This window comes from Toxorhynchites rutilus, chromosome 1, assembly GCF_029784135.1.
Source record: "Toxorhynchites rutilus septentrionalis strain SRP chromosome 1, ASM2978413v1, whole genome shotgun sequence".
NCBI lineage: Eukaryota > Metazoa > Arthropoda > Insecta > Diptera > Culicidae > Toxorhynchites > Toxorhynchites rutilus.
In genome coordinates this window covers 93,810,742-94,070,506 of record NC_073744.1, presented here as the reverse complement: position 1 = coordinate 94,070,506, position 259,765 = coordinate 93,810,742, and the positions used below count along the sequence as shown (strand labels likewise).

The window sequence follows — 259,765 nt, the reverse complement described above, 5'->3', positions numbered from 1 at the left end:
TCTGAATACGTGCCAAATAATCATCTGGTGATCGATTAAAAGTTAGCTCGAATGAGGGGCGCATTGACACAAATAGAAGGTGTATTTTATAATCCTTTAAAACATGTGATTTCGTAAAAATATACTATCAAACTACATACTGCTTTGCCCGCAGATTTGTTTGGTTGAATCTGGTTAATTTCAGGTATTCAATCTCCATATTGTCGAATAAATACTGTTGGAACAATCGGTATCGCAGAAAATGATTATCAACATCCTACCTAATCATCAAACGGTATGCGAAGATTTTAAGTGAACTGACGGCATTGAAATATATGTTTTGTGAGGACCACACAATTATTATCAGAGCGAATAAACGTCCGACTGGAAGTCATGAACATCAATTTATTGTTCCCAAGATAAATTTATCCTTTGAAGGTCGTTAACCTTCCTAAAGATGATCAGATGTAATATACTCCAATGTCGTCTGGAATAACCGAACCAACACCTTATGTTCGTGATGTTGTTTTTGCTATTTCCGATGTTTCTTAACACGGCACTCTTTTGATTATTCGCCGAAAATGGATAAAAAATATCCTTGAGGTTAGCCTACGGTATGGTGAGCCAGTCTCAGGATAAGAAAACATTTTAAAATCAAGCTTAATTTTTTTTAATGAATTAGTAGTAAAACAAAACGTCAAAACGTTTCTCAGCTTTGTGATAGCAGATAGAAATTATGTAGAGTTCCACAGTCCTAAAATTTAATTAGTAAATATTTACGTGCTTGCACAAAAAACACATGTTGGCATATTTGCGCTAATTTATGTTTTTGATTAATTCAAGGCAATTAAGGTCTTTTCTAGCCACAAGTTTACTCGGGCCCGAAAGGAGTGTTCTGTATTTGTGCTGGCGGAAAAATATATCTCGCAAGACCTCGTGTTCGATATCGTAATAGCCTTGGCCAATAACGCATTTACATTAACTCATAAAATTAGTGATTTGAGGGGGATTATTGTAGTCTCTTGTAGATGAATTTAAACACCATCTGAGAAATCCTCTGTGGAACATTGAACATTAATGTCGTCCTATCTGCTGTAGCGCATTTTTTCCTCACATAGTTTCATCGAAGTAAACGTGCTCGGAGAGGAAAATTGAACTCCCGGACGAGAGAGCGAGAATCGTAAAGCGTACGTCATAGAGATACTCATTCCCATGGAGCAAATTCTTGTGAGGAGGTGTAAACAGAACGAGGAAGGAGAGTAACTCAATTATTCGAACTAGTTTCAGTCTAGCAATGCTTTGGTCAACTCAGAGTTACCAAGAGAAAATCATTTGGTTATGATGGGAGAGGATTAATAATTAGTCGCAGTTTGCACAGATTACGATTTGTGCAGTTTGCGATTAATCGTAAATCTCATCATGTTCCCTTGTTTTCCATCCTTGCACTGGATGCAGAAAAGTGGTCGTACGAATTGTATGCAATAGTGAAGCTAAACAACCACATTGAGTTGTATTGGTGTGATTACATTGCTTCCCCCTTGCTTCGTTAGTATTCGTCAGCTTTTATCGAACAAAATTGTTTGTTTCTATTCGTACAATCAAATTTTCGTGCGTACTCCTATCCAAAGTAACCTTAGCCTTACACATCGCTCCTCCTAGCTCTCTGCATTAGAATGATTCATGCAAACGTCATACATTTGGTCAGGAAACCAGAATTCATCATTCCTGAAGAAGCTAATCCTTATTTTCCTCTGGTTGTGGGAGCCTGTGGTACAGTATCGTCTTGTTTTAGGTCACACTTGCTAATTGTGGCACTGCAAAATTGAAATGCTTAGCAGACTCACATGATTTTGAATTTATGATACAAAGTGCGTCTCAAGTTCTTTTTTTCAGATTCAATTTCACTTCTTACAACACACACTTTTCTTGCATTTCTTCTTCTTCTTCTTCTATCTACTTTGAACTGTCACTGACAGTTTCATATGTTTGAGGGCCAGTTACTGTGACCAAGGCGCCTAGAAGTATATCCTAAGTTGGGCCAACTTGCTAAAATCACTCTTCAGCCATCTTGGGAGTCTACTGTGTTTTGTTGGTAAACAAAGCACAATACCCCTGTGCCCAAGCTCACTCATGATCTGTCTGTCTCTTTCACGCTTCAAGCAAATAATTCCCCTTCTGCTTTCATCCGTACTGTTTTCATATACCGCTCCCCTTACCAACTTAGTTACGAAACGGCCTCACCTAGTACCATAGACCCGTCTTGACTGTGACTATATGCCCTGTAATCGCTTATTACATTACGTTTATTACAGGTTAAGCTCTAAGATAAGATCAGACAATAGGGGGTCTTTTACGGACCAAATTTCTGTCAGATACGGACCAAATTTCTGTCAGTCGTTCTGATTTCTGATTGGTCGATTTCGATAAATTTTGTAAACAAAGTCGATTTTTCCAGTGTTGCCAATAAAAATAAATTACGTTGGGTTTGTATTGAATTTAGAAAAAAAATGAATTTAATTGATATTACGATACTTAGTTTAGAGGAAATGTGAAGGAATTGTATACACGTTTTACCTAATTATTTTGTTACTATATTTTGATTGAATTGAAAAATTTATATATATATATATATATATATTTATATATATATATATATATATATATATATATATATATATATATATATATATATATATATATACATCCATTTCATGTCAAACCGATATAGTGCTCCTCAGATTTCCATGAAAAGTGGTAGTTTCTTTCTTTATTGCAAAATATTAGACCCGTATTTTTAATTTTTTCGTTAGGGTGACCTTTTCTTATTTTAGGGTGGTCCGAAAAATCATTTTTTTCAACTTTTTCCTAAAAGTGCCTTTTTTAAAAATTCATAACTTTTGAATCACTGAACCGATTTAGATGATCGATATATCAAATTGAAGCCAATTAATCTTTTTTGGAAAAATATTAGGCTTGCCAAGAAATCGAATTTTGTTTTCGTAACTATTGATTGTAGTTGTTTTTTGTTATTTTTATGTTTTTTGTTTTTATGTTTTTATATTTTATGTTTTTTCTTGAAAGCTGAGGATTTATTACATAACATATCTCGATATCAGATAGGCTTTTTTGTGTTTTTGAGTGACTTTTCAAAGTTAACCGGTCGTCCGTAAAATCATTTTTCCACTCTTATCCAAAAATAATTTTTTGCAAAAATTTATTACATTTGAACTACTGAACTGATTGAGATGATCGACATATTAAATTGAAGCCAATAAGCCAATCTTTTTTGAAAAAATATCACACTTACCGGAAAGATTGGATTCTAGTCGCATAGGTCTAGTCTAGTCACATAAGAATATTGAACGAAGACTTAAAACATGTTAAATTTACAAAATAATGACTCTAAAACGAAAAAAACACCTCTCTAGAACCCTCTTTCCAAGTTCAATACTTTTTTCAATATTTTTTCTATTAAAAATCTACCTCATTGGCTTCAATTAGATTTATTGATCATCTGAATCGGTTCAGAGGTTCAAAAGTTATGATTTTTTGAAAAAGTCATTTTTGGGAAAAAGTGGAAAAAATGAGTTTTCGAACAACACTGAAATGGAAATGGACATAAGTTTAGTTTAATAATAATCTATTTGGTTTCTGATACTGATATATTTTATTTCTACCATGCCATGCTCCTGCTATCAAATTTTCGTTTCCTTGTTTTTTTGTTTTCTCCGCTTTTTAAACGAAAAGATATAAATTTTTTTATAATGTCATTCCTTGTTTTTTCACAATGGAATAAAGTGGATGGTTGTATTCCTGCTCATATAATAAGATAGAATGTTTTGGTTCAGACAATGAGAATCTGCATAACGCTGTTGTCAGATTAGATTTATTTGCTAAAAAAAAATCCCAAATTTGTTTTGGAAACGATTATATTATAGATATGGGTATTTAAAAGACTTATTTTATCCTTTTAAAGCATATTTTTGAGATTGTCTATTTGAAAATATGCAATAATCATTGAATTCGCACCAACCAAATGTTACAATTCATTAAAATAGAAATTTGAAAAATCCGATATTTTATAATATTTGGCAGCTCTGGCATCTTCATGTCATGGCTTCGTTTTTGGACGACGAAGAAGAGTAAGAAGCCAGTTGTCTGGTCTTGTCTTAAGCGGACCTTACACGGTCAAATTTATTGACAATATGATGACATTTGAGAGCATAATGACAGCTGAACATGGCCGACAACGCAGAAATCCGGATTTTCTGATTTTCGGGCATCAATATCGTGACATTTCATATGGATGCATGATGTTGACGTTTTACCTCACGGACTTCCAGACTGAGTTGCCAGATTTGCAAGCGGACATTTAATGTTTGTTAGTCTTTTTTGCGATTGCAATTAAAATTTATAAACTTCTGAAATTGTAGCAATCATAAATGAAAGCTTTTGGTTTGGAAAACTGATATAGTAATTTACATTTAATGCGACATGCCGGAGTACCACTCAGTGTCGCATTGGAGGCGATTTGACCTGTAATTGGACATTGAAGATGAGAGTGGTACAGCGTCGACGTCTGGCGGCGAATGTCAATGTGGGGCCATAATTTGGGCCCGAACTCGATGTTTACAAAAATGTCTAACTAAACGTGTCGTATATAGGTCTGTCCAATTGAAAAAATGTCGCATTAAATGTAAATTACTGTACCTAAAATAGCAAAATACAGTACTTTTCGCAATACAAACCAAAACCTCAAAGTAACTGACAATGTGATGGTGAGAGATTGAATGAAAATTAACAACGTCTTAGGAATGTTTAAAACATTGAACTCGGTCATTCTTTGCGCTAGCGAGCGGGGCAGCCACTTTAGTCTAAGTTGTGTGTTTCTTCACACTCCGCTATAAAATTTGGAGAATGAGAAGATCTGGGAAAATCACAGGTGAAAAAACATCACGTGTTAATTCAAGTTACAGTAGAATCCCGATTATCCGTGAATAGTCGGGATGATTTTTAAACATAGAAACTATGTTTTATCAATACAGAAATAGATACAGATACAGATAATCGGGGTTCTACTGTCATAGTCTTATTTATCGAATAAAAACATTTGCTTGCAGATAATATAATTTGCATATATTTTCACAATCTAAAATAATTTGGCATCCCTGAAACTGAAAGGATCAGTCTGTATTTGTGAAGCGAGTATTATGATGTGTTTTTGAGAAGGAAAAACGAGTTTTAAAGTGTAAATTATGAATGAAAATTAACTTTTCCAAATCAAATTAGTATTCTATGTGAATGCAAATCACTTTTTTTCTGCAAGTGGTGAGAAAATCCCATACAAAAATTGTATCTGAAACTGACGTTATATAATAATAATAAATTTTAGTAGGAATATCTGAAAATTCATAGAAAATAGGTTAAGTTAGAGTTAGGACTACGCGCTTCAACTAATTAAATAAAACCAAGTAGATATTTTCATTCAAATTTTACCAATTGAAAATTGCCTTTTAGCCTTCTAATCTGATGGAGAATAGTTTGGATCCCAAACTCGAATGTCACCACTAGCCAACGCGGATATTTTCGTTGTCTCGGGTTGAGGGCGATATTGACCGTGTAAGGTGGCAAAATATTGATTAAGGTTAGATCGGATGTCGAAAGCCTAGCTGTCACGATATTGAAGACACTTATTGTCAATCAGTTTGATCGTGTAAGGTGCCCATTAGGTTAAGCTGAATTGCTCAGACAAACTGTGCAATTTCTTCGTAAATCTTTACATCCTTTGTTTTGAATATATCCTCCAAAGTTCGGTAATTAGCATCAAAAGAAAGACTGCTTCGAATATTATTGAATCTGGGACAGAACAAAAGTGGAAACACACTAGACGGCTCCACCTCGCGATTTTCACAATGACAAGTCGCAGCAGGAGCTTGATGTAAAACACATTCAGCGGCTTCCGACGATTTCACTATCTGCCATTATTATAGACGGATGCAAGACGAGTCTATGGTACAAGGTATAACTGTTTGGACAGTAAACGGATCAGAGGGGCGGTATATAAAGACGGAATGATGGAAAATGGAAGAGGGGAAGTTTACCTGAGCGAGAGGGAAAGACTTGATCTTGATCACAAACGTCTGAAATATTGCATTTCTCGACAATTTGGATGAAATACGATTATCCGCAGCTACATGACCGCAGAGTGGTTTTCACGTATTGGCTCACCTGAGAGTACATTTATTATAACCTTGCTTTATTTTCACCATTCAAAAGCGCATAAACACTAATACTATCACAAAACCGTTGCGGCGCATCATCTCCATCGAACCACCGCAGCGAATGGGAAACCGTACAACAGTGATTTTGGAACTGTACACACCCGCCCCGCCTCGTGTGTTTTATATCATACACATTCCATTATCGAAGCTCCGCGGCGGTCTGTCATTGCAAAATCCGCGTGGGAGAGCCGTCCAGTGTGTTCTTACGCTAAGTGCGATTCACATACAACATCCACGTCACGTCCTCGTTCCGTCACGTCACGTTACGTCAGTTATGCATTTCTTATGAAAACATTCACATACACCGGCAACGTAACGACCCGTCAGCATACGTTCAACGAAAACGACCGGCAGGATTTGTAGAAAAGAATAAAGTGCGATTCACATACAACATCCACGTCACGTTGCGTCAATTATCTTTCCAAACAGTTCTTATGCAAACATTCACATACACCGGCAACGGCAACTTCGACTTGCCGTCAAGCGGACCTTAAGCGGATCTTACACGGTCAAATTTATTGACAATATGATGACATTTGAGAGCATAATGACAGCTGAACATGGCCGACAACGCAGAAATCCGGATTTTCTGATTTTCGGGCATCAATATCGTGACATTTCATATGGATGCATGATGTTGACGTTTTACCTCACGGACTTCCAGACTGAGTTGCCAGATTTGCAAGCGGACATTTAATGTTTGTTAGTCTTTTTTGCGATTGCAATTAAAATTTATAAACTTCTGAAATTGTAGGAATCATAATTGAAAGCTTTTGGTTTGGAAAGCTGATATAGTAATTTACATTTAATGCGACATGCCGGAGAACCACTCAGTGTCGCACTGGAGGCGATTCGACCTGTAATTGGACATTGAAGATGAGAGTGGTACAGCGTCGACGTCTGGCGGCGAATGTCAATGTGGGGCCATAATTTGGGCCTGAACTCGATGTTTACAAAAATGTCTAACTAAACGTGTCGCATACAGGTCTGTCCAATTAGAAAAATGTCGCATTAAATGTAAATTACTGTACCTAAAATAGCAAAATACAGTACTTTTCGCGATACAAATCAAAACCTCAAAGTAACTGACAATGTGATGGTGAGAGAGTGAATGAAAATTAACAACGTCTTAGGAATGTTTTTAACATTGAACTCGGTCATTCTTTGCGCTAGCGAGCGGGGCAGCCACTTTAGTCTAAGTTGTGTGTTTCTTCACACTCCGCTATAAAATTTGGAGAATGAGAAGATCTGGGAAAATCACAGGTGAAAAAACATCACGTGTTAATTCAAGTTACAGTAGAATCCCGATTATCCGTGAATAGTCGGGATGATTTTTAAACATAGAAACTATGTTTTATCAATACAGAAATAGATACAGATACAGATAATCGGGGTACAGATACAGATACAGATAATCGGGGTTCTACTGTCATAGTCTTATTTATCGAATAAAAACATTTGCTTGCAGATAATATAATTTGCATATATTTTCACAATCTAAAATAATTTGGCATCCCTGAAACTGAAAGGATCAGTCTGTATTTGTGAAGCGAGTATTATGATGTGTTTTTGAGAAGGAAAAACGAGTTTTAAAGTGTAAATTATGAATGAAAATTAACTTTTCCAAATCAAATTAGTATTCTATGTGAATGCAAATCACTTTTTTTCTGCAAGTGGTGAGAAAATCCCATACAAAAATTGTATCTGAAACTGACGTTATATAATAATAATAAATTTTAGTAGGAATATCTGAAAATTCATAGAAAATAGGTTAAGTTAGAATTAGGACTACGCGCTTCAACTAATTAAATAAAACCAAGTAGATATTTTCATTCAAATTTTACCAATTGAAAATTGCCTTTTAGCCTTCTAATCTGATGGAGAATAGTTTGGATCCCAAACTCGAATGTCACCACTAGCCATCGCGTATATTTTCGTTGTCTCGGGTTGAGGGCGATATTGACCGTGTAAGGTGGCAAAATATTGATTGAGGTTAGATCGGATGTCGAAAGCCTAGCTGTCACGATATTGAAGACACTTATTGTCAATCAGTTTGATCGTGTAAGGTGCCCATTACACGGTCAAATTTATTGACAATATGATGACATTTGAGAGCATAATGACAGCTGAACATGGCCGACAACGCAGAAATCCGGATTTTCTGATTTTCGGGCATCAATATCGTGACATTCCATATGGATGCATGATAATGACGTTTTACCTCACGGACTTCCAGACTGAGTTGCCAGATTTGCAAGCGGACATTTAATGTTTGTTAGTCTTTTTTGCGATTGCAATTAAAATTTATAAACTTCTGAAATTGTAGGAATCATAAATGAAAGCTTTTGGTTTGGAAAACTGATACAGTAATTTACATTTAATGCGACATGCCGAGGAACCACTCAGTATCGCATTGGAGGCGATTTGTCCTGTAATTGGACATTGAAGATGAGAGTGGTACAGTGTCGACGTCTGGCGGCGAATTTCAATGTGGGGCCATAATTTGGGCCGATGTTTACAAAAATGTATAACTAAACGTGTCGCATACAGGTGTGTCCAATTAGAAAAATGTCGTATTAAATGTAAATTACTGTACCTAAAATAGCAAAATACAATACTTTTCGCGATACAAATCAAAACCTCAAAGTAAACTGACAATGTGATAGTGAGAAAGTGAATGAAAATTAACAACGTCTTAGGAATTTTTTAACATTGAACTCGGTCATTCTTTGCGCTAGCGAGCGGGGCAGCCACTTTAGTCTAAGTTGTGTGTTTCTTCACACTCCGCTATAAAATTTGGAGAACAAGAAGATCTGGGAAAATCACGGGTGGAAAAACATCACGTGTTAATTCAAGTTACAGTAGAATCCCGATTATCCGCGAATAGTCGGGATGATGTTTAAACATAGAAACTATGTTTTATCAATACAGAAATAGATACAGATACAGATAATCGGGGTTCTACTGTCATAGTCTTATTTATCGAATAAAAACATTTGCTTGCAGATAATATAGTTTGCATATATTTTCGCAATCTAAAATAATCTGGCATCCCTGAAACTGAGAGGATCAGTCTGTATTTGTGAAGCGAGTATTATGATGTGTTTTTGAGAAGGAAAAACGAGTTATAAAGTGTAAATTATGAATGAAAATTAACTTTTCCAAATCAAATTAGTATTCTATGTGAATGCAAATCACTTTTTTTCTGCAAGTGGTGAGAAAATCCCATACAAAAATTGTATCTGAAACTGACGTTATATAATAATAATAAATTTTGGTAGGAATATCTGAAAATTCATAGAAAATAGGTTAAGTTACAGTTAGGACTAAGCGCTTCAACTAATTAAATAATACCAAGTAGATATATTCATTCAAATTTTACCAATTGAAAATTGCCTTTTAGCCTTCTAATCTGATGGAGAATAGTTTGGATCCCAAACTCGAATGTCGTCACTAGTCATCGCGGATATTTTCGTTGTCTCGGGTTGAGGGCGATATTGACCGTGTAAGGTGGCAAAATATTGATTGAGGTTAGATCGGATGTCGAAAGCCTAGCTGTCACGATATTGAAGACACTTATTGTCAATCAGTTTGATCGTGTAAGGCGGCGGTGACACTGGATGCAGAAAAGTGGTCGTACGAATTGTATGCAATAGTGAAGCTAAACAACCACATTGAGTTGTATTGGTGTGGTTACATTGCTTTCCCCTTGCTTCGTTCGTATTCGTCAGCTTCTATCGAACAAAATTGTTTGTTTCTATTCGTACAATCAAATTTTCGTGCGTACTCCTATCCAAAGTAACCTTAGCCTAAGGTGCCCATCAGAGCTGCAATTTGTCGTGAGAATCAAGTGATGGTACTCACACAAAGATAATCAACAAATTTTGTACTACGATTATCTTTGGTGACCATCCCAAAGTCAGTCCAATAGTGTGAGAAAAGTATTATCACAACACTAAAGGCTGATTTAGACGATGCCAGTAAGCGCTCTAGTTGAAGTATCCAGTGAACAGAGAACAGACACTCTGTTCAAGATACTTGTACCAGTATCGAACAAGTAATTGGCCTCTAACTTGAACAGAGTGTCTGTTCTCTGTTCACTGGATACTTCAACTAGAGCGCTGACTGGCATCGTCTAAATCAGCCTTAACACATGGTGAGCTTCTACTTGACAGTAGAAATCCGAGCTCCTTGGTGAGTGTCCTATCGCTGAAATGCCAGAATAGTGCGACACTCAAAAGTCTAGCTGATGGTTTGGTGTTTGGCGATATTCACAACATTCGCCTCTTTGTGTTCGTTCTTCGTGACTAGGGATGCCGGATGTGAATATATAGTTTCATTTTAAATACAATTTGAAGAATATTGTGTTTTCAGGCATGTATTTTCGTTTTTAGCGGCACTTCGCTGACTCTACGTAGTAATACACGTGTCATTTGTATTAGTACTTAGTTTGTGGAATAACACGCCTTGCGTATCCCCTCTATTCCGGCTCCCGATCGGGTTTGAAATTAGCAAAATGATGCATTTTGTAACCCGTTCGACTTCGATTTTTTTACCAAATTTGTTTCTCATCATTGCAAGGATACTAAATCTGCAGAAATGTTCGCAATTTTACTGATATTTAATGTCCTGTCTATCCTGTTGCAAACTTATATTTTCAGTTGCAGACTGTAGGGATATGGTATTACTTCTCTTAATGACTTGATTCCCTGCGCTTAAAACCCCTTTTTTCAAACATTACTTTGCTATTCTCGCGGTTACAAAAGTATCTGCATCTCAGATTTCATCAACATTTCAGATTTTTGTCTAAGATTTTCAAAAAAATCTTCTGGCATCTCTTGAGGTGATGCATTTACTCTGACAAAGGCCAACACGAAAACAACAAGTCACCAAGTATTTTTGTATTATACATCAAATATTTTTGTGTACAATGGCTCTCTGAGTTGACCGCTACCGATCGCGCCAGCTGTCCAAACTGGACTACCACAAAACGCAAGTTGCGCATCTGATTAATCTTCGCTCCCAGGGAGACTTCCCGCATCTCATGTTATACGGTCCTTCCGGGCCAGTAAGAAAACTCGCATCATGTATCTGCTGTGGAAACTTTACCAACCGAGCGTGGAACGGCTACGCAATGAAATAATAAACTTCACAACGCCCTCGAACCGGAAGGTGGAAATCAGTACCATCAGCAGTAATTACCACATCGAGTTGAATTCATCGGTTACCGGGATATATGACAGGGTGGTCGTGTCGGATTTGATCAATCAAATTGATCCCAGCGGGTAGAGTGAATATGAGACTCGTCTTGTCCGTGGTGGATTAGCTGACCAAAGATACCCAGGATGCACTGAGAAGAACCATTGAAAAGTTTGTGTCTAGGTGCAGATTGATACTTCGCGGGTTATTCCCGCGGTGAGAAGTCGTTGCTTGGGAATAAGGGGGCCGGCTCTATCTTAGGAGAATATTCTTAAAATTTTGAATGTAATATTGTCATTTGTTTGTTTCTTGAATATAACAACACTATTTGTATTTCAGCACATTCCTTCGGAGAAAAGAATTACGCTATCCTCATGCTGGAAATTTGCAAGGTACAACTGTAACCGTTCACGGTCAACTAAGAAGTACCGGAAATTGACTGGCAAATATTCCATCGAGAAACCGCCAATCAGATTGTCCTCGAACAAAGTCCACAGAAGCTGGAGGGGGTGAGCGAACGGCTATACGAGCTGCTATTTCAAGGCGTTCTATCGAATGTTATAATCTGTGGATTGGTACCGAATCTGGTTAAAATTTGCGATATGAGTCTGAAGACGCAAACATTGAATTTTGACGGGCATTATGAACACTGGATTCAGCAAGGAAGCAAACATATATTCCATCTGGACGTGTTCGTGGCGCAGTTGTAACACTGTATAAGAAGTTTCTCAATAAAGCCTCAATGGAAGTGGATGATTTTTGAGCGATTATTTGAGATCGCAATTTTCTTTCGTTTTATAAAAAAAAAATGAAATTTTTGTGTTCATCTCACGTTTATTAACTAAACTTCAATAGTTCTGGTAAGGCTTAACTCTAAATAAAAAAACGCCTTGTCGGTTTTCAATAGGATCATTTTCATGATCCGCAAATAATTATGAAATGATAAATTTATCAATATACTTAAATACCACTTCATTCAAATAATGGTTTTGGCTGCACCATGTTTATTTGAAAATTATATTTAATATAACTTTTCAAATTATGACACCATAATCTTTTTTATTATAAATGTTTGTTCATTTTAACTGCAAGAAATAAATACTCGAATACTGAAAGACAATTGTTCGAATGAATCGAATATTTAAAAATGGCCCCACGATTAATCGATAATCGAATAAACGAAAAATTTAGACATCTCTAACAACAACAACAACTTCTACTTCAACAAACAAATCTAAACCAAGGAAAGTGAAGTGGAAGGTAAAACGTAATGTCAGAATTGCCGTTCGGACGTATCCCGTAAGTTTGAATTTATTTACATAGATGGTATCCAAACAACACTAAACATTGGCTACAGTTTCGTCGGCACAGTTGATTGCCGTTATGAACCAGCACAAAAAACAAAGCTGCAAATTATGCACCATGTCGGTACCACGATCAAAACATTCCCTGGATAAATTATATCACATTAGCCGAGCCAGCTGGCGGAAGCATATGCATAAAGGTTACTAGGTTACTATTTTCAACGACAATTGTTTATTTATTATACTGCTTCAAATACCTTCGACGAAATCAAATGTAACCATAGCAACGTAAGTAATAACATAAACAAATCCAAACCTTTCGTCTTGCCATTCCTCATACGTCTTTTCTAAATAGTGTAAATTGCGAGCCACCTGTTAACTCCACCTTCTTGATCTAAACAACCGTCGCGATTGTCAAAAATGATTGGAACTGTCTGATCACTCAAGCGGACCTTACACGGTCAAATTTATTGACAATATGATGACATTTGAGAGCATAATGACAGCTGACATGGCCGACAACGCAGAAATCCGGATTTTCTGATTTTCGGGCATCAATATCGTGACATTTCATGTGGATGCATGATGATGACGTTTTACCTCACGGACTTTCAGACTGAGTTGCCAGATTTGCAAGCGGACATTTAATGTTTGTTAGTCTTTTTTGCGATTGCAATTAAAATTCATAAACTTCTGAAATTGTAGGAATCATAAATGAAAGCTTTTGGTTTGGAAAACTGATACAGTAATTTACATTTAATGCGACATGCCGAGGAACCACTCAGTGTCGCATTGGAGGCGATTTGACCTGTAATTGGACATTGAAGATGAGAGTGGTACAGCGTCGACGTCTGGCGGCGAATTTCAATGTGAGGCCATAATTTGGGCCCGAACTCGATGTTTACAAAAATGTCTAACTAAACGTGTCGCATAAAGGTCTGCCCAATACCTAAAATAGCAAAATACAGTACTTTTCGCGATACAAATCGAAACCTCAAAGTAAACTGACAATGTGATGGTGAGAGAGTGAATGTCATTTTTTGCGCTAGCGAGCGGGGTCTAAGTTGTGTGTTTCTTCACACTCCGCTATAAAATTTGGAGAATGAGAAGATCTGGGAAAATCACAGGTGAAAAAAAAATCACGTGTTAATTGAAGTTACAGTAGAATCCCGATTATCCACGAATAGTCGGGATGATGTTTAAACATAGAAACTATATTTTATCAATACAGAAATAGATACAGATACAAATAATCGAGGTACAGATACAGATACAGATAATCAGGGTTCTACTGTCATAGTCTTATTTATCGAATAAAAACATTTGCTTGCAGATAATATATTTTATATTTTCGCAATCTAAAATAATCTGGCATCCCTGAAACTGAAAGGATCAGTCTGTATTTGTGAAGCGAGTATTATGATGTGTTTTTGAGAAGGAAAAACGTGTTTTAAAGTGTAAATTATTAATGAAAATTAACTTTTCCAAATCAAATTAGTATTCTATGTGAATGCAAATCACTTTTTTTTTTCTGCAAGTGGTGAGAAAATCCCATACAAAAATTGTATCTGAAACTGACGTTATATAATAATAATAAATTTTAGAATATCTGAAAATTCATAGAAAATAGGTTAAGTTAGAGTTAGGACTACGCGCTTCAACTAATTAAATAATACCAAGTAGATATTTTCATTCAAATTTTACCAATTGAAAATTGCCTTTTAGCCTTCTAATCTGATGGAGAATAGTTTGGATCCCAAACACGAATGTCGCCACTAGCCATCGCGGATATTTTCGTTGTCTCGGGTTGAGGGCGATATTGACCGTGTAAGGTGGCAAAATATTGATTGAGGTTAGATCGGATGTCGAAAGCCTAGCTGTCACGATATTGAAGACACTTATTGTCAATCAGTTTGATCGTGTAAGGTGCCCAATATAGATGCATGATGTTGACGTTTTACCTCACGGACTTCCAGACTGAGTTGCCAGATATGCAAGCGCACATTTAATTTTTGTTAGTCTTTTTTGCGATTGCAATTAAAATTTATAAACTACTGAAATTGTAGGTATCATAAATGGAAGCTTTTGGTTTGGAAAACCGATACTTTGAATAGCAAAATACGGTACTTTTCACGATACAAATCAAAACTTCAAAGTAAACTGACAATGTGATGGTGAGAGAGTGGATGAAACTTAACAACGTTTTAGGAATTTTTTAACGTTGAACTCGGTCATTCTTTGCGCTAGTGAGCGGGTTGTGTGTTTCTTCACACTCCGCTATAAAATTTGGAGAATGAGAAGATCTGGGGAAATCACAGATGAAAAAACATCATGTGTTAATTCAAGCTACAGTAGAATCCCGATTATCCGCGGAATAGTCGGGCAAACTCACCGCGATTAACGAATATCGCGATGACCCATTAAAGGACAAAAAAATGCAAACACGAAAAGAGATGTTTCAACATAAAAACTATGTTCTATCAATACAAAAATCAATCAACTATCCATCTATAAGGTCGTGTACACCAGTGGCTAAATAATGTAAAAGCCATGACCACAACAAAAGAGCATGGGCCTACCACTCACTAACAAATTCCGGAAAGGCCTATTGATTTACTATGGAACTCGCAGTCACGAATAATCCGCAGGGCGGATCACCCGCTCGATGATAATCGGGGTTCTACTGTCATAGTCTCATTTATGGAATATAAACATTTGCTTGCAGATAAAATAACTTGCATATATTTTCGCAAACTAAAATAATCTGGCATCTCTGAAACTGAAAGGAACAGTCTGTATTTGTGAAACGAGTATTATGATGTATTTTTGAGAAGAAAAACCGAATTCTAAAGTGTAAATTATGAATGAAAATTAACTTTTACGAATCAAATTAGTATTCTATGTGAATGCAAATCACTTTTTTTTCTGCAAGTGGTGAGAAAATCCCATACAAAAATTATTTCTGAAATTGACGTTATTTTATAATAATACTGTTTAGTAGGAATATCTGAAAATTCAGAGGAAGTAGGTTAAGTGAAGGTTAGGACTACGCGCTTCAACTTATTAAATATTACCAAGTAGATATTTTCATTCAAATTTTACCAATTGAAAATTGCCTTTTAGCCTTCTAATCTGATAGAGAATAGTTTGGATCCCAAACTCGAATGTCGCCACTAGCCATCGCGGATATTTTCGTTGTCTCGGGTTGAGGGCGATATTGACCGTGTAAGGTGGAAAAATATTGATTGAGGTTAGATCAGATGTTGAAAGCCTAGCTGTCACGATATTGAAGACACTTATTGTCAATCCGGTTGATCGTGTAAGGTGCCCATTAGACATCAATTGAATATAGGCTACCCAAAATCAAAATCAATATGGCGTCATTTGTTTACCAACATATCATTTGCGAGAATCAAAATCAATATGGCGTCATTTGTTTACCAACATATCATTTGCGAGGATTGAAATCGTTGAAATCACGGAGATAATATGCTTTATTCCTAACTGCATGAGCGATTTTCATATTTCGGTTTCACATGGAGCTGTTTACATTTAACATGGAGTTTAAAGTTAGCCACTATTCGACTATATAACCGGACCGAGTTTTAAACAACAGTAATTGATGGAACCAAAATGTCAGTGAACCGCAACAATATTGGGTACACTGGCAATATAAGGGATTTGACGTTTTAGTCATACCCCTGGTTTTAACCCAATATTGCTGCGTTTAATTGACATTTTGGTTCTGTTCTGTCAATAATTGTTGTTTAAAACTCGGTCCGGTTATATAGTCGAATAGTGGCAAACTTTAAACTCCATGTTAAATGTGAACACCTCCATGTGAAACCGAAATATGAAAATCGCTCATGCAGTTAGAAATGAAGCAGCGCTATCTCCGTGATTTCAACGATTTCAATTTCAATGATATGTTGTTAAACAAATGACGCCATATTGATTTTGATTTTGGGTAGCCTATATTCAATTGATGTCTAACCCCTGAGATGGACCGGATTTGACAGAAAACCTATACGGAACTGATCTCTCCGATCTCTCTCTCGCCTCAGGTGTTTTGTAGAGGCAACGGTGGCAATATTTTCGTTTGTGATTCACAATCAGTACCGCTATTCTCCAATAGAAATACATGAGGATACCACGTTTCATTATGTTGCTGAGAGTTGATTGTAGTTCAACGTGAAGAAGGGAACCAAAACTAAATCAAATACTGGCCTATTATAGTCATAAAATAAAATTGTCATCTATTTTTAAGAGTAAGTATATCATATAGTTGTTTTAAATGACAGATTAACGATTTTTTTTTCTTTTCTATGGATAATGCTATGTTTGTGAAATTAGAACTCGAACGAAACAGCTATGCGGCTATTTTTGTTATATTTACTATGTCCTGTGATAGTAAATGGATATTTACTTGATGGCTTATACTGTGGGACGGAGAACTGCTATGATCTCTTGGAAGTGACGAGAGAATCCACGAGACAAGAAATATCTCGAAATTATCGTCAGTTGGCTAAGAAATACCATCCAGATACCCATAGAGGTGAAACGGCCAAAAAAGAAGCTGAAGAAGTGTTTAAACGTGTGACCAGGGCGTACGAAGTGCTTCGAGATGAAGGATCTCGGGCGGACTATAACTATATGCTAGACAATCCTGATGAGTACTACTCTCATTTTTATCGGTACTATCGAAGACGTACAAAAGTCGATGTTCGACTTGTAGTACTGGTTTGCGTTACGTTAATATCTCTGGTACAGTACTTTTCGCGCAAACAAAGGTATGAAGAGGCCATCAAATATTTCATGACGGTTCCAAAATACCGTAATAAGGCATTGGAGATGTTAAACCAAAGCCAATCGGCACCCAAAAAGGTTAGTATTTGTTTTTTGTAAACTGTATATGATGCATTTTAGAATTTAGTGCAATTTCGTCACGTCTTTTTGTTTTGTTTCAGAGTGCAAAATCAAGGATTTCTAAATCTGAAATGAAAGAAGAATCGGAGAAGAATATTCGAAAGATTATAGAAGAGAACCTCGACATCCAAGGAGCCTACGCGAAACCTCAAATTACAGACATATTGTGGATACAAATAATAATGTTACCATATACAATATTTAATTTAACTAAATGGCATGTAATGTGGATATACAACTTTGTCATACTAAAAAAACCCTACGGTGAAGAGGAGAAGTTATATCTTATTAGGAAAAACATGAAGCTTGGTATCAATCAGTTCAGAGGAATAGAAAACGATAAAATTAATGAATATATGTGCAAAGAGTTGTGGATCAAAGAAAAATATAAACTTTGGAAGGCAGAAGAAGACGAAGAAATGAAAAGGCAGATGGCAGATAATCCAAGATATAAGGCGTACCGCAGGTATATGAAGAACCGAGGACCTGGAAGAATTACATTCGAAGAATAAATATAAACTGTCATGTATACATGAAATTGTATAAAATATTTATTGCTAACGAAATAAAAATCTTGTTTGTCTGATTTAACTTAACTATCTACAGTCAGTCCTGTTCTTGTGCGATTTTGTTATTCATACGATTCAAGTTCCAAGTACCTATTTATAAAAAAAATCGCACAGATTAGGAATCTTTTTTGCTTTTTCGAATCCTTTTTTTAATTATAACCTTAGCACCAGATTCAACATCGATGACGAGCTAGAAAGGTTTTTTTTCACATCAAGACGTGTTTGTTCACAAAATTGCCGATGCCTCAAGCGGAACTAATTTTCGATGCTGATACTTTCTTGGTCGCCTTTTCAGTGGCATCACTCTCCTCTTGGTGGATTCCTTTCTGGCCTAAGGTGCACAAACAGGCTCTTGATGACATTTTCATGATGAACGAAGTTAGCTTCACCACAACAGCGACAACATGCTCCAATCGCTGTTCAATTATAACTGAGTGGATTGCCGAGCGGCGCTCGCTTTTACCGATTCGTGATTTAAATAGCATGTTTTGAAAGTTTTCGAATCAAAAAGTATCAAGTATATAACGCGTAGACATTTTATCTTCCGAATAAAGTGTATATCATACCATTTCGTTCGGTTGTTGAGGAGCTATTAACACTAAAAATCTCGGTCTCCGGCGTAACGCTTTACTTTTCGAAACTTTGAATTTACACCTCCGTATAGGAATGAAAGACGTAGTCCTACGTCATAAATGCAAATCACCTCTACTACACTTAGAAAATCCTCGGTCGAAAACTACCAAATACATTTGGTAATGCAAAATTAGTAGAATGTACAAATTTTTTGTACATATTGTCAACAAACCCGCATCCCTACCAGAGATTAGTATATTTTACTCGATAACATTAGTAAGCTTGGATATTGTCATATCTGAAAACTGGTGAGAAAAGCGCGTATTAACCATTTTCATTGTTCCCATGAGGCAATACGGAGGTATAATAAGGATATAATTCTGATACGTGCATTTTCGGCGAGAAAATGTAGCCGATATTGGGCTTCCGAATCATGGTTCTGCTTGACATATGTGTTTATTAGTACGGTCGAAAATGACTATATTTTTTATTTTTAATCCCATTTATTTATTGAGGGCTCATTAGCATTTTTTAGCTGTTACAGAGCCGAATTTTAATCGTGTACATGTCACATGGTTATCATATACAGTGGTCGTCCGCTAACTGGGCTGAAGCCGCCTCCCAGTTAGCGAATTCCGCTCGTTAACTGGGCTGACTTTTCAAACGCCAAAAAACACTGAGGGGAACGTCAATGGATACACTCAGAAAAAATATGTATTGAAAAATATGGAAGCGCAAAATGAAAACTACACTAAGAGAAATAATTTGTAAATATAACGATTTTTTTGGTAAATGCAACCAATCTTGTCATTTTCTACCGTACTAGTAATTGGATTAGCCTACGAGCATCTCCTTTTTTTCACCGAGTGTCTCCTTTTTCACCGCTTGTTTACATCGACGAATATATTTATTTCCACTATGTTTCGTAGGAGAGTGTATGCATACTGACAGATTTCTACTACGAGGTGTTTAATGAAAGTGGAAAGGTGGGAATGTTTATGTTTATATATAATTATCGTACGATTTAATTTAATGCATAAAAGTTGTCATCAAAACCGGAGTTGAGCACATCTCTAAATTTTAACAAATATTGTTAAGAGATTTCCAGCAGTTCTTGATGTTTAGTGTAGTGATTTTATTTTGAGGTTTATATTCACAAACATACAAGTATGACTAATAGAAATTGCATGTATATAGTGTGCCTAGCCAGCCCATACATGCAAACGTGGAGGCGATATACATACATCCCAGGAAACAATAAATCGTATAATTATCGTTTATATAACGTCATATACCCTATATACATGTATATGGCCTCCAATTTCGTATGCATATGCCAGTTATACACATCATAATTAACGTCGCCTGGGTGGTGCGGCCCACCCCCGGGTGCAAGGTTTTAGGGGTGCAGAATGAACCGAATTTATATGAAGAAATTGGATAGATATGATTTTTGATGGGGAGTGGGGATGCAAATCAATTCTCCCGCCCCGGCGGCAAAAGCTTCACTCGACGTCACTGCACATCATACAAGTAATGTGTCTTGGATGTATGTATATCATCTCCAATAAACATGTAGTACTGAACTTTATTTAACCATTTCTATATAAAATTTTGCGATATTTCCACTAAAACACTTTTCACTTTTCTTGAAACCGGAAATATTCGGACTTAAAAATAATTTTTAACGTAATATTCCAAACATACATGTATTTAATAGTTATTATAATGATCACGGCAATATGTGGAAAGATATTTAATCCATTGCGTTTTGAGGTGACACCTACGCGGGCGACCAGTAGACCGCGGACTACCGTTTGGCCCTCCCTGGTCTATACTGATATTTGGTATATTTGCGACTGAACGAAGTAGAGATGGACAAATCGTTCAAAAGAACTAGTTCACCAAAAAGAGTGAACGAACTGTCGTTCTTTTTTGCTGGGCAACAGTTCATATGAACTGTCGCCCCAGTTCCCAGTTCCCATACCCAGTTCAGAACGAACTGTGTACGGTGAACGATGAACTGATAATACAACTTAGAACGAACTGATCGCTGACTGAACTGTGTATACAGTTCAGAACGAACTGTGTGAGAAGACCGCCGAATGAACTGTGCATGCAGTTCAGAACGGACTGTGTATGGTGACTGGTGTATAAGAGGAAAGAAAACGAACGAGTGATAGATGAATCAAATCAAATCAAAATGAAAAATCAAATATGAATCAAGGTAAATAGTCCTCAAATTAACGAATAGAAACAAACGATAGCCCCATGAAACAACAAAAATAATATGTCGGTATTGTCGCTTTCATAAAAAAGCGCATCATTTTCAGGATTTAAATTGGATTGTAAAATTATTTATCAAATAAAAATTTAATTTCGTATTTTGGAGCTCAGGGTAAATATTTCAGTAAGTTGGTATGCGAATCTACCTAACTTGGAAAATAAGTTGAAAGCGGAAAGATTTAAACAGTTAAACATTAAAATTCGCGTCGCTAATATGAACTATGTTTTATATTATATCATATTGTGCTCGATAATTTTGAGATGGACGTTCGCGGTTTGGGTACAGTTTTGCCTATAGCATTTATTGCAATACATCGTAAGCAAAACATCACAATGTTAAATAACGACTCAAACAAAATCGAGATTTCAAAATCAAAGTTTGATTTTCTATTGTGCTAAGTTATTTCTAACAAATATCGGACGAATAATGATTAATACGGCATTTAATGAACGAACAATCCTACATAACATCCCACACTTTTTATACTTGCTTTGACATATCCCTCCACTGTACAAAAGAGTGAGTGAACTGCTCAAAAGAACTAGTTCACTTGAGTGAACGGTTGGTCACTGAACGGTTCATTAAAGTGAACTGTTTTGCCCACCTCTAGAACGAAGTACTGAACATTTCGTGCCCTATACGGCTATTTTATACGGTGAATTCTATTGTTGCATTCTTGCTCGGGTATTCTGGGATATTTGCTATAAACAATAGAGCTTTGTTTTATAGCAATACGAATTTTGACGTAGGACTACGTCTTTCATTTCTATACCGGGGTGTAAAATCAAAGTTTCGAAAACGAAAGCGTTACGCCGGAGACCGAGATTTTGAGCGTTAATAGCTCCTAAACAACTGAACGAAATGGTATGATAAATACTTCATTCGAAAGATAAAATGTCTACGCGTTATATACTTGTTACTTTTTGATCCAAAAACTTGTTTCAATAGTCTTAAAATTGCTTTCAAAACAGGCTATTGAAATCACCAATCGGTATATAAGCGAGCGGCGCTCGGAATTCCACTCAGTTCTAATTGAACAGCGATTGGAGCATGTTGTCGCTGTTGCGGTGAAGCTCTTTATTTATCATGAAAGCGCGGATGAACGGTGTCACCAAGAGCCTGTTTGTGCACCCTAGGCCAGAAGGGAATCTATCAGGAGGAGAGTGATGCCACAAACGGTTCCCTGGGAAGACATCGCTACACACACATACACGCGCGGCTATTAACAGGTGGTTATCGAGTTGGCATTAACCACTGGTGGGCTTCCAGTATCGAAGAAAATGTGGAAATATCTAATCGTTACTGAAAATAATCTGCCAGTTCCTCTGGGAATTTTCAAAATATATTCATGTGAAAGAGTTTAATTGAATGTTTTCTATCCATGTTACACTGTGACCAAATATGTTTCAATCAAGTGCTATTAACAGGTGGTTATCGAGTTTGCATTAACCACTGGTGGGCTTCCAGTATCGAGGAAAATGTGGAAATATCTAATCGTTACTGAAAATAATCTGCCAGTTCCTTTGGGAATTTTCAAAATATATTCATGTGAATGAATTTAATTGAATGTTTTCTATCCATGTAACACTGTGACCAAATATGTTTCAATCAAGTGCTATTAACAGGTGGTTATCGAGTTGGCATTAACCACTGGTGGGCTTCCAGTATCGAGGAAAATGTGGAAATATCTAATCGTTACTGAAAATAATCTGCCAGTTCCTTTGGGAATTTTCAAAATATATTCATGTGAAAGAGTTTAATTGAATGTTTTCTATCCATGTAACACTGTGACCAAATATGTTTCAATCAAGTGCTATTAACAAGTGGTTATCGAGTTGGCATTAACCACTGGTGGGCTTCCAGTATCGAGGAAAATGTGGAAATATCTAATCGTTACTGAAAATAATCTGCCAGTTCCTTTGGGAATTTTCAAAATATATTCATGTGAAAGAGTTTAATTGAATGTTTTCTATCCATGTAACACTGTGATCAAATATGTTTCAATCAAGTGCTATTAACAAGTGGTTATCGAGTTGGCATTAACCACTGGTGGGCTTCCAGTATCGAGGAAAATGTGGAAATATCTAATCGTTACTGAAAATAATCTGCCAGTTCCTTTGGGAATTTTCAAAATATATTCATGTGAAAGAGTTTAATTGAATGTTTTCTATCCATGTAACACTGTGACCAAATATGTTTCAATCAAGTGCTATTAACAAGTGGTTATCGAGTTGGCATTAACCACTGGTGGGCTTCCAGTATCGAGGAAAATGTGGAAATATCTAATCGTTACTGAAAATAATCTGCCAGTTCCTTTGGGAATTTTCAAAATATATTCATGTGAAAGAGTTAAATTGAATGTTTTCTATCCATGTAACACTGTGACCAAATACATTTGGTTTTGTGGTTTTTCAATCAATCGCAATTAACAGGATAGCTTCAGAAGATTATTCTTCCCCATCAGTAGGATGATATCTCGGCTTATGTCCAATCACTACAACCTAATCGCGCATCTCTATCGCATTGGGCTCGCAGCAAACAATCTTTGTGATTGTGGCGATGGCTACCACGACATCGAGCATGTTGTCTGGTCGTGTATCCGGTTCCATGCTGCTCGCTCTCAGCTCTCTAGAGCACTGAGAGCACAAGGCAGACAATCGGAGATCCCCGTCCGGGATATCTTAGGTAGCCGTGAACCTGATCTTCTGCTTCATCTATACCTGTTCCTCAGAAACGCCGATGTCAACGTTTAATGATGTTTCCTTCGTTGTGTCCCCGTTTCATATCCCTCCTATCCGATCGATAAACTTTTACTTAGTCGCGGCAATACATACACACACTCTTTACAGACACACGGGCCAAAGGTTGTGCAGTCCACTGATCATTCAACAAAAGCCAAAGGTTGTACCGCTCATGACAACTCTACACGAACTGATGATTGCGCCGGCTAGTGACCATTCTATCCTGGATTCCTCGAGTCGAGAAAGACGCACCACGCTAGATATGAGGTACAGACTAGGGGGGCGTTGCTGATTAAAGGTCAGCTGCATCCCAATAGGAAGTATCCCGTGTCGGGCACACGTACAGAGCATTGGAGACAGCAACATCCCAATTACGAAAACACTTGTAATACTAACCTCGAGCCAACCGCGAGTAATCGGTTACATATTACTAACATAGATAATAAGAAAAATTGTCAAAGTATTGAACTCCCGGCCCCGTGAGGCTAACGCCATATGAGCCTTTATAAAAATATATATTTTGGAAAAAAAAAAAAAAAAATCAGTAGGATATTTCCGTATCCAATATTGTATGCGCCCGCAATCGATTATTGCTCAGTCGCCGAAAGTTCCGAGCTCAGAGAGTTCATTCCCCTCTAGTTTGCCTTCCAAATTGCCATTGTAAACCACACCTTCTCTCGATTCAATCACACACAAAAAGCATACTTAAGCGATATTCTGGTGGTGAGACACATTAATTTTTCGTGAGGACATCGACAAGACAACATCGTTGCCTAACGTGCTGGAGGAGGTGGACGGCGAAGGATCGACACATACACGCGCAGAAATCTTTCCGTTAGGATGCCATTCAGCATCGAGAAAGTTCCGGAAAGATTTAATCATTGCTGGAAAATAATCTGCCAGTTCCTTTGGGAATTTTCAAAATATATTCATGTGAAAGAGTTTAATTGAATGTTTTCTATCCATGTAACACTGTGACCAAATATGTTTTAATCAAGTGCTGTTAACAGGTGGTTATCGAGTTGGTATTAACCACTGGTGGGCTTCCAGTATCGAGGAAAATGTGGAAATAACTAATCGTTACTGAAAATAATCTGTCAGTTCCTCTGGGAATTTTCAAAATATATTCATGTGAAAGAGTTTAATTGAATGTTTTCTATCCATGTAACACTGTGACCAAATATGTTTCAATCAAGTGCTATTAACAGGTGGTTATCGAGTTGGCATTAACCACTGGTGGGCTTCCAGTATGTGGAAATATCTAATCGTTACTGAAAATAATCTGCCAGTTCCTTTGGGAATTTTCAAAATATATTCATGTGAATGAATTTAATTGAATGTTTTCTATCCATGTAACACTGTGACCAAATATGTTTTAATCAAGTGCTATTAACAGGTGGTTATCGAGTTGGCATTAACCACTGGTGGGCTTCCAGTATCGAGGAAAATGTGGAAATAACTAATCGTTACTGAAAATAATCTGCCAGTTCCTCTGGGAATTTTCAAAATATATTCACGTGAAAGAGTTTAATTGAATGTTTTCTATCCATGTAACACTGTGACCAAATATGTTTCAATCAAGTGCTATTAACAGGTGGTTATCGAGTTGGCATTAACCACTGGTGGGCTTCCAGTATCGAGGAAAATGTGGAAATATCTAATCGTTACTGAAAATAATCTGCCAGCTCCTTTGGGAATTTTCAAAATATATTCATGTGAAAGAGTTTAATTGAATGTTTTCTATCCATGTAACACTGTGACCAAATATGTTTCAATCAAGTGCTATTAACAGGTGGTTATCGAGTTGGTATTAACCACTGGTGGGCTTCCAGTATCGAGGAAAATGTGGAAATAACTAATCGTTACTGAAAATAATCTGCCAGTTCCTCTGGGAATTTTCAAAATATATTCATGTGAAAGAGTTTAATTGAATGTTTTCTATCCATGTAACACTGTGACCAAATATGTTTCAATAAAGTGCTATTAACAGGTGGTTATCGAGTTGGCATTAACCACTGGTGGGCTTCCAGTATGTGGAAATATCTAATCGTTACTGAAAATAATCTGCCAGTTCCTTTGGGAATTTTCAAAATATATTCATGTGAAAGAGTTTAATTGAATGTTTTCTATCCATGTAACACTGTGACCAAATACATTTGGTTTTGTGGTTTTTCAATCAATCGCAATCAACAGGATAGCTTCTGAAGATTATTCTTCCCCATCAGTAGGATATTTCCGTATCCAATATTGGATGCATAAAACCTTGTGCCTCCAACGTAACGCTCTCGTTTTCGAAGTTCTCCGAATATTCATTCATTCAGAATGAATTCAGATTCAACTTCATACAAATGATCTCTAAATCAACGATAGTCCTACGTCACCCTTGCGGTTATACCATAGATATAACCCACCTCCTGTTTTTTGACAATGTCCAAAATCTTTCTCGAAACGTCTTGTCAGTTCTACTGGTATTGTTTTGATTCTTTTGTTGAGGTAAGTTATTTGTTTTTTCAATAAAACTTTTGATTTTTATTCGTTCTTTTTCAGTTAAGATAGCAACTAAATACGAGTTTGAGAGGAGATTGAACACAGATTATTAAATATTAATCAAGAAAATTAAGGCAGGAAGGTAAAAGATATAAGCAAATTCATTATTGAAACTGCTAACTGACAGTTTTTATAGGTAGAAAAGCCATAGAAGCCTAGCCCGCATACATTGGGAAATTTTATCAAGAAACTAAACGTGAGTAGTTCATTATTTTCCATAGCAAAGACCTGAAAACAAAAGAATTGTTAATATAAATGCCATATACGAAGTTCATTCCAACTCGACTGGACTTTGGCAGCAACATCTTAGACTGCAGTGAAACCTTGTGTATAGACATTGGTCATTCAAGCAACATTGCATACTTGAAATCATTAAAAAATTATACTACTTTTTGGAAAGGGTCAAAAAAATTTCTTAATTTTTTGCATAAATTTATAACATAAAAACTGTAATACCTTCAAAATTCTGATCGAAGGATGGAATGAAGGAAATTGTTTAAATTTTCATAGAGAAATACCAATTTTTTTTATTTTTTTCAAAAAAAAGTACGCTAAAGAATATTTTTTCAATTGAATTTTTTTTTCAAAAACATATATTTTTCAACAAGTCACTCATGCATCGTTAGATGGGCACTTTTTCTAACAACACCTTTTTCATGTTTTTTGAAAAAAAACATAATTAAAAAAAATCCCAATTTTAAAATTAAGATAGCCATATAGTGGATTCGACAATGTTTTAAATCTTATTAACTTTTGTCTTATTTGAACTTTTGTTGAACATGTGAACTTTCTATCTTTTATAGTTTCTGAAATATATGGCATGTTTGTATGGAGAATCCAAAAAAAAATTATGTTTCACTCTTAACATTTTTGTGTAAATAGAAAATCAATAGAAAAATGTTTGCAGAACATGTACATCGCTATAATCTATACATAAAAAATTTACGAGTTCAATATTAATAGTAATTCAAAAAATCATGAAAAAGTTGTTCCAAAAATTCTTTTTCCGCAAGAGCGCCCATCTTCCGATGTATGCTGAGATTTGTCGAATAAAAAATTGAAAAAACTATAAATTTCCAAAAAAAATTATCCATACACTATGAGACCTACAAAATGTTGGTTAAAGAATGAATTGTAGATAATTATTTGAGTTTTCATTAAATAATATCAAACAAATTTAAAAAATAAATAATTGAAATAAATAAATAAAATAATAAAAATAAATGAATATTAATTTTTCCTCTTTCCTTTTTTTTTTAGCTCTTTTATAGTCAGCTTTTCGCTTTTTCATGTTTTTTTATTGAAAAATTACTATTAATTTCCAACTCGTAACAATTATATGTATAAACTATCGCGATGTACATGTTCAGGATTTTTTTTCCTATTTAGAAACATGTCAAGAACATGTCAAACGCAAAAATTTACACAAAAAGAGTAGAATATTATTTTTTTGGGAGTTGGAGACTCCTGAAATATATATCAGAAACTATAAAAGATAGTAAGTTGTGGTCTTCGACAAAAAATCATATTTGAATAAGATCATCGTCGCGTCAAATGTCGAACGAATAATTTATTCAATGTTATTCATAGTGTTGCCACCTACAACAGTTTTAAATTACAATGCCCTCTTTAGAATCAGCATGATTAAAATCAGTTCTAAATTTTTGATAATTCAATGACAATCATTTTTCACGATTTTTTAATGACTTCAAGAAAACTTGTTACACTTTTACATACAATATTCATTTGATACGGAAAATTTGATTTTCAATCATTATTCCGTTCCTGAAGATGTGTTTATTTTTCCCGTCGCAGAGAAAACGTAATTTTATACACCGAAGAAGTGTGTTTCTAACGTTGCTAATTTGTTCTGCAGTTCTGCAGCATCTTATACTTTTGTTTTATACTTACCATTATAAAAATTAAATTCATTACTCGTGTAAAATTACATGTACTTTTTACTTTCCGTTTTATTTATTTTATTTCATGTAAAATTCAAAACTGTCAAATTCAGCTTCGATGTCCCGAATTGTATGGGAGAATAATTGACGTAACGTGATGTGACTTGACGTAAACGTGACGTGGATATTGTATGTGAATCGCACTTATATCGTTATTTTGACTTTAAATAAAATTAGGATTAGTTATATTTTTTTTCAAAGAAAACATGAAAAAACTGTTGATAGAAAAAAAACCTTTTACCTCTAAAAGTGCCCATCTTCTGATGCATGGGTGACTTATTAGAAATTGTAATGACTATTCACATAATTTTCTTGAGAATTAAAAAAAAATTGTTTTTCACAAAAACTCCTGGGACGAGTTGGCATGAAATTCGTCAATAGCAATAAAATCCGACAACGGACCTGATCACGAACGTCACTTCACTGTGAAAAAGCAAAGTATGTAGAATAGAAGGTATCTGCTTTGTTCAAGTAGTGGTAGGCAAAAAAAAGCAAAAATATTAATAAACCATCGATCGAATTCATGTTAATTCGAACATTTTTTTTTAAATTGTCACACAAGAACTGTCTCAAAATTTGTTTCGAAATAATGAGATAGCAGTTTACTTAATTATTTTGAAAATTAAAAACAGTGAAGTAAAAAACATAAAAACAGTAAATAAACAGTATTATGAACATAATGCAAAACCGGTGAACAAATGTGTGGAGAGTGTGCAGTGTCGTTCCAGGTAATTGGTAATATGATGAAAGATTAAGTCCCACACTGCTGATTTTTTGTCTTTCATTATAGCATCCATCAAGAGTCAACACGACGCTTTCATTGGTTTCGGTTCGGAGTGTTCAGCCGTAGTGAGCCCACTTGAAGGGACCAAAATGGCGTTTTTGGAAACGAGAAAAACTTTTCCTCCATCCCGGGTCATATTCCGAAGTGATTGCAAATTAATATTTTGCACTTTTACAAAAAAAAGTGGAGTAAAGTGAAAGTATGAAATTGGAATTGCGTGTGAAACTATTTGAATTATGTGCCAAATGTTATGCTACTATTCAAAATTATTCTGCTCCGGCATCGCGGGACATTTTGCTGAAGTAAAAAAACTGTTCAGTATGAAATCGAAAAAACGTCACATAAAACCTTAAATAAATGCGGTAAACTATCGTGTTTATCGTCGGCTCGACTTGCGATTTTGTCACTTTTTATGGTTTTTAGAACTTTTAAAATCAAGAAATATTGTAAAAAGCTTCAGATATTCGAATAAATTGAGGAGTTCTTATTACTAACTACTTTGTGTGTGTAACACATGCTCTCTCCGTGTGTATACAAAGGAAATTTCCCTTACCTTCTATTCTACGTACTTTGGTGAAAACGAAGTAAAGTGTACATAACCTTGTATACAAATCATTTCGTTTTCATCGTGAAGTGACGTTCGTGATCAGGCCCAATGTTATACCTACCTGAGATATAGTGATCCTGAAAATTTTCATACTTACCTGAGACGTAGTTGACCTGAAAAATTGAATCTTACCTAATATAGCTTTCATTGTAATGACGACAATGAATCTAACGACAATGATCTACGTATTCTAGGGATATTTTTAACCTAGAATTGTAATAAAGTCATGAAATCGGAAACGGCGAAAAATTTCTCACAATGATCATATTAAGTTAGATTTACAGTGTACTATTACCACAATTACCAATCAGGTTTGAATCAAAAGCGTAAGCAAAAAACGCTTACTTTGGTGGAGAAAGTTAAAATCATCAAGGAGTTTGAGAAAGGGGGATGTACTCACGAATCGCTTGCTCAAAAATATGGCGTAGGATCATCATCCGTGTCGAGATTCATTCAACAAAAAGATGACCTACGAGCAAAGATGGAACAGTATAGAGAACACGGAGTTAACAGCAGGAAGACGATGAAAACGCAAAACTTCCCATTGATGGAAGAATCCGTATATGTGTGGATTTTGCAACAGCGAGAGGCCAACATAATCGTCACTTCCGAGGTTCTGCGGGTCAAAGCGGAGTTACTTTTCCGAGAAATCCAGAAACGTGGACATTATGTGAACCAAAAATTTTCATTCTCGGATGACTGGATGCGTAGATTCAAAGAACGATTCGGTCTGCATGTCAAGCGGGTTGCGGGAGAAAAAGCTTCTGCTGACGTGGATGCTTACATAAAATTTAAGGAAATATTAGCATCAAAAATAACAGAAACAGGACTTCAAAAGTCGCAAGTGTACAATGCAGACGAATCGGCAATTTTCGTAAAGCTGCTTGCGTCACGAAGTCTGACACTTTCCAGCGAGAAAAATGTTTACGGTCGGAAACTAAATAAAATGCGATACACATTTATGCCATGTAGCAACATCGACGGTTCAAACAAATTAAAACTAATGTTTATCGGAACCGCTGCAAAGCCACGATCATTTCCGACCAAAGAACTGCTCCCGGTGTCATATTACAATTCAAAAAAAGCATGGATGACGCGAGAGCTTTTCCGGGAGTGGTTCTTTAACGAATTTGTACCTGCAGTAAGAAAGTTTTCCGGCGAAAAGAGCTTAGAATCGAAGGCTCTCCTGGTACTGGACAACTGCACGGCCCACTATACAGGAGGAGACAATTTAATTTCTGATGATGAATTGATCAAGGTGAAAACCTAATTAATCAAAGTGAGAAACTTTACATTACCTCTTTTTCCATACAGCTGATTTATCTACCGCCGAATGTCACATCACAGTGTCAGCCAATGGACCAATCCGTTATCAATGCAATAAAAACCCGGTACAAGCGGAAACTCATGCTGAAACTGGTTCTTGAAAACGAAGAACTCAAGTTTGAGAACCGTCTCAAGAAGATATCTCTGATGCAAAGCATTGATTGGCTGTCTGCTGCTTGGGATGAAATTTCACCAAGCACAATCGAAAATTCCTGGAAAAAGCTCTTGGATCAGTTTCCAGGATATGCGTGGAGTTCTGATACACCAGATGAGTTTCAAGATGATACGAGAGCGCTTGTTGTTGCCATAGATACTCTAACTAACACAACTACAACCGACGAAGATATTAATTTATGGCTAAAAGATCAGGTTTACGATGGTGACAACAACCCAACTTGGCTCACCAGTGCGGTCTTTACGAATACGGAGATCATTGATTCCATTTTGCAAGAAAGCGTGGCTCAAGAAAATGACTCTTTCACCGAAGATTCAACAGACAATATTTCCCTCGAGATGTCATCCGGAACTGTGAGTGACATTGCAGAAGAACCAACATTTTCTGATGCCATGAAGTCTATAGATTGCCTACTGAAATTTGTGAAGAACGATGCAGCAGACGTTAGCCGACTTAAAGTGTTGCGCACAAAACTTATTGACATGGAATGGCATAAAAAAAGCATGTGAGCAAGCTATTGTTGTGTTTTGTTATTTTTTATTCGATTTTTGAAATATATTGCTTTAAAATTCTTATTTAATGTAATAATGGTTATTTCTTCCTTTGAAGACGAGTCTGAATCGGTTAAAAATAAATTGCTTCGCTGGGTAACCAGGTAACCAGTAAGCACTAAAAAAGTGTCTCAAATCAGCACTGTATCCACATATTGAATACTGAATAAATGCTTATTACACTCTATAAACCAATATAGGGTGGATATAATGCTGGAAAGGCGAGATATAGGGCTCTTTAAATGCTTCAGTTACAGCCTTAAATAAGCATTACTAAAGCTTACTTACGGCTAACTGAGAACGTCACTTGTGATGGCAGCCTTCACTAAGCAGTTGTATTTGATTCGTTTTTTTCTAGGAAAAAGTCATCAAATCTATCGGGTCATTGCCCGAAGTAACCAGACGAAGGAAAGTCGCGTCCAAGTTCCGTTATCGGTTACCGCGTGATTGTTGTTTTTTTGCCGCTGAAGAGTTCATTTCGCTATCTGGATAGTGAGTGAAGTGCCCTGCCTGCAAGTGGATAAAGGCTTTCATCCTCGGAAAGCCAAGCATTGGTTTTTGTTTTGTCGCTGCTTCGCCGACATTGGAGATTTCGCCGAGTCATCGTGCCAACAGTGACAGTGCGGGTAAGCTTTCACCGACGACTGTGTGTAGTGGTGTCGTAGGCACATTCCCACCACCAACGAGCTTTCAGCACGCTCCCGTTCATCTGCACTGGAGTGCGTTCATAGGTGAATAACATTAAATATACTGAGAGAAAATATTTAATAATTATAAATTTTTTTTTTTTTTTGTGAATTATTTTATTGTGAAATATTGTTTAAAAAAATACTTAGAATATAAGTGAAAATTTAAAATGGCAGAGAGTGGGGGACCTTCGGATATGGAGGTCTCTGACTCTAGTTCCCTCCTAACGGATAAAAAAAAGTCACTCAAACGTGTTCCAAATACGGAAGATACTTCTTCTGGGGACGAGTCAGCTAACCCTACCAAGCCTCCCTCCAAAAAACTAGCAAATCTCCCATCTACCCTTAACGATCCCATTCTACCTTCAACCTCGTCTTCTCCCTCTGTTCTTCCCGCTCCTTCTCAACCTTCGCCTTCCCACTCTCAATCCCCGTCCTCGCCTTCCCCCCTGTTATTCCCACTCCCCGTGTAAAGGTCTATCCAGAAGATGCGCCCGGAACTGGTCCCTGGGTTGTTTTCTTCAGGCCTAAGCCAAATGGAAAGGCGTTGAGAGTCATGCAGATCGCGAAAGATCTGGCAAGGTATACCTCCGTTTCGGAAATTTCGAAGGTTAGACCAAACAAATTGCGAGTTGTCGTGAATGATCGAAAAGACGCAAACAAGATTGTTGTCGATCAGCATTTTACAATTGAGTATCGGGTCTACATACCCTCTCACATAGTCGAAATTGAGGGTGTGATAACCGAAACGGGCTTGACGTGCGAATACATTACGAGTGAAGGTACCGGGCGTTTTAAAAAACTGCCCTCGACGACTGTTAAGATCTTGGGTTGCCGCCAGCTCGGAACAGTCTCCCATGAAGGAGAAGAAAAGAAATTTACGCCGTCCAACTCGTTTCGAGTCACCTTCGCTGGTTCAGCTCTCCCTGACTACGTGATGGTAGATAAATTGAGGTTAGCCGTTCGACTTTTTATTCCAAAGCCAATGACTTGTCTAAAGTGCAAGTCAGTTGGTCACACGGCTGCTTATTGTGCCAATAAAGAACGATGTGCCACTTGCGGAGAGCAACATGAGGGGAAATCCTGCAGTGCGACTGAGCATAAGTGTCCATATTGCGGGGGATCCCCACACGTGCTCTCAGCTTGTGAAACATACAAGGCTCGCTGGGAGAAACAGAAGCGCTCTTTGAGGGAACGCTCTAAACGCACTTTCGCAGAAATTTTGAAGGGCGCTTCTCCACTGGCTCAAGAACAACAACCAATCAATACACACAATGTCTTCGCTACGTTGCCAGTTGACGAAATGGAAGCGGATACAGCTAACGGGGGCACGCCGTTTATTTCTCAAGGGATTCCCCGGCGCAAAAATGTGACCACTCCCAAAGTTCAAGGACAAGTCCCCCCGGTGATACCCCCTGTTAGCTTGCCCAAAAAATCAAGTGCAGCGGATAAGCAAAATCAGGTCCCTCCTGGCCTCCGTGGTAATAGTTCACCTTCGAACGACCCAGCACTCGAGGGGACATCAAAAACCCCAACTGTCCCTGTTTTTCCGTCAAGTTCAACTTCCCAATCGGGATTTATAAAGTTGTCTGACCTTGTGGATCAAATCTTCACGTGTTTTAATGTTTCCGACTCCATCAGAACCATTGTCACCGCAATGCTTCCAGTACTAAAGAAAATTTTGCAGCAATTGATGCAAACATGGCCCCTCCTTGCAATGATTATCTCTCTTGATGTCTAATTTAAATAGAGAGGTCGGAGATATCACTGTTTTACAGTGGAATTGTCGTAGTCTTATGCCTAAATTGGATACATTCAAATTTCTAATTCATAAACTCAATTGTGATGTTTTTGCTCTATCCGAAACCTGGCTCTCTTCTCAAAATGATCTCTCTTTCCACGATTTTAATATAATACGCTTGGACCGCGATGACAGATACGGAGGGGTACTATTGGGGATCAATAAGTGTCACTCATTTTTTAGAATTGACCTTCCACCTATTGGAGGGATCGAAGCTGTTGCTTGTCATGCAAACATCAGAGGCAAAGACCTCTGTATAGTCAGCTTGTATTGGCCTCCGAGAGCTGCGGTTAGCCGCAAGCAACTTGTTGACATGTGCTCACTCCTTCCTGAGCCACGATTAATCTTGGGAGACTTCAACTCTCACGGAACTGCCTGGGGGGAACGGTACGACGACAATCGTTCATCGTTGATATATGACCTTTGTAACAGCTTCAATATGACCGTTTTGAACACTGGGGAAACAACACGTGTACCTAAACCTCCTGCTAACCCAAGTGCTCTTGACCTCTCGCTTTGCTCGAATTCACTATCGTTAGATTGCAAGTGGAATGTAATCCAGGATCCCAACGGTAGTGACCACTTGCCAATCAAAATTTCTATCACCAATGGGTTGAATTCTTCTGAATCAATAAACATGGCATACGACCTCACAAGACACATTGACTGGAAAAAATATGCGGACGCGATTGCTCTAGCCATCAATTCCAGAGATGGTTTGCCTCCATTGGAGGAGTATAACTTCATTTCTCGTTTGATATATGACAGCGCGGTTCGCGCTCAAACGAAACCCATCCCAGGTTCCACTATTCGTCGAAGGCCTCCAAATCCATGGTGGGATGGCCAGTGTTCCGAGCTTTATGGAGATAAATCGAATGCATTTAAAGCTTTTCGGAAACGTGGAACCCCTGAAAATTTTCAGACGTATTTGGACCTTGAAAATCAATTTAAAAACTTGATCAAAGGGAAAAAACGTGCTTATTGGCGAAATTTCGTGGGAGGTTTATCACGAGAAACGTCAATGAAAAAATTATGGAAAGTGGCTCGAAACATGAGAAATCGCTCTTCATCCAATGAAAGCGAAGAATATTCACATCGATGGATTTTTAATTTTACACGAAAGGTTTGTCCCGATTCCGCTCCAATGCAAAGAATTATTCGAGATATACCACAAGATAGGTGCGATCTTGATTCCGAGTTTTCGATGGTAGAATTCTCTCTTGCTCTCCTTTCATGTAACAATTCTGCTCCGGGATCGGATAGAATTAAGTTCAACTTGCTGAAAAATCTCCCTGATGTGGCGAAACATCGCTTGTTGAACTTATTCAATCGGTTTCTGGAGCATAATATTGTTCCAGATGATTGGAGACAAGTACGAGTTATAGCTATTCAAAAACCCGGAAAACCCGCGTCCGACTTCAATTCGTACCGCCCAATAGCAATGCTGTCTTGTATACGGAAATTGTTGGAGAAAATGATCTTGTTTCGCCTTGATCGATGGGTTGAAACGAATGGCCTACTCTCAGATACACAATATGGGTTCCGCAGGGGCAAGGGGACGAATGATTGTCTTGCGTTGCTTTCTTCAGAAATTCAAATGGCTTACGCCGAAAAAAAACAAATGGCTTCAGTATTCTTGGACATAAAGGGGGCCTTTGATTCTGTTTCAATAGAGGTTTTGTCAGACAAATTACAATCTCGGGGTCTGCCGCCTCTATTGAATAATATGTTATATAACTTGCTTTGTGAGAAACATTTGAACTTTTCTCACGGAGATTCGGCAGTAAGTCGGGTCTCTTACATGGGACTCCCCCAGGGCTCATGTTTAAGCCCCCTTTTGTACAACTTCTACGTAAGCGACATTGACAATTACCTTACACAAAATTGCAGCCTAAGACAACTTGCAGATGATGGAGTGGTGTCTGTCGTAGGATCAAACGAATCCGACCTGCAAGAATCCTTACAAGATACTTTGAACAATTTTTCAACCTGGACCATTGGGCTAGGGATCGAATTCTCCACGGAGAAAACAGAGATGGTGGTTTTTTCTAGGAAGCATAAGCCAGCAAAACCAAAGCTTCAACTTTTGGGTAAACCGATCACTCATGCTATGTCATTCAAGTATCTTGGGGTCTGGTTCGACTCTAAATGTACTTGGGGGGCCCATATTAGGTATCTGAGTGAAAAATGTCAACAAAGAATAAACTTTCTCCGTACAATTACCGGCACCTGGTGGAGGCCCATCCCGAAGATCTTATAATGTTGTATCGAACAACTATTCTCTCAGTGATGGAGTATGGCAGTTTCTGTTTTCAAACAGCTGCCAAAACACACCTCATTAAACTCGAGCGAATTCAGTATCTTTGTCTCCGTATCGCGTTGGGATGTATGCCCTCAACGCATACCATGAGTCTCGAGGTTTTGGCAGGCCTACTCCCACTAAAAGATCGCTTCAATTTATTATCTCTTCGGTTCTTCATCCGGTGTAAGGTCATGAACCCATTGGTGATCGGAAATTTTGAGCAGCTGATCGAGCTAAATTTTCACTCCGGATTCATGAGTTCATATCATGAATTCATCTCCATGCAGGTTGATCCTTCTTCGTATATTCCCAACCGTGTTTGTTTCCCTGACTACATCAATTCCTCTGTGCATTTTGATCTGTCCATGAAGCAAGATATCCATGGATATTCAGATTACCAACGATCGAGGATCGCTCCAACGATCTTCGATGAAAAGTATGGGGGTATCAATTGTGATAATATGTACTTTACTGATGGGTCCACTATAAACGAGTCCACAGGATTTGGAGTGTTCAACGAATTTTTTAGCACCTCACACAGTCTTCAGAATCCTTGCTCAGTGTATATTGCTGAATTGGCAGCGATACACTGGGCGCTGGACAGCGTCGCCTCACGACCTGTTGAACACTATTACATTGTAACGGATAGTCTTAGCTCTGTCGAAGCTATCCGTTCAGTGAGGCCGGAAAAGCACTCGCCGTACTTCCTTGAGAGAATACGAGAAATTTTGAGTGCTTTATCCAGACGCTGTTATGTCATTACCTTTATCTGGGTCCCTTCACATTGCTCAATTCTGGGTAATGAGAGGGCTGACTCATTAGCAAAGGTAGGTGCAATTGAAGGCGATATATATCAGCGTCAAATCGCCTTCAATGAATTTTATTCTTTAGTCCGCAAAAATACCATAGTTAACTGGCAACGCAAATGGAACGAAGATGAACTGGGCCGGTGGCTCCACTCGATTATCCCTAAGGTTAGCCTCAAACCATGGTTCAAAAGTCTGGACTTGAGTCGGGACTTTATTCGCACCTTCTCCCGACTCATGTCCAATCACTGTTCGTTAGATGCGCTACTCTTTCGTATTAATCTTGCCGACAACAATCTTTGTGTTTGTGGCCAAGGTTACCACGACATCGAGCACGTTGTTTGGTCGTGCGAGCTGTATCTTGTCGCCAGATCGAATTTAGTAGTCACCCTTCGGGCCCGAGGAAGGCAGCCCAATGTGCCGGTGAGAGACGTGTTGGCTCGGTTAGACCTTGATTACATGTCCCAAATATATGTATTCCTTAAAGCTGTCGATCTTCGTGTGTGATTGTCCTTATACCCTTAGTTTTTCCTTTTCCTTTTCCTTTGTGAGAGATCGGATCCCTTCTTAAGAATAAGATGAAATGTAAATACATATTAGATATAAGATAGGTTTAAGAAATGAGTGTGATGAGTGTGATTGAGAGTGTGAGTGTGATCATTGTCAACATATCCTCATATCCCCTCCTTTTCCTGAAGAAAATATGTCACCCTTCTAAACTCGAGTTGACCGCGAGTAATCGGTTTCCTATATTATTAACATTAGAATTAAGGAAAAATGTTTATATACTAGTAACAATACAGTAAGGAGTTCGGCTCCTTTAAACCTATGTAACTGAGCCTGTAAAAATAAACGATTTAAATAAAAAAAAAAAAAAAATCTATCGGGACTCGACAGAAAATTAAAATAAATAATCATGTATTTAATGGGCCCGCACAGATTTATTGCAGCCATTTTATGGATGATATTGATATATCATTTATTTAGATTTACGGCGCACTGTTTGGAATGAGAAATAATTGTTATATGAAAATTACCCTACGAGGTTCGAACCGAGGTACTTCTGCAACATGTCTGTTTTTCTGTAATGTCTTTGCTATCTGGACCACTGTTGATACATATAAATGAATGGAAAATAGTCCTATTTCAATAACCGCGCTCAGATACCTGCTCAAAAAGATCATGTATGTGTGGGTCTGGAAAAAATGATAGCATTAAATGCGCTTATAGGGCTTCCATTAATGCCTATTTTCATATGTTTTATCCTAATGTTTGTTAGCATTATATGGTAGCACTAACTGCGCATATCTTATTCTTCTTTAATGGCGTTAACGTTCCCTGTGGAACTTTTGCCGTCTCAACGTGTTCATTAACTAGCGTCATTCATTAATACTTGGTTGAGATTTCGATGCCGAATAACACGCCTTAAATGTACTCTGTAGTGGCAAGCTCTAGAATACGCGTGACCACAGTGCAAGCCGGAAGAATTTTCTTTGACGAAAAATCCCCCGGCCAGAACGGGAATCGAACCCGAACACCCGGCATGATAGTGTGGGACGCTAACCACTCGGCCACGGGTGCACATGCGCATATAGGGCTTTCATTAATGTTTATTTTCATTAATCTTTATATGCATTAATTATGTTGATATAAGGCCTAAAAGCATCAAAAAAGCAGATATACTGCCATTTGGTATTAGAGATGCTGAATTAGTGCTATAATAGAGCTATACGTTAATGCTTATGGTTACTTGGGTAATTTCAATTAAGTTTCCATTAGCGATACGGTTGTTTATGTTAACGTTTTATGTGGTTTTTCAACATCGGATTAAAATATTCTCCCCGATAATTTGGTAAACTAGAACGAATCAAGGCGTCCCTGAAACATCATTAGATCATTTTCTTTGGGTGACACAATTCATCCAAATCACAATTAACATCAAACACATATTAAAACGACCGCTACTAAATATATCACTGAGCAGCAGCGGTGGTTCAAAACGGAGCAGATGTGTTCCACTGTTCGTATTGGTGTTTATTCGATTGACTCTTCAATCCCAACGAAAGTGCATTCCTATGCCTATCGATCGTAAAACCATTGGTATGTGCACATATACTATGCACATTCCGGACCTACTTATGATTCCCTCGAACTAAACGGGATCAAATCTGTCCTTTCGTTTTCCTTCTAGGTTAACTTGAAGAGTTTCTGGGAGCCGTTTATGCCAACTTTTTTATAAATCTTCAGCTGGCCCACTTGATCTATCGCACAAATATTTTGCCAATGAAATTCATCTCGGACCATCGCCAAAAAATTCATTCGCACCAAGCTCCGATTTTCTGCTTCTCGAATTAATCGATTACATTCTGTATGTTGAAATTTTATTCGATGGAAATAGATGAACAAAAGATAACCTTTTATGTCTTCATTACAAGAACTGAAAATGCAGTCATATTGCAACTTGATATTAATAAATTGGACGATGGTCCGAAATTCCGAAAGCAGGATCGATGTTGGGCCGATATTCTGGAATATATTTTGACACTTGTATTTACTATTTATATATACTAGAATATACTGATTATTTCTCTCAGTGTATTGATGATCATAGATCCGTGATGCATTGGAGTACCCCTCACCAATGTTGTTGTTTACATTATATTTGACGTTTAACTGATTTTTAACTGGGCTATCGCCCAGTTAGCGAGCGCCCAGTTAAAAAGCAGCTCAGTTAAACAACGCCCAGTTAGCGAACGAGTGCTGTATCTTTAATTAGCACATTACACAGTTGCCATTTTTCGGCGCTAGAGTCCCTTCTATACCATCGCATATGGTACACATTTACACAGTAGCCATTTAGACGTAAGAGTTTTTCCTTCTGTTCATCCATCATCCAGTTAGACCGCACAGCGGAGACAGTTGATTGATCATTGTTGAGTTATTTATAGAACAGCAGCCCGATGTGTCTTGCAGAGCAGAGCAGTTGCATGGATGAATCGATCTTATTTCGACCGTGGATCGATCTCCATCGCTGATGATTGTTGCGTGGACGTAGTTATTCTGTAACAACACAAAGATGGTCAATAAGGGTCTTGAGTTTTGAACTCACGATCGATCGCTTACTAAGCGAACGCGCAACCAATATGGGCTACGGAGACCCCCAATGAAAATGACTATAGATTGGTAGTATTTACCAAAAAATTCGTAATATTTACTAATTATTTCTCTCAGTGTATGCTTATTAGCACAGACTATAGCAAGATGTGTGACATAAAGGTGTGACCGTGTGGTCAATAAGTGCGCGAGGGGAAACGGTATAAATATACAGAGGACTGTGGAAAGGGATTTGACTGCAAATAGAGATGTCTAAATTTTGCGTTTATTCAATTGTCGATTAATCGTGGGGTCATTTTTAAATATTCGATTCATTCGAATAATTGTTTTTCAGTATTCGATTAACCGAGCGAATATTTATTTCTTGTAGTCAAAAAGAACAGACATATTTGTAATAAAAAAGTATGATGTCATAATTTTAAAAGTTACATTAAATATAATTTTGAAATAAACATGGGGCAGAATAATTGTTTTTGAATGAAATGGTATTTTAGTATATTGATAAATTTACCATTTCATGATTTCTAGAGGACGATTGAAAAAAAAGTACACAATGAGAATGATGCACAATATCATTATTGTACCAACATAAAATTTTTTCTGTTCAAAATTACCTGTTCTTTGAATGTTGAATGAAATAGTTGATTTGTTTGAATATTTCTGCTTGGTCCTTATAGCTACTAGTTCAAAAGAGGTACATTTATAGAATCATTGACCACTAGTATGGTATATTTTCCTCGGCACTCTGAATTTGAATACTACTATTTTAGAACGGGAGCTGAGACCACCTTCTTTAAGTCTGCATTTTACTCCTGCAGACCCTAAATTCTTCTTCCCAGTCTCCTCCACCACCAGGGAATCATTTTTATGGTTCAACCGTAAATGATTTAGCATATCCGAAGAATTTTGACGAAACACCATGACGGTTAACACTCCTATACTCGCGCATAGGTCTGAGAGACCAAGAAATCAATAATTCGTTCATATTTCTCAGAAAACATCAACACTACGACATTGTGATTCTCTCTAGCTTCGTCATTCGTTGTTCATCATCGTTTAGCGTATCGTATAAGTTGGTACGAAGGGGACGTATGTCACTTTTTCACCACCTTCGGTCTGAGACACCGACGCGCGTACAGGAGTAACTTCTCGAATTAATCGATTACATTTTGTATGTTGAAATTTTATTCGATGGAAATAGATGAACAAAAGATAACCTTTTATGTCTTCATTACAAGAACTGAAAATGCAGTCGTATTGCAACTTGATATTAATAAATTGGACGATGGTCCGAAATTCCGAAAGCAGGATCGATGTTGGGCCGATATTCTGGAATATATTTTGACACTTGTATTTACTATTTATATATACTAGAATATACTGATTATTTCTCTCAGTGTATTGATGATCATAGATCCGTGATGCATTGGAGTACCCCTCACCAATGTTGTTGTTTACATTATATTTGACGTTTAACTGATTTTTAACTGGGCTATCGCCCAGTTAGCGAGCGCCCAGTTAAAAAGCAGCTCAGTTAAACAACGCCCAGTTAGCGAACGAGTGCTGTATCTTTAATTAGCACATTACACAGTTGCCATTTTTCGGCGCTAGAGTCCCTTCTATACCATCGCATATGGTACACATTTACACAGTAGCCATTTAGACGTAAGAGTTTTTCCTTCTGTTCATCCATCATCCAGTTAGACCGCACAGCGGAGACAGTTGATTGATCATTGTTGAGTTATTTATAGAACAGCAGCCCGATGTGTCTTGCAGAGCAGAGCAGTTGCATGGATGAATCGATCTTATTTCGACCGTGGATCGATCTCCATTGCTGATGATTGTTGCGTGGACGTAGTTATTCTGTAACAACACAAAGATGGTCAATAAGGGTCCTGAGTTTTGAACTCACGATCGATCGCTTACTAAGCGAACGCGCAACCAATATGGCTACGGAGACCCCCAATGAAAATGACTATAGATTGGTAGTATTTACCAAAAAATTCGTAATATTTACTAATTATTTCTCTCAGTGTATGCTTATTAGCACAGACTATAGCAAGATGTGTGAAATAAAGGTGTGACCGTGTGGTCAATAAGTGCGCGAGGGGAAACGGTATAAATATACAGAGGACTGTGGAAAGGGATTTGACTGCAAATAGAGATGTCTAAATTTTGCGTTTATTCAATTGTCGATTAATCGTGGGGTCATTTTTAAATATTCGATTCATTCGAATAATTGTTTTTCAGTATTCAATTAACCGAGCGAATATTTATTTCTTGTAGTCAAAAAGAACAGACATATTTGTAATAAAAAAGTATGATGTCATAATTTTAAAAGTTACATTAAATATAATTTTGAAATAAACATGGGGCAGAATAATTGTTTTTGAATGAAATGGTATTTTAGTATATTGATAAATTTACCATTTCATGATTTCTAGAGGACGATTGAAAAAAAAGTACACAATGAGAATGATGCACAATATCATTATTGTACCAACATAAAATTTTTTCTGTTCAAAATTACCTGTTCTTTGAATGTTGAATGAAATAGTTGATTTGTTTGAATATTTCTGCTTGGTCCTTATAGCTACTAGTTCAAAAGAGGTACATTTATAGAATCATTGACCACTAGTATGGTATATTTTCCTCGGCACTCTGAATTTGAATACTACTATTTTAGAACGGGAGCTGAGACCACCTTCTTTAAGTCTGCATTTTACTCCTGCAGACCCTAAATTCTTCTTCCCAGTCTCCTCCACCACCAGGGAATCATTTTTATGGTTCAACCGTAAATGATTTAGCATATCCGAAGAATTTTGACGAAACACCATGACGGTTAACACTCCTATACTCGCGCATACGTCTGAGAGACCAAGAAATCAATAATTCGTTCATATTTCTCAGAAAACATCAACACTACGACATTGTGATTCTCTCTAGCTTCGTCATTCGTTGTTCATCATCGTTTAGCGTATCGTATAAGTTGGTACGAAGGGGACGTATGTCACTTTTTCACCACCTTCGGTCTGAGACACCGACGCGCGTACAGGAGTAACTTTTTTGGACAAGTGACTTTTTTTCCTATTTTAGAATATTGTTCAATGAAATGTATAAATTAATGTCAGTGGCGTGGAATATTTATTAAATATAATGCATAATATCATTTTCGGACTATTCTTATTTGATTTTAGTCCTTTTGTCACCTGATTGAACGGATTCATATATTATTCGTCGATATACTCGTCGTTAGATTCATACGTGCAAAAGTAAAGTACAAATGTTTGACATTCGTTTAGTTGTTCACTAAATATAATGGTCACGCATATACACACTTGTGAAATAAATGCACTTGCGGAAGAATTGTAAACTGTAAATTATAAATTAATCGGTGGCTTATGGTTATTTTTACAGTTACAGCTTCGGGTTTTTTTTCTATAATTTATGAGCTGAACAATATCGACGATAAAACAAATCGCAGGAAGTTCCTAGAAATCCTTTTATATCATCTTTTTATGCCCCATCAAATACAAGCATTAGGTTTTTGTTAACCAAGAACACAGAAACAAAGAATATTAAATATAGGAAAACTTGAAATTCCAGAAACCTTACAATCGAATAATTAACCGACGTCTCTAACTGCAAAACGCGGGAAAAATACCTCCATCACCGACCGACACCGAAAGTCGATTTATTCTCTTGAGCTGAAACATATAAGATAGAGTATATTACAAACCTAACTTTAACCGTAAAAGACTTACCTTTCAACTTTTCAATGTTCTTATTCCCACCAAAACAATACCACGCACAAAGAGCAAAAAAAAGATATTGCAAAATATTGCAGATTGTTTACATACAAAATCTAAGATGGCTGAAAGTCCTTTCTCATAAGTCGCGCTACCGTATTGTATCTATCGTGGACTATAGTTCAAGGAATGAATTGTATGAAAAGTATGAAAATCACTCTCGTAGTCCACGCAATTTCGGTAGTGCACAAGAATTACGTACATATATTGGTTTCTATTTCTACTGTTTGTTCTATGCTCTCTCCAGTCCGCGCATTTTGTTATTGCACCAGAATTACGTATTACGTTTGTGCACAAGCTCGCTCTTGGTCATTCTGTCTCTTTCACGCTTCAAGCAAATAATTCCCCTTCTGCTATCTTCTGTACTGTTTTATATACCGCTCCCCTTATCAACTTAAGGCTGATTACGACGATGGCAGTCAGCGCTCTAGTTGAAGTATCCAGTGAACAGAGAACAGACACTCTGTTCAAGTTAGAGGCCAATTACTTGTTCGATACTGGTACAAGTAACTTGGACAGAGTGTCTGTTCTCTGTTCACTGGATACCTCAACTAGAGCGCTGACTGGCATCGTCTAATAGCGAATTCGTTTTTAAAACTGAGTCAGTGCCACACTGACTCTGTAATAAAAAAACGTTTTCTGTTTCACGAATGCTGTGGTTTGTTGGTGTGCGTTATATAGTCTGATTTGTCTTATCTGAGTCTTATTTCATCACATAAAATAAATATTCGATACGTTAAAGTAAATTTTCATTCATAATTTTGATTTTGAGAGCATGTTTATTCCTCCTGAATATCCATACTAATTTTCGCCTCCCAATGAAAGCACACGGAGCTTAATACCGTCTACACAAATATACTCTTCAAAATCAGAATCCGAATTGGATTACGATTATAATAATACAAAAGCAAGAGCAGCAGGTTTTCCATTTTCATAGTCTTTATTTTTAGATTTTCCAAAACAATACTCGGAACTTGACAGTTCGGTATAGTGAACCCGAGTGCCAACCCGTGAAACATCTCAGTGCGAAACTAATGGGCACCTTACACGATCAACCGGATTGACAATAAGTGTCTTCAATATCGTGACAGCTAGGCTTTCAACATCTGATCTAACCTCAATCAATATTTTTCCACCTTACACGGTCAATATCGCCCTCAACCCGAGACAACGAAAATATCCGCGATGGCTAGTGGCGACATTTGAGTTTGGGATCCAAACTATTCTCTATAAGATTAGAAGGCTAAAAGGCAATTTTCAATTGGTAAAATTTGAATGAAAATATCTACTTGGTATTATTTAATTAGTTGAAGCGCGTAGTCCTAACCTTAACTTAACCTATTTCCCCTGAATTTTCAGATATTCCTACTAAAATGTATTATTATAATATAACGTCAATTTCAGACATAATTTTTGTATGGGATTTTCTCACCACTTGCAGAAAAAAAGTGATTTGCATTCACATAGAATACTAATTTGATTTGGAAAAGTTAATTTTCATTCATAATTTACACTTTAGAATTCGATTTTTCTTCTAAAAAATACATCATAATACTCTAAGTGGTGCGGACTCAATCCACTTCATTTTCAAGCAAATTCATGCATGTTTTCAAGCGATTTCTTGCAATAAATTCTTAGACCACCAGAGATGCCAGATTTACAAATATGTTTGTAAATTTACAGACATGTCTGTAAAACACTTTTTGTTTTTGTTGTAGACTTTTTGGATATAACAATATTTCACAGGTTTTTGAAAAATAAAAGGGCTATATTCATCACATCAAAAATATTCGACTCACCATATGACATTTTCCACAGTTTTAATACAGAAAAGTTATTATATTTAGTTTATATCAATACACATGACGTTAGACCAGCGATTCTCAACCTGCGGCCCGGCAGTCTTTCTGGTTGGCCCATCTGGTGTGTATGAAGTTTGGAACCCGTACTTTTGCCCTGACATCATTGCAGACGAAAGAGAGGATACGGTTATTCACAATTAATGAAAAATTGCATTCTCTGCAGGTAACGAAAAATCTTGAACGAAAATTGTCTCTGATAATTATTTTTTGTTCTAGATAAGATTGTTTTGCTGAAATTCAAGGAGATTTATTGAAAAATAGTAAGGCTAGGGTCAGGACTATGTCTTCTTAGTATTAAAACAAAATCGAATAGAAATTTTCATTCTATTCTCAACAATTTACATTTGCTTTCGGGCCTGCTTATGACGAAATATGGGTTACTGTTCGATATTGTTACCACAGACATAGTTCATGGCTAAGTGGGGATCTAAAACTTGTATAGCCTTGCATGGCGGATGGAAAATATACACTGTATTTTCTTATAAGTTTCATCAACGACAAGACCGCAAACCTTGGTGGATGTCCAATATATCAACGAAGAAATACCGATTTTTATAAAAATTAACAACGCGTATGTATGTGTATGTATGTATGTGTAGATCGTTGAAACATTTAAACACACTTACAACACATAAGTTATTAAGTGGTCCGAAAAATCAATTTTTTCCACTTTTTCCCAAAAATGACAAATGAAAATTAAAAACTTTTGAATCACTGAATCGATTTAGATGATCGACATATAAAATTGAAACTAATGACTTAGCCTTTTATTAAAAAATATTTAACTTGCGAAAAAAATAATTATATTTTAGTAATTATTGATCGTAGTCGTTTTTTATTTTTTTTTTGTGACTTTGGACTAGAGGGCGCTATATTTTTATATTTTTCCTTGAAAGCTGAGGATTTTTTACATAACATATCTCGATATCAGAGATGCTATTTTTTTGTTTTTTTAGATATGATGTTTCAAAGTAATCCGGTGGTTCGAAAAATCATTTTTTCCTCTTTGTCCAAAATAAACTTTCTGCAAAAAATCATAACATTTGAACTACTGAACCGGTTTTGATGATCGATGTATTAAATGGAAGCTAATAAGCAAAATTTGAAAAAATATCACACTTGCGGGACGGATATTAGTAGCATAGTTCTAGTTTAGTCACATATGAATATTGATCGAAGACTTAAAACATGTTAAATTTACAAATTTATAACTTAAAAACGATAATTATAACATCTCCGATATCGAGATATGTTAGGTAAATAATCCTCAGCTTTCCATAAAAAATATAAAAAAAATATAGCGCTCCTATCTTTAAACGAGAAAACTATGAAAAAATAACTCAATCAATAATTAAAAACAAAAAAAAAACAAAACAAAAACAAGAATTAAATTTTTTCGCAAAAGTAACATTTTTCCAAAGAAAAATAGCTCGTAAGCTTCAATTTGATCATGTCGGTCCAATAGTTCAAGAGTTATGTTTTTGTAGTGGGAAAAATGGGTAAAATTTGTTTTTCAAACCATCGATTAGTTTTGAAAAATCATATTTCAAAAACGAAAAAAATAGCATCTCTGATATCGAGATATTTAATGTAAAAAATTCTCACGTTTCAAGAAAAAATATAAAAAAATATAGCGCCCCCTAATCCAAAGCCATGAAAACATTAAAAAACGAGTACAATCAATAATTACGAAAATAGGATCCATGTTATCTGCAAGTTCAATATTTCTCAATTAAAGCTCATTGGCTTCAATTTGATATGCCGATCATCTAAATCGGTTAAGTGGTTCGAAAGTTATAAATTTTTGAAAAAAGTCATTTTGGGAAAAAGTGGAAAAAAATGATTTTTTGGATCACCCTAAAATGGAAATGGGCACCCCAATGAAAAAATAAAAAAATACGAGTCTAATGTTTTGCGATAAAGTACAATATTACCACTTTTGACGAAGATCTGAGAACCATTATATTGGTTTGGCATGGAATGGCTGTATATATATAAAAAATACAATCTTACGTGCATCACGATGTACAAAGTATTAATGAATATGTGAAAATTAACGTTAAAAGACATTTCTATAGATCTGCACACTTTTTCAGACTTTTCCACATTTTTAACAGACATTCACATGTTTTTACAGACTTTTTTTAAAAATCATCTGGCATCTCTTCCTTCCACTTTTTATGGAATATTTTCAAATCGCAGGAGTAAACATTTACGTGACTCTGACTTCGTTTGTTTTTATTTCGTTTGGAAAAACGTTATGTCAAAGAGAGGGGACATTAAAAAGGCGTAGCTCAGTGAAAGGCTGAGATGCTCTTTCAGAGATGCAATGGTTAATTAAACAATTTACGGAAAAATGTAGTTCGTTCATTTTATTGTTTGCATTATTTTTGCCCCTGACAACAATACCTCTTTTATAGTGTTGATTATCATAAGAAAAATAACACTCCTGATCGTTGGATCTCTTTTGACATTTCAATTGGATCTTTTTTGACAGCCGTTTTGATTCAGTCCGCACTACCTAGATAATACTCGTTTCACAAATATAGACTGTTCCTTTCAGTTTCAGAGATGCCAGATTATTTTAGTTTGCGAAAATATATGCAAGTTATTTTATCTGCAAGCAAATGTTTTTATTCCATAAATGAGACTATGACAGTAGAACCCCGATTAACCGCGAGCGGGTGATCCGCCCTGCGGATTATTCGTGACTGCGAGTTCCATAGTAAATCAATAGGCCTTTCCGGAATTTGTTAGTGAGTGGTAGGCCCATGCTCTTTTGTTGTGGTCATGGCTTTTACATTATTTAGCCACTGGTGTACACGACCTTATAGATGAATAGTTGATTGATTTCTGTATTGATAGAACATAGTTTTTATGTTGAAACATCTCTTTTCGTGTTTGCATTTTTTGTCCTTTAATGGGTCATCCTCGATTTTCGTTAATCGCGGTGAGCTTGCCCGACTATTCCGCGGATAATCGGGATTCTACTGTAGCTTGAATTAACACATGATGTTTTTTCATCTGTGATTTTCCCAGATCTTCTCATTCTCCAAATTTTATAGCGGAGTGTGAAGAAACACACAACCCGCTCACTAGCGCAGAGAATGACCGAGTTCAACGTTAAAAAATTCCTAAAACGTTGTTAAGTTTCATCCACTCTCTCACCATCACATTGTCAGTTTACTTTGAAGTTTTGATTTGTATCGTGAAAAGTATCGTATTTTGCTATTCAAAGTATCGGTTTTCCAAACCAAAAGCTTCCATTTATGATTCCTACAATTTCAGTAGTTTATAAATTTTATTTGTAATCGCAAAAAAGACTAACAAAAATTAAATGTGCGCTTGCATATCTGGCAACTCAGTCTGGAAGTCCGTGAGGTAAAACGTCAACATCATGCATCCATATGAAATGTCACGATATTGATGCTCGGAAATCAGAAAATCCGGATTTCTGCGTTGTCGGCCATGTTCAGCTGTCATTATGCTTTCAAATGTCATCATATTGTCAATAAAGTTGACCGTGTAAGGTCCGCTTAACAGCTTTCGGGGCGAACTAGTGCGACACTGAGTGCGAAACTGAGTGAATAAAAAAACGTTTTGACAGCAGTTAGTGCGGCACTGGGGTTGAAACTGAACAAAAACGAATTCGCAATAAATCACGATAGATACAATACGGTAGCGCGACTTATGAGAAAGGCCTTTCAGCCATCTTGGATTTTGTATATAAACAATCTGCAATATTTTGCAATATCTTTTTTTTGCTCTTTGTGTGAGGTATTGTTTTGGTGGGAATCACGATAAATACAATACGGTAGCGCGACTTATGAAAAAGGCCTATCAGCCATCTTGGATTTTTTCTGCAGTGTTTGTAAACAATCTGCAATATTTTGCAATATTTTTTTTTTGCTCTCTGTGTGTAGAATTGTTTTGGTTATTCTGAATTTCTGCAGGGAGAGAGTGTTGATGGATATGGGCAAAGTTGTTATTTTAAAATGACTGGAACTGTGGCAATAAGAGCATTAAAAAGTTGAAAGGTAAGTATTTTACAGCTAAAACTAAGTTTGTAATATACTCTTATCTTATGTTTCAGCTGGCGCATTCAATGAACACATTCCAGCAATTGCACACTCTTACTACCGTTAGCTATTATGCGAAGCACGCGAAGGAAGGTATTGCAAAGGCACCTTCCGCTGCTCCATCGGAAATAGGATCGGAACCAGACAATGAGGCGAAAACTGAGCAGCCACGGGGGAGCAGTGCCGATAAGGAAAATCAGCATGAACGTGGGATTTTACTTTCGAAGGAATAGGAATCTACTCCGAATAAAATGTGTAAGTAATCGAAAAAAAAAAAAACATTGGATTGACAATATTAACGACTTTGTTCACAGGGACAAGCACAAGCGCGATGGGTTGTCGGAAAAATGTCCCTGTTGCACTTATCATGCAGATAAAAAAGAATGGAAACGGTTCAAAGATCGTCTACCAGGCGAAAACAACCATTCAGAGCTTAGATGAAAAGTGCGTAACTGTAAAGTAAATTTGAATCAAACAAAATTCGATTTTATTTCATGATGCTATTGATTTACCGATCGACATGGAATTTCGTCATAAATGACTTCGCATCGTTGTGATGTGAATGTTCGCTTAATTTCGATTCAATTTCCTGCGCTGCGCTTCTAGTCAGAACCAGAGTATTGAGTTTAAGCATTGAGTAGACATTCAGTCTATAAACGTGCATCAGATTCATATATTCGACTGCATCCGCCCCAGCGGTGATATTCTTCGGCATAGTATCGCTGCTATCGATGAACAAAACTGACGGTCCCCATGCTCACTCATGAGCCAAATCCTTTAGATATTGTGGATCATCTGTAGGAATTTTCAAACTCTTTATTTCTTTATTTCTTTTCTTTAAACCATCTGACTCACACTAGGTCTTAATGATTTTCTTAAAACTAAACGACACTACTAAATCAAAATACAATGGTCCAACAAAATAAAACAATACAAAGATTTCATCTACGAGTGAGTCGTCTGTAAAAGGTGTCCGAAGAGATATTAAAGTCAAATAAGTCGAACACATCATTGAAACGGACTGACATAAAACGAACAGGATTGTGCAACGCATAGTTCACACTGCGTCCCTCAAGATACAAAAAGTTTCTGGTACGAAGAATACGTTCAGGCGCATACATATTAATTTGCTCCAACAGTGCAGGGCAGTCGATTTCTCCGGTCAAAAGTTTGGCGACAAACATAGCCTGAGCGTTGAAACGTCTCCTTTCCAGCGTCTCCAGTCCCAAGAGTTGGCAACGAGCCTCGTACGGTGGCAAGTTTAGTGGATCCCGCCACGGAAGATTCCGGAGAGCATGTCGCACAAATTTCCGCTGAATAGACTCAATCCTACAAATCCAGTTAGTTTGAAACGGGCACCAGACAACTGCACTAAACTCCAGTGTAGATCGAACTAGCGAGCAGTATAGAGATCGAAGACAGTGTGGATCACGAAATTCACTTGTAATTTTATGAACGAATCCCAACTGCCGGTTGGCTTTAGCAATAATTTCGTTGAAGTGCAGTCGAAAACTGAGCGCATTATCAAGGGTCACTCCAAGGTCACGGATGTGGCTCACTCGCGACAGAACTTGACCAGAAATGGAGTAGTTAAACACTATTGGCTTGAGCTTCCGGTGAAACGAAATAGTGCTGCATTTCGAGATACTGAGCGACATCATATTCCTCAAGCACCATTCTTCAAAGCGGTTGACCAGATCCTGAAGCCTATGGCAATCTAGTGCGTTCCTGATTGCCATATAAATTTTCACATCATCAGCATAGAATAAGCGGCACCCAGTTGGAAGTATCAAGGATACTTCGTTGATGTATAGTGAGAACAACAATGGACCTAGGTTGCTTCCTTGAGGCACTCCCGAAGGATTAGAGAATGTCGCAGATTGTGCAGGTCCGATTTTGACACACATCTGTCTATCTTTCAGATACGAGTTCAACCATGTCGTTAGTCTTGATGAAATCCCGAGTTTGTTCAGCCTTGCTAGAAGGATTTTGTGATCGACGCGATCGAAAGCAGCCTTGAGGTCCGTATACACTGCGTCCACCTGTGTACCTTGCTCCATATTGCGCAGACAAATGGAAACAAAGTCGACCAAATTGGTTGCGACAGACCTTTTTGGGAAAAAACCGTGCTGATCCATTGACAGATAGTTCTTGCAACAGGAAAACACAGCATCATTGACAATGATTTCGAAAACTTTTGAACAGGCGCAAAGTGATGTGATTCCTCGGTAGTTTTCTATGTTACGTTTGTCTCCTTTCTTGTGTACTGGAAACATCACTGACTGCTTCCATAGCGAAGGAAACATACTCTGCTGTAGAGAGGTGTCGAATAGAACCGATAAAGGGTAGGCAAGACTTGGCGCACATTTTTTGAGTACACAAGAAGGGATACCGTCCGGACCGGGAGTCAAAGAATACTTCAATTTGCGGATCGCAGCCTCCACAACATCGCTGGTGACTCGGAAGATGTCAAGATTCAATACGTTGGTTTGAGTGTCTCTAACGGCGGCAGCAACTCGACAACATGCAGATCATTCTGGGCAAATTTGATCGACAGCGATGACAGCAAGAGACATTTGTTCAAAGCCCCCAAATAAAATTCTTCTTAAAGAGCGTTCTGATCTGTTACACTGCTTGCTGGGGCTATACACAATATCTGCCAGTCTGATCATGCCGAGAGGCAGTATTCCAGCTGCATTCAGGATACCTACGAAAAAGATTTAAAATTGTTCACAAATCTGAAACTGGCGATTGTTTATTTGCGTATAAAAATGAATATGGGTTGCGACAGGTACAACTTAGAGGCGAATGAACTCTACGAGTTTAAAGCCTCTATAATTCAACAACAACAACAACGACAGGTTTTCTATACTAATCTGAACAGAAAAGCCTTACAGATTTTTATCAATCGGTAATGAATTGGTTTTAAACTTATACTCAATGAGATTATTGCAACTCTATTGAACTATTGATACTTATTTTTCATTAATCAACAGTATGCAACACGTCAATTTTGAAACATATGGATATGATTTCTACAGATCAACTTGTTAAAATTGAACAGCTGTTCAGAAAAAAAAAACATTTCAACAATATGTAATAAAAGTACTTATAATATGTTGCATCTCAGTACAACATAAAACATATTTTTTTTTCCTAAAATATATTTTTTATTAAGGCACATGTGGCGTTAGCCTGACGGGGCCGGGAGTCCAATATTTTGACAATTTTTGTCTTACAACTATGTTAGTAATATGTAACCGATTACTCGCGGTTGGCTCGAGGTTAGTATTACAAGTGTTCTCATAATTGGTATGTTGCAGTCTTCGATGCTCTGTACGTGTGCCCGACACAGGATACTTCCTATTGGGATACAGCTGACCACTAATCAGCAACGCTCCCTAGTCTGTACCTCATATCTAGCGTGGTGCGTCTTTCTCGACTCGAGGAATCCAGGATAGAATGGTCACTAGCCGGCGCAATCATCAGCTCGTGTAGAGTTGTCATGAGCGGTACAACCTTTGGCTCTTGTTGAATGATCAGTGGACTGCACAACCTTCGGCCCGTGCATCTGTAAAGAGTGTGTGTATGTATTGCCGCGACTAAGTAAAAGTTTATCGATCGGATAGGAGGGATATGAAACGGGGACACAACGAAGGAAACATCATTAAACGTTGACATCGGCGTTTCTGAGGAACAGGTATAGATGAAGCAGAAGATCAGGATCCCGGCTACCTAAGATATCCCGGACGGGGATATCCGATTATCTGCCTTTTGCTCTCAGTGCTCTAGAGAGCTGAGAGCGAGCAGAATGGAACCGGATACACGACCAGACAACATGCTCGAAGTCGTGGTAGCCATCGCCACAATCACAAAGATTGTTTGCTGCGAGCCCAATGCGATAGAGATGCGCGTTTAGGTTGTAGTGATTGGACATAAGCCGAGATATCACGCGAATGAAATCACGACCTACATTCAATCCCTTGAACCATGCACTTGTCGAGACCTTAGGGATAATCGTGTGTAACCAACGATCGAACTCATCTTCACTCCACATGCGCTGCCAACTAACGAGTGTGTCCTGACGAGGAATGTGAAAAAAATCATTATAGGCAATTTGCCTTTCAAAAAGTGTGCCTTCTGAAGCGCCCACCTTAGCTAGCGAGTCCGCTTTCTCATTCTCCGGAATCGAGCAATGAGAGGGAACCCATGCTAAGGTAATCTTGAATAATTTTTCGACCACAACACTCTATAGATGTCTTATTCTTGTTAGGAAATAAGATGAGCGTTTATCAACTTTCATTGAGCGGATTGCCTCTATTGAGCTGAGACTGTCTGAAAAAATAAAATAATGGTCGATGGGCAGTGTTTCAATGATCCCTAGAGCATAGTATATCGCACCCATTTCTGCGACATACACGGAACAAGGATCTTTGAGTTTGAAAGAGGCACTGGAATTTTCATTGAAGATGCCGAAGCCAGTGGACCCGTTTATGTATGAACCGTCAGTAAAGAACATTTTATCAGATCCAACTTTCCCATATTTTTCCGAAAATATCGACGGAATAACATTGGAGTGTAGGTGATCTGGTATTCCATGAATTTTTTGTCGCATAGACAGATCAAAAAGGACAGAGGAATTGCAAAAGTATGGGAAGCAAACTTGGTTGGAGATGCCTGGTGAAGTGTGCACGTCGTGTGTAAGGTACTCATGGTATAAAGACATAAAACTTGACTGAGGAGTCAGTTGTAGTAGATTTTCGAAGTTATCAATCACCAATGGATTCATGATCTTGCAACGGATGAGAAATCTGTAGGATAATTCTGTGAACCGAAGAGTAAGCGGGGGTACTCCTGCCAAAACTTCGAGACTCATCGTATGTGTCGAATGCAAACACCCCATGGCTATACGCAAGCAACGATATTGTATCCTCTCCAGCTTGAGAATATGAATCCTGGCAGCTGATCGGAAGCAAAAACTGCCATATTCTAACACTGACAATATCGTTGTTTTGTACAACTGAATGAGGTCTCCTGGATGGGCACCCCACCATGTTCCGGTTATTGTTTAGAGAAAATTGATTCTTTGCTGGCATTTCTGTTTCAAATACGCTATGTGTCTCCCCCAGGTACATTTAGAATCAAAATATACACCCAGGTATTTGAAAAACATAGAGTGTTGGATCGTTTTGCCGGATAGGTAAAGCTGGAATTGGGCGGGTTCGTGCTTCCTAGAAAAAACGACCATTTCAGTTTTCTCCGTAGAGAATTCGATACCCAGCTTGAGGGCCCACGTGAACAGATTGTTCAGGGTATCTTGCAACGACTTTTGCAGAACGACGGGATTAGTACCCGTAATGGAAATAACTCCATCGTCTGCAAGTTGTCTCAGCGTGCAGTCTCTAGTTAGACAATCATCCATATCATTGACGTAAAAACTGTACAAGAGGGGGCTTAGGCAGGAGCCTTGCGGTAGACCCATAAAACTGTAACGAGAAGATTTTGAGTTGCCATGAGAGAAATTCGTGTGCTTTTCTGACAGTAAATTGTACAGGAAATTATTCAGAATTGGTGAAAGTCCACGATTATGAAGCTTCTCTGAGAGAATTTCCATGGAAACTGAATCAAATGCCCCTTTGATATCGAGAAAAACGGAAGCCATTTGTTCTTTGCGAGCAAATGCGATTTGGATTTCAGAAGATAGCAGCGCGAGACAATCATTCGTCCCTTTACCTCGGCGGAAGCCAAACTGCGTATTTGACAGCAAATTGTTCGTTTCGACCCACTTGTCCAAACGAAGTAGAATCATTTTCTCTAACAATTTGCGAATACAGGATAACATTGCAATCGGCCTATACGAGTTGTGATCGCAAGCCGGCTTGTTGGGTTTTCGTATGGCTATCACTCTCACTTGTCTCCAGTCATGCGGGACAATATTCAGCTCCAGAAACTTGTTGAACAAGTTCAGCAAACGCTGTTTTGCTAAGTCGGGAAGATTCTTCAACAAGTTGAATTTAATCTTGTCCGACCCCGGAGCTGAATTGTTACATGAGAGGAGGGCAATTGAGAATTCTACCATCGAAAAATTCTCAGAATCGCATTGGAGCGGAATATCGCGTATGACGCTTTGTGCAGGAACAGAATCGGGACAAACCTTCCTTGCAAATTTGAAAATCCAACGGTCAGAGTATTCCTCACTTTCATTGGTATGGTTCCAGCCACGCATTCTCCTAGCCGTATTCCAAAGAGTACTCATAGCGGTCTCCCTTGACAAACCATTGACGAATTTCCGCCAATATCCACGCTTTTTTGCTTTAATCAGACCTTTTAGTTTGGCTTCTAGAGCTTGGTACTTTCGAAACCATTCCACTAATCCAGTTTTCCTGAATTTTTTGAAAGCGGATGATTTTTCAAGGTAGACCTTTGAACATTCCTTGTCCCATCAAAGTGATGGAGGACGTCGTCGGAAATTGGTAGTACACGTTTCTTTTGAGCTTGAAGTGCGCTATCGTAAATCAAACTTGATATAAAATTATACTCTTCAAGGGGAGGAATTTCATGCATCGAAATGATTGCTTCAGATATTAATTCTGCAAATTTTCTCCAGTCAATATTCTTCGTGTGGTCATACGCAATATCGACTGACTCACTAGATTTTGATTCATTGGCGATCGATAAAATTATTGGTAGGTGATCACTACCGTGGGGATCTTGGATTACCTTCCATGTGCAATCCAGGGATAATGAAGAAGAGCAGAGAGATATGTCTAGCATGCTTGCCCGTGCAGGAGGGTTGGCTATCCTAGTTGCTTCCCCAGTATTTAAAACTATCATGCTGAAGTTGTCGCACAGATCATAAATCAACGTGGCACGGTTGTCATCGTAGAGTGACCCCCATGCTGTTCCATGGGAGTTGAAGTCACCTAAGATTAACCGCGGCTCCGGCAATGCCTCGATAATATCAAAGAACTGATGGCGGCCTACCGTAGTCCTGGGAGGCAATGTTGGTGATTGACGAGAGAATCGACGAAAGCAACCAAATTTTTTCAGCAAGTGAAAACAGCTTCTTCAATCAACGTGTTGGTCTCGCATCATACGATACCACTCAGTGAGTGAGCGAATCCAAACATGTGGTAGACAAATTCATTCTGTCTCGTAAGTAGAAAGAACAGCAGCTCTGTCGACCAATGATTCACTCTCCATCGATCGGATTTGTGTGTGGATGAGACAGAGAAGGATCGCCAAGCTATAATTTTCCCGTGATTGCACTCATTTGAACAATTATCATTCCGACAGCAGGCGTTTTAGGGGTCAATGCAGCAAATGTCTGTATATTGTGATGCATACCGTACAAAAATCTATAAGCAGGGAACAAAGCGGCGATTTTTATTCGATCAGTTGTTTTTGAATGTCCCCTACTTATTCTTATTATCAGGTGTAATACATATTTTAGATTAATGTGGGCTAATTGTATATGCGATACAAGATGTTATGTTTTGTAAATGCTTGTGGTAGAGTAGTCTGTTTTTGTTTGTTTGCAGCATTAAAGAAAATTGGAAAACCGCCAGTAGGTAACTTTTAACAACAAAAGATCAGGACCACATGGCTAACGTAAAGAAGAAAACATCGAATAAAAAAGTCTGGTGCATGCGAATATACACACAGATGTGATATGAAATTGATAGCAAGAATTTTTCTGTTATCCGGATGGTTAATATTTATCAGTTTTCGCATGAAGTATAGCATTTCACCAATCGATGGAAAATAAATACGATAGATAATCTTCCGAATATATATATTTCAGTTTTTGCGGAATGTTTCTTCAGAAAAGAAATGAAGTTCTAATGTAAATCCGAATGAACTTTCCACACAATCAGATAACGTTACGTTCCAGATTGTATCCATTACTTCTCCCAACAAAACGTTTTTAACCTGTTTTTAACCCTAGAATACTCGCGAAAATGGTCTCCCAGACCGACAATCAATAATTTTGTTTTAAAGAGGATGAATTAATTGACTTTAAAAACTAAGTGAAGATGAAGAACACATATTAATAGAGTATAACGTTTTCTGCAAGGAATATTGAACAGATTTTCTTCTGTTAAGAACTTAATAACAGAAAAGGTTAAGTTAAGAAAAATTAAATACAGGTCGGACTCGATAATCCGGTGGATCGATTATCCGGAATTTTAGACTCGATCATGGTGGAGTATTTTGGTTTTGTTTTTTTTTATCGAAAATTTTGAATAATTTGTTGATATACTTTATAAATATGATTATTTGAACAAATTTGTACGAAGCTAGATAGAGGAGAGGGCTGGAAAAAGGGTTGGTCAATACAACTAGTTTCGATTATCTCCAGTAGATTTTTATACGTAGGAAATTCCAAATTTAAATGAATACATCGATTTAATATTCAAACATACCTAATATGATAATATAATGAAACATGGATGTAGTTAGGATGAGTTAGGTCTGTTTAGTATGTTTTAATTCGGTTATCCACAGGGCATCATATATATTATGATCTTTCGAATAATCATGGATGTAGTAAAGAAAAGTAAAAGTTGGGGAAGGAGTGTTGAAATTGTTGCAAAGAATACAAAATAAGTGATAAATCTTTGAATCCGCTTGGATAGTCCTTTGATTTATTGGATCCTCAAAAGATGTCTATTTAGCATCTTCATATGTTACGATATTATCGCAGAATAGATTTAATTTAATTTAATTTTTTTTTCTTGCAAATTATTATTTATTTCGGTTTAAAAATAAATTCATGAGTAACGATGTGCATTAGAGTTCCAGTGAGAATGGTCATCTCAAATTTACGAATGGGACTTCCTGAAAAGTATTGATTACCTCGAACAAATACACTATACAAAATTTTAGCTCATTCAGACTTTACTTACTATTGTCGTAAAGACGCCAAAATTTGAGTCTTCCGAAAACCATAAAATCACCGTTAATGCGTTCATGCGTTCTTTCACAGCCAACAACGGGATATCAACATTTTCCTTGACTTCACAATGCAATCAGTCGGTACCTCGTCCCAAGCCTCGGCCACCCGAAACATAGCATCCCTTATGTTGATTCGGTTAACCATCTCATCGAACTCTCCTTGGCTCCTGGATACCAAGCTTTTGCTTGTATTTGGACTTGATTTTTTTTTTTTTTTTATCCAAAATATATATTTTATTAAGGCTCATATGGCGTCAGCCTAACGGGGCCGGGAGTTCAATATTTTGACAATGTTTGCTTAGACTATGTTAGTAATATGTAACCGATTACTCGCGGTTGACTCGAGGTTAGTATTACAAGTGTTCTCATAATTGGTATGTCGCAGTCTTCGATGCTCTGTACGTGTGCCCGACCAGGGATACTTCCTATTGGGATGCAGCTGACCATTAATCAGCAACGCCCCCCTAGTCTGTACCCCATATCTAGCGTGGTGCGTCTTTCTCGACTCGAGGAATCCAGGATAGAATGGCGGCGCAATCATCAGCTCGTGTAGAGTTGTCATGAGCGGTACAACCTTTGGCTCTTGTTGAATGATCAGTGGACTGCACAACCTTTGGCCCGTGTGTCTGTAAAGAGTGTGTGTATGTATTGCCGCGACTAAGTAAAAGTTTATCGATCGGATAGGAGGGATATGAAACGGGGACACAACGAAGGAAACATCATTAAACGTTGACATCGGCGTTTCTGAGGAACAGGTATAGATGAAGCAGAAGATCAGGATCCCGGCTACCTAAGATATCCCGGACGGGGATATCCGATTGTCTGCCTTGTGCTCTCAGTGCTCTAGAGAGCTGAGAGCGAGCAGCATGGAACCGGATACACGACCAGACAACATGCTCGATGTCGTGGTAGCCATCGCCACAATCACAAAGATTGTTTGCTGCGAGCCCAATGCGATAGAGATGCGCGTTTAGGTTGTAGTGATTGGACATAAGCCGAGATATCACGCGAATGAAATCACGACCTACATTCAATCCCTTGAACCATGCCCTCGTCGAGACCTTAGGGATAATCGTGTGTAACCAACGACCGAACTCATCACCACTCCACATGCGCTGCCAACTTACGAGCGTATACTGACGAGGAATGTGGAAAAATTCATTATAAGCAATTTGCCTTTCAAAAAGTGTGCCTTCTAAAGCGCCCACCTTAGCTAGCGAGTCCGCTTTCTCATTCCCCGGAATCGAGCAATGAGAGGGAACCCATACTAAGGTAATCTTGAATAATTTTTCGACCAAAACACTCAATAGTTGTCTTATTCTAGTTAGGAAATAAGATGAGCGTTTATCAACCTTCATTGAGCGGATTGCCTCTATTGAGCTGAGACTGTCTGAAAAAATAAAATAGTGGTCGATGGGCAATGTTTCAATGATCCCTAATGCGTAATATATCGCACCCAGTTCAGCGACATACACGGAACAAGGATCTTTGAGTTTGAAAGAGGCACTGGAATTTTCATTGAAGATGCCGAAGCCAGTGGACTCGTTTATGAATGAACCGTCAGTAAAGAACATTTTATCAGATCCAACTTTCCCATATTCTGCCGAAAATATCGGCGGAATAGAATCGGAGCGTAGGTGATCTGGTATTCCATGGATTTTTTGTCGCATGGACAGATCAAAAATGACAGAGGAATTGCAGAAGTATGGGAAGCAAACTTGGTTGGAGATGCCCGGTGAAGGGTGCACGTCGTGGGTAAGGTACTCATGGTATATAGACATAAAACTTGACTGAGGAGTCAGTTGGAGTAGATTTTCGAAGTTATCAATCACCAATGGATTCATGATCTTGCAACGGATGAGAAATCTGTAGGATAATTCTGTGAACCGAAGAGTAAGCGGGGGTACTCCTGCCAAAACTTCGAGACTCATCGTATGTGTCGAATGCAAACACCCCATGGCTATACGCAAGCAACGATATTGTATTCTCTCCAGCTTGAGAATATGAATCCTGGCAGCTGATCGGAAGCAAAAACTGCCATATTCTAACACTGATAATATCGTTGTTTTGTACAACTTAATGAGGTCTCCTGGATGGGCACCCCACCATGTTCCGGTAATTGTTTGGAGAAAATTGATTCTTTGCTGGCATTTCTGTTTCAAATACGCAATGTGTCTCCCCCAGGTACACTTAGAATCAAAATATACACCCAGGTATTTGAAAAACATAGAGTGTTGGATCGTTTTGCCGGATAGGTGAAGCTGGAATTGGGCGGGTTCGTGCTTCCTAGAAAAAACGACCATTTCAGTTTTCTCCGTAGAGAATTCGATACCCAGCTTGAGGGCCCACGTGAACAGATTGTTCAGGGTATCTTGCAACGACTTTTGCAGAACGACGGGATTAGTACCCGTGATGGAAATAACTCTATCGTCTGCAAGTTGTCTCAGCGTGCAGTCTCTAGTTAGACAATCATCCATATCATTGACGTAAAAACTGTACAAGAGGGGGCTTAGGCAGGAGCCTTGTGGTAGGCCCATAAAACTGTAACGAGAAGATTTCGAGCTGCCATGAGAGAAAATCATGTGCTTTTCTGACAGTAAATTGTACAGGAAATTGTTAAGAATTGGTGAAAGTCCACGATTATGAAGCTTCTCTGAGAGAATTTCCATGGAAACTGAATCAAATGCCCCTTTGATATCGAGAAAAACGGAAGCCATTTGTTCTTTGCGAGCAAATGCGATTTGGATTTCAGAAGATAGCAGCGCGAGACAATCATTTGTCCCTCTACCTCGGCGGAAGCCAAACTGCGTATTTGACAGCAAATTGTTTGTTTCGACCCACTTGTCCAAACGAAGTAGAATCATTTTCTCTAACAATTTACGAATACAGGATAACATTGCAATCGGCCTATACGAGTTGTGATCGCAAGCCGGCTTGTTGGGTTTCCGTATGGCTATCACTCTCACTTGTCTCCAGTCATGCGGGACAATATTCAGCTCCAGAAACTTGTTGAACAAGTTCAGCAAACGCTGTTTTGCCAAGTCGGGAAGATTCTTCAACAAGTTGAATTTAATCTTGTCCGACCCCGGAGCTGAATTGTTACATGAGAGAAGGGCAATTGAGAATTCCACCATCGAAAAATTCTCATAATCGCTTTGAAGTGGAATGTCGCGTACGACGTTTTGTGCAGGAACGGTGTCGGGGCAAACCTTCCTTGCAAAGTTAAAAATCCAACGGTCAGAGTATTCCTCACTTTCGTTTGTATGGTTCCAGCCACGCATTTTCCTAGCCGTATTCCAAAGAGTGCTCATAGCGGTCTCCCTTGACAAACCATTGACGAACTTCCGCCAATATCCACGCTTTTTTGCTTTAATCAAACCTTTTAGTTTGGCTTCTAGAGCTTGGTACTTTCGAAACCATTCCACTAATCCAGTTTTCCTGAATTTTTTTGAAAGCGGATGATTTTTCAAGGTAGACCTTTGAACACTCCTTGTCCCACCAAAGTGATGGAGGACGACGTCGGAAAGTGGTAGCCGATACACGTTTCTTTTGAGCTTGAAGAGCGCTTTCGTAAATCAAACTCGATATAAAGTTATACTCTTCGAGTGGAGGAAGTTCATGCATTGAAACAATTGCTTCAGATATTATTTCCGCAAATGTTCTCCAGTCAATATTCTTCGTGAGGTCATACGAAATATTGACTGACTCACGAGAGCTTGATTCATTAGCGATCGATAAAATTATTGGTAGGTGATCACTACCGTGGGGATCTTGGATTACCTTCCACATGCAATCCAGGGATAACGAAGAAGAGCATAGAGATATGTCTAGCATGCTTGCCCGTGCAGGAGGGTTGGCTATTCTGGTTGCTTCCCCAGTATTCAAAACTGTCAATTTGAAGTTGTCGCACAGATCATAAATCAAAGTGGCACGGTTGTCATCGTAGAGTGATCCCCATGCTGTTCCATGGGAGTTAAAATCACCTAAGATTACCCGCGGCTCCGGCATTGCCTCGATAGTATCAAAGAACTGATGGCGGCCTACCGTAGTTCTGGGAGGGATATATATCGAAGCAATGCAGAGGTCTTTGCCATTGATTTGTGTCTGGCAAGCAACAACTTCAATGCCTGTCATCGATGGGAGAGTGACTCTATAGAAGGAGTGACATTTTTTAATCCCCAATAGTACGCCACCAAACGAGTCATTTCGATCGAGGCGAATTATGTTGAAATCGTGGAAATTCAGCTCATCGGCTGAAGAAAGCCATGTTTCACAGAGAGAAAATACATCACAGTTAGAGCTGTGAACTAAAAATTTAAACTGATCTAGTTTAGGAATGATGCTTCTGCAATTCCACTGTATTACAGTGGTCAAATCCTTGACCTCTTGCACTGAATCAGACATCGAGGGAAATGAACGCTGCCAAAAAACCACATTTTTCTTTCAAAAATGTTCTCACAATCGGAAGCAAACATAAAACTATGCTTTTAAGAGGGTCGTTTATATTTAAAGCATTTAAAATGTTGTCCACCAGGTCAGAAAGCGCAAGCAAGCCAGATTGTGGCTGTTGCCTCGACCGCGAAAAAGGAGCGTAGAAGAACCGCTTAAACCAGGAGGTACTTGCTTCGGTCTATTCTCAGCACGTTCGATTCGAGTTTTCATTCCAACTTGGGAAGTTTCGGTTTTCTTTCTGGGGAGTGAAGGAAAAGGAGTAATTTTTTTTTCCTGATGGCACCCTGCGATGTACCGGAACTTCCTGCATTGGGAGCGTCAGCAACACGCTCGTCGTTCTGCAGAATGGAGTAGGGATTGTCCTGAGTCGTTGGAACGGGACTCTTAAGCATTTCTGCATAAGTCCGCTTGGAACGTTCTTTTAAGGAACGCTTGATTTTTTCCCCTCGTTGTATGTACACCGGGCATTGAGTAAGATCATGAGGAGTCCCGCCGCAATGAAGACACTTGCGCTCTTTCGGGCAAGGATTCTCATCATGGCTCTCTCCACAATCTGCGCAACGTTTTTTGTTGCAATAATAGGCGGCCGTGTGACCGAGTTGCATACATTTGTTGCATTTCATTACCCGGGGTACAAACAACCGAACAGGTAAACGAAGTGCACCTATTGCAACGTAGTTAGGAAGGGCGGAACCCTCAAATGTCACACGAAAAGAGTTTGTCCGATTGAGGACTCGTTTGTCATTTTTAAGTGACACAGATTTCAGTCGATCGCATGCAAGAATCTTCACACTTTTAAGTGAAGAGTTCTTGAAGCGACCGACACCATCGAGTATCTCTTTTCGAGTCAAACCCTTTTCGTTTATTACACCGTCTATTTCAACGTTGCAACAGGGTACGTATACGCGATACTCGATCGCAAAGAGATCACAGCGCGTTATTTCATTCGCTTGGGTTCTGCTGGAGACGACAACTCGTAATTTGTCTGGCCCCATCCGAGTAATCTCGGTAACTTCGGAAAATTTCTGTGTCAACTCTTTTGAGATGCGAATGACGTTAAGAGGTTTGGATTTTCGTCTAAAGTATACGATAAATGGGCCTTTGGCGCCATCAGGGTATTCTTTTAGACGAAAATCCTGCTTCTCGTCTTTTTCCTCATCTTCAGAGCTTTCTATTTCGTATACAGAATTTTCCTCCTCATCTTCTGTTTCATCCTCCTGCTCTTCAGGAGGAGGTTCATTATCTGATATATTCTTTGGCGTGGATGGGGGATCCTCCCCGCCCTCTGCCATATTAATAAAAACGAAGAAGTAGACAACTGTTCGATATGAACAGAATATAATAATTTGGAAAATATAAATTAGTAAAAGAAATTATATTACTATATTAGTTATTGTTGAAAATTTTATTTATTTCAATTTTTGTTATTATGTGTAATTTGAAAATGAAAAAAGTTCCAATAATAGTTCAACGGTGATGTATCAAAATGGACACCCCTAATGCCAACGCTTGCCGATTTGGTAAACACAAAGTTTAAACAATGGTGTAAATCGTGCACAGAAGCTATTCAGAATGATGGAAGAAGAAAGAGGAAAATAAACTTCTACTTGCCGCCGCTGTGTAGCGTGTGTGATGATGTGTCTTGCTGCCGGATTGTCTCGATAGCGCACCACTTTTTATGAGCTTTACTTCGCTCGCAGCGCACCAGATGAAAAAATACACACTAGAAACGGATGTAAAAAAAACACCTGTATCGGATCAAATATAGGTTCGACCGATCTGCTTGCGAGTTGTCGAAGCAATTGACTTGATCATTTGAATAATATTTCGGTTCATGAGCTGTAACAAGGCAATGATTTTTTTTTTCGAATTTCAAAACATTACTGCTCCCTTATGGGGCGCTAGTCAATTTGTGGCTAAGATACTGCATTATACAGATAAGTCAGTGCAAATCATAGTTATTTTACGTTTACCGGGAGATTTCCTTTTAATGTTTTTATGTTTCGATCATCCGGAAAATTTGATCATCCGGAGTGAAAATTAAATCAACATTCCGTTTCATCTCTAGTCGAGAGTGAGCAGTCTGAGAAACTGATCATCCATTGCAGACCATTGGACAAAACGATTTCTTCGAAGATTTGGTGTTTTTGCGAAAGCCATCAAAGTCCAGCGTGGATACAAGCAGGTTACAAAACTAGAGGGACGAAATCTAGCTTCATGAGGATGCATCGTATGCCTTTTCGAAATTTACAACAAATCAGTCTAGCCAGCAAGTAATCAACTACCCATCCCCTCTTAGATGGTGCCTACACACGCTACTAATGATAAATCATGGATTTTGATACAAGTTTATTTTAATAAGTGCGATCGTTTGCCCCATAGGATGCGAATTTGTGCCGAAAAGTCCGCATTTGACAATTTGTATTATAATAAATATTGGACAAGCAAAACTCGAAGTATTTATAAATTGCGTTTCGAAGGTTTTGGCTTTCCTTTTAAAAGTCATTAGACGACAACTGTTAGGTGCGCACCTGCGAGCATTAGCACATCGAAAAGTTATATTTTCATCGCATCGCATTTTTGCCTTGCGATTCAATTCTTTTCTGAGAGCGACACCACTCTATCACAAAGCGATTCGATCCAAAGCTCCGAGGCTAAGCACCCAATCGGATCAGGAAACGAAAGTAGAGCGACAGCAGAAACTAACGAACGAATCATAAAATGATACAAGCGAGCATCGATGAACACGCGCACAGATACCAAACGATGACTCTCACGCTGTGTTCATTCAGTATTTTCGTTGACACGTCAGTTTTCTGTTTCATGAGTGATTTAAAACATATTATTGTGTGCGTTGAATGAATCAAATAAGAGAATGTAACGAGCGCTCGTTGATACGATTGGAACCATCCTTGCTGGGAGGAATATATATCGAAGCAATGCAGAGTTCTTTGCCATTGATTTGTATCTGGCAAGCGACAACTTCAATGCCTGTAATCGATGGGATAGTGACTCTATAGAAGGAGTGACGTTTTTTGATCCCCAATAGTACGCCACCAAACGAGTCGTTACGATCTAGGCGAATAATGTTGAAATCGTGAAAATTCAGCTCGTCGGCTGAACAACGCCATGTTTCACAGAGAGAAAATACATCACAGTTAGAACTGTGAACTAAAAATTTAAATTGGTCTAGTTTAGGGATGATGCTTCTGCAATTCCACTGTATGACAGTGGTCAAATCCTTGACCTCTTGCGCTGAATTAGGCATCGAGGGAAATGAACGCTGCTAAAAAGCCACATTTTTCTTTCAAAAATGTTCTCACAACCGGAAGCAAACATAATACTATGCTTTTAAGAGGATCATTTATATTTAAAGCATTTAAAATGTTATCCACAAGGTCTGAAAGCGCAAGCAGGCCAGGTAGTGGCTGTTGCTTCGACCGCGAAAATGGAACAGACGTGTTCGTTGTTGTTCCGGGAAGTGCTGAGGACCCCTGGTTGGTAGCATGACCACGTAAACCGGGAGGTACTTGCTTCGGCCTATTCTCAGCACGTTCAGTTCGAGGCTTCATTCCAACTTGGGAAGTTTCGGTATTCTTTCTGGGGAGTGATGGAAAAGAAGTAATTTTTCTTTTCCTGATGACACCCTGCGATGTACCGGAACATCCGGCATTGGGAGCGTCAGCAACAGGCTCGTCGTTCTGCAGAATGGAGTAGGGATTGTCCTGTGTCGTTGGCACGGAACTCTTAAGCATTTCTGCAAAAGTCCGCTTGGAACGTTCCTTTAAGGAACGCTTGAGTTTTTCCCCTCGTTGTTTGTACACCGGGCATTGAATAAGATCATGAGGAGTCCCGCCGCAATGAAGACACTTGTGCTCTTTCGCGCAAGGATTCTCATCATGGCTCTCTCCACAGTCTGCGCAACGTTTTTTATTGCAACAATAGGCGGCCGTGTGACCGAGTTGCATACATTTGTTGCATTTCATTACCCGGGGTACAAACAATCGAACAGGTAAACGAAGTGCCCCTATTGCAACGTAATTTGGAAGGGCGGAACCCTCAAAAGTCACACGAAAAGAGTTTGTCCGATTGAGAATTCTTTTGTCATTTTTATGTGACACAGATTTCAGTCGATCGCATGCAAGAATCTTCATAGTTTTTAGTGTGGAGTGCTTGAAGCGACCGACACCATCGATTATCTCTTTTCGGGTCAAACCCTTTTCGGTTATTACGCCGTCTATTTCGACGTTGCAACAGGGTACGTATACACGATACTCAATCGCAAAGAGGTCGCAGCGCGTTATTTTGTTCGCTTGGGTCCTGCTTGAGACGACAACTCGTAGTTTGTCTGGCCCCATCCGTGTAATTTCGGTAACGTCAGAAAAATGTTGAGTTAGTTCCTTCGAGATACGAATGACATTGAGAGGTTTGGACTTTCGTCTAAAGTACACAATGAATGGGCCTTTGGAGCCTTCAGGGTATTCTTTAGGACGAAAATCCTGTTTCTCGTCGATTTCCTCATCTTCGGAACTATCAAGGGGTCCTTTCCGCCCTCAGCCATATTAGAAAAATCGGCCAACTGTTCGATATGAACAGAATTAAAAAAAAAATATTATAAGGTTATGCTGCGGATAATATTTATATTAATTTATTTTATTTATATAAAATTCTAAAATGAAAAAAAAGTTCCAATAAAATTTCAACGGTAATGTAACCAAGAAAAAATAGACACCCCTAATGCCAACGTTTGGCGATTTGGTAAACACACAGATGAACAATGGTGTAAATCGAGCACAGATGGTAGAAGGAATGATAGAAGGACAAAAGAAAAATAAACTTATACTTGCCGCTGCTGTGTGGCGTGTGTGATAAATCTGTCTGAATTGTATCTCGGTCGCGCACCACTTTGAGCTTCGCTCTACTCGCAAGCGCAACCGATGAAAAAAAAACACAGTCTGATTCGATGTGGAAAAAACACCTTTGTTGGATCGTTTCGAAAACCTATCCGATCTACTTGCGAGTTATCGAACCCTCGAACCCGAACATAAAACATATGAACAACATATTTGTGTAACGAAATGAAGAAGAAAAACTCACAAGATATCTCGACATTTCCTATTTCATCACTACTACTTCTTGCGCTGTCGGCGGGTTGATTTTCAACTTCTCCCAATTGAGTCCAGTGTTCAGGATTCCCTGGTAATGCTAGAAGTGAAAACAGTTTATTACACGGTTTTTATTCAATACGATACACTCACCATCAGCATTGATTCTTCGACGCCGCTCAACCGAGTATGAGACATTTTCGCACTCTTCATTCCTTTCATAGCAAGAGGAATCGAAATGTTTCGAACAAATTCCTTGGTTACCTAGAGGTTTCCACTGTTTTTGTTGTCCACAATAAGCGATCCATTTCAAGAGCAGATCCTCTCTTTTGGGAAATCTATGCACGGTAATACATTCAGCTTTATTTTTGTATCGAGAACGAGTTATTTCGCAGCCTTAACGGCACAGAAATTAGCCATCTGCAAGAAAACGAAATTATATCTTATTATATATTGCACCATTTAAAGACAAAAATACACTTACCTCGAAATTCCTCACAGGTGATTCCTCTGCCCAAATAAACTCTCCTTATTTCTTGGCACAATTCAAATGTTTTGATAACAAACAATTGTAATGTTATTCGATGTTAATTGATGTTAAATGATTTTTATAATCCAAAAATATTCTCGTTCGTGGAATGTTCATCAGAGCCAAACTTGACAGCAATATTTTTCCCCCGCTTTGCAGTCAAATCCCTTTCCACAGTCCTCTGTATGTTTATACCGTTTCCCCTAGCGCACTTATTGACGACACGGTCACACCTTTATTCTACACATATTGGGTGGGAATAAGAGCATTGAAAAATTTAAAGGTAAGTCTTTTACGGTTAAAGTTAGATTTGTAATACATATACTCTATCTTATATGTTTCAGCTCAAGAGAATAAATTGACTTTCGGTGTCGGTCGGAGATGGAGGTATTTTTCCCGTGTTTTGCAGTTAGAGACGTCGGTTAATCGTTCGATAAATTCAAATAATCGAATATCTGTATCAGTAATTTTATATCAAATAATGAAAAATCAAGGTATGAATACATCGAATAATTATCAAAGTAATCGCGATTAATGAAAAAGGGAACCATTTTTTTCAGAAAATACAGTGCAAAATTTGTTTAACCGTCATGGTGTTTCGTCGAAATTTATAGAATATGCTAAATCATTTACGGTAGAAGCTTGATTCCTAGGTGGTGGAGGAGACTGGGAAGAAGAATTCAGGGTCTGCAGGAGTAAAATGCGGACTTGAAGAAGGTGGTCTCAGCTCCCGTTCTAAAATAGTAGTATTCAAATTCAGAGCGCCGAGGAAAATATACCATACTAGTGATCAATGATTCTATGACCAAGCAGAGATGTTCAAACAAATCAGCTATTTCAACAAACAACATTCGAAGAACAGATAATTTTGAACAGCCAAAATTTTGGTTGGTGAAAAAAAAATGCATGTCGGACTCGACTAATATCGACAGATTCGATAATATGTGATTCGATTATATACAATTTTGAACTCGTTATATACAGTTTGGAAAAAAACAATTTTTATATTTTATTTATTTATTTTTTGACGTAGGACTACGTCTTTCATTTCTATACCGGGGTGTAAAACCAAAGTTTCGAGAACGAAAGCGTTACGCTGGAGACCGAGATTTTGAGCGTTAATAGCTCCTAAACAACTGAACGAAATGGTATGATAAACACTTCATTTGAAAGATAAAATGTCTACGCGTCATATACTTGTTACTTTTTGATCCAAAAACTTGTTTCAATAGTCTTAAAATTGCTTTCAAAACAGGCTATTGAAATCACCAATCGGTATATAAGCGAGCGCCGCTCGTAAACCCACTCAGTTATGATTGAACAGCGATTGGAGCATGTTGTCGCTGTTGTTGTGAAGCTAATTTCGTTTATCATGAAAACGCTGATGAACGGTTTCACCAAGAGCCTGTTTGTACACCTAAGGCCAAAAGGGAATCCATCAGGAGGAGAGTGATGCCACGGTTCCGCTTGAAACATCGGAGCAGCCGCCACACACACATACACGCGCGGAATTCTCGGAATAATCTGCCAGTTCCCCTGGGAATTGAAAAATACATTCATGCGAAAGAGTTTATTTTAATGTTTTCTATCCATATAACACTGCAACCAAATACATTTGGTTTTGTTATTTTTCAATCAATCGCAATTAACAGGAAAGCTTCTGAATATTTGTTTTCCCCATCAGTGGAAATTTTCGTATCCAATATTGGATGCATAACATGAAAAACGGAAAATGTTTCACATCGCGAAAATCAAGTCATTTTCGAGCGATTATTTGCTTTCTACTCATATAATGCTGCGACCAAATACATTTCGTTTTGGATTTTTTCAATCAAGTGCGATCAACGTAAGACCATGTCTTTCGGCAATTTATTAGAGGTGCAATGAATCTTTAGGAATTCCCGCTCTACGCGCACTGGCAAACAATGTTTACTCAACAATTTCTCAAACGAGAAATGGGTGTTGTGAGAAAGGATTAGCGAACGCGAAAACGACAAACGGGAGAAAGATACGTTTGGAGGTTGAAGGAAATTGGCAGAAAACTTCTTCATTCTATCATTCAAATAATGTGATTCATACCACATCGTTTTGCCAGAAAGAGATTATTAGATTATTAATGTTCAAAGGAGGAATCGAGTCCTCCGAGGAAATTACCCAGCGCAAATTAGAGTCGACTATCGATTGCGGCATTCGTACACAAATAATTTTATAATGCAGTTTCACCAAAGTGATTTCTTCGGATATATTCACTACATCATGTCATGTATTTCATATTCTTCGTTAAGAAATCCATATCCATGGCACCTATCGGTAACGAATTATTATCGAAACCACGATTTTCGCTAAATGCTCCTTTCAGTTCGGCCTGTAAAAAACTTTTCTGTACTCTAATCCATCAAATTTGGAGCCCTGAAAAGGGCCGTTGATTATATGCTAAGCTAATATAGCACCCTCTCCTTGGATTCGACGGGCCAACTGAATGTCCTTGGGCATGATGTGACGCGTTTTACGTGGATAGCACACAAATTTGTATCTTCGAATAAGCCTCCTGCAGCGTCATAGCCGCGGAACTTTGGAAGCGCAAGTCGGTTTTGAAGTCCTGAGCAATTCCACGATCCAAATGCTGCAAAGGTAGCTGCGGATCAGCAATTCGGTCGACTTCTGATAGCGATGAATTTCACGCAAAGTTCCCGGTCGATAGCGATGTGGCTTCTCCACCTATCGTGCTACTGGTGCGCTTATCCGAGCTGACTTCGTGTTCCTTACCACCGAATGACTAACGAGCTGTCTGCGAAAGACTAACGAGCTCGAGTCCTCACGGTGCGAGAGTAGAGTAAGAAATGAACGAAAGCAAAGGAAGCGTCATTTTATAAACCATAAAAGTATAGAATCTAAATCCCACCCTTATTATATTCGTGAGTATACAGTAAGCTTATACAATAAAGAGGGTGGGGTTTACATTCGATTCTTTTATGTTTTATAAAATGACACTTCCCTTGCTTTCGTTCATTTCTTACTCTACTCTCGCACCGTGAGGACTCGTTTCATCGGGACTAAGCAGACAGCTCGTTAGTCCTTCGGTGGTAAGGCACCACGAAAGCAGCTCGGATAAGCGCACCAGTAGCAGGATAGGTGGAGAAGCCACATCGCTATCGACCGGGAACTTCGCATGAAATTCGTCGCTATCAGAAGTCGACCGAATTGCTGATCCGCAAGCTACCTTTGCAGCATTTGGTTCGTGGAATTGCTCAGGACTTCAAAACCGACTTGCGCTTCCAAAGTTCCGCGGTTATGACGCTGCAGGAGGCTTATTCGATGATACCAATTTGTGTGCTATCCATGCAAAACGCGTCACATCATGCCCAAGGACATCCAGCTGGCCCATCGTATCCGAGGAGAGCGTGCTATATTAGCTTAGCATATAATCAACAGCCCTTTTCAGGGCTCCAAATTTGATGGATTAGAGTTCAGAAAAGTTTTTTACAGGCCGAACTGAAAGGAGCATTTAACAAAAATCGCGGTGTCGATGATAATTCCATGGATATGGATTTCATAATGAAGAATATGAAATACATGACATGATGTAGTGAATATATCCCCATATCGAAGAAATCACTTTGATGAAACTGTTTACCGTTTGTCGTTTTTAAGTGTTGGGAAAGGGCATTATTTTTGCTGAGTAAATTCCAAGAAAAAATCCATTCCTTCTTTAAGCGTGATTCATTCTGCTTCGGATCAACGGAACAGTGATAATCATTTCATACAAAAGATAAAATGTCCAAGAGTTATATGATTGCTATTTATTGAGTCGGAAAATTGTTCCAATAGCTTAATGATAGCTTCGAAAACAGGTTATAAAATGACGCTTCCTTTGCTTTCGTTCATTTCTTACTCTACTCTCGCACCGTGACGACTCGTTTGTTTGGGACCAAGCAGATAGCAGGTTAGTCTTTCAGTGGTAAGGCACACGAAAGCAGCTCGGATAAGCGCACCAGCCGCAGGATAGGTGAAGAAGCCACATCGCTATCGACCGGGAACTTTGCGTGAAATTCATCGCTATCGGAAGTCGGCCGAATTGCTGATCCGCAAGCTACCTTTGCAGCTTTTGGTTCGTGGAATTGCTCAGGACTTCAAAACCGACTTGCGCTTCCAAAGTTCCGCGGTTATGACGCTGCAGGAGGCTTATTCGAAGATACAAATTTGTGTGCTATCCACGTAAAACGCGTCACATCATGCCCAAGGACATTCAGCTGGCCCGTCGAATCCAAGGAGAGGGTGCTGTATTAGCTTAGCATATAATCAACGGCCCTTTTCAGGGCTCCAAATTTGATGGATTAGAGTTCAGAAAAGTTTTTTGCAGGCCAAACTGAAATGAGAATTTTCGTTTGGATGCCATACAGCATCGAGAAAATTCCGGAAAGATCTAATCGTTGCTGAAAAATAATCTGCCAGTTCCCTGGGAATTGAAGAATACATCCATGCGAAAGAGTTTATTTTAATGTTTTCTAATTATATGGCGAACACAGCGACCAAATACATTTGATTTCGTAATTTTTCAATCAAGTGTAATTAGCTGGAAAGCTTCTGAAGATTATTCTTTCCCATCAGTAGGATATTTTCGTATCCAATAATGGATGCATAACATGAAAAACGGAAAATGTTTCGTATCGCCAAAATTATATAATTTTCAATCGATTATTGCTCAGTCGCCGAAATTTTCATACTCAGAGAGTTCATTCTCCTCTAGTTTGCCTTCCAAATTGCCATCGTAAACCACACCTTCTCTCGATTCAATCACGCACGAAAAGCATACTGAAATGATATTCTGGTGGTGAAACCCATTCATTTTTCGTGAGGCGTCGTGCACAAATTACGTAACGCGATAAGGGGAGAGGGGTTAGATGTTGCGTTACTTTCTGTTTATTAGAGATAGGAAATTGCGTTACGAAAGGGGGGGGAGGTTCAAAATCCGGATTTTTGCGTTACGTAATTTGTGCACGACGCCTGAGGACATCGACAAGACAACATCGTTACTGAACGAGCTGAACGGCGAGGGATCGAGGTATTCATTACCTGGCTTGACCTGACCTGAAATGCAATCAGTTTGTTTTAACTGTGAGGGAGCGCAGAAAGGCCGATCGATCAGAAGGAGAAGAGAAGGTGACCAAGAGAGTATCAGCATCGAAATACGGTTCCTCGGGAAGACATAGAAGCAGCCGCCACACACACACACATACACGCAACTCTTTTCGTTTGCTGGTTATCGAGAGGAAACCTGGAAAGAAATGATCGTTGCTGAAAAATAATCTGCCAGTTCCCCTTGGAATTGAAAATTACATTCAAGCGAGTTTATTTTAATGTTTTCTATCCATATAATACTGCGACCACATACATTTGGTTTTGTGATTTGTCAATCGAGTGCAGTTAACAGGAAAGCTTCTGAAGATTATTCTTCAGAACAAGGTTTTTTGTATCCAATATTGGATGCATAAAACCTTGAGTCTTCAAAGTAACACTCTCGTTTTTGAAGTCACCCAAATATTTATTTATTCATTCATTCAGGATGGATTTAGATTCAACTTCAAACAAATGATCTCTAAATCAACGATAGTCCTACGTCACTCTTGCGGTTATACCATAGATATAACCCACTTCCTGTTTTTTATCTAAAATATATATTTTATTAAGGCTCATATGGCGTCAGCCTAACGGAGCTGGGAGTTCAATATTTTGACAATGTTTGCTTAGACTATGTTAGTAATATGTAACCGATTACTCGCGGTTGACTCGAGGCTAGTATTACAAGTGTTCTCATAATTCGTATGTCGCAGTCTTCGATGCTCTGTACGTGTGCCCGACACGGGATACTTCCTATTGGGATGCAGCTGACCATTAATCAGCAACGCCCCCCTAGTCTGTACCCCATATCTAGCGTGGTGCGTCTTTCTCAACTCGAGGAATCCAGGATAGAATGGTCACTAGCCGGCGCAATCATCAGCTCGTGTAGAGTTGTCATGAGCGGTACAACCTTTGGCTCTTGTTGAATGATCAGTGGACTGCACAACCTTTGGCCCGTGTGTCTGTAAAGAGTGTGTGTATGTATTGCCGCGACTAAGTAAAAGTTTATCGATCGGATAGGAGGGATATGAAACGGGGACACAACGAAGGAAACATCATTAAACGTTGACATCGGCGTTTCTGAGGAACAGGTATAGATGAAGCAGAAGATCAGGATCCCGGCTACCTAAGATATCCCGGACGGGGATATCCGATTGTCTGCCTTGTGCTCTCAGTGCTCTAGAGAGCTGAGAGCGAGCAGCATGGAACCGGATACACGACCAGACAACATGCTCGATGTCGTGGTAGCCATCGCCACAATCACAAAGATTGTTTGCTGCGAGCCCAATGCGATAGAGATGCGCGTTTAGGTTGTAGTGATTGGACATAAGCCGAGATATCACGCGAATGAAATCACGACCTACATTCAATCCCTTGAACCATGCCCTCGTCGAGACCTTAGGGATAATCGTGTGTAACCAACGACCGAACTCATCACCACTCCACATGCGCTGCCAACTTACGAGCGTATACTGACGAGGAATGTGGAAAAATTCATTATAAGCAATTTGCCTTTCAAAAAGTGTGCCTTCTAAAGCGCCCACCTTAGCTAGCGAGTCCGCTTTCTCATTCCCCGGAATCGAGCAATGAGAGGGAACCCATACTAAGGTAATCTTGAATAATTTTTCGACCAAAACACTCAATAGTTGTCTTATTCTAGTTAGGAAATAAGATGAGCGTTTATCAACCTTCATTGAGCGGATTGCCTCTATTGAGCTGAGACTGTCTGAAAAAATAAAATAGTGGTCGATGGGCAATGTTTCAATGATCCCTAATGCGTAATATATCGCACCCAGTTCAGCGACATACACGGAACAAGGATCTTTGAGTTTGAAAGAGGCACTGGAATTTTCATTGAAGATGCCGAAGCCAGTGGACTCGTTTATGAATGAACCGTCAGTAAAGAACATTTTATCAGATCCAACTTTCCCATATTCTGCCGAAAATATCGGCGGAATAGAATCGGAGCGTAGGTGATCTGGTATTCCATGGATTTTTTGTCGCATGGACAGATCAAAAATGACAGAGGAATTGCAGAAGTATGGGAAGCAAACTTGGTTGGAGATGCCCGGTGAAGGGTGCACGTCGTGGGTAAGGTACTCATGGTATATAGACATAAAACTTGACTGAGGAGTCAGTTGGAGTAGATTTTCGAAGTTATCAATCACCAATGGATTCATGATCTTGCAACGGATGAGAAATCTGTAGGATAATTCTGTGAACCGAAGAGTAAGCGGGGGTACTCCTGCCAAAACTTCGAGACTCATCGTATGTGTCGAATGCAAACACCCCATGGCTATACGCAAGCAACGATATTGTATTCTCTCCAGCTTGAGAATATGAATCCTGGCAGCTGATCGGAAGCAAAAACTGCCATATTCTAACACTGATAATATCGTTGTTTTGTACAACTTAATGAGGTCTCCTGGATGGGCACCCCACCATGTTCCGGTAATTGTTTGGAGAAAATTGATTCTTTGCTGGCATTTCTGTTTCAAATACGCAATGTGTCTCCCCCAGGTACACTTAGAATCAAAATATACACCCAGGTATTTGAAAAACATAGAGTGTTGGATCGTTTTGCCGGATAGGTGAAGCTGGAATTGGGCGGGTTCGTGCTTCCTAGAAAAAACGACCATTTCAGTTTTCTCCGTAGAGAATTCGATACCCAGCTTGAGGGCCCACGTGAACAGATTGTTCAGGGTATCTTGCAACGACTTTTGCAGAACGACGGGATTAGTACCCGTGATGGAAATAACTCTATCGTCTGCAAGTTGTCTCAGCGTGCAGTCTCTAGTTAGACAATCATCCATATCATTGACGTAAAAACTGTACAAGAGGGGGCTTAGGCAGGAGCCTTGTGGTAGGCCCATAAAACTGTAACGAGAAGATTTCGAGCTGCCATGAGAGAAAATCATGTGCTTTTCTGACAGTAAATTGTACAGGAAATTGTTAAGAATTGGTGAAAGTCCACGATTATGAAGCTTCTCTGAGAGAATTTCCATGGAAACTGAATCAAATGCCCCTTTGATATCGAGAAAAACGGAAGCCATTTGTTCTTTGCGAGCAAATGCGATTTGGATTTCAGAAGATAGCAGCGCGAGACAATCATTTGTCCCTCTACCTCGGCGGAAGCCAAACTGCGTATTTGACAGCAAATTGTTTGTTTCGACCCACTTGTCCAAACGAAGTAGAATCATTTTCTCTAACAATTTACGAATACAGGATAACATTGCAATCGGCCTATACGAGTTGTGATCGCAAGCCGGCTTGTTGGGTTTCCGTATGGCTATCACTCTCACTTGTCTCCAGTCATGCGGGACAATATTCAGCTCCAGAAACTTGTTGAACAAGTTCAGCAAACGCTGTTTTGCCAAGTCGGGAAGATTCTTCAACAAGTTGAATTTAATCTTGTCCGACCCCGGAGCTGAATTGTTACATGAGAGAAGGGCAATTGAGAATTCCACCATCGAAAAATTCTCATAATCGCTTTGAAGTGGAATGTCGCGTACGACGTTTTGTGCAGGAACGGTGTCGGGGCAAACCTTCCTTGCAAAGTTAAAAATCCAACGGTCAGAGTATTCCTCACTTTCGTTTGTATGGTTCCAGCCACGCATTTTCCTAGCCGTATTCCAAAGAGTGCTCATAGCGGTCTCCCTTGACAAACCATTGACGAACTTCCGCCAATATCCACGCTTTTTTGCTTTAATCAAACCTTTTAGTTTGGCTTCTAGAGCTTGGTACTTTCGAAACCATTCCACTAATCCAGTTTTCCTGAATTTTTTTGAAAGCGGATGATTTTTCAAGGTAGACCTTTGAACACTCCTTGTCCCACCAAAGTGATGGAGGACGACGTCGGAAAGTGGTAGCCGATACACGTTTCTTTTGAGCTTGAAGAGCGCTTTCGTAAATCAAACTCGATATAAAGTTATACTCTTCGAGTGGAGGAAGTTCATGCATTGAAACAATTGCTTCAGATATTATTTCCGCAAATGTTCTCCAGTCAATATTCTTCGTGAGGTCATACGAAATATTGACTGACTCACGAGAGCTTGATTCATTAGCGATCGATAAAATTATTGGTAGGTGATCACTACCGTGGGGATCTTGGATTACCTTCCACATGCAATCCAGGGATAACGAAGAAGAGCATAGAGATATGTCTAGCATGCTTGCCCGTGCAGGAGGGTTGGCTATTCTGGTTGCTTCCCCAGTATTCAAAACTGTCAATTTGAAGTTGTCGCACAGATCATAAATCAAAGTGGCACGGTTGTCATCGTAGAGTGATCCCCATGCTGTTCCATGGGAGTTAAAATCACCTAAGATTACCCGCGGCTCCGGCATTGCCTCGATAGTATCAAAGAACTGATGGCGGCCTACCGTAGTTCTGGGAGGGATATATATCGAAGCAATGCAGAGGTCTTTGCCATTGATTTGTGTCTGGCAAGCAACAACTTCAATGCCTGTCATCGATGGGAGAGTGACTCTATAGAAGGAGTGACATTTTTTAATCCCCAATAGTACGCCACCAAACGAGTCATTTCGATCGAGGCGAATTATGTTGAAATCGTGGAAATTCAGCTCATCGGCTGAAGAAAGCCATGTTTCACAGAGAGAAAATACATCTCAGTTAGAGCTGTGAACTAAAAATTTAAACTGATCTAGTTTAGGAATGATGCTTCTGCAATTCCACTGTATTACAGTGGTCAAATCCTTGACCTCTTGCACTGAATCAGACATCGAGGGAAATGAACGCTGCCAAAAAACCACATTTTTCTTTCAAAAATGTTCTCACAATCGGAAGCAAACATAAAACTATGCTTTTAAGAGGGTCGTTTATATTTAAAGCATTTAAAATGTTGTCCACCAGGTCAGAAAGCGCAAGCAAGCCAGATTGTGGCTGTTGCCTCGACCGCGAAAAAGGAGCGTAGAAGAACCGCTTAAACCAGGAGGTACTTGCTTCGGTCTATTCTCAGCACGTTCGATTCGAGTTTTCATTCCAACTTGGGAAGTTTCGGTTTTCTTTCTGGGGAGTGAAGGAAAAGGAGTAATTTTTTTTTCCTGATGGCACCCTGCGATGTACCGGAACTTCCTGCATTGGGAGCGTCAGCAACACGCTCGTCGTTCTGCAGAATGGAGTAGGGATTGTCCTGAGTCGTTGGAACGGGACTCTTAAGCATTTCTGCATAAGTCCGCTTGGAACGTTCTTTTAAGGAACGCTTGATTTTTTCCCCTCGTTGTATGTACACCGGGCATTGAGTAAGATCATGAGGAGTCCCGCCGCAATGAATACACTTGCGCTCTTTCGGGCAAGGATTCTCATCATGGCTCTCTCCACAATCTGCGCAACGTTTTTTGTTGCAATAATAGGCGGCCGTGTGACCGAGTTGCATACATTTGTTGCATTTCATTACCCGGGGTACAAACAACCGAACAGGTAAACGAAGTGCACCTATTGCAACGTAGTTAGGAAGGGCGGAACCCTCAAATGTCACACGAAAAGAGTTTGTCCGATTGAGGACTCGTTTGTCATTTTTAAGTGACACAGATTTCAGTCGATCGCATGCAAGAATCTTCACACTTTTAAGTGAAGAGTTCTTGAAGCGACCGACACCATCGAGTATCTCTTTTCGAGTCAAACCCTTTTCGTTTATTACACCGTCTATTTCAACGTTGCAACAGGGTACGTATACGCGATACTCGATCGCAAAGAGATCACAGCGCGTTATTTCATTCGCTTGGGTTCTGCTGGAGACGACAACTCGTAATTTGTCTGGCCCCATCCGAGTAATCTCGGTAACTTCGGAAAATTTCTGTGTCAACTCTTTTGAGATGCGAATGACGTTAAGAGGTTTGGATTTTCGTCTAAAGTATACGATAAATGGGCCTTTGGCGCCATCAGGGTATTCTTTTAGACGAAAATCCTGCTTCTCGTCTTTTTCCTCATCTTCAGAGCTTTCTATTTCGTATACAGAATTTTCCTCCTCATCTTCTGTTTCATCCTCCTGCTCTTCAGGAGGAGGTTCATTATCTGATATATTCTTTGGCGTGGATGGGGGATCCTCCCCGCCCTCTGCCATATTAATAAAAACGAAGAAGTAGACAACTGTTCGATATGAACAGAATATAATAATTTGGAAAATATAAATTAGTAAAAGAAATTATATTACTATATTAGTTATTGTTGAAAATTTTATTTATTTCAATTTTTGTTATTATGTGTAATTTGAAAATGAAAAAAGTTCCAATAATAGTTCAACGGTGATGTATCAAAATGGACACCCCTAATGCCAACGCTTGCCGATTTGGTAAACACAAAGTTTAAACAATGGTGTAAATCGTGCACAGAAGCTATTCAGAATGATGGAAGAAGAAAGAGGAAAATAAACTTCTACTTGCCGCCGCTGTGTAGCGTGTGTGATGATGTGTCTTGCTGCCGGATTGTCTCGATAGCGCACCACTTTTTATGAGCTTTACTTCGCTCGCAGCGCACCAGATGAAAAAATACACACTAGAAACGGATGTAAAAAAAACACCTGTATCGGATCAAATATAGGTTCGACCGATCTGCTTGCGAGTTGTCGAAGCAATTGACTTGATCATTTGAATAATATTTCGGTTCATGAGCTGTAACAAGGCAATGATTTTTTTTTTTGAATTTCAAAACATTACTGCTCCCTTATGGGGCGCTAGTCAATTTGTGGCTAAGATACTGCATTATACAGATAAGTCAGTGCAAATCATAGTTATTTTACGTTTACCGGGAGATTTCCTTTTAATGTTTTTATGATTCGATCATCCGGAAAATTTGATCATCCGGAGTGAAAATTAAATCAACATTCCGTTTCATCTCTAGTCGAGAGTGAGCAGTCTGAGAAACTGATCATCCATTGCAGACCATTGGACAAAACGATTTCTTCGAAGATTTGGTGTTTTTGCGAAAGCCATCAAAGTCCAGCGTGGATACAAGCAGGTTACAAAACTAGAGGGACGAAATCTAGCTTCATGAGGATGCATCGTATGCCTTTTCGAAATTTACAACAAATCAGTCTAGCCAGCAAGTAATCAACTACCCATCCCCTCTTAGATGGTGCCTACACACGCTACTAATGATAAATCATGGATTTTGATACAAGTTTATTTTAATAAGTGCGATCGTTTGCCCCATAGGATGCGAATTTGTGCCGAAAAGTCCGCATTTGACAATTTGTATTATAATAAATATTGGACAAGCAAAACTCGAAGTATTTATAAATTGCGTTTCGAAGGTTTTGGCTTTCCTTTTAAAAGTCATTAGACGACAACTGTTAGGTGCGCACCTGCGAGCATTAGCACATCGAAAAGTTATATTTTCATCGCATCGCATTTTTGCCTTGCGATTCAATTCTTTTCTGAGAGCGACACCACTCTATCACAAAGCGATTCGATCCAAAGCTCCGAGGCTAAGCACCCAATCGGATCAGGAAACGAAAGTAGAGCGACAGCAGAAACTAACGAACGAATCATAAAATAATACAAGCGAGCATCGATGAACACGCGCACAGATACCAAACGATGACTCTCACGCTGTGTTCATTCAGTATTTTCGTTGACACGTCAGTTTTCTGTTTCATGAGTGATTTAAAACATATTATTGTGTGCGTTGAATGAATCAAATAAGAGAATGTAACGAGCGCTCGTTGATACGATTGGAACCATCCTTGCTGGGAGGAATATATATCGAAGCAATGCAGAGTTCTTTGCCATTGATTTGTATCTGGCAAGCGACAACTTCAATGCCTGTAATCGATGGGATAGTGACTCTATAGAAGGAGTGACGTTTTTTGATCCCCAATAGTACGCCACCAAACGAGTCGTTACGATCTAGGCGAATAATGTTGAAATCGTGAAAATTCAGCTCGTCGGCTGAACAACGCCATGTTTCACAGAGAGAAAATACATCACAGTTAGAACTGTGAACTAAAAATTTAAATTGGTCTAGTTTAGGGATGATGCTTCTGCAATTCCACTGTATGACAGTGGTCAAATCCTTGACCTCTTGCGCTGAATTAGGCATCGAGGGAAATGAACGCTGCTAAAAAGCCACATTTTTCTTTCAAAAATGTTCTCACAACCGGAAGCAAACATAATACTATGCTTTTAAGAGGATCATTTATATTTAAAGCATTTAAAATGTTATCCACAAGGTCTGAAAGCGCAAGCAGGCCAGGTAGTGGCTGTTGCTTCGACCGCGAAAATGGAACAGACGTGTTCGTTGTTGTTCCGGGAAGTGCTGAGGACCCCTGGTTGGTAGCATGACCACGTAAACCGGGAGGTACTTGCTTCGGCCTATTCTCAGCACGTTCAGTTCGAGGCTTCATTCCAACTTGGGAAGTTTCGGTATTCTTTCTGGGGAGTGATGGAAAAGAAGTAATTTTTCTTTTCCTGATGACACCCTGCGATGTACCGGAACATCCGGCATTGGGAGCGTCAGCAACAGGCTCGTCGTTCTGCAGAATGGAGTAGGGATTGTCCTGTGTCGTTGGCACGGAACTCTTAAGCATTTCTGCAAAAGTCCGCTTGGAACGTTCCTTTAAGGAACGCTTGAGTTTTTCCCCTCGTTGTTTGTACATCGGGCATTGAATAAGATCATGAGGAGTCCCGCCGCAATGAAGACACTTGTGCTCTTTCGCGCAAGGATTCTCATCATGGCTCTCTCCACAGTCTGCGCAACGTTTTTTATTGCAACAATAGGCGGCCGTGTGACCGAGTTGCATACATTTGTTGCATTTCATTACCCGGGGTACAAACAATCGAACAGGTAAACGAAGTGCCCCTATTGCAACGTAATTTGGAAGGGCGGAACCCTCAAAAGTCACACGAAAAGAGTTTGTCCGATTGAGAATTCTTTTGTCATTTTTATGTGACACAGATTTCAGTCGATCGCATGCAAGAATCTTCATAGTTTTTAGTGTGGAGTGCTTGAAGCGACCGACACCATCGATTATCTCTTTTCGGGTCAAACCCTTTTCGGTTATTACGCCGTCTATTTCGACGTTGCAACAGGGTACGTATACACGATACTCAATCGCAAAGAGGTCGCAGCGCGTTATTTTGTTCGCTTGGGTCCTGCTTGAGACGACAACTCGTAGTTTGTCTGGCCCCATCCGTGTAATTTCGGTAACGTCAGAAAAATGTTGAGTTAGTTCCTTCGAGATACGAATGACATTGAGAGGTTTGGACTTTCGTCTAAAGTACACAATGAATGGGCCTTTGGAGCCTTCAGGGTATTCTTTAGGACGAAAATCCTGTTTCTCGTCGATTTCCTCATCTTCGGAACTATCAAGGGGTCCTTTCCGCCCTCAGCCATATTAGAAAAATCGGCCAACTGTTCGATATGAACAGAATTAAAAAAAAAATATTATAAGGTTATGCTGCGGATAATATTTATATTAATTTATTTTATTTATATAAAATTCTAAAATGAAAAAAGACGGGTGGGTAATGTCGGGGACATAACCGAAGTGACGTAGGACTATACAAAGGGGACAGCTTTTGTTAAATATATATTTTAAATATATTGTTTTATTTTCTTCTCCTACGTGAATACCTACCTATCTACCTGAAAAATGGATTAGTTTACTGTTTACTCTTTATGAATATGTTGATGGTTCTGAAAAGAACCTTTGGTGTTGTGTTTTTGTTATCACTCGATATTCCCATCTTGTTCGGTTAAACCTTCCTGTTTAGCTATTGCGTTTGCCACTCGCCACAGCTTTCACAGTTGGAAAATTTCTTCCCATCCAGCTTGTGACATGTTGTTCAGTAAATTACATTTAATGCGACGTGCCGGAGAAACACTTTGTCACTCACTGATTGTTGCCTTGATGAGCGCCGAACCGAAGCTGCTCTGTTCTTGATGCGGGTTTTCTGATTGTCGTAAGCAGCTTTGCAAGCCAACTCGAGCACTCCGACGGCCGAAACTCTATAATCGCTGTTAGGTATACTGGTGCTCCGGCACCAATCCGTTCGGCCTAGTTACCCTTGCGGAGCAATCAGTGAATGCGACCAACAGGGAACTGGAGACCTGTACGGTTCGAGTGAGACTTTGCCTTTCCCTTAACTTGTCCTCCTTTGTAACATCCACGATGCCGATACCGTACAACCACACGGGTTTACGGTTTGAAAGAAAATAAGATATTTTTTTGTGGTCCGCGTGTTTTATACTCTAGCGGTACACACTCACAGGATAGAGACAAATCGGCAGACTCAGCCAGAGGGGCGAATCAAACGAGACGAACGAATGAGCGTTAAAATGGAGCGATGGCAAAAAAATACATTCATTACGATTTGTTCGCTCGTTGGATTCACATGCAGGCTAAAAAGGGTCCTTTTCAGGATCACAAAATTATCTTCAATCTAAAGAGTTTATTGTTTGTTATCACTCGATATCCCCATCTTGTTCGGCTAAACCTTTCTGTTTAGCGATTGCATTTGCCACTCGCCACAGCTTTCACAGTTGGAAAAATTCTTCCCATCCAGCTTGTGACATATTTTACAGTAAATTACATTCAATGGCACGTCGCATTACCACCACTCAGTGTCGGATTGGAGGTAATTTTAACCTGTAATTGAACATTTGCGATGACAGTGGTACAGTGTCGACTTTCAATGTGGGGTCATAATTTGGATCTCTATGTTTACAAAAATGTCCAACTAAATAAGTCGCATTACATGTCCGTCCAATTAGCTAAATGTCGAACTAATTGTAAATTACTGTACTTTCAATCTGGAAACAACTTAAGAATTGGTGAAAATTGAATAATCAGGAAAGTCCCCAACTATCAATAAGCTCAGAACAACTGCCAAATTCACATACTCATCAGATCCTGGCAAACAAATTATGAAAAAATCAATTTGTGTTTTATTATTATTTTGGATAATGTCTTAGAAAGCATTGAACTGTATTTCCTAAACTCTTTTTTGGAAGGTTTAATGGCCCTGAAAAGCGCCTTGTTTTATGGAAAGGTTCCAATTTAGTAAACTTTGTACTCGTGGTTTTGAAAAAAACCATTTCGAACGCCCTCGATGCCGCCTTGTTCTGGATTTGCCACCAAAGCAGTTTGTATAAAGAACAAACTTTTTTTCTTCTGCTACCTGATTCCGTTTTGCGATTGCGTTTGCCACTCGCCACTCGCTGCAACTGCCTGTTGTCTTGATGTCCACCGAACCGAATGTGTTCTGTTCCGAATGCGGGTTTTCTTATCGTCGCGAGCAGCTAACTCGATCACTTCGGCGGCCGAAACTATATAACGCCGGCTAGGTGGACTGGTGCACTGGTACTAACGCGCTCGGCCTAGCAACCCCTGCGAGGAACTCCAGATCAACACGGTTCGAGCGGGATTTTGCCTTTTCCTTCACTTTTCCTCCTTTACCATGTCCAGACATGGCTGCTTGGGTTGGTTTGTTGATGGGTTGTGATGCGAACCGATGTGGTGTACGGTTTGAATGAGAATGATCGTTACGGCAGCGGAGCGGGGATTTTTAAGCTGACTGGCTGGCTCGAGAATTACGCATGTGTGAGACTGCGACCAATGTTTCTTTCTTTTTTTCCTTTTTCCTTTCCAATCGTGCTTCATTCTATTTCGCTGCTGCTCTGGTTGCCCGTTTTGGTCGGTACGATTTGAGGAGCACAAAATGGACCAATCAAAAATGGGCACATAGTGCATTTTGGCAATGCTTGATATTTCACAATTATTCAATTATTTATCTCATGAAAAATGAAATGTTATTCGTTATGATAGATGCGTAGATATATTTCCTATCAATTGATGCAAAAACCTTTGCGATCTATTGAGAAATGCTCGAGTTATAAGCGTTCCATATCTTGCATTTTTTCCTTCTTGTTCAGTGCCTAGATTTCCATTTCACCCCCTATATCTTCCGGTTAGACGTAGTCCTACGTCAAAAAGGGTCCTTTTCAGGTCCACAAAATCATCTTTAATCTAAAGAGTTTATTGTTTTGTTATCACTCGATATCTCCATCTTGTTCGGTTAAACCTTCCTGTTTAGCGAGTGCGTTTGCCACTCGCCACAGTTGGAAAATTTCTTCTCATCCAGCTTGGGACATGTTGTACTGTAAATTACATTTAATGCGACATGCCGAAGCACCACTCAGTGTCGCATTGGAGGTGATTTTAACCTGTAATTGAACATTTGCGATGACAGTGGTACAGCTTTCACAGTTGGAAAATTTCTTCCTATCCAGCTTGGGACATGTTGGGTCATAATTTGGACCCCCATAGAGTTTACAAAAATCCAATTAGCTAATTATCGAACTAAAATTACTGTATTTTCAATCTGGAAGCAATTTAAGAATTGGTGAAAATTGAATAATCGAGAAAGTCCCCAACCATCAATAAGCTCAGCACAACTGCAAAATTCTCATACTCTTCATATCCTGGCAAACAAATTATGAAAAATCAATTTGTGTTTTATTATTATTTTGGATAATATTTTAGAATGCATTGAACTGTATTTCGTAAACTCTTTTTTGAAAGGTTTAATGGCCCTGATAAGCGCCGTGTTTTATGGAATGGTTCCAATTTAGAAAACTTTGTACTCGTGGTTTTGAAAAAAACCATTTCGAACGCCATCGATGCTGCCTTGTTCTGGATTTGCCACCAAAGCAGTTTGTATGAAGAACAAACTTTTATCTTCTGCTCGTCACTCGCTGAAACTGCCTATTCTTGTCTAGATGTCCACCGAACCGAATGTGGTCTGTTCTGAATGCGGATTTTCTTATCGTCGCGAACAGCTTTGCCAGCCAACTCGATCACTTCGGCGGCCGAAACTATATAACGCCGACTAGGTGGACTGGAGCACTGGTACTAACGCGCTCGGCATAGGGATTTTGCCTTTCCCTTCACTTTTCCTCCTTTGTCATGTCCAGACATGGCTGCTTGTGTTGGTTTGTTGATATGTTGTGATGCGAAACGATGTGGTGTATGATTTGGATGAGAATGATCGTTACGGCAGCGGAGCGGGGATTTTTAAGCTGACTGGCTGGCTCGAGAATTACGCATGTGTGAGACTGCGACCAATGTTTCGTTCATATTTTTTCTTTTTCCTTTCCAATCGGGTTTATTGTATTTCGCTGCTGCTCTGGTTGCCCGTTTTGGTCGGTACGATATGAGGAGCACAAAATGGACCAATCAAAAATGGGCACATAGTGCATTTGGACAATGCTTGATATTTCACAATTATTCAATTATTTATCTCGAGAAAAATGAAATGTTATTCGTTATGATAGATGCGTAGATATATTTCCTATCAATTGATGCAAAAACCTTTGCGATCTATTGAGAAATGCTCGAGTTATAAGCGTTCCAAATCTTGCATTTTTACCTACTTGTTCAGTGCCTAGATTTTCATTTCACCCCCTATATCTTCCGGTTAGACGTAGTCCTACGTCAAAAGACGGGTGGGTAATATCGGGGACATAACCGGAGTGACGTAGGACTATACAAAGGGGACAGCTTTTGCTAAATATATATTTCGAATATATTTTATTTATTTTCGTCTCCTACGTGAATACCTACCTATCTACCTGAAAAATGGATTAGTTTACTGTTTACTCTTTATGAACATGTTCGGGGTTCTAAAAAGAACCTTTGGTGTTGATTCTTGATTTTTTTTCTGAAGGCTTTGTACTTATTAAATGTTCAACGCCGGGCATCTTTCGGCGTATGCACATATCGTACAATCAAAATGATGGCTGTGATAGGGAATGCATAGGTGGTTATCAGCTCATTCACTATCATACATTTCACTATTGAGCACATTACCGTACCTTAAACTGTGGTTTCGAAGACGAATGAATTGTAAGATTTGTAGTCTCCGCAAACAAAGTAAATAAAAATGAAAAAGAACTGAGGTTTTGGAGACGAACTCTACGATCTGTCGAGAAATAAACGAGCTAGAAGCGTTCTGAAAAACCAACAGTAAATACAGGGACGGATGTCCTTCGGATTAAAGTCCTTTAACATTTAAAGTCCTTTAAATAGTATCCCGTGTCGGGCACACGTACAGAGCATCGAAGACTGCGACATACCAATTATGAGAACACTTGTAATACTAACCTCGATTCAACCGCGAGTAATCGGTTACATATTACTAACATAGTCTAAGCAAACATTGTCAAAATATTGAACTCCCGGCCCCGTTAGGCTGACGCTATATGAGCCTTAATAAAATATATATTTTGGATAAAAAAAAGTCCTTTAAAATAAGAACAGAGCAGCAGGAAATACATAGCTCATCATGTTGCTCCTTAGTTAATTTTCTATACAATGCAGATGTAACGTCAGTCAATTTTCAACATCAGTTATCAACCAAAGAAAGCAGTTCTTGCTACCGAGAAAATTCGTTAATGCCATCCTGCATACAATGTGTTTGAAGCCACTTTTAATTCGGAAACCAAGCATGGGTTTGTGAAAACTGAATGATCAATTTAAAAGACCCCAATCACCAATAAGTTCAAGAACAAGCATAAACAAAATAAATCAGTTTATATTATATGCCATATAATGTCACTTTAGAATGCATTGGTATTGTGAATAACTTTTAATAACTCTTCTCTGAATGGTTTAATGGCCCTGAAAAGTGCGGTGTTTTACGGTGGCTGGTTTTGCCACTTGCAATTGCGTTTGCCACTCGCTGAAACTAGTTGTTGCCTCCGAACCGAATGTGCTCTGTTCTGTAGGCGGGTTTTCTTATTGTCGTGAGTAGCATTGCAAGCCATCTCGAGCACTCCGGCGGCCGAAATTCTATAACCGCTATTAGGTACACTGGTGCTCCGGCACTCATCCGTTGATGCGATGTGATATGAAACGATGTCATACAACCACACTGATTTACGGTTTGAAAGAAAATGATATGTTTTTCAGCGGATCCGCGCGTTTTGTACTTTAGCGGTACACGCTCACAGGATAGAGACAAATCGGCAGACTCAGCCAAAGGGGCGAGTCCAACGAGACGAACGAATGAGCGTTAACGTTACGATACATTCATTACGATTTGTTCACTCGTTGGATTCACATGCAGGCTAAAAAGGGTCCTTTTCAGGATCACAAAATTATCTTCAATCTAAAGAGTTTATTGTTTTGTTATCACTCGATATCCCCATCTTGTTCGGCTAAACCTTCCTGTTTAGCGATTGCATTTGTCACTCGCCACAGCTTTCACGGTTGGAAAATTTCTTCCCATCCTGCTTGCGACATTTAACGCGACGTGCCGAAGCACCACTCAGTGTCGGATTGGAGGCGATTTTAACCTGTAATTGAACATTTGCGATGACAGTGGTACAGTGTCGACGTTCAATGTGGGGTCATAATTTGGACCCCGAACTCTATGTTTACAAAAATGTCCAACTAAATATGTCGCATTACATGTCCGTCCAATTAGCTAAATGTCGAACTAATTGTAAATGACAACTGCCAAATTCACATACTCATCAGATCCTGACAAACAAATTATGAAAAAATCAATTTGTGTTTTATTATTATTTTGGATATTATTTTAGAAAGCATTGGACTGTATTTCGTAAACTCTTTTTTGAAAGGTTTAATGGTCCTGATAAGCGCCGTGTTTTATGGAATGATTCCAATTTAGAAAACTTAGTACTCGTGGTTTTGAAATAAACCATTTCGAATGCCCTCGAAGCCGCCTTGTTCTGGATTTGCCACCAAAGCAGGTTGTATAAAGAACAAACTTGCCGTTTTGCGATTGCGTTTGCCACTCGCCACTCGCTGCAACGGCCTGTTGTCTTGATGTCCACCGAACCGAATGTGTTCTGTTCCGAATGTGGGTTTTCTTATCGTCGCGAGCAGCTTTGCCAGCTAACTCGATCACTTCGGCGGTCGAAACTATATAACGCCGGCTAGGTGGACTGGTGCACTGGTACTAACGCGCTCGGCCTAGCTACCCTTGCGGGGAACTCCAGACCAACACGGTTCTAGCGGGATTCTGCCTTTCCCTTCACTTTTCCTCCTTTACCATGTCCAGACATGGCTGCGTGGGTTGGTTTGTTGATGTGTTGTGATGCGAACTGATGTGGTATACGGTTTGAATGAGAATGATCGTTACGGCAGCGGAGCGGGGATTTTTAAGCTGACTGGCTGGCTCGAGAATTACGCGTGTGTGAGACTGCGACCAATGTTTCGTTAATTTTTTTTCTTTTTCCTTTCCAATCGTGCTTCATTCTATTTCGCTGCTGCTCTGGTTGCCCGTTTTGGTCGGTACGATTTGAGGAGCACAAAATGGACCAATCAAAAATGGGCACATAGTGCATTTGGACAATGCTTGATATTTCACAATTATTCAATTATTTATCTCAAGATAAATGAAATGTTATTCGTTATGATAGATGCGTAGATATATTTCCTATCAATTGATGCAAAAACCTTTGCGATCTACTGAGAAATGCTCGAGCTATAAGCGTTTCAAATCTTGCATTTTTTCCTACTTGTTCAGTGCCTAGATTTCCATTTCACCCCCTATATCTTCCGGTTAGACGTAGTCCTACGTCAAAAAAAGTTCCAATAAAATTTCAACGGTAATGTAACCAAGAAAAAATAGACACCCCTAATGCCAACGTTTGGCGATTTGGTAAACACACAGATGAACAATGGTGTAAATCGAGCACAGATGGTAGAAGGAATGATAGAAGGACAAAAGAAAAATAAACTTATACTTGCCGCTGCTGTGTGGCGTGTGTGATAAATCTGTCTGAATTGTATCTCGGTCGCGCACCACTTTGAGCTTCGCTCTACTCGCAAGCGCAACCGATGAAAAAAAAACACAGTCTGATTCGATGTGGAAAAAACACCTTTGTTGGATCGTTTCGAAAACCTATCCGATCTACTTGCGAGTTATCGAACCCTCGAACCCGAACATAAAACATATGAACAACATATTTGTGTAACGAAATGAAGAAGAAAAACTCACAAGATATCTCGACATTTCCTATTTCATCACTACTACTTCTTGCGCTGTCGGCGGGTTGATTTTCAACTTCTCCCAATTGAGTCCAGTGTTCAGGATTCCCTGGTAATGCTAGAAGTGAAAACAGTTTATTACACGGTTTTTATTCAATACGATACACTCACCATCAGCATTGATTCTTCGACGCCGCTCAACCGAGTATGAGACATTTTCGCACTCTTCATTCCTTTCATAGCAAGAGGAATCGAAATGTTTCGAACAAATTCCTTGGTTACCTAGAGGTTTCCACTGTTTTTGTTGTCCACAATAAGCGATCCATTTCAAGAGCAGATCCTCTCTTTTGGGAAATCTATGCACGGTAATACATTCAGCTTTATTTTTGTATCGAGAACGAGTTATTTCGCAGCCTTAACGGCACAGAAATTAGCCATCTGCAAGAAAACGAAATTATATCTTATTATATATTGCACCATTTAAAGACAAAAATACACTTACCTCGAAATTCCTCACAGGTGATTCCTCTGCCCAAATAAACTCTCCTTATTTCTTGGCACAATTCAAATGTTTTGATAACAAACAATTGTAATGTTATTCGATGTTAATTGATGTTAAATGATTTTTATAATCCAAAAATATTCTCGTTCGTGGAATGTTCATCAGAGCCAAACTTGACAGCAATATTTTTCCCCCGCTTTGCAGTCAAATCCCTTTCCACAGTCCTCTGTATGTTTATACCGTTTCCCCTAGCGCACTTATTGACGACACGGTCACACCTTTATTCTACACATATTGGGTGGGAATAAGAGCATTGAAAAATTTAAAGGTAAGTCTTTTACGGTTAAAGTTAGATTTGTAATACATATACTCTATCTTATATGTTTCAGCTCAAGAGAATAAATTGACTTTCGGTGTCGGTCGGAGATGGAGGTATTTTTCCCGTGTTTTGCAGTTAGAGACGTCGGTTAATCGTTCGATAAATTCAAATAATCGAATATCTGTATCAGTAATTTTATATCAAATAATGAAAAATCAAGGTATGAATACATCGAATAATTATCAAAGTAATCGCGATTAATGAAAAAGGGAACCATTTTTTTCAGAAAATACAGTGCAAAATTTGTTTAACCGTCATGGTGTTTCGTCGAAATTTATAGAATATGCTAAATCATTTACGGTAGAAGCTTGATTCCTAGGTGGTGGAGGAGACTGGGAAGAAGAATTCAGGGTCTGCAGGAGTAAAATGCGGACTTGAAGAAGGTGGTCTCAGCTCCCGTTCTAAAATAGTAGTATTCAAATTCAGAGCGCCGAGGAAAATATACCATACTAGTGATCAATGATTCTATGACCAAGCAGAGATGTTCAAACAAATCAGCTATTTCAACAAACAACATTCGAAGAACAGATAATTTTGAACAGCCAAAATTTTGGTTGGTGAAAAAAAAATGCATGTCGGACTCGACTAATATCGACAGATTCGATAATATGTGATTCGATTATATACAATTTTGAACTCGTTATATACAGTTTGGAAAAAAACAATTTTTATATTTTATTTATTTATTTTTTGACGTAGGACTACGTCTTTCATTTCTATACCGGGGTGTAAAACCAAAGTTTCGAGAACGAAAGCGTTACGCTGGAGACCGAGATTTTGAGCGTTAATAGCTCCTAAACAACTGAACGAAATGGTATGATAAACACTTCATTTGAAAGATAAAATGTCTACGCGTCATATACTTGTTACTTTTTGATCCAAAAACTTGTTTCAATAGTCTTAAAATTGCTTTCAAAACAGGCTATTGAAATCACCAATCGGTATATAAGCGAGCGCCGCTCGTAAACCCACTCAGTTATGATTGAACAGCGATTGGAGCATGTTGTCGCTGTTGTTGTGAAGCTAATTTCGTTTATCATGAAAACGCTGATGAACGGTTTCACCAAGAGCCTGTTTGTACACCTAAGGCCAAAAGGGAATCCATCAGGAGGAGAGTGATGCCACGGTTCCGCTTGAAACATCGGAGCAGCCGCCACACACACATACACGCGCGGAATTCTCGTTGCTATCATCGTTGCTGAAAAATAATCTGCCAGTTCCCCTGGGAATTGAAAAATACATTCATGCGAAAGAGTTTATTTTAATGTTTTCTATCCATATAACACTGCAACCAAATACATTTGGTTTTGTTATTTTTCAATCAATCGCAATTAACAGGAAAGCTTCTGAATATTTGTTTTCCCCATCAGTGGAAATTTTCGTATCCAATATTGGATGCATAACATGAAAAACGGAAAATGTTTCACATCGCGAAAATCAAGTCATTTTCGAGCGATTATTTGCTTTCTACTCATATAATGCTGCGACCAAATACATTTCGTTTTGGATTTTTTCAATCAAGTGCGATCAACGTAAGACCATGTCTTTCGGCAATTTATTAGAGGTGCAATGAATCTTTAGGAATTCCCGCTCTACGCGCACTGGCAAACAATGTTTACTCAACAATTTCTCAAACGAGAAATGGGTGTTGTGAGAAAGGATTAGCGAACGCGAAAACGACAAACGGGAGAAAGATACGTTTGGAGGTTGAAGGAAATTGGCAGAAAACTTCTTCATTCTATCATTCAAATAATGTGATTCATACCACATCGTTTTGCCAGAAAGAGATTATTAGATTATTAATGTTCAAAGGAGGAATCGAGTCCTCCGAGGAAATTACCCAGCGCAAATTAGAGTCGACTATCGATTGCGGCATTCGTACACAAATAATTTTATAATGCAGTTTCACCAAAGTGATTTCTTCGGATATATTCACTACATCATGTCATGTATTTCATATTCTTCGTTAAGAAATCCATATCCATGGCACCTATCGGTAACGAATTATTATCGAAACCACGATTTTCGCTAAATGCTCCTTTCAGTTCGGCCTGTAAAAAACTTTTCTGTACTCTAATCCATCAAATTTGGAGCCCTGAAAAGGGCCGTTGATTATATGCTAAGCTAATATAGCACCCTCTCCTTGGATTCGACGGGCCAACTGAATGTCCTTGGGCATGATGTGACGCGTTTTACGTGGATAGCACACAAATTTGTATCTTCGAATAAGCCTCCTGCAGCGTCATAGCCGCGGAACTTTGGAAGCGCAAGTCGGTTTTGAAGTCCTGAGCAATTCCACGATCCAAATGCTGCAAAGGTAGCTGCGGATCAGCAATTCGGTCGACTTCTGATAGCGATGAATTTCACGCAAAGTTCCCGGTCGATAGCGATGTGGCTTCTCCACCTATCGTGCTACTGGTGCGCTTATCCGAGCTGACTTCGTGTTCCTTACCACCGAATGACTAACGAGCTGTCTGCGAAAGACTAACGAGCTCGAGTCCTCACGGTGCGAGAGTAGAGTAAGAAATGAACGAAAGCAAAGGAAGCGTCATTTTATAAACCATAAAAGTATAGAATCTAAATCCCACCCTTATTATATTCGTGAGTATACAGTAAGCTTATACAATAAAGAGGGTGGGGTTTACATTCGATTCTTTTATGTTTTATAAAATGACACTTCCCTTGCTTTCGTTCATTTCTTACTCTACTCTCGCACCGTGAGGACTCGTTTCATCGGGACTAAGCAGACAGCTCGTTAGTCCTTCGGTGGTAAGGCACCACGAAAGCAGCTCGGATAAGCGCACCAGTAGCAGGATAGGTGGAGAAGCCACATCGCTATCGACCGGGAACTTCGCATGAAATTCGTCGCTATCAGAAGTCGACCGAATTGCTGATCCGCAAGCTACCTTTGCAGCATTTGGTTCGTGGAATTGCTCAGGACTTCAAAACCGACTTGCGCTTCCAAAGTTCCGCGGTTATGACGCTGCAGGAGGCTTATTCGATGATACCAATTTGTGTGCTATCCATGCAAAACGCGTCACATCATGCCCAAGGACATCCAGCTGGCCCATCGTATCCGAGGAGAGCGTGCTATATTAGCTTAGCATATAATCAACAGCCCTTTTCAGGGCTCCAAATTTGATGGATTAGAGTTCAGAAAAGTTTTTTACAGGCCGAACTGAAAGGAGCATTTAACAAAAATCGCGGTGTCGATGATAATTCGATACCGATAGGTGCCATGGATATGGATTTCATAATGAAGAATATGAAATACATGACATGATGTAGTGAATATATCCCCATATCGAAGAAATCACTTTGATGAAACTGTTTACCGTTTGTCGTTTTTAAGTGTTGGGAAAGGGCATTATTTTTGCTGAGTAAATTCCAAGAAAAAATCCATTCCTTCTTTAAGCGTGATTCATTCTGCTTCGGATCAACGGAACAGTGATAATCATTTCATACAAAAGATAAAATGTCCAAGAGTTATATGATTGCTATTTATTGAGTCGGAAAATTGTTTCAATAGCTTAATGATAGCTTCGAAAACAGGTTATAAAATGACGCTTCCTTTGCTTTCGTTCATTTCTTACTCTACTCTCGCACCGTGACGACTCGTTTGTTTGGGACCAAGCAGATAGCAGGTTAGTCTTTCAGTGGTAAGGCACACGAAAGCAGCTCGGATAAGCGCACCAGCCGCAGGATAGGTGAAGAAGCCACATCGCTATCGACCGGGAACTTTGCGTGAAATTCATCGCTATCGGAAGTCGGCCGAATTGCTGATCCGCAAGCTACCTTTGCAGCTTTTGGTTCGTGGAATTGCTCAGGACTTCAAAACCGACTTGCGCTTCCAAAGTTCCGCGGTTATGACGCTGCAGGAGGCTTATTCGAAGATACAAATTTGTGTGCTATCCACGTAAAACGCGTCACATCATGCCCAAGGACATTCAGCTGGCCCGTCGAATCCAAGGAGAGGGTGCTGTATTAGCTTAGCATATAATCAACGGCCCTTTTCAGGGCTCCAAATTTGATGGATTAGAGTTCAGAAAAGTTTTTTGCAGGCCAAACTGAAATGAGAATTTTCGTTTGGATGCCATACAGCATCGAGAAAATTCCGGAAAGATCTAATCGTTGCTGAAAAATAATCTGCCAGTTCCCTGGGAATTGAAGAATACATCCATGCGAAAGAGTTTATTTTAATGTTTTCTAATTATATGGCGAACACAGCGACCAAATACATTTGATTTCGTAATTTTTCAATCAAGTGTAATTAGCTGGAAAGCTTCTGAAGATTATTCTTTCCCATCAGTAGGATATTTTCGTATCCAATAATGGATGCATAACATGAAAAACGGAAAATGTTTCGTATCGCCAAAATTATATAATTTTCAATCGATTATTGCTCAGTCGCCGAAATTTTCATACTCAGAGAGTTCATTCTCCTCTAGTTTGCCTTCCAAATTGCCATCGTAAACCACACCTTCTCTCGATTCAATCACGCACGAAAAGCATACTGAAATGATATTCTGGTGGTGAAACCCATTCATTTTTCGTGAGGCGTCGTGCACAAATTACGTAACGCGATAAGGGGAGAGGGGTTAGATGTTGCGTTACTTTCTGTTTATTAGAGATAGGAAATTGCGTTACGAAAGGGGGGGGAGGTTCAAAATCCGGATTTTTGCGTTACGTAATTTGTGCACGACGCCTGAGGACATCGACAAGACAACATCGTTACTGAACGAGCTGAACGGCGAGGGATCGAGGTATTCATTACCTGGCTTGACCTGACCTGAAATGCAATCAGTTTGTTTTAACTGTGAGGGAGCGCAGAAAGGCCGATCGATCAGAAGGAGAAGAGAAGGTGACCAAGAGAGTATCAGCATCGAAATACGGTTCCTCGGGAAGACATAGAAGCAGCCGCCACACACACACACATACACGCAACTCTTTTCGTTTGCTGGTTATCGAGAGGAAACCTGGAAAGAAATGATCGTTGCTGAAAAAAAGACGGGTGGGTAATGTCGGGGACATAACCGGAGTGACGTAGGACTATACAAAGGGGACAGCTTTTGTTAAATATATATTTTAAATATATTGTTTTATTTTCTTCTCCTACGTGAATACCTACCTATCTACCTGAAAAATGGATTAGTTTACTGTTTACTCTTTATGAATATGTTGATGGTTCTGAAAAGAACCTTTGGTGTTGTGTTTTTGTTATCACTCGATATTCCCATCTTGTTCGGTTAAACCTTCCTGTTTAGCTATTGCGTTTGCCACTCGCCACAGCTTTCACAGTTGGAAAATTTCTTGCTATCCAGCTTGTGACATGTTGTTCAGTAAATTACATTTAATGCGACGTGCCGGAGAAACACTTTGCCACTCACTGAAACTAATTGTTGCCTTGATGAGCGCCGAACCGAAGCTACTCTGTTCTTTATGCGGGTTTTCTGATTGTCGTGAGCAGCTTTGCAAGCCAACTCGAGCACTCCGACGGCCGAAACTCTATAATCGCTGTTAGGTATACTGGTGCTCCGGCACCAATCCGTTCAGCCTAGTTACCCTTGCGGAGCAATCAGTGAATGCGACCAACAGGGAACTGGAGACCTGCACGGATCGAGTGAGACTTTGCCTTTCCCTTAACTTGTCCTCCTTTGTTACGACCACGATGCCGATGCCATACAACCACACGGGTTTACGGTTTGAAAGAAAATAAGATATTTTTTTGGGGTCCGCGTGTTTTATACTCTAGCGGTACACACTCACAGGATAGAGACAAATCGGCAGACTCAGCCAGAGGGGCGAGTCCAACGAGACGAACGAATGAGCGTTAAAAGGGAGCGATGGCAAAAAATACATTCATAGAGGCGAATGAACTGAAAAGTTTAAACCCTCTTAAAGCCAAAAAGAAGAAGTAGAAGAAAATACATTCATTACGATTTGTTCGCTCGTTGGATTCACATGCAGGCTAAAAAGGGTCCTTTTCAGGATCACAAAATTATCTTCAATCTAAAAAGTTTATTGTTTTGTTATCACTCGATATCCCCATCTTGTTCGGCTAAACCTTTCTGTTTAGCGATTGCATTTGCCACTCGCCACAGCTTTCACAGTTGGAAAATTTCTTCCCATCCAGCTTGTGACATATTTTACAGTAAATTACATTCAATGGCACGTCGCATTACCACCACTCAGTATCGGATTGGAGGTAATTTTAACCTGTAATTGAACATTTGCGATGACAGTGGTACAGTGTCAACTTTCAATGTGGGGTCATAATTTGGACCCCGAACTCTATGTTTACAAAAGTGTCCAACTAAATATGTCGCATTACATGTCCGTCCAATTAGTTAAATGTCGAGATAAGTGTAAATTACTGTACTTTCAATCTAGAAGCAATTTAAGAATTGGTGAAAATCAATAAGCTCAGAACAACTGCCAAATTCACATACTCATCATATCCTGGCAAACAAATTATGAAAAAATCAATTTGTGTTTTATTATTATTTTGGATATTGTTTTAGAAAGCATTGAACTGTATTTCCTAAACTCTTTTTTGGAAGGTTTAATGGCCCTGAAAAGCGCCTTGTTTTATGGAATGGTTCCAATTTAGAAAACTTAGTACTCGTGGTTTTGAAAAAAACCATTTCGAACGCCCTCGATGCCGCCTTGTTCTGGATTTGCCACCAAAGCAGTTTGTATAAAGAACAAACTTTTTTCTTTTGTTACCTGATGCCGTTTTGCGATTGCGTTTGCCACTCGCCACTCGCTGCAACTGCCTGTTGTCTTGATGTCCACCGAATCGAATGTGGTCTGTTCCGAATGCGGGTTTTCTTATTGTCGCGAGCAGCTTTACCAGCCAACTCGATCACTTCGACGGCCGAAACTATATAACGCCGGCTAGGTGGACTGCTGCACTGGTACTAACGTGCTCGGCCTAGCTACCCTTGCGGGGAACTCCAGATCAACACGGTTCGAGCGGGATTTTGCCTTTCCCTTCACTTTTCCTCCTTTACCATGTCCAGACATGGCTGCTTGGATTGGTTTGTTGATGTGTTGTGATGCGAACCGATGTGGTGTACGGTTTGAATGAGAATGATCGTTACGGCAGCGGAGCGGGGATTTTTAAGCTGACTGGCTGGCTCGAGAATTACGCATGTGTGAGACTGCGACCAATGTTTCGTTCATTTTTTTCTTCTTCCTTTCCAATCGTGCTTCATTCTATTTTGCTGCTGCTCTGGTTGCCCGTTTTGGTCGGTACGATTTGAGGAGCACAAAATGGACCAATCAAAAATGGGCACATAGTGTATTTTGACAATGCTTGATATTTCACAATTATTCAATTATTTATCTCCAGAAAAATGAAATGTTATTCGTTATGATAGATGCGTAGATATATTTCCTATCAATTGTTGCAAAAACCTTTGCGATCTATTGAGAAATGCTCGAGTTATAAGCGTTCCAAATCTTGCATTTTTTCCTACTTGTTCAGTGCCTAGATTTCCATTTCACCCCCTATATCTTCCGGTTAGACGTAGTCCTACGTCAATAATCTGCCAGTTCCCCTTGGAATTGAAAATTACATTCAAGCGAGTTTATTTTAATGTTTTCTATCCATATAATACTGCGACCACATACATTTGGTTTTGTGATTTGTCAATCGAGTGCAGTTAACAGGAAAGCTTCTGAAGATTATTCTTCAGAACAAGGTTTTTTGTATCCAATATTGGATGCATAAAACCTTGAGTCTTCAAAGTAACACTCTCGTTTTTGAAGTCACCCAAATATTTATTTATTCATTCATTCAGGATGGATTTAGATTCAACTTCAAACAAATGATCTCTAAATCAACGATAGTCCTACGTCACTCTTGCGGTTATACCATAGATATAACCCACTTCCTGTTTTTTATCTAAAATATATATTTTATTAAGGCTCATATGGCGTCAGCCTAACGGAGCTGGGAGTTCAATATTTTGACAATGTTTGCTTAGACTATGTTAGTAATATGTAACCGATTACTCGCGGTTGACTCGAGGCTAGTATTACAAGTGTTCTCATAATTCGTATGTCGCAGTCTTCGATGCTCTGTACGTGTGCCCGACACGGGATACTTCCTATTGGGATGCAGCTGACCATTAATCAGCAACGCCCCCCTAGTCTGTACCCCATATCTAGCGTGGTGCGTCTTTCTCAACTCGAGGAATCCAGGATAGAATGGTCACTAGCCGGCGCAATCATCAGCTCGTGTAGAGTTGTCATGAGCGGTACAACCTTTGGCTCTTGTTGAATAATCAGTGGACTGCACAACCTTCGGCCCGTGTATCTGTAAAGAGTGTGTGTACGTATTGCCGCGACTAAGTAAAAGTTTATAGATCGGATAGGAGGGATATGAAACGGGGACACAACGAAGGAAACATCATTAAACGTTGACATCGGCGTTTCTGAGGAACAGGTATAGATGAAGCAGAAGATCAGGATCCCGGCTACCTAAGATATCCCGGACGGGGATATCCGATTGTCTGCCTTGTGCTCTCAGTGCTCTAGAGAGCTGAGAGCGAGCAGCATGGAACCGGATACACGACCAGACAACATGCTCGATGTCGTGGTAGCCATCGCCACAATCACAAAGATTGTTTGCTGCGAGCCCAATGCGATAGAGATGCGCGTTTAGGTTGTAGTGATTGGACATAAGTCGAGATATCACGCGAATGAAATCACGACCTACATTCAATCCCTTGAACCATGCACTCGTCGAGACCTTAGGGATAATCGTGTGTTACCAACGACCGAACTCATCACCACTCCACATGCGCTGCCAACTTACGAGCGTATACTGACGAGGAATGTGGAAAAAATCATTATAAGCAATTTGCCTTTCAAAAAGTGTGCCTTCTAAAGCGCCCACTTTAGCTAGCGAGTCCGCTTTCTCATTCCCCGGAATCGAGCAATGAGAGGGAACCCATGCTAAGGTAATCTTGAATAATTTTTCGACCAAAACACTCAATAGTTGTCTTATTCTTGTTAGGAAATAAGATGAGCGTTTATCAACTTTCATTGAGCGGATTGCCTCTATTGAGCTGAGACTGTCTGAAAAAATAAAATAGTGGTCGATGGGCAATGTTTCAATGATCCCTAATGCGTAATATATCGCACCCAGTTCAGCGACATACACGGAACAAGGATCTTTGAGTTTGAAAGAGGCACTGGAATTTTCATTGAAGATGCCGAAGCCAGTGGACCCGTTTATGAATGAACCGTCAGTAAAGAACATTTTATCAGATCTAAGTTTCCCATATTCTGCCGAAAATATCGGCGGAATAGAATCGGAGCGTAGGTGATCTGGGATTCCATGGGTTTTTTGTCGCATGGACAGATCAAAAATGACAGAGGAATTGCAGAAGTATGGGAAGCAAACTTGGTTGGAGATGCCTGGTGAAGGGTGCTCGTCGTGTGTAAGGTACTCATGGTATAAAGACATAAAACTTGACTGAGGAGTCAGTTGGAGTAGATTTCCGAAGTTATCAATTACCAATGGATTCATGATCTTGCAACGGATGAGAAATCTGTAGGATAATTCTGTGAACCGAAGAGTAAGCGGGGGTACTCCTGCCAAAACTTCGAGACTCATCGTATGTGTCGAATGCAAACACCCCATGGCTATACGCAAGCAACGATATTGTATTCTCTCCAGCTTGAGAATATGAATCCTGGCAGCTGATCGGAAGCAAAAACTGCCATATTCTAACACTGATAATATCGTTGTTTTGTACAACTGAATGAGGTCTCCTGGATGGGCACCCCACCATGTTCCGGTAATTGTTTGGAGAAAATTGATTCTTTGCTGGCATTTCTGTTTCAAATACGCAATGTGTCTCCTCCAGGTACACTTAGAATCAAAATATACACCCAGGTATTTGAAAAACATAGAGTGTTGGATCGTTTTGCCGGATAGGTGAAGCTGGAATTGGGCGGGTTCGTGCTTCCTAGAAAAAACGACCATTACAGTTTTCTCCGTAGAGAATTCGATACCCAGCTTGAGAACCCACGTGAACAGATTGTTCAGGGTATCTTGCAACGACTTTTGCAGAACGACGGGATTAGTACCCGTGATGGAAATAACTCCATCGTCTGCAAGTTGTCTCAGCGTGCAGTCTCTAGTTAGACAATCACCCATATCATTGACGTAAAAACTGTACAAGAGGGGGCTTAGGCAGGAGCCTTGTGGTAGGCCCATAAAACTGTAACGAGAAGATTTCGAGCTGCCATGAGAGAAAATCATGTGCTTTTCTGACAGTAAATTGTACAGGAAATTGTTGAGAATTGGTGAAAGTCCACGATTATGAAGCTTCTCTGAGAGAATTTCCATGGAATGCCCCTTTGATATCGAAAAAAACGGAAGCCATTTGTTCTTTGCGAGCAAATGCGATTTGGATTTCAGAAGATAGCAGCGCGAGACAATCATTTGTCCCTTTACCTCGGCGGAAGCCAAACTGCGTATTTGACAGCGAATTGTTCGTTTCGACCCACTTGTCCAAACGAAGTAGAATCATTTTCTCTAACAATTTACGAATACAGGATAACATTGCAATCGGCCTATACGAGTTGTGATCGCTAGCCGGCTTGTTGGGTTTCCGTATGACTATCACTCTCACTTGTCATGCGGGACAATATTCAGCTCCAGAAACTTGTTGAACAAGTTCAGCAAACGCTGTTTTGCCAAGTCGGGAAGATTCTTCAACAAGTTGAATTTAATCTTGTCCGACCCCGGAGCTGAATTGTTACATGAGAGAAGGGCAATTGAGAATTCCACCATCGAAAAATTCTCATAATCGCTTTGAAGTGGAATGTCGCGTACGACGTTTGGTGCAGGAACGGTGTCGGGGCAAACCTTCCTTGCAAAGTTAAAAATCCAACGGTCAGAGTATTCCTCACTTTCGATGGAGGACGACGTCGGAAAGTGGTAGCCGGTACACGTTTCTTTTGAGTTTGAAGTGCGCTTTCGTAAATCAAACTCGATATAAAGTTATGCTCTTCGAGTGGAGGAAGTTCATGCATTGAAACAATTGCTTCAGATATTATTTCCGCAAATGTTCTCCAGTCAATATTCTTCGTGAGGTCATACGAAATATTGACTGACTCACGAGGGCGATCGATAAAATTATTGGTAGATGATCACTACCGTGGGGATCTTGGAAATTTTATAGCGGAGGCGATCTGGCGTAGTGGTTACATCCTTGCCTCTCACGCTAAAGGTCACGAGTTCAATTCTCACTCCCGACATTCTTCCAAAAATGGAAGTAAAAGTGACGAACCAGCCAAAAGAGTTGAAAATCACTATAATACAGATAAAAAAAAAAAATTGGAAATTTTATTTTAAGTATGACTTATTTCAAGAAGGAAGGTAACCTTTTAACGATAAGGTGAAATTTAAGTGGCTATTACATGTACAGTGGGGTGAAAATCGTTATTTTTGAAGATTTTGCTTGAGTTTTCACCAGTTATAACGTTATATCGTTATTGCAGCCAAATTAAAAAAGCAGAAGTTGGGTGTCAAAAAACAAATTTTAAAGCGGTTAGAGAGCTTTAATTTAATTGATAGAAATGATCTAGTTCAATATAAATTTTCAGGATAAAATTAATAATAACACATTAAATATTATTAACTTTCAAGTTTTCCACTTCCAAAATTTTCTCATATTTCAAATGAAAGCAACAGAATCGTCTTCCGTAGCGTAGTTTTTAAAGTAGAGCCAGTTTGAGGCAACAAGTCCGAAACAAAAAAAAATAGTTCTATAACTATTTCGTTGTTGAAATTGGAACATATGCGTAGAAGGATTTTTATTCATCACAAATATGATTGTCTATTACCTCCTGAAAGAATCTGGATAAATTTATTTTTTTCATGCGGGAAAGGTATTTTCTCACTTTGAGGGGGTGAATCAAAAATCAAATTCCTGTTTTATATTCAAGAAATGAAAAAAACATACAAAAAACGATTAAAAACTTTTTTCTGACTCGATTATATACAGTGAAAAGGAATCAGAAACTGTATATAATCGAGTCCGCCCTGTATTGTGCATCATTTTCATGGTGTGCTCTTTTTTCAATCATCCTAAAAAAATCATGAACTTCAAAATTATGACATATTTTTTTATCATAAATGTCTGTTTGTTTTGATTACAAGAAATAAATATTCGCTCGATTAATCGAATACTGAAAGACAATTATTCGAATCAATCGAATATATAAAAATCACCCCACGATTAATCGACAATCGAATAAACGAAAAATTTAGACATCGCTATTTGCAGTCAAATCCCTTCCCACAATCCTCTGTATATTTATACCGTTTCCCCTCGCGCACTTATTGACCACACGGTCACACCTTTATTCTACACATCTTGGTTAGAACGTCTTTTATATCATCGGGTGAAACACCCTGTTCTATGCCTTTCAGCACCACAGTTATACTTATGACAGACATACAGCTGTACTTGCGTTGTACTTCGAAAATTGTATGTCTGTCACCATGTACAGCGCTAGAACCATGCAAGCAACTCGGTACAATCGCTGTACCTGTACCGACCTGTTTTACCGCTGTACATGGCTACAGTTGTACTGTGCACAGCGCCATAGACGGTTAGTGGTGGGTAGCATGAACAAGCAGAATCAAATCACTTGATAAACGTTCTTTTCATTGACTTTCTCTTAAGTTAATAACTCAGATTGGAAACTTGTTTGTTGTGTTTGATAGTTTAGACACTAAATAAAAACCTTTTTCATTGAAATATGTGGTGGAAATTGGAAAAATATCTGATTGTCAGTTTGACATACGGTACAATGTACAACCGTATGTCTGTAATGGTACGATGGTACCTGTACAACGCTGTACACGTACAACGCAAGTACAGCTGTATGTCTGTCCCTGGTATTAGACCTTTCCAAGCTTTTAAGCGGTAGGTGTAATAGAGAGTTTTTTCCTTCTCTAACGCGTTCACAATTTTGCGATAATCGTCAATCGTATTGCACTGCACTTTTAGTTCACTAATGTTTCCGCGTTGCACATTGCGGCACAGAAAATTGTTGCTACCGATAGCTTTTTTAACTAGGTCAATCGCGTTTCTAGTTACCACCTGACGCAGGTAAATCGGTGCTGGCTTTGATTCTACAGTTTTTTGCTGTGCACTTTCGTCGTTCACCGGAGCAAGGGCATCGAACCTATTGCTCAGAGGGATAACTGTGTTGGCTGTAGTGTTTGTTTTTTTGGCTGCGTTGCCAGTGTTTGCACTATTGGGACTCATTTTTCTTTTAAAATAGCGATCTATCCCTGTTTGCACTTTTTTATCGTCTGTTGGTTTCTTCACATTTAAGATGAAATTACTATTTTCCGGCGATTTGTTCAAAGCGGGCTCACTTTCAGCGCGGGTTAACGAGTTCTCTACCGCATTACTTTTTTTCGTCGGCGTTCTGGAAAGGCCAGATTTTACAAACGGATTGACTTGTTCTCCGTTCATTTCACTACGAGGATACTTCGTCCTTCTCACTCTCTACTAACACTCTTGAAGGAGCGTCAGAAGCGAGCGCAAAATAAAGTGCGAACGCGTACACTATCGCAACGAACGAACTTGCCACGGGCTTGAGGGGTGAAAGAAAGACTGGACTGCTCAGCTCAATAGCCAAGCAGCGAAATGTACCAGGATATTCAATTAATCACACAGTGAAAGAGGAATCGCTGTTCATCAGTACAGTCCGAGAAAGGTTTTCGGACATAAAGAGTCACGGACAATTTCGACGTCACTCGGACTCAGACTATCCCCGTCTAATATTCCCTTATATCTTTTTTAGCTTTAGAGCGCTTTTCTTAGCCTCCAGCTGAACATGTTGACTCAAAGGTAACAGGTGAAGAATAACCTCCAATGCCATTTTGACAATTTTTCTTATTATTTATATTATTAATATGTAACCGATTACTCGCGGTTGGCTCGAGGTTGGTATTACAAGTGTTCTCGTAATTGGGATGTTGCTGTCACGTGTGTCCGACACTGGATACTTCCTATTGGGATACAGCTGACCAATAATCAGCAACCCCCTAGTCTGTACCGCATTTTGCCGTTCTCCACGGCAGTATCCGTTTACCTGTCGAGACGTGCACGGATTAGGAAGCACCCTCCTACTTGACGCGCATCCCGTCGCAGCCACCCTCGCAGGATTTCTCTTCCCAACGGAGCACCGATTAGGCAGTGTCCTCCAATATAACGTGCACTCCGTCACAGCAACTCTCGTGGGGTACACACCGATTTCATGACGCCCTCCTAGGCGCTCGCTCCGTTGATACGAACCTCGCAGTGCTCCTCCTTCCCAATCCACCATCAGGCATTGCCAGCATTTTGTTAATCCTTCTCGCCAGATTCCGCTTACCCGTCGAGACGTGTACCGATTAGGAATTGCCCTCCAACTTGACGCGCAACCCGTCACAGCCACCCTCGCGGGATTTCTCACCTGTCGAGACGTGAAACGCTGGTCGGTCCTCCACTTCCGCTGTAGCTCGGACATGATGTGTACGATTGCATTGTTCACTGCGTTCCAGGTGCCCTCGTCACGACACATTTCCTCCACGATGTTCCCAGCATGAAGGGCAGGCAGTCCCTCGCGGTAGGGTACGCATAGGTTACCCAAGGCCGCACAATGGCAGTATAGACCCACTTAATCATTTTTGGTTTAAGACCCCATGTTCTTCCTATCATTTTAGAACTTGCCAATAGGGAAATGCTGGCCTTTCTGATGATTGTATCTAAGTGTGCGTTCCAGTTCAGTTTAGCATCTAGGATTACGCCAAGATATTTCACTGAAACGCTGCATTTTATTTCCTCTCCTCCAAGATGTAGAGACTGCAGATGCAGTTTCTTATTTTTGGTGAAAGGAATAATTGTTGTTTTTGGGGGATCTATGCTCAGATTTTATGGTTGATACACCATGATTCTGTAAGGTTTAAGGCCATTTGCATCCAGCCCGATATCACATCGTCGGACTTGCCACGTAGATCATTATGACTAGATCGTCAACAAAACCCACGATTTCAAAACCATTTGCCTCCAAACATATCACAGGGTGTCGGCTACCTTGAAAATCCTTGAAAATCAGGGAATATCAGGGAATTCAAACAATATCAGGGAATATCAGGGAAGTTCGTCACCAATCTGGAAAAATGAAATTCCGTCAATTAGAGTTTTGATTATTGCAGTTATTAGAAAGTTAATGATACCAAAAAAGGTGTACTTGACTAGTTTGACCCTCTGTAGGTTTTTCAGTTTGATTTTGCCTGTAGGTGAACTTAGTCCTTCCGAAGGGTAAACAGCGCAAAAGTAGACGGCTCTTACATTCGCGATGTTTTTCTGGCATTTTTTGTATCAGTATCTGCTGTTCAGCTTCAACCAATTCCCTTCCTTTTCTCCTTCGAAAACTATCGATAAATTAATGCTTGACAATTATACTATGAAAGTTGAGCTCCTGTGGTGCCTGGAAACAGTTAAGTAGCACAAATCACTCCACAGGAAGCTGAGAAGGTCTAACTAGGGCGTGATAAAATGAGCTTTCTGAGCTATTCGATGAAATTTTGAACAAGAATCTTTGAACAAGACTACAAAGAGGCTACAGATGGATCTGAATGTCAGATTTTGGGATGAAGAAGAGGTTGGGTTTGGTGAATCGTTACATGACGTCAATGTTCTTGGGACAATCTCAGACATCAGAAATGAACTTGCAGCTTTTGAAGAAGGCATGGGAATTATATATTTGAACAAACTTCTTTTTGTGTCGATGAACGGTATGAAAGTGAATTGGTGAATTACGCGAGCTGCAACTGGTTTTAGAAAATGAAGAAAAAAAAAAATCTTGAATTGGGTAGTTTCGGATTGCATATTTCACACGGTTCATCAAAGGATTAAAAAACTCGCCAAAATTTTAAGACTGACAAATCTTGAAATTTCGTCTGAGATGCGAAGCACTGCCTTGATGTATCCTTGATGTTTCCATCATTGATTCCGATAGAAAATGGAGGGAAAACGATTCGAGAAGCTTTTGACTATTGGCTTTCTGAAATTTGACGGATTTTGGTCGTATCATTGGAGTTCCAGCAAATTTATCATTGAAAGAACATCATAAACAAGTTTGCTCACTGCGATCCGAAAAATGAACGACTGGACCATTTTTGAAAAGAACAGGTTTACGAAATTTTTACCCAAAATGGTTTTCTGTCTCTCGTTAGAAACCTCAACGTTGAGAGTGCTTTTCCAGTAGCGAATGTTTTTATGAAAATATGTGAGAGGAAACGGTTGTGCTATGCGACAAGTTTATGATGCTATACTTCACTTTGGAAGGACAGCATCAATAAATATGTTCAGCTCTTTTTATGGTCATATGAATCAAAGTTAATAAAACGGCTACGGGAAACAGAAGTGGAATCTCTGGAGGTAAAACGGAGGTAAAAATTTTGCAAAACGTACGGAAGGGGGCCGAAATATTGCGAGATAAAGTATTTCGTTAAAATCGTAACAGTTTCATGAAATTGATCCGAATCAAAATGAAAATGTCTCATTCTGTACTAGTATTTGAGACTCCTTCAAAATAACTTTGAACTGTATTAGTATATCCATTTTTTTTAAATCTTTAACGACACTTATCAGTCGTCGTTAAACTCAATTAAAAATCACAAACAATTAATTTATCGGAAAATATCGACAGACGTTCTTAGATTTCATTGTTTAAGCTAACTAAATGTTTTAGCTACAGCTAAAATACTTTTAGAGAATTTAATTACTAGTCTACACCTGGATTATTTCTGAAAAATTACTGGAAAATCAGAGAATATCAGGGAATTTATTTTCGGATTTTGAGTCGACACCCTGATATCATAACGTCTTCAACTACCATTGATCAAAGGAGAGGTGATAGAACCCCTCCTTGAGGGCAACCTTTCGTTGCAATCACAGATGTCGACGACTCACCCAGCTCTGAGGTGATTTGTCTATTTGTGAGCATACCTTTAATCCATTCGTCTATGCAGTCATCGAAATGTCTTCTGCCCATAGCCTGTGCCATTGATACAAAAGAAATGCGATAATGCGAAAGCCCCTTCGATATCAAGAAACGCACATAATGCAGTTTCTTTTGACAAAAGAGATTTTTCAGTTTTTGTCACAAGCGTGTGTAACGCTGTGACTGTGGATTTTCTTGATTGATAGGCAAACTGGTATGGGCATTTGGACATGAATACCGACTTTATGTATTCATGTAGAGCTTTCTCCATAGTTTTCAACAGTATTGATGATAAACTTATTAGTCTGAATGATTTTGAGAGTGATTTATCACGTTTCCCAGCTTTCAGAATGAAGAGCGCTTTAACGAATCTCCATGTGGAAGGAATATGCTCTAGTATCAGACTTGCCTTAAAGATCTCGATTAGAGATGGAATTAGCTTAGATTCACCTTTTTGAATCAGGGCTGGAAAATTCCATCTGCACCTGAGGATTTGTATGGTTGAAAGGACCTCACCGCGTTTTCTACTCTGGCCCTCGTGAAAATCAAGCAACTATGTTTGCAACTTCTTTTGCACTTTCAGGATACCTCGAGAGATCACAGATGTAGATCCCGGGAAGTGAGTTATATTCGGTTAGGGCGCTCCTGTATTGAGTCCAATCCGAATTAATTTTAGCTCTGTTGATCAGTTTCAGCGCTGTTGTACGAAGCCGCTCGAGCCTTTTGTTCCACCAATGAACGTTTCTTGTCGAAGAAACTCTTTTTAGTTGACAATTACTGTTATAGACAGAAACTACTGTATCATTTAATTCTTTTGAAGTGAACTTTAACTATTGCAACCAGAGGGGAGATTGAAAGATTATTGTTAATTGTGAGTTTCGATGTATAAAATTTATTTCAGTGGATTGTAAATAGCAATCGTAGTTCTACGGATTTGACCTTATCGACTATTACAATAATAAAAAAAAATTGGAATTATTATATGCACAGGTAATATTGCCTCAACATTTTGGATTAAAGCAGAGCTATCCAGACTTCCATATGCTTCTGGATGTAGTTACCCGTCCAAAGTTTTATTGTCGTTATTTTTTGTGCTAGATTTTTCTACGTTGCTCTTGAATGAGGTTGTTGAGAACCAATCGAAGTTCAACTCGGTATATGAATTGCTTTGGACCGGTAGTTGTACTGTTATGTGCTGTATGAGTGCGTCAGTTTCTTTGGCTTCATCAATTGGTTTAAGCACACTAGAGGTTTTAATGAAATCATTCGAGTTTCCTTGTAATACTGGTAGATTTGAAGGAAAAATTGTATAGTGCTCATCAGCATTCATCGACGAAGTGCATGGGCGAATATTTTCGTCAACTGGTCTGGGGGCAGGTGGAATCATGTAATTTTCCATGACATCATTTTGGCAGCGTTCTTTTTCATTGATACTGTTTATTAACCCAAACTTCCGGTCTTCGGAATCAGAATGTGTACCGCTATCACCAATACTTGTTCCGCTGAATGTGCTAATACGTCCGGACGATCCGCTGGAAACACTCTGAAGACTTCCTGAACTTATGGGTCGGTGGGATTGTGATGTTGGAACTAACATAGAGAATTTAATATCGTCACAGAGATCCGATGATTCGGTTGCACAAGAATCATTTTTCTTATCAGATAAACTTCTGTTTCTGGAAAACATTTTTCTCATCCTCTCAAATGGCGACGGCCTTTTAAGTTTATCGTTCATTTGTTGCTGGATACGATCATATTCTTCACGCATTGTTTGTAATTGCATCTGTTTCTCTCTGAAACTTTTCTGGACATCGTTTCGAGATTTCCAGGAAGCAACCAGTTGTTCTACTTCCTGAATTGTGAACACATTATTTTTAAAGTCAGTGATAATTTCCAACAACTCATCATCAACTGACTTCTCAGAGGTGTTACTTTTCTGTCTTTTTAAAGTGCTAGTTTTCGTCTTTGACTCGGATTCGCGATCTTTTTTATGAAAACTCACTCTTATGTGTGAAATCTCTTTTTCCTCATTGTCTTCAACATTCGTCTGCTTCTTGAATTGCAAAGATTGGTGTCCAGCGGTGGAATCAAGTTTAGTATGACCATGGAATATAGGAATATTGGATGGTTGTATCAGATAATCTCCTCCAGTTTCGAAAGTCCTCACCGGAACGTTCGATGGTTGCACCATATAATCAAAATCGTTATTGTCTACTATATTGCAGTTTTCTAATACATTCGAGCATTCCTGGCTGAAAGCATCGCTCTTATTTATGTCGTTGGATTCGAAATATTCCAGCTCTGTAAATTTGAGTTCATTTGACAACATATTATTTTGCATTTCACGGCTATCCTGTTTAAAATTGAGATTGTTGGTTATTTCTTCATTTTTTCTAGCAAACTTGGCTTGATCCATTATAAATTCTTCTTGGCCTTCCGAACAATCCAAGTTCAAATAATTCAAATTGGAAACAGTATTTGAAGAATCATTTTGACTAGGTTCAATATTATTTCCAGTGGCATTCATTTCCATGTATCCTTCAATTTGATGATGACGGCGTAATGTTCCGTCTATACGCGACGATGGCATGGTCACATTTACCTCTGTGTCTCTTTTGGTTCTTGAGTTTGATGAGGATTTGGGCTCTATAACTATTTTATTCGATGCTTCGCTAATTCCTTTGAAATAGTGATACATTGTAGTGAATTCGTGCATTTGCTGAAAAGAAAAAAAACCCAATATATATAAACCAGTCATCGAGCGTTGAAAATAAAATTATTGTCACCATGAAATTTTTAAAGCTGTTTGCGAGACTAAAGTGACCTCCGATTTCGGCCAAATCGGCTGGAGTTCGGCCCGAAATATTCCTGATCTCGCATGCAACATCGCCTCCTGGACAATCCATCAATTGAACGCACAGTCTTTCAAGGCCCCAATTTGCAGCAAAATGCATCATTGTTGGATATTCCTCGGGATCTATAATAAACATATTATGTTGAGCGCATATATTACGCAGTGTGTAGTCGTAGACGCTACTCACTAGCTTCTCTTCGCGTTTTTGGATTGATGGCATCCTCGTAATTCAACAGATGGAAGTTGGGTGGCATATTTTTTTGAAACGACTGCAGCAAATATGTGTCCAGTTTATCTCGATCTGCACTGGCTATACCAAGCGACTGACACAAAAATTCCATAGGAGCATCCTGTGCCTTCAGTATTTGCTCAAGTTCACGCAGCCGACTTTCACACTTCAGCGGACGGCAGCCTAGATCCACATCATTTTTCTCCAATCGTACATTGATCATCATAGAAACTTCCATGCAGCACTCTGAAAAATGAATAGAACTTGTGGCGTAAAAGGGTGGCGACTCAAAATCCGAAAAAAGATCCCCGATATTCCTTGATTTTCCAGTATTTTTTCAGAAAAATTCCATGTGTAGACTAGTAATCAAAGCTAACTAAATGTCTTGGGAACTACAACTAAAGTACTATAGTTGTAGTTCCCAAGACATTTAGTTAGCTTAAACAATGTAATTTAAGAACGTCTGTCGATTTTTTCCAATAAATGAATTGATTGTGATTTTTAATTGAGTAATACCGCATGAAGTAACTACTAGCAATACGCAGAATCAACAGCGATGATCTTCGGGAAGTTGGAACGCTCCGAGCGTTCCCAACTGTCCGCGTTCAGTAAGCCGTAAAATTCTTCGCAAGGCAAAACAGTAAAGCTGGGTATAATAAGTACAGAGCATAAACCCGTAAACTCCTAGCAGTCAAATATGGAAAAAAGTCAAAAAACTGCAAGGGAAACGGAAAAATACAACTCTCACAATGATAACGAACGATGGACAAAGTTTACATGCTTGTAGACAAGTTACAGCGGTGACAAACAAAACTAAGGGAAAAACGTGAAGTATCAAATACATAACGCTCGAAGGACCATAAACAACGGAAAACATTCGACTCTTCAACAATCCTAACCACATTGGTAAATTTGATTCTCGGTAGCGTACCGACCGTGGGACCGAAAAAAACTGTGTGTTGACGTGACTAGCCGGAACACGCAAACGAGATTGTGGCAGACCAATATTTCACACTAGAAAATAGAGTTTACATCTCTTCTTACGTGTAAGAAGTGGACGGCGAATAACCGAAATAACCGGCTCGACGTGCGAATCGATCAAAAGTAAATAAGTTGGAAGATTTAAAAAGCTAGATTGGAGGCGATCTGGCGTAGTGGTAACATCCAATGTACTGGAAAAAAGGTAATGAAGATGGTAGAGTTTCGAGCGACATAGCATGCGCTGCCATAACTATTTCTCAAATAGTGACGTCAGTCGTTGTGTTTATCTTTGATTGCCCACCGCATCCATGTGAAGAAGCTATTTTCAGGAAGTAATTTATCAATTAAAAACTTTACTTTTTTATAGCGAATTCGTTTTTGTTCAGTTTCAACCCCAGTGCCGCACTAACTGCTGTCAAAACGTTTTTTTTTATTCACTCAGTTTCGCACTCAGTGTCGCACTAGTTCGCCCCGAAAGCTGTTAGTTTCGCACTGAGATGTTTCACGGGTTGGCACTCGGGTTCACCAATCAACTATACTGAACTGTCAAGTTCCGAATATTGTTTTGGAAAATCTAAAAATAAAGACTATGAAAATGGAAAACCTGCTGCTTTTGCTTTTGTATTATCGGAATCGTAATCCAATTCGGATTCTGATTTTGAAGAGTAGAGTAGACGGCATTAAGCTACGTGTGCTTTCATTGGGAGGTGAAAATAATGATGGATATTCAGGTGGAATAAATTTCAAAATCAAAATTATGAATGAAAATTTACTTTAACGTATCGAATATTTATTTTATGTGATTAAATAAAAGTTTTTTTCCGATATCGCAGAATATTGAACGAAAACTGTGTCTAATGATGGTTTTATATTATAATAGTAATTATTTGTGGAACAAACAGGAAATGCATCGACAAATGGTTAAGTGAGTGTCAGAACTACATGTGTTAGGTAATCAAACAATATTAAGTAAAAATTTTCATTCAAACTTTTATATGTTTACACTGCACTTGGCCCTTCTGAGAACAATTTACCTCCCAAGCACTAATATCACCACCAGACGTCGACACTGTACATTTGCCGTCGTAAATATAAACAAATCAGACTATATAACGCACACCAACAAACCACCGCATTCGTGAAACTGAAAACGTTTTTTTATTACAGAGTCAGTTTGGCACTGACTCAGTTTTAAAAACGAATTCGCTATTAGTGTTTCCGCTGAATATAAGGCTAATGTGATAGCGTGCAGTGAACATTTGTGAAATCACGTCGGAAAAGATGGATAAAAGTGATATTTCCATGTGCCATTTTCACTCCCCCACGTTCATAGAAACAAACGTATTTTCATTATTTTGACGTTATGAAGTGGATGTTTCCAAGGCTCTCAGTGTCGGTGTGTATGATGTGAGAGAATAATCGCCAATTATTCAAAATTTCACCGAAAATGTTACTGCTTTCGGGAACTACGCATACGACAGCTCTCTGGACCTTTTTACCACATAAATAATCGAGATAAGCCACGATACAATTGTCATCTGTTAAAAAAACCAACAGTTGAATAATTTCATGAGAATTTTGGCTCAAATTATCATGCAACCGTGAGTACTTTCAACATTGCTTTGTATCTTCCATATAAATTTCATATTGGATTTTTTTTTTCTTTATTTTTGAGACTTTCAGCCTCCTGGGCTGGTTCGTCTCAGTAAAAACGGCCGAAACCATGCCGCAAAGTGCGCTTACTATCCATTTTACATGCACATACGGACAAGCAATTAACAATAAAACAATAAAACACAACAGATTTCGTCACGAGAATTTCTACGCATTTGAGCTTTTTTTCCCCTGGTTTGACGAGGATGTCCGCTTGTCATGGCCCCAGGCCACAGATGGGAAATCCGCGCCACTCGAAGATGCCGACTGTTCTTGTTCCCCTTATCGCGAAGGGGAAGAAACAAGGATCTTCGATTTAATCACAAGTTTTTTCTTCAAATTTTAAAGTACAGATCGGCATCTTTCAAAAAACAGAGCAGTGCAGTAGTTTGTGAAGGGTCGTCGCCAAGCACATCTCGAATGCTCCCGCTGATCCCGTGTGAGTTCCGGAGGTTCTCATACTTTGGGCAAATACAGAGGATGTGTTCGACTGAATTGCGAACCTCGCACAAGTCACAAAGGGGGTGAAAGGGTCCTCTGTTGAAGTTGTGTGACATGTTTCAGTGGCCGGTTCTTAACCTGGATAAGATTCGTTGCTCTCTCATCGTTTTGACGTCTTCGAATCTGGAGATGGATCCTTTGATTCTCCGGAGGAACAACGTCGCTTCAACGGACCATTTTTCCGCCCAAAAAGTTTTGAATGTGTTGGCGATCCATAGTCTGATGTCGTCTAGCGGTACTTTGCGCGTCAAAAGTTGTCCAAGGTGACCGATTCCAGCAAAACGGTTGGCCGCTTCATTGCCGGCTATGCCACTATGTCCGGGGACCCACATGAGGACTGTATCCGGCAGCAGATACCTCCTGATAGCTTGTATCCATGGGTGCCTAGTTATAGCCGCGCCAACGGCATGGATGACGCTAGCCGAGTCGGTAACTATCAGGATCGATTTGCTTGACGGTATAGTGGCAGCTTCAAATATTCCGGCAGCTTCGGCCGAGAAAACCTGGCAAATGTCGACGAGCTTCTTGCTGGAAATAAGAGAGTTATTATGACCGCTTACCCCGAAACCAACTCCTTGCATCCCTTTGGAACCGTCCGTGTAGCGAATTTCATAATTGTGATATTTTCTTGAGACAATTTCATATTGAATGCAAATGATTACGACACGATATTTTGCATGCCAATACAGATATACTTCGCCTACTGCTCCACCTCTATATGTACCTCATTGGGTAACATCCATATCTCTCACGCTGAGTTCACGAGTTCAATTCTCATTCCCGACATTCTCCCAAAAATGGAAGTAAAAGTGACGAACCAACTAAAAAGCATTGAAAGTCACTATAATACAGATAAAAAAAGCAAGATTCAATTGACGTAGGATCTTTGATTGTCGTCAACTCGGCTGTTGAGACCTTGCGACTATACAATCACAGTAGGGGTCGATGTGAAGCAAATAACGGAGAAGCCTTATGTAACTGTTAGCTCAATAAATTTTTCATTACTGTTCCAACTGTCAATCGGCCTGCGAATGACGGATCACAATAATAGTGTGTCCGAATAAGAACCTGAAATTATCGAGAAACCAGAGCAGTGGGTCCAAAGCCCCAGAAAAGGAGGATGGTTGTAATAGTTGTTATTCATGGTTATTATGGAAAGAAAGTAATGGATAAACCCCTAAGCCAAGGTGTGACGCGACCCGTGCCGAGGGCTGAATGGTAGGGGGGTTTAAACCTTGCCATTAACGGAGCCTGTGGAGCATCAGGGCAACCACCACAGTAGCGTCAGCTCTTACTGATTAAGCCGGTCACTGATGCAGCGGACCTTCTTTACCGTTAGACTCGTGGGACTTCTATGAATAATCCACATCCAAATAAACAAAACGAGCGGTCGAAACTAACGCAGAACACTAACGTTCTGCAAATAAATCTGCATCACTCTAAAGCAGCGTCGAGCGCGCTGTCTAGGAGGTTCATCGAAGACACTATGGATTTAGCTTTAATTCAAGAGTCTTGGATCCACAAAGGAAGAATACTCGATATTCATACTGGTTCATGCAAGTTATTTTACGACGACAAGCATGACTCCCCAAGAACTGCTGTTCTAGTAAAAGCAAATATTAAATGCTTTCCTATAACAGAGTTCATTAAACGGGACATCGTCGCGATCAGAGTTGAGATACCAACCGCCATGGGAAGATCCGACCTAATAATTGTCTCGGCTTATTTCCCTGGCGACGTCCCTGAGGCGCCTCCCCCAAGAGGTTGCGGCGTTCGTAAATTATTGCAGAGAAATCAAAAAAGACTTCATCGTCGGCTGTGATGCTAACGCTCATCACACTTTGTGGGGTAGTACTGACATGAAAAGTCTATGTGAATGTCTTTTAGAATTTTTCTCTTCAAACAACATTGACATTGCCAACATAGGCAATGAACCAACGTTTATAAACCCTATCAGACAACATGTCCTGGACCTAACACTGTGCAGTCCGGTAATTTCAGAGAAAATACACAACTAGCACGTTTCGGAAGAGGTGTCTTTGTCTGATCACAGACACAGAGAGTGGAATTTGGGTGAGTGGGTTTCGGGTAAAAGCGACACAATCCCTTATCCACCATACCTTTAGAGGCGAATGAACTGCAAAGTTAAAAGCCTCTTAAAAACAAAGAATGAATGAATATCCACCACACAAAAAATGTTTTTTCAATTTATGTAGCGAACAAGATTTCTTAAGCTACTTTTGAAGTTTTGTACGATTTTTTAATGCGATATTTTTTGCGGTCCCTATCTCTCGCACAAAAAAAAAACGATTTGCCTATATATTCTGCTGGTTTTCGGCCCATGCGCGAATGGGTAAAATGAGGAAGCTACTAAGCTGGCGAATAAAGGATGGAATGGACTCCCATAAGCCATGACCATTCTTGCTAAGATTACTGTACGTTTCATCAAGCAACCCATATTATATTGTGTTTGGAAAAAAGGAAAAATACAATCCATGAAAGAATCTAATTTGTTTAGCGAAATTTAGTTCCTAAGTTATCATTTAAGTTTTGTTCCTTATTTAACCTTAAGTGACTAACCACATGTTTAATTTACCTGGTATGCTGAACTGTATCGTATAAGGATTCCGTCGTTTGATGTTAGTTATTTCTATGATTTCACTGGATTTTTCAATTTTAATTTTCATCCAATCGTCTTTCATTAAAGGTTCGACTAGAATCGCTATTATCTTGTTTTGGCCAACTTTCACTTTTCTCGGAAATAATGTGAACGCATCATGTTGAGTATGCGAAGAAGCTGTGGAGACAATTTTGCTCGTCGTTATAGCGTCTGAAAGCGGCTGTTGTCGTAGAGCACGTCCAAGAATATCTGTAGCAATTCCTAGCAATTCGCTCACGAATGACTGTTCGTGATCTCCAACCACGCACGTGCGCCATTTAGAAAAGGCCGGGAACGTGCTCTTATGAATTTCCCAAACGCGTGTTTCGGTTACGTCTAAAAGCATACCTAAAACGCGCTCTGGTTTTAGTATTGACCCAAGGCTAGACAGAAGAAATTGTGCCGACAACGAGAGAAGAATTGGACAGACGATCACAATTTGCAGTTTCGTAGAATGGCAGCGTTGTATTAGATCTGTCGTTATTTGATCCTCGTCTATTTTGAGATGCAAAAAGCTAAAAATAAATGAGTTAAGTTTTGATGTCTGCAACATTGTAAAATATTAATAAACTTACTTGAAGGGTAACCTCCCACGCTGTTTCGTGATTTTATCGAAACATGTTTTCAAATGGTTCACCCACACAGTAACCATCTCGTTATGGCGAACCGAAACAAATAAGATGTCATCCATAGCCGACGAACCTGTATAGAAATGAGATAACGAAATGAATACACATGTCTACTATACACATAACGACTAGTAACTTGTGACTAGTACATCAATGTTCCAGAAATTTATAGAGTGGATATAAGGTCGTAAGGGTCGTAAGATTTCGATTTTCGATCATAATTGAAGGAGACCAGATACCGATACAAATCAAATCCAGTCAATATAAGCCAGGAGAGATTGTACAGAACTTCCAATTCCGCTGAGGAATATTAGTAAATGAAATGGTATTAAGGGTGCAGGTGCAACTTTACGGATTCATAATATGTAGCGAAATAGTAGTAAACAACCAATATTTTTATTTAATTGAAAATGTGCCAGGTGAGAGTACTTTTGTACTCGCATGCATTTCTGCAGACCGGAATGAGTTTCCTCAACACGGATTTTAAAGCCAAGGAGTCGGAGGAAATCGGCATTGCAAATATATGCAAGATGCGGGTACTTTTGTACCTGCATGCATTTTTGCACTCCGGAATGTGTACGGACTTCTAAAGCGGTATGAACACAACGCTTCGACTCGGTTATTCAAGAATGTATTGGAAGATATCCCTTCATGTCTTCAGCTTACTGAACTTCTACGCATACCGTTTGGCAATATGTTGATAACAATTTGCTGCGATAACGTCGATAATGTCGGTTATGCGTTCAACTTAGATGTCAAAATCAAAACTGAGTTCCTGAAGTTCATCAAATCAAGCAAATTTGCGGTTCGAGAAGTACGTACACTTGGGAGATGCAATAACTTCAGAGGGAAATGTAAAACTAATTGCTCGTTTAGCCATATTTTTGAAGTCCACGATAAATAAATGAAATGAACAAGACATCATGCCATACGTCAGACTTGCAACGACGACCGTGTTCTATCATAATGCATGAATTGACCTGGAGTGGGATTTGTTCGCAATTGAATTCGGAAATTGTTCCATTCAATTACTGGTTTAATCATCAATTTAATGAATAATTTAATCAATGCACTCAAATGATTACTAAGCCATCGGTAATCCTAATGCAACCAACCACCCATAGTTATTTTGGAAATGTTACGTTAACACGCCAATCGCAAAACAGCCTTCAACAAGGATAGCATTTGCGCTTATCTTGATCATAATGAAGCAATGCAACTCTTCTCGAGGTTATTGAGATTAACAGAAAGGATTAATTCAGTTTACTTTCACCAAGAAAGTAAATGTCGTTCTTGAATTTTGCATGTGATTGGGTTTCGCTTGACAGTACCTAACATTCTCCATTAAGGATAACAGCTGCGCTTATCTCGAGCATGAGAAAGTAATGCAATTTTTTTCGAGGGCAGTTCACAGAAGCGTTTTTGTTAAGAGTAGCATGAAATGATAAAAAGTTTTTACACTTTAGTCGCTCCAAGCCACCAATTCATGGCTCTGCATCTATGCTATGTTGAACGCTTGTTTGGTGCTGGTTTTCGTTGTACAAACGATCTCTAGAAGAGTGATTTCACTGAGACAATACTAAATAACACGTAGCATGATATTTCATACTTGCAAGTATTGCCATTGATGTGCAGTTGATTGATGTAGTTATGAGATGTGGAATAATGTTGCTGGTGCATATAATCGCCTGTAGCCGAGTGTATGTCAATTGCGAAAAAGGCAACCGGAATAGCGTTCGAGGTAAATGGTCAATGTATTGACATGAAACAAACTGCGACACGCGATTAGCGAGGGCAAGAATGAATAATTCAATAAATTATCGTCAACTAAGGGTGACTAAACCATCCTAGTGAACAGTTATTTCTAAAATTTCGCAGCATTCTGAAATAATATCCAAAATTATTAACAAGTGACTTGAAGAAAACAACGGCGTAGTTCTACGTCAACAATGTGGTCGTGTCTTGGACATAATCTCCTGTAATTTTTTTTAGCCTGTGTGTCAGTTACATATGATGTTCATCCGTGTCAGAATATTTCTAGCCTACTTGTAACCATGACCGCTGTAAATCGCCCTAGAAAACAACTGCAAAAGAAACCACCACTCGGAAAAGTGTTGTAGGCTAGAAATATTGTGGCACGGGAATAACATCTAGGTATATTTGTTTCACGAAAAGCGTAATTTCTATTATAAATTAATTTGTTCGTTTTCGTTTTTCGGAATTTATTCTGAGGTTAATGTAATGGGGGCAAAGTCCCCATTTGATGAGGATAAGGAATCGAGGCGGTCTAAGCCGCAAAGATGACGCGATACGAGTTGACCGTCGACCCGCTGTGGGAAGCGGCGGTCTGTCGCATGCAAACCTGTGTTTCACTGATTGCCCGGTTAGTTTGAAACATAGGATACGTCCTTCTAGCAAGGCTATTGTACCACCATCTGAAGAAATTGCCACAATCATAGTTATTTTGGTTTGGACATTTAGAGCGCAAAATCATAACTCGTATACTCGCGCACGGATCACAGACCGTCTTATACCAATGATGCTTTTCCCGCGCCGCAATATTTCTAGTCTACTACACTTTTTCTGAGCGGTTGTCTCTGTTGCAGTTGTTTTCTGGGACAATTTATTTCGGGAACCACTTGTAACATACCACTTTTTTCTCTAGAGTAATTTCTGTTGCTCTTATTTCCTTGGTATTTCTCTCCGGGAATTCTCCGCGTCTTTTAATGCTTAATCTTATTTGTCTTGTTATGTTTGTTTCCTGTATGCCTTCATCACTGCGATGTTTATTATATTCTGCAAGCCTCGACTAATTTTCATTTTTTTCTCAGCTGATTAATTTTTCACAGTCTAGTATTTTTTTCGTAATATTTAGGCGAAAATTTTTTTTTCCACGAACGAAGCCCTTCGATTGAGTAGAATCGATACTGTTCAACACAAACAAGCCAGTTTGTAGGATATGTAAAGTTTATATCAAAATACATCCCATAACTCACACAGATTTTTGAATCAATAGATTATCATTGTATTTTAGTTTCCGTTAGTGACCCATACTTTTCGACGTAACCCACTTGTTTACCGCCACATGTAAAACAATGTAATGTTCTCTTCTCAATAGCATTTTCATGCATTCACAAAAGCTTTTTAACTTGTGATGGGAGTCCTCTGTGCCTTTTGGAAATACGGGAATGTAGCTCTAAAGAAAGATTTGGTTATTGTAATCACGGATAAACATTCGAAAGCAAACTTGTACGACACTTCCTAACATTACGGCGATCGGAAGAAAAATAGAAGCGCCTGTCTGTCAACGAGATTTCAATGATAGACCTTTACGTTCAGTTCCTGCCGTCGATCGTCGTAATTGTAGATGTAAATGTACATATGACATAAATTTATTGGGAAAGAAGGTATAATATTCTTGCCTCCATATACGTGGTCAACACTCAAACATAAACAGTCGTTTCAGCGCGTTCGTGCTTCCTGTTGCTTTATATGAAGCAGCGGTAAACAGCCAGAAAGTGCAGAACAAGAGGGTGAAAATGAATAACGATGAATAATTAATCGGAGGAGATTTATTCAAAACACGTCGCACACTGAAGAAGAGGAATAAATATGTGATCAATCATTTCACATTTGCGTATATATTTCCGAAGTACGCACGTTTGTGCATAAACGAAGAAATTTCATATTCTACCAATCACCTGATGAATTTGCTCGTGAATACACAAGCTTGATTTGAAATTTCAACTTGACTAAAGAGTAAGTAAATATAGCGAAGTGTCGCAATTCGTTCCGGAACTATCGGAACTATTGAAATGTTATTAATTTAAATCCCATTTTCCCTCAAGGTAAAATCAACGGAAAGACTATAAATTGAAAAAAAAAATAAAATCCTGTATTTTGGATGAAATTGAAGTTTCCATCTAGAATAACGTGTGCATTGAAAAAATGGAAAGTAAGCGGGAGCATGCTGCTCTTATCGTTCCGCTTCCCGGGTCAAACGCTGAAGAACTACTTGGCCAAAATGGGAATTTTAAGGCGGAAGCGTTAGTCGATGGCTCTACTCCAATAACTTCGTGGTCAAAATGGTGAAGCAGCAGCCAAAACCACGAAAGAATTTGAAGAACATGTCGACATCCTTTTGACGTTGGACTACGTCTTAAATTAAGGGTGCCAAATCAGAAAACAGGACACGTTTTTATGAAATATAGTTATTGTTAATAACTATTTTTGCTGCGAACGGATTTTTACGATTTGCATACTAATCGAATCGGAAATTTTCTAAGATTTGTTTTATATGCTATACAGTAGATCCCCGATTATCCGTGAATTGGTCGGCCTAACTCACCGCGGATCACGAAAATTGCGGATAACACAACAAATGACTAAAAATGAGGTGCAAACACAAAAAAAAACAGATTTTTCAGCATGAAAAGAATGTTTTATCAATACAGGAATCATTGAACTACCTATCTGTAAGGTCGTGTATACCAGTTGTCAAGTAATGTGAAAATCATGACCCAAACAAAAGAACAAAAACTTACAACGTAGGTTCATAGAATTACTATGGAACTCGCTTTCGCGGATAAACCGATAACGGGTTATCCGATAACAGTCAATAGCGGGCAACTTATGCAGCCGCTATAATAGAAACAACGAAGGGGGATGGCGAAAAGAGAATATTTGCGAAGTAAACTCCACCCTTGCTGGTAAGTAAGCTGGCGCTAGCGGATAAGTGTTGCATCTCCTCTGAGGAAAATTCTCAGAACCTTTCTGTGCCCGAAACAACAAAGGTCTCTCATTCTTCTCGTTTTGTGTTTTATGTTTCCCCTCGAGCTGTGATAGAGACGAATGAACTGCAAAGTTTAAAACCTCCTAAAAACAAAGGATCGAATCTCGAGTAGTGAACGCTAGCGATTATTTCACTTGAAGTGCATCTGGCATTGCAATCCGAACCATCTGAGCCCTGGCAAAGCAGGCAAAAAAGAGAAGAATGCAAATGATTATGAGTCGCTTCTAGCCATCATTGTTTGGCTCTCAAGTAGAATAGTTGAAAATGGGTCAGGAACCGGATAAACAGCTTTCTCCCCACTTTCATCTAATATTGCTCATAATGGGTCATTAGTTGATTTAACAATTTTTTCTCTTCATTTAGCTGGTGTTTCTTAAATTTTATGTGTTGTTTATTTTCGTTGCGCGAAACTTAGAACTTGTTCATTTTCTGTACATGTGAATAGCACACCTTCGATACTTTTAGTTGCCATTCGTATTTGCTCTCGTGTGCGTCGGCTCTGTTCTGATGCAACAAGCTCCTAGCTTTGTTGACGGTTTTGACCGAGAGTCGAGAAACAATTTTTCATAAACGATCATTCTCGCGATGTTCCATTTTTCATCTAACAGATGCACACAGTTGCGGCGTGTTTGATGCTTGCTGAATGGCGATGCACGGAAGATGCGTGCATTGATATAAAGAATCAAATTGCGACATATGACCAATTGGAGTATTGTTCTCGCAAAGGCAGGAAAGAATTGTTGCTTCTCGAAATGATTCTACAAAACTACGCAAGCCTTTGAACCTTTTCAGGGTTCCCGGAACATTTCACTAAAGAGTTATTTATGAAATCATAAAATAATATCCGAAATGATAAACCAACAAATTTAAAAAAATATATTGCGTAGTCCTACGTCCTAAGCGGTCGTGTCTTGGATACAACCCCTCAATTTCTTTTCATCGGCCATGGTTTCGATCAACTAGCGTTTATCATTATAATATAAAATTATCTTCAGATACAATTTTTGTAAAAGATTATTTCACCACTTGAAGCTAACAAAGTTTTGAATTCACATTGAACACTAATTTGATACAGAGAAGTTAATTTTCATTCATAATTTATATTTGAAAGGTGTTCATTCTGCCTGAAACCCCATTATTATCTTTGACGCTTCACTAACTCGTAAAACGTAGTTCAATGGCGTACCGTTCATTTCGTTTTCACCGTGAAGTGTGTACCGGAATAAGGACCCATGTAGCAATAGAAATCTCCCAACTGAACTTCCATACTTCTGTCATGTCTCTACAAATACGTGGCAGGGCGTTATACCTATGAAATACAATTCCTCTTTTATTGGCCAAAGCTGAGCGATTGGTTCTCCCAGAAGGGTCAATTGTTCTCAGCCCTCTTCTTTGTAATTTTTATGTGAAAGATATTGACAGTTGTTTGGCAGAACAATGTACGCTAAGACAGTTTGCTGATGATGGTGTGGTTTCCGTCAGAGTTACCCATGCCGAAAACTTGCAAAGACTATGGAAAAATTCCCTAGATAACTTGTCTTCTTGGGCAAGGAACTTAGGGATCGAATTCTTGCCGCACAAAACTGAATTTATAGTGTTTACTCGAAAGCGGTTCCCAGCCCAATTGCAAGCTGTTGGGCAGAAGCATTACCCAATCATTGACCTTCAAGTACAAAAATGTCAAAAGAGGGTCAACTTTCTCCGCTCGATTTACGACACGTGGTGGGGAGCTCATCCGGGAGATCTCATAACGCTTTATAAACCAAGTATTCTATCTATTCTGGAGTATGGCTCTTTCTGCTATCTCTCAGCAGCTAAAAGTCATCTTCCAAAATTGGAACGAATTCAATATCATTGTCTGCGTATAGCTCTCGGCTGTATGCACTCAACGCATTACATAAGTCTCGAGGTTCTGGCAGGGGTAACACCTCTACAGAACCGTTTCTGGGAAACTCTCAGAATACTGGTGAAATGGAAGGAAGGAAAAGAACCAGCGTAGTTTGATGAGCTTGCTGAAAGAAGCCTAGTGAAATGAATCTAGAAACCGAGACAATTGTGAACCGTGAAAAACTTAGTGACATTTGAAAAAGCGTAATAGTGTTGAAGAACTATTAATCGTGATAGAAAGGTGAAAGAAAGTGATTGTTTTAGAATGCCTACCGACCACACCGAAGAAGTCGGTTGCTGACCCAGAGCAATTGAAAATGCTCACCCACCAGCGGAGTCAAGTGAAAGGAAGAGTGACGAGAATAATCCATAGCTTAGAAGTAACTGAAGATAATCCGTCGAAAATTAGTGCTTCTTTGATTAAAAGTGTATTCGAAGAAGCTAGAAATTCACTATGCTGAATATAGTGAACTACACCGTGAAGTGTTAGCTATCACTCCGCCGGCGAAGATGGACGAACAAGACGAGAAATTGATTGATTTCGATGCTCTACACACCGAAACGCTCGATCGTTTGAAACGTCTTTCGGAGCTGATTAGCAAGCCAATTAATTTATGTGCCAGTGAGACACGACAGGTGCAGCAAACAAACTTCCGAGCCTCCAAGCGATTTTGTGTGACATGTCAGAAAGAGCACCATACCCTCCTCCATAAAGTGTTTCCAGAATATTCTTCAGAAACTGAAATTCCCGCCATATCATCAAGGAGTGCAACTGATGTTGATGCTAACCAACTAATATCTAACAAACTAATATTGTATCCAGATGTCAACACCATTCCACCGCCAACGCGAATATGCAGTTGATCTATGTTTGTGAAACGCTCTAGTATAAGCGTAAGAACACACTGGACGGCTTCCCCGCGCGGATTTTGCAATGACAGACCGCCGCGGGGCCTCGATAATGGAATGTGAATGAGATAAAACCAAGGGATTGCTAAGATGGCCGCCTTTCAGTAGCCAGCATAGAAAATCATGAGCATAGAAATCATAACCAAAAATTCAAAATGAAGTGCTCCGCGCGATTCATCGGCTGTGATTTGAATTGCAAATCGTCAAGAAAGCTTCCGGATGGGTATCCAAACATCGCTTGCCAAAAAAAAACTATCCAACGTAATCAAATATTAACATATATGACTCCAAACATTAAACAATACGTGAGCCCCCTAAGCGCGAGCCCTGTTTTATGCTGCCTACGCTCAATTTGCATTGGATGGGATAGGGTTGCCAGAGCCCCGGATAAAACACACAAGGCGGAGCGGGTACGGCCGGTTCTAAAGTCACTGTTGTAAGGTTCCTCATTCTCTGCGGTGGCTCGATGGAGATGATGCGCCGCAACGGTTTTGTGATAGTATTAGTGTTTATGCGGTGCACATGAAGCAAGGTAATAGTTAATGTACTATCGGTGAGCCAATACGTGAAAATCACTCTGCGGTCATGTAGCTGCGGATTCTCGAATACTACCCAAATTATCGAGAAATGCAATATTTCAGACGTGTGCGATCAACTTCTTTCTCCCTCTCGCTCAGGTAAACATCCCTCTTCCGTTTTCCACCATTCTGTCTTTATATACCTCCCCTCTAATCCGCTTACTGTCCAAACAGTTGTACCTTGTACCATAGACTCGTCTTGCATCCGTCTATAAAAATATGATAATGGCCGCTAGTGAAGCCGTCGAAAGCCGCTGAATGTGTTTTTCATCGAGCTCCTGCTGCGACTTGTCATTGCGAGAATCGCGCGGGAGAGCCGTCTAGTGTGTTTCCACGCTAAGAATTTAATGCTTTCGTGTTTTTATTTTTCGTTTGTTTGTCTTGTCCCCTCATCTCACCGTCACCCACCCTCGACAGCCAGTCGAACACCAGATGCTATCCCTGGTCATTATGCAAAATGCTACAGTGCGTGTGGCAACCCTCGGTTGAGACAACGGTACCCCTTATCCTCATCCCTAACCGGTCCTGTCCCACACAAATTGTTGCCCTTTTAACCTTGAGTTAACCGCGAGTCGAATTCAAATAAACATAGCATTAAGTTGAAATTTTGTATAAACAAACCTTGAATTAGCGGCTTCGCAAAGCTTATGCGAATGAGCCTTACAAATATTTGGAGAAAAAACGGGTCAATTGTTAACAGTACAAGTCCGAAAAAAAGAAAAAGGTTAGTTATGTTGCGATTGAGTGGCAATTCGAAGATGGAAATTTCGGTTCATGATTTCTTTTTGACATACGACTACGTCTTTCATTAGGAAGGCAACATCCGCCGCGGTAATAGTTGAATAACTTACTGTGTGACATAAGTCTAAAAACGTTGATTCTGTTCTTCTAATTGGCCTTTACGAATGAAATTCGAAGCCTCTATCATACAAAAAAAAAGAGAAAAGTTTGGGTCTACTCTTCTCCTCTCTTATTCTCTTATTATTATTTTATACCTTCTCTTATTCAAAGGTATAAAACAGTGATGTTTAGCTTCTGAGCAATAGAAACAGTGCGTACTGTTAAAATCCACATGAAACTCTAAGAAACCGCTATTGATTTTAATTTATGGAGTTTGGCGTTATGGTGGTTTACAGCAATGAATGTTCACCACGTTACTACTAATTTTAATATATGAACAGAGATGAAGCTAAGTATCACTTTACTTGTTTATGAACATAGTGAGTCCCTATGTAAGTGAAAAGTCTGAAGAAAAATTACGTTTCTGTTTCGTTCTATGCTCACCTTTGCCTGCGACGTTAGTTGGAGCTTTGGGTGCCTGCATTTTTGGAACCTGAAATATAAGACACAAAACAATAAAAAATTACTGCAACATATTTTATTACAGGATTTATATCACATTCCGATAATGTAATATATGCTTGGGCTTATCTTCTGTATCTCTTACACCCCTAGTTTTAGTCCTAAAAACCCCAAGTTAGATCATTTTTTCATTTTTTTCCTTATTGGCTTATTGAGTTAGCTTACCCTAGACTATATCTGAAGGTTCTCGGAAATTATTCGGAAAAATAAAGTACAAGTTTTATATCATCATACGCTTCAAAATATTTCTTATACAATGATTTTTTTTTCAGCGCTTGTTCTAGTTATCGACTTCTTGGGCTCCGTGCACATTTTACGTAACGCGTGAACATGCAAAATTCGGATTTTTTTTATTGTTACGTAATATGTGGACTAAGCCTTAGCCCAAATAACACTGTTTCCTCTCTATTCTACCCAGCGAATGGCGTGAGATGGTTCGAGTCGCAGAATTCCCGAAGGAAAATGGGGTTACTAAAGTGCGATACACATAAAACGTCCCGTCACCGTTAAGTCAATGTAAACGAATGAAACCTCATTTTTTTTCTTTTTTTTTATTTATTTATTTACTAGTCTTCGAAAATGATCGTACAGACAAAACCAAATCAAAATTAGTAAACAAATCGTTCAAACGACAACAACAGACATCAGACGGGTTGTTCTGTCCAAAGATAGTACGACGCTAAGTGGTGCGGACTCAATCCACTTCATTCTCAAGCAAATTCATGCATGTTTTCAAGCGATTTCTTGCAATAAATTCTCAGACCACCGGAGATGCCAGATTTCCAAATATGTTTGTAAATTTACAGACATATCTGTAAAACATTCTTCACATCTATTCATCACATCAAAAATATTGGACTCACCATATGACATTTTTCCATAGTTTTAATACAGAAAAGTTATTATATTTAGTATATATCAATACACATGACGTTAGACCAGCGATACTCAACCTGCGGCCCAGCAGTCCTTCTGGTTGGTCCATCTGGTGTGTATGAACTTTTGCCTTGACATCATTGCAGACGAAAGAGAGGATACGGTTATTCACAATTAATGAAAAATTGCATTCTCTACAGGTAAGGAAAAATCTTGAACGAAAATTGTCTCTGATAAATATTTTCTGTTCTAGATAAGATTGTTTTGCTGAAATGCAAGGAGATTTATTGAAAAATAGTTAAGTTAGGGTCAGGACTATGTCTTCTAAGTATTTAAACAACATCGAATAAAAATTTTCATTCTATTTTTAACAACTTACATTTGCTTTCGGGTCTGCTTATGACGAAATATGGGTTACTGTTCGATATTGTTACGACAGACATTGTTCATGGCCGTGTGGTGATCTAAAACTTGTATAGCCTTGCATGGCGGATGGAAAGTATACACTGCATTTTCTTATAAATTTCATCAACGACAAGACCGCAAGCCTTGGTGGATGTCCAATATATCAACGGTGAAATACTGTTTTTTATAAAAATTAACAACGCGTATGTATGTGTATGTATGTATGTGTAGATCGTTGAAATATTTAAACACATTACAGGACATAAGTTATTAAGTGGTCCGAAAAATAATTTTTTTCCACTTTTTCCCAAAAATGACAAATGAAAATTAATAACTTTTGAATCACTGAATCGATTTAGATGATCGACTTTTTTTAATTGACCTAGCCTTTTATTAAAAAATATTTAACTTGCGAAAAAAATAATTATATTTTAGTAATTATTGATTGTAGTCGTTTTTTATTTTTTTATGACTTTCGACTAGAGGGCGCTATATTTTTTTATATTTTTTCTTGAAAGCTGAGGATTTTTTACACAACATATCTCGATATCAGGGTTGCTATTTTTTCGTTTTTTAGATATGATTTTAAAAAAAATCATTTTTCCCCATTTGTCCAAAAATAACTTTCTGCAAAAAATCATAACATTTGAACTACTGAACCGATTTAGATGATCGGTATATTAAATTGAAGCCAATAAGCAAAATTCACACTTGCGGGAAGATTGGATTCTAGTAGCATAGGTCTAGTTTAGTCACATATGAATATTGATCGAAGACTTAAAACATGTTAAATTTACATAATTCTAACTTAAAAACGATAATTATAGCATCTCTGATATCGAGATATGTTAGGTAAATAATCCTCAGCTTTCCATAAAAAATATAAAAAAATATAGCGCTCCTATCTTTAACCGAGAAAACTATGAAAAACTAACTAAATCAATAATTACAAAAACAAAATTCAATTTTTTGCGCAAAAGTAATATTTTTTCAAAGAAAAATAACTCGTAAGCTTCAATTTGATATGTCGATGATATGAATTGGTCCAATAGTTTGAAAGTTATGACTTTTTGTAGTGGGAAAAATGGGGAAACATTGTTTTTCGAACCATCGATTAGTTTTGAAAAATCATATTTCAAAAACGAAAAAAATAGCATCTCTGATATCAAGATATTTTATGTAAAAAATTCTCAGCTTTCAATCCATATTAAAAATAGGATCCATATTATATGCAAGTTAAATATTTCTTAATTAAAGCTCATTGGCTTAAATTTGATATGTCGATCATCTAAATCGGTTGAGTGGTTCGAAAGTTATAAATTTTTGATAAAAGTCATTTGGGAAAAAGTGGAAAAAAATGATTTTTAGGATCACCCTAAAATGGAAATGGGCACCCTAATGACAAATTAAAAAAATACGAGTTTAATGTTTTGCGATAAAGAACAAAATTACCACTTTTGACGAAGATCTGAGAACCACTATATTAGTTTGGCATGGAATGGCTGTATATATATATACAGAATACAATCTTACGTGCATCGTGATGTACAAAGTATTAATGAATATGTGAAAATTAACGTTAAAAGACATTTCTATAGATCTGCACACTTTTACAGACTTTTCCACATTTTTAACAGACATTCACATGTTTTTACAGACTTTTTTTTTTAAAGTCATCTGGCAGCTCTTCCTTCCACTTTTTATCGAATATTTCCAAATCGCAGGAGTAAACATTTACGTGACTCTGACTTTGTTTGTTTTTATTACGTTCGGAAAAACGTTATGACAAAGAGAGGGGACATTAAAAATACGTTGCTCAGTGAAAGGCTGAGATGCTCTTTCAGAGATGCAATGGTTAATTAAACAATTGACGGAAATATGTAGTTCGTTCATTTTATAATTTTACTTATTTTTGCCCTTGACAACAATACCTCTTTTATAGTGTTGATTATCATAAGAAAAATAACACTCCTGATCGTTGGATCTCTTTTGACATTTCAATTGGATCTTTTTTGACAGCCGTTTTGATTCAGTCCGCACTACCTAGGTACGACGCACTGGTAGACGGAAGAGAGCTGCACACCGCGTTGTTTTGGCCGGAATATTGGTGGTAATGTTTCCCAACAGTATTGAGCAGTTCACGTTATCGTTAAAAATGTCGAAAACAAATAGCCTCTGCAACAGAATCTGTCTACTCGTCAAGCACGGTAGGTGTAATTCGCTCAATTCGGATCACCTGAACGGCATGGTATGGTGCCCACACGAGCACACCACATTCAAGCACACTGCGTTCCAGCGCCCAAAAGAGTGTTTTTAGGCAATACATAGATTAAATAATCTTGGTTTGTCCGATTTAGGGTGTTTTCACGCAACTCGATTTTTCTTCATGATAATCACATATAATAAATACGAGTTTGGGTTTGTTGGAAAGCCCCAAATCTCTAGTGGCTAATACGTTGAAATTATTCCAATTTTTATGTTTTTCAACGATTTTCCTCAAAGAGAAACTATGATCATGGTTTGTCCACCTCTGATCATGGTTTGTCCGGTTTTAGGAATCACCATTTTTGAATGATAAAAAATCTTATTTTCAAGTAGATGTTGCATTCATCATTGTTTGAGTTTACTGTCGTCATATTGATTCATTCATAGTTTAGGTTTTCTTCAGAATATTGCCTTTTCTTGTGCATTTTAAAAGTGTTCATCTGAACACACTCGAAACAGAGAAATTTGATTTCTGATATGCGCGATGGACACAATAAACAAACTGCAGCGCGCCAAGAGGTTGCCATATAAATTATGTGGATAAAACAACATTAGTGAATTGGACAACTCATGATCAGAATTGAGATCATCGAAATGCATTAGTTTAATGGTTTAGCTATGCAAATCTGATACAAATAGTCTGCAATGATGATAACAATATTTTTAAGTGTTTTAATCCAGAAAAGGTCTGAATACGTGCCAAATAATCATCTGGTGATTTATTAAAAGTTAGCTCAAATGAGGGGCCCATTGACACCAATAGAAGGTGGATTTTATAATCCTTCAAAACATATGAATCCGTAAAAATATACTACAGTAATCGTTCGCTAACTGGTCTGCTTTTTAACTAAGCGAACGTTAACTGGCCCTTGGACCAGTTAAAAAGCAGAATTTCGTAAACAATCGTCGCCATATTCAAATGGAAGATTTGCTGTGGGAGGCATTCGAATGTAATTCGAAATGTTATAAAAATTGACATTATTTTCGCATGACAAACATTGATTAAATTACAGAAAAAAAGAATTCTAAAACTATATTTCATACCTATTGTCGCACTCAATGTCGAAATTTTCATTGAAATCCTTTCGTTTATCCAGTTTCATGATCAACGCGAATCAAACAATTCATTGAAGTTCCCCTCGATTTTATTTGACGTTTAACATGCCGGACCAGTTAAAACCGGGGCTCTGGCAACCCTATCCCATCCAATGCAAATTGAGCGTAGGCAGCATAGAACAGGGCTCGCGCTTAGCGGGCTCACGTATTGTTTAATGTTTGGAGTCATATATGTTAATATTTGATTACGTTAGATAGTTTCCTTTGGCAAGCGATGTTTGGTTACTCATCCGGAAGCATTCTTGACGATTTACAATTAAAATCACAGCTGAAGAATCGCGCGGAGCACTTCATTTTTAATTTTAGGTTATGATTTCTATGCTCATGATTTTCTATGCTGGCTACTAAAAGGCGGCCATCTTAGCAATCCCTTGGTTAAAACGCGAATGTCGATAACTGGTCTTCCCTTTTCGCCCAGTTAGTGAATGTTGACTGTATAAAACTACTGTAAATCATGAAATAGACAATTTTATTTACATGATTTGAAACAAGGGTCTGAGACGTTCGAGCGGTGGCTTTCCCTAGCAATTTCTAATAATAATAATGATGATAATAAGTTCAGTTCAATTTCCCGAAGTTTCCGACCTTCCTTCAGAGTTTCCCGATTTTTCTCCTCACTATATTGATCTACGAAAAGAGACGAAAACAACAAAATAAAGACAGACCCGTGTGACATTTTCCTATTTTCGAAACTCGAACTATCGCTTTGTGGAACTCGGAGCCAAATCAGTTGTATGATCTTCTGACGAAAAATCACCGCTGCAGTGCATGGAAACCGTGAGGTGTGAGTACTGATTGGAAATATTTTTTGATCACTGGGTAATCACAGTTCACTTAACTGAACTCATGTTGTATTCTCAAATCCATGAAGTTGTATCGTTATTGATGCTGGTGCGATTATAAATTGGCGGCGTTATCAATAACTCGAAATTTTCAATTTAGCGACTTAGTCTTCTCTAACTTAACACCGGTCAATTAAAGGTCTGAGTCAGCCTTGAAAATAAATCTTTAAATGCATTCCTGGTAGATAAATAGAAATAATGTAATCATATCCCATACAAATGTAGTTAAGTAAATTTGAAGTTAAACTATTGTGAATATTTTGTATAATATGTGCACTTCTATTGAACATTAATATTACAGGGTACACATACCTCATCGGAAACAGAATCAGTCCGCGAATGTTCTTTTCCCATGAATGTTCCAATTGAATGCCTTCTTTGCTCTCCTCCATACTCTTGACTAGATTTATCGTCTATGTTCTCACGATGTGAATTTCTGCTATCTTTACTGTAACTGAGAATAAACTATTTATTATAAGTTACCTTACAAAAAGCTGTCGAAACTTACGTGAAATTGGAGTAAAAGACATCGTTATTTTCGCTATTTTCTGTAATCGAGTCCATACTTTCTGGGGACCCAGCTATTATACAGTTTTGATGATCGGTGATAAATTGTTTTTTTCTGGTGCCGGTTGGTTTCACAGCTGTCGATGTGCTTTTACTACGTGAACGTGGAATACCTTTCACGCGCTCGTCACATTTGGAATCTGGTACATCTTCACTGACTTTTGTATTAGACTTCGATGTTGTCACCTTGCTGCTCGAATTGCGCTTCTTGAACAGAAAGAAACTTCGACTGTTAGGTTCGCACCTTCTGTTAGCAGCTTCCTCATCGAAATAGTTCGGATTATCTGTGCGTAATTAGTAACATTGATATTATATTAATGGAGAAATTAATTAATGTAAACACACCATACAAAATTTATCTTTATATTGAAATGAACGTTTGCCTGTCTATCTGTCTGTATGATTCGAAACATGCCCTACTGATCCACGTGACAAATTGTATAGAAATGTTTTCGGAGTATGAGAGCATGATGATTGTGCTATCAGATTTGCTCTATCTTCGGGGGTTGTCATATATAAATATGAATGTTCGCTTGTGTGAGCCCGGTATAGCACCAGAAAACTATCGATGCAATCATTGTAAAAAATAGTATACACAGATTTTCGAGTACTGTGAGAATGTGTTCTATATATTGAACGATGAACGGCTCAAAAAAAATTTAATCGCAAGAAAAATTGAAAAAATTAGAGCATTTCAATTCAAATTTGCACTTCAGTGAGATCGTTGTTGGCGTTTGTGATCTAATTGAATTGTTCTCACGAATGTGTTCTCAACCATAATACAAAATGTTCTTATTATGCAAAGAAAGAAAAGGATAAACTCCTAATCACATCACTCGTCACAGTGAATCCTGATTCTTACCTCCAACACTAACAACTATCCCTTCCGCGATAAACTCTAGGGAACCACGCAATAGAGGCGACCCTTCTGGCCTTCGGACGGCGAATATCATTCTAACATTCCTTCCCTTCCCCTGGTGACTGCAAGGATGTGGTCGGCGTCGTTATTGACGTTACTAGCTAACCCGGCAAACTTCGTCCTGTCCAATTTTTTTTTCGTTATCACATCCACGTTTTGACGTAGGACTACGTCTTTCATTTCTGTACCGGGGTGTAAGTTCAAAGTTTCGAAAACGAGAGAGTGATGCTGGACAGCAAGGTTGTGAACATTATACCACTTTTCCGGCTGGACGGAGTGGTATGATAATTATTTCATTCGTAAGACAAAATGTCCACGAGTTATATTATTGTTAATTATTGACCCGAAAACTTGTTTCAGTAGCTTTCAAATTGCTTAGAAAACAGGTTATTGAAACCGTATACACACTCTCTGGAAATCTATTCAGTTGATGCGGCGATGTGAGATGGGGACGGTCGAACTCAGACGCCTCTGCATTATGCTCTTCTTTTCCAATTCCATTTTTTTTGCAGTTGAACCGAAGGGAACATTTAGCGAAAACCGATATATCGATGATAACTCGATACAGATGGGTGCCATTGACTATGAATTTGATAATGAAGAATATGAAATACATGACATGATGTAGTGGATATTCCACCATATCGAAGAAATCACTTTGATGAAAGCTGCGTTTTGAAATTATTTGTTTACGTATGCTGCAATCGATCGTCGTTGGGAAGTTGGAATTGTTGGGAAGGGGGCCTTATTTTTGCTGTGTAATTCCGAGGAGGAATCCATTCTTTCTCAAGCGTTAATAATCCTGCTCCGGATCAACGATGACTCCAATTGTCGGGGCTTGGGGAGGGGGTACTGTTTGTGCTGGGTATTTCCGAGGAGGAATCGATTCCCCCTTTGAGCGTTAAAAATTTTTTTCCGGCTAAACGAAGTGGTACGATAATCAATTTATTCTCAAGATGAAATGTTTAAGATTTATATGGTTGTTACTTATTGATGGCTAGGTCAACGTTAGTTTTACGTCCACCTTGCGGTCATATCAAAGATATAACCCACTCCTAGTCTTCTTACTAAGCGCACGTTCATGGGTCCAATCGTAGAACTGTTCATTGATTGATCTTCTAATCTACCCTTTAAAATTATCTTTTTACTAGAAAATTTCGGTACTTCTACCAAAACTCGATAATATCAGATTATTTTCAGACACAATTCTCGTGTAAGATGCAAATAACATGTTTCTCCGTTACATGGAATAAATGTTTGATACAGAATATATGATAGAATGAAGACAGTCCTACATCGGACAATTCCTTTCTCGAGTTTTGTTCTTATCAACACATTCGATACAGGAGTGCGTTTTATCACATTAAAATCTATTTCCACTTTCGAGCGAAGATCAATTTCGTTACCGTAAACATCAAATGGACTAACAACGTTTGTCAATATGTAATTGTAGACACATGCGAATTGAATTTTTCGAATTTTCCCATTTTCCTTCAGAGTTTTCCGAAAATTTTCAATTGCCATGTTCCGTTGGAACATATGTATTATTTTTATTGAGCCCCCTCTCCATTCCAAAGAAGGGAGGGGTGTCATACCATCATAGAAACATTTCTCGTACCCAAAAACCCTCACATCCCAAATTTGGCTCCGTTTGCTTGATTAGTTCTGGAGTTATGCAGAAGTTTGTGTTCCATTTGTATGGCAGCCCCCATGCGCTTAGAAAGGGTGTAAGTGTGTCGAATCACCATAGAAACGTTTCGTGCCCCCTATAACCTCCGCATGCCAAAAAAGGCGCAATTTGCAGATATTTGAGTTTCATTTGTATGGCAGCCCCTCCCCTAAGAAAGGGGGAGAGCCTAAAACTTCCATATGCCTAAATTGGTTACATCCACTTGATTAATTCTCATTGGTTCAGTAGTTTCCGAGTCCATAAGAATCAGACAGACACACAGATAGGAACAGACAGAACACCCATACGTCGCTTTACGGCCTAGATACGTTCCACGTTCCAAATCGGCCGCAAAGTGAAAAGTCGTATAAGGAATCAATTATTCTAATACAAGTTCATACAAATTCAATCGGATATGTTCCTAATTTATTTGTAACATGGTTTATTATTCTAAATGCACTTTATATGTAAATCAAAAATGCGTTTTCAAAAAACCTTTTTTTTCTCTTATTTACAAAAAACTCAAACTTCATTTATTTGTGTCGCACAGCCATCAAGTGCGACACAAATAAATGAAGTGTTCAATAAGTTCGAATGCAACTTTTCATCGTTGTGTAGATGCGCACTATATCCATTTTGTGTATTGGTATTGGTGGTTAAGCCTCATATATAGACTAACTTGTCGACTTACAGTAGTAAAGTTGTTTACGAGTGGTGAGCGACCCGGCGACATATTCCGGAATTTCATCTATACCACCATCCGTCGTTATCGGGAGACGGGCTCGGCTGAGAACCATGCAAGATCTGGGTAGCCGCGTTCGGCGAGGACACTAGCAGCCATCAAGGTGGTGAGGAAGCGGGTTCGTCGAAGTATGAACTACTCAATCCGGAAGACCGCAGCTAACCTAGATGTGTGGATCAGGACTGCCCATACCATCATGACGAAGGACCTGGGATACAAGCCGTACAAGAAACGCAAGGTAACTGGATAACGAAGGCTACAACGAAGAAGAGACTGGACAAATCCAAATAGATATTTTGGCGGCACGCAGGTCAGGAGTTCGTGTTTTCTGATGAAAAACTCTTTGTCTTACAACAGTCACAATATTCCAAATGATCGGCTGTGGGCGCCGAAGTTGACCAGAATCCCTCCGTCCCGCATAAACATCCCGCGGTTCCAGAGCGCCGCGTCGGTGATGGTTTGGGGGTCCGTATCCAGGCGTAGAAAACTTCCACTGGTGTTTATCGAGGAAAACCTGAAAATCAACGCCGCGTACTGTAAGACCGAGGTTCTGGAGAAGGTTGTAGCCCCGGCATAACCCGACCCAGGATCTCTACGGAAAGGATCATCACATCTTTCAACAGGACGGCGCATTGGCCAACACAGCGAATATCGTCCAAGCGTGGTGTCGGGAGAATTTGATTGATTTTCTCGATAAGACGTTGTGTCCTCCCAGTTCCTCGGATTTTAATCCCCAGGACACTTATGTATGGTCGTGCATGCTGGTTAAGCGGATCGAACATAAAGTGGACACTATGGACCAACCTAAGCAGCTCATTTCCAAGATCTTGTTAGGGGATTCCCCCTAATATATCGTAAAGGTTCTCAATAAACATTGCCTCAATAAAAATTGACGCAGGAAAGAATATCTCGTATTTTCATTTTTAAGGTGTATTCGAACTTATTCAACACCCACCCAAGTTACATATAACTTGTTCGCGACCTGGTAAGGCTCCATCTTTGTTTATTTACGTACCGGACAACAAAACGTAGAACGTAGAACATTAATTGACTTAATATATGATTTCTTCGTAACCTCAAAGTAAGAAAAGGTATAGAATTCAATCAAATTCGAGAAATGTTTCATTCGATCATTAGTTGAAATTCAAGTAGCGTTATTTGTAATTGTTGGGAGGACATCCCACCAACCGTCAATTGGCATTACCAAATTTGCCAGCGGGGCTCTCCAGCTGACAGCCGTCAGCTTGACAGATGCCGCTGCGGCTCTCGGTTTACATTGTCGTCGACAACGACAGCCATCATTGGAACACAAGTTGACACAAGATGACGCTGCTAAGGTTCGACTCCTCCTACGGAAAATGAGCCCACCGGACCACGAGCGCTACCACAGCTTTATCTTACCAAAGCTCGCTCGTGAGTACACCTTCGCCGAAACGGTAGAAAAATTGAAATCACTGTTCGGTGCGTCCACTTCAATCTTTCGTCGACGGTACAACTGCCTCCAGACAACCAAGAAGGACAGTGAGGATTATCTCGCCTACTCGTGCCGGGGAATAAGTCCTGTGTTGACTTCAAACTGTCAGAACTTACTGAAGAATAATTCAAGTGTCTGACGTTTGTGTGTGGCCTCAAGTCCAAGCAAGACGCCGAGATCAGAATGCGGCTAATCAACAAGCTCAATGAAGCTGCGGATCTTACTCTTCAATAAGTAAAGGGTGTGTCACATCAAATTGCATCACGGAAAAAACGCTGTAGAAATTCGCCCAGTAGACCGATCCTTTTGAAAATTTTAGACAGTAAAATAAAAACTATTAAACAACTTTTGGTATTTTCTTTTTATTCATACTTCGAGCCCAAGCCCGTATGCTCGCACCTTCCTCTTTACCCCGTCCATAAGGTTCTGTACAACGTCAGGTTGTAGTTTTTTTTTGAACAGAAATCCATTTTCTCTTGAAGTCCGCCTCCGATTTGACAACTTTTGGGTTCTTCCGTAGGGCTCCGGACACCATCCGGCTCGTTGGGCGGGTTCATTTCCTTTGGCACGAAGGTATCCCCGTTGACTTCGTACCACTCCAACACGTCCTTTGAATAGTGGCACGAAGCGAGATCCGACCAGAAGATGGTCGGGTCCTCGTGCTGCTTCAATAGTGGTAGTAAGCGCTTCTGTAGGCACTCCTTAAGGTAAACCTGCCCGTTTACCGTGCCGGTCATCACGAAGGGGCGCTCCGCTTTCCGCAAGAGCAGATCGTTTGCCACACCATGTACTTTTTGGCAAACTTGGATAGTTTCTGCTTGCGAATCTCCTCCGGAACGCTGAATTTGTCCTCTGCGGAGAAGAACAACAGGCCCGGCAGCTGACGAAAGTCCGCTTTGACGTAGGTTTCGTCGTCCATTACCAGGCAATGCGGCTTCGTCAGCATTTCGGTGTACAGCTTCTGGGCTCGCGTCTTCCCCACCATGTTTTGCCCTTCGTCGCGGTTAGGAGCCTTCTGAACCTTGTTTGTACGCAGGCCCTCCCGCTGCTTGGTCCGCTGGACGAATGAACTTGACAAATTCAGCTTATTGGCGACATCCCGGACCGAACTTCTCGGATCACGTCTAAACTGCTTAACTACGCGCTTGTGATCTTTTTCACTGACGGAGCATCCATTTTTGCCGTTCTTCACCTTCCGGTCGATGGTTAGGTTCTCGAAGTATCGTTTTAGTACTCTGATGACCGTGGATTGGACGATTCCCAGCATCTTACCGATGTCCCGATGTGACAACTCCGGATTCTCGGAATGAGTGCACAGGATTAATTCACGACGCTCTTTTTCGTTCGACGACATTTTTCCAAATTTACGAAAAATTGACAGTGAAGCATGGCCAACGTGATCTATACACTCTTATCTGATTATAAGCGAAAGCTGAAGATATAATTCATAAAAATTAAATTTCTACAGCGTTTTTTCCGTGAAGCAATTTGATGTGACACACCCTTTAGTTGAGCAATGCAACAACCTCGTCAACCTCAAGATGGACACTGTTATGGTAGAAAACCCATCGGGAGTGAATTTCGTTGCTCACAACCAGAAGAACAGGCGTCGATCAACCAGCAGCACTCCCTCGCACGATCAGCCCAGAAAACCCTGTTGGTCCTGCGGAGGGATGCACTTCAGCGAAGATTGCCATTTTCGCGATCACAAATGTCGCGACTGCGGTAAGCAAGGTCACCGAGAAGGGTACTGCGCATGTTTTTCATCGAAGTCGGCAGCGAGCGGTTCGAGAAAGCAGCTACCGAAGAAAATCAAGATGAAGAAGAAGCGTGAGCAGTCAACAAAGACGGTGACAGTTCGGAACATTCGTCAGGGTCGAAAATTCATCGAAGTCCAACTCAACGGTGTCCCTCTCCGACTGCAGTTGGACACTGGGTCGGACATATCCATCATCTCGCCTCAGTCGTGGGTCAAACTTGGTCGTCCGAAAGTACTGCCAGCAAGTTGTCGAGCAAAAACAGCGTCCGGGGAGCCGCTGAAACTTATTTCAGAGCTGCAGTGTAGCATCACCCTCAACAACATCTCCAGAGAGGGTAAGTGTTACGTATCAGCTCCTAACGTTCATCTCGACATTTTAGGCATCGATATGATGGACCAGTTCGGTCTGTGGAACCAACCGATCACGGCGTTCTGCAACCAAGTTACTAGTCAGCAGACCCAAGACGTTTCCGACCTTCGGGCCCGGTTTCCCGACGTTTTTACCACGAAAATGGGCATGTACAACAAGACGCCGGTAATGCTGGTGCTGAAGGATGATCCCAAGCCGGTGTTTCGACCAAAACGGCCGGTGGCTTACAGCATGGAGAGCGTCGTGGAAGAGGAACTTCACCGGTTGGAAAGCCTTGACATCATCAAAAAGGTTGACTTTTCCGACTGGGCTGCACCAATAGTCGTTGTGCGGAAGCCTAACGGGACGGTCCGCATATGTGCGGATTATTCGACGGGGTTAAACGCAGCACTAGAGCCGAACTGCTATCCGCTCCCTCTACCCGAAGACATCTTCAAAAAGATGGCCAACTGCCGGTACTTCAGCCACATTGATCTGTCGGACGCCTACCTCCAGGTCCAGGTCGATGAGGCAAGCCAACCACTTCTTACAATCAACACGCATAAAGGCCTCTACCAGTTCACCAGACTGTCACCCGGCGTCAAATCAGCTCCGGGAGCGTTCCAGCAAATAATGGATACCATGCTTGCTGGTCTGGAATGCACCTCTGGTTATCTGGATGACATCCTGGTAGGGGGCCGAACGTTGGAGGAATATCGTCGGAACCTGTATCGGGTCCTCACTCGCCTGCAGGAATTTGGGTTCACCGTACGCATTGAAAAATGCAGTTTCAACATGCGCCAAGTGAAATATCTGGGTCAAATTCTCGATGGAGATGGCATTCGACCAGACCCGGAGAAGATAGCAGCAATTGTCAACATGCCACCCCGCACGACGTTTCTACACTTCGCTCGTACCTGGGTGCCATTAATTATTATGGCAAATATGTAAAGGAAATGCGCACTCTTCGGCAGCCGCTAGACCAGCTGCTGAAAGCGGACACCAAGTTCGAGTGGTCGTCCGCCTGCCAAAAGTCATTCGATCGCTTCCGGGAGGTTCTTCAATCACCGTTGCTTCTGACGCACTACAACCCTAACATGGAAATCGTCGTGTCGGCGGATGCATCAACGGTCGGGCTGGGAGCCCGCATCGCCCACAGATTCCCCGATGGATCCATCAAAGCCGCAGTGACGCGGTTTCATAGAATGCTGTTCGGTCGTCGATTCACTTTGGAGACCGATCATAAACCGCTCCTGCAGATATTTGGCTCAAAGAAAGGTATTCCCACCTACACCGCTAACAGGCTCCAGCGGTGGGCCTTAACCTTTCTCCTTTACGATTTCGAAATCCGCTACATCTCTACGGATAGCTTCGGTCACGCGGACATACTCTCCAGACTCATCAACCGTCACGTGCGACCAGAAGAGGAATACGTGATTGCCAATCTCCAACTGGAACACAGCATTCGCACCGTCATCAACGAGTCGCTGCAGGTTTTCCCGCTCTCGTTCAAGGCCATCCAGAGCGGAACCAAAAGCGACGCGAATTTTCATTCGTTTCGTCAATGAAGGCTGGCCGTCGAAGAAGACCAGCATTACCGATCCCGGAATCCAACAATTTTATCAACGTCGAGAGTGTCTCTCCGTCGTAGCTGGATGCCTACTCTATGGTGAAAGGTTGGTCATCCCACCAACGTTCAAAAAGCGCGTTCTCCAACAGCTGCATAAAGGACACCCCGGAGTTGAACGAATGCGTTCCGTCGCTCGTCAATATGTTTACTGGCCAAACATCGACGACGAGGTAGCGAAGCTTGTCGCTTCGTGCAACGAGTGTGCCAGCGTAGCCAAGACAGACCGGAAGACTACCATGGAATCCTGGCCCGCACCGGAGAAACCGTGGCAACGGTTACATCTGGATTACGCCGGTCCGCTGGATAGGAACTATTTTCTCATTCTGGTGGATTCGTTCACCAAATGGCCAGAAGTCGTACGAACCAAGGAGATCACCACCACAGCAACCTTGCGAATCCTTCGTGGCATCTTCGCAAGATACGGTCAGCCGGAAACATTGGTCACAGATAATGGGACACAACTCACCAGCGACCGGTTCGAATCATACTGCGACACGAACGGTATCGTTCACCTGAAGACAGCGCCATTCCATCCACAGTCAAATGGACTAGCAGAGAGGTTTGTCGACACGTTTAAACGGTCGCTCAAGAAAATCACCGCAGGGGGGGAAACCCTCGACGAAGCCATCGATACCTTCCTTCTGTGCTACAGAACAACACCCTGTCGCAGCGCACCTGGTGGGAAATCTCCCGCTAACCTGATGTATGGACGCCCGATCCGTACGTCTCTGGAATTACTTCGCCCGCCTAAGCCGCTCTACAAGTTACCTAGTACTAAACAGGAAAAGCAATTCAACCGGAAGCACGGCGCGAGAGCTCGAAGTTACGATTCACAAGATCTCGTCTGGGCTAAGGTCTACTCAGCCAACAAGTGGACCTGGCAGCCTGGCATGGTGATCGAGCGCATCGGTCGGGTTATGTATAACATCTGGCTGCCTGTGAAGCAAAATCTCATTCGATCCCACTGCAACCAACTGCGGACTCGTCACGAATCTGAAATAAACGCAGAAGCTGAGACGACACCGGAAACTGCCCAAGTACCGTTGTCTATTATCCTGGACAGTTGGGGTTTACGTCCTACTCCTGAGCCGGAAGCTGAGGAACTCGACTTGCCAGCCGAACTCCAAGAAGATCTGCAGCCACAGATTAGTCGTCGACGTCAACGAGCCTCCCTTAGCACGCAACATCAACAACCGATTCTTACTCGTCAGTCTTCGAGATCTCGAAGGCAGCCTGCGAGGTACAATCCGTATCAACTTTATTGAAAGGGGAGGTGTTGGGAGGACATCCCACCAACCGTCAATTGGCGTTACCAAATTTGCCAGCGGGGCTCTCCAGCTGACAGCCGTCAGCTTGACAGATGCCGCCGCGGCTCTCGGTTTACATTGTCGTCGACAACGACAGCCATCATCACACAAGTTAAAATTTGCGATCAGCAGCTCGCGCACATTAGTTTTATTGTTCGTAGTTATCGTCTAATAAATATATGTATTTTTACCACTAATCGCGAGTTGCTCATTCATAACCCACATATCGCAACAGTAATCGTTCGCAGATTTGCGAGGAAATGTGAATATTTGAAATTATTTAACTTTTTAACGACCAGCTGTTCAAAAAATCAAACAACAGCTTTGATAATTTTCATGTCTTTGGGAAGCAACCAGAATGGTATGTTTTTGTACCAAATAATAGCTCAATTTCTCAGTTAACACTCCTCAATTTCGTTTAATTTTGTATAACTTTATTGAAAAATAAATTCGGTTTGAAGCAACTATGTGCGCAAGGTGTTTCAATAACATAACCTAACAATTAAAAAAACCTAATAAAATACAAACATATGTAAACTTTTCCACAGTATTACTTTGATAGAAGAGCACATTGTGATGTAGGAAAAATAATTCCATTGAACCTCCTGCAGGAAGAAAATGCAAATTTTGGCCAATATTCGATGTTTCGACATTGATACATTGGAAAGAATTTTTTGACGTAGAACTACGTCTTTCAGGAGGGGTGTCAAATCAGAAAACAGGTCACGTTTTTATGAAATAAAGCCATTTTTTTTGCTACCCATATTGATGAATTGAAAAAATGTCCCATTTTGTGATGGCGGTCATTTTGGATTTACAATCTACCCATATTGATGGGGGTTTGATAAAATATGTAGTCCGCCATTTTGTAGCGATCGCCATCTTGGATTTTCAAGATACGCAGTTTTAAAATGACAGCAGATATAAAGGCGTGCTCTAAATTTCAGATCAATCGGTCAACAGGAAGGAAGTTAAATTTCTATTGATGTGGGACAACCCTGCAGATAAACATACAAACATATTTTCAGTATGTAATGCTAAATAAAACCGTATAGTATAAAAACTAATTTTTATGTTTTTGATTTTTTGATTATTCTACATAACCCATATTTACATTCGAGTGCCTATTCTATCATTTTCCGTTTAAAAATTCTATTTGCATTGACAGTGGAATAGTGTCGACGCCTGGTGGTGACTTCCAAATAGGGCCATAATTTGGGTCCCAAACTAGTTAGGGTAATCTCTATCAGATTGGATGACACCAAGATGGTGGAGTTAACAGGTGGCTCGTAATTTACACTATTTAGAAAAGACGTTTGAGGAATGGCAAGACGAAAAGTTTGGATTTGTTTATGTTATTACTTACGTTGGTATGGTTACATTTGATTTCGTCGAAGGTATTTGAAGCAGTATAATAAACAGTTTTTTTTCCCAAAATATATATTTTATTAAGGCACATGTGGCGTTAGCCTGACGGGGCCGGGAGTCCAATATTTTGACAATTTTTGTCTTACAACTATGTTAGTAATATGTAACCGATTACTCGCGGTTGGCTCGAGGTTAGTATTACAAGTGTTCTCATAATTGGTATGTTGCAGTCTTCGATGCTCTGTACGTGTGCCCGACACGGGATACTTCCTATTGGGATGCAGCTGACCATTAATCAGCAACGCCCCCATTCCCCGGAATCGAGCAATGAGAGGGAACCCATGCTAAGGTAATCTTGAATAATTTTTCGACCAAAACACTCAATAGTTGTCTTATTCTTGTTAGGAAATAAGATGAGCGTTTATCAACTTTCATTGCGCGGATTGCCTCTATTGAGCTGAGACTGTCTGAAAAAATAAAATAGTGGTCGATGGGCAATGTTTCAATGATCCCTAATGCGTAATATATCGCACCCAGTTCAGCGACATACACGGAACAAGGATCTTCGAGTTTGAAAGAGGCACTGGAATTTTCATTGAAGATGCCGAAGCCAGTGGACCCGTTTATGAATGAACCGTCAGTAAAGAACATTTTATCAGATCCAACTTTCCCATATTCTGCCGAAAATATCGGCGGAATAGAATCGGAGCTTAGGTGATCTGGGATTCCATGGATTTTTGTCGCATGGACAGATCAAAAATGACAGAGGAATTGCAAAAGTATGGGAAGCAAACTTGGTTGGAGATGCCTGGTGAAGGGTGCACGTCGTGGGTAAGGTACTCATGGTATAAGTTGGAGTAGATTTTCGAAGTTATCAATCACCAATGGATTCATGATCTTGCAACGGATGAGAAATCTGTAGGATAATTCTGTGAACCGAAGAGTAAGCGGGGGTACTCCTGCCAAAACTTCGAGACTCATCGTATGTGTCGAATGCAAACACCCCATGGCTATACGCAAGCAACGATATTGTATTCTCTCCAGCTTCAGAATATGAATCCTGGCAGCTGATCGGAAGCAAAAACTGCCATATTCCAACACTGATAATATCGTTGTTTTGTACAACTGAATGAGGTCTCCTGGATGGGCACCCCACCATGTTCCGGTAATTGCTTGGAGAAAATTGATTCTTTGCTGGCATTTCTGTTTCAAATACGCAATGTGTCTCCCCCAGGTACACTTAGAATCAAAATATACACCCAGGTATTTGAAAAACATAGAGTGTTGGATCGTTTTGCCGGATAGGTGAAGCTGGAATTGGGCGGGTTCGTGCTTCCTAGAAAAAACGACCATTTCAGTTTTCTCCGTAGAGAATTCGATACCCAGCTTGAGGGCCCACGTGAACAGATTGTTCAGGGTATCTTGCAACGACTTTTGCAGAACGACGGGATTAGTACCCGTGATGGAAATAACTCCATCGTCTGCAAGTTGTCTCAGCGTGCAGTCTCTAGTTAGACAATCACCCATATCATTGACGTAAAAACTGTACAAGAGGGGGTTTAGGCAGGAGCCTTGTGGTAGGCCCATAAAACTGTAACGAGAAGATTTCGAGCTGCCATGAGAAAAAATCGTGTGCTTCTCTGACAGTAAATTGTACAGGAAATTGTTGAGAATTGGTGAAAGTCCACGATTATGAAGCTTCTCTGAGAGAATTTCCATGGAAACTGAATCAAATGCCCCTTTGATATCGAGAAAAACGGAAGCCATTTGTTCTTTGTGAGCAAATGCGATTTGGATTTCAGAAGATAGCAGCGCGAGACAATCATTTGTCCCTTTACCTCGGCGGAAGCCAAACTGCGTATTTGACAGCAAATTGTTCGTTTCGACCCACTTGTCCAAACGAAGTAGAATCATTTTCTCTAACAATTTACGAATACAGGATAACATTGAAATCGGCCTATACGAGTTGTGATCGCTAGCCGGCTTGTTGGGTTTCCGTATGCAGTTGTCGTTGAAAATAGTAACCTAGTAACCTTTATGCATATGCTTCCACCATCTGGCTCGGCTAATGTGATTCAGGGAGTGCTTTGATCGTGGTACCGCCACTGGCGCATAATTTGCAGCTTTGTTTTTTGTACTGATTCATAACGACAATCAACCGTGCCGGCAAAACTGTAGTCAATGTTTAGTGTTGTTTGGATACCATATATGTAAATAAGTTCAAACTTACGGGATACGTCCTAACGGCAATTCTGACATTACGTTTTACCTTCCACTCTACTTTCCTTGGATGACACGAAACTAGTTTTAAAATGTAAAAATTTGAATGAAAATTTTAACATTATGTTTTTTAATTATTTGACACACGTATTTATGATTTGTTTTAACCATTTGACTATACATTTCTAACATTGTTACTGAAACTTTTCATCATAATATAAAGTTTTCTTCAAAAACAATTTTCGTACGAGATTTTTTCGCCACTTCCAAAAGAACGTGTTTTACATACATAATATAACATAATACTAATTTTGTACGGAAAAGTTAATTTTCATTCATAGTTTTAATTTTAAAAAGTGTTCATTCCGCCTGAAAATCAATTATTTTTTAACGTTCCCCTAAACTAGTAAACGAGACTCAATGTTGTCAACGCGGATTCAAATTGAACGAGAAGTGTCACCCACATCTGGGTGACGGGGCCTCTCAGGAAATACACCCGTCACCCAGATCTAGGTGACGGGGCGATCAAGGTGTTAATTCTGCTTTTCCGAGTGGTGTAAACCAAGGCGAGTAGAAGTATATCCTAAGGTGGGCCAACTTGCTGAAACCACTCTTCAGCCATATTGGAAGTCTACTGTGTTTTGTTTGTAAACAAAACACAATACGCTTATGCCCAAGCTCGCTCGTGATCAGTCTGTCTCTTTCACACTTCAAGGAAAAAATTCCCCTTCTGCTTTCTTCCGTACTGTTTTCATATACCGCTCCCCTAACCAACTTAGTGACGAAACGGCCTCACCTAGTACCATAGACCCGTCTTGGTGTAAACCAAGACGGGTCTAAGGTACTAGGTGAGGCCGTAACAGTACGGAAGAAAGCAAGGCGCGTAGAAGTATATCCTAAGGTGGGCCAACTTGCTAAAACCACTCTTCAGCCATCTTGGAAATCTACTGTGTTTTGTTTGTAAACAAAACACAATACGCTAGTGCCGAAGCTCGCTCCTGATCAGTCTGTCTCTTTCACGCTTCAAGGAAATAATTCCCCTTCTGCTTTCTTCCGTATTGTTTTCATATACCGCTCCCCTAACCAACTTAGTGACGAAACGGCCTCACCTAGTACCATAGACTAGAGATGGGCAAACCGTTCACGAACGGTACGAAAGAACTAGTTCGCCGAAAAGAGTGAACGAGCGGTCGTTCTTTTTCAAAGAACGATAGTTCTCCCCACGAACTGATTGCGAGCGAACGGTTTGTGAACGAACTGATTCCGTAAGAACGGTTTGCGTGTGAACTGTTTGAGAGTGAACCGTTGGAGAGTGAACTGTTTGTGAACGAACTGTTTGCGAGTGAACTGTATGGGAAAGAACTGGTTGAGAGTGAACTGTTTGGGAACGAACTGTTTGAGAACGAAGTGTTTGCGGGCAAATTGTTTGGAAACGAACGAACTGATTTGCGCTGGGCGGAATGGATAAATACAACGAGAACGCTTGTAAGGAAAATAAAACGATTTGTCATGTATGAACAAAATGCGTGTAACGCTGGGTTTATTTTGTTAATGGATTCTCAATTTTGGGTTAAAAATTAAATTAGATTCTAGTAGTTTTACTGAATGAGGTCTCCTGGATGGGCACCCCACCATGTTCCGGTAATTGCTTGGAGAAAATTGATTCTTTGCTGGCATTTCTGTTTCAAATACGCAATGTGTCTCCCCCAGGTACACTTAGAATCAAAATATACACCCAGGTATTTGAAAAACATAGAGTGTTGGATCGTTTTGCCGGATAGGTGAAGCTGGAATTGGGCGGGTTCGTGCTTCCTAGAAAAAACGACCATTTCAGTTTTCTCCGTAGAGAATTCGATACCCAGCTTGAGGGCCCACGTGAACAGATTGTTCAGGGTATCTTGCAACGACTTTTGCAGAACGACGGGATTAGTACCCGTGATGGAAATAACTCCATCGTCTGCAAGTTGTCTCAGCGTGCAGTCTCTAGTTAGACAATCACCCATATCATTGACGTAAAAACTGTACAAGAGGGGGTTTAGGCAGGAGCCTTGTGGTAGGCCCATAAAACTGTAACGAGAAGATTTCGAGCCATGAGAAAAAATCGTGTGCTTCTCTGACAGTAAATTGTACAGGAAATTGTTGAGAATTGGTGAAAGTCCACGATTATGAAGCTTCTCTGAGAGAATTTCCATGGAAACTGAATCAAATGCCCCTTTGATATCGAGAAAAACGGAAGCCATTTGTTCTTTGTGAGCAAATGCGATTTGGATTTCAGAAGATAGCAGCGCGAGACAATCATTTGTCCCTTTACCTCGGCGGAAGCCAAACTGCGTATTTGACAGCAAATTGTTCGTTTCGACCCACTTGTCCAAACGAAGTAGAATCATTTTCTCTAACAATTTACGAATACAGGATAACATTGAAATCGGCCTATACGAGTTGTGATCGCTAGCCGGCTTGTTGGGTTTCCGTATGCAGTTGTCGTTGAAAATAGTAACCTAGTAACCTTTATGCATATGCTTCCACCATCTGGCTCGGCTAATGTGATTCAGGGAGTGCTTTGATCGTGGTACCGCCACTGGCGCATAATTTGCAGCTTTGTTTTTTGTACTGATTCATAACGACAATCAACCGTGCCGGCAAAACTGTAGTCAATGTTTAGTGTTGTTTGGATACCATATATGTAAATAAGTTCAAACTTACGGGATACGTCCTAACGGCAATTCTGACATTACGTTTTACCTTCCACTCTACTTTCCTTGGATGACACGAAACTAGTTTTAAAATGTAAAAATTTGAATGAAAATTTTAACATTATGTTTTTTAATTATTTGACACACGTATTTATGATTTGTTTTAACCATTTGACTATACATTTCTAACATTGTTACTGAAACTTTTCATCATAATATAAAGTTTTCTTCAAAAACAATTTTCGTACGAGATTTTTTCGCCACTTCCAAAAGAACGTGTTTTACATACATAATATAACATAATACTAATTTTGTACGGAAAAGTTAATTTTCATTCATAGTTTTAATTTTAAAAAGTGTTCATTCCGCCTGAAAATCAATTATTTTTTAACGTTCCCCTAAACTAGTAAACGAGACTCAATGTTGTCAACGCGGATTCAAATTGAACGAGAAGTGTCACCCACATCTGGGTGACGGGGCCTCTCAGGAAATACACCCGTCACCCAGATCTAGGTGACGGGGCGATCAAGGTGTTAATTCTGCTTTTCCGAGTGGTGTAAACCAAGGCGAGTAGAAGTATATCCTAAGGTGGGCCAACTTGCTAAAACCACTCTTCAGCCATCTTGGAAATCTACTGTGTTTTGTTTGTAAACAAAACACAATACGCTAGTGCCGAAGCTCGCTCCTGATCAGTCTGTCTCTTTCACGCTTCAAGGAAATAATTCCCCTTCTGCTTTCTTCCGTATTGTTTTCATATACCGCTCCCCTAACCAACTTAGTGACGAAACGGCCTCACCTAGTACCATAGACTAGAGATGGGCAAACCGTTCACGAACGGTACGAAAGAACTAGTTCGCCGAAAAGAGTGAACGAGCGGTCGTTCTTTTTCAAAGAACGATAGTTCTCCCCACGAACTGATTGCGAGCGAACGGTTTGTGAACGAACTGATTCCGTAAGAACGGTTTGCGTGTGAACTGTTTGAGAGTGAACTGTTTGTGAACGAACTGTTTGCGAGTGAACTGTATGGGAAAGAACTGGTTGAGAGTGAACTGTTTGGGAACGAACTGTTTGAGAACGAAGTGTTTGCGGGCAAATTGTTTGGAAACGAACGAACTGATTTGCGCTGGGCGGAATGGATAAATACAACGAGAACGCTTGTAAGGAAAATAAAACGATTTGTCATGTATGAACAAAATGCGTGTAACGCTGGGTTTATTTTGTTAATGGATTCTCAATTTTGGGTTAAAAATTAAATTAGATTCTAGTAGTTTTAAAAGCAAAACTTCATATGCATATCCTATACTTTCTAATTATCAGAAAAAATCTGGGGGAAGCTGGGGTCATGGATTAAGTAAACATAAAATTGGTATGTTGAGAAAAAAGTTTTTTCGTTGCTTTCAATTCATCGTTTGGCCTATTGCGTGAACCTGAGTGTTGTCCAAAAAGAAAATATGTAAAATTGCACATCAAATTATTACATAAACTTTTGTCCACCGATAAACATATTTTCACATACAGTCTACAGACAGCGACTTTTAATGAAGCAGCTTATCTTTCCCCACTAAATTTCAAAAATATAAATCCCATACGTACACTATCCAATCCAACGATATCAATATTGATGCTGCTGTCTATTGATGTTGGGTTCCAGCCAACATTCTATGTTGTTCTTAATATCGCTGAACGAAAGAGCGAAAGAACGGTTCAAAAGAACTGATTCACTTAGATGAACGGCTAGTGAGTGAACCGTTCATCAAAGTGAACTGTTTTGCCCATCTCTACCATAGACCCGTCTTGGAAGAAAGCAGAAAGGGAATTATTTGCTTGAAGCGTGAAAGAGACAGACTGATCAGGAACGAGCTTCGGCACTAGCGTATTGTGTTTTGTTTACAAACAAAAAACAGTAGACTTCCAAGATGGCTGAAGAGTGGTTTTAGCAAGTTGGCCCACCTTAGGATATACTTCTACGCGCCTTGGTGTAAACATCGTCACCAAGCGTATGGGCAAATCGTTTCCTTCTTCTTACTATGAGGCGGTCAATAGAAGAAGCACAAAATAGAAATTTCCATCTCATCTATTTTAGATAGACAATACTTTGGAATTCAACTAACGTGCCTACACTCCCATTATGCATAATCAAAAAAAAAACCAAAGCCGTGAGACGAGATTTCAGACATTATGTTGTTCTTGGATTCCAGGAAGGTCATATTGAATCATTGAAAATATGTGTACAAGGCATCACATTATAAATATGATTTTGAAAGGAAACAGAAAAATTATGCGCATAGCTTGCACAGAAAAGCATTGTCCATTACTTAAGCCAATTTAGAACTGCAGCGCTTTTTGGTTCTTACATCCATCGGAAGAAAATACCACGCCCAATGATATTTGTTATTACGTTTTGGTCTACTAATTTTTTTGTTTACATTTATCAAGGATTAAGAATTTCAAAAGCAAATTTCTATAACGAAAACACCGCAGTATTGACTTTGCAGTTGTAATGTAAAACAGAAACATTTCATTAATAAAAATTTCACATTGAGCAATATCTATTTTGAAAGCACTTGCAACGAAATATTCTAGCTTTACAAATCACGATTCCGGAAACATTTCCTTCCATTTTCTAATATTACCGTCTGCGATCGTGCATAGTATTATATCTATGCAGTATTGCTCAAGACAAAACCTCGAATGTGGTCACGGAAATGTGAATTATCTTCTGCATAGAACTACAATTGGATAACATACGATGAGTTAAAGTTGTTGGTAGATACCTGAAAGCACGAGCTTATCCATAGCTATGTTAGTAGTCGTATCGTTCTGATTTGATCCGAGATCTTTTTATTTTTAACTCATTACACAGAATCATCCACAGTTACAGTTTATTTGCGATATCTTAGAACATTTCCCAAGCTTGTAATCACAACAGAACAGATTGATTCACTTTTCACTTTTACTATTCCACAATCTATTTGATTATGTGCAATTTATATAATAAGACAATATTAACATCTTATCCCGCATGAATACGGTTAACCAGCGTCACACTCTAATACTCCACAAATGAGTTTAATTCATCCAACATGCACTCGAGCACGATCAGTGTTCCGAAGAAGACGTCACAATGTGCTGCATATTTCACTATCCACACTCTACTGTTTTTGAATTGTCTCTCGACTTTTAGCCCGCACGACAAAGAATTATCGTATTCACATACAATAACGCACACAGATTTCTATGTTTTGATGTTCTCTTCTTCTTCAGCGATGTGTTCACTCTCGCACTCTTCAGAGATTCAAACAAACAAACGGAGATTAAACGAAAGATATTGCAGCTAATTCATGTTGAGTGAAATAAGTTTCACTGAATTTCACTCACATTGTTTAGTATTCAAGCGTACAAAACTACGCTTATATATGTTTTCAAACTTCGATTATACATATTGTACTCTGCGAGGGATTATTTCCATGAAACGGGTGAACGCGGGACTGAAGTATATGGTTTTTTTCTTTTCTAATTCATGCCCAGAGGAAAAGCTTAGGAATGAAAAATTGGTTGCATTCTCTTCATCCATAGAATAGATTTGAGTGACTTTTTATTATCTCATTGATTTCATGATAAAAATTTCAACAAGTTTGTATGTTTGTTCGAAAATTATAAAACAAAACAAACTGTTCTACAATTGACTTCATTATCTAAAAAATCACCTTAAACATTATCATGCAATCAGTTTTCCAGTGCTTGCCAGTGCACGTTTGCCCTATTTCTACACTGAGAGAAATAATTAGTAAATATAACGAATTTTTTGGTAAATACTACCAATCGATAGTCATTTTCGACCGTACTAATAAACACATATGTCAAGCAGAACCATGATTCGGAAGCCCAATATCGGCAACATTTTCTCGCCGAAAATGCACGTATCAGAATTATATCCTTATTATACCTCCGTATTGCCTTATGGGAACAATGATAATGGTTAATACGCGCTTTTCTCACCAGTTTTCAGATATGACAATATCCAAGCTTACTAATGTTATCGAGTAAAATATACTAATCTCTGGTAGGGATGCGGGTTTGTTGACAATATGTACATTCTACTAATTTTGCATTACCAAATGTATTTAGTAGTTTTCGACCGAGGATTTTTCTAAGGGTAGTCAAAACCGCCCACATGCTGATTAAGACGGGTCTATGGTACTAGGTGAGGCCGTTTCGTCACTAAGTTGGTTAGGCGAGCGGTATACAAAAAAGTACGGAGATTTTTTTCCTTGAAGTGTGAAAGAGACAGACTGATCACGAGCGGGCTTGGGCACAAGCGTATTGTTTTGTTTACAAACAAAACACAGTAGACTTCCAAGATGGCTGAGGAGTGGTTTTAGCAAGTTGGCCCACCTTAGGATATACTTCTATGCGCCTTGATGCTGATCACCAATATTAGAAGCTTCAAACGCATATAGCGAATTCGTTTTTGTTCAGTTTCAACCCAGTGCCACACTAATGCTACCTTTACAATGCAGGCTTTTAATCGCATGCGATATACTCACTCGCGATATTTTTCAGTGCAGCTCTTTACAATGGTTAGCGATATCGCGCGATAATCTATCATAATATGTCTGTCAAATCTGCATCTCTCTAATCATACTAGAGATGTGCCATCCGCTCATGAGCTGTTCCGAAGAATCGACTCTTTGAAGTGAGTTGACGCGGAACAGCTCGCAAAAAAAATCAAACAGCTCTTCAGCTCACTTTGATGATGATGAAGGAGAGAAAAGAGCTGTAGAATTGAAGAGAGTGTGTGAGCTGTAATATTCAAATGAACTGACCGTCTCTCTCTCTCCGTGTTATGATATCAGTTCAGTTTCATTTGTTCCTTGTCTTTTCAACTGTTATATTCGGGTTGACGGAATTGGGCTTTGTTTTAGGGGGCGCCAAAAATAATAATTGACTTTCAGGCAGAATGAGCACGTTTTTAAAATTCTAATTATGAATGAAAATTAAAATCTGTGTATTAAATTAGTCTAAAACACTTTGTTTGTAGGCGGTGAAAAAATCTCAAAAAATTCTTCTTGAAGACAATTTTATATTATAATGAAAAGTCTCAGTAAAAATATCGGAAATGTATAGACCAAATTGAAAGTCGCCACCAGATGTCGACTCTGACAACTGAGCTGAAGAGCTGTTCATAACGAACAGCTCTTCTAGATGAGCTGAGCTGATCTGAGCTGTTCATCATGATGAGCTGGATTGCACACCTCTAAATCATACTGCCATTATTTGTTATGGACAAGGTCGTACTAGATTGGTGGAACAAAATTATATCCCTAGAAATGTGAATGCAAGTATAAAACTCCAGATAATTAATAATTGAAAAACTAACGAATTCAATCAAATATTAACAAAATAGTGTAAGAATAATTATTATTATGCAGCAATGCGCTTGCAATAGGTGATCGATTCAGCTCTCATTTTATGAACCGTTTCATATGTATGTATAGAGCTGAACATTCATTTCGATATATCGTTCCACCCATCCAGCATATTTTGTTCCACCTGTCTGATGTATCTACCCAGCAAACATTAAATCGCATAACAAGCGTATATATAACATCATATGCCCTAAAATTTGGTTGGCATATAATGCGCCTAACTGACATATGCATGCAAAACTGGAGGTCATATACATACATGGCAAATGCTTACCGAATTTGTTTGGATGAATATGCAACTTTGACCGGCTATAATAGCGATTATGTTGAAATTGAATTGCGATCTAATATGAATATATTCATGAATTGTCAAAGCACCAAATACGACTTTTGCCATACTCATATACGATGGTGATACGAGACATAGAAAAAAACAAATGGCGCAAAATATTTTCGTGAAATGTATATTATAACCTCACGAATCGCCATTTTTATATATGAGTATTTATGTTCGTAGAAACAATAATCGTTTGATTGACTTGTGTTGGGAGTGGAATATGAATGTTTAAAATGGCACAGATTGATGTTGGGTGAAAACTGCTCCGATGTGGGTTCGAACTCTGGTCGTCTGGATTATCATCCACCAGCTACAGCGGTTAAAACTTTCGAGTGCATCAGAATTTCATTGACATTTCAATATGATGTAATATCCCAGCAAACATTAAATCGCATAACAAGCGTATATATAACATCATATGCCCTAAAATTTGGTTGGCATATAATGCGCCTAACTGGTATACCCAGCAAACATTAAGTCGTATGAATAGCTATAATTGGAGGCGATATACATACAACCAAGACACATTTGTATGATATATGATGCAGATAACTAGCATATACACACAAAAGTGGAGGCGATATACGTATATGCCATATTTTGTACGCATATAAAGCCGTATATAACGATATGCGATGCTTTTTGGACTGATATGCGATTTGATACGACAACGTTACCACTCAATCCATCGATGACATGGAAAATCGTGTTTTTGCATTTTATGCGATTTTAGATATATATGATCGATATTTTGATTGATATTTTATGCGATTGTGATTTGATACGAAATTATATGTGACTTATCATGTGCAAAGTTATACGATTTAATGTTTGCTGGGTATGCATGCAAAAGTGGAGGCCATATACATACATGGCAAATGCTTACCGAATTTGTTTGGATGAATATGCAACTTTGACCGGCTATAATAGCGATTATGTTGGAATTGAATTGCGATCTAATATGTATATATTCATGAATTGTCAAAGCACCAAATACGACTTTTGCCATACTTATATACGATTTATTACAGACATAGAAAAAAACAAATGGCGCAAAATATTTTCGTGAAACGTTTATTACAACCTCACGAATCGCCATTTTTATATATGAGTATTTATGTTCGTAGAAATAATAATTGTTTGATTGACTTGTGTTGGGAGTGGAATATGTTTAAAATGCCACAGATTGATGTTTGGTGAAAACTGCTCCGATGTGGGTTCGAACTCCGGTCGTCTGGATTATCATCCACCAGCTATCTCGCGCGGCTATCTGAAATTTAATTCAACAGCGGTTAAAACTCTCAAGTGCATCAGCATTTCAATGACATTTCAATATGATGTAATATGTTCTTTATTAGGATTTAATATGATTTACTGTTTCATGATTTTCTTCAGCATGCAACACGATTTACTGCAGTACTGAATCGATTTAAATTATACGCTTATACGACACACAAACTGCATCAGCGTAATATACGCATATGATGCGGATTAAATATATTTTACGACAATGTATATCATAAAATTGATCTTTATTATACCGAATTGTGACTTAATTTGATAATGGTATATAAAATCGAGTTTTTACATTTTATGCGATTTCAAATATACACGATACATACTTTGATTGATATTATATGCGATTATGATTTATTCGGATTTCTTGTAAGACTTGGCACGTGCAAAATAATACGATTTAATGTTTGCTGGGATGTTCTTTATTAGGATCTAATATGATTTACTGTTTCATGATTTTCTTCAGCATGCAACACGATTTACTACAGTACTAAATCGATTTAAATTATACGCTTATACGACACACAAACTGCATCAGCGTAATATAAGCATATGATGCGGATTAAATATATTTTACGACAATGTACATCATAATATTGATGTTTATTATACCGAATTGCGACTTAATTTGATAATGGTATATAAAATCGAGTTTTTACATTTTATGCGATTTCAAATATACACGATACATACTTTGATTGATATTATATGCGATTATGATTTATTCGGATTTCTTGTAAGACTTGGCACGTGCAAAATTATACGATTTAATGTTTGCTGGGTAGTGTCTCCTATCAAAGCAACGCGATTCTCGCAGCCGAAGCTTGTAGAGTTCTTTCTTTTTTCGCACTGTCATGGGTGATTTCGCGCTTTGCTCTGATTGGTTGACGAATGAAAATCGCTTTTGAAGAGTAAAAAATTGCGCTCATTGTGGATGATTGTAAACCCGGAATAACTGCTGTCAAAACGTTTTTTCATTCACTCAGTTTCAACCCAGTTTCGGACTAGGTTCACCCCAAAAGCTGTTAGTTTCGCACTGAGATAATTCACGGGTTCGCACTCGGGTTCACCAATACAATTATACTGAACTGTCAAGTTCCGAGTATTGTTTTGGAAAATATAAAAATAAAGATTATGGGCCCTATTCCACAAGACGAGACGAGCTGACGAGCGCATCATATAACATCATATTGAACGAAAATGAATAATTCAAATAATTCTAATGTGCATTTTTGATAAGCCAATGTTTTTTCCTACTAATTCACCTTTTACAATGATGCGTTTCATTCGTCGTACCTAATGGTTTCAAAGTTTATTGTTGTGAATGTGAAAAAAAACTAAACTACTTTATTGTATAACTATAAATGGAAATACAAGCATATATATTTGGAACTTTTCTTGATAAATCGTTGATTAGGTGAACAAACATTGGTGTTAATAAATCAATTATAACAAAACGTCTGAGCGATGAAATCATATGCTGGTAGAAAAAATATCAATGAAGCCAAAAAGATATATGAATCTAATTCCTTTTTGTTATGATTCTAGTATTTTGGCACTGAGAAAAGAGTTTCGACTGATCAATTCCAAAAATGTTTGTTGTTTTTCTTAAAATGAAAACATGTCTGCACTTCTGACATCACTGATCATACCGAGAAAAAGTGACAGAAGTCTTTCCAGTCTACCAAATAAAACATTTCAATGAAACTCGTGTACTGGAATAGGATATTTTGCTCGTCTCGACAGTGTGGCCGACGAGACGAGATGAGACGAATTGCTCGTCTCGTTTTCTGGAATAGAGCCCTGTGAAAATGGAAGTTGTTTTGTAGAGCTGACATATGTAGTGATCCCCGATAATCGTTCGAATAATCGATTACTGCGCAACCAATAATCTAAGCAAACGAATAATTTACGTCGATTAATCGATTCAAACCCAGAGAAAAAAACGTACGGCCGCTGCAGTTTTATTCTGAAATTCAATCATTATCTTTGACGCTCTCTTAAACTTGTAAACGAAACTCAATGACGTCAACGCGAATTGAGCTTCGTTTACAAGTTCAGGGGAGCGTAAACAAAAATAATTGAATTTCAGGCAGAATGAACAATTTTGATTCCAGATGGCTTTTTAGCAAATGAGAAATATTAGTCTAACTTATTATTCCTCTCAGTATGACGATTAATCGATTAATCGAATATTTGGAGCGATTAATCGTATCGAATAACAAACTGCTAACAAGTATTCGATTAGCTGATGAACGATTTATTTCAAAAAACGGGGATCACTAGACATATGAGCGGAGAAGAAAAAATCATTACCAGTGATGCCATTTCGTTTTGTTAATTATTCCGTATTTTCGACCAATAAACTATACACTCTCACAAAAAAAATGTATATTTGACGATTTTTTTGATAAATACTACCAATGATAAGTCAATTTTTGCAATACGGATTATTCGTACATATTATAACATTGATGAACAAATATCAAGCCGGTTAGTATAACCCAGTATAAGCCATCAATTCAATGTTGGTTTAACATAAGTTACATTTCGAGAACTTCGGGTTGGTTATAAAAAACATTTGTGATTAGCTTGAAGAGCCAATTGATCATAAAATAAATTTATTTATTTTTCAATTACAGAGGCTTCGGTAAAGAATTATGTTCCCTAGCTAAGTTGAAATTGGAAAGCGCCGACCGATTGCTGATTTCTCGTTTGTAGCATATTTTTATTTTATTTTTTTATTTCATTATGTATTTTGGAGTGTTATGGTTAGAACTTACCTACTGGTGAGTACATTGTTCTTAAACTCCAATTCGATGTATAGATATATAGATGTACAGATATTTTCCATCTTGATACTCAAAGCTAGTTTCATCATCAATTTTCAATGTTCCTTTGGAATGTCCGTCTTTGTCAGCGCAACAACTGACGTGTAAGGATCGTCCTTCATCAGAGTAGCCGCTCGTCTAATGCGATCTTTACGCTGTATAATTGTACCACCACGCTGATGAACTGGCACCTTATATGAATTAACCGATACTGAGTGGTAACCAGTTGTAACTGACAACGCCTAAACCCGGCTTCAGTCGTAGTGTCCAGCAGCAGTAGGTCATTTTCGAATATTTCACGAGCATGATTTTAATTATATTGAATTGGTTATATACCAGTCTTCAGAATGCAACCTGGTGCTGATGTGTAACATGATTTTTGTACCCAGTTGAGCTCCCACCCCTTGCGCACACATGCGCTCTGGCGAATGAGCACGCTCCGAAACACAGATGAAATGTTTGGTTATTAGCGCCGTTCTTACGCAGAGATTTGCACCCAGTGTTAGGCTGAGTTTTACGCTGAAATTTGCGCCATGCTTGCGCCGTATGGCTATACTCCGCTTGAATCTGGATTGCTCTCTCTGTTGAGATATTTTTCTTCACACAAGGTTCAAATGGGGGCGCGCTGTTGTTTTTATGCTTTGCTTAGAACGAACGAAGACAAAGCGGGCGCTAGAATTCGATGTGTATGTGAGTGTGTGTATAGAATGAGGCGCGCATCACACAAGTGAGAAGAAATGTTTAGTAGGGGAGAGTGGTACAAAACGCACCATTTAAGCAAATCAGTCTTTTACCGCACTTCTTGTAATTGATTCATGCTGTTTAACATCTAGAATACTTCTTCCGTCACTGCCAATTATATCCCTGATGTAATTTGATATAACATACTCGAATTTGCAAGGAATTTTAAATATTTCCGACGACAGTTCAAAACATAGGGTTGGGTGAAATGCCATAATCCATGGACAGAACGCATCGTAACAACTTGGTTAGACGTATCAAAACAAACGAGCACAGCGCACACAGTGCGCTTGCAGGATGCCCGAAATTTCAATATGTTTTCTTATCGATATGTTAATAAAAGTACTTCTATTTGTTATATTTCATAAAAAATAACATATTCGATGCTAGACACAGCTTATTGAAAATTCATTACATGAATAAAATTTCATATAAATAGTGTAAAACCAATAAACTTGTTGCAATTTTATCACATTATGAAATCAATTAGACCCACTATGCAACTAATATCATCAGAGCGAAGAGAGAAAGTCAGAACCAAAGGGCTGACATCCCTATTCCAACCAACACAAATTGAGCGTAGGCTGCATAGAAAGGGCTCAAGCGTACAAGTTTCTTTTGTTCTCCTCGTAATGTGAGTGTAGTCAATTCAGTCGTGCTGTCAAACTCCTTTTGTTTGTTCCGTAATGTGAGTGCGGCTTGGAGTAATTGTGAGTGCGGCTTATGATTTTCTGTGCGAACCACAAAAAAATGGTTACATGCCAGGGCATTGGTCAAAACGAACGTTTGTTTTTATAACCTATGTAACGAATATTTTTTTCCTGTGCATATTGCCCCAATTATTACTTTCACAATTTTTGGCAAAATTCTTGTGCAATATGACATGTTGGTGTGATTTTTAAGTGCGATCATAAAGTTCAATGATTCGTTGTGGAGGTAGAGTGTAAATATCCTGATTTTTGAACATTGACTAACCGCAAAATCTTACCAAGCAACCATGAATATTTACAGAAAAGGCAAATGCATTAGTTTTTCTCAATTTGTATCTTATTTAATTATGATGGGCATGTTTGTGCACTGTGAATATGTGGAAGAGATAACTGCGAACTGAAATGAGTAAAGTAATATATCATTTTACATGACGAATCTAAAGATTTTTCACAATTGATGGCTTGAAAATGAAACTCAAGCGCAACGCTGCGTTTGTTTTCTAAAGACTGTCGAAAACTGTTAATACTAGGAAAAACATTATATATTGTTTTTTTATGTTAAATCGCAAGTAGCAATATTTTTCATGTTTCTTTTCTTAAATGGTTATGATTTCACAAAGTATTGAAATTTCATAAATTAAAAAAAAACTCATGTTTCCATTTTGGTGAGTCACGGCACCACTATACATCAAACTTGGTTAAATTAGAAGAGTTTTACGATAGAAATACACCAAAAATCGAAATCATGGTGTTTTAAGACATAAAAGTTTTTAATATTAAATTCATTCTATGAGTAACATTTTTCAACAGTTTGTTTAAAGTGTTATTTTTCCTAAGTAGTTCATTGATTTTCCAACAGCTTCATCAAACATTATATTTTATTCAGACATCTGGATTATGAATTACGTTTTTTAAAGAAAAATCATTGATTTTGAATACGCTTTTTTTAAAATCAGCCGTAATTACAATCGTAAAATGTGAAAAATGTGATTTCAGGTAGTGCTCATCACAAGCACCTAGTTTCAAAAAATTGAAGAGAGTCGGGTAAGCGGACCGCTGATTCAGCGTGAAATTGCTCTTTAGTAAAATATACCATTAATTGGTAGGGATGTGTATTGACCTGACATTCATTCTACATACGGTTGTAATATATATTGAAAATATGTACATTCTACCAATGCTTGCATTACCAAAATTTTTTTAGCTTCTTCTAGCAAGCAGTTTTCTGGATGTAGGCAAGAGGAGACAAGACGGAGATGTCACAGTATTTCGGTCCACGTTATACTTATGACAGACATACAACTGTACTAGTGTTGTACTTCGAAAATTGTGTGTCTGTCACCATGTACAGTGCTTGAACCATTCAAGCAACTCGGTATAATCGCTGTATCTGTACCGACTTGTTTCACCGTTTTACATGGCTACAGTTGTACTGTACGCAGCGTCATAGACGGATATTGGTGGGTAGCAAAAACAAATCAAATCAAAAGACTTGGTAAACATTCTTTTCATTGACTTTCTATTGAGTCAATAACTTAGATTGGATACTTGTTTGTTGTGTTTGAATTTTAGACGCTAAAAAAAACTTTTGACGTAGGACTACGTCTTTCATTAAGGGTGCCAAATCAGAAACCAGGTCACGTTTTTATGAAATAAAGTTAACGTTAATAACTATTTTTGCTGCGGACGGATTTTAACGATTTGCATACATTTGCATATCGAACTAATCGAACCAATTTTCTAAGATTTGTTTGATATGCTATACATTAAAATCCTATAGTCTATATATGGTCTAAATTGATGAAAATTGGAAACATTCCCATTTCCCCATACATTTTTTCCGTCCATTTGTGTGCTTTCCCGAACAGAGCTATCAATAACGGGCATCTTATGCAGCTAGAACAGAAACAACGAAGGGGGATAGTGAAAACAGAATATTTTCCAAGTAAACTCTACCCTTGCATAGAAAGTAAGCTGTCGCTAGCAGGGATGCCAGTAATATTTTTCAAAACACCGGAAGATTGTTCTTAAAAAAACTGGATTCTTAAAAATCGTTTTATTTTAAGAAGTTCGTCTTTGATTTATTTCAAATATTTTTTTTACCTATTCCAGTGCTTGATAAGTAAATCGTTTCCCGCCACTCGAACATAACTGTGAAATAATATTTGAGGATATTTTCTTCTAGAATCTCTTGGAAAAACGGATGTATTCGAATAAAACTTGAAGAATCTCGTACTTATTGCTCGATAATATGATTATCGGCGATTAAGTACCTCAGCAAGGGTTTCTGGTCATAGATCACTGCATCAGACCTGTGTGGTACACCAATGACGAGTCGGCAACACTGGTCATATCACCTGTTACTACTGTCATACATTGAATCGATGCGTTACTATCACCGATGTCATTTGTGATTTCCGCAGCATAAGCCCCTTCGTTGTCCGGCAGTGAACGCAATAAGTCCTTCTCGAATAAACGACAGAGCGTTGAGTGATTCCTTGACTCCGGGTTATTCACATTGGCGATCCTGCCAGGAGCCTGCTGAAATTCCATCAAAAAATAAACAGCAGGTTCTTTTTTATTATTGCCGCTGAGGAATCGCCCATCGTATCGAGGAAAAATTTTATAATTTGTGAAAGTGATGAATGAAAAAAGAAAATGGTGACCGTACATCGGCAGCTGCGAAAAAAACAGAACAGACACAAATTATCTCTATTTATATTTCGGTAACGGTACGGGATGGACGCAATTCATGTCCTGGTAGAGGATCGAGATGTCCGCGTAGGTGGTCGATGGTGGTTGAAAAATCTTAAAATATTTATTCACGGTTAGACTTTAGGTGGCGCCTTAAAACGGCCACTTGTTTGGTTTTATAGCGAACAGGAAAGGCCGCAGTCCAGATTATGGTGGTGGTTCGTGATGACTACCTGTTCGTTGGGACGTGGTCGGTAAATACCACGATTTGGACTAGGGTAGCGGATCGAGATGACCGTGTATTTTCCCTTGTAGCGGATAAAATTACCGGAATTCGGATAGCTGTGGCGGCTCGGGATGACTGCCTGAATATTCACACGTGGACAGGGGATACCACGATTTTGATTTTGGTAGCGGATCGAGATGACCGCAAAAGTTCTAAGTCGAAAGTTAATGCAATCTCGGTGTGACTATAAATTGAATCAGAATCGATAAAAAGATGATAAAGTTGGCAATAACAAAATAATAGGATAGGAATAATAGGATTTTATCTCTGGTATCATTCGTAGGTTTGAAACATTCGAAGTTCGAATCGAAAACCGGAAATGTCTAGTGGTGGAAAATATGTACGGGCTCCCGAATTCAACAGCGATTCGGAAGACTCCGATATTTCTCAAGATGGATGGGTACCTGATAGAACCAATATCAATGTAGATACGGATGATAACAAATCACATTCCTCAGAGCTAAGCCTGAAGGACACATTCGAGGAAAACGCTGAAATGCCAAAGGAAGGAAACAATGACACGAGCGGTGGTAGTGATGCTGTGGTCAGGAGTGAAGAAAATCGTGAATATATCCGGAGAAGGAGAAGATGGAAAACACCTTGAATCAGCTGGTGGAAAAGTTAAATTCAGGCCAACCCATTAATTCAGCACAGTACGAGAATGACCACAGCTGGCACAACATCATTGATTCCGCAGGACCGTCTGCGAGCACTGCTAATGTGCGCAGGGAGAACATCCAGTCCTTCCCCGAGAATGTACCTTCGAACCAAATGTGGGAGCACTGGAATCGTTTTGTTGAACGCTTCGAAATTCAACTATCGATGAATAATGTAAGCGATCCAGTAAAGCTATCACAGGGTTTGTATATCTCATTGGGAGAAAAGTTGCGCGGAATAACTCGAGCAGCCAGGCTCCGGCCGTGCCTACGAGAACCAAACTGTTACGAAGTTTTCGTGAAAAACATTGAAACCTATCTGCTTTCAATGGTGGACACGACTGCCGAGCATGAAATGTTTCTGAACTTGAAACAGAGTCCTGATGAATCGGCAATAGCATTTCACGCACGACTGATGGAAAAGGTACGCCTCTGCAGATACAGCAACTCTGATGAAGACCGGTTTGTCCGAATGCAGCTCCTGAAAGGAATGCAAAACAAAGAATTAGCTAGAACTTTCGAATTTTTTCATTGCAATATGAGGTGAAAATTGGTCAAATTTCTGATTGTCAGTTTGACATGCGGTACAATGTACAACCAAAGTATGTCTGTCATGCTACGGTGGTACACGTACAACGCTGTACACGTACAACGCTAGTACAGCTTATGTCTGTCCCTGGTATTAGGTCGATATCTGTTTCATCGATTTTATTCTGGGTGCTCAAAAGTATTCGATTAGTTGGTGAACGATTAGTTTAAAAAATCGGGGATCACTACCGAGACGCTAGAAAGAGAGCTTTCGTTACCACTCAATTGACGAATTTACGTTGGATTTACAACCAGAACCGATACGAGAAGGATTGGCAGTATTTTTAGCGCAAAACACCCTCTACATCGTTTACTTAGTTGAACAAAATTAAAGTTACAATACTTATAACAAGCCATTGCTCGTAATATACATAGCACATTGTAAAATGATGATTTTCTAACCTTTTCAGCGTGGAAAGAATACATGAAACCAAGAAATTTGAAGATAAATTCTGATTTGTCTAGAAAATTTGAACGAATTTCATACCAAAAAAACAAAACATCCTCATTTTACACGCTGCGCCATCTGGTTGTAAATCCAACGTAAATTCGTCAATTCAATTGACGAATTTACGGAAAGCTGAATCAGCTCATGCGACATCTACATTAGAGCTCAGAACCACAAAAGTGAGGGTGTTTGTTTATTTTACGCACTGAAAAGCAAGATTCGGTGGTGATTATTCATTTTATTTCAATTTAGATTCATTTCAGCCATTGAATATCGTCAGTATATGGTAAGAAACTTGGAGTTTTGTATATTTACGATGGTTTCAATACGCGATTTGACCAAAGTCATAGATAATCTTCGAAAATTTTAAATTTGACAATGCATACCGGTTATTGATACTATGGATAATTGCGATGAAATCGATATCATATCAAATTGGCTGATATCATTGATTATGTAGGGGTCGATACGAGAAGGATTTGCAGTATTTTTAGCACAAAACTCCCTATTCATCGTTTACTTAGTTGAAAAAAATTAAAGTTACAATTTTTATAACAAGCCATTGCTCGTAATATACATAGCACATTGTAAAATGATGATTTTATAACCTTTTCAGCGTGGAAAGAATACATGAAACCGGGAAATTTGAAGATAAATTCTGATTTTTCTAGAAAATTTGAACGAATTTCATACCAAAGAAACAAAACATCCTCATTTTACTCGCTGCGCGATCTGGTTGTAAATCCAACGTAAATTCGTCAATTGCTATCATTGGCGATCTAACGTACAAATCTACACCTAGGCAGCGCTGCGGTGAAAGTGATGATGGTTTTCAATTTTGCTATGTGAGCTTACGGAAGGTTTGTAGTTCTTTCCATAAATTACAATGTTATAATCATAAAAGATTATTTGATTGCGATGAGTTTTTAAGAAATTTAAATCTGCGCATTTTTATATATAACATGTTATTTTCTTATCTCTTTATTAATGCACATTTTGCACCAAGTTGGACTGTTTCACACTTTTTCAAAAGTGCGAAAATGTGAATACTTGGAGAGTAGAAGTTCGACACGGTGAAATGGAGGCTACAAATACGGGAGGTTTTTGTAGGTTCTATCTTTAGCCGTAGTCGTTGGATCCAGTCTAGATACCGCGATTTGTCCGTTTTCGGAGGGAAGGCATGAAAAGAAATTCCGGGCGATATCTCTGCTTACATTCGGGGACGACACAAACAATACGGCTTTTGAATTTTGCAGATTGTTCGGAGTCAGCTTCAAGCAAATTTCGTCCGACTTGCATGTTCTCCGGGCAATTTGCGCAGCTTTTGACGACTATATTTCACACGTTCTATGAAAAATATTTTGAAAAATATTAGAGCACTGATTGAATAGAATCCAGATCTTTGTATTTTAAGTATTTTATGAACACTAAGCGGATATTTTTATATCAAATTTCATTAATTCGGTTTACCTCTCTCGCAGGTAGATTGACAGAGGATGTACTTCAACGGCTTTTTTTCACTACTAAATGACAATAAATTTTGGTTCGGAGCATCGAAACAGCTAAGAAAAACTATTTTTCAACAATTTCCACTAATTGTAAGATAAACACGGTACAAGTTTTCGAGAAATCAGTATATTAATTACAGAGAAAATATGCAACATATTTTCACTCACACGCGAAACTTTCATAGGTGGCGACACCGTACCTTCGATGACGCGAATTGACGAATTTACGTTGGATTTACAACCAGATGGCGCAGCGAGTAAAATGAGGATGTTTTGTTTTTTTGGTATGAAATTCGTTCAAATTTTCTAGAAAAATGAGAATTTATCTTTAAATTTCCCGGTTTCATGTATTCTTTCCACGCTGAAAAGGTTAGAAAATCATCATTTTACAATGTGCTATGTGTATTACGAGGGATGGCTTGTTATAACCCAGCAAACAATAAATCGCATAACAAGCGTGTAGGAGATGAGATAAGGATAAGAGAAGAAATTCTTAAATAATTAAAATAGGTATATGTATATGTAAATTTAAATCGATTATAAAATCCTTGTGTTTCATCTGCTCATGGTCTATGGTAAAGCTTTGGCTCTGTGTGAAAGTTAATTCATGGACTACGCATACACACGAGCAAGACGTGAGAATATTCCTCCACAAACAAGGAGAGGAAAATAATATAAGAGTGAAAAGAACCAGCGTTGCCAAATGTCTTTTACAATAATCCAGATGCATGAGAAGTATAAATAAGAAAATTGGGAAACATTGGCACCATTGGTCCGAAAGAGTATACGAAAAATGAGCAATTATCGGATATCTCTTTGGCTGATGCGTATCACTAGTTCGATGGAACGTCAGTCTCTAGAGTAAAGTTAAAAGAAACGGTCGCTTAATTTTAACGATTCCAAAACGGAAACACGACGATGGCGCAGTCGGTAGCAGTTTTTTTATGTGAGTATAAAGTGGCAAATTGAATAGAACGCAAAAGGAAAACTTTGCAATTGCTTGGTTGTGTGACGAAAGATCTTTCTTTCGTCAGCCATATAAATCGTGGGATGTGAAAAATCCATCAGCCACGCAATTGAAAAGTGATAATGTCGGCCATGTTGAAATCGTGGGACATGTAATTTCACTGAAATCGTGGGACGAAAAATTAATTCGTCGGCCATGAAAGTCGTGGAATAGGTTTCACCTATCAGCCTTGCATTAAATAGAATGTCGGCCATGTTGAAAATGTGGGACATGATACAATTGTAATCGTGGGACGAATGAGACTTCGTTGGCCATGGAAGTCGTGGGATAGGTATTACCTATTGGCCATGCAATATGTTATCGTGGGACGAAAATGAATTCCTCGGCCATGGAAGTCGTGGGATAGGTATCTCCTATCGGCCATGCAAATGTAATCGTGGGACGAATAAGATTTCGTTGGCCATGGAAGTCGTGGGATAGGTATTACCTATTGGCCATGCAATATATTATCGTGGGACGAAAATGAATTCGTCGGCCATGGAAGTCGTGGGATAGGTATCTCCTATCGGCCATGCAAATGTAATCGTGGGACGAATAAGATTTCGTTGGCCATGGAAGTCGTGGGATAGGTATTACCTATTGGCCATGCAATATATTATCGTGGGACGAAAATGAATTCGTCGGCCATGGAAGTCGTGGGATAGGTATCTCCTATCGGCCATGCAAATGTAATCGTGGGACGAATAAGATTTCGTTGGCCATGGAAGTCGTGGTATAGGTATTACCTATTGGCCATGCAATATATTATCGTGGGACGAAAATGAATTCGTCGGCCATGGAAGTCGTGGGATAGGTATCTCCTATCGGCCATGCAAATGTAATCGTGGGACGAATAAGATTTCGTTGGCCATGGAAGTCGTGGGATAGGTATTACCTATTGGCCATGCAATATATTATCGTGGGACGAAAATGAATTCGTCGGCCATGGAAGTCGTGGGATAGGTATCTCCTATTGGCCATGCAATATGTAATCGTGGGACGAAAATGAATTCGTCGGCCATGGAAGTCGTGGGATAGGTATCTCCTATCGGTCATGCAAAACGTAATCGTGGGACGTATAAGATTTCGTTGGCCATGAAAGTTGTGGGATAGGTGTTACCTATTGGCCATGCAGTATGTAATCGTGGGACGAAAATGAATTCGTCGGCCATGGAATAGGTAGGTAAGGGATAGGTATCACCTATCGACCATGCGTTAAAATAAATGAAATGAAAATGTCCAGGATTAAAGCGTGGGAGAAAGATTGTTTTTTTGTTATAACGTTCAAAATAATTTCGTTAGAAGAAAAACAAACGTTGGAACTAATTTTGTAATATCCTTCGATTTTTCTAATGGAAAACTGTTGGAGAGTTCGACTAAAATGAGAAAACGGATCGAGACTTCGTTACTTAGTTGGATTCGGTCCCGTCGATGGGAAGTATGAGCAGTGTCAGCTTACGAGTTTGTTCCGAGAGTTCCGAGTGATACTGACGTGATTAGTGGATCACAGTTAGTGTTCAAAATGTTCCAAAGGGTCATATGAAGAATGCGAGGCTAAGAGTAGGTAGAAACAGAGAAAATTTACGGCGAAGAACAGAGTAAGGAACAGTTTGTGGTAGAATAGGAACAGTGATATCGTTCGGGAAATAGGGAAGCAAGTGTTCATGTTTCGGAAGGTCGATCTTCTGCTTCCGAATGATCGTAGGAACAGCGGGATCTTCCGAACGACCGAAGCATACTATTATCGATGCACCGAAGTGCTTAGAGAAGAACCAATCGAATCTGGTGTTGTCAAGAATGATTATGATTAGAGATTTATATCAGAGCGTAAAAGTTTTTACCCATCTGTGAGTTGGTGGTTCCGTACGAACGAGAGCATGATGGGTGCACCCAATGTGGTCACGGATGTTGGAAGCAAGGCGGAGCACAGTCTGGTAGCCTGCGTAAGAGGGACATATGATAACGCGCATGCTAGATCACTGAGTAGCTTGCATGAAAAAAAAAAAGCTGCACGAACACAGTGCGGGGCACATTCTCGTACGCCTGCATGACGGTCTCGTGCTTGCTATACGGTACAGAGGTAAGAATGAACGCATAAATGCTGCATGCAATGCACTCACCAAATGCTGGAACGCAAGGCGAAGCTTTATCGAAAGCCTGCATGCATTTCTTATCCGAGTGATCTGTGTATGATAGCGCATGATGGGCGTAGTTGCTCCGTGTGAGCACATGCACGACACAATGTATATCGGATATAGCAACCAGCGCATGATGAGGCCTCTCTTCTGTGTGAAAAGCATTAAGGGGATATTGGTGATGCTATTCATCATCTTGTCAGACACTTAGGAAGAGATTGCCCTTTGAGGGTAAGAACTTGGAAACAACCTAATACTTTGAGTGGAATAAAATTGATTCAATTGTTTGTGTTCAAGTAAGGAAATTTATTTGTGTTTCAATACCTTCCAAGTTTCAATGAATTAATGAATATTGCCAGATTCAGATTAATGTTTAAAGCCTTGGTTTGGTTTCATTATATTTATCAGTAGTATAGAGGCGGGGGATAATGTAGGAGATGAGATAAGGATAAGAGAAGAAATTCTTAAATAATTAAAATATGTATATGTATATGTAAATTTAAATCGATTATAAAATCCTTGTGTTTCATCTGCTCATGGTTAATGGTAAAGCTTTGGCTCTGTGTGAAAGTTAATTCATGGACTACGCATACACACGAGCAAGACGTGAGAATATTCCTCCACAAACAAGGAGAGGAAAATAATATAAGAGTGAAAAGAACCAGCGTTGACAAATGTCTTTTACAATAATCCAGATGCATGAGAAGTATAAATAAGAAAATTGGGAAACATTGGCACCATTGGTCTGAAAGAGTATACGAAAAATGAGCAATTATCGGATATCTCTTTGGCTGATGCGTATCACTAGTTCGATGGAACGTCAGTCTCTAGAGTAAAGTTAAAAGAAACGGTCGCTTAATTTTAACGATTCCAAAACGTGGACGAACACTCTTATCGTACTTGTTCAATTCCACCCAGAATCCTTCCAATTAAGCCGTATTCCAACGGGCGGTGGGTGGACGAACACTCGTATTGGGTGTGCGATAAATCACACAATTCAATTAATTAAATTTCACGCACTCGACATTCAGCACGAAACAACATATATTTTCTTTTACAGGACTATTTACATTTATTTTTACAGCATATACAAATTTGAATTTTAGACGAACTACACTCAACGACTATTCTACGGTACTATACTTCTATTCTTCTACTCTACAATCTATCTCTCCTTTCTTCCTATTTTTATCTACTTGACGAAAACCAAAACAAAACATCACACACATTCACGGCACTCACTGCCGCTCTCGATCTTTTCTCGCGTTCTTGGTTGTCTGTTGTCACACTATCATGGTAGCTCATTGTAGCTCTGAAACATAACAACAGTCTGCTGTTCTCTGAGGGTATCTGGTTTCATGAATTCAGGGATGTAGTGTTGGGTGGATGATAACTCTCCAACAGTACTGAATCGATTTAAATTATACGCTTATACGACACACAAACTGCATCAGCGTAATATACGCATATGATGCGGATTAAATATATTTTACGACAATGTGCATCATAAAATTGATGTTTATTATACCGAATTGCGACTTAATTTGATAATGGTATAGCAAATCGAGTTTTTACATTTAATGCGATTTCAAATATACACGATACATACTTTGATTGATATTATATGCGATTATGATTGATTCGGATTTCTTGTAAGACTTGGCACGTGCAAAATTATACGATTTAATGTTTGCTGGGAAGTATTGTAACTTTAATTTTTTTCAACTAAGTAAACGATGAATAGGATGTTTTGCGCTAAAAAGACTTCAAATCCTTCTCGTATCGGTCCCTACATAATCAATGATATCAGCCAATTTGATATGCTATCGTTTTCATCGCAGTTATCCATAGTATCAATAACCGGTATGCATTCATTATCAAACTTAAAATTTTCGTAGATTATCTATGACTTTGTTCAAATCGCGTGTTGAAACCATCGTAAATATACAAAGCCCTTTCTTACTTTCTTACCATATACTGATGACATTCAATGACTGAAATGAATCTAAATTAAAATAAAATGAATAATCACCACCGAATCTTGCTTTTCAGTGCGTAAAATAAACAAACACCCTCACTTTTGTGGTTCTGAGCTCTAATGTAGATGTCGCATGAGCTGATTCAGCTTTGCGTAAATTCGTCAATTGGCGATCTAACGCAAAGCGTAAACGATCGGTGAGACATCTGGATTTTGTTTTTGAACTAAGAAAATGATGCTAATGTAACCTAAAACTCAAAAAACAAATCACGTATATTTTACTTCTGGACATTCCAAGGTAGTTCTCACATGCAGGAATCGTGCATTTTTCTACTTGTGTTTGATTGTGCTCTCGAATTTCCTTCTTTAATTCAACCATTGTCAACATTTTTATAGTTTTCACTACTGAAAGAGGTAAATAAATAACATGTTATATATAAAATTGCGCAGAATTAAATTTCTTACGAACTTATCGCAATCAAATAATCTTTTATGATTATAACATTGTAATTTATGGAAAGAACTACAAACTTTCCATAAGCTCACATGGCAAAATTTAAAACCATCCTCACATTCACCGCAGCGCTGCCTAGGTGTAGATTTGTACGTTAGATCGCCAATTGGCGATCTAACGCAAAACGTAAACGATCGGTGAGACATCTGGATTTTGTTTTTGAACTAAGAAAATGATGCTAATGTAACCTAAAACTCAAAAAACAAATCACGTATATTTTACTTCTGGACATTCCAAGGTAGTTCTCACATGCAGGAATCGTGCATTTTTCTACTTGTGTTTGATTGTGCTCTCGAATTTCCTTCTTTAATTCAACCATTGTCAACATTTTTATAGTTTTCACTACTGAAAGAGGTAAATAAATAACATGTTATATATAAAATTGCGCAGAATTAAATTTCTTACGAACTTATCGCAATCAAATAATCTTTTATGATTATAACATTGTAATTTATGGAAAGAACTACAAACCTTCCATAAGCTCACATGGCAAAATTTAAAACCATCCTCACATTCACCGCAGCGCTACCTAGGTGTAGATTTGTACGTTAGATCGCCAATGATAGCAATTGACGAATTTACGTTGGATTTACAACCAGATGGCGCAGCGAGTAAAATGAGGATGTTTTGTTTTTTTGGTATGAAATTCGTTCAAATTTTCTAGACAAATCAGAATTCATCTTTAAATTTCCCGGTTTCATGTATTCTTTCCACACTGAATAGGTTAGAAAATCATAATTTTACAATGTGCTATGTATATTACGAGCAATGGCTTGTTATAAGTATTGTAACTTTAATTTTTTTCAGCTAAGTAAACGATGAATAGGGAGTTTTGTGCTAAAAATACTGCAAATCCTTCTCGTATCGACCCCTACATAATCAATGATATCAGCCAATTTGATATGATATCGATTTCATCGCAATCATCCATAGTATCAATAACCGGTATGCATTGTCAAACTTAAAATTTTCGAAGATTATCTATGATTGTGGTCAAATCGCGTGTTGAAACCACCGTAAATATACAAAACTCCAAGTTTCTTACCATATACTGACGACATTCAATGGCTGAAATGAACCTAAATTGAAATAAAATGAATAATCACCACCGAATCTTGCTTTTCAGTGCGTAAAATAAACAAACACCCTCACTTTTGTGGTTCTGAGCTCTAATGTAGATGTCGCATGAGCTGATTCAGCTTTGCTTAAATTCGTCAATTGATTTCAGGCGGAATGAACACGTTTTTAAAATTAAATTTAAGAATAAAATTAATTTGTTTGGATCAAACTAGTATTCTATTTAAATGAAAAATACTTTTGTTTGCAGTTGGTGAAAAAATCTCATACGTAAATTGTTTTTGGAGTCAACTTTATATTAAAATGAAAAGATTCATTAACAATGTTGGAAATATATAAACAAATGGTTAAATAGGGTTAAATATACTTTTGTTTGCAGTTGGTGAAAAAATCTCATACGTAAATTGTTTTTGAAGTCAACTTCATATTAAAATGAAAAGATTCATCAACAATGTTGGAAATATATAAACAAATGGTTAAATATATGTCAGAAATACGTGTTTCAGGTAATTAAATAACATTCAATTTTCATTCAAATTTCAACATTCTGGAATTTATTTCGTGTCTTCTCATCTGATAAGGATTACACTAACGAGTTTGGGATGCAAATTATGGCTCCTATTTGAAAGTCGCCACCAGACATCGACACTGTACCACTGTCGTCGCGAATTCGCGCTTACCAAATGTCAAAAACTGATAATATTTACATTTTGTCTGCTGTTTGCGCTGTTTGCGTTATCGCTGTTATCATCCGATTTGAAGGGCAACACATAGCGATAGATTCTCATCATGACGCTGGAGGCTATAATCTACGAGAACGGAAAGTTGAAAATTCTGGATCAACTTTTACTACCGTCTGTTTCCAAGTATGTACACAAAATTCCAACTGCATGTTATTTAAATATCAAAAATCTGATTTTCAAATTCTACCCGTGCAATATAGGTATAGAAAAGGCTCACTCAGTACTTTCCAACGCTTGATAACTATAGTTGTGTTGTATATTTTTTTTACGCGGGGGATACGTACCTCGTAAAAAAATTGCGTTAATAGAGAAATCCGCGTAAAAACCCGCGTTAATTCGAAAATCCGCGTAAAAAAAACCTTGTCACCTAATGATAGATATCAAATGGGGACTATCCTTACGGAGAACGGAAGTAAAAAGTTAAGTGTTGCTCGCTTCTGAAAACCCGTAGCTTTTTCCTAAAATTCCATTGGTTACTGGTAGCTATAGTTCGGTTTTCCTCACGAATGAGGTCATCCCTGATTTGCACACTCTAAAGATATACTTGCAAGAATCAAATATGCTGCATGTTATTTAGTATCGTCTCATTCGAATCGCATCTGTAGACATCGTTCGTCATCCATGTGGACATCCAAGCGCCAAACAAGCATTTGCCACAGCATGCATACAGAGTCATACATTGGTGGCTTGAAGCTACTAGAAATATAAATACTTCTCATCATTTTGCCCTATTCTCTTTAAAACGCTTCTGTTAATATTACTGGCCTCGAAAAAAGTTCCATTACTTTATTAAGTTTCATTACTTTTTATTCTAAGTTCCTTTCTGTTAATGTTCCCGGTCTCGATTAGCTTTGCTTTCATCATTGGTGGAGAATGTTTTGCTACTTGAACGCGAAACCAAATCACAGACAAAATTCTTGAACATTAATTTTCATGGGGAGCCGACGATAGCCTAGTTCGAAGATTCCCCACACAATTGTGTAGTTCAGAACCATAATTAAATGGCGTCAGTGTCAGCGAGTAAGTAATTTGATCGCGTGCACAGTCCTATACGAAACGAAGACATATGATGACGCCCATTCTGAAGATCTCATAATGTTGTATCGAACAACTATTCTCTCAGTGATAATGTATGGCATTTCCTGTTTTCAATCAGCTGCCAAAACACACCCCATAAAACTCGAGCGAATTTTGTATCTTTTTCTTCATCTTCTTTTTGGTTTAGGAGAGTTTAAACTTTTCAGTTCATTTGCCTCTAGATTCTTTTGTCTTCGTATTGCGTTGGGATGTATGCCCTCAACGCATACCATGAGTCTCGAGGTTTTGGCAGGTGTACTCTCACTAAAAGATCGCTTCAATTTATTATCTATTTGGTTCCTCATACGGTGTAAGTTTATGAATCCATTGGTGATCGGAAATTTTGAACAGCTTATCGAGCTAAATTTTCGCTGCGGATTCATGAGCTCATATCATGAGCTCCTTCTTCGTATATTCACAACCGTGTTTGTTTTCCTGACTTCATCAATTTCTCTGTGCATTTTGATCTGTCCATGAAGCAGGATATCCATGGAATATCAGATTATCTTGATCTAAGATCGTTCCAACGATTTTCGATGCAAAATATGGGGATATCAATTGTGATAATATTATTAGCGTAAGATAATATTAGCGTGCAGAATTTGAATTTGAATATCCATGCGCAGAAGGCGCTGACTTTAAACCTAGAAATAAAATTTTCATTAGTAACTGTGTTCTCAACCAAAGCAGTAGTTTGTTCTTCGGCTCTATCCGAAAGGTTATGGGCCCAGCGGAAAACTGAAGAAAGTTCGAGAATAGTGAAGAAAAAATGTCGACTGGAGGTAGTAACTCAGGAGGAAGCGGAAGCGGCGAACCAGCACCGGTACCAGCAGCAGCTCAAGTTCAAAATTTGTCAACCCTACCGTCCATAGGACGCCTGACTGGTCGCGACAATTGGGCAACTTGGAAATTTGCGGTGGAAACATTTTTGGAGCTTGATGACCTGTGGGATGCGGTGATGCCGATAGCGAATGCTGATGGAACTTTCCCAGCCGTCGACCAACGGAAGGATAGGAAAGCGCGTGCGAAAATCATCCTTCTACTTGATCCGATCAACTACGTTCACGTGAAGGACGCAAGAACGGCACGTGAGTGTTGGGCGAAACTGGAAGCAGCGTTTGAAGACACCGGTTTGACCCGGCGAGTAGGACTCCTGCGAAAGCTCATCACCATAACGATGGCCGCATGCGATTCTGTGGACCAGTACGTCACCCAGATCATTTTCACCGCCCACCAGCTTCGAGGCGTTGGATTTGATATCTCTGAGGAATGGATCGGAACGTTGCTGTTAGTAGGTCTGCCGGACGAGTACAAACCCATGATAATGGCATTGGAAAGCTCTGGGACTGCGATTACAGGGGACAGCATCAAAACGAAATTGCTACAAGAAGAGCAAACGCAAACCGACCGAACCGCATTTTTTGGGAAAAGGACACCTCAACCGAGGAAGAAGCAAAGCGCAGCCGAAAGCAGGTCAGCAGAGCAGCCCAAGGGACCCAAATGCAACCGGTGCAAGAAGTTTGGCCACATCGCCCTAGAATGCCCAGCGAATCAACGAGGATCAGCGTTTAGTGCCGTGTTATCGACTAACAACGGTACGGATGACGAAGATTGGTATTTTGATTCAGGAGCGTCGGATCATTTCACCAACAACCGAAAACTTCTGGTGAACACGAGGGATGCACGCGGTGTAGTTATAACAGCAGACAAAGTGACGATGAATATCGTTGCGAGTGGCCTGGTCAAGCTAGATGCGAAGTGTACTCCCGAAAGCCCACCGATAGAAGTCAACGGCGTGAAATTCATCCCCGAAATGTCCAACAACCTTTTTTCGGTAAGTCAAATCGTTCGCCGTGGACACGTGGTGCAATTTGCTCTAACCGGAGTGATCGGTGATCGACCCATCGGGCGTCGTCATAGCAACGGTCATGACATCGAGAAAGGGCTGTTTCGGTTCGAAGCGAAAAAGACTATAGCAACGTCACTGGCGTGCACATCAAGCAATATCGACACGTGGCACAGGAGAATGGATCACCTGAATGTAGGCAGCCTGAAGCAGCTGAAAGGTGGTCTAGCTTCTGGTATACAGTTCGATGAAACGACTTGTGGAAATTGTGTCGTCTGTGCGATGGGAAAAAACAGCCTACCAGCACTTGACCTGCACGATGTCTACCTTTTTCTAAGGAGGGACATCGTGCAGGTCAAGTGCTGGAGGTCGTCCATTCAGACATTTGCGGCCCGATGGAGGAGACATCGTTGGGCGGAAGTCGATACTACGTGTTCTTCACCGACGATAAGACGAGACGAATTTCCATCTATTTTCTGGAGACCAATTCCGAAGCCGAGGTGCTGCGAGCGTTAATCCACTACCACAGTCTCGCAGAGCGGCAAACCGGATGCAAATTGAAAATTCTTCGGACAGACAATGGTAAGGAATACACCAATAAGTCTTTCCAGAACCGGCTGAGAGTATTGGGCATCCGGCACTAGTCAACGGAGTATACCCCGGAGCAGAACGGTCTGGCCGAGCGAGTTAATCGCACCATCGTCGAGCGGGCTCGATGCATATTGTTTGAAGCGAAGCTACCGAAGGCATTCTGGGCCGAAGCGGTGGCAGCTGCAACGTACTTCGTCAACCGTTCCCCGACCAAAGTGCACAAGCAAACACCGGAGGAGGCTTGGAGTGGCCGTAAGCCGGATTTGTCACACATCCGTGTGATTGGTGCCAAGGTGATGGCACACATTCCCAAGCAAAAACGGCGCAAATGGGATGCCAAGTCCAAGGAATCGATTCTCGTGGGTTTCGATGAAGATAACAAGGCATGCCGCTTGTATGATACCGCCACGAAAAAGGTTTTCAAGAGTCGGGATGTCGTCTTCATTAGTGAACCGTCCCACGAACCATCCGATACCGTATCAGTTCCAGTGAGGAAGCCAACGCAGGTGCGTACATTCGTGTCCTTGGATTTCGAAGAAGCACAAGCAGATGTCGTCGATGTCATCGAGGCGCACCGACCTGAGGAAGAAAAAGAAGAGGAGGAGCAGTCAGATGATGATTCGGACGATTCGGAGGCATCCAACTACTACTCGCAAGCCGAAACCAGCGAAGGTGATGTTTCTGACGGTGACGTGACAATCATTGCGCTCCCCCCGCGACAATCTTCACAACCATCCGAGTCACAGGTGTTGAGGCGCAGCAGAAGGGAGCGCGCATTACCAGGCAAGTATCTTGATTATTATATTCCGAGCAAAGGCCAACCGTCCTACCAATTTTCAGGCCAGCGCAACGTTCAGCCAACGGTTGGTTCGTCGTCTGGATCGGCATCGGAGCAGCAACGTATGAAGAAGGGCAACTGTCTCGCTAGCCGCACCGCTAGTGACCCCCGTAGTTTCAAGGAGGCGTTACAATTCGCAGACGCCGAACTTTGGAAAGCTGCAATGATCGAAGAATATCAAGCGTTAGTGAGGAACAACATATGGGAGCTCGTCGATCTACCCCCCGGTGAGCGTTGCAAGTGGCTGTTTAAAACCAAGGAGGACGAAAAGGGCAACATCGTGCGGCATAAGGCCAGGATCGTGGCGCAAGGCTTCACCCAGAAGTTTGGTGTCGATTACGACGAAGTTTTATTTTATTTTATTTTTATTTATTTGCAACGTCTCGAATGTTATAAAACGATTCCACAGACTGATCTTAACCTAATAGCCCTTAATCCTATTTTTAAATACATTTTTAGACATGTCAAATTCAAATACATCACAAACACTGTTGAACAAACGAAAACAAACATCCAACGGATTATTGAGACCATAAGAGGTTCTATGTCGTCTAATGAACAGTAAGTCACGCTCACGAAGTTGACGGGAAGGTGCATAAAACGAAACACTGGACAACAAAGATGGACAGTCGATGTTTCCCGAAATCAAATCAAAGACAAAAACCCGTTGTAGATTGGATCGTCTGGAGGCAAGCGTTTCGAGAGCGATAAGTCTACAACGGCTTTCATAATCGGGCATGTTCGTTGGGTCAGACCACGGTAATGAGCGAAGGGCGTAACGAATGAAGCTGCGTTGCACTCTCTCCATTCGGATTGTTTGGGTTGTGTGAAATGGAGCCCACACACATACCGCATACTCCAAGATACTACGAACTAATGAGCAGTATAGTGTCTTCATGGCGTAGATATCCTGGAAGTTGCTGGTACTACGTCGAACAAATCCTAGGACTGAGAACGCTTTGGTAGTTGTTAGGTTGATGTGTTCGTTGAATCGAAGTTTGTTGTCGATGGTCACACCGAGATCGCGGATGGAAAGAACACACTCCAGGGGTACGGACCCGATTGAGTACATGAATTCGATTCGTGATTGTCGGCGAGAAAATGCGATAGACTTACACTTTTTCACGTTTAGCTCCATACCGTTCTCAACGCACCATTTTTGCAATTCATCAATATCGGCCTGAAGTGCACAGCAATCGAGGTGAGATGCGACGGATCTGTAAATCTTCAGGTCGTCGGCGTAAAGCAGCTTTCGTGATTTCAATCGGAAGCACAGATCGTTCACGAACAGCACGAAAATTAGTGGCCCCAGCACGCTGCCCTGTGGCACACCGGATGTAATTTGGAACACACGAGAATGCGAACCGTTGATATTGACGAACGCCTTACGTTCAGTCAGATAGGAACGCAACCACTCTGTGATCCAGTGAGGGAAACCCAGGTGACGAAGTTTCGTAATGGCGAGGTCGTGAGGTACTTTGTCGAACGCTTTCGAGAAATCGAAATAAATGGCGTCTACTTGTTGCTTTTTCTCAATTTCAGACGATATAAAGCTGGTGAACGCCATGAGGTTTGTTGTGGTTGACCGCTTCTTTACGAATCCATGTTGAAATTCGGAGATAGTTGTTCGGGATGCTGAATAGAGAACGTTATGCACTAATTCCTCTAACACTTTCGCCAGGCAACACAAAATGGAGATACCACGGTAATTTTCCACGAGGTGATTCGAATCTGTTTTAAATATCGGGCAGATAGAAGCTGTCTTCCATAGCTTCGGGAAAACACTGTGACGAAGCGACTTATTGAAAATCGTTGACAGTGGCTTTTTCAGAGACTCCGCACATTCCTTCAGGAACAACGGTGGAAGATTGTCGCTCCCGGGTCCCTTGGAAGCGTCGAGTTTATTCAAAATAGTCCAAATTTCGAATTGCGTTATGTTGAAAAGTGGTAGATTCACATTCAACGTAGGGCAGTCTCTGATGCTGACAGGTGAAAAAGCTGGTGAGTTAGTGCTATACACACTTTCGAAAAAATCAGCGAACAAATTAGCTACACCGTTCGGAGAATCAGCAGTCTTGTCCCTTAACGTCATCTCAGCGGGGAATTGCTTACACCGTTTACGATTGCGAACGTGCATCCAAAAAGCAGAGGGATTTTGCTTCGCGGTCATCTCCAAGTGAGCAATGTAATCACGAAACGATGCAATCTGGCATTCGTTGTACAAGGTTTCAATTGAACGAAGATGATTGCGATTATCATCTGTCCTTACTCGGAAAAAGCGTTTCCGAGATTTTCGAACAACGTTGCGAAGTTGTTGCAGCTCGGATGTCCACCAAGGATGCTTGTGAGAATGCTGTCTGCACCGTCTACGCGGAACTAACTGATCCAAAATTTTATACACTTTGTCATAAAATGAACATACCATTTCGTCTGTGTCAAGGCCGTTGAAAATCATGTCCCAGTTAACAGCGGAAATTGCAGTGTTCAGCTCCGCATAGTCGCATCGTCGAAAATCGTATTTGTCAGTGTCGTTCAGGCTTCCAGGAAACTGCATAAGAAAGTCGTCAACATCAATACGAAGAACGAACGGCATGTGGTGGTTGTCGAGTTTGAGGAGAGCTGAAGGCGGTTCAATCAATTCAACGTCACTTGGCTCGTCCACGAATGCTAGATCAAGTATCCGACCATTTGAATTCAACAGGCTATTGATTTGGTGTAAACCCGAAGCAACCAAGGTTTCGATTAGCACGATCTCTTGTTCAGAGGATGCGTTTGATGGCAGCAAACCCTTGACATCGTCGTCTTTCTCCCATATTAGACGAGGTAGATTGTAATCGCCGACTACGACAATCTTGTCAGAATCCGAGATACGTTCGCGAAGCTGTTGAATTGCCTCGGAATGTGCAGAATACAACGACGGTTGCGAGTTGGGTCGGAGGTAAATTCCGCATACGTAGATCGTTGAGTTCAAGAGCTTTATGCGAACGACGGCTTGTTCGAGATTACTGCAGTCTTCCAGAGTAACCGAACTACAATTCATAGAGACTTTAACTGCAATCAAAACTCCCCCGCCGCGTTGAAGGCCGCTGGTGGCAGTACTCCGATCGCATCGAAAAATGCTGTATGTTGAAGCTAGCTCAGCGTTATTGATGTCCGGGCGTAACCATGTTTCTGTGAGTACAACAACATCATAGTCGCAGGACGATAGCTTGAGAAATAGTTCCCGCGTTTTAGTACGGATGCCTCTAACATTTTGGTAGTATATCGTCAAGTATTTAGAGCAAACGTCAGAAGAGCCTGAAGGGGGATTGCGGGTATCGGATGGATTTATATCTATAATGGAACTTGTTGATTGGGCTGGTGTTGCAGCAGATTCGGGGAGGTTGCTCCTGGATCGAGACGCTGCGTAGGTTTCCAAAAATGCCGAACATTACAATCATTGCTGATAAACTCGCACCTGTGGCGAAGCAAGTCACGTTTCGCACGTTGCTAACCGTCGCTGCCCGGAAGAATCTGGCTGTGAAGCACGTGGATGTCAAGACGACGTATCTTAACGGAGAGCTGGATGAAGTCATCTATATGCGCCAACCCGATGGTTTCCATACCGGAAATGAGGGTACCGTATGCCGCTTGAGGAGGAGCCTATACGGACTCAAACAGTCAGCGCGAGTATGGAACAAGAAGGTGGAATCTTTCTTCAAGGCCATAGGGTTTATCCAGTCGAAGGCAGATCCATGCCTATACATCCGTAAGAAAGGAGGAGCATTCACGTACATCCTAATCTATCATCGTCGCGCAGTCAGAGGAAGAGTTCCGCTCCATCTTGGGATACCTAGAGCAACAGTTCGCCGTTACCAACCTGGGAGATCTTCATCATTTCTTGGGTATGGAGGTAGAACGTGGACAGAATGGATTCAAATTGAACCAACAGGCTCACATCAACAAGCTAGTCAAGAGGTTCAGCTTGGAAAATGCCAAACCGTCGAAGGTTCCCATCAATCCAGGCTATTTGCAGCTGAAGGAGGAGGAGTATGACCAGCTACCGAATAACCACCAATTCATTAGCCTTATTGGGGGATTGCTTTACGTGGCACTGCACACTCGTCCGGATATTGCAGTAAGCACGACGATCCTGGCGCAGAAATCCAGTTGCCCCAACCAACAAGACTGGAATGAAGCTAAGCGAGTGCTGCGATATCTAGCAACAAGCAGTCACCTCAAGCTGGTACTGGGATGCAACAGCGATGGCTTGTCGCTATACGCTAACGCGGATTGGGCAGGAGACCAGCGGGACCGGAAGTCTAAATCTGGGCATTTGATCATGTTCGGAGGAGGCCTGATTCAGTGGGGTTCCAGAAAGCAGTCGTGTGTGGCCCTCAGAACAACTGAAGCCGAATTGGTTGCACTTGCAGAGGGATGCCAAGAGCTTATCTGGACGAAGCGATTGATGGATGAAATCGGCGAGTGTTCAACCCAGCCAATTCCAGTATACGAAGACAACCAGAGCTGCATCAAGGTAATCGAAAGCGACCGTTTGGAGTGAAGGACGAAACACATTGAAACGAAATTCTTATTCGTTCGCGATCTCCATCAGCAACAGCTAATCAACCTGCAGTACTGCCCTTCGGAATCGATGTTAGCTGACATGTTGACGAAGCCACTGCAACGAGTCCGTTTGGAGGATTTACGAAGCCAAATGGGAGTAATTCAAGATTAGCACGAGGAGGAGTATTAGCGTAAGATAATATTAGCGTGCAGAATTTGAATTTGAATATCCATGCGCAGCAGGCGCTGACTTTAAACCTAGAAATAAAATTTTCATTAGTAACTGTGTTCTCAACCAAAGCAGTAGTTTGTTCTTCGGCTCTATCCGAGAAATATGTTCTTTACTGATGGGTCCTCTATGAATAAATTCACAGGATTTGGAGTGTTCAACAAATTTTTTAGCACCTCCCACAGTCTTCAGTATCTTTGTTCAGTGTATATTGCTGAATTGGCGGCGATACACTGGGTGCTGGACAGCGTCGCCTTACGACCTGTTGAACATTATTACATTGTAACGGACATTCTTAGCTCTGTCGAAACTATCCGTTCAGTGGGGCCGGAAAAGCACTCGCCGTACTTCCTTGAGAGAATACGAGAAATCTCGAATGCTTTATCCAATCCAATTTATGGAACGAAGATGAATTGGGCCGGTGGTGTCTCTCGATTATCCTTAAGATTAGCTTCAAACCGTAGTTCAAAAGTCTGGATTTGAGTCGGGACTTTTTTCGCACCTTCTCCCGACTCATGTCTAATCACTGTTCGTTAGACGCGCTACTCTTTCGTCTCAATCTTACCAGCAACAATCTCTGCGTTTGTGATCAGGGTTACCACGACATCGAGCATGTTGTTTGGTCGTGTGAGGTGTATCTTGTCGCCAGATCGAATTTAGAAAACTCTCTTCGTGCCCGAGGAAGACAGCCCAATGTGACGGTGAGAGATGTATTGGATCGGACCTTGATTGAATGTCCCAAATATACAAATTTTTTAAAGCTATCAATCTTCGTGTGTCTATATGTTCTTATACCCTCCTTTTCATCCATTGCGAGCAATTGGCCCTCTTGCTAGAAACAGTAGAATAAGTTGAAATGTAAATATACTATAGATATACGAATAGATTTAAGAATGGAGTGTGATCATCAACATTTTAAAAATTTCTTTATATTCCATCTCTTTCTTGAAAAAATATATCACTGCACAACCTTTGGCCCGTGTATCTGTAAAGAGTGTGTGTATGTATTGCCGCGACTAATTAGGTGTATTAGATATCAGCTGAAAAGTGTCTTATATTGTTTTTTTGACATAGGACTATGTCTTTGATTTCTATATCTCTACGAAAAATGTAACGATTTATTAAGTGTTTTCAAACGCATATTACTCAAAATGGTTATTGCGACATATGTTGTGTTATATATCATTAGACAGGAAATTTATCCAAATTTTTTTGCTCGAAACATGAACAGTGAATATAGTAAAAAAAGTTAATAATTTGACGATTTAATTGGGTATGTTTTCTTTCGATTGCACTATCCACTCGCTTCCTCCCCGACGCAACAAGCAATATTTTTGCCAAAATTCGGGCTTTAGCTCATAATGTGAGTTGATGCGTAAAATGAATTATTCTCTATTTATTGATAGTAAGCATTAATTTTATATTATATTGTATGTTGTCCAATCAATTTGTGCTCAATACATGTTTTTATCGTGTAGGTCTCACTACTAACAATTTGTGTTATTGTGGTCCAGGATGTCATAATATCGTATGTTGTTTGGTTACGTGAAAATGCAATAAATGAACTCAAATGGCTGCTGATTTAGAAGATCGAAAGGGTATACCCACGTAAATCAGATTATGACAGCTTGAGTAGTCGAGATCTTGCAGGGCTATAAAGTTATTACAAACAATGTTCCGGACAACGTGGCAACGAAGGAGATAATGCTATTTTCTATCTATAATATATTTCTGTAGTCATAGATTGATTTGACTCAGGCTTATGTTTATGTAGGTCTTAACTATTCAGAATTGTGTTTAAAAATGATACATGATGATTCTTTGTTATCTGCTGCATGTTTGGATAAACAGATTAATAAGGTAGAAATGGCTTTAATGGTATTTTTGTGTACATTTTTGAACAGATTGCGGTACCGAATTCTACCACGTTATGTCATCTAACTCGTTTAAAGGATACAAGAACATACAGGAAACGGTTTTTCCAGGGCATCTATTTGATGTATCAAAAGAAAAAAACACAGATTTTGAACAATGAAAAACTCAATTTAAATGCAATTACTACACACAATCACAGTCCTATGTCAAGATCCCGTCCTTGCCCCTAGGCTCAGACCCATCCACTTTTGACGTAGAACTACGTCTTTCATTAAGGGTGTCAAATCAGAAAACATGTCACGTTTTTATGAAATAAAGTTAACGTTAATAACTATTTTTGCCGCGAACGGATTTTGGCGATTTACATACTAAACGAATCGGAAATTCCGTAAGATTTGTTTAATATGCCATACATTAGAATCCCCTGGATAATAAGTGGTTAAAATTCATGAAAACTTTAAGTGTTTCTATTTTCCCATACATTTGTTTTGTCCATTTGAGTGCTTTCCCGAACAGAGCTATCAGTAACGAGCAACTTATCGACGACCAACGGAGGGGAAATCGTAGGATTTAAAGTCTCCGTGAACAAAGGAAAAGAAGAAGAATGAAGGGGAATACTTGCCTAGAGTATAAACAGTGGATCTCGTTGAGGCAAACTTTCATTCGGCATCGGACTGTTGAGCAATCCAGTTCACTTTGCTTTCGCTGCGCTTCGATCTAAGATTGGACCCCACCAGTGGTAATCCAACTTGGAAATCGTCGTTTGATTTTTCTGTTTGTTTTTCACGTTATTCGTATCGTGTGTTCTTCTTTCCGCGTCATAAATTGGACGCTTCGCGTAGTGTGCGATGAGCATGAAGAAGAGGAAGGCAGACTCGAGCCCTGCAAAAAACGAACGCATTGCCAGGGGCAATAAAATTTCGAGGCAAGCATCATCTAATGATGCACGCGATGTTGGTGCAGTGGAAAGCGCTCGCACTGAACCGAGCCTTCGCGAGTGTGACACCTCATCAAACAACAGCGAAGTAGGCGATTTCGGCGCGTCGGTTGAAAATGTAAACGCCCAGGCAGCAACCAAAATCAAGCTCCCCCCGCTGGTGGTGAAGGCGGTCGCTCTTGACAAACTCATCAGCGAATTCGCATCGATGGGTGTTACAGCAGAGTACAAGCTGTGTGGCATAATTCAGTATTTTTCCAAGCAGTTGACATTGTTTATTTTCCGTCTTCATAAGGGCTTCGTTGGTGCCTTTGAGAATGCATCAATGCATTAAACTGACGTTATGGCGAAGCAGACGTTAAGGTTGTGCACCAAAAAATTATTTGGGAATACCAAGCATCTTGAATGTCTTACTGGAATGTTATAAGTTATTTGGGTTCGCGTGCCAGTCGCAAAACTGCCTTCAACTAGGATTGCATTTGCGCTAATATTGATCATAATGAAGCATTGCTACTGTTTTCGAGGTTGTTATTAACAAAAACAGTTTATTTCTCTTGTTTAGTCATCAAGAAAGTAAATGTTCTGGAATTTTGTATGTGATTAGGTTTTGCTTGCCAGTAGCAAAACTTCCTCCACTAAGGGTGACAGCTGCGCTTCTCTCGAGCATGAGAAAGTAATGCAACTCTTTTCGAGGCCAGTAATATTAACAGAAGCGTTTCTTTTGAGAATAGCGCAAAATGATGAGATATGTTTATATTGCTAGTAGTTTCAAGCCACCAATGTATGGCTCTCTATGCATGGTATGGTGAACGCTTGTTTGGCGCTTGGTTTACGCTTAGTTTGTACGAACGATATCTAGAGGTGCGATTCCTTTGAGGCAATACTAAATAACAAGTAGCATGATATTTGATACTTGCAAGTGTTGTCATTGTTGTTGTTTACATGCGGTGCCAAAGATATATTGATGTAATTATGAGATATGGAATAATGGTGCTGGTGCAACATGTATATATTCGACTGTAGCCGAGTCTATGTCAATTTCGAAAAAGGCCACCGGAATAGCCTTCGAGGTAAATTTTTAAAGCATTGACATGAAATAAATTGCGACGTACGATTGTTTTGCGAGGGCAAGAATGAATCAACAATCAATTATCGTCAACTAATTCTACAATGAAAAAATCATTTCAGAGATTATTCTACTAAGCAGTTGTTTCGAAAATTTCACAGCATTATAGAATAATATCCGAAGGTATAAACAAGCGACTTATATAAAATAACATCGTAGTTCTACGTCAACAATGCGGTCGTATCTTGGACACAACCTCCTATAATTTTTTTTTATCTCATCTGTTTATTTTATTAGGCTCATTTAGCAATTCAGCTGTAACGTTATTGTTATTGCATTAGATATTAGGTCTGAGGATATGAGTTGCTTTTCATAACATGTCGTTCCCCTGACTATATTTTATCCGGCGCTCGTATCAAACGTTTCGGGTACTTGATTTCCTTTCATTTCCATTCGTTGGTCCTTATGGTTTGGCTCGTTTGAACAGAAAATAAGAGGGAAATAATTAGGTGAACTCGCTGAATTATATCGCTTTATATTCAGTTTGAATGAGCATCGTTTGAAGTGTTTTGAATCAAAAGCTTCTTGTTTTCTTTGAACAAAAATATCTTGGAATTGCTTGTAATTCTGGTTTCCCCATGACACGAATATCAAGTTGCTTGTTTTATAGGAAATGTATGGTTATGATGGAGGGAAACTATTAATTTTATTTATATATATATATATATATATATATATATATATATATATATATATATATATATATATATATATATATATATATATATATATATATATATATATATCAGTTAACGAATCGCGGACTACGGCCGAGTTTTAAAAAAAATGAAAACGAACTTCACTGTTCAACTTTCAGACCAATAATGATCGTCTTTATTTTCCGATACTTAATTCTACCCTACACTTCCTAAATGAATCTGCTGACCTATTAATATGATACCTGTCGATGCCAGTCCAAGGGTCGTTCGCCGTCGTTGTCGTTGCCCGGATGTTTATTGCTGAATTGCGTGACCTAGTTAACGTTGTTGTCCATCGGTGGAATTCTGCTGATGCTGCTTGAGGGTAATGCCCGTTGTTCCGGTGTCAATAAAATGCTAACTGCTGACGGGGTCCAAATAATGAATGTATGATGTTTGACGATGGCTCGGTATCGTTGCCAACTGGGGTCATGCTGGTGGATCCGTTGGTAACTGCTCCCCCCTGAAGATCGAGCCGTCCCGGTTCGATTCTTTCGGCTGATGAATCCTCCAGGATACTACTTATGTTGATACTAGGGTACCATTTCCGTTGGAAAGTGCTTTCGGTTCGTTTACAGTATTTCGAAACACCCACAGCTATCGCTGAAACGATAATTATCAAAAACAGTCCAATATTTGATGATATCTGGATTTTAGTTGTATCTTCCATGGATTCCATTCGTTGACGGTTTCGGAGGTGAAGTTCTTGTAACTTCTCCAAAGTTATGTTAGACTCGAAGGCGGTCTTCTCAATATTTAATCCATCTAGGGGTAATATAAGTGGGGTTTGTTTGCTGTATGATTCTCTACTGCTGTAGCTCACATCATTTATGGTAACTGTGCAATTAGAGAAGTAAATTAGGAAAGTTCCTTGAAGTACGCTGTCTGAGAGTTGACAATCTGTATGCATGATTGCTGCTTTAACATCTTTGAGAATGATGTGGTAGTCAGTTATACGTTTGACATCTGTATCTGAATAGTTCGTAAAAACGCATTTGCCAGAAAATCCTCTTAAAATTCGGGAGTAACATTCATCTTTGGATACGTCAATGAGGTCTCTACGATCACAAAGGGTGTTCTGCTCTACAAGTTGACATGTACCTTTGAGAAGAAATGTGGAGTTGACACCTACTATTGCCGTGTTTGATTGAAGTTTCAGTGATGTGTTGTTGATTGGAAGTGCCTCCAAAAGTAACTCGTTGAAAAGCTCTGGTTCGACAATCGGTATCAAGATTACAAAATATAGTTTAGAATTTCTGAATAGAGTCCTGATGCTTAAAAATTCGTAAGCTTGTTCTGAATTTAAAAGAGTTATGTTTTGTTTTTCTAACTGTTTTACAATAAACTTCAGTTCTTCTGGTTCTAGGAATCTTCTTGATATTGTGTTGAGTTTTGCGAGTTGTATAGTTTCGAAAATACTGTCTAGGTGGTAATGAATTTGATCTAAGTGGAATGATATTTTTAAAATTTTTACAATTGATGTGAAGTTTTGATTATGATTTTGTATGTCTAACATTGTTTGTCTGTTTGAAATTATTTGTTTCATAATTTTTGTTTGTTGGTCGTTTATTGACTGGATAATTCTGTTGAGTCTATTTTGAAGTTCTTCATTTATTGTGGCTTGTAGGTTGTTTTCATTGTTTAATGCTCTATTACCTGATTTGAGTTACTCAATTTCTGAATGAATCCTATCTAAATCATCCTGATCTAAATTTCCTGTTATCAATTTTAAAGTAGAACCTAAAAAATTAAAAGCTCCTCTTCTAATTCTATTTTTTGGAAAAAGATTTTCATAAATGTTTGTAATTTCATCGTACTTAACGACCAACATTTGGGCAATATCTTGAATGTTTGAAAATGATTTTAGTCCAGTTATGATAGTCTGTAGTCGGTCAAGTAGTGGTTGGTATTGTCTAAGGTCTATTTCATGATAAACATGATAGTGTCCGTTTTTTATAAGAGTGGATTTAGTCCGTATTGTCAAAAGTCCAGGGTTAGTCGAAAGGTCCTGTATTTGTATGGATTGGGATAGGATCATCGACGTGAGGGTAAATGAGATGATGACATATGGAATCGGCTGCATGATTCTGAAATGAGTAAGAAGATTATGTTACTTTATAATTCTCTTTAGATTTGATTTATGTAATCTACGGTTCGAATCATCTATGAATGTCTTGATTCTATCCTCAACGACTTGAACCGCATCGAATTTATTTTTCGTTTTACATTTAATTCCTTGCACTTTATGATGAATTTTGTCGTTTTCTCGCAACACGGGGGCATTTTCGCGGTTTTTGTTTTGTTGATTTATGTTTCTTTTCTGAGTTTTATCAAGTTCTAAAATAACGTCATCGTAAATTTTGTTACGATTTTCAATAATTTTCTCCATTTCAAGTGGCCTTTCTTCGCCATATTTTATACCGAAAAAGATTTCTCTTGGTTTCAAGTTGGTTGCGCTATGTATTGTACCGTTGTATAAAGTGCAAGCAATTTTGTAAACTTCTTTACTACTTAGGTAATTATACTTATCCTTGATACATCTGAAAATCTCGGCGAGAGTACTATGGAATCTTTCCACAATCCCATTCGTCTCGCTATGATTGACTGGTGTAAAATATGTTTGTATTCTTAGGTCTTCTAGAAGTCCTCTCACTTCGATTGACTTCATGGCTGGCTCATTGTCTGAGACGATGAGTTGAGGTTTACCGTGAGTGCTAAAATATTTCAAAAGTGTTCCCCTGATGTCTTGTATATTCCTACTCTTTAGTGGTAAAATAACGGCAAATCTTGAGAATTTATCGACTACTGACATGAACATATCTGGTTGGGATATGAATATATCGAGATGAATAATTTCTAAAGGTGCCTTTGGTATTGGGGTTTCTCCTTGTTTGATTTTATATGGTGCACGTTCATATTTATTTTTATTGCATACTTCGCAAAGTATGATGAATCGTCTAAGTTTTTGTTTCATTTTTGGAAAGTAATATTTCCTTGTCATTTCCTTGAAATTTTCTTGAATTCCTCGGTGGGATAGTTCATGGGTCTCTCTTATGCGGTCATTTTGTTCTTCTGGGGTTTTGACGTCTTTTAGTAATAATTGTGAAATTTTAACTTTTAATATTTTATTCCTGCTAAAATAATTTTTGTATACTACCTGGATTAATGGGATTAAAGATTCTGGACACATAATACAGTTGATTTGTTTTGGGTTCATGTATTCTTTAAAAATTTTAATTAAGGCTGGTACACCAAACATCCATTTTGAAATGGTTCGCCTGAAAACTCTTGGAAAAATTTCTTCCAATTTTTCCTCTTCTTGCTCACTTATCTGAAGAGTGATCTGGTTCGAAAAAACGTTTAAAGGTCGAAGGGTCATTGGTACAAATTCGCTATCATCTGTGTCAGCAGAATGAGCGGTTGCGGCGTCAGAATTATTGTCGTCGTTCTCATTAATATTTATTTCTTCAGGAATGATACGTGATAGAGCGTCTGCTACCGTGTTTTGTTTACCTGGTCTATATTTGATTTCGTAATCATATTCCTCTAGATCGAGTCTCCATCTAATAAGTTTGCTGTTTGGAGTTTTTAGATTTAAACCATATGTGAGTGGTTGGTGATCTGTGTATAAAACAAATTTTCTGCCAAAAAGATACGGTCTAAAATATTTACATCCCCACCAAATAGTTAGGAGTTCTTTCTCGATTGTGGAAAGATTTTCCTCTGATTTTGTCAAGGTACGAGAAGCAAATGCTACAGGCTTGTCACTGCCAACAGTGCCTTGGGATATAACCGCGCCGATTGCATGATTCGATGCGTCGGTTGTCAAAATGAAGGTTTTATTGAAGTCGGGGTATTGTAAAATTGAACTACTCGTGAGGATATTTTTACATTTCTCGAATGCGTTGATAAATTCATGGCAATGTTTTATGCCTTCTCCTTTTCTCAAACAATTTGTTAAGGGCTTTGCAATTTTCGCAAAGTCCTTTATAAATTTGCGGTAGTAACCCAAAACTCCTAGAAATCCGCGTAATTCCTTTTCAGTTTTGGGAATGGGCCATTTCGTTATCGCATCAATTTTGTTAGGATTCGGTTTTACGCCTTCCGGTGTAACGATATGTCCTAAAAACGCGACTTCTTTCTGAAGAAATTCACTTTTGTCTAATTGAATCTTCATGTTGTATTCTTGTAGACAACTGAAGATTTTCTTCAAGTTTTCCAAATGTTCTTGAAGACTTGTAGAAAACACAATAATATCGTCCATGTAGACGAGACAAATTTTTCCAATGTGTTCCCTAAGTATATTATCCATCACTCTCTGGAAAGTGGATGGAGCGTTTCGCAGCCCAAAAGGCATACGCAGAAACTCGTAGTGCCCATAATCGACACTGAATGCGGTTTTAGGTATGTCCTCTTCACAGACTTCAATTTGATGAAATCCGGAAGCGAGATCAAGCGTGGTGAAATACAGACATCTACCTAACTTGTCTAATATATCATTTATGTTTGGTATAGGATACCTGTCTTCAATGGTTTTTTGGTTTAGTTTCCGATAATCGATAACTAAACGCCATTTTCTTTGTCCTGAGGCATCTTCCTTTTTCGGTACAACCCACACTGGGGATGACCAAGGACTGTTTGAATGCCTGATGATGCCCTGATCCAGCATTTTTGAAATCTGCCGTTGTACCTCTTCCTTGTGACAGAAAGGATACCGGTATGATTTTGAATGAACTGGTACATCATCTTTTGTTTTGATAGTGTGCTTTATTCCGTTGGTGAAGGTTAAAATCTTGTCTTCTTGATGAAATATATTTTCAAATTGTGAAATAATTTTACAGAGCCTATTCGTTCTTCTTGATTCAGGTGGTCAAGTCGTAGTTGAGCCTGTAATTTTCCTTTTGAATAATTCTCAGTTGGTTTTTCGTATTTTGATTGTATTTCAAAATTATTTATCTCTCCGAACACAGGTCTGTTTGGGTTAATTTTTGCGACATCTTGGCTTTTATTTTCGACCATTACAGTTGCTATATTATTTTCAGCATGGTAAATTCCGGGAATTACAGCTATCTCTTCAGTTAACGGTAATTCTCGTTCTACAAAGAAATCTCCATTCGCAATATTAGTAGGAAATGTTAAACCAATTTGTTCTCCAGCATTAACGCTTACTGTGTATGAATCTGGATATTTTTTCCTCATGGGTATCGTACAGTTAGGAAATTGTAGTTTGTTTGATGAAGTCATTATATCAATTTTCAAATCGCTCTGGGATTCGTACCCGATAAGTCCATCAAAGAATGGATGAAATTTGTAGAGATAAAAAGTTAATGGTAATCTTCCTTTGAAAGGCGAGAATTTTACAAATTGATCAACTTTATTAGTTCCATGTACACTTTTGACAATAGATGGAGTAGTGTACTCTATGGAAGCTGGGTCAATTAAAGAAGGATCAATATAATTTTTGTTTGCCCCTGTATCAACAAGGAGCTTCAAATTGCCAAATTTTGTGTTTAATTGGACATAGGGTAAATAATTATTGTTTATTATGTTTCTGGTGGTGATTCTGGGGAAACTTGAAAATTTATATCATCTATTTCTTCATTTACTGCTGGTGTATTTTGCATTTCAATTTCTGGTTCTGGTTCAGGGTCATTATATGACTGATCTGGACAAAAGGGGTTTGTTCCGTAGTTCGCATCGTAAAATTCTTGATGGTATTCGTAGGGATAATAGAAGTTTGCTTGTTCCATATTTCGTAGTTCGTTTGAGTTCATTCTACTGGAACCTGGTGAAAATGGGTTCCTGGATGGAAAGGGGACTTGATGAGGTCTCCTATTTATGTAGTCAACCTGTCTACTTCTTATAGACGGGTCTACTTCCATCGGTATTGGTTTAGGTAGTGGTTTAGGAAAGGTTGGAGGTGGTAAAAAGTTTCTTACGGGAACTCTCTGTGAGGACTGTGGATTATTGGAAAATTGCCTTGGATTTTGATTCTGATTAAATTTAAAAGGAGGAGGATTACGGAACGTTGTTAATGGAAGAGGTGGAGATCTAAATGGAGAGTTTTTGAAACTGGAATAAGGTTTTTGATATGAAACTGGTGTTGAAGTTCTAAATCCTTCTTTTGCGTAACCATAATTTTGCTCTTCAAGGCATAATCTGAGAGCGTCTTTCATAGTATCTGGTCCGCGAGCTCTGATTATTGGCCCCAAAGGTTCCTTCAATCCGGCTAGGAATACTTTCAGCCCCATTTGTTGGTAAAATTCTTTTTTAGAGGATATTACTGCCTCGTTGTTCTCAGTAATGTTGAGATTATTGATCAGTAATGAAATTGTGTGTGAGACTTTACTGTAGAAGTCTTCTACATTGTGGGTTTGTGTACTTTTAAAAAGATCGCGAGTGAGAGACACTTCGTCTCGTCGGTCGCTATAGTGGGTGATGAGATTTTGTTTTATCTCTGCCCAATTCAAATTGGTGCCATAAAGCTCCAATATATTGTCGGCTTCGCCTGTGATCTTTGTGCGAACAGCCTGAATCCACACATTGTACACACACGTCCCCTCAACTTCATTGAGCAATGGCATTATGTTGTCTATTGCTCTTATAAAAGAGTTCAGCTTAACGGGATTTCCGTCGAAACAAGGTGTATCCCTTATGATTTGTGGGGTCTGGAGTGATTTTAAAATCATCTCCGTTCTCCCAACGTTGTTAGCTGGTGCCTGGGGCACATTAGCCAAATGTTGTGCTGCTTGTGCAAGCTGTTCCGCTTGCGCAGCTTGGGCTCTAACCTGAGCAAGTTCTGCATCCCGGTTAGCCACATGTTGAGCTAAGTCTCTAATTTGAATTCTCAAATCCTCGATATATTGCTCTTGCATGTTGCGAGCCATATCGTAACGTTTATTTTTTTTGGTTAAAATTGTGGTAACACTAAGTATACTTTATTCCTTATTAATGGTTCACTTATTTTTTCTGTTGATAATTCACTTTTTTCTGTTGATAGTTCACTTTGTATTTTGTTAATAATTCACTTTTTTTGGTAAAAATAATAAAAAAAGAACGCTTACCTGATTTCTCTTGGAGTCAATAATCCGTTGACTCTGAAGAAAATGATACCGATATTCCCTCGGTTTTCCTGCTGGATGAGGTGAAGTTTATGAGATGTTGCACTTCTCCGGTAAGCCGCCGTTGAAATTACACTTTACTTCACTCCAGCACTACACGACTGCGCCAGTTAACGAATCGCGGACTACGGCCGAGTTTTAAAAAAAATGAAAACGAACTTCACTTCCTAAATGAATCTGCTGACCTATCAATATGATACCTGTCGATGCCAGTCCAAGGGTCGTTCGCCGTCGTTGTCGTTGCCCGGATGTTTATTGCTGAATTGCGTGACCTAGTTAACGTTGTTGTCCATCGGTGGAATTCTGCTGATGCTGCTTGAGGGTAATGCCCGTTGTTCCGGTGTCAATAAAGTGCTAACTGCTGACGGGGTCCTAATAATGAATGTATGATGTTTGACGATGGCTCGGTATCGTTGCCAACTGGGGTCATGCTGGTGGATCCGTTGGTAACTTATATATATATATATATATATAAGTATATATATATATATATATATATATATATATATATATATATATATATATATATATATATAGTGCTATCCTTAATCAAGATGTAATGCTTTATGTTTTCAGGTATATTACTATTGAAGGAGTGAAAGATGGATGGAATGCAATCAATAAAATGCAAGTATGTCATATATTCTTATATATGTTCTACACCTATATATTTCTGTATTTTGTTAATATATTATTGAAATTGGCTGAAATATCCAACACGCATTATCAACTAAGCCGTAACCGGAATAAATGGCTCCAGAAAACAACTGCAACACAAACAACCGCTCAGGAAAACCGCTCGCACGCATTCATGTGTTCTCCACACAGAATGTAAAGATTTAAAAGCAATTTATTTTTTTAATTGTTATCGAACTTACAGTTTCGCTACATAAAACAGTTCCTCTTCTATTTTTTTTCTGGTCTGAAATCTGGCCAAGACACCTCGTATCGATCCCAGAACACTGCTATTGATTGTTATGTTATCCTTGATTGCTTTACATAAACATAAGTATGTTTTTTTTTTGATGAAACACAAACTGGATCAAATCACCCTACAAACGGTCCAAATCACCCCGCATCAAATTTTAATGTCCGAAAATCATCTGAATTTGCCTTGACTATTACCTGCTTCAATGAATTGAGGAAATTGGCGCATCAAATCATGAAAGTTTAGTAGCTTGACGAAATATTTGGTAGTTTGAAGCTTGATATAATGATTGAACATTATTGATTGAGAGAAAACAAGTGTAGCTCAGTGTTCAATATGACAACTTTTATTTAGACCGTATTGGTTTGGAAATATTAGGCGATTTGCTTAGGTGGTCCAAATTCCACTACTTGGTACATACGATTCAACAATAAAAGAAAATGATACTGAAAAATTCCACCCCAAATCAGCCGGCCACTGACCCGACCCCAGTGGCGTCAAGTGAAGCTTTTGCACCCGGGGCGGGAGAGTTGATTTGCAAATTCAAGTTGAGTCGTACTTTTTGATATAAAGAGAATGTCCAAATCACGCCCACTTATCCTATATTTATGATCTTATTCATTGATCATTGATTCATTGATTTTATCTACTAGGTACGAGGAGCCCCAGCTATAGCAATTGTTGGTAGTCTATCGTTGGCAGTGGAAATCTACAATGAAAATTTTGATAGTAAACAATCTTTCAAGCAGGAAATTGAAAACAAATTGAACTATCTTGTTTCCGCCAGACCAACCGCCGTTAACATGAAAATCGCAGCTGACGATCTAACATCTTTAGTGCGAGAGTTAGCCAACGATGAAGCTGTTACATTACATGAATTGAAGTCAAGGTACCTTGTTTGAAAATGGTTCCTGTATGTTGATTAGTAATAATATGTTTTTAGTTTTCTGAAATCTGCCGAAAGAATGCTGGCTAAGGACATATCCGACAACAAAGCAATAGGTAAATGCGGTGCTGATGAAATTCTTTCGAATGTGCCAGCAGATTGCGCAATCAAGATTCTCACTCATTGCAATACTGGATCTTTAGCAACAGCAGGGTAATACTTTGTTTTTCTACTAGAAATCTGTGATTGATTGATGAATTGATTGACTAGTCGTCTTTTCTAGCTACGGGACAGCCTTAGGAGTGATTCGATCAGTACACGAACGGAGTCGCCTCGGTAAATATAATTATGTGGTGCTAAATATGCGTTCGTACGCGTGGGAATTTCAGATATATAGAACATACTATCGGCTGTCGGATACAGTGTTTCTGATTGATCTGATTGATCGTTCCACTGAATAACTCATTTTCGTTTGTTGAAATAGGACCTTGCAGAAGTGATTTCCTCCAGTGGCATTAGTTTGTTGTTACACGCTACAAATCATGACACAAACGAGAACGAGAAAACTCTGTTTTGGTTCGCACTTCATTATACACGAGCATGCGAAACAAACCGTCATTATCGGTTTCGGTGCTGAAAGGTTATATTCTTCTTTGCCTCTCACTCACTACAAATCGAACCTCTAAATGTATCAAGAAGCAGCAGAATCATTCGGACTATGCGAGGCGAATGATTAATATTCGGTCACCACAACTGTACCTGACTCAACAGTTTCACTGAGTTTTAACAAAGGGAACGATCTAGCTAGACACTTTTAACACTGATATCCCTTGAGTTATTCTAATTAAATTACTTTTAGGCACGTCTACGCTCCCAACGCTGTTACTAGCAACACTGGTTTAGTGAGAAATAAAACCTTTCTCATTTTAGTTTTTCTCTCATTCTCCGCTCCGTCAATGACAACGCTTATAATTCTTTATGCACCATTCATCGCATGGTACTTGTCTGTACAGCTTCGTTCCTCGCTTCGTGTATTCACTTGGTACAACACAAGTGATTACTCTCATTCGTTGAAGTATCTGGGTCATCCACTTATTTTCGGTTATATATTCGTGCATATTATGAAGCATTGTGGTTCATTGGAAAATGACAGCAGCATGAGGCCGAGCGTTATCATTATGGAATATTATCGACTCGTGTCTGGTCATTTTCAAACCCATTTCATTCCATACAAAGCATCCCAATAGGAAGTATCCCGTGTCGGGCACAGGTACAGATCATTGAAGACAGCAACATCACAATTACGAAAACACTTGTAATACTAACCTCGAGCCAACCGCGAGTAATCGGTTACATATTACTAACATAGTTATAAGGCAAACATTGTCGAAATATTGAACTCCCGGCCCCGTCAGGTTGACGCCATATGAGCCTTAATAAAAATATATATTTTGGATAAAAAAAAAAAAAGCATTACTTTGACACCGTCGATATTCGGCTTCGGCGTTGATGTTCCGAGCTGGATGGGTTTTACATACGACCTGGTGGTGGATTGTAGTAGTGAATCCATTTTTTCGTGGTTTTTCGTTTCTATTTTCTTTTGTTTCGTTCAAGCAATGTTTCGAACATGCCAAATATCTATTCGATATCTTTATTTTTTAATCCGTATGAAATATAATTTCCTTGATTTGGGATGTATTCTGCTGCTTTGAGTCATTTAAAAATAGCTTTTTTTTATCCAAAATATATATTTTTATTAAGGCTCATATGGCTCATAGCTTGTCGACGCTGAAAATCTTTTCACTAAAGAAAGAAAAAATTATAAGAGGTTGTGTTCTTGGCACGACCGCATTGTTGACGTAGAACTACGCTGTAGTTTAATTCAAGTCGCTTGTTTATAATTGCGGATATTATTTTATAATGCTACGAAAATTTTGAAATAACTATTCTACCAGTTTGGTCGCCCTGAAATATGTTTTTTATTGTACAATCATTTGACGATAATTGTTTGATGATTCATTCTTGTGCTCGCAGAAAAATACATGGTCGAGATAAGCACAGCTGTCATCCTTAGTGGAGAAAGTTTTGCTACTGGCAAGCGAAACCAAATCTCATACAACATTCCAGAACGATATTTACTTTCTTGGTGACTAAATAAACGAAATAAACTCTATTTGTTAATCCAAACAACCGCGAAAAGAGTAGCGCTGCTTCATTGTGATCAAGGTTCGAGCAAATGCAATCCTAGTTGAAAGCAGGATTAATAACTTAATATAACTTATTGAATAACTTGGTATTCTCCAAATAATTTTTTGGTGCGCAACCTTAACACCTGTTTCACCATAGCGTCAGTTCAATGCATTGATGATAGAAAACAAACAATGTCAACTGCTTGAAAGAAGGCTGAATATTTGCCTCACCAGAGATTCATTACCAATACCCTAGCGTAAGGTTGATGCAATGACTGCAATGCCAGAGACATCAGCGAGTGAGTAATTTGTTCGCGTCCACAGCTCAATCCGAAACGAAGACATGTGATGACGCAAAACAAGGAAGAACAAGCGATATTCATTGCTCTGAATACAGAACGATACTGAAAGTTTGCCTTGCTTGAGACTTTAAACTTCTTCAGTTCAGTCTCTAACCTTCAAAAAGGCCCTTGGAAAACTTTACTTTATCCATAATATTACTCCTCCACCCCAACGAAGGGGAAATTTGCCTTGAGAAAGGCATTCGATCCCTCGCCGTCCTGCTCGTCCAGCAACGATGTTGTTCAGTCGATTTCCTCACGAAGAATGAAAGTTTCCCTCAGCGAGATCCACTGTTTATACTCTAGGCAAATTTTCCCCTTCGTTCTTCTTCTTTTCCTTTGTTCACGGAGACTTTATATCATGCGATTTCCCCTTCGTTGCTCGTCGATAAGTTGCTCGTTATTGACAGCTCTGTTCGGGAAAGCACACAAATGGACAGAACAAATGTATGAGGAAATGGGAATGCTTCCAATTTTCATTAATTTAAACCATATACAGACTATGCGATTGTAATGTATAGTATATCGAACAAATCTTAGGGAATTTCCAATTCGTTTGGTAGGTAAATCGCCAAAATCCATTCGCGGCAAAAATAGTTATTTACGTTAACTTTATTTCATAAAAACGTGACCGTGAACGTGAACGTGTTTTCTGATTTGGCACCCTTAATGAAAGACGTAGTTCTACGTCAAAAATAGCTTGTCGAGTAACTCTCAATGATTTTGCATACCATGTTTGAGTTTGACACGAATTTTTATGATGCCTCAAAATCTTCGTCTTCAAACTTTTTCGATTGACCCGGACGCTGGATCCTTCAAACCATCCCCTACCAAATCTTTCCGATGGTGCAGAGTCACAGAGCATTCGATGTGGTTCAGCTGCAACTTCCTTACAATGGAAACTGAAAGTCAAAGTTTCGCACTAATGGTGCTTATTTGCAACGAAACTGGACATTTTCAACGCAGTAAAAATTGAACTTGTGCAAAACTCAAAGACTTATCAACAACATTCAGTTGGCAGATGAGATTATATTAAACAATCTATTGTGAACGGGATAAGCCAGCGCTTCGAAATCTCCAAACTCCGGGGGCATTGGAAAAAAAGGTTATGGCACGTTGCGTCTGGTGTCACGTTATGAAGACCAACCCGTTTTCTCCACCTATGGCATCACTTCCGGATGCCCGAGAAAGCTGATTGGTCAGACAAGTCAAACGTTGGACGGCTTTTTTCAAATACCTCATCATTCAATGTCTTTCGCCCCCATTACATTGAGCTCAGAATAAATTTCAAAAAACGAAAACAAAAAAATAATTTATTAAAGAAAATAACCTTTTTTTCTGTGAGGCATTTATACCCATGGTGTTTATCCCGCGCCACAATATTTCTGGCCTGCTTGTGACGTCATATTTTGACTTGGGACTTCGTCTAACCGGAGTATATGGGGGTGAAATGAAAACCTAAATATAGAACATGCAGGAAGAAAATGAAAGATTCCGAATGTTTATAACTCGAACATTTCTTAATAGATCGGAAATATGCAACAATTGATAGGGAATATTTCTACGCGTCTATCACAATTAATAAAATGTTGTTTTCCATGAGATAAACAATTGAATAACGGTAAAATGTCAAGTCCTTGTGTAGAACAGCTTCAGCTCATCAGCATACGATAGTTTGAGGCATTTCAGAACGAAGTTGACATCATTCATATACAGCAGGGATTAAAACGGTCCGAGGTGACTTCCTTGAGGAACACCGGACCAAGCTGGAAAGGGTGTCGAAACATGGTCACCAATCTTGACTGACATGCTACGACCACTGAGGTAAGATCCAAGCCAGATTAACAAATCACTAATTTATCAAATTTAGCAACTGCGATTTGATGATTCATTTTATCGAATGCTGCGGATAAATCCGTATATATAGCGTCCACCTGCTGACCATTCTCTATTTGGCGTATTACATAGGATGTGAAGCAAGTTAAGTTAGTTGTCGTTAAACGTTTTGGCATGAATCCGTGTTGATCCTCCGAAATATAATGTGTATATCTATGCACTAGCTCATGAAGAACGACCAACTCAAACAGCTTGGACATGGCGCTCAACGCAGCTATACCGCGATGATGATGATGATGATGTTGAATTAAAGAGGCTTTAAACTTTTCAGTTCATTCGCCTCTAACAATACCGCGATAATTCGAAACAGTTCTTTTGTACCCTTTCTTGAACACGGGGAAAACATACGACTGTTTCCAACAGTTCGGAAATACGCCAGTGCTCAACGATAGATTGAACGCTTTCGCGAGTGAATGCATGCAACGCTTGATAACAAGTGATGGAATACCGTCTGGGCCACAACCCAGGGAGGATTTTAGTTCCTTTTCAGCTGCACTAACCATATCGTCGGTGATAACAAACTGTAGAACGGAAGCAGATATTCGAGGAACGTTTTGGGTGGCAGCTGTCACGTTCAGTGTGTTTAGTTGTTCATAAATGAAGACGTTGCTGAATTGAGAGCGGAACATGTCGGCAATGTCAGAGGTGTTCCGTTGTTCATTGACGTAGTGCCAGAAACTTTTGGTCCCATCTGCGAAATCACCCAGTTGTGCGTGTCAAGATGGTTTTCGATCAAGTTCTCGTCGTTCACTCGATCGGGAGGAATATAAATTAAACATAGGTAAAGAGTAGCGTCAGTCGTGTGTATCGTGATCCATAATTGCTCCACCGTCGAGCTCACAGGGGGAATCAGCGGTCGGGATTTGAATCCGATCGAACGGCAAGCAACACACCACCTACAGTGCTTTTAGTGCTGTTTGATGTCGACCGGTCTTGTCGATAAACTGAGTATTTGTCGTCAAAAATCTGCATCGTCAAAGTATTATCGTTCAACCATGTTTCGGAATGAGCATAAATATCATAGCAGCCCTCACTGAAGGCTGACTCGGCTAGAGAGCTGTTAATCCCACCAACGTTTTGATAGTACATCAGGACATTCGAGGTGAGAGCTGTCGCTTTGTAGTCGGAAACAGACAGTGTCGACGGTGATGCTGCAACACTGTTAACGGGACCGATTTCAAGAAGCGAAGAAGCAGTAATGTTGTAGTACTTGCCTGAGGTAGCAAGTTGGAAGACCTCGCCAGCTCCGGACACAGGAACGGAATGTCTTGGAGGGCAGGAGCAGTCAGCGGAGAGATGACGGCGGTGCTCGACTGTGCCGGGCGGTTTGGGAGCTTCCATCATGCTGTTTTGCATGCATTCCGTAGGGAGTAACCACAGACGATCGGATGAAAGATGGCTATATGGCGTTAGTCCGTTAAAATTGACTTTCTCTGGGATGTAACTGGAAACGTAACGAGAATCAGGTACGAATCTGAACTCTTTGGAGCTGTACTTGCCTGTGTTAATGGGTCATTTTTCCATGCCCAAACACAGGTCCGGGACGAATGCTGACAGTTGGCGGAAAGGACACGACTGTGATGGGGGGTAGGGACCTTCCAAATGGCTAAAACTGTTGCGTCCCGGGGTGAAGTGAGCTAATTCAAATCCGTAATAGGCACGATCGGAGTTGATACTGTTTCTGGTGGCAGCAACGGCGTAGTTGGCTTTTTGTTCTTCGAAGGAACTCGAAATTTTGGTGAGTTATAGTCTTCAAATTCCCGAAACAGCAACCCTTCAGGCCATGTTGATGGGTTTAGAGCTTTTTCTCTGAATGATTGGTTGAGCCCAACTTTGAAGGATAAGAAGGTGAGGGAATCCAACTCTCTACCTTTTGGGATGAGCTTTACCACGGAAATATTATCCTCAATTCCGAGATTGGTACACTATGAGGGATTTGACGTTTTAGTCATACCCCTGATTCTTAAATCATTGGGTAGTTCTGCTAATGGATTTTTTTTTCATGATTTTGTGTGCAAAACTACAATTTTCATGAATTAAAGCCATAACTTCAAGGCTTTACAGTATCTCGACAAAGGACGCCTTATTCAAATAATTACACATCTTTTTCTTGTTTTAGAGCACGTATATTGTACCGAGACAAGGCCCTACAATCAGGGGGCAAGGCTCACTGCGTATGAACTAGTTCACGATAAACTACCGGCCACGTTAATTTGTGACAATATGGTTGCTTCACTCTTCAAGCATCGTTGTGTGTCGGCTGTCGTAGTGGGAGCAGATCGAGTTGCTGCTAATGGAGATACAGCGAATAAAATTGGAACTTATCAAATGGCGGTTGTGGCGAAGCATCATGGCGCATCGTTCTATGTGGCAGCTCCTCTCACATCCATTGATTTAACAATTACATCCGGCGGGTGCATCACTATTGAGGAGCGTCCAGAGCGTGAAATGACCCACATTGGAGAACTGAGGATAGCTGCTCCAGGTCTCCAGCAATTGGTGTTATTCCCCGGCAAAAGCAATTTATTTTATGTGTTTATTTTAGGTATTGCATGTTGGAACCCAGCTTTTGATGTTACCCCTGCAGATCTTATTACAGGAATCATCACTGAAAAGGGTGTATTCAAACCAAAAGAACTCAAGGACAAAATAACTGAATTAGCAGCTACAGAGAAAAAGAATGAAATATTATGATTTATAGATAATAGATGAAAATAAGATATATTTTTCCTTTAAAATACAGACAAAAAAAATTATGACAATGTCCACTTTTGTCCACGGTGAGAGGGTGGAAAAAATGCCCACGTGGACACGTTTAATAAATATTCAAAAGAATCCATTCTCATCTTTATTCAAAAATAAATTAAAAATTTTATTCAAAAATAATTTAATTTTTTTACACTTTCCGCTCACTCTGAGTACTTTGTATTTATCAATGAAATAGCGACCGAACATCCATGTTTTTCTCGTATCGTTGATTTTATTTTCACTTTTGGTTGTTTTCGCACAACTAACAGGTATTTTAATAAGGACGCTACAAAAGTAGACCGGTAGGGACAGCAAACGACGCCATATTTTTTCCTGCTCTCTTGACATTACTCTTCAGTAAGGTTCGCTGATTGATTGATTCTCTGTTTTTGAGAGGCTTTAAACTTTGCAGTTCATTCGCCTCTATAATAAGGTTTGCCATTTTATATGGAAAGCTATACAATCCAACAACGATTCGATATTATTAAAATTTACTACCGAAACTCGGAGTCAATGGTCTCATCTTTAAGAGTGCTACGTTCAATTTATGGTCGTCTTATCGTCCTGCCAGATCAACAATTGAGCGTCTAGTGGAAAAATTTGAATCCACAGACACAGTACAAAATGTTCCCGTGCCAGTGTTCAAAGAAGTGTCGAGAATGTTACTGCCGCTAGCGCATCAATTGAGGAAGACCCAAATCAGTCTCTCACACGTCGTTCTCAAGCGTTGGGTATCTCAGTGATGTCGTTGTGGCGAATTTTGCGAAAAGATATTGGCCTACATCCTTACAAGATCAAATTGACGCAAGAACTAAAGCCGCTTGATCACCAGAAGAATTTCTGGCTGAATGGCTTCGTCAATAAGAAAAATATGCGTTATTGGTCAGGCAGCAATCCACACGTACTCCATGAGTCACCATCGCATCCCGGAAAAAAATACGGTTTGGTGCGGTGATGATCAAGACCGGCACGTTACTGTGAATGGGAATCGCTACCGCTCAATGATAACCGAATATTTTTGGCCCGAATTGGATGATATGGACTTGGACAATATGTGGTTTCAACAGGACGGCGCCATAAGCCACACAACGAATTTAATTTTCGACTTATTGAAAATCAAGTTTGGTGAGCGTGGTATTTCACGAAATGACCCAGTCAACTGGTTGCCCATGCAAAAGAAATCGCCGTAAAATGCACTTTCACATAAATAAAGAATTTCATTGATATCCAACAGTTTTCGTTTTATTTGAAAAAACTTTTATAAAAACTTTCATCATATAGATCCATTCATAATTTAGGCTTTCTTCAGAATATTGCTTTCTTCTTGGGCATTTTAAAGGAGAACCGCACTCAACACAGGGAAACTTTATTTCTGCCTCGGCGAAGGACAACAAAACAAAACAAACTGCAGTGCTCCAAGCGGTTGCCATAGTAATTATGTGGACAAACCAACATCAGTGAATTGGACAAACCTTGATCAGAATTGAGGTCATCGAGACGCATAAAATACATGGTTTAAATATACAAATCTGATACAAACGGTGTGCAGGCATGATGTTTACAATGTTTGTAAGTCAGAAAAAGTCTGAATACGTTCCGAATAATCATCTGGTGATTGATTAAAAGTTAGCTCAAATAAGGGGCGCATTGACACTAATCGGAGGTGGAGTTTATAAACCTTTAAAACATGTGAATCCGTAAAAATATCCTATAAAACTACTGTAAATCATGAAAAAAAACTATTTTATTTATATGTTTTGAAACATTTGAATATCTGATTTGACACAGAGCATTCAAAAAGTGTACAAATCAAGATCATATTTTCGACTGGACAATCCAACATCATTTACCTTAGTTGTAAACAATCGATCTTTTTCATTGATAGCAGGGGATCAAATACAGTGGAACCCCGATTATCCGCGGTGCGGATTATCCGCGAAAGCGAGTTCCATAGGAATTCTATAAAGCTTCCCAAAATTTGTCAGTGAGAGGTAGGTGCTTGCTCTTTTGTTTTAGTCATAGCTTTCATTTAATCTGACAACTGGTGCACACGACCTTGCAGATGGATAGTTTAATGTTTTCTGTATTGTTAAAACGTAGTTTCCATGCTGAAATATCTTATTTCGTGTTTACACCTCATTTTAGTCGTATATCGCGTTATCCGCGATTTTCGTTATTTGCGATAGCCTAACCAGACTATTTCGCGGATAATTGGGGTTCTACTGTATGTAAAAAGAAAGGTTCCGATTGTGCAAATTGCAGAACCCGATGAATGGTTAGAGGCGAATTAACTGCAAAGTTTAAGCCTCTCTAATTTTATTTTATTTTATTCAGTTATGATTCATCTGACATCTGTGGTCTTAATGAATAAAATATCTACACCTCGGCTATTATAAAATAAACGAACTGGACACCCTTTTTTTGAAGCAGCAGGATGTCTCGCCGAAATCGGATAGGTACTCCTCCAACGTGAAAGTTCGGATCATCGTTGACAGCGGTTCGTTGTATCCAAACAAGGTACGATGGAATCTATTTTGCAGCAAAGATCGCTGACGAAGAGCTCGTTGGCCAGCACGAAGGTCCAATAGTGAGAGTAACTGAGGAGAATCAACTTCTCCATTCAACAGCTTTGATACGTAAACCGCTTGTTGTATTCTGCGCCTTCTCTCAAGGGTGTCCAGGTTTAGAAGCTTGCATCGATCCGGGTAGGCAGGAAGATTCAATGGTTCGCGCCAAGGTAAATGGCGCAAGGCCAACCGGATGAATCTTCGATGTACACGCTCTTTTCTCAAGGTCCAGAAAACCACATTTGGTGTCCAAACAACGGAGGCAGTTTCGAGAATTGGTTGTACTAGTGCACAATATACTGACTTCAAGCAGTATGGATCAATGAAATCCTTCGCAATCTTCGAGATAAATCCGAGCTGTCGGTTAGCCTTAGCAATCATTGAGGTGTAATGAGCGTTAAACGTCAAATTTGGATCCAGCACGATTCCAAGGACTTTTTCAACCCTACCAAGCAAAGCACCGTCGATGCAGTAGTCAAACAGCAGCAAGGTTTTAGAACGATGGAACGTCATAACGGAGCACTTCGGTACGCTGATGATAAGTTTGTTCAGATGGCACCAGTTAACAAACACATTGAGCAGATTTTGCAAACGTTCGCAGTCATCAGCTGAGCGGATCACGCAGAATATTTTCAGGTCATCAGCATACATGAGTTTGCAGTCTAGTTTCGCAGCAATATCATTGAAAAACAGTGTGAACAACAAAGGGCCTGGACATCGGTCGCTTCAAGAACTCTTCACTAAAAACTGTGAAGATTCTTGCATGCGATCGACTGAAATCTGTGTCACAAAAAAATGACAAAAGGGTTCTCAATCGGACAAACTCTTTTCGTGTGACTTTTGAGGGTTCCGCCCTTCCAAACTACGTTGCAATAGGTGCACTTCGTTTACCTGTTCGGTTGTTTGTACCCCGGGTAATGAAATGCAACAAATGTATGCAACTCGGTCACACGGCCGCCTATTGTTGCAATAAAAAACGTTGCGCAGATTGTGGAGAGAGCCATGATGATAATCCTTGCGCGAAAGAGCACAAGTGTCTTCATTGCGGCGGGACTCCTCATGATATTATTCAATGCCCGGTGTACAAACAACGAGGGGAAAAAATCAAGCGTTCCTTAAAGGAACGTTCCAAGCGGACTTATGCAGAAATGCTTAAGAGTTCCGTTCCAACGACTCAGGACAATCCCTACTCCATTCTGCAGAACGACGAGCCTGTTGCTGACGCTCCCAATGCAGGAAGTTCCGGTACATCGCAGGGTGCCGTCAGGAAAAGAAAAATTACTTCTTTTCCTTCACTCCCCAGAAAGACGACCGAAACTTCCCAAGTTGGAATGAAAACTCGAATTGAACGTGCTGAGAATAGACCGAAGCAAGTACCTCCTGGTTTAAGCTGTTCTTCCACGCACCAGGGGTCCTCAACACTTCCCGGAGCAGCACCCACCCGGTCTGTTCCATTTTCGCGGTCGAGGCAACAGCCACAATCTGGTTTGCTTGCGCTTTCTGACCTGGTGGACAACATTTTAAATGCTCTAAATATAAATGACCCTCTTAAAAGCATAGTATTATGTTTGCTTCCGATTGTGAGAACATTTTTGAAAGAAAAATGTGGTTTTTTAGCAGCGTTCATTTCCCTCGATGCCTGATTCAGTGCAAGAGGTCAAGGATTTGACCACTGTAATACAGTGGAATTGCAGAAGCATCATCCCTAAACTAGATCAATTTAAATTTTTAGTTCATAGTTCTAACTGTGATGTATTTTCCCTCTGTGAAACATGGCTTTCTTCAGCCGACGAGCTGAATTTCCACGATTTCAACATTATTCGCCTCGATCGAAATGACTCGTTTGGTGGCGTACTATTGGGGATCAAAAAATGTCACTCCTTCTATAGAGTCACTCTCCCATCGATGATAGGCATTGAAGTTGTCGCTTGCCAGACACAAATCAATGGCAAAGACTTCTGCATTGCCTCGATATATATTCCTCCAAGAACCATGGTCGACCGCCATCAGTTTTTTGATATCATCGCGGCATTGCCGGAGCCGCGGCTAATCTTAGGTGACCTCAACTCCCATGGAACAGCATGGGGGTCACACTATGATGACAGCCGTGCCACGTTGATTTATGATCTGTGCGACAACTTCAACATGACAGTTTTAAATACAGGGGAAGCAACTAGGATAGCCAACCCTCCTGCACGGGCAAGTATGCTAGACATATCACTTTGCTCTTCTTCATTATCCCTGGATTGCACGTGGAAGGTAATCCAAGATCCCCACGGTAGTGATCACCTGCCAATAATTTTATCGATCGCCAATGAATCAGGTTCTCGTGAGTCAGTCGATATTGCGTATGACCTCACGAAAAATATTGACTGGAGAAAATTTGCAGAAATAATATCTGAAGCACTTGTTTCAATGCATGAACTTCCTCCACTCGAAGAGTATAACTTTATATCGAGTTTGATTTACGAAAGCGCACTTCAAGCTCAAAAGAAACGTGTTCCTGCTACCACTTTCCGACGTCGTCCTCCATCACTTTGGTGGGACAAGGAATGTTCAAAGGTCTACCTTGAAAAATCATCCGCTTTCAAAAAATTCAGGAAAACTGGATTAGTGGAATGGTTTCGAAAGTACCAAGCTCTAGAAGCCAAACTAAAAGGTTTGATTAAAGCAAAAAAGCGTGGATATTGGCGGAAGTTCGTCAATGGTTTGTCAAGGGAGACAGCTATGAGCACTCTTTGGAATACGGCTAGGAGAATGCGTGGCCGGAACCATACAAATGAAAGTGAGGAATACTCTGACCGTTGGATTTTCAAATTTGCAAGAAAGGTTTGTCCCGATTCCGTTCCTGCACAAAACGTCGTACGCGACATTCCGCTCCAAGGCGATTATGAGAATTTTTCGATGGTAGAATTCTCAATTGCACTTCTCTCATGTAACAATTCAGCTCCGGGGTCGGACAAGATTAAATTCAACTTATTGAAGAATCTTCCCGACTTGGCAAAACATCGTTTGCTGAACTTGTTCAACAAGTTTCTGGAGCTGAATATAGTCCCGCATGACTGGAGACAAGTGAGAGTGATAGCCATACGAAAACCCAATAAGCCGGCTTGCGATCACAATTCGTATAGGCCGATTGCAATGTTATCCTGTATTCGTAAATTGTTAGAGAAAATGATTCTACTTCGTTTGGACAAGTGGGTTGAAACGAACAATTTGCTGTCAAATACGCAGTTTGGCTTCCGCCGTGGTAAAGGGACGAACGATTGTCTCGCGCTGCTATCTTCTGAAATCCAAATCGCATTTGCTCGCAAAGAACAAATGGCTTCCGTTTTTCTCGATATCAAAGGGGCATTTGATTCAGTTTCCATGGAAATTCTCTCAGAGAAACTTCATAATCGTGGACTTTCACCAATTCTGAATAATTTCCTGTACAATTTACTCTCAGAAAAGCACATGTTTTTCAATCATGGCAGCTTGAAATCTTCTCGTTACAGTTTTATGGGCCTCCCACAAGGCTCCTGCCTAAGCCCCCTCTTGTACAGTTTTTACGTCAATGATATAGATGATTGTCTAACTAGAGATTGCACGTTGAGACAACTTGCAGACGATGGAGTTATTTCCATCACGGGTACTAATCCCGCCGTTCTGCAAAATTCCTTGCAAGATACCCTGAACAACCTGTTCACGTGGGCTCTCAAGCTGGGTATCGAATTCTCTACGGAGAAAACTGAAATGGTCCTTTTTTCTAGGAAGCACGAACCCGCCCAATTCCAGCTTCACCTATCCGGCAAAATGATCAAGCACTCGATGTTTTTCAAATACCTTGGAGTATATTTTGACTCTAAATGTACCTGGGGAATACACATTGCGTATTTGAAACAGAAATGCCAGCAAAGAATCAATTTTCTCCAAACAATAACCGGAACATGGTGGGGTGCCCATCCAGGAGACTTCATTCAGTTATATAAAACAACGATATTATCAGTGTTAGAATATGGCAGTTTTTGCTTCCGATCAGCTGCCAGGATTCATATTCTCAAGCTGGAGAGAATACAATATCGTTGCTTGCGTATAGCCATGGGGTGTTTGCATTCGACACATACGATGAGTCTCGAAGTTTTGGCAGGAGTACCCCCGCTTACTCTTCGGTTCACAGAATTATCCTACAGATTTCTCATCCGTTGCAAGATCATGAATCCATTGGTGATTGATAACTTCGAAAATCTACTCCAACTGACTCCTCAGTCAAGTTTTATGTCTCTATACCATGAGTACCTTACCCATGAAGTGCACCCTTCACCGGGCATCTCCAACCAAGTTTGCTTCCCATACTTTTGCAATTCCTCTGTCAATTTTGATCTGTCCATGCGACAAAAGATCCATGGAATCCCAGATCATCTACGCTCCGATTACATTCCGGAGATATTTTCGGCAGAATATGGGAAAGTTAGATCTGATAAAATGTTCTTTACTGACGGTTCATGCATAAACGGGTCCACTGGCTTCGGCATCTTCAATGAAAATTCCAGTGCCTCTTTCAAACTCAAAGATCCTTGTTCCGTGTATGTCGCTGAACTGGGTGCGATATATTACGCATTAGGGATCATTGAAACATTGCCCATCGACCACTATTTTATTTTTTCAGACAGTCTCAGCTCAATAGAGGCAATCCGCTCAATGAAAGTTGATAAACGCTCATCTTATTTCCTAACAAGAATAAGACATCTATTGAGTGTTTTGGTCGAAAAATTATTCAAGATTACCTTAGCATGGGTTCCTCTCATTGCTCGATTCCGGGGAATGAGAAAGCGGACTCGCTAGCTAAGGTGGGCGCTTCAGAAGGCACACTTTTTGAAAGGCAAATTACTTATAACGAATTTTTTCACATTCCTCGTCAGGACACACTCGTTAGTTGGCAGCGCATGTGGAGTGAAGATGAGTTCGGTCGTTGGTTACACACGATTATCCCTAAGGTTTCGACGAAAGCTTGGTTTAAGGGATTGAATGTCGGTCGTGATTTCATTCGCGTGATATCTCGGCTTATGTCCAATCACTACAACCTAAACGCGCATCTCTATCGAATTGGGCTCGCAGCAAACAATCTCTGTGATTGTGGCGATGGCTACCACGACATCGAGCATATTGTCTGGTCGTGTATCCGGTTCCATGCTGCTCGCTCTCAACTCTCTAGAGCACTGAGAGCAAAAGGCAGACAATCGGATATCCCCGTCCGGGATATCTTAGGTAGCCGTGATCCTGATCTTCTGCTTCATCTATACCTGTTCCTCAGAAACGCCGATGTCAACGTTTAATGATGTTTCCTTCTTTGTGTCCCTGTTTCGTATCTCTCCTATCCGATCTATAAACTTTTACTTAGTCGCGGCAATACATACACACACTCTTTACAGATACACGGGCCAAAGGTTGTGCAGTCCACTGATGATTCAACAAAAGCCAAAAGTTGTACCGCCATGATAACTCTACACGAGCTGATGATTGCGCCGGCTAGTGACCATTCTATCCTGGATTCCTCGAGAAGACGCACCACGCTAGATATGGGGTACAGACTAGGGGGGCGTTGCTGATTAATGGTCAGCTGCATCCCAATAGGAAGTATCCCGTGTCGGGCACAGGTACAGATCATTGAAGACAGCAACATCACAATTACGAAAACACTTGTAATACTAACCTCGAGCCAACCGCGAGTAATCGGTTACATATTACTAACATAGTTATAAGGCAAACATTGTCGAAATATTGAACTCCCGGCCCCGTCAGGTTGACGCCATATGAGCCTTAATAAAAATATATATTTTGGATAAAAAAAAAAAAAAAACAAAGGGCCTAAGTTGCTTCCTTGAGGCACACCGGACGAATTGCAGAAGCTCGAGGAAACGCAGCCGTGAATTTTAACGCTCAGTTTTCTTCCCGTCAAATAAGATCTCATCCACGACACGAGCATTGCAGATTATCCAAGACGTGACAGTTTAGCCAAAAGTACGTTGTGGTCGATCCTATCGAAAGCCGCCTTCAGATCGGTGTAGATAACATCGACTTGAGCCTTGCTCTCCATAGCAGTAATGCAAGTGTTGGTAAAGTTCGACAAATTCGTGGTGACCGATTTGCCAGGCATGAAACCGTGTTGATTGGTAGGGATGTAGCCCTTAGATTGAGTAAGGATTACTTCGCTGACGATTGGACGCAGCAAACAAACAAAACAAACTTGTGATTCCACGATAGTTCCTGACGTTCCGCTTATCACCGTTTTTAAAGACAGGAAACATAAAAGATCTCAGGAAATACACCATCATTGAGTGAACGAGTATAGATGACAGAAAGTGGCTCGGCTAGATCAACAGCGCAGCGGCAAAGCAAAACCGATGGTATGCCATCAGGACCGGACGAAAGCGAACTTTTCAATTTTTTTTTGCAGCCGAGATGACCATAGCAGGTGTAACTGCGAACGTCGTCAGACTAATGACGTCCGAAGGGACACCCGAGGAGACAGACTCAGCTTGAGCTTCGCTGGCTGGAGTTTGGTCAAACACGGAGTTGAAGAATTTGCCGAAAAGCTCACAACATTCAGCATGGGAATTCACTTCGACGTCGTCATAGAGCACGTTACTTGGTAGCGTTAAGTTTTTGCGTTTGCTGTTGACGAATTTCCAAAAGTTTTTCGGATTGCGCCGGAGATTAGTTTGCACCCTTAAAACGTGGGCCTTGTACAAAGCTGAATTCAGCTTACAATAAGCGTTACACGCCCGTTGGAATCTGTGTTTGCTGTCAGACGTTCGTAGAACACGATGTTTCCGCTGGCATGCGTTTTTTTCGCGCAGAAGTACTAGAACCATTGTCGTATTTGCCGAGAAAATCGTGGTGGAAGACCCTTTCTCTAACCCCACTCACAGGGCCAGGACGACTGCTGAGCGGTGGCTGGAGAATCTCGACTGTGGTAGGGTGATTAGGGGCTTCCATGTAGCCAGTTTCGTTGCGTCCCGGAGATGAAGCTTGTTGTACGTAGGATTCATTATGTTGTTGCGGATAATCAGATGTAATGAAGCTGTAATGAGGAGGATTTTCAGCGTATGAGGTGCTCGTAATAGGAGTATACTTGCCGGAGAAGGTAACTTGGAAGACCCCGTCTCCAGAACTGAACAAAGGGCCAGGACGACTTGGTAGCTGGTGGTTGAATTTCTGATGCAGCGCGACTGTGTCAGACGGATTAGGGTCTTACATAGTGCCAGATATAGTGCGTCCTGTATTCTTTTCTGATTCTATGTCAAATCAGGTCGAGATGAGGTGGAGCCGTTTTTTTGGTTGAGTTCGGACGGACGGACAGTGACAAACAAGAAAAGCAAACAACGATGAATGGCGGTTTCTTCATCTAGGTATAATGAAAGGTTATTTTCGTAATGTTGTGGTTCCATGGCATTATTGAAAAGTAAGTTACCTCGTTCAAGCGATCTGACGCCATTGAATTTCTTTTATCGAGTTACTGGAATATGCCAACAAGCCAGCAACTTTGGAAGAGTTCGGAGACAACATCCAACGTGAAATTCGGAACATTCCGATCGAAATGTTTGGCCGAGTAATGGAAAATAGGGTCCAACGGGCCCGTGGTGGTCATATAACCAAAATCGATTTTCATTCTTATAATGTAAGAGTTGAACTATAAGTAGGATAAATTTGATTTTAATATCTCAAAAAACCTGTGTTTTATTCAAAAAATGTTGACAAGTCCACGATGAAAGACCCATTAATGCATTTTTTTATGTGGTTACATTGCTTCCTCTCGCTTTGTTCGAAATAGTATGCTTCGAGTGAACAAAATATTTTGTTTTTTCACCAGTTATCGTGCAATTTTCGTATGTACTCCGATCTAATGTAACCGTAACCAAGTCGACATTCTTAAATTCATGCTGTGGTAAATTCCTCTAGTGTTAAATATAGGGTGTCTTTTTTATCGCGTAATTTCGAGAAAATCGCCTAGAAACACCTAATTTTGCCTAATTTCGAGAGAATCGCGTAAAAAAAGATGACGCCATTGCAGATTTTCTTTTCTTCTCTTTCTCTTTTCAACGAAGCCACGGTGGGCAGTGCCAAATCGCGTTATTTCAAGAGAATCACGTAAAATAACATCACGTAAAAAAATCGCGTTAAAAAATAATTCAGTATGTTTCGAACAGTGAGGGAGCTCAGAAGTGCCGAAGAAAACGCTCCATCGGCGGACGAGAAGATAGTGAACGCAGACACACTGTGGCATTGGTGTGTCGAGTTCATTAAATATTCCCTCTAAGGCCAAGAAGAAATCCATCGAAGTAAGGAGAACAAGAAAGCACCAGCATCGAAAAGGCTCGAGGCATTGAAGACAGCCGCCACACACACTCGCGCAACTCTTTACGTTTGGTGGGCATTGAGTCAGTATTGATTACTGGCCGGCGTCGAGGAGAAGAAACCGAAAAGATGCCATCGTTGCTGACAAATAATCTTCCAGTTCTGATTAGAAATTTTTTTAGAAAAATGAAATAGATAATTGAGTTTTCTAAATTTCCCATGGATGGTAACTATATTAGCTTACTTGCAAAAAAATTCTACGCCCTTGCGTGCGGCCTTTCGGCAGTTAATCGGAACAGTCGCCATGGCCATGTTAACCAGACACTTTTTCACTGTTTGGCCGGTTGGTATGAAGCCACTTTTCCCTCGATCTTCCTCTTCAGCATCCTCTGGAGCTTCTTGTCGCTCAGGGACGTCCGGAACCGGGATTTCTTTCGATGCTCTGATTGTTGTCCAATAGTGCTAAGATGTTGTAGATTCCGGAACGGGCGTATCCGTCATCCTCAAAGTGCCGCACGATGTCCGTTTTCAACGTGGCGGGGTACCGTTTTTTGAACGCGCACACTTCTGAACGGAATAGCTGTTTTCGCCATCACGGTTAGAGTTCGATTGATGGAGCTGTCAATTTTTTTCTGCTGACTCATGGGTTACTATGATTGACTACCATGCAGGGTAGTTTCGTCAGTGCGTGTGAAGGTAAACTTATAAAAATCGTCAATTTTTGTCCATTTTTTTAATGTAAACGTTATCAGGGAATTCAAACAATTTCAGGGAATTAAAATCATAAAATTGTTTTGCATTCTTCCCCGACTGTCGACTGAAGCGAAAATATGGAGCTTTATGATTTTTTTCTCATAAACTGCTTACCGTTCTGAATCATATTTCGGTCACTTTGTTCTAATATCTTGAAATGCTTGATGCACTGATGATATAACTATAAAATTATTATCAAAATTGCTTCTTTAGAGTAATTCCTTGGTTTCACTATCACTTCATTAGAGAATTACATTTGAATTATTACATAGTAGGAAAAAACCATCCAAAATCCAAAATCCACTCATTATCGTTTGTGTTTGACATTTGTTTAGCGTGAGCACGTAAAATTTACCCCTTCATCAATATTTAAATTTCTCTCGTGTTTCATCAGTTCTCATCATCGTTATCAGGTTACTGTGATTGCTTGGTAAGTGTTTCGCAGTTGATTATAAAATGTAATCAAGTGTAATGTAATTTTCGTTCAAAAAAACAGGAAGTGGGTTATATCTATGGTATAACCGCAAGGGTGACGTAGGACTATCGTTGATTTAGAGATCATTTGTTTGAAGTTGAATCTAAATCCATTCTGAATGAATGAATAAATGAATATTTGGGGGACTTCGAAAACGAGAGCGTTACGCTGGAGGCACAAGGTTTTATGCATCCAATATAGGATACGAAAAACCTTGTTCTGAAGAATAATCTTCAGAAGCCAACCTGCTAACTGTACTTGATTGACAAATCACAAACCCAAATGTATTATATGGATATTTTAGGGATAGAAAACATTAAAATAAACTCTTTTGCTTGAATGTAATTTTCAATTCCAAGGGGAACTGGCAGATTATTTTCCAGCAACGATTAGATATTTCCACATTTTCCTCGATACTGGAAGCCCACCAGTGGTTAATACTAACTCGATAACACCTGTTAATAGTACTTGATTGAAAAATATTTGGTCACAGTGTTACATGGATAGAAAACATTCAAATAAACTCTTTCACATGAATGTATTTTTAAATTCCCAGAGGAACTGGCAGATTATTTTCCAGCAATGATTAGATCTTTCCGGAACTTTCTCGATGCTGAATGGCATCCAAACGGAAAGAATTCTGCGCATGTATGTGTCGATCCTTCGCCGTCCACCTCCTCCAGCACGTTAGGCAACGATGTTGTCTTGTCGATGTCCTCACGAAAAATGAATGTGTCTCACCACCAGAATATCGCTTAAGTATGCTTTTTGTGTGTGATTGAATCGAGAGAAGGTGTGGTTTACGATGGCAATTTGGAAGGCAAACTAGAGGGGAATGAACTCTCTGAGCTCGGAACTTTCGGCGACTGAGCAATAATCGATTGCGGGCGCATACAATATTGGATACGGAAATATCCTACTGATGGGGAAGAATAATCTTCAGAAGCTATCCTGTTAATTGCGATTGATTGAAAAACCACAAAACCAAATGTATTTGGTCACAGTGTTACATGGATAGAAAACATTCAAATAAACTCTTTCACATGAATGTATTTTTAAATTCCCAGAGGAACTGGCAGATTATTTTCAGTAACGATTAGATATTTCCACATTTTCCTCGATACTGGAAGCCCACCAGTGGTTAATACTAACTCGATAACCACCTGTTAATGGTACTTGATTGAAAAATATTTGGTCACAGTGTTACATGGATAGAAAACATTCAAATAAACTCTTTCACATGAATGTATTTTTAAATTCCTAGAGGAACTGGCAGACTATTTTCCAGCAATGATTAGATCTTTCCGGAACTTTCTCGATGCTGAATGGCATCCAAACGGAAAGAATTCTGCGCGTGTATGTGTCGATCCTTCGCCGTCCACCTCCTCCAGCACGTTAGGCAACGATGTTGTCTTGTCGATGTCCTCACGAAAAATGAATGTGTCTCACCACCAGAATATCGCTTAAGTATGCTTTTTGTGTGTGATTGAATCGAGAGAAGGTGTGGTTTACGATGGCATTTTGGAAGGCAAACTAGAGGGGAATGAACTCTCTGAGCTCGGAACTTTCGGCGACTGAGCAATAATCGATTGCGGGCGCATACAATATTGGATACGGAAGTATCCTACTGATGGGGAAGAATAATCTTCAGAAGCTATCCTGTTAATTGCGATTGATTGAAAAACCACAAAACCAAATGTATTTGGTCACAGTGTTACATGGATAGAAAACATTCAAATAAACTCTTTCACATGAATGTATTTTTAAATTCCCAGAGGAACTGGCAGATTATTTTCCAGAAATGATTAGATCTTTCCGGAACTTTCTCGATGCTGAATGGCATCCAAACGGAAAGAATTCCGCGCGTGTATGTGTGTGTAGCGATGTCTTCCCGGGGAACCGTTTGTGGCATCACTCTCCTCCTGATGGATTCCCTTCTGGCCTAGGGTGCACAAACAGGCTCTTGGTGACACCGTTCATCAGCGCTTTCATGATAAACGAAGAGCTTCACCACAACAGCGACAACATGCTCCAATCGCTGTTCAATTAGAACTGAGTGGATTTCCGAGCGGCGCTCGCTTATATACCGATTGGTGATTTCAATAGCCTGTTTTGAAAGCAATTTTAAGACTATTGAAACAAGTTTTTGGATCAAAAAGTAACAAGTATAGAACGCGTAGACATTTTATCTTTCGAATGAAGTGTTTATCATACCTTTTCGTTCAGTTGTTTAGGAGCTATTAACGCTCAAAATCTCGGTCTCCGGGGTAACGCTTTCGTTTTCGAAACTTTGATTTTACACCCCGGTATAGAAATGAAAGACGTAGTCCTACGTCAAAATACCAAATAAAGTGTCCGAAATTCGAATTCAATCTGTCCGAAACATAGAATAACTATGTCCACGCAACCATCATCAGCGATGGAAATCGATCCACTGTGGAACAAAGATCGACTCATCCATACAACTGCTCTGCTCTGGAAGAAACATCGGGCTGCTGTTCTATAAATAACCCAACAATGATCAATATCAGCTGAACAATGGAAGAACAGAAAGAATACCCTTTCGCCCAAATGGCTACTACTGTGTAATTTACCATAATGTAATGAAACAGAAAACTTAACTCCTAAATGGCTACTACTAACTACTGTGTAATTTACAAATTATAGAAACGTAAATATATGTACATGTACACGATTAAACCCGGCTCTGTTACAGCTAAAATGCTAATGAGCCTAATAAATAAATAAATAGGATAAAAAAAAAATCATTAGGTTCTCAAATGGGGATCAACACTAGAGTAGGAGCCTACCTGTTGGTCTCAAATGTTCCTATCTCACGCCTCCACGAAGATCATATGACGACATTTTTAGATCGGGCGTGAACTGGAAACACACACCTGGTCTTGGCTCCGAGAACGGGTGTCGAAAGTGGCGAAGTGAGTGGGTGCGAGCGAGTCAGAGCGCTATATCTCTCCCGGGGAAGGCCTCTCGGGTCATGGAGGCCTTGCCAACCCGCTGTCTCCCGGGCAAAGGAGATACACCCAGACAATGGAGCTAAGGTCAAGACGAATACTACGAATGCGATCACCCGAGGAGGGTCCCCGAACTGGAGCTGGTCCTGGAACGGGCGTAAGAGCGAGCGGCAAGCGGCTGGAGGGCGATGTGCAAGAGCGGGCCACCAGCCGGGTTCAACCCGAAGAGCTAACGCCACACGGAAACAGCAGCCATCGACATCACCAACGAAACGCTGCGCCTACGAGGCGTGTTGCGACTGTCAGACGACAGTCGTCCACACTTGTGGGTACTACTAGGCGACGGATCATGTGGACACACGAAATGAACGAATTCGTGATCCGCGCCTATTACATCTGCACTGCTTTGGAGACGGACATGAGCGGTCGCCCTCGAATACTCGCAATGTTCGAGGAAGCGTATCCAGAGTTCGTCGGGAGGCTTGACCAAAACGCGATGAACGCGAGGCGTAGAGCGATTGTACGCAACAATATGCTCTCCCAAACGCAAGTCGACGAGATCAAGCAGCAGGTGCAGAGAGAACTAAGCTCCATAACAAGCAGAGCAAGCGATGTGTCGAGACGAAGTTCAGTACGGCTGAGCAATTCATTCGCGAGTGGGGCACGCGAATCAGCACCAGTGGAGGCCACAGTACAACAACCCCCTGAGCCGGAAGACCCACAGCCAGATCAACAACTACTACGCGATCTGGTCTTCCATTACGACGAGGCGATCTCACAGTTCCGCGACACGGACCCTTTGTCGCGCCCCAGGATCCCGAAGTTACAGCATTCCCGCAGGCTGACAAGTGCAGTAAAGCTCATGAACGAGCACGTTCTTCCGCTGCACTTGGTTGATGCTGAGAACATGGAGGAGCTGCAACTGAAAGTTTACTGTGCTGCTGTGGCGACCGCCAAAAGTTTAGGATACCGTATTAGGCCAAGAGGCAGACTGCTCCAACATCTCCGTGAAAGGCGTGAGCCTCCATGGCGAAGGAGATTGGAGCAACGGATCCTAAACAAGCGCGCCGCAGCAGATCGGTGAAATTATGTCTCCAAGTTGCTGTGATCGTGCGGCCTACTGAACTTCGCCAGCTGGGAGCTCACCAACTGACGGAAAAACTCGACACACTGGTACAGCAATTGAGCGTCCTTACAAAACGGCTGAAACGTTACTCTGACTCTGCAAAGCGCCAGGAACAAAATCGGATGTTCAGAGATAACGAGAAAGCGTTCTACGACCACATTAGCGACGAGAAGCCCGACTACCGCGAAGGTTTGTCAGATATTAGCGATGTGACGAACTTCTGGGCTGGTATTTGGGAGACCCCAGTAGAACATCGCGACGGGCAAATGTGGTTAAGACGGGAGGAGGAGAGTAGTGGTGAAATTGGAGAGATGCCAGCTATCATCGTCGGAGAGTACGGTGTCCGCGAAGCCTCGCGGTACCTGAGGAACAGGACAGCACCGGGCCCCGATGGTGTCCAGAACTTTTGGCACAAGAAGCTGACCGTCGCACATCCAAAGATAGCTGAGTGCTTCAACAAGGTACAAGGTACAAAATACTGAGCAGCATAAATACCGCCAAAGTTTCTGCTCACTGCGAACAGCATCACATCATCGCAGAAGAGCAGAAAGGATGCAGGAAAAATACGCATGGCTGCAAAGACCAGGCCATCATCGACGCAGCCCTAGTCGGCCAGGCGGTATATAACCAGCGGAACCTATGTATGGCCTACATCGATTACAGGAAGGCTGACTCCATACCTCATTCGTTTCTCGTCCGGGTATTGGAGCTCTACCAAATTGATCCCGTCGTCGTTAGGTTCCTGCAGCATGCGATGAGGCAGTGGAGTACGTCTCTGCACCTCAGTGATGGGGAAAATGTGTTGCAGTCTAGAACGCTGCAGATAAAGAGGGGGATATTTCAAGGCGACTCTTTCAGCCCCGCTTTGGTTTTGTCTGGCACTGAACCCCCTCAGTAGGACGCTCAATAGAAACGGTCATGGCTATAAAATAAGGTATGGCGACGGCGCCCACGAAGAAGTGACCCATACCTTCTACATGGATGATCTGAAGGTCTACGCTGATTCACGTCAGCGTCTTGGTGTAGCTATCCGGGTTGTCGAAGACATAAGCAGGGACATCTGCATGGAGTTCGGCCTCGACAAGTGCCGCTGTGTCCATCTGCTGAAAGGGCAGCTTACCGAATCCGGAGGTTACGAGGTCTATGACGGCGAGTTTATAAGAGACATGGTTCGTGGCGAATTCTATAAATATCTTGGATTCCGACAGCTCACCAGGATTCGCCACTCCGACATCAAGTGGAGCTGCGAGACAAGTTCTTGAGTCGAGTGAACTGTGTCCTGAGGACTTTCCTCAACGCGGGGAACAAGGTACGCGCGATCAACACATTCGCGGTTCCCCTGCTGACCTTCAGTTTTGGTGTAGTCAAATGGAGCAAAACTGACCTAGAGGACCTTGAGAGGAGGATGAGGAAAGCATTTAAAGAGGCCGGAATGCACCATCCTCAATCGGCACTGGAGAGAGTTTCACTGCCACGCAAAGAAGGGGGACTTGGAATAGTCGACATATCTGCACTGTGTGTTGCCCAGGTACGACAACTGCGCGAGTACTTCGCAGAACGCGCCAACCAAAACGCGCTATACCGGGCTGTCTGCGCCGCCGACAGAGGATACAGCGCTCTGCACTTGGCGCAAGCGGAGTACCAACTCAACTGCAATCTGCAGACAGTGGAGGAGAAAATTGCAGCTTGGAAGCAGAAGGCAGTGCATGGCCGCATCTTATCTGTGGCTAACGCGTGGTGAACTCTCTTCAGTAGTAGAAGCCGACATGATAGCCATCCAGGACAGGATAATGCCGACGAGAAACTGCAGGCGGTACGTCTGGCATCAAGACGTTGATGACATTTGCCGGATGTGCCATCAACCAGGTGAAAACATAGAGCACATTATGGGAGGCTGTCCCGTTTTGGCCAACGCAGCCTACACCGAGCGCCACAACAACGTGGCCCGTATTGTTCATCGACAACTGGCGCTCCAATGTGCTCTACTGGAAGACAACGTACCAAACTACCGGTACCTGCCTGCACCTGTTCTGGAAAATGACCGTTTCAAGCTGTACTGGGATCGCACTGTTCTGACCGACCTCTCGATCCACCACCATCGCCCAGATATAATGGTTTACGACAAGAGCGACCGCAAAGTCACCATCATCGATGCCGCTATTCCACTGAACCAGAATCTGGAGGAGACCCACGGTCGCAAAATCTGCAAGTAACGACCATTGGCCGTGGAGCTCAAGGAACTGTGGGGGCTAAGGGAGGTCCCAATAATTGTTCCAGTCGTTCTCTCTGGAACTGGAATTGTCCCGAAGACACTTCTGGAAGCGCTTCTTCTTCTTCTTCAATGGCACTAACGTTCCTAGAGGAACTTCACCGTCTCAACGTAGTATTACTTGCGTCATTTTTATTAGTACTTAGTTGAGAATTCTTTGCCAAATAACACGCCTTGAATGCATTCTGAGTGGCAAGCTCAAGTTGAGATTTTTTTTCTGCATCATATGCATTAAGCGTCCGAAATAAGATTCAGAACGGTACTATGTTACAAAAATATTGCTATTATCTGAAACATAGAAAGTATAACAGCACTATGTACGCAGGCGAATCCACTCTTAAAGGCATTTTACTGCATGAACAGTAGTTTTCGTCATCGTCGAAGCAAATCGACACTAGTATTTCGTATTTCTTTGTATTTGTCAACAGATGATTTCCATCCCAATGACATTAGTACTTAAACTAACAACACAGCTTTGAAAAACCAGCAAAACCGTAAACTAATTGTGCTTATTCGATTCTTGTGACACATTGAATTCAAACACAAAGTAATATTTATTTAAAACATTGGCGACTTATTGATGGCGACGACGGGAATTAACGTTCAACATACTGAGCAGTACAGGACAATCGATATTGCGCTGCATGAGATTTCCAATAAAGCATGCTTTCGCCACCTTGCGTCTCGCGTCTTATAGCTCCATTTACCAAAAACTTCCAATTGTTGTTGTAGGAATAATGCGTCTTGTGGGCACTGTATCACGTAGTGGAGCTTCAGGTTATCGGCATACGAGAGATTCAGTTTATGAAGTTGACATCGTCCATGTACAGCAGAAACAAAAATGGCCCTTGGTGACTGCCCTGCGAAACACTAGACCGAACCGGAAACGGTGATGAAACATGGTTTCCAATTTTTATGGACATGCTACGACCAGTTAAATACGATCGGATCCAGATGACCACATCCTCTGGAGGTTTTTAAATTTTCTTTCACCATCCTGTGAATTGAGGTGTTCATTGGTGTTCGGTGGTGTTCGTATCAGCTTTCAATAAACCGTTGTTCAACGTAGATGGTAGACCGGATTTCTTTCGTTAGTCTTTGACATTTACGCGTTTTTTTGACGTGACACAACACTATACGTGGAACGCGACAGCACACAATACTTATTGTTCTTACAAACATAAAAAGGATGCTAAATTTACCTTTTTAGTTTCGTTTCGGGCGTTTCGGGTTTCGGGCTCGATGCTGCCGATTTACAGGACAATGTCCGACCCGAGGGTCGTGGGTAATGATGTCGAGGTCGAGGGTAATGATGTCGCACTATTTTAACAAGGTCAACAAGGTGGTGATGGTCCACGCATGATTGTACAATGCTCACATAGTTCTTCGCTGACGAAGCACAGATCAAGTATGTGATCGTCTTCATTTTTCATTCCTATCATCTGCCTCAATCCATTGGTACAATATAAATCAAGCAGTTCTTGTGACGTCAAGCAGATCGAGGATTGTGAAGAGACCGGGTAGAGAAAGCCATGCGAATTATGTTGCCAAGAGATTGAGCTCAAGTTGAAGTCACACAGGAGAGTCAAGATGTTGGTTGATTAAATATCCATCGTTTACCCTATCAGGAGGCATGTAAACAGAACATCACAGGTTTTTTTTTTTTTTTTTATAGAGGTGAGGAACGCTCTTCCAGCCTTATCTGGGAAGGGATAACCCAGACGTCGAGTGGGGATCGCACCCACAAAAACCAAGCCCTCTACTCGTAGCCTCATTCCCCCCGGGACCACAAGCGTAGTCAACGTGACTGTTGAAGTTCAGTCGATCATCGATCTGCACCCCCAGGTATTTCAAATCTCGCTTCGAAGTTATCAAGTGCTCTCCGATGGTGATTTCTGCACGTTACACCGCCCTGCGGTTGCTGACAATCAACATTTCCGTCTTGTGGTGGGCTATCTGCAGTTTCACACTTTGCATCCACCTTCCGATCATGTCTATCGATTCGGTCGCGAGCATTTCGACCCGTTCCAAGAATTCTCCGGTCACGAGAATAACAATGTCATCCGCGAAGCCAATGATCTCCACACCTCTGGGCAGATTCAGTTTTAGTACGCCATCGTACATGCTGTTCCAGAGCGATGGACCCAGGATAGAGCCCTGCGGAACTCCAGCCGTAGTTTTAATCTGCGCCTGGCCCGTGTTTGTCTCGCACACCAGCACACGGTTCTCGAAGTAGCTTCTCAGTATTCTACACAGGTATTCAGGGACTCTCATCGTGTGGAGCGCAGTCGCGATGGCCTCCCAGCTGGCACTATTGAACGCGTTCTTAACGTCGATCGTTATCACTGCGCAGTATCGATTTCCTCTGAGCTTCTGTTTGGATGCTCTGTTTGCTCTTTCGACCACTATGCGAATGGCATCCACCGTGGATCTCCCTTTCCGAAATCCGAATTGACTATCGGACAGTCCACGAACTCCCTCCGTGCATTCCGTCAGCCTATTGAGGATGATTCTCTCCAAAAGTTTCCCCAGAGTGTCCAACAGGCATATGGGTCTATACGATGCTGGATCACCCGGCGTCTTTCCTGGTTTGGGCAGTAGTACTAGCTTTTGTACCTTCCATCGATCCGGAAAGTAGCATTCGTCTAGACACTTCTGCATTGCTGTCCTGAACATATCAGGGAATGCTAGGACTGCCGCTTTTAAAGCTACGTTGGGGATTCCATCTGGGCCAGGCGCTTTCTTCGTTTTGAGGCGTTTCATAGCTGCAACAAGCTCGTCGTTCGTCACCTCTCTGCGTTCGATGTTATCCTCATCCTCTCCATATGGCATGGGTGGCCAGGTCGTTGGGTCGTGTTGCGGAAATAACCCTTCCACGATAGTTTTTAATTTTTCGGGACACATTTCGGAAGGTGTCGTTGGGCCCCTGAGCTTCGCCATCACCACTCGGTAAGCATTGCCCCATGGATTGACGTCCACGTCCCGACATAACTCCCTGAAGCAATTAGATTTGCTCCGCTTAATCGCCCGTTTAAGAGTGGATCTAGCCTCTCTAAATTCCACTCTCCGCTCTTCTCTGGTGTCTATGCTTGACCGTTGGAAGCGTCTTCTGGCGTTGAGGCAGTTGGCCCGAAGCACGCCAAGTGTCTCACTCCACCAGTAGGCTGGAGGTCGCTTATACCTGGGTTCCCTTTTTCTTGGCATTGTTATATCGCATGCTTTGGCTAGCGTTTCCGTCAGTTCATCCGCGTTCATGTTCAAGACGCCACTCTCCACGCGTAGTGCTTCGATGAAAAGATCCTTGTCAAAGATTTTTGTCTTCCACCTGCGTGGGCATGTCCTAGTTATCCGTACTGCCACGGAGTGTCGTTGGCCAATGGTATAACGAATGGCTTGATGATCACTGTGTGTGTATCCTTCGCATACCCTCCATCTCATTTTTGTCATTAACGACGGACTGCAGAAAGTCAAGTCGATGATGGACTCTCGGTCATCTCGACGGAAGGTACTAGTGGTACCCTCGTTGCACAGGGTAACATCCAGCTTGGCCAGAGCTTCTAGTAAGCAAGTCCCTCTCGCTTGGTGCATCTGCTTCCCCAATCTACTGCCCAGGCATTGAAATCCCCTCCTATAACGACTGGTTTTCGTTCGGCGAGCTCCTCGGTGAGGACATCCAGCATATAGTGGAACTGGTCCATCGTCCATCTGGGAGGTGCGTAGCAACTGCAGATGAAAATTCCGTTGATCTTTGTGATCACGAAACCCTCGCGAGTCCTCGAGACTACCTCCTGAATGGGATATCGGCCCATGACCTGGATGGCGGCCATTATCCGTCACCCAATTACCGTTACCGGGGGGAATGCGATACGGCTCCGCGATAATTGCGACATCACATTATGTTTCTGTCGTTGACTGCCACAACAGTTGCTGTGCGGTGTCACAATGGTTGAGATTTATTTGGATTATCTCCATCACTGTTCGCTTGCCCTCGCCTGTTTGTACACAGGGCAATTAAAGCCTCCCGTCGTATGGTCATTACTGTCCTCGCAGAGCATACACCTTGGCTTTCCCTTGCAGTCGCTGGCAAAGTGTCCCTCTATTCCGCATTTCCTGCACAGTTTGGATCTATCTGGCCCCAAGCAGCCTTTCGCCAGATGGCCGAAGTTTAAACACTTGAAACATCGCTCCAATTGCTTTGGGACCGGCGGAACAATTCTAAAACGACCCACAGCCCAGCAGACGTTTATACTCTCTAGCTTCAGCAACTTGTTCGCTGCGTCCGTTAGGAGACGAATCGTTGCGGTCTGCGTCCCGCGATACGCATTTCTTAATCGGATTTTCATCGGAACTTTGCCCACGATGTTTTCCTCCTCCAACTTCTGACGCAGGTCCATCTCGGTAGTGAACAGACTGAGGTTCCTGCATTCAATCGATGACTCGGAGGATAAGGCCCTTACGTTCGCTCCGTCACCGAGAGCCCTTTCGACAAGATCCTTAAATGCAGAGCTCCTGATTTCTGGGTCTCAGAACATCACAGGTAAAGTGTAGCGTCCTAAGTGGTTAGGGCGATCCACAGATGCTTTACAGTCGAGCAACTCTGAGGATTGAGCGTACGGCATTTAACGCTTGAGTAAACAGCCTACAATACACCACCTCCCTTGTGTTTGTTATTGTTCAGCGGCGAACGATCCTGCCTGTAGACGGATTATGAGTTGTCGAATAGCTGACTTGATGCAGTGTTTCCATTGAACTAGGTTTCTGAAAAGGCGTAAATGTCGTTGGAACCATTAATTGACCCTTTCGTTACGAGCGTCGTTTATAGACGACATCCGCGCGACGTCCTGTGTGTACGAGTGTCGTCTATAGACGACATCCGCGCGACGAGCTGTGTGTACGAGCGTCGTCTTTAGACGACATGAAAATCTTCGATCACACGAACGCGATGTGCATACTTTCGGCGCAGTGCTTCGTACAGGGGTAGCACTTTGGCGGAGCACAGTGCCGTAAAGAAAGGGTTAAACCCAATTAGTACTCGGCGAGAGAGCTGTTGATACCGCCAACGTTTTGGTAGTAAATTAAGATATCCGAGGAATCTGGAGTGCCATTTTTCTGTTATTGCACATTCCTGTTGAGTGAATATACATCAATACAATGATTGCCATTACCAATTGAATACTTGACATGAAAGGCAGTTTGGAAGAGCCCTTCATCAACACTATACTGAGGGCCGGGACGACGTGAAGGACAAGAGCGAAGATACTGTGGCTGTTCGAAGATAGTTGGCACGACTGAGCAAGAAGAGTCATGGGCTTCCTTACTGCTTTGTGTCGAGCGTCCCGAGTCGGATAACGGTGATCTCTCGAAATGATGAGGCGACGATATGTAGAAATTTGATTGCTATGTAGAGTAGTCAATCAGCTTGTTACGTCTATCTCGCTGGCTGAAGTAAACCGGGCATTCACTACTCCAAGCAGAGTGCTCGACGTCAATGTTTAGATTTCGTTCTACTCGTATTTTTCGCGGTTAGCGCATTTTTCTATACGAGATTTGCACTCTTTCACTGGATGGTTTCCACTGCAGATAGGGCAAGTAACAGTCTTTGCCTTGCTGTACTGTTCCGTATTAACACCAAGAGCTTGAACCAGGCACCTTCAGATTGTGTTGCAACCTGCAATTCAACTTCAACCAATTCCCTTCCTTTTTCCTTGTTCGTAAAATATCGAAAATTTCATGATTGGATTCGGTATAATTCGAATCGGTTTTCGGCACGTCGGCAAACCCGGGCGGCAAGTCCACACTTATTCGGCTTTACCGGGCGGCCAAGGCCGTTGCGGCTCCACTATTAAAGTTGAGATTCTGTGGTGTCTGCAACAATCATGTGTCTCTGCACTGCTAGAAAAGACATGATTGTATTGAGAGAAATATTTTTTGACAGCCAGGAAGCTGAGAAGGTCCAACTAGGGCGTAATAAAATGAACTTTATGATGATGTTTGGCAATGCCCCGTATTCTTAATCTAAGCTCGATAAATCTTTGCATAATACAAGCAATACATTGTCGTTGGCTGGTTTTGGTTTTGAATAAGGCTACAAAGATGCTGCAAATTGATCTGAATGTTAAATGTTGTGATGAAGAGGATAAGGTGGTGGTGATAAGTAGTAAGTCGTTACATCATGTCAACGTTCTTGGAATGTTCTGAAGCATCAGATCGACTTGCAGCTTTCAAAGAAGGCCTGGGAAATATATCTTTGAACAAAATTCTTCGATAGACGGCACCAATGTATTCTGGAGTGCAAGCTCTAGGATACCCGTGACCACTGTGCGAGTCGAAAGAAATTTCTTTGACGAAAAATCCCTCAGCCAGAACGGGAATCGAACCCGAACCCCCGGCATGATAATGTGGGTCGCTAACCACTCGGCCACGGGAGCCACAAATTGAACATTTTACACGAACTGAAACAAGAATTCAAAATGGAGAAGAAAAAATGATAATATTCTACACGGTGCATCCAACGCAAATCTTGCAATTTCGTGTGGGATGCGTAAGAATGTTAAAAGCCTTGGGATTATGTATTCGGCGACGAAAGCCGCATTCTTTCTTGGTTCTTCCGTCATTAATTCCGTTCAAACATAGGCCGAAAAACTATTCGAGGTGCTACACTTGCTATATTGACAGATTTTGGACGTTCCACGTGAGCTACGAGTTCGAAATTCTTATTCTCTTCATTCTCTAAGCCGAAAGAAAGAAACTTTGCGTCAAACGATTCAATGTTAATGAAACTGAAACAGAAGCGAAATCTCTCGAAGTGTAAGGGTGCTCATACACTGTTTGACCGAAGCCAAATATTTGACTCTTTTTGACAGATAAAATTTGGTCAACGTGTACCGATCAAATATATTCTACACAAAACACGACAAGCAAATATTCAATTATTGGATGCCTAAAATATTTTTTCAGTCTGTTCTTCGAACCTGTCGGTACATGGTTAGGTTACCTTGGATATTTCAGTTGATTTTTTTCCATGTTCGGTGTTTGATACTGTTTACTACTTTTTAAAATTGAAGAGTGGCAAACAAAATAGTGTTTGTACAAATATCAAATCAAACCTTATCTGTCAAAAAATATCAAATATTTGACCTCCGGGCAAACAGTGTACGGCCACCTTAACGAAAAAAAATGGAAAATGCCCAGAAGGAAACGTTAAACCGTGACAGTTTCACGAAACCGATCCGAAAATGAAAATGGCTTGTTTTGTACTTGTGTTTAAGGATCCTTCAGGATAACTTTAAACTGTATTAATAAATCAAATTTCTTATCTATTACAGAACTTCTGAGTCGTCGTTGTACACAGTAAAAAAATACAAGCAATTCATTTATGGGAAGATATGTACAGACCTTCAAAACTTTCATTGTTTAGCTAATAATGAACTACAACTTCAGAACTAATAGAAAATATGATTACTAATCTCGCCTGGAGTTTTTCAGAAAAAAAATACTGGAAAATCAGGAAATATCAGGAATGTTTTTTCGAGTTTTGACTCCACACCTTGTAACTATATAGAGTGTTTAACAATAGGATTATATAGAATAGCTTTTCATTCCTAAAACAAGATTTGATGGGATGTATAATAATCTTTATAGTTGGTTTGTATTTATTGTGGTTGTATAATAATCTTAATGTTGTTGTTGGGGGTTATCTATGTAATAACAAATATTCACCTGGTCAGTTTTTTCAATAATAATAACTTTATCTAGATTCTTACAAAAGAATGACATTATTAGTCTTAGCAAAAACCTATTAGTTTACCGCGCGTATATTTCGCTGTCGTAGATAAAATCGAAACGAAAACGAACTGATGGATGGAAAGCCGGATGCGAGCGAGTAAAAACTGATTCCGTTTGTGCAATAAAATGAAACCGCCGACAAAAAGCGCGCATAAAATGTATTCATTTGCGAACTGATCGACCTATAATGTGCAACTTATCAATGCGATCTCGCATTTCGAAATTCGGACCGCAAGCAACGTTTCTTTGGAGATTTGCTGTGATATGCAAATATTGAGAATTAACTGCAACGTTGAAGGGTTACACCACAGTTAGAAAGATTTACGAGAATGAAAGACAATAAGAGTTGGTTCAGCTTTTACATATCGTATTTCTTTTTATATTGAATGTGATGGGTCGTGGATCAATCAACAATAAAAAGAATGTAAAAGCTGTTCCTAATGCATAATTTATATTGAATCCCTAAAAAGAACAACATGAATTTTATTGGATACTAGCTGACCCGGTAAACTTTGTTCAGTCAAAAATGGATTTTTTGTTACTTCAAACATTCACGTTTTCTTGCTAAGCGAACGTTCATAGATTCAATCGCTGAAGTGTTCATTGATTGATCTTCTAATTGGCTCTTTACAATAAAACTATAAATTCCCTAGTACTTCTACCTAAACTCGTCATTGTAATATCAAATTATGTTCAGACACAATTCTCGTTCAAGATTTTTCAATCACTTGCAAATGTTTCTCCCTTACATGGAATACATATTTGATACAGAAAATCGATTCTTCGTCTAGTTTTGCGCTTACCCCTTTGCTTGATTAGTTCTTGGGATATGCAGAAATTTGTATTTCATTTGTATGACAGTTTTCCCCCAACCGTAGAAAGGGGAAGGAGTGTCGAACCACCATGTAATCATTTATTGCCCCCTACAAATTTGGTTCTATTTGCTTGATTAGTTCTCGAGTTATGTGAACTCCCGCCCTGAGAGAGGGAGGAGGAGTGTCGTACCATAATAAAAATATTTCTTGTCTCCTAAGACCTCTACATGCCAAATTCCCGTTTTTTGTCTAGAGAAAAACTATAGAGCTCTAGATGCAAATTTCTACTTAAATGCTGTAGGATGTCAGCTTGGGTATCCTAGGGGCATACACAAAACTCTGTTTATTTAGTTTCAGGGTCGGCTAACGGGTACAACCAGTCTTGTTAATGGTTACCATCGTATCACTAATTATGGAGACGTATGTGCTGTGTCATTAATGAACATCATAACATGAACAGTCAAACTACCGTCGACCTAAAAATGTCATATGACATTTCGGTTTTTCTCCGTCTTATTCATTAGCTGTTCATCGTACCGTAATTAAACAACAGTGTTCACGGGGAACGCTCACCGCTTGAAACGTTCATTCAACACATTCGCACTTGATAGGGAATAGTTTGTCGGTTGCTTTGATCTAAACAATCCGTTTAATATCATCCATCGTGTATGGATGTGTGAGTGAAAAGGTGGATGTATGTGTGCAGCTATGCTTGAACCAGAATAAAGAGAGAAGAAGAATGCATACCACTGCAGTTTTAATATCAAATGACATTAAAACTACAGTTAAAGTAGCCGGAATTAAAGGATGGTTATGAGCACGAATGGTAGAATAGAAATAGCATATTTTCAGCGCTTTTCTGGGTACGTTCGACAGAAAGAGAGAATATGTAAACGTTCAATTGATTGTCGTGTTTGCGGCTGTGCGTTTATTTCAGAGGTGACTGTGGGAACCGAGCAATGCTTTCTTGGTCACATTCTCAATACATATTGAGCTGTGACGCTCGCGCAAGAGCAGTATGCGATGGTTGAGAGAAATGTCGACCGTTTACAACACTGGGTACAACTACGCGATCAAGGGAAACACCCGCACGTGTTATCACGCTACTATCTCACCCACGACGCTTTCGTATGAACATCGGACAAGACAAAAAAAACTTTTTCAGCCAAATAAAAACATGTTTTTAGCAAGGCCATGCGAAGTGAATCAAATTTATTTTCCAGGTGCATTTTCCTTAAAAAAGGTTCTTACATATTTTTTCCCCTTCGATCGTACCAACAAACGTTTTCGTGGCTCGGATTTGCTTATTAACGTTTTTGGTCGAACTAGATTAACAGGTACTTTTTCGGATTGGAAGTTCGTTTGACAGCCCTAGTGCAATGAGTGTATCGTTGTGCTTGCACTGTCACACAAAGCACAATTGGATGCTTCGGAAAGGCATAGTAACTCCCAATGGAGAACTGTTGAAGTGCACGACGAACACTAAGCTAAGTGTCAGGCAAATATCCGTAGTACTATGTACTTCTCATATATTAAGTAACGGAAAAGGCATTTTAAAATATCCTCTATCTCCCTCTATAACGCATTTTCATATTCCTCATGTATTAAGAGTCGGACATAAATATGACTTATCCGACCTTTTTTACGAGTACAAACATATTGCGAATTAAAAGTCAATTCAATCAGCTAATATGCGGCATTCATAAATGCATTAATTTTTAATTCCGGGACGAACAAACACGGAGGAATGAAAGTCTCTAAATATAAACCTGAATTAATCCACCTATGGTGAGTTCTTATTTCTTGTTGTTTTAACTTATTATCGGCAGGTTTTGAAGCAGGATTACGTCTTTCGGCAACATATTGGTACAAATTGAAAATCGAAAATCGATCGCATCGTGAAGAATGTTCAATTTCGAACGCTTATTGCTCAATTATTTCATGATGAATTGATGAGTTTTTTGCGTCAATCGATTTCGGCACTCCATAATTTTTTTTTAATTGAATAAAATAATGAATGTCATGACATGACTAACTATCGAACAATTGAAAAATCTCAACCCCTATACTAACGGAAAACCTCAGTTCTGATTGGTCGAAATTGATTTTTTCGGTCGTTTAGTTCACCGACAAGCCAAATATCTGCATCGCGAGCGATTGGAAGGTGCATAATTCGCACATACCAACATATATAAAGCAGGTAGAATACGTGGATATCTCATTCTCGTTCGACGCTCCGATCGGCAAACATCTGTGTGCTCCAAGTGTGGTCAACAACACTCTTCATATCAACCAACACGACTTCATGCTGCATAGGGAGGCAAAGGAGGAGTGAAGCGCATCGCATGGTTCTTATGACAGCATCTAGAATATCAAACCCGCTATTCATAATTTAACTCGCCGTAGTGGTGTAAAGGAAACCCTCGAAATCCGACGCACAGAAGCACGATATGTGCTTTCGATTGGAGGCACGAAAACTGCTTTACGCCGACGACCTCAATATTTACCGATCTGTCGCTTCCTATCTCGACTGCTGTGCACTTCAGGCGGACATTAACAAACTGCGAAAATGGTGCCTTGAGAACGGTATGGAACTGAATGTAAAAAAATGTGGATCGCATTCTCTCGCCGACAATCTCGAATCGAATTCGTATATCAAATCGGGCCCGTACTCCTGGAGTACGATGTTTCCATCCGCGATCTCGGTGTGATCATCGACAACAAGCTGCGATTCAACGAACACATCAATGAAACCACCGCCAAAGCGTTCTCAGCCCTAGGGTTTGTTCGACGTGGCACCAGCAACTTCCAGGATATATTTACGTTATGAAGACACTATACTGCTCATTGGTTCGTAGTATCCCGTAGTATGCCGTATGTGTGTGGGCTCCATTTCACGCTACCCAAACACTCCGAATGGAGAGAGTTCAACGCATAATCGTTTGTTGCTCCCTCCGCTCACTACCGTGGTCTGGCCCAACGAACATGCCCTATTATGAAGGCCGCTGTAGACTCATCGTTCTCGAAACGCTTGCTTCCAGACGTTCAAATCTACAATGGCTTTTTGTTTTCGATTTGGTTTCCGGAAACATCGACTGTCCATCATTGTTGTCCAGTGTTTCGTTTTATGCGCCTTCCCGTCATCTTCGTGAGCGTGAGTTATTGTTCATTAGACGACACAGAACCTCTTATGGGGGTCTTCGTAGGCTAATTGGTTGCGTGTCCGCTACTAAGCGAACGATCATGAGCTCATAATTCAGCCCCTCAACTGACCATACTTGTGTGTTATTCTAGCTACTACGTCCACGCAACAATCATCATGTGACGGTAATCCCAGCCCCTTACCGCTCACATTTTCGGTCTGCTGCATCAGTAATAGGCACTATTAATAACGCAACAAAGGAAGCCTCATATTAGCAGTCCCGCTGTAAACAGCCCAACTGTGAACATTCGAACAATAGCAATATTCTTACGTCGAAAAAGGCGACATGTGTTGTGTATCGATAGAATAGGAATTCTCTTACGCCTAAACGGCTACTGTGCTATAGAAAAAACAAATGTTTATCGATAGATAGCGATACTCTTACGCCTCAAAATGGTAACAGTGTAATATACAACAAAAAAGAACCTCTTATGGCCTCAATAACCTGTTGGATGTTTGTTTCCGATTGTTGTTGATATGTCCAAAATGTGTTCAAAAATAGGATTAAGGTTTTATCAGTTTAAGTTCAGTCTGTGGAGTTGTTTTTTAACATTCGAGATGTTGCAAATAAATAAATAGACCATTTTTATATAAATTGCCTGATGTTTCCACCAAAAATATATCATTATTATATAACATTTCTACAGACGAAATTTTCGTATAAGATTTGCAAACTTGCAAAAATAGCGCGGTAGGTATTTTAAACATATCCGAATAGTGTTTAAAAATGAAATCGCAACCTTTAGTGCTGTGTCTTTGTCCCGCGCTTCTCCGAATTTTGACGTAGATTTACTTCTTTTACAAATTGGTACAAATTGGTGAACGAAAATCGAACGCATTGTGAAAATTGTCCAATTTCAAACGCTCATTACTCAGTCATTTCATGATGGATTTATCCAAAATCAGCATGAAACAGATAGCCTACCGTAGTCCTACGTCAACTATGCGGTCGTGTATCGGACACAACCCTCCTGTGACTTTTTTATCAGCATATACAAATGAATTATCTAAAGCGTTACTTAGCCGCTTTTTGATTTTTTTTTCGAGTTTGACGTAAAACTACATCTATCCGGAAAATAATGGGGGTAGAATAAAAATCTAGGTACTGTAGTAAGAAAAAATGAAAAAAATCGAACGCTTTTAACCCGAGCATTTCGTAATAGAACGCAAAAATGTTTGCATTAATTGATAGGAAATATTTCTACGCATCTATCACAAAGAATAACATTTTATTTTTCTTGAGATAAACAATTGAATAATTTTGAAATGTCGAGCATTGTCCGAACGCACTATGTGCCTCGTTGTTAGCGACCCACAGCGCGAAAGAGGAGCAAGTATCAAAAAAGTTAAATTCTCAACTCCATCCCTATCCTTTTCCCATCCAATCTTCTCTCACTTCTTTCCGAAATGCCTGTAGCACTAAGAAAGCCCCTAGTCTTCCCGATCCAGTCGCGCTTACAGCTAGTACATGCTCTCATAGTCGTTCTGGTCCTGTGGTCGAGGAAGGTGTCGGGGTCTTTCGAACCTCCCATTCAGGCAAGTACGTTAACTTTAATAGTTCTCCATCGCCTGATAGTTCCATGACTTTCAGAGTCTGTCAGCAAAATTGCAGTAATTATTCCGATACTGATCCCACTGCCTGCCGCCTCAGCATCAATAGTCACATCAGTTCGATTGGTAGTGTACTGTCACTACTAGAACAGAATGACCTGGCTCTAGTTCTTGGCGATTACAATCAGTCCGGGCTGACTTGGAACGTCACTGAAAATGATCATCCCATCATTGATGTCCTTCGAAATTTCCGGCTTTCTGTTGTACACTCCTGGACGGATCAGTCTGCATAACCTAACGCAAATCAACAAGATTCTGTACATTAACTCTCGAATCCTTGATTTTGTGCTAGTAGATGAAGCTGCAATCCCGGAATGTTCTGTCATTAAAGTTTTGAACCATTGATCGGCATCGACAATCAAAACCCCGCATTGGAAATTCCTATTAATTTATCGTTGTCCGTTCGCTTTGACAATATAGTTGATGTGCGTGAGCTCGATTTTCGAAGAACTGATTTCGTTGCATCGCGTCAGTTATTTGCTCAGACAGATTGGCAGTTCCTAGACTCCCACTTTACAATAGATGAAGCCGTTAACTGTTTCGAGGAGATCGTGAGCCGAGCTATATCTGACTGTGTACCGTTGAGCAGACTTGCTCCGAAACCCGCTTGGTCCAATGCTCGACTACGTCATCTGAAACGACTGAGATCAAAGGCGCTCCGCAAGTACTCTCGCACTCGCAATTCACTCACCAAACGTTTGCTCTTAATTGCCAGCAAGGAATATCGATCGTACAACCGTTTCCTTTACAAAAGTTATACTAGGCGTCTACAGGATAATCTACGACGAAATCCAAAGCAGTTCTGGTCGTTTATGAAGACAAAAAGGAAGGAGGATGGGCTACCAGTGGAGATTCACTTGGGTAATAGAACTGCCTGCACCTCATTGGAAAAATGTAAACTACTGTGTGAACACTTCAAAAGTGTCTTCAACGATTACTCCGCCTCGTCGACCCAAATTGATCATGCGGTAAGGGACACTCCTGAAGTTATTTTCGATTTTGATATTATCACGATCTCATCAGCCAGCGTCGAATCTGCCATCAAAAAACCGAAATTCTTCGTTGCAGCAGGGTGTGTTTCCAACACGTTGGAAGTCATCATTTATGTTTATGCATTTATGTATTTAAGAAAGGAGACAAACAGAACGTTGAATGTTATCGAGGGATTACTTCGATTAATGCATCCTCTAAAATATTTAAGATTATAGTTAACGACGCATTATTTTCTTGCTGCAAACATTATATTTCTGCTGATCAACACGGTTTCCATCCAAAGAGATCAGTCATAACCAATCTTGTTCCTTTCGTCTCGCTTTGCCTCAGGAAGCTGGAGCGCAGGTGGATGTTGTGTACACAGACCTCAAGGCTGCTTTCGATAGGATCGACTACACTATACTGCTGGGTAAGCTTGAGAAGCATGGTGTATCTCCAAGACTTGCTCGTTGGATCAAGTCTTACCTTACCAACCGAAATATATTCGTACGAATTGGATCTGATATTTCGGAGAATTTCACTAACAGCTCTGGAGTACCTTAAGGCAGCAAACTTGGACCGTTGCTTTTTTCTATATTCATGAACGAGATCGGATTGATCCTTCCAATTAGTAGTCGATCATTCTACGCAGATGATGTTAAAATGTTTGTGACAGTTCGAAACTCAGCAGATTGCATGCGACTACAGCACCTGATGAACACCTTTGTAGAGTGGTGCTCAAGAAATTTTCTGACACTTAGTGTGCAAAAATGCAGTGTCATAACATTTCACCGAAAACTGAAGCCGATAACGTTTGCATACACGATCGACTTTCAACCTTTGCGACGGGTTGAAAAAATAATTGATCTCGGTATCACGCTTGACTCTGCCTTAATGTTTAAGCCGCATTACTCGGACATAATAAATAGGGCTAACAAGCAACTCGGATTCATCTTTAAAATGTCCGACGAGTTTCGCGATCCTACCTGTTTGAAAGCATTGTTCTGCACGCTTGTTCGATTGATTCTGGAATTCGGCGTGGTGATTTGGTGCCCTTATCAGTGTGGATTGCAAGGATTGAAGCCGTTCAAAGGAAATTCGTCCGTTATGCCTTACATTACCTTCCATGGTATGACACGAACAATCTCCCAACATACGAGGCCCGTTGTCAGCTGCTAGGACTGGACACACTTGGTTCTAGAACAAAGGTTAGCCAGGCAATGTTTGCAGCTAAAGTGTTACTGGGCGAAATTGATAGTCCTGGTGTTTTTGCGGAGCTTAATATTTATGCACCTGAGAGAGTACTTCATTCAAGAAGTTTTTTTCAACTTGGATCCCGTTTTGCAAACTACAGTTTGCATGACCCAATTCGCTACATGTCAGTCCGGTTCAATGAATTTTATGGTTACTTCGACTTCAACCTCTCTGCTGAAGCTTTTTGTTTTCGGATTCAATGAGGATTACTGGATCAAGAGTGAATGCCGGAAAAGACGTTTTCTGCGATGGACTATGCGAACTTTTTAAGTTGTTGATGTTTTCCTTGTTTTGACTACTGCATGTTTTAATGTGCTTTGTACAATGTATAACGTCTAAGTGTGCTTTTTTTTACCATTTTCAATGTGACAACTTACAGCCAGATGAAATTAATAGAGGAATAAATAAATAAATAAATAAACGGCATAAACGCATACCATTGAAGCGTAAAGTGCATACAAACCGATTCCTGCCAATATTATAATCATTCCAAATTTAACCATTGAAAGTTAGACATCGCAAATAAACCATCCGTTATTCATAAGTTTCCAAGTGTTGGTTAATTCTCGGGTGCAAACAATATTCCCGAATCCAGAGCTTTCAAAATCCAGGCCTCCTCCAGCCGGAGGATCTACCACTCCCTCAATGATGTGATCCATCACTCGTTTTGATTGGTCCAATTTGTGATCCTCAAATGGGTGCGACCAAATAGAGCAACCAGAGTAACAGTGGAATATAATTTGGATACACGCAAAGAATTTTATTGTAAGCCACTCCCCTTGTGATTCTACAGCCAGTCGAATGAAATAAATTTGATTGTTGCTTTCCGAAAACATTTTTTTTTCTAACCACGAAGCTAAGCCGATGTGCTAAGGCCATCGTTCTAGCTGACAGCGGCAGAAGTGGCGGCAAGGTTACCTTATCTGTATTGATACAGGATTTTCAGACTTTTTGAAACCAAGAATATGTACATACAGATTACAGATTTTTTTTGGTTTCATACAGATTTACAGACTTTTCAAAAAAACGATCCAATTTTTTTTTATCCAAAATATATATTTTTATTAAGGCTCATATGGCGTCAGCCTAATGGGGACGGGAGTTCAATATTTTGACAATGTTTGCTTACAACTATGTTAGTAATATGTAACCGATTACTCGCGGTTGGCTCGAGGTTAGTATTACAAGTGTTCTCATAATTGGGATGTTGCAGTCTTCAATGCTCTGTACGTGTGCCCGACACGGGATACTTCCTATTGGGATGCAGCTGACCGTTAATCAGCAACGCCCCCCTAGTCTGCACCCCATATCTAGCGTGGTGCGTCTTTCTCGACTCGAGGAATCCAGGATAGAATGATCACTAGCCGGCGTAATCATCAGCTCGTGTAGAGTTGTCAAGAGCGGTACAACCTTTGGCTCTTGTTGAATGATCAGTGGACTGCACAACCTTCGGCCCGTGTATCTGTAAAGAGTGTGTGTACGTATTGCCGCGACTAAGTAAAAGTTTATAGATCGGATAGGAGGGATATGAAATAGGGACACAACGAAGGAAACATCTTTAAACGTTGACATCGGCGTTTCTGAGGAACAGGTATAGATAGAGCAGAAGATCAGGATCACGGCTACCTAAGATATCCCGGACGGGAATATCCGATTGTCTGCCTTGTGCCCTCAATGTTCTGGAGAGCTGAGAGCGGGCAGCATGGAACCGGATACACGACCAGACAACATGCTCGATGTCGTGGTAGCCATCGCCACAATCATATAGATTGCTTGCTGCGAGCCCAATGCGATAAAGATGCGCGTTTAGGTTGTAGTGATTGGACATAAGCCGAGATATCACGCGAATGAAATCACGACCATCATGCAATCCCTTGAACCATGCACTGCACTCGTCGAGACCTTGAGACCTTAGGGATTATCGTGTGTAACCAAGGACCGAACTCATCTTCACTCTACATGCGCTGCCAACTTACGAGTGTGTGCTGACGAGGAATGTGGGAAAATTCATTATAAGTAATTTGCCATTCAAACAGTGTGCCTTCTGAAGCGCTCACCTTAGCTAGCGAGTCCGCTTTCTCATTCCCCGGAAACGAGCAATGAGAGGGAACCCATGCTAAGGTAATCTTGAATAATTTTTCTACCAAAACACTCAATGGATAACATATTCTTGTTAGGAAATAGGATAAGCGTTTATCAAATTTCATTGAGCGGATTGCCTCTATTGAGCTGAGACTGTCTGAAAAAATAAAATAATGGTCGATGGACAATGTTTCAATGATCCCTAGTGCGTAGTATATCGCACCCAGTTCAGCGACATACACGGGACAAGGATCTTTGAGTTTGAAAGAGGCCCGTTTATGTATGAACCGTCAGTAAAGAACATTTTATCAGATCTAACTTTCCCATATTCTGCCGAAAATATCGGTGGAATAGAATCGGAGCGTAGGTGATCTGGGATTCCATGGATTTTTTTTCGCATGGACAGATCAAAAATGACAGAAGAATTGCAAAAGTATGGGAAGCAAACTTGGTTGGAGATGCCTGGTGAAGGGTACACGTCGTGGGTAAGGTACTCATGGTATAAAGACATAAAACTTGACTGAGGAGTCAGTTGGATTAGATTTTCGAAGTTATCAATCACCAATGGATTCATGATCTTGCAACGGATGAGAAATCTGTTGGATAATTCTGTGAACCGAAGAGTAAGCGGGGGTACTCCTGCCAAGACTTCGAGACTCATCGTATGTGTCGAATGCAAACACCCCATGGCTATACGCAAGCAACGATATTGTATCCTCTCCAGCTTGAGAATATGAATCCTGGCAGCTGATCGGAAGCAAAAACTGCCATATTCCAACACTGATAATATCGTTGTTTTGTACAACTTAATGAGGTCTCCTGGATGGGCACCCCACCATGTTCCGGTAATTGTTTGGAGAAAATTGATTCTTTGCTGGCATTTCTGTTTCAGATACGCAATGTGTCTTCCCCAGGTACATTTTGAATCAAAATATACACCGAGGTATTTGAAAAACTTAGAGTGCATGATCGTTTTGCCGGATAGGTGAAGCTGAAATTGAGCGGGTTCGTGCTTCTTAGAAAATACGACCATTTCGGTTTTCTCCGTAGAGAAATCGATACCCAGCTTGAGAGCCCACGTGAACAGGTTGTTCAAGGTATCTTGCAACGAATTTTGCAGAACGGTGGGATTATTACCAGTGATGGAAATAGTTCCATCGTCTGCAAGTTATCTCAGCGTGCAGTCTCTAGTTTGACAATCATCCATATCATTGACGTAAGAACTGTACAAGAGGGGGCTCAGGCAGGAGCCTTGCGGTAGGCCCGGTAAGCAAAGAAGATTTCGAGTTGCCATGAAAGAAAATCATGTGCTTTTCTGACAGTAAATTGTACAGGAAATTATTGAGAATTGGTGAAAGTCCACGATTATGAAGCTTCTCTGAGAGAATTTCCATGGAAACTGAATCAAATGCCCCTTTGATATCGAGAAAAACGGAAGCCATTTGTTGTTTGCGAGCAAATGCGATTTGTATTTCAGAAGATAGCAGCGCGAGACAATCATTTGTCCCTTTATCTCGGCGGAAACCAAACTGAGTATTTGACAGCAAATTGTTGGTTTCGACCCACTTGTCCAAACGAAGAAGAATCATTTTCTCTAAGAATTTACGAATAAAGGGTGTGTCACATCAAATTGCATCACGGAAAAAACGCTGTAGAATTTTAATTTTTAGGAATTATATCTTCAGCTTTCGCTTATAATCAGATAAGAGTGTATAGATCACGTTGGCCATGCTTCACTGTCAATTTTTCGCAAATTTGGAAAAATGTCGTCGAACGAAAAAGAGCGTCGTGAATTAATCCTGCGCACTTATTTCGAGAATCCGGAGTTGTCACATCGGGACATCGGTAAGATGCTGGGAATCGTCCAATCCACGGTCAGCAGAGTACTAAAACGATACTTCGAGAACCTAACCATCGACCGGAAGGTGAAGAACGGCAAAAATGGATGCTCCGTCAGTGAAAAAGATCACAAGCGCGTAGTTAAGCAGTTTAGACGTGATCCGAGAAGTTCGGTTCGGGATGTCGCCAATAAGCTGAATTTGTCAAGTTCATTCGTCCAGCGGACCAAGCAGCGGGAGGGCCTGCGTACATACAAGGTTCAGAAGGCTCCTAACTGCGACGAAAGGCAAAACATGGTGGGGAAGACGCGAGCCCGGAAGCTGTACACCGAATTGCTGACGAAGCCGCATTGCCTGGTAATGGACGACGAAACCTACGTCAAAGCGGACTTTCGTCAGCTGCCGGGCCTGTTGTTCTTCTCCGCAGAGGACAAATTCAGCGTTCCGGAGGAGATTCGCAAGCAGAAACTGTCCAAGTTTGCCAAAAAGTACATGGTGTGGCAAGCGATCTGCTCTTGCGGAAAGCGGAGCGTCCCCTTCGTGATGACCGGCACGGTAAACGGGCAGGTTTACCTTAAGGAGTACCTACAGAAGCGCTTACTACCACTATTGAAGCAGCACGAGGGCCCGACCATCTTCTGGCCGGATCTCGCTTCATGCCACTATTCAAAGGACGTGTTGGAGTGGTACGAAGCCAACGGGGTCACCTTCGTGCCAAAGGAAATGAACCCGCCCAACACGCCGGAGCTTCGTCCAATAGAGAAATATTGGGCGATTATGAAGCAGGCCCTCCGGAAGAACTCAAAAGTTGTCAAATCGGAGGCGGACTTCAAGAGAAAATGGATTTCTGTTCAAAAAAAAAGACGGGTGGGTAATGTCGGGGACATAACCGAAGTGACGTAGGACTATACAAAGGGGACAGCTTTTGTTAAATATGTATTTTAAATATATTGTTTTATTTTCTTCTCCTACGTGAATACCTACCTATCTACCTGAAAAATGGGTTAGTTTACTGTTTACTCTTTATGAATATGTTGATGGTTCTGAAAAGAACCTTTGGTGTTGTGTTTTTGTTATCACTCGATATTCCCATCTTGTTCGGTTAAACCTTCCTGTTTAGCTATTGCGTTTGCCACTCGCCACAGCTTTCACAGTTGGAAAATTTCTTCCCATCCAGCTTGTGACATGTTGTTCAGTAAATTACATTTAATGCGACGTGCCGGAGAAACACTTTGTCACTCACTGATTGTTGCCTTGATGAGCGCCGAACCGAAGCTGCTCTGTTCTTGATGCGGGTTTTCTGATTGTCGTAAGCAGCTTTGCAAGCCAACTCGAGCACTCCGACGGCCGAAACTCTATAATCGCTGTTAGGTATACTGGTGCTCCGGCACCAATCCGTTCGGCCTAGTTACCCTTGCGGAGCAATCAGTGAATGCGACCAACAGGGAACTGGAGACCTGTACGGTTCGAGTGAGACTTTGCCTTTCCCTTAACTTGTCCTCCTTTGTAACATCCACGATGCCGATACCGTACAACCACACGGGTTTACGGTTTGAAAGAAAATAAGATATTTTTTTGTGGTCCGCGTGTTTTATACTCTAGCGGTACACACTCACAGGATAGAGACAAATCGGCAGACTCAGCCAGAGGGGCGAATCAAACGAGACGAACGAATGAGCGTTAAAAGGGAGCGATGGCAAAAAAATACATTCATTACGATTTGTTCGCTCGTTGGATTCACATGCAGGCTAAAAAGGGTCCTTTTCAGGATCACAAAATTATCTTCAATCTAAAGAGTTTATTGTTTGTTATCACTCGATATCCCCATCTTGTTCGGCTAAACCTTTCTGTTTAGCGATTGCATTTGCCACTCGCCACAGCTTTCACAGTTGGAAAATTTCTTCCCATCCAGCTTGTGACATATTTTACAGTAAATTACATTCAATGGCACGTCGCATTACCACCACTCAGTGTCGGATTGGAGGTAATTTTAACCTGTAATTGAACATTTGCGATGACAGTGGTACAGTGTCGACTTTCAATGTGGGGTCATAATTTGGATCTCTATGTTTACAAAAATGTCCAACTAAATAAGTCGCATTACATGTCCGTCCAATTAGCTAATTGTCGAACTAATTGTAAATTACTGTACTTTCAATATGGAAACAACTTAAGAATTGGTGAAAATTGAATAATCAGGAAAGTCCCCAACTATCAATAAGCTCAGAACAACTGCCAAATTCACATACTCATCAGATCCTGGCAAACAAATTATGAAAAAATCAATTTGTGTTTTATTATTATTTTGGATAATGTCTTAGAAAGCATTGAACTGTATTTCCTAAACACTTTTTTGGAAGGTTTAATGGCCCTGAAAAGCGCCTTGTTTTATGGAAAGGTTCCAATTTAGTAAACTTTGTACTCGTGGTTTTGAAAAAAACCATTTCGAACGCCCTCGATGCCGCCTTGTTCTGGATTTGCCACCAAAGCAGTTTGTATAAAGAACAAACTTTTTTTCTTCTGCTACCTGATGCCGTTTTGCGATTGCGTTTGCCACTCGCCACTCGCTGCAACTGCCTGTTGTCTTGATGTCCACCGAACCGAATGTGTTCTGTTCCGAATGCGGGTTTTCTTATCGTCGCGAGCAGCTAACTCGATCACTTCGGCGGCCGAAACTATATAACGCCGGCTAGGTGGACTGGTGCACTGGTACTAACGCGCTCGGCCTAGCAACCCCTGCGAGGAACTCCAGATCAACACGGTTCGAGCGGGATTTTGCCTTTTCCTTCACTTTTCCTCCTTTACCATGTCCAGACATGGCTGCTTGGGTTGGTTTGTTGATGGGTTGTGATGCGAACCGATGTGGTGTACGGTTTGAATGAGAATGATCGTTACGGCAGCGGAGCGGGGATTTTTAAGCTGACTGGCTGGCTCGAGAATTACGCATGTGTGAGACTGCGACCAATGTTTCTTTCTTTTTTTCCTTTTTCCTTTCCAATCGTGCTTCATTCTATTTCGCTGCTGCTCTGGTTGCCCGTTTTGGTCGGTACGATTTGAGGAGCACAAAATGAACCAATCAAAAATGGGCACATAGTGCATTTTGGCAATGCTTGATATTTCACAATTATTCAATTATTTATCTCATGAAAAATGAAATGTTATTCGTTATGATAGATGCGTAGATATATTTCCTATCAATTGATGCAAAAACCTTTGCGATCTATTGAGAAATGCTCGAGATATAAGCGTTCCATATCTTGCATTTTTTCCTTCTTGTTCAGTGCCTAGATTTCCATTTCACCCCCTATATCTTCCGGTTAGACGTAGTCCTACGTCAAAAAACTACAACCTGACGTTGTACAGAACCTTATGGACAGGGTAAAGAGGAAGGTGCCAGTATACGGGCTTGGGCTCGAAGTATGAATAAAAAGAAAATGCCAAAAGTTGTTTAATAGTTTTTATTTTAATGTCTAAAATTTGCCAAATGCCAAAAGTTGTTTAATAGTTTTTATTTTAATGTCTAAAATTTTCAAAAGGATCGGTCTACTGAGCGAATTTCTACAGCGTTTTTTCCGTGATGTAATTTGATGTGACACACCCTTTACATGATAACATTGCAATTGGCCTATACGAATTGTGATCGCAAGCCGGCTTGTTGGGTTTTCGTATGGCTATCACTCTCACTTGTCTCCAGTCATGCGGGACAATATTTAGCTCCAGAAACTTGTTGAACAAGTTCAGTAAACGCTGTTTTGCCAAGTCGGGAAGATTCTTCAACAAGTTGAATTTAATCTTGTCCGACCCCGGAGCTGAATTGTTACATGACAGAAGGGCAATTGAGAATTCCACCATCGAAAAATTCTCATAATCGCTCTGAAGTGGAATGTCGCGTACGACGTTTTGTGCAGGAACGGAGTCTGGGCAAACCTTCCGTGCAAAGTTAAAAATCCAACGGTCAGAGTATTCCTCACTTTCGTTTGTATGGTTCCAGCCACGCATTTTCCTAGCCGTATTCCAAAGAGTGCTCATAGCGGTCTCCATTGACAAACCATTGACGAACTTCCGCCAATATCCACGCTTTTTTGCTTTAATCAAACCTTTTAGTTTGGCTTCTAGAGCTTGGTACTTTCGAAACCAATCCGATCCAATATTAGTTATGATTTGATTTCAATAATATTTTTTCCCAACTCACCAATTTCATTCATATAGCATCCGAATCAGTCTGAATGAGAGTCATTTTGGAATTCATATGTAGCGTGTAATACTGTTTTCTCATGTTCAATCTAAGGCGAAAAGATGCAAAAGTCTGCATCATCGACTAGCTTTACAATAAATAAATAAATTGCACTGTTTGTCTTTTTCCTACTAAAGAACAGTGAATGCAAATTTTTACGTGGATACTATCAACATCATCAAATTCATAATAACTACGCCAACCAATGATACTAAAGTGAAGATTTTGCTTCAAAATTGAAATTATAAATTCAACTTTTTGCTGTCGTATTAACTCTCGACATGTGTCTCGTAATGATCGCAATTATTTTTACTTGAATAAGCAGTGATGTATAACTTTGTGAGATTATGATGTTAGCGCTCATCTTCCGAGCCAAGCAGACGCGTTTCACGCTGTAGCCAAAATAGGAAGTCAAAACAAGCTAACTTTTCTATCGTTCCGCTGCGTCATTATTGTCGCCGAGCCGTTTGCGTGTTGTCGCATACTACGACTCCGCGATGGTACGCCGCGAAAACACATTCCGCATAGATTATGCGGTGTTGCAACGAAAACCGGACTATGCGAAAGTGCAAAATTTCGTTGGGACTGTTCTGGGTTTAAAACCAGGTGAAGTGACACGAATCCAATGCAGCCGAGGCCTTGGATGTGCCTTCGTGAAGGTCGTTGATCTAGCGCTGGCACAAAAAGTGTGCGAAGAGCACGATGGGAAGCACGAAGTGACAGTGGAAGGAGGGGTGAAGCTTCCCCTACGAATTACGATGGAGGACGGTGCAGTGGAGGTCAAATTGTTTGATTTGTCTGAAGATGTATCGGATGAAGCCATCACTGAATTCCTTTCCGCATATGGTGATGTTATCTCAATACGAGATCAGATATGCGGAAATGACCAGCAGTACTTCTTTCCGGGTATCTGCACAGGTGTTCGAATCGCGAAAATGATCGTGAAACAAAATATTGAGTCGTGAGTCGTCATTGATGGCGAATTAACATTGCTGTCTTATTTTGGACAGCGTCAAACATGTCGACACTGCCGGGAATTCATCCATGTCGGAGCGTCCTGTGTGCAGAACAAAAAGCTGCTAGTGCAAAAATCGTACGCCGATGCTACGAAACAGCCCGCAGCAGCAACGGCAAAGCCGATTGCGAAGCCGCCAGTCCAAAAAATAGCGAAACCGAGTCAAAATACGTCAGCATTGCGATTCCCGCCGTCGAAAAAGCAGAAACAGCAACAACAGCCGATGCCTGTACAGACAAATAAACCGATCGATACGCAGTCGGTAACACAATTTCCTCCTCTCACTATTCCCATCATACCCATATCGGATTCGAAACAACCATCGGATAGCAGGTTAATGCCCAGCACTTCTGGTCAACAACCTCCTGCTAGTGGCGAAGTGTACCACGGACCTGCTAGTGGAAAATCCGATGGGAACGAAACAGACGAAGCGGCAATTTCAATCACACGTTCTAGAACACGCCGGCAATGCAAGAAGCGCCGGGACGAAAGTTTGCCGAGCGATCTTTCTCTCGGTTACTAGTGAACGGACACCTCTCGGAGCGCATCCGCATCGAACGCTCGGTTCGGCAAGGAGATCCGATGTCGATGCTGCTCTTCGTCCTATATTCCACCCGTTTCTGAAACAACTAGAGCGACAACTCGGTTCCGATCTTGTTGTGGCCTATGCAGATGACATATCTGTGATTGTAACCAATACAAATACAATAGAGAGTATCAATGATCTATTTAATGATTTCGAGCACGCTGCGGGAGCAAAACTCAACAGGCTAAAAACTGTTGCAATAAACGTCGGGCTCATAGTTGAGAATCCATTGAATGTTCCGTGGCTGGTCACAGCAGAAAAGGTGAAGATCCTGGGTGTGATTTTTACCAACTCGATCCGGGAAATGGTAAACATAAATTGGAACGCACTTGTATCGAAATTTGCTCAGCAGGTGTGGTTACACTCGTTGAGAAATCTAAATTTACAACAAAAAATTATTTTACTGAACACCTTCATTACCGCAAAGATATGGTATGTGGCATCAATCCTGCCAACGTATTGTATCCACACAGCGAAATTAGCGGCGATCATGGGCTCCTTCCTGTGGCGCGGAATACCGGCGCGAGTTCCAATGGAGCAACTGGCGCGTGACAAAGAAGCTGGTGGATTGAAACTGCATCTACCAGGCATAACATGCAAAGCGCTATTGGTAAATCGTCACATGCAAGCAAGTGGTTCCCTTCCCTATTATCAATCCCTTCTGAACCAAGCTACTCCTCCTCCCGCAGACCTTCCCTGCCTCACAATCCTTTCCCAACAAATCCCCCTTCTCCCCCCACTTGTTAGAGTACATCCCACGAGCGATCTAATACACCGCTTTTTCTTGGAGCGAACTGAAACGCCTCGTATTGAAAGGAGAAATCCGGAAGCGAATTGGAAACGAATATGGAAGAACATTGCGACGAAACAGCTATCATCATGCCAGCGGAGCAACTTATATTTGTTTATAAACGAAAAGATAGAGCACAGAAAACTGATGAGAACCATTCAACGAGCAGACGGCTGGCTGCTTACATTGTAATGCTGCAGTAGAAACACTACAACATAAATTCAGTAGCTGCCCCCGCGTAGTAGGTGCATGGGCTTACGTACAACGGAAGATAACTGACATACTAGAAGAATGGCAACTCCTGTCTTTGGAAGAATTGATTAAACCAGCGCTGCCAAACATCGGACCTACCAAACGAAGTCAAATACTGAAAATATTTATATTATACATCTCCTATGTAAATTCAATGAACGATAGAATCGATGTAGGCGAACTTGCATTCTTTTTAAGATGCGAAAATTAATTTAAATGTAAATAATATTTTAAAATAGAATTGAATAAACGATATATTAAATTAAAAAAAAAAAAATATGAAAGAACAAAATTCCTTTATGTTTTGTAAAGTTCTGATAAGTATTTACTAAACAATGGGTTTATGTTAATGTTTTTGCTATATCTCTTCTTCGTGTGATATCTTTTGCTTGTATCAGAAAATTAATTAGTTTTGCGTCTTTCGTCCTTAATCTTTCTGTCTGAACATACAAAACAATTTTCTTTACATCTACACAGTGCCGCAATACATGGGGTTATTATTCCTTCCTTCAAGCACGGGTGACAATTTTTGTTTATACTAAGTACCGTTATCTATTATTCATAGTAGCACTGTTTTGGTTCGTGCATCAAGTTCACAAGACATAAAAAATCGTTTAGAAAAAGTGTGAAATGATATATTGTTACATAAATAATAATATTAGTATACTTCTATGCTGTGGTGGCTGAGAGCAGACAAACGACGGCAAAGGGTTAGTACAGATTTCGATACAGATTTTCTGAGAAAAAACTCAGAAAAAAGATTTTTTGAGATCAAAACCCCAGATTTTATTCTGGCAACCCTGAGTAGCGTGAGCAGGAGTGGCAGGAGCGAAGTGGTAGCAACAGCGACAGCGGGTAAAAAGTTTTAATTTTGTCGCGCCCATACTCTAAGAGTCTCCGCAGACTGCAGATAGTTTTGTACGGTTGGAGGTAGTACAAATACCGACCAAACCGAATCGATGCATTATGGGCGTATTGTTGAGAAAAATGCATCGGCAAAATGAGGACCAAAATTTCGGCATCGTTAGAACAAAAATTAATTGGCGCTTTTCAAAAATTATTGAAAGTTAATTACAATTCGATTTATTTATTTATTTATTTATTTATTTATTTATTTATTTATTTTTTTATTTATTTATTTATTTCTTCATCTGACAAATGTCTTAATGAATGCAAATTAAAAAAAACAATTTCAAAATGCAAACACATTAAAAAACACGAATGCGCTCGATCCTTCGACGAAATCTGGTAGATGACTCCCCAAACTCGAACAGATCTTCTACTATCGAACGAATCATTTCCGTTACGGATTCATGATGACCAAAACTAGAACGGTGTGTCGCGGGCTGTAAAAGGCTTGTTGAACGTTGAACTTGCCACCCACAATATAAATCTGTGCAAGAGAATATGAAAATAATAAATAATGAATAATAAGACAACGAAACCAACAGACGCACACGCCACCGATCTGTTTTTTTTATATTTATTTCATCTTCCTTTAGGCTCATTTAGACATTTAGCTGTAACAGAGCCGAATTTATTCGTGTATACTTTTCGCTCATCCAAGGTATTTTCTCTCAGTAAGGTATGCATCATTTACTGATTGAATTCATTACGCAAAGTGTTTCTGTATAGAGGTAGCAGGACCCTACAACACCCCCTCACTTTAATAAGTTTAGTGTGCTATGAAATCCTTGTATCGTGATGGTTCCGCTTTTATTCTGCTAGCTCGATTGTGCTGAGTTTTATCTTCCTCCGCCTGTTGAATTGGTTCGCAGAGTGGTTCATACTTTTTAAGATTCGTCGAAACTTCTTTCCAGATTCCTTCGACTCTATGATTACGTCTCCACCTTGTTTCCTCAGCACTTTGAACTCTTCAGGCGCAAAATGTGCGTCCAACTTGTTATCTTCCCTCAATCTTTTTGTAAGAACTTGGTCTCCTACTTCAATTCTAACAAAATCTAACCACTTTCCTCGTTAGCCCTCGTAGTGGTTGCGCAATGTTTGCCAAATCCGGGATGAATTTGTTCATGTAATTCGCCAACCCCAAAAAGCTTCTTACTTCAGACTCTGATGATGGTGGACGAAACGACAAGACTGCATTTAATTTTGTCAATGATGGGCTAATCCCCTCGGTAGAGATACGATGTCCTAAGAACTCCACCTCTGACACGCCAAAAGAAATCTCAAACAAATTTTAATCATTGTACCTTTTCAAAATTTCTGTCATGAACTACTTTGTTTTCGCCTTCCACAATGACATCGTCCAGGTACCAAAATGCTCCCTTACACCCAGAAAGCAGCTCTTCGATTTCAAGCAACGAGCGATCTCGTTTCAGCATACTTTTCCTCAACTCGTCCGAACGACAATTTTCTACTAAAGGGTGTGTCACATCAAATTGCATCACGGAAAAAACGCTGTAGAAATTTAACTTTTAGGAATTATATCTTCAGCTTTCGCTTATAATCAGATAAGAGTGTATAGATCACGTTGGCCATGCTTCACTGTCAATTTTTCGTAAATTTGGAAAAATGTCGTCGAACGAAAAAAGAGCGTCGTGAATTAATCCTGCGCACTTATTTCGAGAATCCGGAGTTGTCACATCGGGACATCGGTAAGATGCTGGGAATCGTCCAATCCACGGTCAGCAGAGTACTAAAACGATACTTCGAGAACCTAACCATCGACCGGAAGGTGAAGAACGGCAAAAATGGATGCTCCGTCAGTGAAAAAGATCACAAGCGCGTAGTTAAGCAGTTTAGACGTGATCCGAGAAGTTCGGTCCGGGATGTCGCCAATAAGTGTAGCAGTCATGCTACAATTTATAAATATTTTCCGGAGGGTAGCAGTCCAAATAAAACGGACTGCTATCTATCACATCTTGCACACAACAATGTGCATAAGTTGTACGCAATCGTTGTGTGGTTGGACGCAAGCGCAGCGAATCATGTTCCGTCACACATATACATTTCAAGGTTGAGTGGACAAGGTACCTCGCAATTGGGTCACTTATGCGCGGCTTAGTTCCGAGTCAGGTTTCGAGAGGCGATTCTGAAACTCGCGAGAATGCTGACTCAACCTGACTCATGAGAGCGGACAATCGTTTCTTTGCTCTGTTTCGAACCGTGGGCTGGGGGAAGTTCGCGGATTTGAAAAGAACATTATTTGTTTTAGCAAAACGCTTTAGCGAATATTGTTCTCCTAAGGGCAAAGATCAGGCACTAATTGTGTTCTGAGGAACTGGGCAATTTTTGCTCGTCCATTCCGACCTGATTCGTGGAAGAGGCAGCAGTGCGTGATTTTTACGTTTGTCGCGTCGCGGTGTGTTAAATTATGTAAGGTTTGCTAAATGGTTTTTTCTTGGTACTGAATTTATTGATCAATTCTCTAATATCTTGTCCAAGCTCCTTACGCATCTGTTGTGATTGAGCATCTTCAGCAATACTACGAGACACTCTTAACGCGTAATGTTTCAATCGTGAAATATATTTCTCATCATTTCCTTTTTCTAATCTTTTTCTCAAACAATTTCAATTTTACCCGCAATATGATCGAACTCTTGATCAATTGTGAAACGTGAATAATACTCTCGGTTTTCCTTCATGTCCTCATGAAACAGTTTTCTCAGTAGCCTATATTTCGTCTCCAAATCACTTTTAGTTTCTTCATATTTCCCTCTAATAATTAATTCATAGTCCACCTCATCATTGTAAAGGTGATCCGCGTGCGGAAATTTCGAACTCATTTTGAAATAATGCAGTATAATAATAATAATAAAAGAATAAATAATAAATATAATACTTTTTATTTAACAGAAAATACAGTGAATATATAATATACGAAGAAAATGATTTAACAAATATCACACACACAATACAATTTCCCCACAAAATATTTCAACGAAAAATAAATACTCGAATTCCATTTAATTTATTTCAATAAAGACAAATTCCATAAATAGTACGTCTTATTTTTCTGTTATTCTAACTATTCCTATACGTAGCAGACAAAGTTTTAAAAAATATATATATTTCCGAAAGCACAGAAAAAAAAAATTATTCGCGTGCCAAACTGTAGCACAACAATTTCGGAAAATATTTCCGAACAATCTAAAAAATTTTGATTGCAAATATGCACCGCACTAATATTTACGGATAACCTCAAATAACGTTTGATGCCAAAATGTGGCGTTCCAAATATTCCGGTACACTCCAAATAACGCTGGGCGCCCAAAATGTGGCGCGCCAATATCCCCGATATACCCCAATTAACGTTGGGCGCCAAAATGTGGCGCACCTAAAATTTCCGGTAAGCCCTAAAACATGTTGGGCGCCAAAATGTAGCGCGCTGGAAGCGCAGCTACTGGTTCCGTCACACGGGATTCAAAGTGAGTGGCTTAAGCGCCACCTCGTAAGAGGGCCACTCACTCGCTGTCTGCCCGGCAAGAATTCCGACCTCAGGGCGGGTTCTTGATTTGATCCCGAAACACACGAATAGCTGACCTTCCCGACTCCTACACCGGCACGCGTTCTCGTTTCTTCGCTCTGTTCCCAACAACCAAATGGGAGAAAGTTCGCGGTTTCTACCGGGGGCACTGATACGCACACCAATGCGTCTTCCCAAACCTCCCTTGTTCGCTTGAGAAACACGAGCCGAGATGGACTGAGAATCCCAGGCAGTCCACACTTGGAGTACAAACAAAAATCTACAAAGAAGACGACGCGAAGCTCGATAAACGGTTTCCTCCAAACACAACAATATCCTCAAAAAAATCAACTAACACAATTCTCTAACATCAATTATATATTTTATAACCTATTCTATACATTCATTTCCCTAATCTAATTCCTATATATCAACGACGAACCGGCATCCATTCACCCGCACTTTAGCATGATTTAAACGTGATCACTTCATATAATGTTCGTTCAAAAAGTACCCACCCACATGGCCATGTATATTTAGGGTTAGGTACTCACGCGTTTGCTGGCTCTGCCTGAAGCGCTGTAGTGTCGTAGCAGCTTCCTTCCGACTATACAACGCTCTTGTCGGGAATTCCAACCCAACACGTGGGGTCAGAAGTGCGGTCAACGATGGTACGAGGTGATGTTGCGGTGCGCCGAGCACAAAACCGGGAATAGCGGTTCCGGTCAGCCGAGATCCTCTAGATTTTTAAATCCTAATAAAAAAAGCCGTCGAACGGCTGTCCGACGCATTCAATCTAATGTCATGTCTTCTAAATTATTTTATTTTTACCTTTTTTTGACGTAGGACTACGTCTTTCATTTCTATACCGTTCATATACCGTATATCAAAGTTTTGAAAACGAAAGCGTTACGCCGAAGACCGAGATTTTGAGTGTTAATAGCTCCTAAACAACTGAACGAAATGGTATGATAAAGACTTCATTCGAAAGATAAAATGTCTACGCGTTCTATACTTGTTACTTTCTGATCCAAAAACTTGTTTCAATAGTCTTAAATTTGCTTTCAAAATAGGCTATTGAAATCACCAATCGGTATATAAGCGAGCGCCGCTCGCAAATCCACTCAGTTCTAATTGAACAGCGATTGGAGCATGTTGTCGCTGTTGTGGTGAAGCTCTTCGTTTATCATGAAAGCGCGGATGAACGGTTTCACCAAGAGCCTGTTTGTGCACCTTAGGCCAGAAGGGAATCCATCAGGAGGAGAGTGATGCTACAAACGGTTCCCCGGGAAGATCTCGAAGCAGCCGCTACACACACACACATACACGCACGGAATTCTTTCCGTTTGGATCGAGAAAGATCCGGAAAATAATCTGCCAGTTCCTCTAGGAATTTAAAAATACATTCATGTGAAAAAGTTTATTTGAATGTTTTTTTATCCATGTAACACTGTGACCAAATATGTTTCAATCAAGTGCTATTAACAGATGGTTATCGAGTTAGCATTAACCACTGGTGGGCTTCCAGTATCGAGGAAAATGTGGAAATATCTAATCGTTACTGAAAATAATCTGCCAGTTCCTCTGGGAATTTAAAATTACATTCATATGAAAGAGTTTATTTTAATGTTTTCTATCCATGTAACACTGTGACCAAATACATTAGGTTTTGTGATTTTTCAATCAATCGCATTCAACAGGATAGCTTCTGAAGATTATTCTTCCCCATCAGTAGGATATTTCCGTATCCAATATTGGATGCATAAAACCTTGTGCCTCCAACGTAACGCTCTCGTTTTCGAAGTTCTCCAAATATTCATTCATTCAGAATGAATTCAGATTCAACTTCATACAAATGATCTCTAAATCAACGATAGTCCTACGTCACCCTTGCGGTTATACCATAGATATAACCCACTTCCTGTTTTTTTTATTAATATTCACTACACTCGAATTTAACGCTTCGCAGGAATTTTAATTTGAATTCCTAATCTCCTATTATTAATATACACAACAAAGAAACAATAAATAAACTAACGACATTTGAAAAAAAAACCATTTAGCAAACCTTACATAATTTAACACACCGCGACGCGACAAACGTAAAAATCACGCACTGCTGCCTCTTCCACGAATCAGGTCGGAATGGACGAGCAAAAATTCCCCAGTTCCTCAGAACACAATTAGTGCCTGATCTTTGCCCCCAGGAGAACAATATTCGCTAAAGCGTTTTGCTAAAACAAATAATGTTCTTTTCAAATCCGCGAACTTCCCCCAGCCCACGGTTCGAAACAGAGCAAAGAAACGATTGTCCGCTCTCATGAGTCAGGTTGAGTCAGCATTCTCGCGAGTTTCAGAATCGCCTCTCGAAACCTGACTCGGAACTCTCGCTAAGCCGCGCATAAGTGACCCAATTGCGAGGTACCTTGTCCACTCAACCTTGAAATGTATATGTGTGACGGAACATGATTCGCTGCGCTTGCGTCCAACCACACAACGATTGCGTACAACTTATGCACATTGTTGTGTGCAAGATGTGATAGATAGCAGTCCGTTTTATTTGGACTGCTACCCTCCGGAAAATATTTATAAATTGTAGCATGACTTGGCTCTCAAATGGGGATCAACACTAGGGTAGGAGCCTACCTGTTGGTCTCAAATGTTCCTATCTCACGCCTCCACGAAGATCATATGACGACATTTTTAGATCGGGCGTGAACTGGAAACACACTCCTGGTCTTGGCTCCGAGAACGGGTGTCGAAAGTGGCTAAGTGAGGGGGTGCGAGCGAGTCAGAGCGCTATATCTCTCCCGGGGAAGGCCTCTCGGGTCATGGAGGCCTTGCCAACCCGCTGTCTCCCGGGCAAAGGAGATACACCCAGAAAATGGAGCTACGTTCACGAAGAATACTCAGAATGCGATCGCCCGAGGAGGGTCCCCGAACTGGAGCTGATCCTGGAACGGGCGTAAGAGCGAGCGGCCAGCGGCTGGAGGGCGATGTGCAAGAGCGGGCCCCCAGCCGGGTTCAACCCGAAGAGCTACCGCCACACGGAAACAGCAGCCATCGACATCACCAACGAAACGCTGCGCCTACGAGACGTGTTGCGACTGTCAGACGACAGTCGTCCACACTTGTGGGTACTACTAGGCGACGGATCATGTGGACACACGAAATGAATGAATTCGTGATCCGCGCCTATTACATCTGCACTGCTTTGGAGACGGACATGAGCGGTCGCCCTCGAATACTCGCAATGTTCGAGGAAGCGTATCCAGAGTTCGTCGGGAGGCTTGACCAAAACGCGATGAACGCGAGGCGTAGAGCGATTGTACGCAACAATATGCTCTCCCAAACGCAAGTCGACGAGATCAAGCAGCAGGAACTAAGCTCCAGAACAAGCAGAGCAAGCGATGTGTCGAGACGAAGTTCAGTACGGCTGAGCAATTCATTCGCGAGTGGGGCAACTGAAAGTTTACTGTGCTGCTGTGGCGACCGCCAAAAGTTTAGGATACCGTATTAGGCCAAGAGGCGGACTGCTCCAACATCTCCGTGAAAGGCGTGAGCCTCCATGGCGAAGGAGATTGGAGCAACGGATCCTAAACAAGCGCGCCGCAATTGGAAGACTGATGGCGTACAAAAGAGGCAGCAGATCGGTGAAATTATGTCGCCAAGTTGCTGTGATCGTGCGGCCTACTGAACTTCGCCAGCTGGGAGCTCACCAGCTGACGGAAAAACTCGACACACTGGTACAGCAATTGAGCGTCCTTACAAAACGGCTGAAACGTTACTCTGACTCTGCAAAGCGCCAGGAACAAAATCGGATGTTCAGAGATAACGAGAAAGCGTTCTACGACCACATTAGCGACGAGAAGCCCGACTACCGCGAAGGTTTGTCAGATATTAGCGATGTGACGAACTTCTGGGCTGGTATTTGGGAGACCCCAGTAGAACATCGCGACGGGCAAATGTGGTTAAGACGGGAGGAGGAGAGTTGTGGTGAAATTGGAGAGATGCCAGCTATCATCGTCGGAGAGAACGATGTCCGCGAAGCCTCGCGGTACCTGGGGCCCGGTGCTGCCCAGGTACCGCGGGCCCGGGCCCGGTGCTGCTTGGCGACATAATTTCACCGGTCTGCTGCCTCTTTTGTACGCCATCAGTCTTCCAATTGCGGCGCGCTTGTTTAGGATCCGTTGCTCCAATCTCCTTCGCTATGGAGGCTCACGCCTTTCACGGAGATGTTGGAGCAGTCCGCCTCTTGGCCTAATACGGTATCCTAAACTTTTGGCGGTGTCCAGAACTTTTGGCACAAGAAGCTGACCGTCGCACATCCAAAGATAGCTGAGTGCTTCAACAAGGTGCTACGTGACCCACACAACCTTCCTGAATTCGCCACCCGTGGCGTCACCTTCCTCCTCCCGAAAGACAGCAACACATTGAACCCATCAAAGTACAGACCGATAACGTGCCTATCGAGTCTGTACAAAATACTGAGCAGCATAATTACCGCCAAAGTTTCTGCTCACTGCGAACAGCATCACATCATCGCAGAAGAGCAGAAAGGATGCAGGAAAAATACGCATGGGTGCAAAGACCAGGCCATCATCGACGCAGCCATAGTCGGCCAGGCGGTATATAACCAGCGGAACCTAAGTATGGCCTACATCGATTACAGGAAGGTTTATGACTCCATACCTCACTCGTTTCTCGTCCGGGTATTGGAGCTCTACAAAACTATTCTACAAAACATTCCAAGTCCCCCTTCTTTGCGTGGCAGTGAAACTCTCTCCAGTGCCGATTGAGGATGGTGCATTCCGGCCTCTTTAAATGCTTTCCTCATCCTCCTCTCAAGGTCCTTTAGGTCAGTTTTGCTCCATTTGACTACACCAAAACTGAAGGTCAGCAGGGGAACCGCGAATGTGTTGATCGCGCGTACCTTGTTCCCCGCGTTGAGGAAAGTCCTCAGGACACAGTTCACTCGACTCAAGAACTTGTCTCGCAG

General features: G+C 40.1%; 4 protein-coding genes and 2 long non-coding RNA genes across 13 annotated transcripts; 5 read left to right on the top strand and 1 right to left on the bottom strand.

The window, feature by feature from the left end:
* The first annotated feature begins 16,505 nt into the window (after positions 1-16,505).
* On the top strand, positions 16,506-18,285 carry LOC129769889 (dnaJ homolog subfamily C member 25 homolog). Its single transcript, XM_055772411.1, has 3 exons — positions 16,506-17,031; positions 17,117-17,647; positions 17,731-18,285. Exons 2-3 carry the CDS (start codon positions 17,135-17,137, stop codon positions 18,199-18,201), a joined length of 984 nt encoding a protein of 327 aa, XP_055628386.1. The 5' UTR covers positions 16,506-17,031; positions 17,117-17,134; the 3' UTR covers positions 18,202-18,285.
* An 11,954-nt stretch (positions 18,286-30,239) lies between these two features.
* LOC129761195 (jerky protein homolog-like) lies at positions 30,240-31,768 on the top strand. Its single transcript, XM_055758910.1, has 2 exons — positions 30,240-31,016; positions 31,073-31,768. The coding sequence occupies exons 1-2, from the start codon at positions 30,240-30,242 to the stop codon at positions 31,766-31,768; spliced, it is 1,473 nt and encodes a 490-aa protein (XP_055614885.1).
* A 31,379-nt stretch (positions 31,769-63,147) lies between these two features.
* Positions 63,148-70,278, top strand: LOC129775867 (uncharacterized). The gene is made up of 3 exons (XR_008743020.1): positions 63,148-69,596; positions 69,658-69,807; positions 69,874-70,278. It is a non-coding gene; the product is annotated as an uncharacterized LOC129775867 (long non-coding RNA).
* A 20,130-nt stretch (positions 70,279-90,408) lies between these two features.
* Positions 90,409-92,919, top strand: LOC129775869 (uncharacterized). Its single transcript, XR_008743021.1, has 3 exons — positions 90,409-92,237; positions 92,299-92,448; positions 92,515-92,919. It is a non-coding gene; the product is annotated as an uncharacterized LOC129775869 (long non-coding RNA).
* A 17,272-nt stretch (positions 92,920-110,191) lies between these two features.
* On the bottom strand, positions 110,192-154,063 carry LOC129775809 (uncharacterized). 4 transcript variants are annotated; one of them, XM_055780922.1, is made up of 9 exons: positions 153,332-154,063; positions 134,369-134,711; positions 134,173-134,314; positions 128,279-128,327; positions 118,775-118,901; positions 118,137-118,714; positions 112,364-112,651; positions 112,109-112,299; positions 110,192-112,041 (listed from the first exon to the last, which is right to left on the bottom strand). In XM_055780922.1, the coding sequence occupies exons 1-9, from the start codon at positions 153,351-153,353 to the stop codon at positions 110,380-110,382; spliced, it is 3,402 nt and encodes a 1,133-aa protein (XP_055636897.1). In that variant the 5' UTR covers positions 153,354-154,063; the 3' UTR covers positions 110,192-110,379. The 4 variants fall into 4 exon arrangements, with proteins under 4 accessions (XP_055636897.1, XP_055636908.1, XP_055636918.1 ...); XM_055780933.1 differs by having other exon boundaries at positions 134,173-134,308; XM_055780943.1 differs by lacking the exons at positions 128,279-128,327; positions 134,173-134,314; positions 134,369-134,711; positions 153,332-154,063 and adding an exon at positions 121,825-122,110.
* LOC129775838 (methylthioribose-1-phosphate isomerase) lies at positions 114,515-205,515 on the top strand. Of its 5 annotated transcripts, XM_055781015.1 has the most exons (8): positions 114,515-114,782; positions 114,843-114,987; positions 196,994-197,048; positions 197,999-198,234; positions 198,289-198,444; positions 198,515-198,567; positions 204,777-205,142; positions 205,203-205,514. In XM_055781015.1, the coding sequence occupies exons 2-8, from the start codon at positions 114,956-114,958 to the stop codon at positions 205,349-205,351; spliced, it is 1,047 nt and encodes a 348-aa protein (XP_055636990.1). In that variant the 5' UTR covers positions 114,515-114,782; positions 114,843-114,955; the 3' UTR covers positions 205,352-205,514. The 5 variants fall into 5 exon arrangements, with proteins under 5 accessions (XP_055636990.1, XP_055636955.1, XP_055636962.1 ...); XM_055780987.1 differs by lacking the exons at positions 114,515-114,782; positions 114,843-114,987 and adding an exon at positions 175,405-175,657; XM_055781005.1 differs by lacking the exons at positions 114,515-114,782; positions 114,843-114,987 and adding an exon at positions 175,706-175,953.
* The last annotated feature ends 54,250 nt before the right edge of the window (positions 205,516-259,765 follow it).

What these genes read in the sequence shown, in the direction of transcription:
- LOC129761195 (XM_055758910.1), top strand. Translation starts at nt 30,240, where the DNA reads ATGGAACAGTATAGAGAACACGGAGTTAACAGCAGGAAGACGATGAAA. An exon ending in CTGATGATGAATTGATCAAG is followed by an intron (nt 31,017 to 31,072) that starts GTGAAAACCTAA and finishes TTTTCCATACAG; the next exon opens with CTGATTTATCTACCGCCGAA.
- LOC129769889 (XM_055772411.1), top strand. Translation starts at nt 17,135, where the DNA reads ATGCGGCTATTTTTGTTATATTTACTATGTCCTGTGATAGTAAATGGA. An exon ending in GCCAATCGGCACCCAAAAAG is followed by an intron (nt 17,648 to 17,730) that starts GTTAGTATTTGT and finishes GTTTTGTTTCAG; the next exon opens with AGTGCAAAATCAAGGATTTC.
- LOC129775809 (XM_055780922.1), bottom strand. Translation starts at nt 153,353, where the DNA reads ATGGATAAGCTCGTGCTTTCAG. An exon ending in CTGATTCTGTTTCCGATGAG is followed by an intron (nt 128,328 to 134,172) that starts GTATGTGTACCC and finishes CTTATATTTCAG; the next exon opens with GTTCCAAAAATGCAGGCACC. An exon ending in GATACAGTTCAGCATACCAG is followed by an intron (nt 112,652 to 118,136) that starts GTAAATTAAACA and finishes TTCATTTTTCAG; the next exon opens with AGTGCTGCATGGAAGTTTCT.
- LOC129775838 (XM_055780980.1), top strand. Translation starts at nt 175,475, where the DNA reads ATGTCAAAAACTGATAATATTTACATTTTGTCTGCTGTTTGCGCTGTT. An exon ending in ACACGAACGGAGTCGCCTCG is followed by an intron (nt 198,568 to 204,776) that starts GTAAATATAATT and finishes TTCTTGTTTTAG; the next exon opens with AGCACGTATATTGTACCGAG. An exon ending in ACTGAGGATAGCTGCTCCAG is followed by an intron (nt 205,143 to 205,202) that starts GTCTCCAGCAAT and finishes TGTTTATTTTAG; the next exon opens with GTATTGCATGTTGGAACCCA.